Below are 288,358 nucleotides of genomic sequence, written 5' to 3'. Positions count from 1 at the left end.
GGGAATGATAGTGCTTCTGAATTAATGGGAGAAGATGAAAAGCCTGTTGAATCTGATAATTTGTTTGAGGATTTAAAGTCACAGGCACCAGAGGGGAGGTTAGATTCTCTTGAGTTTTCTGACCGTGAGCTTAGCCCACAGGCATCTCTTCAGCCTGACAATGATGATTTACATCCTGAAACTAGTAGTTCACTTAGTCCCATTAAGTCTGAGGAGTCTGACTCTCCTTCCGGACTGAGACGTTCAGATAGAAAGAGGCAGAAGCCACAATGTTTTGCAGATGAACATTTTAATACTGTGTGTGCCAATAAGGCTGTTTTTGAGCCAAAAAGCTACAATGATGTTCGGAATTTACCTAAGCACCAAGCTGTAAATTGGTATAAAGCTATGAACTCTGAGATAGCTTCTTTAAAAAAGCATAACACTTGGTCTCTTGTACCACAAACCCCAGATATGAGACTCATTGATTCAAAATAGGTTTATAGAGTTAAAATGAATGACAAAAATGAAGTTGTAAGGTACAAGGCTAGATTAGTTGCTAGGGGTTTTCAACAAATTCCAGGCGAAGATTATGATTTGTGTTATTCACCAAGTGTAAAATATGAAACAGTTAAGCTTTTGTTAAAAGATGCATCACAACGTGGACATTCTGTTTATCACCTAGATATAAAAACTGCATATTTGTTTGCAGATTTAAAAGAACAAATTTTTATGCCTGTTCCTGAAGGCATAGATGCCGCTGAAGGTTTGGTATGCAAATTAAATAAATCCCTTTATGGTCTGCACCCAAGTGGAAGGAATTGGCACCAAACTTTAGCAAAAGAATTGCTGGATATTGGTTTTTCACAAGGAAAGGCAGACAATTGTGTGTTTATAAAGGAAAGGGCAAACTCTGTAACAAAAATATGTGTGTATGTAGATGACGTGTTAATTTCTACAAAAACTAAACAGGAATATGAACTGGTAGTATCACAGTTACAGAAGAAATTTGATTTGGTGGAATTAGGCATAGCTAAAAATTACTTATCCATGCAAATTGAGAAAGGCAAAAATGGATCTTTTCTGGTTCATCAAACTGCAAAAAATTGATGATCTAGTCGAAATGCTATGTTTAGAAAATGCAAATGGGAAGGAAACGCCTATGGTGTGTGGTTTCACCTTTACAGGTGAAGATAAGCCATTTCCTAACAAAACTTTGTATCGTTCTGCTATAGGCAAGCTAAATTTCATTCAAAGAATCTCAAGACCAGATATAACTTATGCTTTTCACTTTCTGGCAAAATTTGTGGAAAAGCCCACTATGCAATGTTTCTCTGCTCTTAAGAGAGTGGTAATGTACCTTAAACACACCAAACATTATAGGTTGCAATTTACATCAAGTATTTACAAAGGTTTTGAAATTTTCTGCGATGCATCCCATGCAGGGGAACAAAATAATTGCAGGGGTGTGTCTGGTATGGTGTTTTGTTATAACGGTTGTCCATTTGAATGGAAGTCCCAGACACAAACCATTATTTGTCTCTCCACAACAGAGAGTGAATTATATGTGCATGCGTTCAGGCCACTCGTGATGTGGAATGGTATCTGCAAGTATTTGCAGACCTACAGATGCAAGTAACACTACCAGTAAAAGTTTACCTTGATTCCCAGAGTGGACTTGCTATCCTATGTTCAGAAACCAATACGCAGCGTACTAGAGTCTTAAAATTACGTTTACAGTTTGTAAAGAAACTAATTGCTGACAAAATGGTTGTATTTGAATATATTCCAGGTGACAATCAAATTGCGGACATCTTTACAAAAGCACTTCCAAAGGTTACACATGAAAGACATGTACAAAATATGCTTTATGTTTTTGTTCCACAATGATGAACCGCAGGGGAAATGTTGAATGGTTACTTTAAATGTAAAGGTTCATCATTGTTCCACTCGATGTGTATGTCTTTAAGGGGCCAGAGCAAGGGCCAGAGCAAAATAACGAGACCCAGCTTTACAGCTGTGAAACATAGCAGGTGCTGCTGAGTTGTATTGATTAAGCTGTGTCAGCAATTGGGTGTAGTATATAAGGAGCAGCACCTAGCTCTCCCATTACCCTGGGGGATGGGTTGGTGGTTGGGTCTGGTTTGTTGTTGATGTATTTAGTGTAAAAGGAGTTTTTGTTTTTGTTATTAAAACCTTGTTTAAGTTATTTTTGAGTCCCTTTTTAATGCATGGTTTCCCCAGCAAGCTCTCTGCAGCGCTACTAAACTGCAAATAGCCAACAGGGGGTCCTCTTTAATCCTCAGATGTGCCCACAAAGGCATGATCCAGCACCCTCATGCCACAGCTGCCTCTGGAGTGACCCTCCCTTCGGTAAGAGGTATGCCTCACAGCTGAGTGCCTGGTTGTTTGTGTAGGGCAGGGGCAGGGAATCTTGTGGGCTCCCAGATATTGCCAGATCCAATGGCCTTCTGCCTCAGCCAGCATGGCCGACGGTCAGGGGTGATGGAACCCAACAACATCTAGAGGGCCACAGAATTCCCCATCCCTGGTCTAGTGAATTTGAGGTTCTTGGTTTCACTCCTTCTGCCCCCTTTTGCCTGGAAAAGCACTTTGGCAGATTCCTTTGGAGGATTTGGGTGTGGCAAGCTGTAGCAGCGCACTGAATAAAACAACTTTGAGAAGCTGAAACACCGGGCTGCCTTTACCAGTATGTCAGCCTTCTCAGCCTCCTTAAAGAGGGCGTTCAGAAGCACTTCACGTCTGGCCATATCGGATTGTGAGTGGAGAAGATGGCGCAGTCTGGATGAGTCCCTCTGTCTTGCTCTTTGGTCGCTGTGACCGAGCACCATTTTGGGCCGATCAGGATCTATGGGGAAGGGGATCAACCCAGAAGTTGTGGAGGGAATGGGAAGAGAAGCTTGGTCAAGAGACTGGCTCATGTCTGAAGGAGGCCTGAATGCATCCTTGGCGAAGCCCAGGGCAGGGCAGGAAGGCAGCATTGCCCAGCGGGAAGGCATTCGGAGGCAAATCATCAGCAAGGAGCAGAAAATCCCCTCCCGCTCCATCAAGAAGACTGAAGAATCTCTAGTCGGCATTCAGGTGAGTTCAGCATCCCAGGTCTCTGGGGTGTTCCTGTCCATTACAAACCTGACTCGAGGCTCCGTCAACTGAGCCCCTACACTCCTTGCGTACATGAAAGGGGCACAGAAAGGATGGGAGGCAGCCTTTTCCTGGAGCCTTGGGCTGCTCCTGCTACCGTCTTACCTGCAGCAGTTCACTCGCTGGCTGCTGACCCTTTTCCTCCATCACCTGGATGATCCTCTCAAGAGAGGAGAGTTTCCTGCAGAGTCTGGCCAGCTGCTCATCCCTTCTCCCTGCAATCTCCTTCTCCACCTCGTCCACATGATTCAGCAGACACTTTTCTTCTTCTTCCAGGAACTGGCACAGTTGTCTGAACTTCTCCACAGTCTTCAGCCTCTCCGGTTCTGAGGAGGTCGGAGTGAGGAAGATGGTCAGCCTTCGAAGCATCAGCAAGAGAATTATGATTTGAATTGAATTGCTTCCACCCTCTCAGCTCACAAGTCCTCAGACTTCTCCTTGACTGCTTTTCACATAATAAACAACAATGGGAAATAAACTCCATTTAGCTGCATTCAAAGGTGAACTTACCTAATTCACAATTCTTGGAAAAATATGGAGACCAAAACAGCAATCTTTTGAAATTCACACCTCTGAATTTTTCACGGTTGACCCAGCCAGGTAATGTTCACAAAAAATATATTTATGAGGGTATTTATTATTATTTCGGAGCCTTCCTTAAATCCAAATCTTCTAATTTGTAGTTTAATTAGGTCCAAATTTTTTAGTTTTGAGAGCGGAGCGCTGTTCCTTGCAAGCTTGGGGTTTCGCTATTCGGATGCAGCAATGGCTTCCGGATAGCCCGCTATCCCATTCCGCCGTGCTCTTCACCTCCTTTCGGCGGCTACCTGACAGCCGGACGGGCAGCTTTTTGGGCACTGCCGGGAACCTGAGACCCTGGACTCCCTTCAGAGGCTTAATAGGGGGCTACTGCGCCCTGTAGCACCCCCTTTTCTTCCGAAATAGCCGGGATTCCTCTCTCCGGAAAATCCATCGCTTGCGACAGGATCACACTCCACCAGAAGTGTTTTCATGCAGAAAGTCTCAGGTTCCACCCCCAGCATCTCCAAGTAGGGTAGGGAACATCCCTTGTCTGAAATCCTTGAGAGCCACTGCTTGTCAATTTCGACAATACTGAGCTAGATGGCTCAGGGGTCTGATTCAGTATATGGCTGCTTCCTGTGTTGGAAATTGAAGCGAGGTTCACTGAAACAGGTGAGCTATTGTTACAACTCCTTGTCAGAAAGCAAAAAGGCAACATGTGCGCACCCCACCCCCCTCCACAACCGAGAGGAATGGTTATCAAAGGAGACATCAGCAACCTCTGCAGTTAACAAGGCTTCCCAGACCAGACTAACCCTCCTGCCAGTGTGCTGGTTTACTGGCTTTCAGGGATGTTTTAGTGGATTTCCTGTAACTCACGGCAACATTTGGACTAGATGACTTTGGAAATCCCTTCTGATTCTATGCTTCTGTACACACCACAGACCAGCCAGGAAGAGATGGGGCTCTGGGGCCGACCTGGCGACAGAGGTGGCTGTCATGTGAGCACTCAAGGCAGCGCTGATACAGTTCATAGCAAAGGACTGGTTCTGGCACTGCCTCCAGGAAGATGAGCAGAGCTTCGGCCACTGAGTGGTTACTGCCAGCTATTGACAGCCTGGCAAGGAAAGTGTTCTATCCTGTTACCTGCACCCTGCCTCCTTCCCAGGCTGGTCCAAAGCAAGAAGCTTTGTCCTTATACATCTGCGCCCACCTTGCAAGTTCCCCCTTTTTGTGTAAGGTGGACCTTGAACCCACAGCCCTGAGATTAACAGTGTCACGCTCTACCAACTGAGCCATCCGAATGTAATTATCCCACACCTCCCCTCTTGATGAAGCTGCCTGCAAAGCTGATCTGCCGAGGAAATGTCCTTCTGCAGGCATGGTTTCAATCCAAACAACAAATACTGGTGGTCAACTCCAAAAGTGCGGTCAACAAACCCTGCTTGCCAAAGAACAACTGAACGCACCCTTGAAGCTCCTTTGCAGTCATGTCTTTACCTTGATACCACGTATGATGCTAGATGTGGACTAGGGGGCGCATTGGAAGATGGCTGACATTAACATCTCTCCGACCCACACGAGGTAATTTGGAGGCTATGATGGGGGTAATTAGCCTCCTTAACCCCCCCAGGATTTTTTGGGGGGTGGCCCTTGCCTGCTGTGCCCTATACCACCCCCGAATTTGTGGGGGTGGGGGCACTAGGCACAAAGCCCTCCTGTGGGATTTCGGCACTCCTCGACGCCGTCCCTGATTCGCACCACTAGATGCAAGAACTTCAAAAGAAACAATTTGGATGAAAGGAATGCACATATTTCAAGGAAGGAGGGGGAGTAAAGACTGCTAACAGAAGATATCTCTGGTAAAACAAGATAAGAATAAAACATGAGAAGATACTCCAAGACAAGGTACGGCAAATGACTGAGGGGGGAGGGGAAAAAAACTCTCCCTACTTTTCTTATGTGATTAAACAAGAATCCCCTCCCCTCACGAGTCAGAAACGTTGTGTTAAGGACTTAAGCTGTGGATTTAAGGCTGTGTGGAGATAAACTTTCGAATCAAAGCACGTTTTAAGAAGAGCATGGAAAGTGTAAGAGCTTTGAAATGACGCAGTTAAAAATGCCGTCGCCATATTGGGAAGTTCTGTCGGAGGTCTTGAATCTGGGAGGAGAGAGAGAGAAATAGGGTTGTCTATATATTGTGGTTAAACTCCTCAGTGGGACTCAAGCGACAGTTTTACAAGACTATGATGGATAGAGCGATGTTATCTATGAAGGAGATGATATATGGAAGCCATCTCGATTTGAGGATTGGAAGAACGGAAAATTCACACAGGACTATTATTACTATTGGCTTAAGGAGACTATCAGAAGAGATCAAAAAGAAAAAAGAGAAACAAGATGTGATGTGGAAACAGCAAGATAAGATGGGATAGAATTATGAACTCTGTTTGAACTCTCACTTCCATAACCATGGCTTTAACTATATGGACCTTTGTTGGCTGGGGAGGGCGGGATATAAATAAAATTTATTATTATTATTATTATTATTATTATTATTATTATTATTATTATTATTATTATTATTATGTCTCTGCTTTTTAAGATGCTGTCTAGGTTTGCCATCGCCTTTCTCCCAAGGAGCAGGCGTCTTTTAATTTCGTGACTGCTGTCACCATCTGCAGTGATCATGGAGCCCAAGAAAGTAAAATCTCTCTCTGCCTCCATTTCTTCCCCTTCTATTTGCCAGGAGGTGATGGGCCCAGTGGCCATGATCTTCGTTTTTTTGATGTTGAGCTTCAGACCATATTTTGCGCTCTCCTCTTTCACCCTCATTAAAAGGTTCTTTAATTCCTCCTCACTTTCTGCCATCAAGGTTGTGTCATCTGCATATCTGAGGTTGTTGATATTTCTTCCGGCGATCTTAATTCCGGCTTGGGATTCATCCAGCCCAGCCTTTCGCATGATGAATTCTGCATATAAGTTAAATAAGCAGGGAGACAATATACAGCCTTGCCGTACTCCTTTCCCAATTTTGAACCAGTCAGTTGTTCCATATCCAGTTCTAACTGTAGCTTCTGTTGGTTTCTATTTCCCTCACTGAGCAGCAAATGCATGTCACAAGACAATGTTTACATTCCACAGTTCAAGTTACTGTTGGATTCCCACGGGAAAGGGAGACTGGATGTGACGTACACTGGTTTCTTGTTTTCTTTGTTCTGTTTCTTTGTTGAGAGAGAGTTGCTCTCTGCTCTCACAGAGAGGCAAAATGTACGTTTGTGTGTTCTCGGTATAGTTGAGAAATAAAATTATCATGTATTTTAAATAATTTAAAAAATTTTAAATAGTTCAGCTGGAATATCATCACTTCCACTGGCCTTATTAGCAGTGCTTTCTAAGGCCCATTTGACTTCACTCTCCAGGATGTCTGGCTCAAGGTCAACAACCACACTACCTGGGGTGTACGAGACATCCATATCTTTCTGGTATAATTCCTCTGTGTATTCTTGCCACCTCTTCTTGATGTCTTCTGCTTCTGTTAGGTCCTTTCCACTTTTGTCTCTTATTATGGTAATCTTTGTACGGAATGCTCCTTTCATATCTCCAATTTTCTTGAACAGATCTCTGGTTTTTCCCATTCTATTGTTTTCCTCTATTTCTTTGCATTGCTCGTTTAAGAAGGCCTTCTTGTCTCTCCTTGCTATTTTTTTGGAAATCTGCATTCAATTTCCTGTATCTTTCACTATCTCCCTCGCATTTTTCTTGCCTTCTCTCCCCTGCTATTTGTAAGGCCTCGTTGGACAGCCACTTTGCTTTCTTGCATTTCCTTTTCATTGGGATGGTTTTAGTTGCTGCCTCCTGTATAATATTACGAGCCTCCATCCATAGTTCTTCAGGCACTCTGTCCACCAAATCTAAATCCTTAAACCTGTTCCTCACTTCCACTGTGTATTCATAAGGGATTTGACTTAGATTGTATCTTACCGGCCCAGTGGTTTTTCCTACTTTCTTCAGTTTAAGCTTGAATTTTGCTATAAGAAGCTGATGATCTGAGCCACAGTCAGGTCCAGGTCTTGTTTTTGCTGACTGTATAGAGCTTCTCCATCTTTGGCTGCAGAGAATATAATCAATCTGATTTCGATGCCTCCCATCTGGTGATGTCCATGTGTAGAGTCGTCTCTTGTGTTGTTGGAAAAGAGTGTTTGTGATGACCAGCTTGTTCTCTTGGCAGAATTCTATTAGCCTTTGCCCTGCTTCGTTTTGAACTCCAAGGCCAAACTTGCCAGTTGTTCCTTTTATCTCTTGACTCCCTACTTTAGCATTCCCATCCCCTATAATGAGACGAACATCCTTCTTTGGTGTCATTTCTATAAGGTGTTGTAAGTCTTCATAGAATTGGTCAATTTCAGTTTCTTCAGTACCAGTGGTTGGTGCATAAACTTAGATTGCTGTGATGTTAAAAGGTCTGCCTTGGATTCGTATCGAGATCATTCTATCATTTTTGAGATTGCATCCTAGTACAGCTTTCGCCACTCTTTTGTTGACTATGAGGGCCACTCCATTTCTTTTACGGGATTCTTGCCCACAGTAGTAGATATGATGGTCATCCGAACTGAATTCTCCCATTCCCATCCATTTTAGTTCACTGATGCCCAGGATGTCAATATTTATTCTTGCCATCTCATTTTTGACCACATCCAACTTACCAAGGTTCATGGTTCTTACATTCCAGGTTCCTATGCAATATTTTTCTTTACAGCATTGGACTTTCCTTTCACTTCCAGGCATATCTGCAACTGAGCATCCTTTCGGCTTTGGAACAGCCGCTTCATCAGCTCTGAATCTACTTGTACTTGTCCTCCGCTCTTCCTCAGTAGCATGTTGAACGCCTTCCGACCTGAGGGGCTCATCTTCCAGCGTCATAACTTTTATATGCCTTTTGTCTTTGTCCATGGAGTTTTCTTGGCAGGGATACTGCCAAGAAATATATTTATGAGGGTAAAGCACGTATCAAAATATTGATACGAGAAGGTAGCCACCCTAGCATTTGATCCATTTTCAGAATAATAAATAAATAAGAAACCGATATGGAAAAAGGAGAAATGGGGAGAAGTTGAAATGGGCAGATTTTCCCATCCCTCCTCAGTCCTGACTTGCTTCTTGAAGTGCTTGTTCCCTCACTAGTGACAATAGTGACACTTACAAGGAGGTCTTTGCTTTCCTTGTCCAGGTCTGCTTGATAGGCCAGAATTTCCCCTCTCTCTTTCCTCCGAATCTCCAGGTGGCGACAGATCTCTCCCTGACAAGAAAAGGGAAAACTCAGCTTTGATTGAGACACAAAGAGAGGAGATGAATATTATACTGGCTTCTTGGGTCCAGTGGCCTTGCTATAATAGCAAAATAATTTACTGGAGGAAATAAAAGTACAGAGGTTTTCAACCTTTTTGGGTCCACGGCTCCCTGGACCAGACCAACTCCCTTCTTTCTGCGGCACCCCTGTGGGGCTCAGGAGACCAGTTAGGTCCCCCCTTGCTTGCCGAGCTTGCCTCCCCTCCCCCTTTCTCGAACAGCCTCCCTTGCGGAGTGCTCTCTCAGCCTCCTCTCCTCTCCCCTCTCCTTAGGAGTCCTCCTCTTGGTCTCTGAGCTGCCCCCGCTGTCCCCCAGGGGCCTGGGACTTGCCTGTCCATTCCCAACAGCAAGGGCCCCTTGCCAGTTTGCTTGCTTACTCTGAGGCCACCTCAACTCCTGGCAGCCCACACCCCCTGGCCAGCCCCAGAGGCACCATTCGCCTGCGGAGCTTGTAGCCAGGGCTGCTGAAACAAACAGCTCGGCAAGCCGAGGAGGGAGGGAAGGAAAGAGGGACAGAGGCCAGTGTCTCCCACGGCACCCCTGACCATCATTCAAGGCACCCCAGCTGCCACAGCACACTGCTTGAAAACCACTGCAGAACTGGGATGGGAAAGTTTTCTAGTTCAACTAACTGGTCTGGAGAAGAGTAAAGGCAGCCATGCTTGCTCCTTTGTATTCTCCGAGGAGACTTCCAGCCTGACTTCTCATCTTGAGGCCCCAGGGAGAAGTGGGAGGAGGAGGAGGAGGAGGAGGAGGAAGCATCCCCAGAATACGTGTGCTCCCCACCAGTAGGTGCTTCCACCCCCCACTCCTAAATCTGCTTCCAACAGATACGTGGGGGGGGGGGGGGAGGCATCCTGCACCATCTGGTCAATTCCTGGTGTTAGGAGAATTAGAAGGTCAAAGATATAAACACATACATAAATACTGTAAGTAGTTCTCGTCACAAAAGAATATCCAGGTAAACCCATGAACAGCCAGGTAAACCCACCAACAGGTTGTAGACCTGTTCTGTTGTAGACCGCCCCTTCTGTGATGTATGTATGATGTATGGAGGGGTGGTCTTGGGCTCCAGGGTGGGCAATTTCAAATGTCTATATAAGGACTTGGTTCTGGGTCTCCTCCTCCCTCCTGCATGGGGGTGGGGGTGGTGTGGTGAACACTCCCTCCTCCCAGCCATCCCAGCAGCCCTCAGGCTTCATCTTGGCTGCTTCTAAGGTAATAAACAACCACCAATTAATACCATGCCTCCTTTGCATCGGAGAATTAAAAAGATAACCTGCCAAGAAGAATATACAGCTATTTCTCCCCCTCAAGATACCTTGTATTCCTCGGCAGCCTCTTCAAGAGGAATTAACTCGTGGTGTTTGTGCTTCTTGGCTCTGCCACAAACCACACAGATGGGGGCTTCATCCTCCTTGCAAAAGAGTTTCAGGGGCTCCTGGTGCTTCTCACAGACTCCTCCTTTTCCTCCTTTCCCTCTTGAAGACTGAGATTCTTGGCTACTTCTACAAATGTAGCCAATTGCCGATTGCGGACGAGGATCCTTCTCTGGACTCCAACTCGGCATTGAGGACAGGAAGCCAGCCTCCTTTTTGCCCCGCTGCATGTGGGATGTAAAACACAGGAGCAGTCAATTATAACATTCCTAGAGTGTACATGTTTAGACATGGGGAGGGATGTTTGTCCAGCCAGCAGGTAAACTTCTTGGGACAGACTTCCTCCGCATGTGACTAGAGGTGGGTGTGGCCTCACCTGTGCAGGTAATGACAAAAGCACAGGGCAGGGGCAGCCATCTCTCTCTCTCTTCTCTTCCTTCGAAGAAGCAACATCTGCTAAAGATGCCCTCTTGGCTCCCAGCCAAGAGAGGAGAAAGGGACTATCTTCTTATAAGATAGATTCTAAATGTATATTACTTTATTAAGCTGTCTGCCTTCTGGGATCCGATTGTGAACAGAATGTGAGTAAACTCTTTTTTATACTTTTGTAAAGGACTGTGTAGTGTCTTCTATTGTAAGAGGGAATAAAGGGGAAATTACCAGAGTGATTATTATAGAGGTTCTAGCGAACCTGAGCACACGTTACCGTTGCGAACTTAAATAAAGGGGAATGTCTTACTCTGCTGATATTTTGGGAACTTGTTAGCACAAGTTGGATAAGGATATAATCAGTCATTTGAATCAGCGGATAAATGTGGCAAACTATTGGCTTGGCAAATCAAGAAAAGACAAAAATTAAACACGGTTACAAATTTAGAAGTGGAAGGAAAGAACATTTATAACCCAAATGAAATTAGAAACTGTTTCCAGAGATATTTTAAACAATTATATTCACAAGGGCCGCAGAAAGAATCGGATATAGACGAATTACAAAAAATTTCTCATCAAAGTAAAGTAGCTTTGAACCAGAAAATAACTGAACAGGAGATAGAAGGTGCCATTCAAAATATGCAACTAGGCAAATCTCCAGGACCGGATGGGCTGACTTCCAGATACTACAAAGCTTTGAAGGAGTGGTTATTACAACCTTTGAAGGAAGTCTGCAATGAAATTTTAGAGGGGAAAAAGGCACCAGAATCGTGGAAAGAAGCTTATATTACACTCATACCGAAAACAGAGACTGAAAAGACTCAGCTTAAGAACTACCGCCCTATATCGTTACTGAATGTGGATTACAAAATTTTTGCTGACATTTTGCCTAAAAGGCTGAAGAAAGTATTGATGGAAGAGATTCATAAGGACCAAGCAGGCTTTCTCCCAGGAAGACATTGTGAAGGGTTTCAGAACTTACAGGGTTAAGAGTTCTGAGTGACGTCTCACATCATGAGGCGTGGCTGCGAAACACATACGGGAGTGGTTTTCTCTGTGTGTGTGTGTGTCAGTCTCTTACGCTGCGCGAGAGGCGAGATGTGTGCTTTGTCACCGGGTGTTTGAAGTTGAATTTACGATGTTATGCTATACGAATAAAGACTGTTGGAGATAAGAGGACAGCTTGCGTACGTTCTGATTAATTACCCCCACAGCTTCTACCGCTGTGTTTTACTCTGCTAAAACGGCCAGAGAGGCTGGAGGATTTTTCGACTGGCACGGACAGCAAAGCTGCGCAACAGAAGAGTGCCGGGCAGCCATCTTGGCCGCATAGGTTATGGGGGTCAGCAAAAGCTTTTGAAGCTGTTGCAGAGACGTGCCTGAGTGTGGGGGAAGCCAGCTGAGAGGACGCTGGAGCCAGTTGGAGCTATGCCCATCTTTTGAGGCTGGAAGGAGCTCGCTGGGAGAAGCTGGTCTGCTGAAACCGGGAGCCGGAGGGAGCTACTGGTCCGTGAGTACGCTCAGCCCCGGGGGAGGAAATGGCTCGGTCCCAGGAACATGGCTTTGAGCTTAAGCTGCCATGTCAGAAGCTGACTAGCCAAACGTGGTTGGAGTGGAGTATCCAAGCAGAGTTGCTTTTGGTCGGAGAAAGGCTGTGGGAAGTTGTCCAGCCAACACCGAAGGCAGCTGGGACAGTTGCAGAGCAAAGTGAAGCTGAGAAGCGTGTGCTTGCGTTTTTGGCTGAGAATGTGGGTGCTGATCTGGTGCCTGTTGTTCTGGGTGCAAGGAGGCCAGAGGCTGCTTGGCTAGCACTCCAAGAAGCTTGTGAAGCTGGAGTGGGAAGCAAGGGCCGGGAAGTGGCTGCATCCAAACAGGAGAGGCAAGATGGCGCTGGCCACCTTCGTGAGAGCCGGTGCACAGCTGGGAGGAGCTGGGAGGCCCCTGAGGGGAACGAAGGGACTGTTGCTGTTGCTGCTACTTTTGCAGAGTCTGAGAGCTGCGTGGATGCTGCAACGTGTCTGCGTGAGAAGCCTGGTCAGAGGCAAAGTGCTGGGAGCCCTTTACCCATCAGAGGGGGTGCAGGAAAGTGTCCTGGGAGCCCTGTGAGAAGTGGGGGGGGCAGTGAGCAGTAAAAGCTCAGAGACGCCTCATTTTCCAAAGGCTGCCAAGAATTGTTTGCGTCGTGAGTCGAAGCCTGGGAAGCTGGATAGAGCTAGAGGCTTCAAGGTCGGCCACCTGCAGCAGAGGGAGATAAGAGCTTCAGAGCTGTGTGAGAACACTGAGATAAGTCCAGTCTTCGTGGCAACTGAGAGAGTTGCGTCTACGGAAGCTGCCAAGGACAGGGGCAGCGAGAAGTTTGTTGCCATGGCAACGCTTAAGGACAACTCCAGTGAGGACACAGTGATGCGCTGGATAGTCGATTCGGGAGCCAGCCATCACCTGATAACAGCGACACCTGGTGTCGAGATGCGGAACTGCAGGGCTGTTTCAGCTGGGAAAACTGTTCAGTTTGCTGATGGATCACAAAGGCCATTATCTAACGTGGCAAATGTTTTTGTTTCCTTTTTACAGGCGGAGCTGGAAGTCTACGTTGTGCCAGAGATGCATTGTTGTCTTTTATCTGTACCTGCTCTTGTAAAGGAAGGGTATAAGGTTTGCTTTGAAAATGATGTCTGTTCCATTTCCAGGGGTGGGAGACAACTTGTCAACGTGCCATGCAAGAACAATCTCTTTGTTCTGGAGACACCTCTGGAGAATGAGGGGGACGCCGGAAGAGCACAGGCGCAGTGTGCTAGTGTTCCCAGTCATGATTCTTGTGTTCACTTGTGGCACAAGAGAATGGAGCACTGCAGTTTGGAAGATGTTCAGAAGTTGCCCGGGTGCACGAAGGGTTGCAAACTAAAAGCATGTGGTAAATCCCTAGAGTGCAAGGCATGCAGAAGGGCAAAGGTACAAAGGTGCAGTTATCCCAGGGTGGAGAGGGTAACCACAAAACTTTTTGAGCTTGTGCACACAGACCTGTTTGGACCCATGGAGTGTCCGAGTCTGGGTGGGGCCAGGTTTGTGCTGATGCTGACAGATGATTTTAGTCAGAACGGCTGGTCTTTCTCGCTGAAGTCGAAAAGCGAGGCAGTGCAACTGATCAAAGATTGGGTTGTGGAGGTGGAACTGAGGTTCTCCAACAAGGTGCAAGGGTTCAAGAGTGACAGTGGGTCAAGGTTTACTGGGTCTGTTCTGAAGGAGTTTTTCAACCAGAAGGGAATACGTCACCAGGTGACGGGTGCTGAGTCTCCTCAGGAGAGAGGCGTGGCAGAGCACAGGAGTAAAACACTGGCTGAAGCTGTCAGGGTTCTACTGTGTGACTCTGGGTTGCCTCAGAGCTTTTGGAGTGAGACGTGGAAAGCTGTCAATTTTACGGTGAATAGGTCCTATAACCAGGTTATAGGTGACACACCATTTTTTTCTGTTGCACCGGAAAAAGCCACAGGTGCATTTCTTCCGTGTGTTTGGTTCCAGAGCCTGGGTGCCTGTACCAAAGGCTCAACGGAAGGAAGGTGGTCCGAGGTACCAGAAAATGATCTTCTGTGGGTATGAACCTGTGACAAATGGGTGGAAGTTTGCATATCCAGAAGGTGATCAGACCAAGCTTCTGATCAGTAAGCATGCTGAGTTCTATGAGCAGGACGGTTGGTCAAGACTTAATGAGGGTCCTGACGTTCTCTCAGAGTGTCTGTCTGATTCTGAGGAGGGAGAGCCAGAGGCTGAACCTGTTGCTGAGGACCAAGTCTCTGAACAGGGTCAAGAACAGGGTTGGGTGTCTCCGCAGGGGGTTAAGAGAGAGCCCAAGAGTGAGCCTTCGTCTCCTGTTAGCTAAGTCCAGAAGGCCCGAAGACGCAGCAAGTCAGAGGGGGAGTCTTCTGATGTAGAGGACATGCTTGCTGATCCCAGTGGGTCAGGTGGAGCACCTGAGTTTGTGCTCAGGCGGTCCGCACGCACAACGAAAGGGGTGCCACCTGAGAGGTTTGAGGTCACTAGCGCGTGGGTTGGTTTCGCTCAGTGCGAACCTGGGAGGTTTGAAGGGGTTCAACAGTTGCCTGGGACAGATGCCAGAAGGGAGCAAGAGGCAATGGGAAGTGTGTTGAACTTAAAGAGATCTGTAAATAGGTGTTCACAGTTTCCCTCAGGATGCGAGACGAGAGGGGGTGTGAAGGGTTTCAGAACTTACAGGGTTAAGAGTTCTGAGTGACGTCTCACATCATGAGGCGTGGCTGCGAAACACATACGGGAGTGGTTTTCTCTGTGTGTGTGTCAGTCTCTTACGCTGCGCGAGAGGCGAGATGTGTGCTTTGTCACCGGGTGTTTGAAGTTGAATTTACGATGTTATGCTACACGAATAAAGACTGTTGGAGATAAGAGGACAGCTTGCGTACGTTCTGATTTATTACCCCCACAGCGTGGCAGCTTCTACCGCTGTGTTTTACTCTGCTAAAACGGCCAGAGAGGCTGGAGGATTTTTCGACTGGCACGGACAGCAAAGCTGCGCAACGGAAGAGTGCCGGGCGGCCATCTTGGCCGCATAGACATTTGTCAGACAATGTGAGGAATATAATAGATATTTTGGAAAAACTAGAAATGAATATAAACACTAAAGCAGTATTGATATTTGTGGATGCGGAGAAAGCTTTTGACAACATTTCTTGGAGTTTTATGAAGAAGAATCTACATGGGATGGGGGTAGGCCAAGGATTTGAGAATGGTATGGGTGCAATATATTCTGAACAAAAGGCTAAGCTAATTGTAAATAATGTGGTTACGGAAGAATTTAAAATAGAAAAAGGGACACGACAGGGGTGCCCAATTTCCCCACTGCTTTTTATATCGGTCCTGGAGGTTCTGCTAAACATGATTAGAAGGGACCAGTTGGTTAAAGGGGTACAGGTCAGAGCTAAACAGTACAAACTGAGAGCATTTGCAGATGACTTGGTACTTACACTACAAGAGCCAGACTCTAGTACTAAAAGAGTCTTAGAACTAATCCAAGAGTTTGGTCAAGTCGCAGGATACAAACTGAATAAACTAAAAACTAAGGCATTAGAGAAAAATTTAACAGCTACTGAAAGGGAAAGGTTCCAGAATGAAACAGGTTTAACTGTGGTTAAGAAAGTGAAATACTTGGGGATTAACATGACAGCTAAAAATGTGAACTTATTTAAAGATAATTATGAGAAATGCTGGGCAGAAGTAAAAAAAGATCCAGAAATATGGTCAAATTTGAAGCTTTCACTGCTAGGTCGCAGTGCTGTGATTAAAATGAATGTATTGCCTAGAATGTTGTTTTTGTTTCAAACATTGCAAATTGTGGACAAGATGGATTGTTTCAAGAAGTGGCAGAAATATATCTCGAAATTTGTCTGGCAGGGCAAGAAACCCAGAATAAAATTTATTTATTTTTTTTTCATAAAATAATTATTAAAGATTTTAAAGAATCCAAACAGTACAACATATTTAAATCAAAAGAAAAAAGAAAACAGAAAAAAGAAGCATAAAAAACATACAAAAATACAGATAAGAAGTACATAAAAAAATAAAAGAGAAAATAATTCATTTTCTTAAGTATCATTTTCATAACCCTCTTTCATGACTCCCTCACATCTCCCTTTTCTGTTTCCCAAGTTACAAAATCATGTTCCGCAATACCTCACCTTCTTTTAAAAATTGTTTTAGATTATATACTTCAACAATTATGTCTCCAATTTTACCAGTTGTTATCAAATATTTAAATATTTATACTTGACATAATATTATTCAAATTTCATCTTTGTTCTTGTAATTCAATTATTTTCATATTCCCTTCCACTAGTTTACTAATGCCATATTGTTTTTATATCCTGCATCATTTTAACATTCATAAAGTTTACAATGCTTTTGCAAATAGTCCTTGAATTTTTTCCAATCCTCTTCCACTAAAATTTAAAATTTTAACTGATGCAAAAGAAAGGGGGGGGGGGAATTTGCCCTGCCAGACTTTAAACTTTACCATGAATCAGCAGCCTTCTGCTGGTTGAAAGACTGGCTGCTTCTTGAGAACACAGACATTTTGGACCTAGAAGGTTTTAATAACATTTTTGGGTGGCATGCATATTTATGGTACGATAAGGTGAAAGCTCATAAAGCTTTTAAAAATCACATTGTCAGGAAAGCATTATATAATGTTTGGATTAAATATAAAGATCTATTGGAAAATAAAACCCCAAGGTGGTTGTCGCCAATGGAGGCAAAGGCTGTGGAAAAACTCAATATGGAGGCCAAATGGCCGAAATATTGGGAAATTTTGGAACAGGAAGGGGATAAACTGAAATTGCAGAGTTTTGAGAAACTAAAAGTTAAAGTGCGAGATTGGCTTCATTATTATCAAATAATGGAGGTTTACAAGTTGGACAGGAAAATTGGCTTCCAGGTGGAAAAATCAAAATTAGAAACAGAACTGTTAGAACCCAATACTAAGAATTTGTCAAGAATGTATAACTTGCTGTTGAAATGGAATACTCAAGATGAAACAGTGAAATCGGTTATGATAAAGTGGGCACAAGATATTGGTCATAACATTATGTTTGCTGACTGGGAACAGTTGTGGACCACCGGTATGAAATTTACGGCATGTAATGCCTTAAAGGAAAATATTATGAAAATGATTTATAGGTGGTACATGACTCCAGTCAAGCTTGCAAAAATTTACCACTTGTCTGATAATAAATGTTGGAAATGTAAAGAAACTGAAGGTACTTTTTTTCACCTTTGGTGGACATGCCCAAAGATTAAGGCTTTCTGGGAAATGATATATAATGAAATGAAAAAGGTATTTAAACATACCTTCCTTAAGAAACCAGAGGCCTTTCTCTTGGGCATTGTCGGCCAATTGGTGCCAAAGAAAGACAGAACATTCTTTATGTATGCCACAACAGCAGCAAGAATACTCATCACAAAGTATTGGAAGACACAAGATCTACCCACCTTGGAAGAATGGCAGATGAAGGTGATAGACTATATGGGACTGGCAGAAATGACTGGCAGAATCCGAGACCAGGGGAAAGAGATGGCGGAAGAAGATTGGAAGAAATTTAAGAACTATCTTAAGAAACATTGTAAAATTAATGAGTGTTAAAATGATGTGGCTTTAGAAAGTAAGTGGATTACAGTTGTAAAGATTAAGTCAAAAGAAAAGAAAGGTTAACAATTAGATAAAATTATGGGTGAGGATTTGCTGAACTAGAAATTTGAAATTGGAATGCAGAAAGGGGAGGTATGAGGAGGTCGGTGAAGTAAGTTTTAAGAAAATAAGGATTTGAAATTATACTTGTTTTTCCTTGTTTGTGTTTGTTTGTATTGTTGTGTCTGATTATATAATTTGTGAAACTTTAATAAATATCTTTTTTAAAAAAGAAAAAAGGATATAATCAGTCAATATATCCTCTCCTGCATCCCTGAACATTCCCACAAAGGTTTATTGGGCCCAGTATTGCATATTTTTGTGTATTTCTGAAGGATTGCGTTGGATTGTGATTTTGAGTTGAGTAGTATTTTTCTGAGATAACTTCCTGGTAAGCACATGGTATTTTGTTCCATTGTGCAGTGGGGATTAAGCAACCCCCCCCCTTCCCTCAGAGTTGTGGAGTTTGGAGTTTACAGGGTTAAAACTCCTTGGTGTCCTGTATCTGGGAGGGGCCTGACGCAAGGCCGTACGTCACAGGCTTTGTCCGTCTTTGTCTGTGAGAGTTGTTTTCACTTTAGACTGAGAGACGCTGCAAAGAAGCTGCGTGTGCTCTAAGCACCGGAGAGATGCCGGAAAGTTCTGATGGATTTATTGCTGTGTAAATAAACACTTTTAGAGATAGCAACGGACTGTCTCTGGACTGATTTATCCCTCTATCTCACACGGACTGCAGGACCGCTGCAACTCTGTTTCTCTGCCCAGGTCAGCCCCAGCAGAGCTACGCAGGGGAGCGCTGACTGGACGGCAGGATTAATTGGCAAAGGTTTTGGATCTTCCATGTTTCCTGCCAAGTGTGAGGAGGGAAGAAGACTGCCAGCTTTGAGCTGCTTTGAGCTCCTGCCAGGAAAGGCAGTGGGAGACGCTGGTGAAGAGCAGAGCCAAGAGGAGGCTGCTGCTTCAGAGGACCGGCTAGCTGGCAACGCGTGAGTTGCCCCGGGGGGAGGAAGATGGCTGCTGCTCAGCCACAGCAAGGCCATGAGAGCTACAATATCCCCTTCGAAAGACTCAAACCACACAGATGGGGGCTTCATCCTCCTTGCAAAAGAGTTTCAGGGGCTCCTGGTGCTTCTCACAGACTCCTCCTTTTCCTCCTTTCCCTCTTGAAGACTGAGATTCTTGGCTACTTCTACAAATGTAGCCAATTGCTGATTGCGGATGAGGCTCCTTCTCTGGACTCCAACTCGGCATTGAGGACAGGAAGCCAGCCTCCTTTTTGCCCCGCTGCACTGGATCAGGCCGGACCGGCAGAAGTTGTACCCGCACTCTGGGATGATCACTGTGCCCTAAGAGAGTCAGGGTCAGAGAGGGGAATGAAGGAGACCCTACCAATATCAAATATATCGTATTCTGCCTTAACACCCTACAAGAAGGTCAACTGTGCCTTGGGGAATGGATCGTTTTTCGCTGTATCGAATTGTATCGTTTTTGCTGTATCTTTCTCATTGACTTTAAGAATAGATCTGAATGTATTTTTCGACTCAAATGTATTATTCCTCAAAATGCTGTACTTTTCTAAATGTATCCAAATGGGTTTTTGTATTTCCCCCCAATCTCATCGCCTAGAGAATGTTCCTTAAATATAACAATCACTTGTTCCAAATGTATTTGATTCAAATGTATTCAAGTGTATACTTTTATGGGAAAACATAGCTAGGAAAATGTGGAGATATATATATATTGCTTATAGTGCCTTTGAATGGTCAACGTTCCACCCTCTATCCTTTCGCTGCCAAAAACACTCTCCACACCACACTGCCATCTACTGGGTCTACAAATAGTACCATGAATACACACAAATACAAGCTCTAAAATAAATTAGTTTTATTTTCCAATAAGTATGCAAACATAAGACTATCACACCCGAACTGATAGCTGTGCAGAACAGGATTTCCCTCCCTCCCTCCATCGGATAGCTGCCTGCGCGGCTGTCTTTGAGGGGGGTGGAGGGAGGAACGGGCGGGATCGACATTGGATAGCTGCCTGCCTGCCTGCGTGCCTGAACATGCCATGCACCCGGGGGGCGCTGCGATTGGCGCCCATTAGGAAGTAACAAAACAGGAAAAGGAAGGAAATGGGAAAGGTATTTTTAAGGCCCCACTTTTCACATGGTGTCCTGTTGTGTGGTCGGAAAGTACTCTTTATTGTTTGATTTGGGTTAATGTCAGAATAAAAGTGAGTTCCTTCAAAATAACACATTCCTTTTTATCTTACCAATTTCTCATATTGTAAGAAGCGGAAGAAGAAACCATAGAGAGCACTAATATTTTCCTTCTGATCAATGAAGTCAAACGTTACAATTATCCATTTTAGAATGAGCACCTATAGGGGGAAGACAGATCTCAGTAAGCCAAAGCAAGACCAAGACAACAAACCCCTTCTGGAATATGGTCAGCGTGTACAACATCTAGCTGAATCATCACCAGGATAACTAAGTCAGACTGGGGGAAATATCATTCTTCAGAACGAAGACATCATTACCATGCTTTCCAAGTTACCTGAAAGTCACTAGAACACTTGCGAGCACAGAGCCAAGACACAGCTGAAATAAGAGAATCCTCTGTTGTTACGGAAATGGGAATCAGATTCTTCAGTAGCCTAGTGCTTATCACTGTGCCTGCAAGACATTGAAAGACACTGCTTAACATTCTTAACATCTTCACTATTTATAATTTCTCACAAGCAAGAAGCAGCCCAGGTTCTTGTTAAGGGAGAAGGCAGGGCAATGCAGCTACTTTGACATACTTTACTGCCAAGGGGAAAGAGAAGCCAAAACATGTTTTCTTTACCAAGCTTGGCACTGAGTGCGATGTTCAGCAAGTTATGAATTTCTTCTGGTGCCAAGCCTCTCTCTTTTCCACAGTCTCCAAAGGACTCTGCAAAGCTCCATGCTTTCGTGAGGCACTATCTTGAATTAGAAAAAAGTCAAAGTGTGATTCAAATCCATTTGAAAAACCATCCTCATGCATGATGGCCTGTCCAATGGCTTGCTTTACCATCAATTGGCAAGGGAGCCCCACTGAGATGCCATAGCATTTGGAAAACTCTGGAATTCTTAACTTGCCTTTTGCTTTCTTGCTCCTTCGTTCAGTGTGTAGGTAGGTGTAGGTAGGGGCAAGTCAAAAGCTTCCTTGAAATTCCTCAGCCCCAGCCAGCATTGCCAATGGGCAGGATGATGAGAAGTGTAGTTCAGCAACGTCTGGAGGGCCAGAGGTTACCCTCACCTGTTTTATCGGTTAGTGTGCTAAGATCTGGGCACAAGCCCAATTCAGCTGACGGTACTTAACAAGGGCTTGCTTTAAACAAAACATTAGAGCTAATACACTATTCTGCTCCAATATACAAAACAGCCCCTTCTCTAGAGAAAGCTAAAGAAAATACAAACTTCGGGGTTTAAAGATGGTTGTAAAGGTTGCTGAAAGGTTTCTAGTTCACTAGTTGGAAACAGCTTCCAGGCTAGGCAGGACCAAGGTTGATTTGTAACTGTTCCTGTCTGCCTGCTTGCCATTGTGCATATTTGTAAACCATTTCTGCCAAAATATATACAACTGCAATAGTAGTTTCTGGAAGCAGACCCTGCAAGAGTGCACACTCCATGAAGTCCTTATGAATAGTATTACAGAATGGAGGGGGGCATATGAACGAAGTCTTACTCCCGAGTAAGAGACGTAGAGCCCGAGGCGATGATCTCAAGGGAACCCTGCCACACTAGGACTCCCCTCGCCCCGTCACAACGTTGCACCTAGCACCACACAAAAGTCCAAAACCCAAAGAAGAAAGCGCCATTTCTGACCCCGTATCCCGATGCTATACACGACAATGTATTTGCATGAGGATGCACTCTAGCCAATCAGATGGCGTTGAATGTAGCCCTTCAACCAATCGCAGCAATACCATGGCTCTGCAGAGGCAGCTCAGCTCCAGCTGTTTTGCACGCTCCACTGAGCGCTGACAAGGTGATGACAGCTCCCGCTGCGAGAACAACGGACTGAGTCAATCAAAACCTCGTTACCCTGTTAATCCAATCAAAACTAGATGTTGTTTAGTTGTTTAGTCATGTCCGCCTCTTCGTGACCCCATGGACCAGAGCACACCAGGCACTCCTATCTTCCACTGCTTCCCACAGTTTGGTCAAACTCATGCTGCTAGCTTCGAGAACACTGTCCAACCATCTCGTCCTCTGTTGTCCCCTTCAGACCTAGCAGGGCAGCAGTTGAAGAAGGAGCAAAAAAGGTTTTCTTGTGTGTTTCTTTGTGGCTGATTAGCTGTTCTCCCTGTGCAAAGGTCAGAGGGGGCAGGGTTTCTGTTGAGGCAGGGGATTAGCTGTGGGAGGAGCTTATGAGACCTAGCAGGGCAGCAGTTGAAGAAGGAGCAAAAAAGGTTTTCTTGTGTGTGTGTGTGTTTCTTTGTGGCTGATTAGCTGTTCTCCCTGTGCAAAGGTCAGAGAGGGCAGGGTTTCTGTTGAGGCAGGGGATTAGCTGTGGGAGGAGCTTATCAGACCTAGCAGGGCAGCAGTTGAAGAAGGAGCAAAAAAGGTTTTCTTGTGTGTGTGTGTTTCTTTGTGGCTGATTAGCAGTTTGATCCATCTTTTAGATTTAGGGGAGCTAGTCTCAAACGTTTGTTGGGGGAGACCTAGGTTTTTTTCTTGTGGGGGGAGTTATTTGTCCTGTCTTCACGCTTTTTATGATGGAGGACCGCTGTAGCCACCCCCAACGACACGTTCTCAGGATGGAGGGGGAGGGAACAGCTGCAGTCGCCTGTGATTCCTTTTTTTTTTTTATAATAGTTTTTTTATTTGCTTTTTTCCAGGGTAAAAATACAGCATCAGAAACACAACAAAAGCGGTTTTACAGAAAAGAAAAGAGGTTATAAAGAGAAAGAAGAAAATCACTTTTTCAGATCAATTTTCATAATCAACCAGACTTCCCCACGTCCTCCATCCCCTGCTTTCTTTACAATAAAAAATAAACAGCAAATTAATACCTTATTTCAGTTGTTTTTGTGTTTTCATTTAGTTATATAATCCATAATTTATACGTTTCAAAATCTTAAAACTTAGTTTCAATCATTTACCAATTTCAATACTGAAGCGTGTTTTTCCAAAGCACTTAGCAAACTCTCAACATTCATATAACTTATAATGTTTTTGTAAATAGTCCTTAAATTTCTTCCAGTCCTCTTCCACTGCATCTTCTCCCAGGTCTCGGATTCTGCCTGTCATTTCGGCCAATTCCATATAGTCAATCAGCTGCGAATGCCATTCTTCCAGCGTGGGTATTTCCTGTGCTTTCCAGTATTTAGCTATAAGAATCCTTGCTGCTGTAGTTGCATATAAGAAGAAAGTTCTATCTTTTTTTAACACTCTCTGGCCCACAATGCCCAGGAGGAAGGCCTCTGGTTTCTTGCAAAAGGTGTATTTAAACACCTTTTTCAACTCATTATAAATCATTTCCCAAAAAGCCTTCACCCTCGGGCATGTCCACCAGAGGTGAAAAAAAGTTCCTTCAGTCTCCTTGCATTTCCAACATTTATTATCAGACAAATGATAAATCTTTGCAAGTTTGACTGGGGTCATGTACCACCTGTATACCATTTTCATAATGTTTTCCTTTAAGGCACTACATGCCGTAAATTTCATACCGGTGGTCCACAACCTTTCCCAGTCTTCAGACATAATGTTATACCCAATGTCTTGTGCCCATTTTATCATTGCTGATTTAACTATCTCGTCTTGGGTATTCCATTCAAGCAACAAGTTATACATTCTTGAAAGCACTTTCGTCTTAGGTTCAAGTAGTTCTGTCTCTAATTTTGATTTCTCCACCTGGAAACCAATTTTTTTATCCTTTTTAAAAATCTCTAAAATTTGGGCATAATGAAACCAATCTCGCACCTTTCCTTTCAATTTCTCAAAACTCTGCAACCTCCAGGTATCACCATCTCTCTCAATTATATCACAATATCTCAACCAGCCACTCCCCATATTACGTAGTTTTATGGCCTTGGCCTCCGTCGGTGATAACCACCTCGGGGTCTTGCTTTCAAGTAAGTCCTTGTATTTAGTCCAGACAATAAGTAAGGCTTTCCTAACAATATGGCTTTTAAACAATTTATGAGACTTTGCCTTGTCGTACCACAGATATGCGTGCCACCCATACACATTACTGTGCCCTTCTAGATCTAGGACATCAGTGTTTTCCAACAGAAACCAGTCTTTCATCCAGCAGAGAGATGCAGCTTCATAATACAATCTTAAGTCCGGCAGGGCAAACCCCCCTCTTTCCTTTGCGTCTGTTAATATCTTAAATTTTATTCGGGGCTTTTTGCCCTGCCAGACAAATTTCGCAATATCTCTCTGCCACTTTCCAAAACATTCCACTCTGTCCACGATCTGAAGGGTTTGAAACAAGAACAACATTCTTGGCAATACATTCATCTTTACCGCAGCAATTCTTCCCGACAAGGTAAGTTTCAATCTTGACCAAATTTCCAAGTCCTTTTTAATTTCTGACCAGCATTTTTCATAATTGTCCTTAAATAAATTCAAATTTCTCCCAGTCAAGTTGACCCCCAGGTATTTCACTTTTGTAACCACATTTAATTCTGTTTCCTTCTGAAACCCATCTATTTCTGCAGATGTCAAGTTTTTTTGCCAGAACCTTAGTTTTTTGTTTGTTCAACTTGAATCCCGCCACCTGACCAAACTCAGAAATTAGTTCAAGAGCTCTTTTTGTACTGGTTTCTGGCTCCTGTAGTGTCAAAACCAAATCGTCTGCAAAGGCCTTAAGTTTGTATTGCTTTTCTCCGACCTGTATTCCCTCCACCAGCTGATCCCTCCTAATCCAGTTCAGTAAAACCTCCAGGACAGAAATAAATAACAAGGGTGATAGGGGGCACCCCTGTCGTGTCCCTTTTTCAATTTTAAACTCCTCCGTCACCACACTGTTTACTATCAATTTTGCCTTTTGTTCTGAATAGATTGCTTCAATACTATTTTGAAACGCCCTTCCCACTCCCATCCCTTCCAAATTTTTCTTCATAAATTTCCAAGATATATTATCGAAGGCCTTCTCCGCATCTATAAAAATCAAGACTGCTTTTGTATTCATGTTTGTCTGAAGTAGCTCCAAAACATCAATAATATTCCTAGTATTATCAGACAAATGCCTACCAGGGAGAAAGCCTGCTTGGTCCTTATGAATTACTTCATTCAGAACTTTTTTCAGTCTGTTTGCTAAAATATCAGCAAAGATTTTGTAATCCACATTTAGGAGTGAGATGGGACGATAATTTCTGAGTTGAGTCTTTTCAGATTCCAATTTTGGTATCAGAGTGATGAATGCTTCTTTCCACGATTCTGGTGCCCCCTTCCCTTCCATGATCTGGTTGCATACCTCCATTAATGGTTGTATCAAATATTCCATCAGAGTCTTGTAGTATTTGGAGGTAAGCCCATCTGGACCCGGGGATTTGCCTATTTGCAAATTCTGAATGGCTCTTTCAATTTCCTGTTGTGTTATTCTACAGTTCAGGGTTGTTTGTTTGTCTTGAGTTAGCTTTTGCAGGCCATGACTTTTTAAGAAGTTATTTATTTCAATCTCTGCTTGTGGTCCTTGAGTGTACAGCTTTTTAAAGTATCTCTGGAAACACTTTCTAATTTCTTCTGGTTTCTGAATACATTCTCCTTCAACCTCCAGATTGGTAACAAAGTTCAATTTTTGTCTCTTCTTCAGCTGCCATGCCAGCAGCTTCCCACATTTATTCGCCGATTCAAATGATCTTTGTTTCATCTGTTTAATTTTCCATTCGATTTCTTGGTTTATCAATTTTGTATATTGTGCTTGATAAAATTTTATTTCTCTTAAGACCTCTTTTGATTTTGGATTTAATCTCAATTTTCTTTCTCCCTCTCTTATTCTTTCCAAAATCTTGTCCTTTTTACCATTCCAGAGCTTCTTTTTGATAGTGTTCTGTTGTATCAGGAACCCTCTCATAACAGCTTTACTCGCGTCCCAGATTGTCTTCTTTTCCACCGAAGTATTCAAGTTTATTTCAAAATAGTCTTTCAGCGTTTTTTGGGCCTTCTTCACAATCTCCTGGTCTCTAAACAAATAGTCATTCATTCTCCATCTGAAGGATCCAGCTGGTGTACGTCTCAAGTCCATTTTCAAAGCATTATGGTCGGAGCAGGTTTTAGGACAAGTCTCAATTTTTTTTGTCTTAGGTGCCAGTCCTCTTGATATCCAGATTTGGTCGATTCTTGACCATGATAGATGGGCCTCAGAGAAGAAAGTTCCCTCCATGCCTAGAGGGTTCTTTGTCCTCCAAATGTCAATCAGATCCATATTGTCTGTAAGCTCAAAAAAGGTCTTTGGAAGTCTGCCATCCTTGTTCAGGTTTTGGTTTTGTGACTTATCCATGTAGGTAGAGACTACCCCATTCATATCTCCCATCAAAATGATGTTGGTGTAGTCAATATGATCCAGCATTGTCTCGTGCAGTCTCTTGTAAAATTCCGATTTCCCATCATTTGGTGCATATATTCCAACTATCAAAAATTTTTCTCCTTGTGATTGTATTTCAATCGCCAAAATTCTTCCTTGTTCATCTTTAAATACCAATTTTGGTGCCAGGTTCTCCTTTACATAAATCACTACTCCTCTTTTTTTAACCTTGTCTGATGAAATAAACTCTTGGCCTAGTTTCTTGTTGATTAACACTCTCCTGTGGAGCCTGGTCACATGCGTTTCTTGAAGACAGATGACGTCCAATTGCTCTTTTCTTAAAATGTGAAAAATCTTCTTCCTTTTTTCGGGAGAATTTGCGCCATTTATGTTCCAACTGAGTAACTGCAGAGACATCCTGGATCAATTTATTTGTCAGTAGGGGTGTCTCCTTTGTCTTCTTCACCTGGAGGTGGGACCGGGTTGAAACCAAACGAAGGAGGTGGCCAGGCTCCTGCTACTCCTTTCCGAAGGTCCTCCCCGTGATCGTTTAAGAACTTTTCTTGCTCCTCCGCTGTTCTAATTCTTACCTTCCTCTCTTTCAAGGTAAAAGATAGTCCTTGAGGGAATTCCCACCTATAAGGGATTTTGTTGTTTCTCAATAGGCTTGCTAGGTCTTTATACGTGGTTCTTAAATCCAAAAGCTGTTTTGGTATATCTCTGAAGATTTCTGCCGTCTTTCCCTGTATCACCAAAGAATTTTTAAAATGTAGGCCGAGTATGTTGTCTTTTTCTTGCTTTGATCTCAAAATGATCAAGCAATCTCTTGGTTTGTCCTTCTTGACCACTCTTCCTAGTCTAAAAGCGGTGACTATTTTAAAGTCCTTCTCTTCTGTCAATCCCCAAAATTTGGAGATTTCTGTTGTCAAAAAGCCAATCAAGTCCTCTTTTTCTGATTCTGGAATATTTCTCAATCTGAGATTATTTTCCCTGTTTTTCAATTCTGCCAGGGACAGGTACGCTTGCTGTTCAGTTACCTGTCTACTCAGTGGCCTCACCTCCCCTCTTAATTCCTCTATCCTCTTTTTGTTTTCGTCTGTTTTTGTATTTACTTCTTCAACTAATTTTCGGTTTTCTGTTGTGGCCTTTTCAATATTACTTATTGCCTGTGTATTTTTAGTGACCTGGTCTGTCAATTTATTAATAGAGGCTGTCACCTGGTCAAATTTAGCAGATTGTTCATCAAATCTAGCTGCCTGTTCGTCAGCTTTCTTATTCAATGCTGCCAGTTGTTCCAATATTTCTTTAGAAACAGGATCTATCCCTCCAGCAGCCATCTCCCCTAAGGGTGGTTGTATAATTTGTCCTTCTTGCAGACCTGTCACAATTGGAACAGACGATCTGCGTAGCTGGCCAGGCAAAGTTGTTTGCACAAGTTCAGATTGTTTTGCCTTCTTTGCAGCCCTTGTTTTTGGTGCGCCACTCATTCCACAGCTGTCCCAGGATCAAGGTCAAATTGTAAATCCCATGGGAAACAATCCAGAGAGAGTAAACATCCAGAAAAAAAACCGGCAGTTCTCAGAGACTATTAATTCTATAATCCAGTAGGGGGAGCTCCCAAAAGCAAATTTAGGAGAGAAGGATAAAAAGTTTCCACCATTAAGTTCCCACAAAGAAGGAGAAAGAAAAAATAAAGGTTAAATAACATCCAAAACAGGGGGATCTTCCATTCAATTTTGACTGCAGAGAATAATAGTTCTTAACAAAGGTGCATGCAACAGTTCCCTTTTTTTTCCAAATACAAAGTAGCCCGATCTAATTTTGTGTTTTATATACAGTTACCGCAGTCCGATACAGCTTGTATCCAAGCAGATCGGGAGCCGGGTTTCGAAACTTTGTAATCCACCGGTGGGGAGGAAGAGAGACCACAGTTATAATCCACTTACGAAGCTGTTATAACTTTTTTTTGAGATTTAAGCAGTCTAGATCGAGTTTGCAAAGTAAATTCCAACTTCTTTTCAGCTCCTTTCAATGCTTCCGCTTTAGAAAAGTCTTTGCTTGGCACTTTAAGCAGAGCCGGAAGACTGACTTCCTTTTTAGCGTCTCCCGCTTTCAGCCGAATTTCGTCAAATTAATTCCAAATAAAACTTTAGATTTCTTACTCACGAGTAAGTTGTTTCAATTCAGTTGTTGAAGGAAGAAAGGTCAGCGCTAGTCAGCAGCAGCCGCGCGGCTTCACTTCCGCGGAAAGAGCGATGGATTCACAGCACCGCTACCCCCTCCACGTTCCGATACCCCTTACGGGGTCTCTTCTGCGTATCCGAGGTCGCTTCTGGTGCCCGCCGAACCCCACGGCCACGAGCTCACTCTACCCGTGGTTTGTCTGGATGGGTCGTCGCTGTGCCGCAGCGCACGACCCTTTTCCGCGGAGCCCCTCTTCAGCAACTGAAGAGGACCGCCATTGCTGAGCGCGCCGCCTCCGTTTGTTGGGGGAGAACTAGATTTTTTTGTGGGGGGGGGTTATTTGTCCTGTCTTCACGCTTTTTATGATGGAGGACCGCTGTAGCCACCCCCAACGACACGTTCTCAAGATGGAGGGGGAGGGAACAGCTGCAGTCACCTGCAGTTCCTGCGCAATGTTTGCCATCTTGCCAAAGGTTGCAGGCAGCTTTACCTGCAGCAATTGCATGTTGATTGCCCTCTTAAAAGACAAAGTCCAGCAACTGGAGGAACGTGTAGCTACGCTCCAAAGAATTAGAGAGCTGGAGCTCTTCTTGGAAGCAACAGAGCACACCGTCCCCACCAAGGAAGACACAGGGGACTCCCCTGAGAAGGAGGCTAGTTCACCAACACAGGAGCCAGATATATGGAGAAACGTGACTCAAAGAAGTAGGAGGCCCAGGGTTCGCTCTGATTGTTTAGAAATACACAATCGCTTTGAGGTCCTCTCCCCTAGCATGGAAGACGAAGAGCAGACTCCATTTGAGGATCTCTCCCTCATTACAGTCGATCAGGTATATGAAGACGAGCAGCAAAGTCAGTCCTCAGGGAACGTGCAGGCGACCTTGGAACGGACAGCTCACGGAAGAACCCCGACCAAACCTAAGAGGAGGCGTGTAGTGGTGATAGGGGATTCCCTACTGAGGGGAACAGAAGCAGTGATCTGTGGGCCTTACAAGATGTCAGGGCCACTTGGGAAGACTGGAGTAAGCGCATGTAATACTGGCTGCAAGGGAAGCAGCTATGGGAATGTACGCAAGCTGACCCAATTCTTGCCCAGCCTCGTGCTACAGCTGCAGAGGCTGAGAAGGCTGCAGGCGCAGCGGAAGCTTGTGAAGCAGACGTGGGTGGTGCTCTGGAAAGAGAGCAAAGGGTGCTAGCCATTTTAAGGGCCAGTGTTGATGCTTGGCTGTTGCCAAACCTTCAAGGGAAGAAGCCCTGGGTCGTGTGGCAGGCACTGAAGACGGCATGTCTTTTTTTTTTTTTTAAATGATATTTATTAAGAATTTTAGAATTACAAAAAAAGAAAAAGAAAAAGAAAGAGAAAAAAAACAAAGAAAAAACAAACCACAATCAAACAATACAAATTGATAAATGGCACTTGGCGAACGGCACTTAGTCAGCGTGAGTGTGAGCTCTCTGATTTATCCTTTAAGATTGTTTTTAATGAATATAGAACCCCATTATCTTTTAGCTTTTAACTTTAGTTTTTAGTTTTTTAGTTTTAGTTTTAAATTAGTAAGTAGGAGGACGTCTCCTTTTATCGGGGAGACAACCATTGACCTTGAAACTGGGGCGGCTGCATAAAGAGAGAAATGACTAAGCAATTATACGGCCCTGCTTGTGGGAGAGGAACTGGGAAACGTACCAGAGATTCTAGAGATATAGACGACACAGAGGAACTGAGATGCCTGCCTCTTGCTAAACAAACAAAAATTAGTGAATCTGAAAGTACAAAGGATATCTTTAATATCCCGGTTTCAAACTCTTTCACACTGCTAGCAGAGATGAATGACGAGGAAACCATTGTGAAAGAACCTTTTGATAACCTGCCTACTAAACCTTCAAGCAATAATAATACTGGCATCCACTTGAATGACTGCACTAGAGTCCGTGAAAGCTGCATTGATGAGATACTATTTGAACACTCGACTACTCTAGACCTAGTTGCTAAAACAGTGGACTATATCTTTAAATACATAAAAGACATCCGAGGTTCCTTGGAGAAGATTATCTCGCTTGTATCCCTAACAGGTAAAGACAGTTCCCCTGATGTACTACCGGATATGAAGCCCTTACAAATGCCTGGAGCACCCGTTTTACCTCATACCTCCTGTATAATTCCTCAAGCTGCTGGCAATCAGAAAAGTGAGCAAAGTGAGCAAAATAAGAAGGAACAACACTTTGCATTTCCTCACAAACTGCAGCTGCAAGCTACTAAAATCTGTCTTAACGGTTTGCCCCTTTAGAGGCAAGGTGATAAACTGGCATTATAAGAGTGATATAAGGAGACATCTAGCGGAGCTTCTGAGGGTAATCCCTAGCTCTATTGACCTGAAGCATACAGATCATATTAGCAGCAGACCTCAGAGGCAGAGAGTGCTGCTCTCCTTTAAAACCAAAAAGCTCCCTGCACTTATTATGTCCTCAAGAAGCCTTCTAATTAACTATGGAATCCTTGCTACAAGAGTCTTTACCAATACCAAGATCTGCCCCCTCTTACCAAACTGCTTGTTCAAAAATAAAGCAGATAAGTCTGAGGGTCCGCCAATTGCCACGACCCCAACTCCCCTGGCCGCAGATCTAATCAGCTGGATTGACGCCCCCCTGCCTCCACTGACAAAGGCTACACATCTGGAGAATTCTACGGAGCGTGAGCTACTTCTATCCTTCTCCCAATTGCCAAAACGGGAGCGAACAGAGATAATGGACAGATTGGACGAGTTGCTACTCTGTCTCCGTAACTCAGTAGATCATGCTCATGTAAATAAGATGAATTCCTCACCAATTGTAGATCAGTCTACACAAGCCCAAGTGGTACCTGCTTTAACGACCTGTGATTTGCAACCTGGCTGTACACGGCCTCGGGATGTTAAGCCCGGGCAGGATACAGTGGAACATTCGACAACCCTCCGGTCAAACTCGGAAGCTGTGGCAAGACTGAATGCTCTTTTGGAGGCAAACCGGAAAGGATGCCTTCCACCTGCCTTATACTGCATGTTTCCTACAGCAACCACAGATCCAAAAGGCCCACCCCCCTCAATCTTAGAGCATACTTTAAATGTAGAGTCTATGGACCTGTCGTTAAGTGATACTCCCGTGCACCAGAATCCACCCCTGCAGCTACCAATAATTAAGCCTCAATCCATGGCTGCTGCTGCGGTAAGTGGTGCTCGGAAATTGCCTGGTAAGCAAGCTACAATCACTTCCTTCTTCCAGCCTATTGCCCCCCCTCGCCGCATGCATTCCCAGGTGGATTCTGTCGTGCTGGTTCCGCAAGGCCCAGCATGACTCGAAGGGGTGACCAGGAGATTACTTACTTTCTTATCCTGGAATGTAGCTGGCATTAAATCTAAGATGATGGATCCATCCTTTGTTACCTACATAAAAGGCAGTTGTATTCTTTTGCTGCAAGAGACCTGGGCTTGTGTGGGCTTCTCCCTATCGGGGTATAAGGGCTTCTACCTGAATGCACAACAGAATTTACTATCACCTGGCAGACCACAAGGTGGGTTGGCTATCTTAGTTTCTTTGGCCTTAAATCTGCAGGTGGAACAAATTGACATTCAGTCGTCATCCATGCTGGGTGTAAAGCTACAAACAGCGGAGGAAGTGTTCATGGTGATTAATGTTTATTTGCACCCAATCTATAAGAAAAACCTGGTGGACCAAAGATGGAGGGGAATTCAACTGACTCTTGAAACTCTCTTAGAGAAATACCCTGAAGCCACCTTCCTAGTTGCAGGAGATTTCAACGGCCGATTGTCTCACTCTGATAAATCATTATTTGCTAAATATAATAAATATCCCACACTACCGATTTTAACCTCAGACCTTTTACCCAGGAACTTTAAAGACAGTGTTGCTACATACGCAGGTTTTAAATGTAGACAAACTTTGATGGCTCTTAACTTTCACCTTCTAAACGGAGCTCTCAGTTAATAATAATAATAAATAATAAATTTTATTTATATCCCACCCTCCCCAGCCGAAGCTGGGCTCAGGGCGGCTAACAACAATCAAAATAATCGAGCATTCTAAAACATTCATTATAAAATTAATTAAATCAAATTAAAATCAAATTAATGGCAACCAAATTAAAATCAAATTAATGGCAACCATCAAGCAAAATTTTGTGCAGATTGCCAGAGGAGGGGGTCAGGCTGCGCCCTGACAAAAGGCCTGGTGGAACAGCTCTGTCTTGCAGGCCCTGCGGAAGGATGTCAGGTCCTGCAGGGCCCTAGTCTCTTGTGACAGAGCGTTCCACCAGATTGGAGCCGCGGCCGAGAAAGCCCTGGCTCTAGTTGAGGCCAACCTAACCTCTCTGTGGCCTGGGATCTTTAGGGTGTTTTTATTTGCAGACCGTAAATTTCTCTGTGGGACATACCAGGAGAGGCGGTCCCGTAGGTACGAGGGTCCTAGGCCGTTCTGATTACCCTGCCAAATTTACTTTCTGGTCAGGCTCCCGAGCCTCTACCATAGATTTTATTTGGACATCAGTAGACCTAATTCCCAAAATTTCCAACTTTAGGGTGGTAACGAGGCTGGAAAGTGACCATTTTCCATTAGAACTCTCTCTGACCCTGGATGGAGAATTGGCTACCTATCCCTGTGTGCCTATTATAAATAACCAGCTTCAGATGAGGCCCACTGCCTTAAAATGGACCGACAATATGGCTCAACGGATAAATGAACTCCTTTGGTCTGACCAACTGCAAGAGACAAGAGACTCCCTTGTCCAGGCAGTTGAGCCACTGCCAATATATGACAATTTAGTAGAACTGCTAAAACCTTCGTTGGCTAAGATCCCGGTAATGAATAGTAACCATTTCTCTCATAAAAAGTGGTTTGATGAGGAATGTAGGCTCTTCAAGAACAACCTATATAATGAATTCTTGGCATATAGGGCATCAAATGACCCCGCACCTAGTAGTCACCTTATGAACCTCAAGAGAAGGTATAAAGTACTATTAAAGGAAAAGAAGCTTGCGGCAGAAAGAAATGATTGGAAGAACCTTCTAAAAGCTGCAGAAAATAGAAATCCCTCCTCCTTTTGGCACCAAATTTCTCAATACCTGGGTAGACCGTTGTCAAGGACAGAACCCCAAATTTCAGCTGACACCTGGGAAAGCAGCTTCTCCGATTTATATGCAGCTCATGCAGCCAGCGGAGGAAGGTTAGATTTGGCCCCCTTGCCAGAGTGGGATCCTGTCACCTGCTCTGAAGTGGAAACACTTATAGGCCAATTTGAGGCGGGCAAGGCACCCGGAGACGATCTTATTTCCATAGATGTTATTAAAGCCAATAAGGATTGGTGGTGTCCACCCCTAGCAGCTCTTTTTACTTATATAAACAAAACAGCACAATTTCCTCCAAGCTGGAACTCTGCACTGATTGTGTTAATTCACAAGAAAGGGCCGCGCACAGACCCGGTGAATTTTAGACCAATTAGCCTGCTAAATGTTATCGGGAAGATCTATTCAAGATTTCTACTTAACAAATTAACGACCTGGATGGAAAGCAACAATATCATCGCAGAGGAACAGGCAGGTTTCTGCCCCGGAAGATCAACAACAGACCAAATCTTAATCCTAAATCACTTGGCCACCAAGTACGCTGGCAATGGCCTAAAAGCCCTCCACGTCGCCTTTATAGACTTTAAGCAGGCCTTTGATCTAATTCCCAGGAACCAGCCATGGGCAAAATTGGCAGCGACATCTATTGACCGCCGCCTTCTCCTGCTGATTATTAATTTGCATACAAATACCCTCCTGAGGATTAGGATAGATAGTAAGGGGCTAGTCTCCAATCCGGTTGCCACCACTAGGGGGGTAAGACAGGGCTGTTTGCTTGCCCGTGCTCTGTTTAACTTCTATATTAATTCGCTAGTGGTGCATATGGCAAATGCTGATTTCCATCCACCAAAACTGGCAGGACGAGCCTTGAATGTCCTACTGTATGCGGACGATGCCGCCCTATTAGCTACCTCCCCCATCGGATTAAGGAGGATGCTTTGAGCTCTTCATGAATATGAGACCCAACATGAGCTCCAACTAAATTATGCCAAGACCAAAATAATGGTCTTTGCTGCTCGATTGAAACCTAATTTATGGTCTATTAATGGTATTCCTTTAGAGCAGGTCAGTTGCTTTAAATACCTGGGTCAGGTTGTTAGATCAAATAGGTCCTTCCTGGCGCACAGAGAATACATAGCCTCGAATGCATCCAAAGCAGCCCTGGTGATTAGAACCCTGTACTCCAAGAAACAGGCACAAACTGTCAAAGTTGCCTTACGACTCTTTAAAATGAAAGTCCTCCCTCTTCTGCTGGTGAGCATTGCTTTGGTCTCGCGTAGGGATTTTGAAAAATTGGAATCTATCCAAACCCAATTCCTCAGGGCCATACTCAGGATCCCCCCCTCCGTGGCAGGCGCGATCATGAGATTGGAAACCGGTTGCCAAGCCTTTAGGTATGTGGCCCTGAAAGCGAAGCTATGGCTATGGCTCAAGCTCTGTTTCAGACCGGTGGGTTTGGCCCCCTTGATTCTGAGGGATAACTTTAAATCTCCATGGGAAGGGGAGATAGTGGAGGAAGTGCAGAAGTGTGGGTTGTCCTCCCTTTATATAGACTCCATGACGTATAGCCACGCAAAGGCGGTGATTGCTCAAAGATTAAGAGATATTGCCAGACAGGAGGACATAGCCCGTGTGAAACCTGGGTTGTTTCTGGGGGAGCAGCTGTATTGGGCTGCTCCAGCTCGCTACCTGGCGGATATCCACTACGTGGAATACCGCAGACTATTTACTGCGGCTAGGCTGAATGTTCTTGACTCGGCGGTCCTGAAGGGAAGATATGGAGGAGTCCCATATGACCAGAGATTATGCCACTGTGCATTGGGTGAGGTAGAATCCACAGAGCACATTTTATTGAGCTGTCCCTTCTACAACGATTTAAGACAGTATCTTATAACTCCATACTTACCCCAGCTCAGTTCCCGACAAAGAGGAAAGCAGACAGCATATCTGCTAAATAAGTCTTCTGGGAAAACAACTTTGTCAGTGGCTAAATTTCTTTTCCTGGCACTCAAGTGTCGGAAACGTATAATTGAATGCCTTGATGTGGGTTATCTGTGAGAGGTCTAGTACTGTGGCCCTACCTTATTTATGTACCCCTATGATGTTATAGTTTATAATTATTGTGTTTTATTTCTGACTATCGGTCGAATAAAGGATATTGATTGATTGAAATTGATAAAAATCAAAATCAAAAAATAACACAGCACAATCAAAAGACAAAAATATACCACAAACATTTAAAAACAAATCCAATATTCTCAAATCCTTAACTGTCATTACCTTCTTTCTTTGACCTCCTCACTCCTCCCTTTTTTTTTGTATCCTAGTTGTTAATTTTCACAGCAAATCCTTTCCATATTTCATAATATTCTGTCATTACATTACCTTAATCTATTTTAATCTTATCTTACCATAAAAGACCTTAAAACTTAAAACTTAAATCTTATTTATACCAATTTCTCATAACCATAATATTCTTACATAATTCTTTAAACATTTTTGCTAAAGCCAAATAATTCCGTTCCAACATTTTTCTAACGTTAATCAATTTTATAAAACAATCCTAATAATAAAAAAAATCCCCCCTTCCAATCTTCATCCAGCGTCTCTTCCTCCTGGTCCCGGGCTTTGTCAGTCCTTTCTATCCCATCAATCTAGCGCATTAACCTGGCAATCTTGTATCCGAGGCCCTTAAGTCCCTTCCATGTCCCTTCCGCGGTTCTTCTTCATATTTATACCTGTACTTTACATTGTCTCCTGCTCCTTTCACTCGTGGGAACTCCAACTTAACAGTGTTTTTGACCCTTCTTGACAAATCAGCCCCTTTTCCATAGTCCACACTAAACTCCATCTCCAAACATCTCACGGCCCATTGCCAGACTTGAAAAGTCCAAACATCCCTGCATAGGGGGGTCTATCCAACCCCCCATTTCCAAACCAAACCAAACTTTATCTTTCCAAATCTGGCTTTTTCCAAGTTCATTTGTCAAATCCAAGAGCTCATGTTCCTGCTGGGCCACAGCTCCCTCCATCTCTGGCGCCCAAGGTTCAGCAACATCCTCTTCCCTCATCTGTTCTGTCAGAGCACACTCCTGATTTGATTCCTGGGTGGGCTCTATATAGTTTCCCACTACCTTTCCAAAATTTCTAATCGCAACAGTCATCAAGTCCGTCTTCTCATATAGCTGTTCCAGTAGGGCACTTGTTTTACAGAAAGCAAGCAGCAGAGCTTCTGAATACATTGTTCTGCAAGGTCAGAAGTCTATTCCCACGATCGTAATCTGCTGCAGCTGCAAGCTCCCCGATTCAGAATTGGTAACAGTTTCACAGGCTCCCTCTAGGGGAAGAGCTTCTATTTGTTCTTTTCTTTTAAAGGCAGATCTAGCAATAAAGTTTCCTTTTTCTGATATTTTGTCAATATTTGTTCCTTTAAAATGTGAAGGGGAACAATGGAATCACTATGTTTCTCTTCTTTTAACTATCTGTCAAAGACGTTTGTCTCTGGTCAATGAGCTTCCCAAAGAACGTCAGTCCTGACACCCCGCTCCAGGATCAAGACGGCCCTGGCCCTGCTCCCACGGTGGAGTCTACCTCCTTCTGAATCTGAGCGATTTTATCTGCAAAAAACTTTGCAAAAGCATTGCAGGAGATCTTGGGGTCCCTACCAGGCCCTGGTGGTACAGGTGGTTCCGATAGATTGCGAACCACCTGAAAAAGTCTCCTGCTGCTGTTTTCTGCAGATGCAATAGAGGCAGCGAAGAAGGCCCTCTTCGCCGTCGCCATTGCCACTTGGTAGGCTTGACGTTGAGCTCTAGCCCGTGTCCGGTCTGATTCAGAATGAGTTTTCCGCCACCGGCGCTCTAGCCGTCTCAACGATTGTTTCATCACCCTCAGCTCCAGGGAAAACCACAGGGCTCTCCGGGCTCCATGCAATCGGAGAGGGCGCTTCGGAGCCAGACAGTCAATAGCCCTGGTTAACTCCGCATTCCAGCGTGCCACCAGGGAATCAGCTGAAAGGCCATCAACTTGGGATAAAGCATCCCCTACCACTCTCTGGAAGCCAATTGGATCCATTAAGGTCTAAGCTGCTTATTAGCGGCAGTGCTGAGTTTTGCGAGCAGAGTGGGTGGAAACGTCTTCACGGGAACCCGGATGTTCTATTAGACTCAGATGAGGAAGAGGAGGAGGACAAAACTGAACCTGTTGCTGAGGTGCACAGTCCACAGCCACAGAGTCCAGAACTGGGATCTCCAAGGGAGAGGCTCCGAACCTCTCCAAAGGGAAGTCCCAAGACACCTCCACAGGTCTCTGTCAAGTCTGAGCCAAGGAGTGAGCCATCCTCGCCTGCAGAACCAGCTGTGAGGCCTAAAAGGCACAGCAGGTCAGAGGGGGAGGTTTCTGACACAGGGGATGGTGTGGCTGGCCCAAGTGAATCAGGCGCAGTTCCAGAGTTCATGCTGAGAAGGTCAGCAAGGTCAACCAAGGGGAAGCCACCAGAAAGGTACGAAGCCACTAGCGTCTGGGTAGGTGTGGCTAGATGTGAACCTGAATCCTTTGGGGATGTTCAGAAGTTGCCTCGGGAAGAAGCTAGCAAATGGCGTGAGGCGATGCAGAAAGAAATGAACTCAATGGAGTCTCTTGGTGTGTTCTCACTCACACAGCTGCCGGCTGGCAAGCAGGCTGTGAGTTGCAGATGGGTTTATCACCTTAAACCCACAGAAGCTGGAGAACCACAGTATAAAGCTAGGTTAGTAGCCCGAGGATTCACACAGAAGAAGGGAGTCCACTTCACGGAGGTCTATTCGCCGACCTCGAGAGCTGAGACTTTGAGGATGCTTTTAGCTGTTGCTGCACAGAGAGGTTGGAAGGTGAACCATTTTGATGTGGATGTTGCCTACCTGAACTCAGACCTCCAGGAGTACATGCTTCCTCCTCCAGGGTTTGAAATCAGTGGGCCAGGAATCGTGTGGCGGTTGCACAAATCCATCTATGGGTTACGTCAATCTGCCAGAAACTGGAATATGTGTCTGAATGAAGCCTTAGAAGAGCTAGGTTTCAGGAGAAGTGTTGCGGACAGCTGTCTTTACCTTAAAGGGTCAGGTGAGATGCAGCAAGCTGCTCAGATTTTTGTTGATGATATCTTGATCATGGCACAGACAGGTAAACAAGTGGAGAAGTTTGCTAAGGAGCTTGGAAAGCGGTTCAAGCTCAAGCAGCTTGGAGATGTCAAGTCATATCTAGCCGTAGGGATAACGAGAGCAAGAAATGGAAGCTTTTTGCTCAGCCAGAAAGGTAAGATTGAGCAGTTGCTTGAGAAGTTCAGGATGTCTGAGTATGCAGGTTACAGAACACCCATGGAGGCTGGTTATGTGAAAGAATGTCAGCAAGTAGAACCCGTTGTGTTCGAAAATACTGAACTCTTTCAGTCAGCTCTGGGTAGTCTGCTGTATCTGTCACAGTGGAGCAGACCAGACATAGCGTTTGCTGTCAATCTGCTCAGTAGAGAGGCTTCAAGTCCTAGTGTGCAGGCCTGGAATGGTATTAAACGGGTGCTATGTTACCTGCAAGATACCAAAGACTTTTGCCTCAAGATGTCAGCTGAGGGTGGTGTCAAGCTGACTGCCTGGGTGGATTCAGATTGGGCTAACCTTGAGGACCGCAAGTCAGTGTCAGGCCTAGTGGTGAAGTTTGGGAACTCAGTAGTTGGGTGGAGATCCCGAAAGCAAAGTCTCATAGCTCTTTCGTCTACTGAAGCTGAGTTCAGTGCTGTCAGGGGTTCAGGAGCAGAGGCAAGGGCAAGGGAGGAAACAGAGAGCGAGGGGGAGGAGGCAGAAGAAAAGATGAGTGATGACGACGACCCGAGATCTCCGAGTCTTTCCAGTGAATCGGAAGATTCACAGAAAGGAGCACCAGTGGCCAGGGCAAGGGGGGAGCCTAGGGGGACACCCCAGGAAGATAGAGCCAGAGGGGACTCAGAGGAGAGCAGTTGGAAATCGGGACCAGCGTCACCGCCAGAGAGCAGGGAAGAGGAAGGGAGCCAGGGATTAAGCGCTGGCAGCTCACAACAGGGGGGAGGGCATGAGTCAGGAGTGGCCACACCTCCATCGGGGAGCGAAGAAACGGTCAGACGGAAAGTGGAAGGTTGGGCGCGCGCGCCAAGTTCAAATGCACAGGAAAGTGACGCAGTGGGCAGCCCTGAAAGAGAGCCAGGTCCTAAAGCCCGGCGCAAGGAGACAGGAGGGTCCGGGGGGTCGGCGTCAGAAGAATCCAGGAAGGAAGAGACCCCGGGGGGCAGAGGGACCCAGAGGAGAACAGTCAGGCGGAAAAGGTGGAGCAGGGCTAGGATATTAAGTTGGTGCACAAAGGGCGGAGACTCAGACGGAGCTTCGCCGATCTAGCCACTAGACGTAGAGTTGCACGCAGTAGCTTGAGAATGGAAACTGTAACTCAATAAAGACTTTTACTTAATGATCGCTGGCTAGCGTGATCCTCTGTGAGCTAGGATCTGGAAGCAGCTCTGACAAGTGCGCTATCTGAGGTTTGTAGAGAGCTGGAGTTCTATGCGTGTTTGGTCCAGGAACTTTGTGGAGAGCATTGTCTTCCCGTCGTGGTGCACGAAGACAATCAACCGTGCCTCAAATTGGCCGAGACGGCGCAATTCAAGGCCAGGACCAAACATCTGGACATACGTTTTCAGAATGTGTGTCAGAGCGTTCGTGAGGGGCTAGTTGCTCTAAAATACTGTCCCTCAGCCAAGAACCTCGCTGATGGCTTCACGAAGCCATTATCCTTCCAGAGGCATGAGGAGTTCTGTGAAGGTCTGTGTTTGGAGTGAGCATTGTTGCTTATTTCCCCCAGATGCAGGACAAGAGGGGGTGTGGAATTTGGAGTTTACAGGGTTAAAACTCCTTGGTGTCCTGTATCTGGGAGGGGCCTGACACAGGGCTGTACGTCACAGGCTTTGTCCAGAAATATGGTCAAATTTGAAGCTTTCACTGCTAGGTCGCAGTGCTGTGATTAAAATGAATGTATTGCCTAGAATGTTGTTTTTGTTTCAAACATTGCAAATTGTGGACAAGATGGATTGTTTCAAGAAGTGGCAGAAATATATCTCGAAATTTGTCTGGCAGGGCAAGAAACCCAGAATAAAATTTATTTATTTTTTTTTCATAAAATAATTATTAAAGATTTTAAAGAATCCAAACAGTACAACATATTTAAATCAAAAGAAAAAAGAAAACAGAAAAAAGAAGCATAAAAAACATACAAAAATACAGATAAGAAGTACATAAAAAAATAAAAGAAAATAATTCATTTTCTTAAGTATCATTTTCATAACCCTCTTTCATGACTCCCTCACATCTCCCTTTTCTGTTTCCCAAGTTACAAAATCATGTTCCGCAATACCTCACCTTCTTTTAAAAATTGTTTTAGATTATATACTTCAACAATTATGTCTCCAATTTTACCAGTTGTTATCAAATATTTAAATATTTATACTTGACATAATATTATTCAAATTTCATCTTTGTTCTTGTAATTCAATTATTTTCATATTCCCTTCCACTAGTTTACTAATGCCATATTGTTTTTATATCCTGCATCATTTTAACATTCATAAAGTTTACAATGCTTTTGCAAATAGTCCTTGAATTTTTTCCAATCCTCTTCCACTAAAATTTAAAATTTTAACTGATGCAAAAGAAAGGGGGGGATTTGCCCTGCCAGACTTTAAACTTTACCATGAATCAGCAGCCTTCTGCTGGTTGAAAGACTGGCTGCTTCTTGAGAACACAGACATTTTGGACCTAGAAGGTTTTAATAACATTTTTGGGTGGCATGCATATTTATGGTACGATAAGGTGAAAGCTCATAAAGCTTTTAAAAATCACATTGTCAGGAAAGCATTATATAATGTTTGGATTAAATATAAAGATCTATTGGAAAATAAAACCCCAAGGTGGTTGTCGCCAATGGAGGCAAAGGCTGTGGAAAAACTCAATATGGAGGCCAAATGGCCGAAATATTGGGAAATTTTGGAACAGGAAGGGGATAAACTGAAATTGCAGAGTTTTGAGAAACTAAAAGTTAAAGTGCGAGATTGGCTTCATTATTATCAAATAATGGAGGTTTACAAGTTGGACAGGAAAATTGGCTTCCAGGTGGAAAAATCAAAATTAGAAACAGAACTGTTAGAACCCAATACTAAGAATTTGTCAAGAATGTATAACTTGCTGTTGAAATGGAATACTCAAGATGAAACAGTGAAATCGGTTATGATAAAGTGGGCACAAGATATTGGTCATAACATTATGTTTGCTGACTGGGAACAGTTGTGGACCACCGGTATGAAATTTACGGCATGTAATGCCTTAAAGGAAAATATTATGAAAATGATTTATAGGTGGTACATGACTCCAGTCAAGCTTGCAAAAATTTACCACTTGTCTGATAATAAATGTTGGAAATGTAAAGAAACTGAAGGTACTTTTTTTCACCTTTGGTGGACATGCCCAAAGATTAAGGCTTTCTGGGAAATGATATATAATGAAATGAAAAAGGTATTTAAACATACCTTCCTTAAGAAACCAGAGGCCTTTCTCTTGGGCATTGTCGGCCAATTGGTGCCAAAGAAAGACAGAACATTCTTTATGTATGCCACAACAGCAGCAAGAATACTCATCACAAAGTATTGGAAGACACAAGATCTACCCACCTTGGAAGAATGGCAGATGAAGGTGATAGACTATATGGGACTGGCAGAAATGACTGGCAGAATCCGAGACCAGGGGAAAGAGATGGCGGAAGAAGATTGGAAGAAATTTAAGAACTATCTTAAGAAACATTGTAAAATTAATGAGTGTTAAAATGATGTGGCTTTAGAAAGTAAGTGGATTACAGTTGTAAAGATTAAGTCAAAAGAAAAGAAAGGTTAACAATTAGATAAAATTATGGGTGAGGATTTGCTGAACTAGAAATTTGAAATTGGAATGCAGAAAGGGGAGGTATGAGGAGGTCGGTGAAGTAAGTTTTAAGAAAATAAGGATTTGAAATTATACTTGTTTTTCCTTGTTTGTGTTTGTTTGTATTGTTGTGTCTGATTATATAATTTGTGAAACTTTAATAAATATCTTTTTTAAAAAAGAAAAAAGGATATAATCAGTCAATATATCCTCTCCTGCATCCCTGAACATTCCCACAAAGGTTTATTGGGCCCAGTATTGCATATTTTTGTGTATTTCTGAAGGATTGCGTTGGATTGTGATTTTGAGTTGAGTAGTATTTTTCTGAGATAACTTCCTGGTAAGCACATGGTATTTTGTTCCATTGTGCAGTGGGGATTAAGCAACCCCCCCCCTTCCCTCAGAGTTGTGGAGTTTGGAGTTTACAGGGTTAAAACTCCTTGGTGTCCTGTATCTGGGAGGGGCCTGACGCAAGGCCGTACGTCACAGGCTTTGTCCGTCTTTGTCTGTGAGAGTTGTTTTCACTTTAGACTGAGAGACGCTGCAAAGAAGCTGCGTGTGCTCTAAGCACCGGAGAGATGCCGGAAAGTTCTGATGGATTTATTGCTGTGTAAATAAACACTTTTAGAGATAGCAACGGACTGTCTCTGGACTGATTTATCCCTCTATCTCACACGGACTGCAGGACCGCTGCAACTCTGTTTCTCTGCCCAGGTCAGCCCCAGCAGAGCTACGCAGGGGAGCGCTGACTGGACGGCAGGATTAATTGGCAAAGAGTTCACAGTGACCCAAAGCAGTGAAGATTTGTTTTGCATTTTGAGATTTTTGAGCATTTGATTTTAGAATTTTGAGAAATTTTAGAATTTTGAATATTTTTCAAATTTTTTGATTTTTAAGATGGCTAGAGCAACTTTTGATAGTGATGCAAAACTATGAATGCCTGTGCTAAATGAATATAATTTTGTAATTTTGTGCACTGGAAGCAGCGCTTAATAGCGTGTTTAGATTCAAAACACATTTTGGAAGCTTTAGAACAGCCTCAGCCTACAGGATCATCTGAGGAAGCTTTAGCCAAGAATAGCGAAGCCAGACACATAATTTTGAGTGGACTTCATGATGAGCATCTATCATTAATAAATAGTAGAGATGATGCATCTCAAATCTTAAAAGATATTGAGCGCATGTATGGAGAATCTACCATGAGCTCCTACAGAAGCTTGATGTATAAATTAACCAGATTGAGGATGAATTCAAAAGAGGAATTCACAGAGCACATTAACAAGTTTACTGAGATTATTCAGAGGGTTGATCTAAGTCCCAAAGCTTTTGATGATATTACAAAGATATCATTCTTGTTATCATCGCTTGGACCAAGATGTAACTCATTTGTAAGCCTCATGGACCACAGAGAAGGTCTAACCTTTAAAGACTTGATCAGTCATTTAAAACAGGAATGCAGAGAGAGAGCTGAATCTCCAGTGAGAAATGCTAGAAGCAAGGACAGTAATTATGCATCTAGGCAATTTACAAAGTCCAGAGAGATGCCCATGAAAGTGGTTTGCTTCAATTGCAACAAGGAAGGGCACAATGCAAAGAACTGCAGAGCTCCTAAGGCAAAGAAACCCCACCCCTTTCAGCCAAAAGGGGAAAAGAAGGGGAAATGTGAAGCACATGGCTACTGCAAGAAAGGAATTTTACTGTCCAGAATCGTGAAAATAAACGTAATAAGTGGATTATTGATTCAGGTGCCAGCTCTCATTTTTCATTTGAAAAGGACTATTTTAATGAGATAAATGATGAAGAAGGATCTGAAATTGAGATTGCAGATGGCAACATTGTTAAAGCAAAAGGTGCAGGTTCCATGAACCTGAAATGCAATATAAACAATGAATCCAAAATCTAGAGTTTTGTATGCACCAGAGCTGAGCTGCAATTTAATCAGCGTGTCCACTTTGGACAGGAAAGGTTTCCAGATCACATTTGGAAATGGAGAATGTAATGTGACTAAAAATAGTAAAGTGTTTGCTCAAGCCAAGCTAATAAATGGTGCATATGAGATTAATCTTTCAGAGAACCAGTCTGCAAAAGTGGCACATTCCAGCCAGAAGGATGAGGCAGATCTGGACCTATGGCAGAGAAGGCTTGGACACAGAGACACCAGCGTTATTCTGGATCTACAGAAAAGAGATATTGTAAGAGGTTTGCAGGTAAAACAGAGCAACAAAGCTCCAGTAAAGTGTATAAGCTGTATTACTGAAAAGGCTGTAAAACCTTCATTTACACGTTGTGCAGAACACAGAAGCACCAAAGTGCTTGACACTGTGCACACTGACTTATGTGGACCCATGAATGTTCCCTCACTGGGAAAGAATAGATATATATTAATATTTCTGGATGATTTTTCAAAATACTGTGTTGTATATTTCCTCAAAGAAAAGAGTGAGACAGTGGACAAGCTCCAGGACTACATTGCCATGCTCAAGAACAAGTTCCAAAGAGCTCCAGCTGTGTTAATGAGTGACAATGGAGGTGAGTACTGCTCAAATGAAATGCAGGCTCTCCTGGCCAAGGAAGGAATTGCACACGTAACCACAATTCCTTACACACCACAGCAGAATGCCATAGCAGAGAGAAAGTTTAGATCCATTATGGATATGACAAGGTGCATGCTAAAAGATGCATGTTTGCCACAGAAGCTGTGGGCAGAAGCGGTATACACAGCAGTTTATTTGCAGAACAGATTGCCAACTAAAGGAGCAGAGCGCACACCATTTGAGCTTTGGCATGGGAAAACTCCCGGTTTCTTGCATATACGCGTGTTTGGAAGTCCGTGTTACTACCACGTACCCAAAGAATACAGCCACAAACTTGACTCCAGGGCAAAAGCAGGTATCCTTGTGGGATACGCCTCTGGAGGCAAAGGATACAGAATCTTGGACTTACAAACTGGTAAGACAAATGCGCACCATGCAGTTTATTTTGATGAATATGGCAAAGCCGACACTAAGAATAGTGTTGTGGACTCTTCCAATGAGTCAGAAAGGACTCAAGAGTTTGTATATTTCCCTTCAGAAACCCCACAAAGTACTAATCTGCCTTTGAGTGTTATAGCCCCCTCCCCACAGGCGACGCACCAGAAGATGCAGAGGACCAGACCCCTGGCGGCACCAGAGACGAAGAGGAGGACTCAGATGGGGACATGTCAGTGTTGGAGGAGGATGAGGAAGCTGATGTGGTTGCAGACTCAGAGGTCAGATGCTCATCCAGAACCAACAGAGGTGTCCCACCATTACGGCTGTCCTACTTTGTGGGGTCGGTATTTCCACAGGAACCTTCCACTTGGGAAGAGATACAGGAGATGCCAGCTGCTGAAGCCAGTCTCTGGAAGAAGGCCTCGCAAGAGGAGATGGATGCACTGCATCAGAACAAGACCTGGACACTCACTGAGCTGCCTCCCGGTAAGAAGGCCATTGGCAGTAAATGGGTTTTCAAGGTTAAGAAGGGGTCAGAAGGAGAAGTGCAGCGCTACAAAGCTAGACTTGTAGCACAGGGATTTTCACAGCGTTTTGGTGAAGATTATGATGAAGTTTTTGCACCAACCGTGAGGTACAGCAGCGTAAGAATGTTTTTGAGCATTGCATCCTCCAAGCAAATGAGGGTGAAACACATTGACATTGCTACTGCTTTTCTTCATGGGCAGATTTCTGAGGAAATTTACATGAAACAGCCCAAAGGTTTTGTAAAACCACATGAGGCACATTTAGTTTGCAAACTCCAGAAAGGACTTTACGGACAGGCTGCTAGAGCCTGGAACCAGAAGTTGCATAAAATGCTGACGCAACTTGGGTACAAGCAAGGCAATGCTGACAAGTGCTTGTACAGTAAAGTCAAATAATATATCCTAGCATTTGTTGATGACCTGATTATTGCCACAGCAAGTGAAAAAGACTATACACAGATAGTAAAACACCTTAGCAAAGAGGTGGAGGTCAAAGAGCTGGGAGATGTCCAGTACTACCTCGGGATCCAAGTTGAGAGAGAAGAGGACAGCTCATTTCTTCTCAGCCAAAAGGAAAAGATCCACAAACTGATTGAATGCATGCAGATGCAAGACGCACACCCAGTTGCTACACCAATGGCTACTGACTTTTTGAAGAATCAGCAGGATTTGAAGCAGATGCCAGACAACAGTAAATACAGGTCGGCAATTGGTAAACTTTTGTATTTAGTTACCACATGTAGACCTGACTTAGCTAATGCTGTGGGGATTCTTAGCAGAAAGGTGAATTCTCCCACTGAGCCTGATTTGGCAGGTGTAAAGAGGGTGGTGCGGTATTTGAAGGGTGTTGGGTCTGGAACTTAACAGGTTAAGTTGTTCCCATGATGCCACACCATTCTGACGTCAGTTTTCGAAGCTGGGAGGAGATTGGGAGGAGTTTGCCATTCTCACTCTATGCTGTGAGGGGAAAGGAGCAGTCTTATAATGGCTGCAAGCAGTCCTGGTTTTTCCGGAGATTTGTTGGAATAAACTACTGTAAATAGACAAACCTGTACTCTGTGTGTTTGTCTGGAAGCTGAGCCAAGATACGAGACAGTTTTACACCGCTGTGTTAAACTCTGCTAAGGCGTGACTGAGAGCTGCGCAACGGAAGTGTGCCGGGCGGCCATAAATCGCTAATTGAGAGTCTCAAATCAATTAGCGGGGACCGCGGCTGACCAACAAAGTCCAAGAGGTTATGGGCAACCTTAATCACCGATCGTAAAACTGTCACGGGAGGCTGCCGGGAGCTTTGAAATCTGCGGTGTCGAGCAGAGAAGCACGGCAGGAGGCGGAGGCAAGCAAGCAAGCAAGCTGAAAGACGCAGAGGTTTGCCTGTGTTGCTGAGAGCTGAGAGCAGCAGGAAATCGTTTCTCCACGGAGCAGGAGCCGGAAGAGCTGGTGTTTTTGTAAGTACAGCTTGGGGCCCCTTGGGAGAATGGAAGGAGATGGCGGACGGCCATGATTCATTCTCCGTGCCTTTCGAAAAGTTAAATGGCCAGAATTGGGCGGAATGGAGCAGAAAGCTGAAGGCCTGGCTGGTAGCTAAGGGTCTTTGGGAGGCGGTCTTAAGGCCTCCACTGCCTCAACCAGCCGCCGGAGCTGCAGCTGCAGCAATTGCAGATGCACATGCTTCGCAGAGGAAAAATCAGAAAGCCCTGGGAGCTATAGTGCTCAGTTTGGAGGGTTCAGAGTTGCCCCATGTGGAGGGGTTGGACACTGCGCATGAAGCTTATGCTGCTCTTGAAAGAGTGCACCACAGGACCACGGCAGGTGCAAAAATCCACACCACCAGGCGTTTGTTTGAGATGAAGCTGCGTCCAGGTGGGGACATAAGACAGCATGTTACAGAGATGCTCTCTGTGTTTAATGAGCTGCGGCTGTTGCAGGTGAACTTTACAGATGAGCTGAAGGTTTATATTTTGCTAAGCTCTCTGGACAAAAGTTATGACAATTTATGTCTAACTTTGGAGTCTATGAGTCCGCAGGATCTGACTCTGGCGTACGTCACAGGACGCTTGGCTGACGAACAGGAGAGGCGCCTCAGGGAGAGCAAGTCTGGCGCAGGGAGCTCCACCGGGAAAAAGGGGGGGCAGGCCAGATGAGAGCTTTGTTCAGGCTTTTTCCACTCGTCGGTGCTACGTGTGTGCATCCAACAGTCATTTGAAAAGAGACTGCCCACAGAAAGCGAGGGCAGCTGCACAGGAAGGCTTCAAGGACACCTTCCATGGGAATCAGTCGGGTTTCCATGGCAACCGGTCTGGAAAAACAACCAGGCGTGGGACTGAGGCTGGTGGACGTGCCAGGTGCCAGGAAGAGACGTATCAGATCACGGCTAGTCTGGCGTTGGCTGAAGACAGCTGTGGGACAAGCTCAGAGCTTAGTTTTGTTATTGACTCTGCAGCTAACTGCAATTTGATTCCAGAGACACCTGCTGTCAAGATGTGGAATTGCAAGGCAATTCCTGCTGGGAAGACTGTTCTCTTTGCAAATGGACAGAAAAGAAATGTGACTAATGCTGTAAATGTGCATTTTCCTATTTTACAGGAGACGTTGCAGTGTTGTACTGTTCCTGGGATGCACCACTGTCTTTTATCTGTGCCTTATTTACTGAAAAAGGGATTTAAGGTTTGTTTTCAGGATGATGTCTGCACAATCTCCAAAGGAGGGAGGATGCTTGCCAAGGTTAAAAAGGGGCAGAATGATCTCTTCATTCTTAAAACGTCTCTGGAGGGTGATGGGAAGGTTGAGAAAGCACAAGCACTGCGTGCTACAATTCCCAATCATGATTCATGTGTCCATGCTTGGCATGCACGAACAGCTCATGGTTCTCTAGAAGAACTACAGGTGCTGCCGGAGGTTTCTAAAGGTTGTAATATCTCAGAATGTGGATATGCTGTGAATTGTGAAACTTGCAAACTGGCAAAGGTAAAAGGATGCAGTTATCCAAAAGTAGAGAGGGTAACAACAAAACCTTTTGAACTAGTCCACATAGATTTGTGGGGTCCTGTAAAGGAACCAAGTCTGGGAGGGGCCAGGTATCTGCTGACGATGCAGGATAATTTTACGCAGAATTCCTGGACCCACGGTCTCAAATCCAAGGATGATGCAGCACAGCTGATCAAACGTTGGATTGAGGGGGTGGAACAAAGGTTTTCCACCAGAGTGCAAGCTGTCACAAGTGACAGAGGAGCGCAGTCAACAGGTTCTGTTTTGCAGAAGTTCTTTCACAAGAAAGGGATACGTCACACAGTGACTTCACCCAATCAGAGAGGAGTGTCAGAGCTCCGATGTGAGGCTCTGGTCCAGGCTGCACAGGTGTTGCTGAAAGATTCTGGGTTACCTCCAAGGTTTTGGCTGGAGGCAATCAGGTATGTGAGCTTCACTTGGAATCGTACCTACAATTCAATGGTAGGTGACACACCGTTTAGGTTGTTGCATGGCAGGAAACCCCAGATTCATTTTTTGCGTATGTTTGGGTCACGTGCATCTGTGTCAGTACCTGCTGCTTTGCAGGGGCCAGATGGATCCAAGTTCCGGAAAATGATATTCTGCGGGTATGAGCCAGAAGCACGTGCATGGAGGTTCGCATTTCCATCAGGTGATCAGAGTAAGTTACTGATCAGTAAACACGCTGAGTTCTATGAGCAGGATAAAAAGTCACAAACTGCTGTCATGCGTGATGTGCTCTCAGAATGTCTTTCTGATTCAGAACAGGAAAATTCTGAGGGGGAGGAAGGAGAGGCTGAGTCTGATGATGACGATCAGGTCACTGACCAAAGTCAGGAACAGGAGGAGGTATCGGTAGTTTCTCCACAAGATGTTAAGAGAACACCCAAAAGCGAGCCCAGTTCTCCAGTGAGTGTAATGGAGAGGATTCGAAAACGCTTTAAATCAGAGGGGGAATCCCGTGATGCTGAGGACACACCTGCTGGTGATGGGGAAGCATCTGAGTTTGTGCCCAGAAGGTCTAGTCGCACAACAAAGGGCGTTCCACCTGAAAGATACCAGGCAACATGTGCGTGGGCAAAATTCGCACAGTGTGATTCTGGGAGTGTTGAAGGGGTTCAACAGGTGCCTGGGAAAGATGCCGGGAAGTGGCACAAGGAAAAGGGGAAGGTGTTGAACTCAAAAGGGTCTTGTCAGAATGTGCAGCAAAGGGGGGTGTTGGGTCTGGAACTTAACAGGTTAAGTTGTTCCCATGATGCCACACCATTCTGACGTCAGTTTTCGAAGCTGGGAGGAGATTGGGAGGAGTTTGCCATTCTCACTCTATGCTGTGAGGGGAAAGGAGCAATCTTATAATGGCCGCAAGCAGTCCTGGTTTTTCTGGAGATTTGTTGGAATAAACTACTGTAAATAGACAAACCTGTACTCTGTGTGTTTGTCTGGAAGCTGAGCCAAGATACGAGACAGTTTTACACCGCTGTGTTAAACTCTGCTAAGGCGTGACTGAGAGCTGCGCAACGGAAGTGTGCCGGGCGGCCATAAATCGCTAATTGAGAGTCGCAAATCAATTAGCGGGGACCGCGGCTGACCAACAAAGTCCAAGAAAGGGTACCATGAATTGTAAATTAAGGTTACCAGCCATCAGAGACCCTAAGTTGGTTGGGTATACTGATGCGGATTGGGCTGGGGATAATGCTGACTATAAATCAACAAGTGGTCATGCTTTTATGTTTGGGGATGGACCTGTTGCGTGGGGCAGTTATAAACAGAGCTGTGTAGGATTATCTTCCACAGAATCAGAATACGTTGCAGCAACAGAAGCGTGCAGAGAGCAGAGAGATCGCCTGGCTTAAACTCATCAAGGACTGTGGGTTGGTGAGAAAGGGAACTGTCAGCGTGCTAGTGGACAATCAGAGTTGTCTGAAGCTGACACAGAGTGAGAAGTTCCTAGCAAGAACAAAACACATTGGGGTGAAATACCATTATATACACCAGATGATCCAAGATGGACTAGTGGAACTGTCTTACTGCAGCACCGAAGAGATGACTGCTGACATCCTGACAAAGCCCCTACCAAGAGAGAGCTTCCAGAATCTACGTGTCAAGACTTCCGGGGCGGCGCCATGGGTAACGGCGGATTCCCTCTGACTAGGAGGGAACCGGCTCTGCGGAAATCGGGTCTTTACCGCTACGGCGCAGCGGGGACCCTTCAAGAATCACAGGCGGGTGAAGCCTGTGACCGTGGGACTCGGCGGGCACCGTTTGCGCCCCCCCCAATCGGCAAAGGAGCCCAGTAACGGGCTCTGGAGCGGAGCGGGGAAGTGGCGCGGTGCTGTAAGTCGTCTGCTTCTTCCGTGGAGCGAAGCCGCGTAGCTGTTACCGGAGAGCGCTGCCTTTTTCCTGGGACAATCTGGCTGTAAAACAACGATCCGTGAGTAGGCTAACTTTGGAATTAAAGGAACTTTACAAATTTATGATCAATTGGGCACCGAAGCGGAGAGGTATAAACAGGAAGTCTGCCTCCCGTTCTTGTAAATGGAGTAAAGCAATGAACTTGAAAGCGGAAGCTTTAAAAGACGTTGGAAAAGGATAACAATTTCGAGCATCAAGATAGTGTTTCCCCCCCTTTAAAAGCAGGGGACGAGGGGGGAAGAAGATTGGAACTTTATTTCCCTGCAAAATAGAGGAAGAGGAGCAAAAATCCACCGCTCAAAACCCTGGAACGGTTCCCAGTGACAGTAAGAAAGCCGTATTGAGAATCACACTGCTTTTGAAAGTTCTTTCTGATAGTTAACTCTGCATTTGAGATACAATTAAGATACAATATTGCTGACAGGCTTCTTCTAGTCATAAAGTAACTGGATATAACTGAGATGGAAACTGTTGTCTTTTTGGCCAACTGGGGGGCGAAAGGGAGAAGTTAATTATTCTAAAGACATTTCTGATTGTTACTGTGTCCCCCTAGAGGTAGTTTGAAACTGTTGCAATTGCAGCTGGGCTAAGGGGATTTTCCATTTCAAAACAACGTTGACTTCGAGCGTGAGATCGACCTTGGGCTATATCTAGAGGGTTATGGCAGATGGGAAAGAGAAGATAGATTTGTTACAAGCAACGAGGTCTGGCAAAGTACTTCGTACAGATGGCGGGCTGCAAAGAAGGGCTTCGACATCTGGCCCTTCTGGTTTACCAACAGTAACCTCATCGGCACAACCAAAACCCAAAGGTATGGCTGCTGCTGATGCCCTGGCTCAGGCACTAGGTAAAATAAATGAATCTTTGGAAAGAATAACTAAACAAGTAGCCGAGACATCGGGCAAAATAGATCAAAATACTATAAGTATTAACAATTTGGGACAGAAAGTAAATACTAACACAGAAAATATCCAGAAATTATTGCAGGAATCTACTTCGACACGGAAGACAGCCAAGGAGGCTAAAGAAATTGCAACTGCTACAGCCACTGTCTTAGAAGAGAAGGTAACACCATTGCATAAACAAATTGAAGATCACAAGTCAATACTGTCTATGATTGAGCTGAAGGAGAAACAGGTGAATTTAAGGGTCAGGGCCATACCTGGATTGGAAAAAGATAATTTGATTGAATTTCTCACACAGGAATTTGCAGACTTTTGGAACCCAGATTTGGGGAAGGATAATTTCAAGATAGTGAGAGCTTTTAGGCTTGGAAAAGGAGGGAGGAAGAACAGGGTGAGAGACTGTTTGATCACCCTCCGAACAAAAGAGGAGAGAGATAAAATCTTGAGTCTGCACTTCCAGAAGGCTTTGGAAATACATCAGTCGAGAGTGGAAATATTCAAGGATATTCCGAAACATCTTTTGGAACTTAGGTCCAATTACAGAGATTTGGTCGACCTGTTGAGAAGCAACGGAATCATTTTTAGGTGGGAATTTCCCCAAGGCCTATCTTTCAGTTATAAAGGGAAGAAGATAAAAATAAGATCAGAAGACGACAAAGATAAATTTTGGAGAGACCACGGAGAAGACCTGCAGAAGAAAGTTACAGGGGAGTTAAGAGCACTTGTAAGTGAAACTTTAGACATACCAGATTTACCTCCGGAACTAAAAGATCGCCTGAAGAAGGTGATAGCACCGACAGAACAGGAACAGGCACTGGGTGCAGTTGGAGGAGAAGTAAAGTAACTACATCATGGCTCTGCAACTATTAAGTTGGAATTGTAATGGTTTGAATTCCCCTCAGAAAAGGAGATCTGTGTTTCATTTATTAAAAAAGGAACAATTGGACTTGATTTGTTTACAAGAAACACATATAACAAGGTTACACAGGAAACTACTAATTAATAAAAGACTTGGTCAGGAGTTTATTTCATCAGACAAGGTTAAAAAAAGAGGGGTTGTGATTTATGCAAAGGACAGATTATTACCAAAATTTATATTTAAAGATGACCAAGGAAGATTTGTGGCAATCGAAATTCAAACACAAGGAGAAAAATTTTTGATAGTAGGAATTTATGCACCAAATGAGGGGAAATCTGATTTCTTTAAAAAGTTGCATGAGACCCTGATGGACTATCTGGATTACAACATGATTTTGATGGGAGACATGAATGGAGTGGTATCTACAAATATGGACAAGGCACAAAGACAGGTAGTCACCAAGGATGGTAGACTACCGAAAACTTTCTTTGAGATGACAGACAACTTGGACTTAGTTGATATTTAGAGAACAAAGAACCCCATGGCTAAAGAAGGAACCTTCTTTTCTGAAGCCAATATGACATGGACAAGAATTGACCAAATACGGGTAACTAGAGGAATGGCACCAAAGACAAGAAAAGTGGAAATCTGCCCAAAAACCTGCTCCGACCATAATGCTGTTAAGATGGAAATGAAACTAATACCAACTGGCTCCTTTAGATGGAGGATGAATGACACCTTATTCAGAGATGAAGATGTGCTTAAGAAGGGCCAAAAAACTTTGAGAGACTATTTTGAGATAAATATGGGCACTATTGTGGGAAAAAAAATAATCTGGGACGCAAGTAAAGCGGTTATGAGAGGATTCTTGATACAACAGAACGCATTAAAGAAGAGAATTCAAAATGAGAAGAAGGATAAAATTTTGGAGAAAATAAAGGAAGGTGAAAAAAATTTGAGAGCAAAACCAAAGTCTCAAGAGATTTTGAGAGAAATAAAGTTACATCAAGTGCAATATATGAAAATGATGAATCAAGAGATAGAATGGAAAATTAAACAAATGAGACAAAAGACATTCGAGTCGGCTAATAAATGTGGGAAATTGTTGGCTTGGCAAATGAAAAAAAGACAAAAATTAAATACAGTTACAAATTTAGAAGTGGAAGGAAGGACTATACAGAACCCTGTTGAGATTAGAAATTGTTTCCAGAGGTATTTTAAACAACTATATACACAAGGGACACAGAAAGAAACTGATGTAGATCGATTTTTGAAAACAAATGGATTACAAAAAATCTCTCAAGAAAATAAATTAATGTTGAACTACAAAATAACTGAACAAGAGATAGAAGGTGCCATTCAGAATATGCAATTGGGAAAATCTCCAGGACCGGATGGACTGACTTCTAGATATTACAGATCTTTAAAAGAATGGCTAGTGCAACCTTTGAAAGAGGTCTGTAATGAAATAATGGAGGGGAAAAGGGCACCAAAGTCGTGGAAAGAAGCATATATCACACTTGTACTGAAAACAGAGACTGAAAAGACGCAGCTCAAAAACTACCACCCCATATCACTGCTTAATGTGGATTACAAAATCTTTGCAGACATTTTGGCTAAAAGACTAAAAAGAGTGCTAGTGGAAGAGATACATAAGGAACAAGCAGGCTTTCTCCGAGGAAGACATCTATCTGACAATGTGAGGAACATAATTAATATTTTAGAAAAATTACAAGTGAACATAAACACTAAGGCAGTTTTGATATTTGTGGACGCGGAGAAAGCCTTTGACAACATTTCTTGGATTTTTATGAAAAAAAATCTACAGGGTATGTGTGTAGGCCAAGGCTTTGAAAATGGTATAAGTGCAATATATTCTGAACAAAAGGCAAAACTGATTGTAAATAATGTGGTGACGGAAGAATTTAAGATAGAAAAAGGGACACGACAAGGTTGCCCAATCTCCCCATTGCTTTTTATATCGGTCCTGGTGGTTTTGCTGAATATGATAAGAAGGGATCAGTTGGTTAAAGGTATACAGGTCGGAGCTAAACAGTACAAATTGAGAGCATTTCCAGATGACTTAGTATTGACGTTACAGGAGCCAGAATCTAGTACTAAAAGAGTTTTGGAACTGATTCAAGAATTTGGTCAGGTTGCAGGGTTTAAACTGAACAAGTCAAAAACCAAGGTTTTAGAGAAAAATTTAACACCAATTGAGAGAGAGAGGTTTCAGAATGAGACAGGCTTAACAGTGGTTAAGAAAGTCAAATACTTGGGGATTAACATGACAGTAAAAAATGGGAATTTATTTAAAGACAATTATGAAAAATGTTGGGTTGAAGTGAAAAAAGATTTAGAAATTTGGTCAAATTTGAAGCTTTCACTGTTAGGCCGTATTGCTGCGATAAAAATGAATGTATTGCCTAGAATGTTGTTTTTGTTTCAAACATTGCAAATTATGGACAAAATGGACTGTTTTAAGAAGTGGCAGAGAGATATTTCTAGATTTGTCTGGCAGGGCAAGAAGCCCAGAATAAAATTTAAAATACTAACAGATGCAAAGGAAAGAGGTGGATTTGCCCTGCCAGACTTGAAACTTTACTATGAATCAGCAGCTTTTTGCTGGTTGAAAGAATGGCTGCTTTTTGAAAACGCTGACATTTTGGATTTAGAAGGTTTTAACAATGTATTTGGATGGCATGCATATTTATGGTATGATAAGGTCAAAGCGCATAAAGCATTTAAAAATCATATTGTCAGGAAAGCAATGTTTAATGTTTGGATAAGGTACAAGGACTTATTGGAAAATAAAACTCCAAGGTGGCTGTCACCGATTGAAGCGAAAGCTTTGAAAAAGCTCAATATGGAGGCCAAGAGGCCAAAATATTGGGACATTTTGGAACAAGATGGAGATAGGTTGAAATTGCAGAGTTTTGAAAAACTAAAAAACAAAGTGCGTGATTGGCTTCATTATTATCAGATAATGGAGGCATACAATTTGGACAAAAAAATCGGCTTCCAGGTGGAAAAATCAAAATTGGAAACAGAATTGTTAGAACCCAAAACTAAGACTTTGTCAAAGATGTATAACTTGCTGTTGAAATGGAATACTCAGGATGAAACGGTGAAATCTGCAATGATTAAATGGGCACAAGACATTGGACATAACATAATGATGGCTGACTGGGAACAGTTATGGAACACAGGCATGAAGTTTACGGCATGTAATGCCTTAAGAGAGAATATTATGAAAATGATATACAGGTGGTACATAACCCCAGTCAAGCTTGCAAAAATCTATCATTTGCCCGATAATAAATGTTGGAAATGTAAAGAAACTGAAGGTACATTCTTTCACCTTTGGTGGACATGCCCAAGGATTAAGGCTTTCTGGGAAATGATATATAATGAACTGAAAAAGGTATTTAAATATACCTTCTTGAAGAAACCAGAGGCCTTTCTCCTGGGCCTAGTCGGCCAATCGGTGTTAAAGAAGGACAGAATTTTCTTTATGTATGCTACAACAGCAGCAAGAATACTCATCGCAAAGTATTGGAAGACACAAGATCTACCCACTTTGGAAGAATGGCAGATGAAAGTCATGGACTACATGGAATTGGCGGAAATGACTGGTAGAATCCAAGACCAGGGAGAAGAGTCGGTGGAAGAAGATTGGAAGAAATTTAAAGATTATTTACAGAAGTATTGCAAAATTAATGAATGTTAGAATGATGTTTGAATGAAGTTAAGCGGTTCCTAGCTGTAATGATATAAAAGAATATGGAAAATTGAATTTTTAAATAGGTAAAAATTTAATGTTATAATATATTAAGATCAGAGATCAGGATAATAAGGAGGGAAAGAAACTGCTGAATTAATTAATTGAATTGGAATACAAAAAAGGGAGGTATGAGGAGGTCAGGGAAACAAGGATATGAATGTAAGATATGGAAAGGTTGGTTTTTTATTTTATTTTTATCTTTTTCCTGTAAGTGTACTTATTCTGTATTTTTCTTGTATTTTTATTTTTGTCTTTTATTCTTGTATTTTCTGTTTTTATGCAATTCCTTTTTCTGAAACTTTAATATATATATATAACAGAATCTACGTGTCAAGCTGGGACTCTGGGTGGTTGAATAAAGTTGTTTATGTTTTGTGTATGTTGTATAGCCTGAGAAGGGTTATGTGGGATGTAAAACACAGGAGCAGTCAATTACAACATTCCTAGATTTTACATGTTCTTTTACATGATCTTTTAGATTTAGGGGAGCTAGTCTCAAACGTTTGTTGGGGGAGAACTAGATTTTTTTGTGGGGGGGGGTTATTTGTCCTGTCTTCACGCTTTTTATGATGGAGGACCGCTGTAGCCACCCCCAACGACACGTTCTCAAGATGGAGGGGGAGGGAACAGCTGCAGTCACCTGCAGTTCCTGCGCAATGTTTGCCATCTTGCCAAAGGTTGCAGGCAGCTTTACCTGCAGCAATTGCATGTTGATTGCCCTCTTAAAAGACAAAGTCCAGCAACTGGAGGAACGTGTAGCTACGCTCCAAAGAATTAGAGAGCTGGAGCTCTTCTTGGAAGCAACAGAGCACACCGTCTCCACCAAGGAGGAGACAGGGGACTCCCCTGAGAAGGAGACTAGTTCACCAACACAGGAGCCAGATATATGGGGAAACGTGACTCAAAGAAGTAGGAGGCCCAGGGTTCACTCTGATTGTTTAGAAATACACAATCACTTTGAGGTCCTCTCCCCTAGCATGGAAGACGAAGAGCAGACTCCATTTGAGGATCTCTCCCTCATTACAGTCGATCAGGTATATGAAGACGAGCAGCAAAGTCAGTCCTCAGGGAATGTGCAGGCGACCTTGGAACGGACAGCTCACGGAAGAACCCCGACCAAACCTAAGAGGAGGCGTGTAGTGGTGATAGGGGATTCCCTACTGAGGGGAACAGAAGCAGTGATCTGTGGGCCTGACAAGATGTCTCGGGAAGTGTGCTGTCTCCCCGGGGCTAAGATCCAAGATGTAACTGAACGACTGCAAGGAATCATAAAACCCACTGACAAATACCCCTTCCTCTTGGTTCATGTGGGAACCAATGACACTGCAAGCAATAGCCTCCAGAAGATCAAAAGAGACTACGAGGCTCTGGGCAGGAAATTGAAGCAATTAAATGCACAAATTGCCATCTCATCTGTCCTCCCAGTTGAACGACGTGGCCCAGGGAGAGAGGGGAAAATAGTGGAAGTGAACAGCTGATTTTGCAAATGGTGTAAACAGGAACGGTTTAGATTCTTAGATCACGGACTGCAGTTTCTTGAAGATGGACTTCTGGCAAGTGATGGGCTGCACCTCATAACAGTTGGGAGAAATATTTTTGCCAAAAATCTCAGAAACCTCATCAGGAGGGCTTTAAACTGACTAATGTGGGGGAGGGAGACAGTGCTCCTGAAGGTAGGAGTCTATCAATTGATGAAGATGATCATCCAAATGTCATAGACCAAATGGAGCAAACAGCACGCAGACCTAGTGGTGGGAGGAAAAAATCCTTAAATAAGAGACACGGGGGAATGATTAATGGACTTCAATGTCTGTACACTAATGTGCAAAGCATGGGAAATAAACAAGATGAGCTTGAGCTCTTGGTACAGCAAACTAAATATGACATAATAGGCATCACTGAAACCTGGTGGAATAAGTCCCACGATTGGAATGTAATAATGGGGGGATACAATCTATTTCAGAGAAGCAGACCAGACAAGAAAGGAGGAGGAGTGGCGTTATATGTCAGGGATGTGTATACCTGTGAAGAGATCCAAGATTTAGAACCTCAAAGCCAAAGTGAGAGCATTTGGGTCAAAATTAAGGGAGAGAAGAATAACAGTGACCTCATTGTGGGAGTTTACTATAGATCCCCAAGCCAAACGGAGGACATAGATGATGCCTTCCTGGAACAGATGGCCAAGCATGCAAAAGGAAGGGAGATAGTAGTAATGGGGGGCTTCAATTACCCGGATATTTGTTGGATGTCAAACTCAGCCAAGAGCATAAGGTCAAACAGATTCCTCACTGGCCTTGCAGACAACTTCATTGTCCAGAAAGTGGGAGAAGCAACAAGAGGAACAGCCATTTTAGATCTGGTCCTAACCAATGTTGATGACCTGGTTAGTGGGGTAGAAGTGGAAGGATCATTAGGCGCGAGTGATCATGCTCTTCTGAAGTTTACTATACAGCGGAAAGGAGCAGCCAAGCATACTAGGACTCAATTTCTTGACTTTAAGAAAGCCGACTTCATAAAACTTAGGGAAGTGCTGGGTGAGCTCCCATGGACAGTAATACTAAAAGGAAAGGGAGTTCATGATGGCTGGGAGTTTGTTAAGAGGGAGATAGTAAAAGCACAACGTCAGGCAATACCAATGAGACGGAAACATGGAAGGTGCCTAAAGAAGCCAGGGTGGCTATCTAAAGAACTTTTAACTGAGTTAAGATTTAAAAAGGATGTGTACAAAAAATGGAAAAGTGGGGAAACCACCAAAGAGGAATTCAAACAAATAGCCAGCACGTGTAGACACAAAGTCCGAAAAGCTAAAGCACAGAATGAACTCAGGCTTGCTAGAGAGGTTAAAAGCAACAAAAAAGGCTTTTATGGGTATGTTCGTAGCAAAAGGAAGAACAAAGAAACAGTGGGGTCACTCAGAGGAGAAGATGGTGAAATGCAAACAGGGGACACAGAAAGGGCTGAACTCCTCAATGCCTTCTTTGCCTCAGTCTTCTCCGATAAAGGAAACAATGCCCGACCTGAAGAATTTGGAGCAAATGATTCAGCAAAGGAAACACAGCCCAGAATAACTAAGGAGATAGTACAAGAATACTTGGCTAGTTTAGATGTATTCAAGTCTCCAGGGCCAGATGAACTGCATCCAAGAGTATTAAAAGAACTGGCAGATGTGATCTCAGAACCACTGGCAGTCATCTTTGAGAATTCCTGGAGAACAGGCGAAGTCCCGGCAGACTGGAGGAGGGCAAATGTTGTCCCTATTTTCAAAAAGGGGAAAAGAGAGGACCCAAATAATTACCGCCCAGTCAGTCTGACATCAATAGCAGGGAAGATTCTGGAGCAGATCATTAAGCAAACAGTCTGTGAGCACCTAGAAAGGAATGCTGTGATCACCAATAGTCAGCATGGATTTCTGAAAAATAAGTCATGTCAGACTAACCTGATCTTGTTTTTTGACAGAATTACAAGCCTGGTAGATGAAGGGAACGCAGTGGATGTAGCCTACCTTGATTTCAGCAAGGCATTTGACAAGGTGCCCCATGATATTCTTGTAAAGAAGCTGGTAAAATGAGGTCTTGACTATGCTACCACTCAGTGGATTTGTAACTGGCTGACTGACCGAACCCAAAGGGTGCTCATCAATGGTTCCTCTTCATCCTGGAGAAGAGTGACTAGTGGGGTGCCACAGGGTTCTGTCTTGGGCCCGGTCTTATTCAACATCTTTATCAACGACTTGGATGATGGACTCAAGGGCATCCTGATCAAATTTGCAGATGACACCAAACTGGGAGGGGTGGCTAACACCCCAGAGGACAGGATCACACTTCAAAACGACCTTGACAGATTAGAGAACTGGGCCAAAACAAACAAGATGAATTTTAACAGGGAGAAATGTAAAGTATTGCACTTGGGCAAAAAAAATGAGAGGCACAAATACAAGATGGGTGACACCTGGCTTGAGAGCAGTACATGTGGAAAGGATCTAGGAGTCTTGGTTGACCACAAACTTGACATGAGCCAACAGTGTGACGCGGCAGCTAAAAGAGCCAATGCAATTCTGGGCTGCATCAATAGGAGTATAGCATCTAGATCAAGGGAAGTAATAGTGCCACTGTATTCTGCTCTGGTCAGACCTCACCTGGAGTACTGTGTCCAGTTCTGGGCACCACAGTTCAAGAAGGACACTAACAAACTGGAATGTGTCCAGAGGAGGGCAACCAAAATGGTCAAAGGCCTGGAAATGATGCCTTATGAGGAATGGCTAAGGGAGCTGGGCATGTTTAGCCTGGATCTGTGAGGCAAGGTGAGGCAGCTGCTCTCACCATTTTATAGTTTTATGGTCCTTTTATTGTTTTACTTTATTGTTTTACTGCCCTATTTTATCATTTCATGGTTTTACCTCCTTGTTATCTCGGACGCCTTCCCACTGAGCTAGGAGGGCGACACGGCCAGAAAGGCGCCGCTGACACCGCCGCGGCCTCCAACACCACGGCAAAGGAGCTCAGCAAATTGGTCTCAATTACCTGCCTACCTTGGAAGCAGTCCAGCGGAGAACCCTCCTGCAACACCCGATGGAGCTAATGAACCGAGGTGAGATTTTTACCAACTTGACCTTCACAAGATAAATAATGGTGACGACCAGGAGTGGCTGTAGAACACCAGGCTTTTATCGGAGTGATCTAAGACCTCTCTCTAAAAGAGCTACCCTAAAGGGAGCTCAAACAAAAAGCACTCGGCCCTTTAAGAATAGGGGTAAAGTCAAGCCGAGTGAGATTCAGCAGGAAACTGAAACTTCTCCCTCCTGCACCGAAGGGCCGGCTGTGCAGAGAGAGGATTGTGTAGAAGAATGCCACAACAAAGGGCCAATAAAGCCCAAAGTAAATCCAAACACAATTGGTACAGTTACCAAAGTACTCCCCAAACAGAGACTTAAATCCCAAGCTTCTCCTGAACCATCCCGAGTCCGAGAAGTGGAAGAACTAATGTTAAAACAAATTGCAGAGATGTCTTTGGGAAACCCTAAAACATCAAGAGACTCCTGCTTCCAACTTGAGACAAATGAGGATGAGGATTTATCAGTTATCAAATGGCTTGTGCTTTTAACTGAGGATATCGAAAATATAAAATCTCATCTGGCCACCTGTACAAAAATCCTCACTATAATGATGGACACTTGCAAAACTCTCTGTAGGGAATCCAGCGGGGTGACTGTAGAATTGGAAAGTAATAACAACTTCCTTCCTACCACCTGCAAAAGCAGACCACCAAGGAAGGCCAAGAGATCTTGTAGGGCTACTGCCTTGAAAAGGAGGCCCATAAGGGTAAAAAAGAGCAGAAATGTTAAAAATTTTAAGGCAGTGCGTTACAAAAAATGGATTTTAAAAAGCTTTTTAACCTTCTCAAGAGTATCCCAATAACCGAGAACAGTGGGAACACTGAGAAACTTGTAACCAGGAAATCTTCTAAGCAAGAACATTCTATAAAACCTTGCCCTGATGCTGCGATGGATTGCTCGGAACTCTTAACACCTACCCCAACACCTAACTCCAAGCAAGACATTTTGATCCAAGATCCATGGTCTTTGTTAGGTAGATTGATTGCTTTATTGTTTGGCGTCCAGCACACTTCCCCCTGCGGGACTCTGCAGGTCGTAAAGCATTTAGCACGTGATATGATAGCCATGTTCAAATATATAAAAGGATGTCACATAGAGGAGGGAGAAAGGTTTTTTTCTGCTGCTCCAGAGAAGCGGACACAGAGCAATGGATCCAAACTACAAGAAAGAAGATTCCACCTAAACATTAGGAAGAACTTCCTGACAGTAAGAGCTGTTCGACAGTGGAATTTGCTGCCAAGGAGTGTGGCGGAGTCTCCTTCTTTGGAGGTCTTTAAGCAGAGGCTTGACAACCATATGTCAGGAGTGCTCTGATGGTGTTTCCTGCTTGGCAGGGGGTTGGACTCGATGGCCCTTGTGGTCTCTTCCTTTTTTTTTTTTTAAAAAAAAGATTTTTATTAAAGTTTCCAAGATTATATAAAAGCAAGACAAAACAACAATACAAACAGACAAAAAACCCAAAACAAATATAATTTTAATCCCTTATTTTCTTGTAACTTACTTCCCTGACTTCCCCATACCTCCCCTTTCTGTATTCCAATTTCCAATTATTAATTCAGCAAATCCTCTCCCTTATTGTCCATTTAAATTTTTAGCCTTTCGTTTCTTTTTACTTAATCATTACAGCTAGAAACCACATAATTTCTAAACCAACGTCATTCTAGCATTCCATAATTTTACAATGTTTCCTAAGATAGTCCTTAAATTTCTTCCAGTCTTCTTCCGCTGTCTCTCTTCCCTGGTCTCGGATTCTGCCAGTCATCTCTGCCAGTCCCATATAATCTATCACCTTCATCTGCCATTCTTCCAAGGTGGGTAGTTATTGTAACTTCCAATACTTTGCGATGAGTATTCTTGCTGCTGTTGTAGCATACATAAAGAATGTTCTGTCCTTCTTTGGCACCAATTGGCCGACAATGCCCAAGAGAAAGGCCTCTGGTTTCTTCAGGAAGGTATATTTAAATACCTTTTTCAGTTCATTATATATCATTTCCCAGAAAGCCTTAATCTTTGGGCATGTCCACCAAAGGTGAAAGAATGTACCTTCAGTCTCTTTACATTTCCAGCATTTATTATCAGACAAGTGGTAAATTTTTGCAAGCTTGACTGGGGTCATGTACCACCTATAAATCATTTTCATAATATTTTCCTTTAGGGCATTACATGCCGTAAATTTCATACGGGTGGTCCACAACTGTTCCCAGTCAGCGAACATAATGTTATGACCAATATCTTGTGCCCACTTAATCATGGCTGATTTCACCGTTTCATCCTGTGTATTCCATTTCAACAGCAAGTTATACATTTTTGATAAGTTCTTAGTATTAGGTTCTAACAATTCTGTTTCTAATTTTGATTTTTCCACCTGGAAGCCAATTTTCCTGTCCAACTTGTAAACCTCCAATATTTGATAGTAATGAAGCCAATCCCGCACTTTAACTTTTAGTTTCTCAAAACTCTGCAATTTCAGTTTATCCCCTTCCTGTTCCAAAATTTCCCAATATTTCGGCCATTTGGCCTCCATATTGAGTTTTTCCACAGCCTTTGCCTCCATTGGCGACAACCACCTTGGGGTTTTATTTTCCAACAAGTCTTTATATTTAATCCAGATGTTATATAATGCTTTCCTGACAATATTATTTTTAAAAGCTTTATGAGCTTTAACCTTGTCATACCACAAATATGCATGCCACCCAAAAATATTGTTAAAACCTTCTAGGTCCAAAATGTCTGTGTTCTCAAGAAGTAGCCAGTCTTTCAGCCAGCAGAAAGCTGCTGATTCATAATAAAGTTTAAAGTCTGGCAGGGCAAATCCCCCCCTTTCCTTTGCATTGGTTAAAATCTTAAATTTTATTCTGGGTTTCTTGCCCTGCCAGACAAATTTCGAAATATCTTTCTGCCACCTCTTGAAACAGTCCATCTTGTCCACAATTTGCAATGTTTGGAACAAAAACAACATTCTAGGCAAGTCTTTTTTCACTTCTGTCCAATATTTCTCATAGTTATCTTTAAATAAATTGATATTTTTAGCTGTCATATTAATCCCCAAATATTTCATTCTGAAACCTCTCTTTTTCAATAGCTGTTAAGTTTTTCTCTAAAACCTTAGTTTTTAACTTGTTCAATTTAAATCCTACTACTTGACCAAACTCTTGAATTAATTCTAAGACCCTTTTAGTACTAGATTCTGTCTCTTGTAATGTAAGTACCAAATCGTCTGCAAATGCTCTCAATTTGTACTGTTTGGCTCCGACCTGTACCCCTTTAACCAGCTGGTCCCTTCTAATCATATTCAGCAAAACCTCCAGGACTGATATAAAGAGTAATGGAGAGATTGGGCACCCCTGACGTGTCCCTTTTTCTATCTTGAATTCTTCCGTGACCACATTGTTTACTATCAACTTTGCTTTTTGTTCAGAATATATTAAACCTATACCATTTTCAAACTCTTGACCTACCCCCATCCCCCGGAGATTCTTCCTCATAAAACTCCAAGAAATATTGTCAAAGGCTTTCTCCGCATCCACAAATATCAAAACTGCTTTAGTATTTATATTGACTTCTAACTTTTCCAAAATGTCAATTATATTCACTTCCGGGGGCGGCGCGAACGGCAATGGCGGTCCCCTGCTACTTCTGTTGTGTGTTTTTTTATAAAATATTTATTAAAGGTTTTAAACAATACATCACCAAGCACATAAAACACCATCACCAACATAGAACAAACAAAAAACCCCCAAAGAATTAACACAAAACAAATAAAATACAGCATAATTAAATTTCAAAAAACAAAATTTCCATAACCTTCCTTTCGGACCTCCTCACATCTCCCTTTCCTGCCTTCCTGCCGTTTCATCCTGTGTATTCCATTTCAACAGCAAGTTATACATTTTTGATAAGTTCTTAGTATTAGGTTCTAACAATTCTGTTTCTAATTTTGATTTTTCCACCTGGAAGCCAATTTTCCTGTCCAACTTGTAAACCTCCAATATTTGATAGTAATGAAGCCAATCCCGCACTTTAACTTTTAGTTTCTCAAAACTCTGCAATTTCAGTTTATCCCCTTCCTGTTCCAAAATTTCCCAATATTTCGGCCATTTGGCCTCCATATTGAGTTTTTCCACAGCCTTTGCCTCCATTGGCGACAACCACCTTGGGGTTTTATTTTCCAACAAGTTTTGGAAAATACAAGTTTTGGGGTTTTATTTACCAACATTGTTTACTATCAACTTTGCTTTTTGTTCAGAATATATTAAACCTATACCATTTTCAAACTCTTGACCTACCCCCATCCCCCGGAGATTCTTCCTCATAAAACTCCAAGAAATATTGTCAAAGGCTTTCTCCGCATCCACAAATATCAAAACTGCTTTAGTATTTATATTGACTTCTAACTTTTCCAAAATGTCAATTATATTCACTTCCGGGGGCGGCGCGAACGGCAATGGCGGTCCCCTGCTACTTCTGTTGTGTGTTTTTTTATAAAATATTTATTAAAGGTTTTAAACAATACATCACCAAGCACATAAAACACCATCACCAACATAGAACAAACAAAAAACCCCCAAAGAATTAACACAAAACAAATAAAATACAGCATAATTAAATTTCAAAAAACAAAATTTCCATAACCTTCCTTTCGGACCTCCTCACATCTCCCTTTCCTGCCTTCCTGCCGTTTCATCCTGTGTATTCCATTTCAACAGCAAGTTATACATTTTTGATAAGTTCTTAGTATTAGGTTCTAACAATTCTGTTTCTAATTTTGATTTTTCCACCTGGAAGCCAATTTTCCTGTCCAACTTGTAAACCTCCAATATTTGATAGTAATGAAGCCAATCCCGCACTTTAACTTTTAGTTTCTCAAAACTCTGCAATTTCAGTTTATCCCCTTCCTGTTCCAAAATTTCCCAATATTTCGGCCATTTGGCCTCCATATTGAGTTTTTCCACAGCCTTTGCCTCCATTGGCGACACCTCACATCTCCCTTTCCTGCCTTCCTGCCTGTTATATTCAGCAGTGGTTCACCTTCTTTCAAATCTTATTTTGTAATTTTCAAATATTATGTCTCCAATTTTAAACTTTATTATCAAATATTTAGATATCTAAGCTTGACATAATATTAATCAAAATTTCACCCTTGTTCTTATAGTTCGCTTATTTTCATACTTCTTTCCACTAAGTTACTGATGCCAAATTATTTTCTATCCTGCATCATCTTAACATTCATACAGTTTACAATGTTTTTGCAAATAGTCCTTGAACTTTTTCCAGTCCTCTTCCACTGTCTCTTCTCCCAGGTCCCGGATTCTGCCAGTCATTTCTGCCAATTCCATATAGTCTATCAGTTGCGTCTGCCATTCTTCCAGAGTGGGCAAGTCTTCTGTCTTCCAATACTTTTCGATGAGTATTCTTGCAGCTGTTGTCGCGTACATAAAGAAAGTTCTGTCCTTTTTTAACACCATTTGGCCGACAGTGCCCAAAAGGAAAGCCTCTGGTTTCTTAAGGAAGGTATATTTAAATACCTTTTTTAGTTCATTATAGATCATTTCCCAGAAGGCCTTGACCTTTGGGCACGTCCACCAAAGGTGAAAGAATGTTCCTTCAGTTTCTTTACATTTCCAACACTTATTGTCTGGCAAGTGGTATACCACTATACCACGGTCCCCTGCTACTTCTGAAGGGGAGGCTCCGCAGAAACGGGTCGTCCGCTACGGCGAAGTGGAGACCCTTGTTGAAAAACCACAGGCAGCGACAGCCTGTGGCCATGGGACTCGGCGGGCACCATCAGCGCCCCTCGAAACGGCAAAGGGGTAAGGGGCTCCGGAGCGTGAAAGGGCTGGCGCGGTGCTGTGAGTCGATCGCTCTTTCTGTGGGGTGAAGCCGCAAAGCTGCTGTCGGTGAGCGCTGACACTCTTCCTGGGACTATTCGGCTAAAAAACAACTACCCGTGAGTAGGTGCAGTTCATTGAATTGGGGACTAAAAATACTTAAATTTGGCACTGAAGCAGGAGGCGCAACCAGGAAGTCCGTCTCCCGGCTCTGTTTAAAGATCTAAAGCAAGGACGTCTAACTTTCTAATGCTTCGGAAATTGCGATTTTAAAAGGAACTAATCTGAGCATCAATTGAATTGAGGAGTAGGAAGAAAACTTGAATTTTACCTTCTTACCTCTTCATTTGTGGATTTACAAAACATTTAGAAATCCCAGTGATCGGGCTGCCAGACTACTAGAACTGTTAGGCTGTTTGAACTGCTACATTGAACTGTTATATTGAACTGTTACATTGAAACTCGCACTTTTTAGAGACATTACAACTTCTTTAGGATTAACTCTGCAAAAGTTAAAGGACTCAGAAGGTTTTCGGGAATCTGATGCTGTTTGATATTGTCACTAATTTTTAAGGGACACTGAACAGTAACTATTCTTTTTTCAAGACATATTTAGTGTCCCTCTAGTGGAATTTTGAAGCTGCGCAACTACTGGTTTCCCCCCCCATCTTTGGACTTGGGGATTTCCATGGGAATTGTGAACCGTGAGACTAACGTTGATGCATAGACAGCGGTGGGATGAGTGGGAAGACAAGATCAGGCAAAGCCAAAACACAACAATCTACGATAATTTCACAGCTGTGCAGATCATCTGTTCCCATTGTTTCTGTGGCACAAGAGGAAGATCTAGAGCAAGCTAAGCCGGAAGGAATGGCCACAGGAGGGGACTTTACTTCAGTATTAGATAAAATTTTTGAAAAATTGGATGGCCTGAGTAAGCAAGTGACTGAACAATCATCTAAAATTGACCAAAACACAGCTAGTGTTAACAACTTGACTCAACAAGTTAGTTTAAACGCACAATCTATTGGGAAATTGTTGGAAGTCACTACAGAAAATCGTAAAACAGCTGAGGAGGCCAAACAGATAGCAGAGGCCGTGCAAGAGGAAATAAAACCTATGCGCAAACAGATTGGCGAACATCAGGTATATCTGTCTATGATAGAATTAAAAAACAAGGAAAATAATCTGAGATTGAGGTCAGTTCCAGAACTTGAAAAGGGAGATTTAACTGAATATTTGACAAAAGAATTTGCAGAATTTTGGTCTTTGGAAGAAGATAAAGATTTTAAAATTGTAAGTGCATTCAGACTCGGAAAAGGAGGGAGGAAGGTTAAGTCTAGAGACTGCCTGACCTCCCTCAGAACAAAGGTAGAAAGAGACAAGATACTGAGTGCGCACTTTCAAAAGACCCTTGAAATTCAGGACGTTAAAGTGGAAATCTACAAGGACATCCCGAAACATTTATTGGAACTTAGATCTAACTACGGAGATTTGGTGACTGTGCTGGTCCCGGGGGGGAAAGGTACTAATACCGTAGCCGAAGTTCAGTCCAGAGTCACTAGCAGGGTAGATGATCACTAGATGCGACGCGAGGTCCGAAACAGGGAGCCGGGCGGGGGAGCAGGAACGCTGGTAGGGCAGCAGCAGGAAGCCAGGCGGGTAACAGGAACACTGGTAGAGCAGAAGCAGGGAGCCAGGCGGGGAACAGGAACACTGGTGGGTCAGCAGCGGGCAGCCGGGCGAGGAACAGGAACACCGGAGAGTCAGGAGCAGGAAGCCGGGCGTGGAACAGGCACACCGGGAGTGCAGATCTAGGTCTGGGTAAAAGCAGGTACTCCACAACGACGTTGCTCCCGCAACCTGGGCCCGGGCTGCCTGACCTTTATCTTCTTCTAAGGCCGGGGGCGGTCCCGGCCCCCAGGAGCCCCGCCTCTCCTGGCCTTAAAGCGAGCACTCCTCCTGGGAGAGACCAGTTCCCTTCGCCTCTCTGCCCTAAGCCTCTGCAGTTCAGGAGAGGCCGAAGGGTTACTGGGCCCCGGGGGAGGCTCACCTGTAGCCACTGAGTCTTCCAGCACCTCTGGGGCCAGAATGGTCTCACCTGATGCCTGCCCCTGAGGATCTGGCCCAGGTGCAGGCTCCTCAGCATCTAGGCCTTGCCCCAGTTCAGCCGGCCCTGGAGGCAGGGACTCCTGTGCCGGCTGGGATTCCTCCGGTTCACTCTCAGACTCGGAATCCCAGGCCATCACACCATCCCCCCTCTCAGGCCCCCCCCTCAACTGAGGGTCCGGACCCGGTTTGTTGGGGTACGCCACATGAAACTCTCGGAGGCAGGCAGGCGCGTGGACGTTGGCCACTGGTTCCCAGGAACGGTCCTCCGGCCCATACCCCTTCCAGTCTATGAGATACTGCAGCTTTCCCCTGCGGTATCGGGAGTCCAGAATGCGTTCCACCTCGTACTCAGGCTCTCCCTGAACCAAAACTGGCTGCGGTCGGGGACGGTTCGGGTGGAACTCGTCGGGTGGGGCCACCGGACTCAGAAGGGACCTGTGGAATACCGGCTGAACCTTCAGGGTTGCTGGCAACCGGAGACGGAATGCCACCGGCGAGACCTGGTGCACGATGGGGAACGGGCCGGTGAAACGGGCGTCCAGCTTCCGCGAAGGTCAAGAAGGGTGGAGGTGGCGAGTGGAGAGCCATACCAGGTCACCGACGTGGAGTTCCGGCCCCACCTGGCGGTGGCGGTCGGCCTGGACCTTGTACGCCTCCTTGGCCTGGCGCAGCTGCTCCATCAACAGCCGTTGCTGGGACTGGAGCTCCTGAAGCCACTCTGTCACCGCGGGGACCGCAGATGCCGGCAGCACATCCGGAAACAACCGTGGATGAAAACTGTAGCTGGCCTGGAATGGGGTCTGCTGGGTGGACGCATTCCCCGCATTGTTATAAGCGAACTCCGCCAAGGCTAGGTGGTCGACCCAGTCATCCTGCTGGTAGCTGCAGGAACACCGGAGGTACTGCTCCAGTACCGCGTTCGCCCGTTCCGTCTGGCCATCAGTCTGTGGGTGGTAAGCAGATGAGAGACAGACCTCTGTTCTGAGGGCCTGGTGCAAAGCACGCCAAACCCGGGACGTGAACTGAACGCCACGGTCGGACACCACACGCTCAGGTAGGCCATGCAGGCGGAAGACATGCTGAAGGTACAGCTGGGCGGTTTCCTTAGCTGAGGGTACGGATGGGCACAGTGCACCATCTTCGTGAAATGGTCGGAGAAAACTAGGAGGCAGGTACAGCCCCGAGACGGGGGTAGCTCCACTACAAAGTCCAGAGAAACTGTGTGCCAAGGACGTGGTGGAACCGGCAACGGCTGAAGAAGGCCGGGGGGTCGCCCGGTAGGCCCCTTGGCCCGCCTGCAGACATCACAACCAGCGACGTAGCGAGCCACGTCAGCCTTCAGACGGGGCCACCAAAACTCACAGCTTACCAGATGGGTGGTCCGATACCGCCCAAAGTGCCCCGCTGCTGGAGCATCATGGGTCATCCGGAGAACCTCAGCCCGCAGCGGCCCTGGTGGGATGTACAGACGCCCGTGGTGCAGCAGAAGACCCTGATGCAAGACCAGCCCTGGATACTGAGGGCATGACCCTTCGGCCAGTTCCCGGAGTCGTTCCTGGGCCCACCTTCAATCTCCTGTTCTGTTATTTTATAATTCAATATTGTCTTATTTTCTTGAGATAGTTTTTGTAATCCATTAGTTCTTAAAAATTGGTCTATATCATTCTCTTTCTGCGGCCCCTGGGTGTAAAGTTGTTTAAAGTATCTCTGGAAGCATTTTCTAATCTCCACAGGATTCTGAATATTTCTCCCCTCAATCTCAAGATTAGTGATCGTGTTCAACTTCTGTCTTTTTTTCAACTGCCATGCTAGCAGTTTCCCACATTTATTAGCCGATTCAAAAGTCTTTTGTCTCATTTGTTTAATTTTCCATTCGACTTCCTGATTTATCAATTCCATATATTGTACTTGATATAATTTAATTTCTCTCAGAATCTCCTGTGACTTTGGTTTTGATCTTAATTTTTTCTCTCCTTATTTTATTTTCTCCAAAATTCTCTCTTTTTTCTCATTTTGAGTTCTCTTTTTTATTGCGTTCTGTTGTATCAGAAACCCCCTCATCACCGCCTTACTTGCATCCCAGATTACTCTTTTTTCCATTGTGGTTTTCAAGTTTACTTCAAAATAGTCACTCAGATTCTTTTGGGCCTTCTTGACAATCTCTTGATCTCTTAATAAGGTGTCATTCATCTTCCATCTGAAAGAACCAGTTGAAGTTAATTTCATTTCCATCTTTACTGCGTTGTGGTAGGAGCAGGTTTTTGGGCAGATTTCCACCTTTCTAGTCTTAGGTGCCAGTCCTCTAGTTATCCATATTTGGTCAATTCTAGTCCATGTCATTTTGGCTTCAGAGAAGAATGTCCCTTCTCTTCCTAAGGGGTTTTTTGTTCTCCAAATGTCAATCAGATCCATGTTGTCAGTTAGTTCAAAGAAAGTTTTTGGTAGCCTGCCCTCTTTTGTTATACTTTGTCTTTGCGCTTTGTCCATATTCGTAGATACCACCCCATTCATATCACCCATCATAATGATGTTATTATAATCCATATAGTCCAGCATTGTCTCATGCAACCTCTTATAAAATTCTGACTTCCCCTCATTTGGTGCATAAATTCCCAAAATCAAAAAATTTTCTCCTTGTATTTGGATTTCAATTGCCAAAATTCTCCCTTCTGTATCCTCTGGGGACACTCTTTGGCCATGTGCTGTGCACTGTCGCAGATGTAACACTTCCTGCTCCCTCTAGGAGCCTTCGTCTTGACTGCTCCTGGTGTTTGGGCTCTGGTCGCTGTCTGAGCCTTGGCACCACCTATCTCCATCGGCTCTTCCCCCTCCCCCAGCGGAGGCGTGGAGTGCGCGTGCCCTGTTTCTCTGGGCATGAAGGGAGGTGTCTTGGCCGGTGTGCGCGCCAGACGACCCTCATCCCTGCTCCAAGGGCGTTCTTCCAGGCGTACCCCTATCGTCAGCGCTCTCTGGATGACTTCTGTGGTAGTGTGAGGTCTCTCCCCCCTCGCCAGCTCATCTTTTACGGAGCCATTCAGCCCCTCCCAGAACAGATCCCTTACGGCAGCGGAGTCCTTCTCCCAGCCCAGCACATTTACCAACGCAAAAAAGCGGGAGTGATATTGTCTCACCGTGGCTTTGCCCTGCCGCAGCCCGTGCATTTCCCTCCTGGCCACATCCACATCTACCGTTGATTTAAAACAAGCGTCCATAGCCGCGATAAATGCTTTTGAATCTTGGAGGGCGGGATCATCTTCGCGCCATAAATTGCGCAGCCACGATTTAGCTTCCCCATGCAGATGAGTTATTATGAAGCCTACTTTCTCCTCCTCATCTCTAAAGTCTTTCTGAAGCAAATTGAGCGCGAAAACTATGTCTGCTCTGAAGTTGGGATACTGCTTCAGGTCCCCGTCGAAGTGGGCTACTATGCTGCCCCCCCTCTTCCCGAGGCCAACTCCCTCCGGCTTGGGTCCTGGAAGCCCCTCTTTGCCCAAACGTTCCCATCTGTTTCGCAGATCTCGGCAGCGCGCTTCTGCTTCCTCTTCCTTCTTTCTGGAGGTTGCTACTTCTGCGTAAAGCCTCGTGACTGCTTCTTGCAGTGCTGCCACCTTCTCCTCCGTAGTCATCTTTGCCTATCTTCGTGAGCTCGCAAAAAAAAAAAAATTAGAAACGGAGCTTACTGTCAGAGCTGCCCTAGGTCCCAGCTCACAAAGGACCAACGCCAGTCCGTTGTTATATACAAAAGTCTTTATTGAAGTTCAGTTTGTCTTTCACATCAGCAGCGCACAGTTCTACGTCTGAAACTCTAGACCGCCGAAGCTCCGTCTGAGTCTCCTCCCCCCAGACACCAGTTTAAGACCCTAGCCTTGCTCCACCTCTTCCTCCGCTCTTTCCTCCTCTGGGTCCGCCTGTCAGCTGGGGTCTCGCCCTTCCTAGACTCTTCTGACGCTGAGTCCCCTGAGTCTTCCCCCTGCCTCCGGCGGGCTTTAGGACCTGGTTCCCGATCCGGGCTTTCTGCTGTCCTGCGCGCCTGTACATTTGAACTTGGCGCGCGCGCCCAGCCGGCAACCTTCCTCCTGACCGTTTCACTGCTCCTGTCACTGCTTCCCCCTTCGGGGAGGCTAGCTGGACCTGACACCTGGGACTCTTCCCCCCCACTCTGCTCTGGTGGGGAAGCTGGTCCTGATCTCCAGCTGCTGCTTTGGGAGTCCCCGCTGGCCCCCTGTTTCTGGTGTGTCCCCCCTGGGACCCCCCTTGCCCTGACCATCGGCGCCTCCTTCTGGGAATCTTCTGATTCGCTGGGGAAGCTCATGGAATCTCTCGGGTCACTGTCATACTCCCCTATGCTGCCCTCAGATCCTTCCCCTTCGCTCTCCATCTCCTCTCTCCCCTGTGCCTCTGTCCCTGAGCCCCTGACAATTAATACAAGAGCAGTTTTAATTTTTATTGATGCGGAGAAGGCCTTTGATAATATTTCTTGGAATTTTATGAAGAAAAATCTTAAGGGAATGGGAGTGGGACGGGGATTTGAAAATGGTATAGATGCAATCTATTCAGAACAAAAAGCAAAACTGATAGTTAATAATGTGGTGTCAGAAGAGTTTAAAATTGAAAAAGGAACACGACAGGGTTGCCCTATCTCTCCATTGTTATTTATTTCGGTCCTGGAGGTGCTCTTGAATATGATCAGAAGGGACCAGTTGATTAAAGAAATTCAGGTCGGAGCTAAACAATATAAACTTAAGGCCTTCGCAGATGACTTGGTTTTGACACTACAGGAGCCAGAATCTAGTACGAAAAGGGTTTTAGAACTGATTCAAGAATTTGGTCAGGTGGCAGGATTTAAACTAAACAAGCAAAAAACTAAGGTTTTAGAGAAAAATTTGACAATAATGGAAAAAGAAAGGTTTCAGAAGGAGACAGATTTAAATGTGGTTAAGAAAGTGAAATACCTAGGGATTAATATGACGGCTAAAAATCTGAATTTATTTAAAGATAATTATGAAAAATGTTGGTCAGAAGTTAAAAAAGATTTAGAAATTTGGTCAAAATTGAAGCTTTCCTTGTTGGGTCGAATTGCTGCTATAAAGATGAATGTATTGCCAAAAATGTTGTTTTTGTTTCAAACCTTGCAGATTTTGGACAGGATGGATTGTTTCAAGGGGTGGCAGAGAGATATCTCTAAATTTGTCTGGCAGGGCAAAAAGCCCAGAATAAAATTTAAAATATTGACTGATGCTAAAGAAAGAGGGGGGTTTGCCCTGCCAGACATGAAGTTGTATTATGAATCAGCAGCATTCTGCTGGTTGAAAGACTGGCTACTTCTTGAGAACACTGACATTTTGGATTTGGAAGGGTTTAACAATGTGTTTGGGTGGCATGCATATCTGTGATACGACAAGGTTAAAGCTCATAAAGCATTCAAGAACCATATTGTCAGGAAAGCAGTGTTTAATGTCTGGACAAGATATAAAGATTTATTAGAAAACAAGACCTCAAGGTGGTTATCACCTATGGAAGCTAAGGCTCTGAAAAGACTCAATATGGAGGCCAAGTGGCCGAAATATTGGGAGATATTAGGACAAGATGGAGACACATTGAGATTGCAGAGTTTTGAGAAATTAAAAGATAAAGTGCGAGATTGGCTACATTATTATCAAATTAGAGAGGTCTTTAATATGGATAGAAAAATAGGCTTCCAGGTGGAAAAATCGAAATTAGAAACGGAATTGTTAGAACCTAAAACTAAGGTACTTTCAAGAATGTATAACTTGCTGTTAAAATGGAACACTCAGGATGAAACGGTCAAATCAGCTATGATTAAGTGGGCGCAAGACATTGGGTATAATATTATGTTCGCTGACTGGGAACGGTTATGGACCACTGATGTGAAATTTACGGCATGTAATGCCTTAAAAGAAAATATTATGAAAATGATATATAGGTGGTACATGACCCCAGCCAAGCTTGCAAAAGTATATCATTTGCCTGATAATAAATGTTGGAAATGTAAAGCAACTGAGGGAACATTCTTTCATCTTTGGTGGACGTGCCCAAAGGTTAAGGCTTTCTGGGAAATGATCTATAATGAACTGAAAAAGGTATTTAAATATACCTTCCCTAAGAAACCAGAGGCCTTTCTCTTGGGCATTGTCGGCCAATTGGTGTTAAAGAAGGACAGAACTTTCTTTATGTATGCAACAACAGCAGCAAGAATACTCATCGCAAAGTACTGGAAGACACAAGATTTGCCCACCCTGGAAGAATGGCAGACGCAAGTGATAGCCTACATGGAATTGGCAGAAATGACTGGCAGAATCCGAGACCTGGGAGAAGAGTTTGTGGAAGAGGATTGGAAGAAGTTTAAAGACTATTTGCAAAAACATTGTAAAATGTTTGAATGTTAAATTGATGCAAGAGATAAAGACAATATGGCATTAGTGACATAGTTAAAAGGAATATGTAAGAAATGTTTCAAAAGAATAAGGGTGGGGGGGAAAAACCAGAACAACATTATGTCAAATTTAAACAAAATGATATAAAAGGATTAAGTTATAAAGAACAGGTAAAATGGATTTAAAAGGAAAGGAAAATTGGAGACATAATAGGCTGAAATGTATAATATAGAATAAGATTTGAGAGAGGGTAAAGAACTGCTGAACATGAATGTGTAAAGGGGAACACAGAAAAGGGAGATGTGAGGAAGTCAGGAAGGAAGTTTATAAAAACAATAAGTGAAAAATTGGATTTTTCTGTGTGTGTTTTTTAAGATTCTCTTTTTCTATCTTTTTTATGTTTTTTAGTGTATTCTCTTGCTTTTGTTTGATTGTGATAATGTTTATTGTTTCTCTTCTTTTCTGTTTTTTTGTGAAGATTGTTTTATTATATAAAATTTCAGTAAATATCTTTAAAAAAACAAAAACAAAATGTCAATTATATTCCTTACGTTATCTGACAAATGTCTTCTTGGGAGGAAGCCCGCTTGGTCTCTATGAATCTCCTCCATCAAAACTTTTTTCAGTCTCTTAGCCAAAATGTCAGCAAAATTTTTGTAATCCACATTTAATGACGAGATAGGGCAGTAGTTCTTAAGTTGAGTCTTTTCAGTCTCTGTCTTCGGTATAAGAGTAATATAAGTGTCTTTCCACGATTCTGGTGCTCTTTTCCCCTCCAAGATTTCATTGCAGACTTCCTTCAAAGTTTGTACTAACCACTCCTTCAAAGCTTTATAATATCTGGAAGTCAGCCCATCTGGTCCCGGAGATTTGCCTAATTGCATGCTTTGAATGGCACCTTCTATTTCCTGTTCAGTTATTTTCTGATTCAAAACTATTTTACTTTGATGAGAATTTTTTTGTAATCCATTTTTCTTAAGAAATTTGTCTATGTCCATTTACTTCTGCGGCCCTTGTGAATACAATTGTTTAAAATATCTCTGGAAGCAATTCCTAATCTCGTTTAGATTATAGATGTTCTTTCCTTCCACTTCTAAATTTGTAACCATATTTAATTTCTGTCTTTTCTTCATTTGCCAAGCCAATAATTTACCACATTTATCTGCTGATTCAAATGTCTTTTGTCTCATTTGTTTAATTTTCCATTCTATTTCTTGGTTCATCAATTCCATATATTGTGTCTGATATAGCTTAATTTCTCTCAAAATCTCTTGAGACTTTGGTTTAGATCTCAATTTCCTTTCCCCTTCTTTTATCATCTCCAAAATCTTGTCTTTTTTCTCATTTTGGCTTCTCTTCTTTATTGCATTTTGTTGTATCAAGAATCCTCGCATAACAGCTTTACTTGCATCCCAGATTACTCTTTTTTCAACATTAGTCTTTATATTTATTTCAAAATAGTCTCTCAAAGTTTTTTGGGCCTTTTTATATACTTCTTCCTCTCTAAATAAAGTGTCATTCATCCTCTATCTGAAGGAGCCAGCTGTTGTTTGCTTCATCTCCATCCTTACAGCATTATGGTCGGAGCAAGTTTTTGGGCAGATTTCCACTTTCTTTATCTTTGGTGCCATCCCTCTAGTAACCCATATTTGGTCAATTCTAGTCCATGTCATTTTAGCTTCAGAGAAAAAAGTTCCCTCTCTCTCTAGAGGGTTCTTTGTTCTCCAAATATCAATCAAGTCCATATTATCAGTCATTTCAAAAAAGGTCTTTGGTAATCTTCCATCTTTAGTGACTACCTGTCTTTGTGCTTTATCCATATTTGTAGATACTACTCCATTCATATCTCCCATCAAAATTAAGTTGTAATCCAAGTAGTCCAATAGAATCTCATGCAACTTCTTAAAAAAATCAGATTTCCCCTCATTCGGTGCATAAATTCCTACGATCAAAAATTTTTCTCCTTGAACTTGAATTTCAATTGCCAAGAATCTTCCTTGTTCATCTTTAAAGATCAGTTTCGGTAGCAATTTTTCCTTTGCGTATATCACCACTCCTCTTTTTTTGACTTTATCAGATGAAATGAATTCTTGTCCTAATCTTTTGTTAATAAGTAATTTTCTATGTGACCTTATCACATGTGTTTCTTGTAGGCAGATCAAGTCCAATTGTTCTTTTTTCAATATGTGAAAAACACTTTTTCTCTTTCGGGGAAGGTTCAAACCGTTACAATTCCAGCTTAGAAGTTGCAGAGCCATGATGGGGTTATTTACTCCCCCCCCCCTACTGCTCCAAGTAGTTCTTCTTCTTCTGGAAATTGGAATGCAGAAAGGGGAGGTATGGGGAAGTCAGCGAAATAAGTTTTAAGAAAACTGGATATGAAATTATACATGTTTGTTTTTTGTGTTTGTATGTTTGTATTGTGTATTGTGTATTGTTTGTGTTAATATAAATTGTGAAAATCCAATAAAAATTTATTTAAAAAAAACAAGTAGTTCTTCTTCTTCTGTCGGTAGTTTCAGTCCAAATGATAAGTTTGCTATTTCTAGTATTCCCTTTCCTGATGAAATTGGTTCCTCTCCAGATTCCGCTTCTTTCTGGAGATCTTCTCCGTGGTCTCTCAGAAACTTGTCTTTGTCACTCACTGTCCTTATTCTTATTTTCCTTCCTTTATATTTAAAGGATAAGCCTTGGGGGAATTCCCACCTGAAGAGTATGTTGTTTCTTCTCAATAGAACGACCAAGTCTTTATAATAGGTTCTTACATCCAAAATATGCTTCGGTATATCCTTAAAGATCTCCACGTAGGAATCTTCAATTTCCAAAGTTCTTTGGTAGTGCAAGTTCAAAATTTCATCTCTTTCTTCTTTTGATCTTAAGGTTATCAAACAGTCTCTTGCCTTCTTCTTACTTTGTCTTGTGCAGAGTCTAAATGCACTCACTATCTTAAATTCTTCCTTCTCCAAACCCTGTTGCCAAAAATCCAAAAATTCTTTTGTGAGGAAGTCCGCCAGATTATCCTCCTCACTTTCAGGTACTGCTCTGATTCTTAAATTTCTCTCTTTTCTTTGCAATTCAATCATAGACAAAGTCAGATCATGGTCCTCTAGTTTTTTATGGACTGGTAGTATCTTCTCCTGAGTAGAGCAGTTGCAATATCCTTAGCCTCCTCTGCGATCTTTCGAGTTGTGGCCGATTCCTCTAGAAGTCTTTCAATGGACTGTGTATTAGAGTTCACCTTCTTTCCCAGTTCATTAATGCTTGTAGTATTCAAATCAATTTTTGCTGAGATCTCAGCCACTTGTTTATTAGTTTCTGCAACCTGTTTAATTGTCTCTGCTCCCTGTCTCGTTAAAAATTCCAAAGATTCATTAATTTTGCCAAGTGCTTGTGCCACTGCGTCTTCAGACATAATTTTTGATTTTGTTTGCAAGGCAGCAGCTGCTCCTGTGCCTCCGGATGTTGAGGCCCTTCTCTGGTGTTTAGTGTCAGTCTTGTATTGTCTGCCAGACCTGGTGGTTTTTTCATTTGCCATAACACTCTCATGCAAAGCCAAGGTCAGTCTCACACTTGCAGGTTTGTTTTGAAGAGGAAATTTCCAGTGGCTTGGCTGCTAGTGGTTCAGTTGTTATTGTTGCAACAAAGTCTCCTCTAGGGGGAGAAGCTCCCAACTTCACTTTACAATTTTTAAAACAAAATGTCTCCTTTAAAAGTCTCCAATATCCCTTAAAAGGCCAGTTTCAATTGCCTTCAAAAGTATTCTAAGTGCAGAACAGTCCAGCGACACTGTATCCTTTCACAGAGTTACTTCAAATGTCATTTCAAAAGTTTTAACCTTCGTGTGATGGCAGCCCCCTAGTCGGCTTCCCTGTCTAGGCAGTCCGTCCCCAGGGTTTAAGGCAGCGGAAATATTTTCATTCTCCCCTTTTCATGCAGGTATATAAAGTACAATTTCCTCCCCCTCTGCTCCTGCAGGTAAGAGGGGGATTACTTTTTTTGACGTTAGGTTTACTCGTTTTCAAAGCACAGCCCTTCCAAAGTTACAGCTTTACAGTCTCTTTGCTTTGATCTATCTGCAGATCGGGAAGGCAGACTTCCTTTTTATACCTTTCCCGTTTCAGTGCCAAATTTCTTCTAAATTTAATCCAAATCCAGTTGGGTCTTATAGACCTACTCACGGGTAGTTGCTTTGAGTCCAATTTTCAGGAAGGAATCAGCGCTCTCCGATAATGGCGACGCGGCTTCACTCCACGGACCGGGTGACGACTCTCAGCACTGCGCCGCTCACCCGCTGCCGTTCCGAAGCCTTTAAAAAGGCTCCTTCACGGTTTCGGGGGGGCGCAATGGTGCCCGCCGAGTCTCCTCGCTTACAGGCTTCACCGCCTGTGATTTTTTGGGGTCCCCTTGTGGTCTCTTCCAACTCTATGATTCTATGATTCTATTCTATGATTCTACTTCAACTTCCTAAGCTTCTAGGTATGCTTGCCTAAACAAGAATGCTTTTAGCAGGTGCCTGAAAAGAGTCTAGCAAAGGCACGTGCTTTGTTGCAAGAGACGGGGAGTTCCAAAGGGCAGGTGCTGCTACACTAAACAATGCAGTACAGGTATTATGCGGAACCTGTAGGAGTGCTTGAAACACTTAGAATTCCAGCTCCATGATTGCAGTCATGGGATTTTGTATATGTTTTGACTCCACAGAATGGGAAGTGACGGCAACAGGATGTTTGTGTTCCTGTGTTCCGTGAAGTGGGACTATTGTCCTTTGTTCTTTTTCTCTTTGCTGTCTGATGCTAGAGAGAAAGGGAGCCATGTTGCAGTGCTCCGTGTGTGTGTTTATATGTAAATAAAGTAGATTAGCCAAAATGCTGAGTTGCTGAGGTCTGTCACGCATGATGCACAAACTCTGCAGATCCCTAAGTGTGCCAGTGTCGGTTGGCATCGGTCGCTGTGATGTTCGGGCTGAAGAAAGCTTATGAAGCTCCCAAACGATTGACCAGGAGGGAGGGAACATGCCGGTCGGGCACGCGTCTCTGCCAGGGTGCTACTTGAGTGTAGGCTGAACTCCTGACAGAAACTACGGAAGGGGAGGTTTTAGTTATGGGGATTTCACCATGCTCTGAAAAGGGAAACATTTATTTAAACAGCAGGCCTGCACAGCAGCAATCTACTCGCCTGCGAGCGTCATCATGATCAGTGGGACTTCTTCCCGAGCTGGCGGTGCATAAAATGGGCTGCACCCCTTGCATCCAACTTGTACCTAAAAATCTGCACAAGCCTGCACCAGAGAATAGTGGAGTTGGAAGGGACCCCTGAGGGTCATCAAGCCAACCCCCTGGGGCAATGCAGGAATCTCAAGTAGACTATCCCTGACCGATGGCCACCCGTCTTCTGTTTTTCCTCTCAGCCAGGGCCCACAACAACGGAGACTGGAGGTGGGGGGAAAGATAAATTTTGACGAGGGAAAGGCAATGGGGCAGATTTGTCAGGCGCACACAGGCACAGCTTGAAGACTTTACGCAGAGAGGAACCCCACACGGGAGACACAGATACACAAGCACACAGAAGTCAATAACCCAAGAGTGGCTTCATATTGAGAAAAACAATCAACCATTATCAGGTAGTACTTGGCTTTGCCTCTAGAAAGTGGTAGAGGTCCAACCAAATCAGCATACACATGCTGGAAAACCCTTGTGACTTTGCCAGGCTTCTTTTTTTAAAAAATAAATAAATTTTTATTGGTTTTACAAGATTTTTTAAAGAACAAACAAACATATAAAAAGACAAACATACACGCATAATTTCATAACATATTTTCATAAACCTCTTTTCTTGGACTTCCCCATACCCCCTCTTTCTGCATCCCAATGTCCGTAATCTCATAGCAACTCCCAATTGTTACTTTCCAACCTCTGTCATCTTAGTCCTCTTTGTATTCTAACCTTATATCCCTGTACCCCTTTGTTTCTGGAAACCACAACATTTTAGCATTCATTAAGTTTATAGTAGTCCTTAAGGTAACTTTTAAATTTTCTCCATTCTTCTTCCACTGTCTCTTTTCGTTGGTCACGGATTCTGCCTGTCATCTCAGCCAATGTCATGTAGTCCATCACTTTCATCTGCCATTCTTCCAGAGTGGGTAGATCTTGTGTTTTCCAGTACTTCGCGATAAGTATTCTTGCTGCTGTGGTAGCATACATAAAGAAAGTTCTATCCCTCTTTGACACCAATTGGCCGACAATGCCCAGGAGAAAGGCCTCTGGTTTTTTGGGAAAAGTACATTTAAGTACCTTTTTCATTTCATTATAGATCATTTCCCAGAAAGCCTTAATCCTCGGGCATGTCCACCAAAGGTGGTAGAAGGTACCTTCAGTCTCTTTACATTTCCAACATTTGTTATCGGGCAAATGATAAATTTTTGCCAATTTGACTGGGGTCATGTACCACCTGTATACCATTTTCATAATGTTTTCCTTTAAGGCATTACATGCCGTAAATTTGATACCGGTGTTCCATAACCATTCCCAGTCATCTGACATGATGTTGTGACCGACATCCTGTGCCCACTTAATCATAGCTGATTTAACTGTTTCATCCTGTGTATTCCATTTCAGCAACAAGTTGTACATTCTAGATAAATTCTTAGTACTGGGTTCTAACAATTCAGTTTCTAGTTTTGATTTTTCCATCTGGAAGCCAATTTTCCTGTCCTGTTTAAAGAATTCCATTATTTGATAATATTGAAACCAGTTTTGTACCTTATGTTTCAATTTCTCATGACTTTGCAATTTAAACTTATCTCCATCTTGTTCCAAGATTTCCCAATACTTCGGCCATCCGACCTCCATATTGAGTTTCTTCACTGCTTTAGCCTCCACTGGTGACACCCATCTAGGGGTTTTGTTTTCCAAGAGATCTTTATATCTCATCCAAACATTGAATAGTGCTTTTCTAACAATGTGATTTTTGAAGGCACTATTAACTTTGTAATACCATAGATATGCATGCCAACCAAAAGCATTGTTAAAACCTTCCAGATCCAAAATATCCGTATTCTCAAGGAGCATCCATTCTTTCAGCCAGCAAAAAGCTGCTGCCTCATAGTACAATTTTAAGTCCGGCAGGGCAAAACCCCCTCTTTCTTTAGCGTCTGTCAATATTTTAAATTTAATTCTGGGCTTTTTGCCCTGCCAGACAAATTTCGAAATGTCTTTCTGCCACCTCTTGAAACATTCCATCTTGTCAAGAATCTGCAAGGTCTGAAATAGGAATAACATTCTAGGCAATACATTCATTTTAATCACAGCAATTCGGCCTAACATTGACAATTTCAAATTTGACCATATTTCTAGATCTTTTTTAATTTCTGACCAACATTTTTCATAATTGTCTTTATACAAATTCACATTTTTAGATGTCAAATAGACCCCTAGGTATTTCACCTTCTTGACCACTGTCAACCCTGTCTCCTCTTGAAATTTCTCCTTTTCTGTATCTGTTAAGTTTTTTCCTAAAACTTTGGTTTTTTGTTTATTCAACTTAAATCCAGCTACCTGGCCAAACTGTTGTATTATTTCTAAAACCTTTTTCGTACTAGTGTTTGGCTCTTGCAAAGTCAATACTAGGTCATCTGCAAACGCTCTTAACTTGTAATGTTTAGCTCCGACCTGCACTCCTTTAACCTGCTGGTCATTCCTTATCATATTCAGCAACACCTCCAGAAGTGAAATAAAAAGTAATGGGGAAATTGGGCACCCCTGTCGTGTTCCTTTTTCTATCTTAAGTTCCTCCGTCACTACATTATTTACAATCAATTTAGCTTTTTGTTCAGAATATATTGCAGCCATACCATTCTCAAAACCTTGACCTACCCCCATCCCATGAAGATTCTTTATCATAAAACTCCAAGAAATATTGTCAAAGGCTTTCTCCGCGTCCACAAAGATCAATACTGCTTTAGTGTTTATATTCACCTCTAGCTTTTCCAAAATGTCTATTACATTCCTTACATTGTCCGCTAGGTGTCTTTTAGGGAGAAAGCCTGCTTGATCCCTATGAATCTTCTCCATCAACACTCTTTTAAATCTTTTTGCCAAAATGTCTGCAAAGATTTTATAATCCACATTAAGTAATGATATTGGGCGGTAGTTCTTAAGTTGGGTCTTTTCAGTCTCTGACTTTGGTATGAGTGAAATATATGCTTCTTTCCACGATTCAGGTGCCTTTTTTCCCTCAAGAATCTCGTTGCAAACTTCTTTTAGTGGTTGAATCAACCATTCCTTCAGCGATTTGTAATATCTGGAAGTCAGTCCATCTGGTCCTGGAGATTTGCCCAATTGCATATTCTGAATGGCAGCCTCTATCTCTTGTTCTGAAATTCTCTGGTTCAGATCCATCTTACTTTGATGAGAGATTTTTTGTAGTCCATATTTATCGAGGAATTTGTCTATATCTTCTTCATTTTGCGGGCCTTGAGTGTAAAGTTTTTTAAAGTAACTCAAAAAACAGTTTCTAATTTCATTGGGTTTAGATATATTTTTTCCATCCACCTCTAGGCTTGTAACTGTATTTAATTTCTGCCTTTTCTTCAGTTGCCATGCCAGAAGTTTGCCGCATTTATTTGCTGATTCAAAGGTCTTTTGCTTCATTTGTTTTATCTTCCATTCAATCTCTTGGTTCATCAATTCCATATATTGTGTTTGATATAGCTTGATCTCTCTTAAAATCTCCTGGGACTTTGGTTTTGTTCTTAGTTTTCTCTCTCCTTCCTTTATCTTTTCCAAAATCTTTTCCTTTTTCTCATTTTGTTTTTTCCTCTTTATTGAATTTTGTTGAATCAAGAATCCTCTCATCACCGCTTTACTTGCGTCCCAGATCACTCTTTTCTCCACGTCGGCCCTCAGATTTATTTCAAAGTAGTCTTTTAAAGTCTTTTGGGCCTTCGTGAGGATTTCCTTATCTCGAAAGAGGGTGTCATTCATTCTCCATCTAAATTGACCAGTTATTGTAAGTTTCATCTCCATCCTCACGGCATTATGGTCGGAGCAAGTTTTTGGGCAGATTTCCACTTTCTTAATCTTTGGGGCCATACCACTAGTAATCCAAATTTGGTCAATTCTGGTCCAGGTCATCATTGCTTGAGAGAAAAAGGTTCCCTCTCTCTCCAGAGGGTTCCTTGTTCTCCAAATATCTATCAAGTCCATGTTTTCCGTCATTTCAAAAAAAGTCTTAGGAAGTCTCCCTTCCTTACTAACTGTTAGTCTTTGTGCCTTGTCCATATTAGTGGAGACCACGCCATTCATGTCTCCCATAATTATCATATTGTAATCCAGATAGTCCGTCAGGGTTTCATGAAGTCTCTTAAAGAAGTCAGATTTACCTTCATTTGGTGCGTAGATTCCAACAACTAAGAATTTTTCTCCTTGTACTTGTATCTCCACTGCCAAGTATCTCCCTTGTTCATCTTTAAATATCATTTTTGGGGCCCATTTCTCTTTCACATATATTACAACTCCTCTTTTCTTCACTTTATCTGATGAAACAAATTCTTGTCCTAGCCTTTTGTTTGTAAGTAGTCTCCTATGGGCTCTGGTTATATGAGTTTCTTGTAGGCATATCAAATCCAATTGTTCTCTATTCAATATATGAAATACTTGTCTTCTCTTCAAAGGCCCATTGAGCCCATTACAATTCCAACTAAGGAATTGCAGAGCCATCTTGTTATTTTCCTAGAGCTCCTCCAACAGCTCCAAGTTGTTGCTCTTCTTCTGATGGTGGTGGTTTTTGTCCAATCGAGAGATTCAGGATATCTAGTGCTCTCCTCTGTTCTGCAAGTACGTCCACGGTCCCCTTCTGCAGGTCCTCCTGATTTCTTGCCAAAAATTTGTCTTTATCTTGAATTGTCTTTATTTTCACCTTCTTTGCCTTGTAGTCAAATGACAGTCCTTGTGGAAATTCCCACCTAAAGCGGATGGAATTTTTCTTTAACAAAAGAGCCAAGTCCTTGTAAAAGTTTCTTAGATCCAGAATATATTTTGGGATATCTTTAAAGATCTGTACGGCTGAGTTTCCAATTTGCAAAGCCTTTTCAAAATGTAGTCCTAATATTTTGTCTCTTTCCTCCTTAGATCTAAATGTGATCAGACAGTCTCTCGGAGTCTTTCTGTCCTGCTTTTTACCCAGTCTAAAAGCTGTTGTAATTTTAAATTCGTCTTCCTCCAGATCCCAGCAGTCCACAAACTCCCGTGTCAGGTATTCCGCAAGGTTGTCTCTCTCATTCTCCGGAATCAATCTTAATTTCAAATTTCTCTCTTTTCTCTGTAACTCCCACAAGGCCAAAGTTGCGTCATGCTCATAAACCTTCTTAGCAATCGGCTCTAATTTCTCTTGCGTCTCTCCAGCAGTAACTTTAGCTTCCTCGGCAATTTGACGCGTGGTAGCGTTTTCCTCGACCAATTTATTTATAGATTCTGTGTTCTGGTTTAGTCTTACTGATATTTCTGTTAATTTTTGTGTATTTTCTGAAGTCTGTTTTGTCAAAGACTCCAGAGTTTGATTTATCTTGAGCAGAGCATCTGTCACAGCTTCCATAGAGGCAGCTGCTCCTTTCTCTTGTTCTGTTGTTCCTGCTGGTCCGGCAGTTGCAGCTGAAATTGAACCTCTTTTCTTTGTCTGTTGCTGTTGCAGCTGTTGTTGTTGTTGTTGCCTGATCTTGGCTCTTGTGACTATCTCTTCTTGTGAGCCGCTCATGTCAAGGTCGTTTCCCACGGGAGCTATTCCCCGTTGGAAATTTCCACTGTCCTATGCCGTGCCGAACTTTACTTTACCCTCTAGGGGGAGCAAATCAAAATGGCCATAAAATAAAGTATCCAAGTACGAAAACAAAGGAGAATGTCCAAAGATGTAAAAAAAAGAGATTAACACAGTCAAAGTCAATGTTGCTAGAAGCTTATAACTACAAATTGCCACAGTTTCCCAGTTTATACTGTTTCTTCTTGTAATATACTGTAGTCAGTCACTGTGTAAACTTTGTATCACAGTATCACTTTTGCAGGAAAAAGTCAGTTCAGTGTCCTATTGTTCTAAAAAGGCAGACCGTTTCATACTCTCAGTAGATGAGACAGCGGAGGATTTTTACTTCAGGTAAATCATGCAGTTATTAAAGTCTCATTCACCTCCCCTCTGCCCTGCTAGCTAGAGGGGAGATCTAAGGTCTAAATGTCCGGTTTAATTAATTAAAGAGCGGGTTTCAACGGATGCAAGTTTAAAGTTCCGTTGCTTTCACTTTCATGCAGTCGGGGGGAGGCAGACTTCCTTGATTTAATCTCCCCGCTTTTAGCTCAATTTTCCGAATTTAAAGGGTCCCGATTGTTGTTCAACTCCTACTCACGGGAATTCAGTCCAAATTTTCTTTTCAGGAAGGAATCGGCGCTCTCCGCTTATGGCGACGCGGCTTCACTTCGCAGGCTGGGTGACGACTCTCAGCACCGCGCTCACTCCCGATGTCGATCCGTAGCCTTTAAAAAGGCTCTTTCACGGTACCGGGGGGCGCAAAGGTACCCACCGAGTCTCCTTGTTCTCAGGCTTCAGCGCCTGAGATTTTAGGGGTCCCCCGCTCGCCGTAGCGGGTAAGACCCGAACTTGCGAAGCAGTCCTTCTCCGGAGCTCGGAGGTAGGACCGCCATTAAGCGCTGGCACCGACCGGAAGTCTTGCCAGGCTTCTTGCCTGTGGTACCTGTAACACAAGATACAGCAACACCACCACAATTTTCACAGTCAGTACTATCAAAGGAAAGGAAATAAAGTCCATCTTCTTTGTAGGCTTAAAGAAGTGGCGTCCCATCTCTAGAGATTTCACATCTCTTCTTGTTGCAGGATATCTCAAAACCCTGCTCAGTCAGCTGTGACACACTCAACAGGTTGTACTTTAAACCTGGAACAAAATTAACATTGTTAATGGTGATTTGGAGACTCTGAAGAAACACTGTTCCAAATCCAGTGGCTTCCAATTCATGACCATCCGCTTGCTTGACGGTGTAACGCCGATCCTCAAAAGTGGTAAAAACCCTTTGCGTCCAGTCAGATGGACTGTGGCTCCCGTGTTGACAACAAAAGCATTCCAAGTCGACGCAGACGTCTCTGGTGTAATCAAAGCTAGACCTTGTTTGGACTGGGGCTTAGCACGCTCTCTGCTACTGGCCCCTCCTTTCTCTGAGCCTCTCTTGGCTCCTTTGGAAATTCGGCCCTTTCGACAGTTTTTCTGCAGATGGCCAACAATTCCACAATTGTGACACCGAATGGCCTTAAGAGCAACTGCCTGCTTTCCTTGAGCAACTGTGGGGGTGGCTATCGAAGCTCCACTCTCCCCCTGAGACATAGCAATCACAGCCAATCAATCGTTCTCATTCAAGAAAGCGGCACATATCCTCGGCACCGTGAGATCTGCAGCAGGCAAAGTGCCAAGCTGTGATGCAACAGTCATAAATCTCTGATCCAGACTGTTGATCAACATGAAACAAAACACAGGCTCCGGCAGTGCAAAAATTCCTCTGCACTAACTGACTGTGCAGGAATTTCATCTGAGTGAGGTGCCTTTGGAGATCCGCTCCTTCCTTCAGCCTCAAATTTGTGAGCTGTTGGAAATGTAGCAAAGCTGTCCCAGCTGCTTCTCGCATATGAATACGACGTAATGCGTCCCACATATCATGTGCATGGTCCTGGTCCTGAATGTGGATCAGTTGCTCATCTGATACACACAGAATTATCACAGCTTTAACTTGTGTGTCACGATCATTCCAGAGCCTTCCAGGAGCTGCAGAAATGGCGTTCTGAATAACATCATATATTCTCTGACGCACAAGCATGGCCTCCATTTTTAGGACCCAGCTCGCATAATTGCCATCTGTGAGGGGAGGGCAAGACAACAACCCAACTCCCTGTTTGGAATCCATCTTGGCTCCAATTAACAGCTCTTCAGCTCCTTCTAGGTAGCAAGCTGTAAATCTTCAAGCAGGCTTTGGGCGAGGAAGACCTGCTTCTTGAGGTTTATCAGCCTCAATAAATCAAACTGGTTACTCACAGTTCCAAATGGCAAGCCGCCAAAAGCCTCCGTCCTTGTCCGGCAGGAATGCAGCTCTTCATAGCTGGTCCAAGACTCCCCCGAACCAAGGACATGTCGTGCTTAATCTCAAAGCAACACAGAGATCCGATGGAACACAACCAACCATCCTCTGCTACCATTTGTTGGAAAAACACCCGGGAAGGCCGCCACCTTCCCAAGACACCGGGGCGTCTCTCCGGCGGTCACTCTCTGGCTGTAAATCTTCCTCAGTCCAGAGAGACAGGTGATAAGCGACCCCTCCATCCTGAGAGGAAAACACTCGTCTTCTGGCATCTCATTGCAGAAGAAAGAGACAATCAGTAGCTATAAACTACTTTATTTTACAGTCTATATACAGAGACTCCATCAGCATGTCTGCTCTCTCTCAGCAGCAGTACAGAAAAACATCTCACACAGAAGTGAAAGTAACTTCTCACAGTACTCCGACTTCCTTTCTCACGCTCTCAGACACTCACATGATGTAAACAACCATAGTGCTACTTGCTGAGCAGCTGTTGAGATAAAAATCCTAACACAGACCAGTGATAGCTAATCCCATTTCAGGCTGAGGGCCACACTGATTCATGGTCAACATGTCAAAGCAAGTGCCACTGAAGTGTAAAGGTGGGTGGAGGCATATATATTTTTAATGACCACAATGTTTGGGGCTTGGTGGAGTCACGAAAAGCTTTGGACCTCACAGAATAACAGCAAGAGATCCTCAGGAGAGGTCAGTTATAACAGTATTATTTCCCCCATATGTGGGGTGGAGTGGGGGGGGGCAGGGCTTATAAAGTGAAATTGATCCTCCATTGTGGGTTACTTTTGTTCAAAGCAAGATTCCTCTGGAGGGATTGGGTGTTGCAAAGTAAGTCAGAGGCAAAGCAGCCCAAAGCCAGGTTCTGTGTTTGCACACATGATTTGCAGTGAGCCAAGGGCTGAATTGCTGCTGTTGTTTCATAGCCCAGAACAGCAGGTGTAGGCGAAAGGTCTAAAGTTAGACAACCAGGTCTTTGTCAAGGCATCCGCTGACCAGCAGGCCATAGAGAAGAGGAACGTCAGCATTTCAACTCTGAGCCAAAAGTTTGGCTTTTGCTATTTTTTGACACCCTTGGTCATGAGCCAAGTGTGATTCTCGAACTCTGAATGCTGACTTTGCCAAATCCATACAGGCCCTTTTCATCTCTCATGCTCAGGAAGTAGCAGCCACAGCTCAGGAGAGGATTTTTCATTTGCTCCTTTTCCATGGGGTGGGGAAAACTCAACACTTTTAATCTTGTCTTATTTTTATGCAAATTGGGTGGTCCAAATCAAGGAGAGTTATATCTGCACCCTCTCTTTAGCACAGATGGCCTGCAGGAGAATTTCCTGTCCTTAAAAGTAAAACTGAACTTTTTTGGCAGTGCAACTGCAGGGAAGGCATTGCAGTTGAAGGCAGAGCTTGGGGGGGGGGGGCAGGAATGTTCAGCAGAGGGCAACCAAAATTATCAAGGGGCTGGAGCAACTCCCAGATGAGAAGCTAAAACATTTGGGGCTTTCTAGTTTAGGGGGAATGGTTGCTGACCTTGAGCCAGACATCCTGGAGAGTGAAGTCAAATGGGCCTTAGAAAGCACTGCAAATAACAAGGCCAGTGGAAGTGATGGTATTCCAGCTGAACTACTTAAAATTTTAAAAGATGATGCTGTTAAGGTGCTACACTCAATATGCCAGCAAGTTTGGAAAACTCAGCAGTGGCCAGAGGACTGGAGAAGATCAGTCTACATCCCAATCCCAAAGAAGGGCAGTGCCAAAGAATGCTCCAACTACCGCACAATTGCACTCATTTCACACGCTAGCAAGGTTATGCTTAAAATTCTACAAGGAAGGCTCAAACAATATATGGACCGAGAACTCCCAGAAGTGCAAGCTGGATTTAGAAGAGGCAGAGGAACCAGAGACCAAATTGCAAACATGCGCTGGATTATGGAGAAAGCTAGAGAGTTCCAGAAAGACATCTACTTTTGCTTTATTGACTATGCAAAAGCCTTCGACTGTGTCGACCACAGCAAACTATGGCAAGTTCTTAAAGAAATGGGAGTGCCTGATCACCTCATCTGTCTCCTGAGAAATCTCTATGTGGGACAAGAAGCTACAGTTAGAACTGGATATGGAACAACTGATTGGTTCAAAATTAGGAAAGGGGTACGGCAAGGCTGTATATTGTCTCCCTGCTTATTTAACGTATATGCAGAATTCATCATGCGAAAGGCGGGGCTGGATGAATCCCAAGCCGGAATTAAGATTGCCGGAAGAAATATCAACAACCTCAGATATGCAGATGACACAACCTTGATGGCAGAAAGTGAGGAGGAATTAAAGAACCTTTTAATGAGGGTGAAAGAGGAGAGCGCAAAATATGGTCTGAAGCTCAACATCAAAAAAATGAAGATCATGGCCACTGGGCCCATCACCTCCTGGCAAATAGAAGGGGAAGAAATGGAGGCAGTGAGAGATTTTACTTTCTTGGGCTCCATGATAACTGCAGATGGTGACAGCAGTCACGAAATTAAAAGACGCCTGCTCCTTGGGAGAAAGGCGATGGCAAACCTAGACAGCATCTTAAAAAGCAGAGACATCATCTTGCCAACAAAGGTCCGTATAGTTAAAGCCATGGGTTTCCCAGTAGTGATGTATGGAAGTGAGAGCTGGACCATAAAGAAGGCTGATCGCCGAAGAATTGATGCTTTTGAATTATGGTGCTGGAGGAGACTCTTGAGAGTCCCATGGACTGCAAGAAAATCAAATGCACCCATTCTTAAGGAAATTAGCCCTGAGTGCTCACTGGAAGGACAGGTCGTGAAGCTGAGGCTCCAATACTTTGGCCACCTCATGAGAAGAGAAGACTCCCTGGAAAAGACCCTGATGTTGGGAAAGATTAAGGGCACAAGGAGAAGAGGACGACAGAGGACGAGATGGTTGGACAGTGTTCTCGAAGCTACAAACATGAGTCTGACCAAACTGCAGGAGACAGTGGAAGACAGAAGTGCCTGGCGTGCTCTGGTCCATGGGGTCACGAAGAGTCGGACATGACTAAACGACTAAACAACAACAACAAGTTTAGGGGAAAAATGAGTAAGGGAGGACACAGTCAGGGGTACATGCATAGTGTAGAGAAAGTGGAATGCGGTAAGTTTTTCATCCCTCCATAATTCCAGAACCCAGCGGGGCCATCCAATTGTGGGTTACTGGGTGGTTGTTATTTTTATTTTGATTACAGTCGTACCTTGGAAGTTGAATGGAATCAGTTCCGGGAGCCAAAACGTTCAAGAACTAAGCTGTTTGAAAACGAGGGTACAACTGTATTTATTTTTTGGTTTTATATTTTCATTTTACTTTGTGAAACACCCTGAGACTGTTGGCTTTTTGCAGTATGGTAGCGCTGCAGAGAGCTTGCTGGGGAGACCATGCATTAAAAAGAAAGGACTCAAAAGTACTTAAAGAAGGTTTTAATAAGAAAAACAAAAACTCCATTTACACTAAATACATCAACAAACCAGACCCAACCACCAACCCATCCCCCAGGGTAATGGGAGAGCTAGGTGCTGCTCCTTATATACTCTACCCAATTGCTGACATAGTTTAATCAAATACAACTCAGCAGCACCTGCTATGTTTCACAGCTGTAAAGCTGGGTCTCGTTAGTTTGCTCTGGCCCTTGCTCCGGCCCCTTAAAGACATACACATGGAGTGGAACAATGATGAACCTTTACATTTAAAGAAACCATTCAACATTTCCCCTGCGGTTCATCATTGTGGAACAAAAACATAAAGCATACTTTGTACATATTTTTCATGTGTAACCTTTGGAAGTGCTTTAGTAAAAATGTCCGCAATTTGATTGTTACCTGGAACATATTTAAATACAACCATTTCATCAGCAATTAGTTTCTTTACAAATTCTAAACGTAATCTTAAGACTCTGGTGCGCTGCGTATTGGTCTCTGAACACAGGATAGCAAGTCCGCTCTGGGAATCAAGGTAAACTCTTACTGGTAGTGTTACTTGCATCTGTAGGTCTGCAAATACTTGCATATACCATTCTACATCACGAGTGGCCTGAACGCATGCACATAATTCACTCTCTGTTGTGGAGAGACAAATAATGGTTTGTGTCTGGGACTTCCATTCAAATGGACAACCGTTGTAACAAAACACCATACCAGACACACCCCTGCAATTATTTTGTTCTACTGCATGAGATGCATCGCAGAAAATTTCAAAACCTTTGTCAATACTGGATGTAAACTGCAACCTATAATGTTTGGTATGTTTAAGGTACATTACCACTCTCTTAAGAGCAGAGAAACATTGTGTAGCGGGCTTTTCCACAAATTTTGCCAGAAAGTGAAAAGCATAAGTTATATCTGGTCTTGAGATTCTTTGAATGAAATTTAGCTTGCCTATAGCAGAACGATACAAAGTTTTGTTAGGAAATGGCTTATCTTCACCTGTAAAGGTGAAACCACACACCATAGGTGTTTCCTTTCCATTTGCATTTTCTAAACGTAGCATTTCAACTAGATCATCAATTTTTGCAGTTTGATGAACCAGAAAAGATCCATTTTTGCCTTTCTCAATTTGCATGGATAAGTAATTTTTAGCTATGCCTAATTCCACCACATCAAATTTCTTCTGTAACTGTGAAACTACCTGTTCATATTCCTGATTAGTTTTTGTAGAAATTAACACGTCATCTACATACACACATATTTTTGTTACAGAGTTTGCCTTTTCCTTTATAAACACACAATTGTCTGCCTTTCCTTGTGAAAAACCAATATCTAGCAATTCTTTTGCTAAAGTTTGGTGCCAATTCCTTCCACTTTGGTGCAGACCATAAAGGGATTTATTTAATTTTCATACCAATCCTTCAGCAGCGTCTATGCCTTCAGGGACACGCATAAAAAATTGTTCTTTTAAATCTGCAAACAAATATGCAGTTTTTATATCTAGGTGATAAACAGAATGTCCACGTTGTGATGCATCTTTTAACAAAAGCTTAACTGTTTCATATTTTACACTTGGTGAATAGCACAAATCATAATCTTCACCTGGAATTTGTTGAAAGCCCCTAGCAACTAGTCTTGCTTTGTACCTTACAACTTCATTTTTGTCATTCATTTTAACTCTATAAACCCATTTTGAATCAATAAGTCTCATATCTGGGGTTTGTGGTACAAGAGACCAAGTGTTATGCTCTTTTAAAGAAGCTATCTCAGAGTTCATAGCTTTATACCAATTTACAGCTTGGTGCTTAGGTAAATTCCGAACATCATTGTAGCTTTTTGGCTCAAAAACCGCCTTATTGGCACACACAGTATTAAAATGTTCATCTGCAAAACGTTGTGGCTTCTGCCTCTTTCTATCTGAACGTCTCAGTCCAGAAGGAGAGTCAGACTCCTCAGACTTAATGGGACTAAGTGAACTACTAGCTTCAGGTTGTAAATCATCACTGTCAGTTTGAAGAGATGCCTGTAGGCTAAGCTCACGGTCAGAAAACTCAAGAGAATCTAACCTCCCCTCGGGTGCCTGTGACTTTAAATCCTCAAACAAATTATCAGATCCAACAGGCTTTTTGTCTTCTTCCATTAATTCAGAAGCACCATTTCCTGCTGCTGCTGCTTCTTCTACCTCTTCTTCCTCAGTATCATCTATACCGTTAGCATCTTGGAAAACAGCAACCCCATTCCAATTTACAGTTTGTATCATGCTTCTGGTAATATGAAATTTGCCAGTTGCTGGGACGTAAATTCTGTACGCCCCCTGCTGGTAGCCCATTAATTTTCCCTGAACACTACGCTCACCCAATTTCTGCTTAGCAGGATAATGCATAATTACATCTGAACCCCAAATACGTAGGTATTTCAGATTAGGGCGTTTTTTAAACAGCTTCTCATAGGGGGTGACATCTAAACCAGAATGATAACTGCGATTTCTAACATGGCAAAAAGCATTGAGTGATTCAGCCCAAAACGCTTTGGGCAGATTAGCATCGTGCAGATAAGTTTTAACCCCTGCCTGCAAGTCACGCTGCACAACTTCAACAAGCCCTTTTTGCCAGGGACTTCGGGGGCAAGATAACTCATGAGTAGTCCCCTGCGCTTCCAGGAATTTCTCAAAATCCTCAGAGACAAATTCCCCGCCCCGGTCAGTAAACAGGTTCTTAATAGGTTTGTTAAAGTGCGTTTTTACCCAGTTGCAAAAAGCTTTGTACTTCTCAAATGCTTGGGACTTCTCAGCTATTGCATAAGTCCAACAATATCTACTATACTGGTCTATCAGGGTAAGCCAGTACTTCGAACCTCCTAATGATGGTGGGAGTGGCCCAACTAAATCACAATGTACACGCTCAAATGGCTCAGTTACTTTCCTATCTGAGCACCTACCCTTGCGTGCAACCTTAATCTTATTCTTGCAACAGGATAGACACTGCATAAAGAATTTGCATGGTTTTAAGTTAAGGCCATTAACAATATTCTTCGTCTTAATTACATCAGCAAAATTCAGGTGTCCCAGAATTCTGTGCGCCTCGTGGACACACCCAGAATGTGGCCTTACATTCCTCAACCCCTGGCTTGACTGTGCTACTGTGCAGTTTATAGGCGATTGGGAGTAGGTGTGAAAATACAGTCTATATAAACCACCAGATTCCCGGGCATACAGTAGACGTTTGTTCCCATCGAAAAACTCACACATTGACTTCAAGAAACGCACAGTTATGCCTTGACGAGCAAAACACCTTACTGATAATAAATTGTCCATTGACGGGCAGTAAATGCAGTTCGCTATTGTAATGTTTAAAGAGTCAAGTTTAACGGTACCCCTGCCAAGCGACTGCAAGACTTGTGAATTGGCTAAATGTACATTACCAATTTCCTCTTCGAAAGAAATAAACAAGCTTCGATTTTTGCAGATGTGCTGGGATGCGCCTGAGTCCACAATAAAAGAATTCCACTTGGCACCTTTAATTCTTTTACAATCTGTAGTCTGAGCGTGAAAAGCTCGCGACTCGTTTCTGTCTCTACTATACGATGCTGGCTGCTGGGCTGACGACCGTGATTGATGAACAGAAACAGGCTTGGGAGTACCTTGCTTTCTTTTGGATCTGCAGTCCCTTGCAAAATGTCCTTGCTTATTGCAGAACCAACAACGCTTTGCAGCTTTAAATGCAGTTGTATCACCACAGGTTTGCATATGGTGTTCCTCATTCTTTCTGGAAACAGGAGTGCTTATGGCACAAGCCTCCCTTCTATCCAACTCGCCCATTAATCTTGCCGTTACCCCTTCCACAGTTAATTGTGCTGGTGGAACGGCAGATATCTGGCTAGCTATACCATCAAAGTCCTCATTAAGGGAACATAGAATGATAAAAATATACTGAATATCAGGTATCTCCATGTCCCTTCGAATTAATTCACAGCGTATTGCCTCCAGACGTCTCAAGTGTGCTGCCAAATCACCACCAGGCTGCAACTTCGTCTGGTACAACTGCTTGAAAAACGTCAATGCAGACGCCGACTCTTTTCTAACATGCACTGCTGCAAGACTGTCCCACATTTCTTTGGCAGTTTTCTTATTTCTTATATAGACTACTTGCTGGTCGCTGACTGCCAAATTAATTATCGCCCTGGCTTTTGCATCTCCTTTCGACCAAGCATTAGTCACAGGGTCAGGAGGGTCATCAGTTACATAGGTCCATACTTCTCTAGAGGTCAAAAGCGCCTCCACCCGAAAAGACCATAAACTATAGTTCTCATCTGTTAGCTGTGGGAAGACCAGAGCCTTCTCAGCTTCAGGAACCCGGTCAGCCATTCTGGATATCTTCCAGACCCACAAAAACTACGCTAACAGGAGAAGGAGTTTTCAAACCTTTCTCAGAGTCCAAAAATATGCAGTCATCCACTCAGCAGCTGGGCCCATAACCAAAGATGTTGGCTTTTTGTAGTATGGTAGCGCTGCAGAGAGCTTGCTGGGGAGACCATGCATTAAAAAGAAAGGACTCAAAAGTACTTAAAGAAGGTTTTAATAAGAAAAACAAAAACTCCATTTACACTAAATACATCAACAAACCAGACCCAACCACCAACCCATCCCCCAGTGTAATGGGAGAGCTAGGTGCTGCTCCTTATATACTCTACCCAATTGCTGACATAGTTTAATCAGTACAACTCAGCAGCACCTGCTATATTTCACAGCTGTAAAGCTGGGTCTCGTTAGTTTGCTCAGGCCCTTGCTCCGGCCACTTAAAGACATACACATGGAGTGGAACAATGATGAACCTTTACATTTAAAGAAACCATTCAACAGAGACCTGCGGGTATAGGGTGGTATATAAATTCAATAAGTAATAAATAATTAAATAATATATTGAAGAGCATAAAAAAGAGGGCAGCCTGAGGCACTGCAAGCCCGAGCTGGGAAAAGAGGTGTGCGGGGTCACCACTGCCATGCCCCTTTCCCCAGCTTGGGCTGGCAGGGGCCATGATGAGCAGAGCAGCCCAGTCCTGAGCCACCTGAGCCCAAGACCCGAACAACTCCCCCTCAACCTGGACATTTCCTTTAAAATGTAAAAAATCGCCCAGATAGGCATGTTGGTCCCCAAAAAGAGGACATGTCCGGGTTTCCCCAGACATATGGCAACCCTAAATTGTGGTGGAAGATGACCCTGAAAATACTGGCAAAGCCTTGTATGGTACGGCATGGAAAGGGGAACTAGAATAAAGGACTGAAGGGGCTGCATTAGTGAGGTTGTTAGAGCAAGTTTCCTGGAATGAGGCTCAGCGGAGACTGTGGTGTCTTTATGATATATGGTTTATTCACACACATATACAACCTGAGCCTAAGATGGAGAGGCTCACAGCATTAACGCCCCAGAAGGTCTTGCTTCTTCCAGTTACAGCCTTCGAATCAAGAAGAAATCAGGCATGGCTCTCTCTCTGTGACTTCTGCCAACTTCCAGCCCAGCTCTCTCACACACCTCTGACCTTTTCCTTTCTCATTCCCAGCCAGGCGAGGGAGGAGGCCCACCCTCATTTGCCCTCTGGCACAGAGCAACCACAAGGTACATAGGTGGCAACTATGACCCTTGCTTGGTTAATTCAACAATGGAATCCTCCATTGGATTTTCACCCTTGCAGACTAACTCCCAAACTCACAAGGCTGGGGGACTAGGCAAGACCAAGGCTATTTCAAAACCAGTTTTTAGGTGCATTTAGTTTTGTGTTCTATAGCTTTTAGCCCAATATTGATTGATGGCGAATGGAGGCTTAATTTGGGATGGTTTGTGGTGCACAGCCCTGTCTTGTCTTGTCCTCGTGTGTGTGTGTGTGTGTGTGTGTGTGTGTGTGTGTGTTTCAAGGGCTTTTTGCTTGTTCATTGGGATCCTTCAGAAGGAAGAGACAAAAGAGTAGTGGCATTTTCCTGCAGGTACCATCTTATCTAGAACTGAGGATGGTAGCTTCTTGCTCAGTCAGAAAGGCAAGATTGAGCAGTTGCTTGAGAAGTTCAGAATGTCTGATTGTGCAGGGGTGAGGACACCCATAGAGATGAGCTACGTGAAAGATAGCCAGCAAGCAGAAAGTGCTGAGTTCGAGAATGCTGATCTCTTTCAGTCAGCTCTAGGTAGTCTGTTATATCTGTCCCAGTGGAGCAGACCAGACATTGCTTTTGCTACCAATCTACTCAGTAGGGAAGCGTCAAAGCCCAGTGTAAGTGCTTGGCACGGTATCAAGCGGGTACTGCACTACCTGCAGGATACTAAAGACTTCAGTCTCAAACTGCCAGCTGCAGGTGAGACGAAGCTCACGTGCTTTGCGAACAGCGATTGGGCGAATCTGCAGGAGCGGAAGTCCATATCTGGGTTGGTGATAAAGTTTGGGAAATCACTGGCTGGGTGGAAGTCCCGGAAGCAAAGTCTCATTGCGCTGTCCTCTACTGAGGCTGAGTTCAGTGCACTGTCAGATTTGTGCCGGGAACTAGAGTGCTATAGATGCTTGGTGCAAGAGATCTGTGGGGATTGTAGCTTGCCCATCACAGTTTAGGAAGACAATCAACCCTGTTTGAAGCTAGCTGAATCTGGGCAATTTAAGGCCAGAACCAAGCATCTAGACATAGGTTTCCAGAATGTGTGTCAAAGTGTTCGGTCAGGTTTGATATAGCTGAAGTATTGTGCCAGTCACGATAACTTGGCTGATGAGTTTTACCAAACCATTGAGCTTCCAGCGTCATGGGGAGTTCTGTGGTGGTTTGGAGTTGGGGTAAGTTCTGTTACTTACTTGCCCCACAGTAGCGCAGGGCGAGAGGGGGTGTGAGGAGAACCTGAGCTTTACAGGGTTAAACAGCTCAGAGTATACGTCCTGTCTACTGTGGGGTGGGGAGACTCTGCGTCACTTCCGAGAGTCTCAGTCCTTTGTTCTATTCTGCTTTCGCTTTTACGTGAAGCAGACGTGTCTCACGATGCTGCGTGCTGTGTTAGACAATGGATAGCTTTGCTGTAAATAAAAGCTGCTTTTAGTTATTAGTACCTCTGTGTGAGACTCTGGTTTATGCACACGGAAGCACAGAAGCACAGAAGACTGCTTTCTCTGAACGCTGCTAAACTCTGCTGTTAGCTCAGAGCATCGGAATGCGGACTGTGAAGCAGACACCTGGCGCAGCTTTGGAAGCGGGCCGGACGCCAGGCTTATCTGGGCAATAAATCAAATCTTCAGAGTCCCTTCTCTGCTATCTTTTCAATGCCTACTTCCTCTTCCTTTTTCAAGAAGCCTTCTAAGTAGAGATTTTTCTTAGTCTGCTTCTGTGTAGGAACTGGTTTTGGATGTTTTGGTTGTTTAACTGTTGTGTGTTTGCTGCCCTGGACTCCTTTGGGAGGAAGGGTGGGATATAATGATGCCGAGTAGTGCGTCCTGCCCATAACTGAAGGTTTTGTGGAGGCGCCATAGCCTCAGTGTGTCAGCACCTGCATTGCATACAGAAGGTCCCAGGTGCAGTCCCTAGCACCTGCAGTTAGAAGCTCAATGTAGGTAGGAGCCTTTCTCTGCCCAAGACCTTGGAGAGCTTCTGCCACTCAGGGTGGAAGTGGGCAATACTGGGCTAAATGGATCAATAAGGTTTAGGATCAGGGACTTCCTTCTCTTAAATGAGCTACCTGCCCAGGTGGATGAGCCCCACTGCTCTTCACTTCCCTCTACAGCACGGGCAGAAACCACCTTCTTGACTGTTGGACCCCCTAGTGGTCTCATCTGCTCAATTGTCCGGAGCCTGGCTGTCAGGGCTGATTCAGCTGCAGTTCAAAATCAAAACTCAGAGATGAGCAGTAAGGTGGACTCTTTATTCAGAGAGACAAAACCCGATAGAGAAACTCCACAGGCAGGACTAGCCCCAGTTGCCAGAACGGAGGATCTTAGCCTCCTCCTAAGGTAAGGCTATCATACATCAACAGCTTCTGGGTCTTCCTTTAAGAAGCTCAACAATTTGGGGGTCTTCCTAAAAATAGCTCCACAGCTTTCGGGGTGTCTTGGTTTCTACTTTTATAAATATGGCATCCCTAGCCTAAGGCTCCTCCCCAGTCGGCTGACTTCCCAACAGTCGTGGAGGGGCTCTCTGTGCCTTTTGTTCTGCTACATGTAATGCCTCCCTTGTTCCTGGGGACAGAGGAGGAGGGGAGAAGGGAACAGTGGACATGGCAGGTGCCTGGGATCTGTTGCAGACTCAGCCTCCACCTCCTCCTCCTCAGCTGCCTCAGTCTCCCTTAAACCTGCTGCTTGTTTAGCCTCCAAGCCATCTGCTCCCCCTTCTTCTTCTTCTGACCTGTCTCCTGCATCCCACCAGCAGTCTCCTGGCTTGGAGCCTTCCCACTTTGATGCTTCCCTGGGGGGTTCCCTGGCTGTAGCCTCCCGCCATTCCTCCTCCTCTAGCCAGTACCCGACACTAGCTTTGCATGCCCCTAACTCACTAAGGGTTTGAGACCCATCAACTCCCTTCACCTGGTTAGCCCGCCAGTTGAAGCCATTCCTGGGGTGTGGCTGCTGCTGCAGGCTGACAGTTTCTAAGAGCCGCAGGTGAGAGCTGTAGTGACCAAAGGTGGACAAACTACCCCAGAAGGAGCACAACATGCCCCCCACCAGAGGTACTACCCCTCCCCTCGCACCCTTGAGTCATGAAGGACAGAGAGTGGAGAGTTGAATGTGTGTAGAAACCAGCCTCCCTTAGGAAAACAAAGTTTACATTCTTCACTCCACCCACTTTCACCTGTGGCCCTTCCCACCACAGGCACACGGCCCCTGGAAGGCTTCCCAGAGGAGAATATGGCCCTTAAGACTGAAAAAGAGTCCCCAACTCCGAACTAGTGATGAACTGCCATTGATGGCTCCAGCTGGATGTTGAAATCTCCCTCTAAGCTCCTTCTCAGATCCATGTTCCCTTTCAACAACTGGCTTCCTCCTGCAGGTCAAACAGTCCCCTCAGTACAAGGACCCATTGTTTCTCCATGTGCATTTTCAGCAGCCTCCCATGTGACTGCCAGTGATATCATTTTTCCCATCCTCAGATTTTGCCCCACCCCAGGCAGCCTAAAATTCTCATCAGTTTATATCTAAAAAGGAAATAAGACATCTCCAGATGAGCAAGACCTGGTATTTTCCCCTCTTCAGATAGCTCTGGATCTTCAGCTGCGGAGGGAAAATGCCCATGGTCCTTTCAAATTTTCCAGTGTATTCGTAGGAACATCACCTGTCTTGGAAAAAAGGAAGGAACAAATGTCTCAGATGCAAGCCCTTTAATCTGGAATTGCTATTCTTAACTCCATGTGGCTGGGGCGTTCTGGGGCTTCTGTACCTTGAACTAATAATTTCTTGTTTGCATGTTCTACCTCAGCTGCTGCTCCCTGTTCAAGTTCAGCTGGGGGATTAATTATGCGTTGTCATTTGATTCGTCAGGGTCTGTTCCATACATGCCGGGTGGATAAAACTACTAATTCATGTCATGTCTAACTGGTTTGAGCGAAAGGCTTCTCAGAAGCTAGGGCATGTCATAAAATACAACAATGTACAAAAGCGGGTGGACGGTGGACATTAAAATCAGTCAAAAGAATTAAAATGCCTGGGTGCTCAAGAAATGTTTAAATGATAGCACAGACCTGTTGGCATAAAAAAGCTCTTCAAGAGATGCCTGAAAGTCAGCATTTCATTACAGAACAGCCTTCTCACTGATTCAGTCACTTTTGCAGACAGCTCAACTTCTGCAACCAATGACCTCCTGCAGAGTGTAGCCACAAAAGAGAGTTTTGGGAGGACTGTAGGACAGGCTTGCAGTTCATTCAGGGCAGAAGCAATGGGAGAAGGGCCATAGCTTAGTGGTAAAGCACCTGCTTACGTACAGAAGCTCTCAGGTTCAATCTGTTGTATCTCCAGGTAGAATGTCCTCTGTCTGAAACCCTGGCGAGTTTTTGCTAGAATGTCAAGTGGCATGATGGTGCTTTGAATGTATAAAGCAGATGCGGCCTGACTTGCACAGTTGCAGAATGAACTGAATTGAGCTGGAAGAAGCAGGACTACATGGGATGTAGAACGCTATACAGGAAATGGCTATGGGTGGCCCACTGGGAGAGCCACATTATGCAAAAAGCGGCAGTTTCAATCCATTCATGGGAAACAGAGGTCTGAAAACCTGCTCTCTGAAATCCTGGAGAGCAGCTGCTGGCTGTGGCAGACCATACAGAACTAGATGGCCCAGTGGTCTCACTGGATTTTCAACCCAGAACACAGCTTCAGCGCCCCCACAACAAACCAATTTTTAATTCCCCAAACTCTTACTAATCCAAGTTTCTTTTTTAAAGTGACAGTAGTTCAAAGCATTGACTAGGGGCTTTTCAATGTTCAAAGGCACTTCGGATGCCTTGACTTGCAATCCTTACAACAACCCTGCAGAGCAGTTCAGTGTTATCTTGAGTTGCAGAATAGCGAGGCGCGATACCGAGGTGGACGCAGGGTGGCCCACCTAAGGAGTTCATGGTAGGGGGACCTAATGAGGCCAAACTCCGTCTTTTGCAGCCCAGTTCTGCATATTGTAATAAACAAAAATCTGCCCTTATTCCCTTATGGGGAACACAAGAGCCCTTCTAGAGCCCTTTGTAGGTTCTCCATCGGTCAGAGAAAATAACAGAGGCCAAGCAGAGAATATTGAGAAGCAAAGCAGCTAGTAAGCCTGATCTTTATTCAACTGTTGCAACAGGGTGCTCCCCCGACAGGCAGGAGAAGGAGGAGGACTCCGAACAAAGATGTGCCTGCCCTTATATAGGCATTTTAAATTGCTCACCCTGGCGTCCAAGACCACCCCCCAGATACATTGTACCTACATCACAGAAAGGGTGGTCTACAACAGACATCTGAGTGCGTTGTTTACCTCCTGTCTGGCAGGTAACCTGTTACTGCTCACTTGATTGGGTACCCTGGGGAGCCTGGCCAGTCTTTTGTAATGACAAATACTTAGTTCCTGAGCCAGGTCGTAGGAGTGCAAATATTCAGAGATGTAGTGATCAGATGGGATTACTATGTGGAATTATAAAAGACCCTGATGCTGGGAAAGATGGAGGGCACTAGGAGAAGGGGATGAGAGAGGACGAGATGGTTGAACAGTGTTCTCGAAGCTACCAACATGAGTTTGACCAAATAGCGGGAGGCAGTGGAAGACAGGAGTGCCTGGCTTGCTCTGGTCCATGAGGTCACGAAGAGTCGGACATGACTAAACAACAACAACAACAACAAAGCTCTCCATTCCTTTTCTGCACCAAACTTGATTATTGGAGGACAGGAAAATACTAACAAAAGAAAACAAACAAACAAAAAAGCTGAAGCAAAAGAAAACAAACAAAAAAGCTGACCTTGTCTTGTGTTTCTTTCCTGGAATAAGAAAAAAAATGAAGGGACACGAGAATTCTAAGGTGCCAGAACAAGCTTTGCTGGCTACTGGTAGTAAACAAACCAGAAGAGACAGAAGATGACTGACTTTCCATTGAAGAAGCCTTGAACCATTTGAATAAAGGTAAGAACAAAGATGGGATGCGGGTGGCGCTGTGGGTTAAACCACAGAGCCTAGGACTTGTCGATCAGAAGGTCAGCAGTTCGATTCCTCACAATGGGCTGAGCTCCCGTTGCTCGGTCTGTGCTCCTGCCAACCTAGCAGTTCGAAAGCACGTCAATGTGCAAGTAGATAAATAGGAACCGCTCTGGCGGGAAGGTAAACGGTGTTTCTGTGCGCTGCTCTGGTTGGCCAGAAACGGCTTAGTCATGCTGGCCACATGACCCGGAAGCTGTACACCGGCTCCCTTGGCCAATAAAGTGAGATGAGCGCCACAACCCCAGAGTCGGTCACGACTGGACCTAATGGTCAGGGGTCCCTTTACCTTTATCTTTAAGAACAAAGATAGGGCTCAGTGCTTATGCCCCAATCCAGCAAAGAAGAAAAATACATGTAAATCAGCTCCAGTACGTTTGTCTCTTGCTGGATCACGAACTGGGAATAAAGCTGGTGCATATCTGGGACTTCCGGGTTGGCGCCATCGGTGAATGGCGGAGTTCCTCCGACTGGAGGAACGGGCTCCGTGGAAATCGGGGCTTCCCACCGCGGCGAAGGTGGGGGCCCACTAGAAATCCCAGGCGGAGGAAGCCTGGGAACGTGGGGTTCGGCAGAGCACCAAGAGCGCCTCCCCTACTCACGAGGAAACCCATTTTGGGGGGTCCGGAGTGAAGCGGGGTGAGCAGCGCGGTGCATCAAACCGATCACTATTTCCATGGAGGGAAGCCGTGTAGCCATCGCCGGAGAGCGCTGACTTTTTCCTGATGACATTTGGACTCTAAATCAAGTACCCATGAGTAAAACAGAGAATCAGACTAAGAACTAGCAAATTTTATGAATTAGGCACGAAGCAGGAAGGTATAAAAAGGAAGTCCGCCTCCCGTTTTTTGTATACAGATTGAAGCAAAGACCTTGCAACCTAATAGCTTAAAAAATCTTTTTAAAGTTGGAAATTTCCTGCACTCATAATCAACAAAACCCCCCTTGGAAGCAGGAGAAAAGGGGGGGGGGAATTTGACTGTTTAATCCTGCAGGAAGTGAGAGAAGGAATATAAATTTCTACCGTCCCAAACCTGGGGACGGGGTATCGGGACAGAATCTGCTTGAGACGTCCATCGATTGAAAGTGGAGTACTTTGACAGATAGAAAAAAGAAAAGAAAAGAGAAACAAACTAACTTCAATGCCACCTTCTGCATTTCTGCTCTTTAAAGAAACAAAGTATTTGAAATTGAAAGGACTTTGAAATCGAAAGTAACTTTCTTTGTCTGTTATTTTTCTGAAAAATGGATACAAATAGAAATTGTGTCCCCTAGAGGGAGCCTGTCAGTTTGCGGTTTCAGCGTACATATGTGAGGTCTGCACCGTGGGAACAGCCGTTTGACCTTGTTTTGGAACAGAAATGTTTGGGCAGGAAGGCTTTGTGTCTGCCCTTGATAGGATCAACGCTCTGTTGATGCAGCTGTCTGTGAAAATGAGCCTGATGAATGAAAAATTGGATTTTGTGAGTGTGGTGGCCAGTGAAGATGATCTACCAGGGAACAAGGATAAAGAAGTTACACTGCGATCAACTCAGGAATCCGGTTTGACAAGGCAAGTTCAAGGGCAGATGGAGAAGGAAGAGGTGGTAGCTATTCCCTACACAATACAAATGGTAAGACACAAAGTTCTACAGGAACAAAAGCTATTGCCTTGGAAGATTGAATTTGGAGAGTGCTGGAAAGTATTTGAAGTTAAGGAAGCTCTTTACTCTAGTGGGACTGTGAAACAGGAGAACAATTATTTGGACAAATACTTTTTGGACTACAAAGATGAAGACTGGGAGTGGAACCGGAGGGAAGGAGACAACCATACGAAGAAAAATGGAAATTATTATTGGATGGAACCCTCCGGAGATCCATTTCCTTATAATCCAACAATAGACAAGGAACTGCGTAAGTACAAACAAGAACAAAAAAATCTGCAGAAGGGGCCTAGAAGGGACTTAAGGGCCTCAGACATTAGAACTCCAGATTGATGGACTAAGTAAATGACAGAAAGGACTGATATGATCCAAAACCAGGAAGAAGGGACGTTGGATGAAAATTAGATTTATTTTTTTTATGTTAACTTTGGAATCAGTGTAAAATTATTGAAATTTGAGGGTTTTTGTCGGAAAGGAACTAAATTGGCTTTAGTAGAAATGTTTTCAAGGAGAAAAGTAGGAATGTGATGTGTTTTTGAAATTTTAAGACTTTCAATATAAGATAAGGATAAATGGAATAAGGTAAATTGAATAATAGATTATGCTAAAAGAGGGAAAGGCTATGTTGATTAATAAATAAGATAGAGCGTGAAGATTAACTATTTAAATTAAAATTGAGAAATATGGGAAGAATTTGCTGAAATAACGAACTAAACTAGAATACAAAAAGGGAGGTGTGAGGAGGTCCAAGAATTAAGCAAATGAAAAAGACTCTCCTCCCTGGAAGAGAGAGGAGTTGTTGTGGGCGGGAGCCCGAGCACCGCCCCTAGCAGGGGGCGTAGCCCCCTGCCTCCACCTCACCTGGCTGGCGCCCACGCCCCTCTGGAGGCTTCCAACCAGGTGCCTCGGAGGGGGCGTGTTCAGCAGCCTTTTGCTGCGGTGCCAGCCTCTCCCCTCATTCTTTCCCGTCGTCTCGTCACGAGTCAGGAGGATCCTCTCTCTTCCGTGTTCCTGCAGCGAGAAGCGGCCACGTGGAGCTAACTTGGAAGAGGACTTCTGAGAAAGGAAAGTCTTGCTCTTTTATTCCACCTTTGCTTTTACCTTTACCTTTACTTTACCCCCTTTACTTTTACATTTTAACTTTACTTTAATTCCCCCCTTACTCTCCACCTTTAATTCCCCCTTTACTTTTCACCAAATACCTCCTAATTGTTCCTAGTTTCATCTCCGATCCCGAAGCCTTTTCGCTGTGTGTGTGTGCTGCGCTTTTCCGACTTTAAATCAGTCACTCTGTGTGTGTGTGCTGCTCTTCAGACTTTAAAACAGACACTCTCCGTGTCTTTGTCGGCAGCATCTCAGCGTGCTTGAAAAGGGGGGAAAGCTGGGAGCTGCTGGTGTGGGTTCTATTAGTGCGTACTGCGCACGTGGTCAGTGTGAGTCTCCGGCAATTATTCCTTACCTGGTTTGGCTTTCTGGCCGGGTTTGGCTTTTTAAGCTGCTGCTTCTGTTTGAATTGCTGGTGCATTTAAAAACTGCCGTATTGCTGTGTATTCCTGTGAGGGCTTCTTCACCAGTGGATTGTTTCAACTCCCCCCCTCCCCCTTCATTACCCCCCCCTCACTACTCTTGGAATTTTCTCCCTCCTGAGCTGATTGCCTTTCTTCGGCCCACCCCCTCTCTCCCCCACGCCTCCGCCATTTCAGGGGGCGGCAGCTCCATTCAAAAAGTGCGATATTGAATCGGCCTTCCGCTTGTTGCCAGTGCACCCTAGTGATTTTCGGTTGCTAGGCTTCAAATTTCAAGGAAAATACTACGCTGACAGGGCCATGCCAATGGGCTGCGCAGTCGCCTGTTCGGCATTTGAAACTTTCAGCACATTCTTAGACTGGGCCCTGCGTTTCAGGACCAATTCCACTGGGGTCACCCACTATCTGGATGATTTTCTTTTCGTGGGGAGGTCCAACACGAGGGAATGCGCCTCCTTGCTTGAGGCCTTCTCAGCTCTGGCCCAGGACCTGGGTGTTCCCCTGGCAGCTGAAAAAACCGAGGGACCGGCCACGCGCCTCACGTACCTGGGCATCGAGTTGGATACAATGGCCCAGTCATCCCGCCTGCCTGAGGAAAAAATTGACGCCCTTAAGGAAATAACCCGTGACTTCCGGAGGCGGCGCGAAACAGCAATGGCGGTCCTCTTCGGTCTCTGAAGAGGGGCTCCGCAGAAAAGGGTCGTGCGCTGCGGCACAGCGACGACCCAACAAGAAAAACCACGGGCAGAGTGAGCCCGTGGCCGTGGGACTCGGCGGGCACCAGGAGCGACCCCAGAAACGGTGAAGGAACCCCGTAAGGGGCTCCGGAACGTGGAAGGGGGAGCGGTGCTGTGAGTTCATCGCTCTTTCTGCGGAAGCGAAGCCGCGCGGCTGCTGCTGATGAGCGCTGTCCTTTCTTCCTGGATCATCAGGCTCTAAAATTCCACACTCGTGAGTAAGGATTATAAGAATTATTTGGGACTAAAATTTTTAAATTTGGCTGAAAACGGGAGACGAAAACAGGAAGTCCGCCTTCCGATTCTGCTAAAGATCAAAGCAAAGACTTTAACAAGCGGGAAGCGCTTTGAAAAGGATTACAAAAGAAGCTACTATAATCGCGCAAGGTTTGAATCTGTTTATTTGGATGGGAAAAGGACTAGTTTTGTGTATTGAATTGATTTGAACTGGAACCTCTCCTCTATTTAGTGGATTATAAAGGGGGGAAAACCAAATCGCTGGGCTGCCAGGACAAAAGAACTGTCAAATTGCGGAAACTGTAACTAAAGGTGGAAGTGCTACTGTTGAGCGTTGTTGGATACAAATAAGAAATTGCTACTTGCACCATTATTGAAACTTTGTTTTATTTTGGGAAAGTTCTGCAAGTTTAAAGGGACATTGAAGGTGCCTCTTTAATTTTTTCTTTCTTGGACTGCTGTTTAATGGCGGAAAAAGTTTCTTCTTCCCTCTGAATTACAGGGAAGCTCCCTCTAGTGGATTTGGGATTAATAAGTCTCTGGGAACTGCATATTATTTGGACTATCTTCTGGGTGGTTGTTTTTGTTCTGGACTATTTTTCCCATGGGATTTACAATTTGACCTTGACGCATAGACAGCTGTGGAATGAGTGGCACAAGGAAAACTAGGGCGGCCAAAGTGAAAGCAGAACAATCTGTACAGCAACTGCAACAAACAACATTGACTGTACAGCCACGTAGATCATCTGTTCCTACTGTTTTAACATTGCAAGAAGGAGAAGTTGTTCAGCCAGCTCAAAAGTTAGCTCAAGAGCCAGCTCCAAAGGATATGGCTTCAGGAGGGACTGACCCAATTTCTAAACAAATTTTGGACCAGCTGGCAGCTTTAAATACAAAATTTGATCAAGTTACAACCACTATTAATAAACTGACCGAGCAAGTCTCTCAAAACACACAAGTAATTGGGAATCTCCAAACAGCAACTGCAGAAAATCGTAAACTGGCTGAAGAAGCAAATCAAAAAGCAGAACAAGCCAATAAGAAGGCCGAGGAAGTAAGAAGGGAAGTAAGACCATTGTGCAGGCAAATCAATGGACAGCAGGCCTATCTGTCTATGGTGGAATTGAAAAATCGGGAGAATAATCTTAGACTAAGAGCAATACCAGAACCTGAACAAGAAGATTTGATTGGCTTTTTGACATCAGAATTATCAAAGTTCTGGGGCATAGAAGAAGATAAGGACTTTAAAATTGTCACCGCTTTCAGACTGGGAAGAGTGGTGAGGAAGGATAGATCTAGAGACTGCCTGATCATTTTGAGATCTAGGCAAGAAAGAGACAAAATATTAGGCCTACATTTCAAACAAGCACTGGTGATTAAAGGCAAAAAAGCAGAAATCTACAGAGACATACCGAAACAACTTTTGGATTTAAGAACTACATATACAGATCTAGCAGGACTATTGAGAAACAACACAATTCCCTACAGGTGGGAGTTCCCCCAAGGATTATCCTTTAATTTCAAAGGAAAAAAAGTTAAAATTAGAACAGCAGAGGACCAACAAAAGTTCCTGAACGACCACGGGGAGGACCTTCGGAAGGGAGTAGCAGGAGCCTGGCCACCACCTTCGTCTGAAATAACACCTGTGCCATCTCTGGGCCAGGACAAAAAGGAAGACACATCTCTATAGGACTTATAGATCGTTCCAGGATGTCTCTGCAGCTACTTAGCTGGAACATTAATGGCGCAAATTCCCCGGAGAAAAGAAGAAGGATCTTTCATATATTGAAAAAAGAACAATTGGGCATTATTTGCTTGCAGGAAACACATGTGACTAGGCTCCATAGGAAGGTGTTAATTAACAAAAGACTAGGCCAAGAATTTATTTCATCAGACAAAGTTAAGAAAAGAGGCGTAGTGATTTATGCAAAGGAGAACCTGTCACCGAAATTTTTGTTTAAAGATGAGCAAGGGAGAATCTTGGCAATTGAGATACAAACACAAGGAGAAAAATTTATGATAGTAGGAATTTATGCACCAAATGAGGGGAAATCGGAATTTTACAAGAAGCTGCATGAGACAATGCTGGACTATCTAGACTATACCAACATCATTATGATGGAAGACATGAATGGGGTGGTCTCTACTTACATGGACAAGTCACAAAACCAAAGTTTAACTAAAGATGGCAGACTACCCAAAACTTTTTTCGAACTAACTGACAGTATGGATTTGATTGACATTTGGAGGACAAAGAACCCCCTAGGTAAAGAAGGAACATTCTTCTCTGAGGCCCACCTGTCATGGACAAGAATCGACCAAATATGGACAACTAGCGGGCCGGCACCTAAGACTAAAAAAATGGAAATCTGCCCAAAAACCTGCTCCGACCATAATGCTTTGAAAATGGAATTGAGACTTACTCCAACCAGTTCCTTCAGATGGAAAATGAATGACACCCTATTAAGAGATCAGGAGATTGTGAAGAAGGCCCAAAAAACTTTGAAAGACTACTTTGAAATAAATTTGAACACCTCGGTGGAAAAGAGAACAATCTGGGACGTAAGTAAAGCTGTTATGAGAGGGTTTCTGATACAACAGAATACGATCAAGAAAAAACTCTGGAATGGAAAAAAGGATAAGATATTAGAGAAGATAAGAGACGGAGAGAAAAAACTGAGACTAAAATCAAAATCAAAAGAAGTTTTAAGAGAAATCAAATTCCATCAAGCTCAATATGCGAAACTGATAAATCAAGAAGTTGAATGGAAAAATTAAACAAATGAAACAAAGATCATTCAAATCGGCGAACAAGTGTGGAAAACTGCTAGCATGGCAGTTGAAAAAGAGACAAAAACTGAACTTTGTTACTAATCTGGAGGTTGAAGGGAGAAACGTTCAGAAACCAGAAGAAATTAGAAAGTGTTTCCAGAGATATTTCAAAAAACTTTATACGCAAGGGCCACAGGAAGAGACTGAGATGGATCAATTTTAAAAAATTAATGGATTACCAAAATTATCTCAGGAAAAGAGAACAATCCTGAACCACAGAATAACACAACAAGAAATCGAGGGTGCCATTCAGAATATACAACTAGGTAAATCCCCAGGCCCAGATGGACTTACTTCCAAGTATTACAAGACACTGAAAGACTTTCTGATACAACCACTAATGGAGGTATGCAATCAGATCATGGAAGGGAAGAAGGCACCGGAAACGTGGAAAGAAGCCTTCATCACATTGATACCTAAACTGGAATCTGAAAAGACTCAACTTAAGAACTACCGTCCCATCTCACTCCTTAATGTGGATTACAAAATTTTTGCAGATATTTTGGCAAGTAGACTTAAAAAAGTATTAAATGAAGTAATTCATAAAGACCAGGCAGGCTTTCTCCCAGGTAGACATCTGTTTGATAATACTAGGAACATTATTGACATTTTGGAGCTTTTGCAAACCAATATCAACACGAAAGCAGTTTTAATTTTCATTGATGCGGAGAAGGCCTTTGATAACATTTCTTGGAAGTTCATGAAGAAAAATTTGGAAGGGATGGGAGTGGGACGGGGATTTGAAAATGGAATAGAGGCAATTTATTCAGAGCAAAAAGCTAAACTGATAGTGAACAATGTGGTGACAGAAGAGTTTAAAATTGAAAAAGGAACACGACAAGGGTGCCCTTTATCCCCTCTGTTATTCATTTCAGTCCTGGAGGTACTTTTGAACATGATTAGGGAGGACCGGTTGGTGCAAGGAATACAGGTCGGAGTGAAACAATATAAACTGAAAGCTTTTGCAGATGACTTGGTTTTAACATTACAGGAGCCAGAGTCTAGTACAAAAAGAGTTTTAGAATTGATTCATGAGTTTGGTCGGGTGGCGGGATTTAAGTTGAACAAACAAAAAACCAAGGTTTTGGGGGAAAAATTGACACCTTTAGAAACAGATGGGTTTCAGAAGGAGACAGAGTTAAATGTGGTTAAAAAAGTGAAGTACCTAGGGGTTAATTTGTCTGCTAAAAATTTGAATTTATTCAAAGATAATTATGAAAAATGTTGGTCAGAAATCAAAAAAGATTTAGAAACTTGGTCAAGATTGAAACTTTCCTTGTTAGGTCGAATTGCAGCTGTAAAAATGAATGTATTGCCAAAGATGTTGTTTTTGTTTCAAACCCTACAGACCGTGGACAGAGTGGAATGTTTTGGAAAGTGGCAGAGAGATATCTCTAAGTTTGTCTGGCAGGGCAAAAAGCCCAGGATAAAATTTAAAATACTGACTGATGCAAAAGAAAGAGGGGGATTTGCCCTGCCGGACTTAAGGTTATATTATGAAGCTGCAGCTTTCTGCTGGATGAAAGATTGGTTTCTCTTAGAAAACACTGATGTCCTAGATCTGGAAGGGTTCAACAATGCCTTCGGATGGCATGCATATCTGTGGTATGACAAGGTAAAGGTTCATAAAATGTTCAAAAACCATATTGTCAGAAAAGCAATATTTATTGTCTGGACCAAATACAAGGACTTATTAGAAAATAAGACCCCGAGGTGGTTATCACCAATGGAGGCTAAGGCCCGAAAAAGACTCAGTATGGAGGCCGGCTGGCCAAAATATTGGGAGATAATAGAAAAAATTGGAGATAATTGGAGGTTGCAGAGCCTGGACAAATTAAAGAACAAGGTGCGAGATTGGTTGCATTATGCTCAAATTCAAGAGGTTTTTAAAATGGACAAAAAAATAGGCTTTCAGGTGGAGAAATCGAAGTTAGAGACAGAATTAATACTGGAAGACACAAGATTTACCCACGCTGGAAGAGTGGCAGACGCAATTGATGGACTATATGGAACTGGCTGAAATGACTGGCAGAATCCGAGATTTGGGAGAAGAAACAATGGAGGAGGATTGGAAAAAATTTAAGGACTATCTACAAAAATATTATAAGTTATATGAATGTTAAGAACTTGCATGATTTGGACAACCCAGCTTCAGCAATAAGATTTGGGATATTGGAAACCAAGTTATAATGATGAAAGGACTAAAGTTTAAAATAACATTATATTTATTTTAGGGGGAAAAGTAAATTGACAATAAGTTTTTTAAACTCAAAATATAATCATTTGAAAGTACAATGAACACATGAAACAAGGTATCAATTTGCTGATATTTTTATTGTAAAGAATGCAGGGTGAGGGAGACGTGGGGAAGTCCGGTTGGTTATGAAAAAATGTTCTGGAAAGATGGATATCTTTATTTTTTTCTTCTTTTTTCTTTTTCTGTTACTTCTTTTTATATCTGACTTTACATTTGTACCTGGAAAGAAAAGTAATAAAAATATATATTTTTTTTTAAAAAGGAAATAATCCGTGACACACTTACGCTAAGGAAGATCACCCTTAGACAAATTCAATCCCTATTAGGTCACTTTAACTTCGCTTGCAGGGTAGTTTCCCCCGGACGCCCCTTCTGTGCCCGCTTAGCCAGGCTGTCAGTTGGTCTCAGACACCCTCACCATAGGGTCCGTCTCTCCAAGTCAGTTAAGGCCGACCTGGAGGTGTGGACGTCATTTTTAGAAAACTACAATGGGGTATCTCTATGGCAGGATGTTTTAAATTTGTCATCAGACTTCCAGGTCCAATCAGACGCGGCTGGGTCTCTAGGCTTTGGCTTGTACTTCAGGGGACGTTGGTGCGTGCAACGATGGCCAACAGCATGGCAGGGTCGGGCCATCACGCGGGATCTCACCTTTCTTGAGTTTTTTCCGATAGTGGTGGCCGTTCACATCTGGACGGAGGAGTTTCGAAATCGCCGCGTATGCTTCAGGACCGACAACCTGGCAGTGGTGAACATTCTAGCCAGGCAGTCATCGCGGTCTGAGAGGGTCTCCTCCCTTCTGCGGGCGTTCGTTCTCCGGTGCCTTGAGTACAACATAATTTTCTCAGCCAAATTCATACCAGGAGTCAATAATGATATAGCCGATACCTTGTCTCGCTTTCAGATATCGCGCTTCCGGTCGCTAGCACCTGGAGCACAACTGTTGCCCGAACCCTTTCCAGAGCACCTGTGGAACGTTGGAGACGCAAAGTGATACAGGGAGTATTAGCGTCCGTCGCACCCTCCACTCTCAGGTCTTACAAGAAGGCCTGGTGCGATTTCCTAGGTTTCAGGTCTGGGTTATCAGGGCTGTCGCATAACGTCCCACCCACCACTGATGATGTCCTGCAGTACCTCTCCCATCTTGATGACTTGGGAAATGCTCCCAAGACCTTAAAGATACATGTAGCCGCGATCAGCTTCTTTTCAAAAGCCACATTTTCCTATGACCCGTGTAGCGATTTCCTGATCCGTAGAGCTATTGAGGGTTGAGGCAGGTTACAACCTCCCAGGGCCGAGGGCCGTAAGCCAATTTCTTATGGGTTGCTATCTCAGATACGCATAAAACTCAGGTCAATTTGCTGGTCCAAGTTCGAGGCCCGTCTCTTTTCTGCGGCGTATGCGATCGCCTTCTTTGGGGCGCTGAGAGTTGGCGAAGTGGTGGTCGAAATTGGGGCACGTGCAGTTGTCCGAAACTTCTGTGACGGTGCGGATACGTCAGTCCAAAACTGATCAGACCGGTAGGGGTGTTCTAGTTAAGCTTGCAGCGTTGGCGCAGCGGGGCCCATGCCCGGTAAAGGACACTAGGCGGTACCTCTACCTCAGACCACCCGGCCCAGGTCCGCTTCTGGTTCACGAGGACGGGTCACCCTTATTGAGACACCAATTCACCAGGGTACTCCGCAAGGCTATCAAAGCTTGTGGTTTGTCCTCCCAGGAGTATGCTGCGCACTCATTTAGGATTGGCGCCGCAACAACAGCCGCCCACTTGGGGCTGCCTGCGGATAGGATTAAAGAAATGGGCCGGTGGAAATCCAACGCTTATAAGAGTTATATTCACTAGAACGTGCTCTGCTACTTTACCCTACTTACCTGCTCTTTCTGTCCTTTTATCCTCAGCTGTGCTCAGGAGAAGTGTGTGGATTTGCGGCCACAGCATAGTCCATTGGGCCCGTGTACGGGCGGCCAGCCGCGGCCTCACGCCTAATCTTGGTTTCCCACCCGGTGTTCAAGTTTCCTGGTTCTCGAGAAGAGGCATGCGTTGGGAAGAGCTTATGCCATTGCTGTGGGAGAGAGTAGCCACGTTTTGCCCTCCCGACATCCTTGTCATTCAATTGGGGGAGAATGACCTTGCTAACAGAAGGAGCGTGGACTTGTTGTCAAACATAAAAAGAGACTTGAATGCGTTTGCTGTCTTATGTCCCAGAACGACGATGTTCTGGTCCTCCCTCCTGAAGAGAATATTTTGGCGCGGTGCGCAGAGCTGTATGGCCATTGAAAAAACCAGAAAACGCGTAAATCGGGCAGTATCCCGTTGGGTGCGCTTCATGTATGGCCGTGTCATTTATCATGACCGTATCCGGATTTATTTTTCTATTTCTTTCTTTACTGTTTTCTTTTTTGGGTTAGGGTTGGGCTTTTTCATATGTATTGATGAAACTCTGAATAAATATTATTTGAAAAAATAAAAAATAAAGCTGGTGCATATCTGAGTGTTAGTACTGAACTGCATTGTTTCCAATATGATGTGCTTCTGAATGGGTACTCCTATTCATCTTTTAGCTCATCAAGCCATACTTTAAAATGGTGTTTACATCTGACTAGGGTTGGGTAAGGTCCTTACCATCAGGATGTTAATACTTGGATGCTCAGTTGAAGTTTATCCCATTCTCTTCAGCTGTTTAAGGACTGCCCCTCTTTCTGATTTACTGCTGCTGAAATTTGTGCCATCTGCAGATTTCAACATGCTTCTACTTTACCTGACCCAAACCATTGGTTGGCTTTCATTGAGTTCTGTGGACACAGTAAAAAAAAAAAGCTGCCATCTGGTTTTTCTCTGGATGCTAGGATTGTTGAAAACAGATTTGCTCTCCACCGTAACAATGTCTCTCAGCATACCGCTTTATTTTCCCCCAGATAGGTGGCTACTATTCACTTGTAGGAAGATGTGCTTATTTAGATTACAACATTGCAGTGGGAGCAAAAGCCACCTTTCTTCTCTCAAGAGGGTTAGTCTAGTTTCTGTTGTTACGGAAAAATCCAGGTGGGAGGCTGCTCGGAGCCCGTGGGTCCCTGCGGAACAAAGAAGGAGTCCAGCCACCAACCGGAGCAAATAGCGTAGACCAAAGTTTATTGCGCAACAGGTTCAAAGAGGAATTGAACCCCGAGAACGGGGTGACAATGATTTTTAAAAGTTCGTATCTTATCCCAGCAGACAGTTCGCTAAACATCACCACTCCATCAGAAAAGGGGAGGGTTATACATGATTATCATAGGAGGAATGTGTTGGGGTAACATGCAAATACAGGATATGTCTTGGGAAGTACATTCTAAGCACCTACTGCAAGAGGACAATAGAACTTTGGTTTGCATAGTCTGATGCCTGGGTAAGTCCGGAGGAGAGCTTTTGCCCAGCGATTGTCACCTACGGGTAAAGTACCTTCCTGTGAGTAGGTGACCTCCCGCTTGGGGAATTCTGGCAGGGACCGAGGGGTTCCAAGGCCTTGGCCAACGAAGCAGACTGGCGGTGGAATGAAGAGAATTGGTGAAACCAGAGACATTCTATGAATTTCCAAGTGTTTTTAGGCTTTTTTTCATACAGACGGTTCTTTTCGGAAGTGGCCTGGCCTGACATTGCTACATTGTATCTAGCTGAACCATAAAGAAGGCTGATCGCCGAAGAATTGATGCTTTTGAATTCTGGTGCTGGAGGAGACTCTTGAGAGTCCCATAGACTACACGAAGATCTTATTTATTTATTTATTATTATTATTATTATTATTATTATTATTATTATTATTATTATTATTATTATTCAAAGTTATAACAAGACATATTATCCAAAAACATATCCTAACCACCCCCCCCCAATGATTCTTTAGTTGGGGTTTCTTCAGTCTTCCATCCTGCAAGAAGATCAAACCTATCCATTCTTAAGGAGTGCTCACTGGAAGGACAGATCCTGAAGCTGAGACTCCAATACTTTGGCCACCTCATGAGAAGAGAAGACTCCCTGGCAAAGACCCTGATGTTGGGAAAGTTGGAGGGCACTAGGAGAAGGGGATGACAGAGGACGAGATGGTTGGACCGTGTTCTCGAAGCTACCAGCATGAGTTTGACCAAACTGCGGGAGGCAGTGGAAGACAGGAGTGCCTGGCGTGCTCTGGTCCAGGGGGTCACGCAGAGCCGGACACAACTAAACGACTAAACAACATCTAGTTTTGATTGGATTAACAGGGTAACGAGGTTTCGATTGACTCAGTTTGTTGTTCTCGCAGCAGGAGCTGTCATCACCTTGTCAGCGCTCAGTGGAGCGTGCAAAACAGCTGGAGCTGAGCTGCCTCTGCAGAGCCATGGCATTGCTGCGATTGGCTGAAGGGCTACGTTCAACGCCATCTGATTGGCTAGAGCACATCCTCATGCAAATACATTGTTCATTCATAAAATACATCGATCGTGTATAGCATCGGGATACGGCGTCAGAAATGGCGCTTTCTTCTCGGGGTTTTGGACTTTTGTGCAGTGCTTGGTGCAACGTTGTGACGGGGTGAGGGGAGTCCTAGTGTGGCAGGGTTCCCTTGAGATCATCGCCTCGGGCTCTACGTCTCTTACTCGGGAATAAGACTTCGTTCATATGCCCCCCCTCCATTCTGTAACACTCTTCATATGGACTTCATGGAGTGTGCACTCTTGCAGGGTCTGCTTCCAGAAACTACTATTGCAGTTGTATATATTTTGGCAGAAATGGTTTACAAATATGCACGATGGCAAGCAGGCGGACAGTAACAGTTACAAATCAACCTTGGTCCTGCCTAGCCTGGAAGCTGTTTCCAACTAGTGAACTAGAAACCTTTCAGCAACCTTTACAACCATCTACAAACCCCGAAGTTTGTATTTTCTTTAGCTTTCTCTAGAGAAGGGGCTGTTTTGTATATTGGAGCAGAATAGTGTATAAGCTCTAATGTTTTGTTTAAAGCAAGCCCTTGTTAAGTACCGTCAGCTGAATTGGGCTTGTGCCCAGATCTTAGCACACTAACCGATAAAACAGGTGAGGGTAACCTCTGGCCCTCCAGACGTTGCTGAACTACACTTCTCATCATCCTGCCCATTGGCAATGCTGGCTGTGGCTGAGGAATTTCAATGAATCTTTCGACTTGCCCCTACCTACACCTACCTACACACTGAGCGAAGGAGCAAGAAAGCAAAAGGCAAGTTCAGAATTTCAGAGTTTTCCAAATGCCATGGCATCTCAATGGGGCTCCCTTGCCAATTGATGGTAAAGCAAGCCATTGGACAGGCCATCATGCATGAGGACGGTTTTTCAAATGGATTTGTGTTATGTACTGAGTTGAATAGGATCCAAAATGCAGCAGTCTGATTGGTCCTAGAACAATAGGATCCAAAATGCAGCAGTCTGATTGGTCCCAGAACAATAGGATTCAGAATGCAGCAGTCTGATTGGTCTTAGAACAATGCAGCAGTCTGATTGGTCTGCAGGAGCCACCCAATCCAGCTCCAGATGGAAGTAAATCCACAACCTGATTGGTCTACAGGAGAATTCCGGAATTAGCCAATCACGTGCAGCCCATTGTGTAAATAATGTATATAAAGCAGATACTTCGAGGGGACTTTCATTCCTCCTCACCACTATGAGCTGAATAAAGAGCATGAAATCCACTCTCGACTCTGAGTATATTTCACTGGCGACGAATATGGGATCCCGCTGAGCTGACCGCCACACACAGCACCGCAGCACCGACACCTGACGCACCGCTACCTCGCACCGTGTATCAAGGCTTCAGCTCCGGGACCCAAGGAACTCAGAATGGCAACCGACAGCAGCTTCTCGCCGTTCAACCCAGCATCCGGAGACTGGGAAGCGTACGCCTCCCGTTTCACCTTCCTCCTAGAAGCCAAAGGGGTCACCGACGAAGAAGATGCCAAGAAGAGGGCGATATTCTTCAGCGTCTGTGGAGAGGAGACGTTTGAAATCGCCCAGGCTCTCCTTGCGCCTGAAGATGTCGCTACTGTTCTATACAAAACAATAATGGAACAGCTGAAGGGGCACTTTTCGCCGCAGGCCTCAGTGGTGGCTCATCGAAATGCCTTCTATGCAAAGTGGCAAGCCCCTGGGGAAACCATAACTGGGTTTGTGACCTCTCTACACCAAATCACCCGGTTCTGAAACTTCTCTCTCTTTTTTTTATAATTTTTATTAACTGGCCAATCACATCAAATTAAATCATATCACATAAATTCCGAATTACAAAGCCAAATTTTAAATTTTGTTGGGGGGACCCATATTTCAAGATCCGAAGGGAAATACTGATCATCTTCTTGCTGCTGCATTAATGTCCCAATCAGTCCAAATCAGTTCAAACAGAGTTCATAATTCTATCCCATCTTATCTTGCTGTTTCCACATCACATCTTGTTCATATATTTTCTCTTTTTTCTTTATGATCTCTTCTGATAGTCTCCTTAAGCCGGTAAACACCAATAGTAATAATAGTCCTGTGTGAATTTTCCGTTCTTCCAATCCTCAAATCGAGATGGCTTCCATATATCATCTCCTTCATAGATAACATCGCTCTATCAATCATAGTCTCGTAAAACTGTCACTTGAGTCCCACTGAGGAGTTTAACCACAATATATAAACAACTCTATTTCTCTCTCTCTCCTCCCAGACTCAAGAACTCCGACAGAACTTCCCAATATGGCGACGGCATTTTTAACTGCATCATTTCAAAGCTCTTACACTTTCCATGCTCTTCTTAAAACGTGCTTTGGTTCGAAAGTTTATCTCCACACAGCCTTAAATCCACAGCTTAAGTCCTTAACACGACATTTCTGACTCGTGAGGGGAGGGGATTCTTGTTTAATCACATAAGAAAAGTAGGGAGAGTTTTTTTCCCCCTCCCCCCTCAGTCATTTGCCGTACCTTGTCTTGGCGTATCTTCTCATGTTTTATTCTTATCTTGTTTTACCAGAGATCTCTTCTGTTAGCAGTCTTTACTCCCCCTTCTCTCTTGAAATATGTGCATTCCTTTCATCCAAATTGTTTCTTTTGAAGTTCTTGCATCTAGTGGCGCGAATCAGGGACGGCGTCGAGGAGTGCCGAAATCCCACAGGAGGGCTTTGTGCCTAGTGCCCCCACCCCCACAAATTTGGGGGTGGTATAGTGCACAGCAGGCAAGGGCCATCCCCCCCCCACAATCCTGGGGGGGTTAAGGAGGCTAATTACCCCCATCATAGCCTCCAAATTACCTTGTGTGGGTCGGAGAGATGTTATTGTCAGCCATCTTCCGATGCGCCCCCTAGTGGCCCCCCCCCGGTTCTGCAACTTCTCAGAGTTGGAGAACATGCTTCGTGACCGCCTTGTCGGTGGCCTGAAGGATGAGAAGCTGCAACGACGTCTCTATGCTAAGAAGGACCTAACGTTCCAGGTCGCTCTGGAGGAAGCCCTGGCAACGGAAGCTGCCGAGAGGTCGACGCAAGAGGCACGGCTGAGCCTGCCATCCCAACTGAGGGTCCACCATGAAGACCTCACCGACGACTCAGGATCTGACAGGGAGGAGGTGCACAGAGTACAGCAGCGCACTCAAGGAGCGCACAGACCACAGCTGCCTTGACGAGAAGGAGGGAACTGCGCAAGCTGCAGGGAGAGTCACGAGAGGAGGACCTGCTGTTTCCGCAACGCAGAGTGCAGGCAGTGCAGAAAATTGGGACACATCGCCCGGGTGTGTCGGGCTCGGCCCACCAGATGCCAGGCATCAGAGGATCGATCCAAGAGCCCCAGGTCCCGGGACCCAACGCACCAAGGCAACTCGACGGAGCTCACAGACTTCCAGGTATACCAGTTGCCCCACCCCAACGTAGAGAAAATTTATGTAGAGGTACAGATAGAGGGCGCCCCGTGCCGCATGGAGCTTGACATGGGTTCAACTCTATCCATAATCTCGGCAAGGACCTTAAGGAAACTGTGTCCTAGTGGGGGTCCCAAACTCAGGCCGGCCCCATTCACCCTCCGGGACTTCCAGAAACGTAAGGTAACCACAATGGGAGTGGGGACCTTCAGGGTGCAATATTGAGGGCGGACGCGGCAATTGGACTTGCTTGTGGTCAAGGTCCCCTACATTAGCTTACTGGGATTGGCATGGTTTGGACCACTGGGGCTAGCCGTCACCAGGGTGAACCGCACTAGCTTACAAGTGGACGTGGACACCATATGCAAGGAATTTCCGGGGGGTTTCGATGAGAAATTGGGACAGTATACGGGGGCCCCCATTGCTCTATAGCTTTACCCCGCAATACGACCTGTCAGGCTCAAGACCCGCCGGGTCCCATTCGCCCTGAAACCCCGTATAGACGAGGAATTGGACCGGCTTGTGAAGCAAGGAGTCCTGGAACCTGTGCCTAATTCCCCCTGGGAAACCCCGATTGTCACACCCGTCCACATCTGCACAGACTATAAATGTACCATAAACAAGGCCCTCACGGCCCACACATACCCAGTGCCAGTGGTCAGCCATGTCCTTGCCACCCCAGCTGGGTCAAAAAAATTTGGCAAGCTGGACTTGGCCCAGGCATATCAACAGCTGCCGGTAGATGACACCACAACAGAGGCACAGACAATTGTGATGCACAGAGGAGCGTACAGGGTAAAGCGGCTGCAATTCGGTGTCAGCGTGGCACCAGGCATATTCCAGAATCTAATGGACTCTCTCCTTAAAGGGATTCCTGGCGTCACCCCCTTCTTCGATGATGTGTTGATTGCTGGGCCCATGCCAGAGGAGTTTGAGGACCGCCTCTGCACCGTTCTGCACCGTTTCCAGACAGCGGGTCTCAAGGTGAAGCGGGAAAAATGTCTACTAGGAGTGCCTCAGGTGGACTTTCTGGGATTTATGGTGGACGCAGAAGGGGTCCACCCGACTGGGGACAAGGTATGGGCCATTTGTGATGCCCCAGCACCCAAGAGCAAGACTGAACTTCAGGCCTTCTTGGGACTATTGAACTTTTACCATTCCTTCCTTCCCCACAGCAGCAGCAGCAGCGTAAAAAGAAATTCTTCAAACAAAAACAGTCGGCTCAGCTGGTGACCGCCGAGGTCAAGATTGCTGATGAGAAACAAGCTGTCTGGGTGGTCGATTCGGAAGCGTCTCGGCACATCGTAAATTCAGATGAATTTTTTGTTTCCAAGAACTCAGCACAGCGCAGCCAGGTGGCTCTAGCAGACGGAATTACTTCCGAAGTGATTTCGGGGGGTGCAGTTTTTGTTCCTTGTCTGCGTGAATGCCTGCAAAATGTACTTTGTGTGCCTTCATTAAGGCGCAATCTGATGTCTGTAGATTGTTTGCTAAAAGCTGGGTTTAAAGTGTATTTTGAAGGAGACAGTTCCATTATTAAGAAGGCTGGTGAGATTTTAGGCACTGCTAAGTCAGAGGGAGGCTTGTTTTGGCTTAAAGCAGGATCTCAAGTTGCAGCAGTAGTCAGTAAATCTCAGCCTGCAGTGAATAACAAAGCTATACATGACAACTGTGTGCACTTATTGCATAGGAAAATGGGGCATGCTTGCTGGAAAAGTGTACTAAAATGTCTGAATTGGCTGATGGGGGTGATTTAAAGAGTTGTAACAAGTACCTTGATTGTAATGTTTGTAAAAAGGTTAAAACCCACAGAGTCTCTTACCATAGAAGTGACAGAGTTAGTGAGTCACCGCTACAGCTGGTTCACATGGACGTAATTGGTCCATTTGCTGTAAGCAGGGGTGGAGTGCGTTTTTCATTAACAATTGTGGATGACGCCACGCGTTACTCTTGGGTTTTTCCCATGAAGAATAAGGGTGACGTGTTCACTAAGTTTAAAGGCTGGGTGGCATCTGTGGAAAGATTTCTGTCCATTAAACTCAGAAGGATTCAGACGGACAGAGGTGGCGAATTTATGTCAAATGCCTTTAGAGATTGGTTACAAAAGCGTGGCATTGGGCATAGGAAAACGAACGTTTTTTCCCCAGAGAATGGCGTTGCAGAGCGAAAAAACAGATCTTTACAAGATATGATGTTTGCCATGCTTGATGATGCGGGTTTGCCCATGTCTTATTGGGGGGAGAGCATGCTCACCGTGTGTTATCTCCAAAATAGGCTCTTTCATCAAACAATAGGTACAACTCCGTACTTTAAATTGTTTCAGAAAAAAACCTAAAATTGACCATTTGCATGTGTTTGGATCAAAAGCCTGGGTATTAATTCCGAAACAAATGAGAAAGAAGGGAGATCCTAAGACCAAACAGTTAGTGTTTGTGGGTTACCAGGAGCTGGTAAAAGGTTTCCACTTTGCTGAAGGGACAAATGGCATTGTGATCTCCAGGAATGCCAGTTTTTGTGAACATAGTGGCTGGGAGAGACTACATGCCAATACTGAGGTTTGGTTTGAACCTTCCCAGGAGCTTCATGACTCTGAAGGTAGACACAGAGAATCAGAGTCTGAGGGGGAGGAAAGTTCTGATAAGAGCTCTCAAGAAAGTGGAGTTAGCCAGAGACCAGTTGCTAAGCAACAAAAGAGAGGTCGTAGTTCTGAGGAGGAAAGTGGGTCAGAAGAAAAATTTTCTCCCAGAAGATCTAAAAGACAAAACAAAGGAGTGCCTCCGGTGCGTTTTTCTCCAGATACTGCAAATGTGTTTAGTGTAATTGCAGAACCCAAGAGTTTTCAGGAGGTGTTAAAGTTACCAAAAGAGGAGGCAGAGCTCTGGAAACAGGCAATGGAGGAAGAGATGTCCTCTCTGAATGAGCACAAGGTCTTTACACCAGTAGCAGCGCCTGAGGGGGCAAAGATTGTAGGCTGCAGGTGGGTGTACAAACTTAAACCTCTGGTGACAGGAAAGTACAAATACAAAGCTTGTTTAGTGGCTCAAGGATATTCTCAGAGGCCTGGAAAAGATTATGACGAAACTTCCCCCCCCTACTGCTAAGGGGGACAGTGTAAGGCTTATTTTAACGCTTGGAGCAAAGAGAAAACTCCTGTTAAACCATTTTGATATCCAGACTGCATATTTACATGCATCAATATCAGAAGACCTGTATCTAGCCGAACCGCCTGGTTATGAGACAGGTTCCAATAGAGTGTTGAAATTAAACAAAGCTCTATATGGTCTCAAACAGGCTGCAAGATCTTGGAACAAATGTTTCCATGAGGCCTTAGTGTCATTTGGTTTCAAGCAGAGTACAGCTGACAATTGTGTTTATGTACGTGGTACAGGCAGTGATCAAGAGTTTTGTCTGATTTATGTAGATGATGTATTGTATGCCTGTAAAACAGATAAACAAACTAAAAGGTTTGCCAAGCAATTGTCCAGTAAGCTCAAAATGAAAGACTTAGGCCCGGTTAGGACATATCTAGGGTTGGAAGTGTGCTGGGCCCAAGATGGCAGCTGCCTAATTAGTCAGCAGAACAAAGTTAAACAACTACTGACTACATACAGGATGCAGGATTGCAAAGGGGCAGCGGTGCCTATGGATCCAGGTTTCATAAAAACACTTCATATAGATGAGAGTCCTGAATTTGAACATCCTGATGTATATCACTCTGTAATTGGAAGTTTATTGTATCTAGCACAGTGGTCCAGACCTGATATCAGCTACACAGTAGGCATATTAAGTAGATTGGTCTCAAAACCCACACTAAATGCCTGGGGTAAAGGGGGTAAAACAAGTTCTGAGATACCTCAAACAGACAATTGGCTATATGTTACAATTAAATTCTTCCGAGGACGAAATGTTGAGTTGCTACTGTGATAGTGACTGGGGAAATTTGCCAGATAGAAAATCTGTCACAGGACTAGTCATAATGGTCGGTGGAGCTTTAATCAGCTGGCGGTCACGCAAGCAAGACGTTGTAAGTGTGTCATCAATGGAATCTGAGTACGCCGCATTGAGTGAATTGTGCAACGAGGTGATTTATTTCAAGCATTTGTTAGCAGATTTAAATGTAAATTGTGGAGAACCAGTACAAGTTTACATTGATAATCAGGCTTGTATAACCTTAAGTAAAACAGAGGGTTTCAAATCACGTTCCAAATATATCTCTGTAAAATACCAAAATGTACGTTGCTGTGTACAAGACAATATAATCTCATGTACTTATGTATCAAGTGAAGAAAATGTAGCAGATGTATTGTTGGTATTAAAGGGTTAAGAAGCTCTAATCAAGACGCTCTAGTCACTGAGCAGCTGGAGGTCGTTAAGCTTCCTGGAATGTGAGTTTGTATAAATAGTCAACTCACTCGTGTGTTTGCCGCCCCTCTTCCCCCCTTCCTTTCTTTTGGGGCGTGTTTGCTGAAATGTGTGATTCTTCACCAGGGTTTTTTGTTTTGTGTAAATAAACCTTTTATTTGAGTTCCAAACCGCTTGCTCCAAGATTCCTTTATTGAAAAGATGCTGACTCTCCAGCCCTTCTTGAGCCGCTGTGCGAAATGCTCTGCTGTAATGGGACATTGTGGCATCGGAAGTGCACTGGACATATTATTAGCATTAAACTAATTAAAGTTTAATGGGACAGGTTATGGTTGTTTGTACGCCAAGAAGGAGATAAGGAGTGCAGTTCAGAGTGTTTTTTGAAAGGACTGGAGCGAAGACAGAAGCGGTTGCCGACAACGAAAGCCTTCAAAGCAGCTTGAGTCCTGCAACGTGCCTAGGAAAAGTTTTAAAGAGGCACTGCGCAGTTTGTACTCGCTGGAAGACGTCTTATTCCTCGAGGAGCCACCTCAGCAGCTGGGAGACGGTCTACAGGTCTGTGAGTATCGTTCCTAAGCCCCAGGGAGGATGGCAGAGTCCCAGGAAAGTTTTACTGTCCCATTTACGTGACTCAATGGGAAAAATTGGCAAGATTGGAAGGCTAGAGTAAGGGTTTGGTTGCAAGCAAAAGAGTTGTGGAGTTGTACTGAAGCACCGCCTTTACAGGCAGCTGCAGACGCGTCTGCAGAAGACAAAGCAGCAGCGGCAGCTTCTCAGAAACGCGACAGGAAAGCCCAAGGTCTACTAGTTTTGGCAGTGGGACCAGAGCAAATGCCTTATGTTTCTGAGTTAAAGAACACGCATGAGGTCTGGACGGTTCTGCAGCGGCTAAATTCCAGAAACACTGCGGGGGCCAAGATCCATGCTACAAGATGTTTGTTTGATTTACGTCTCCAACCGGGAGCGTGTGTGAAAGAACATATTGCCAAAATGGTGTCTGCCTTTAATCAACTGAGACAGCTGGGCATTCCTTTCTCTATGGAGCAGCAGTCATACATATTGTTGTCTTCTCTTGATAAAAGCTATGAGACTCTAGCTTTAACTTTGGAAGCTATGCCTTCAACTGAATTAACCCTTGAATACATTTCTTCTCGACTTGCTGATGAACAGGATAAAAGACAAAGAGAAAGAGGTTTGTCTTCAAAGGGGAGTTATGCTGTGCCTAAGAGTGGGGATGCTGAGTTTGAGAACACAGCAAATGCTTTTACAGCTAGACACTGTTTTCGCTGTGGTTCCTCTTCCCATTTAATCAGGAGTTGTACACGTGAACCTGGTCAAGACAGCACCAAGGCCGTTACCCCTAGTTACCAGACAAGGAGTTCCAGGGGACGTCGAAGAAGAGGAGGAGGTCGTGGCTACTCCCACAGCACACAGCACATGGCTTCAGCAATGGCGTTGATGCAAGGGCGTGGCCAAGGCAGCAATCTACGCTGGTTGATCGACAGTGGTGCATCTCACCACCTGGTGGCGCCAGCTAGTGTCCGTTTGCAGAATTGCAGACATTTGCAAACCCTTAAAGTTGTGACAATGGCAGATTCAACTAAACGTTCCTTAGAGACTGTAGGCACAGTGTTTTTGAAGTGTTTGCAAACAGAAATTGATGCCTACGTGCTAAAGGGAATGAAGGGGTGTATTTTGTCTGTGTCAGAACTTGATAGAAATGGGTTTAAAACTGTGTTTGAAAATGGGGTTTGCACTATTTCAAAGAATAACGTATCTCTTTTGCAGGTGGAATGCAGAAATGGGTTATACTATTTTGAGACAAGTCCAGATGAAGTTGAACAGGTTCATGCTGGTTGTGTGAACTCGCCTACCCATAATTCTTGTGTTCATTTATGGCATCGCCGTTTGGGACATATTAATTTTCAGTATGTTAAAAGGCAACCTGAATTATCAGAAGGGTGCAAATTGAACAAATGTACTAAGTATTTGGATTGTACTGCATGCAAAAGGGCGAAGGTTCATAGATGCAGCTATCCCAGTTCAAATAGGAAATCTGACAAAGTATTCCAACTTGTGCATATGGACCTATGTGGCCCAATGCCTGTTGCTAGCATGGGAGGCTCGAGGTATGCACTGTGTCTTTCAGATGACAAAACAAAGGTTACATGGTTTTTTCCTCTCAAAACGAAAGCAGATGCTGCAGAAACAGTTAAAAATTGGGTTCATGCAGTAGAACTTGAATTCGGTACTAGAGTTCTTGCTTTTCAAACAGACAGAGGGTCAGAATTTACCGGGTCTGTGTTGCAGAATTTCTTTAAGAAAAAGGGAATTAAGCATCGTCTGTCTACACCTTATTCCCCCCAAGAGGGAGGCGTGGCCGAACGTAAAAACAGGGTTCTACAAGAGTTGGCAAACTCTATGTTGTTTGATGCTAAACTTCCTCAAAGTTACTGGGCGGAAGCCTGGAAGACGGCTACTCATGTTCTGAACCGAGTATATAATTCGGTAATTGATACTACGCCATATTTTGCTTTATATGGGAAGAAGCCCAAAGTTAATTACTTTCGGGTGTTTGGATCTCAAGCCTATGTACTTATCCCAAAAGCGTTAAGGAAAAAGGGAAGTCCAAGGGCTAGGAAACTCATCTTTTGTGGGTACGAACCACATGCCAAATCTTGGAGGTTCGTGAACCCAGATGGGGATACTACAAGAGTGGTCCTCAGTAGGAGCGCTGAATTTTGTGAGCAATCCGGATGGACTCACTTACATGCTAACCCTGACATTTTGAGAGATGATTTAGGCATTTATGCTGAGAAAGAAAGTCCAGAGGGTGATGAGCCAGAAGGGGATGGTGCACATGGTTCAGATGCAGATTCTGACCAGGCACAAGGTTCTTCTCCTAAGGTAGAAAAGCCAGACTCTAAGAGTGTTCCAACATCGCCAGTCAGTAGGCCTAGCAGACAGCAAAAGCGAAGCAGGTCGCCTGCAACACCAAGCCCAAGGGAGGTATCTATACGGAGGTCTTTATCCCTAGAGGCACGTCCAGACATAAAGTCTGAGACAGATTCTGACAGCCAACGGTCAGAGGGGGCACAAGAGGAGCAATTGCGCAGGTCAAAACGTGCCACAAAGGGCAAGCCGCCAGAGCGGTTTAAGGTGACAAGTGTATACGTAAATATGGCACAGTGTGAGCCAGATAGCTATGTAGAGGTACAACAGCTTCCAAGCTCAGAAGCCGCAAAGTGGCAGGAAGCAATGGAAAAAGAGATGGCTTCAATGAAGTCTCTCGGTGTGTTTACAAGTACAGAGCTTCCAAAAGGCCAACAAGCTGTAGGTTGTCGATGGGTATATCGTTTAAAGCCCACAACTACTGAGGAGTTGCAATATAAAGCCCGACTAGTTGCAAAAGGGTTTTCACAGCGCAAAGGAGTTCACTATTCTCAAATTTATGCCCCTACTTCAAGACCGGAGTCATTAAGAATGCTTTTAGCCTCTTCAGCTAAGAAGGGAAATAAGTTGTTTCATTTTGATGTCAATGTGGCTTATTTAAATGCAGACTTACAGGAGGAAGTCTATATGACGCCACCACCAGGTTTTGAAGGAGACAAGCCAAACCAGGTCTGGCGCCTACACAAATCCATTTATGGGTTGAAACAGTCCGCCCGTAATTGGAATTCCTGCTTAAACGATGCTCTAGAGAGCATGGGGTTCAGAAAGAGCGCAGCAGATGCGTGTCTTTATCTAAAAGGCTTGGGATGTGAACAAGAAGCAGTCTTGATATTTGTTGATGATTTATTATACAGTGGAAAGGACGATAAACTTGCACAACAATTTGCCACAAAGCTTGGAGAAAAGTTTCAGATAAAATCACTAGGCAATGTATCTGTTTATCTAGGAGTTAAAATTGAAAAAGATGAAGATGGGAACTATTGTCTCAGCCAAGAAGCTAAGATCCAGCAGTTGCTGGAAAGGTTTAAAATGGACAACTGTGCTGGTGTTAAAACCCCAATGGAGTTAAGTTACACAAAGGATGCTCAAACTGAGCAACAGGCAGAGTTCTGTAATCCCGGGGTTTACCAGTCAGCGATAGGCAGTCTACTCCACATTGCACAGTGGACTCGGCCCGATATAACATATGCTGTCAACATGCTGTGTAGACAAGCTGAAAAACCCTCAATGCATGCTTGGCAAGGAGTAAAAAGAGTTTTAAGGTATCTCCAAACTACCAAAAGGTTTCGCTTAAAACTATCAGCAGAGGGCAGCACACAACTTGAATGTTGGGCCGACAGCAGTTGGGCTGATGCTGGACCAGATAGAAAATCAGTGTCAGGAATGGCGATAAAATTTGGAAATGCACTAATTGGTTGGAGATCAAGAAAACAATCACTTATAGCTTTAAGTTCAACTGAATCTGAGTTCAATGCATTATCAGATGTATGTAGAGAACTGGAATTTTATAAGCAACTGGTACAAGAATTGTTTGGAGAATGTTCCCTACCTATCAGAGTGTGGGAAGACAATCAACCTTGTATTAAGCTAGCTAAATCAGGTCAATTCAAGGCACACACAAAACACTTGGATATCCGTTATCAAAATGTATGCCAAAGTGTAAAACAAGGTTTAATTGAACTAAAGTATTGTCCAAGCCAAGAAAATCTCGCAGACGGTTTTACAAAAGCTTTGAGTCCGCAATCTCATAAATGTTTCTGTTCAGGTTTAAATTTGAATTAAGGTTGGTACAGCTCAGTGTTACGAGCGAGAGGGGGTGTTGGTATTAAAGGGTTAAGAAGCTCTAATCAAGACGCTCTAGTCACTGAGCAGCTGGAGGTCGTTAAGCTTCCTGGAATGTGAGTTTGTATAAATAGTCAACTCACTCGTGTGTTTGCCGCCCCTCTTCCCCCCTTCCTTTCTTTTGGGGCGTGTTTGCTGAAATGTGTGATTCTTCACCAGGGTTTTTTGTTTTGTGTAAATAAACCTTTTATTTGAGTTCCAAACCGCTTGCTCCAAGATTCCTTTATTGAAAAGATGCTGACTCTCCAGCCCTTCTTGAGCCGCTGTGCGAAATGCTCTGCTGTAATGGGACATTGTGGCATCGGAAGTGCACTGGACATATTATTAGCATTAAACTAATTAAAGTTTAATGGGACATGTATTAACTAAACCATTGGCAAAGATAAAGAACAAGCAAATGTGCAAGGGTTTAGGTTTGCTGGAAAAATAATCTCCTACATAGGTGTTATTTGATGTTAATTGTCCAGCAGAATCTGTGAGGGGGTGTTCAGTTTCTGTTAATTGATTCTCATGGGAACTTACAGATTCTGGCTTCACACAATTAACTCAAGGCAGTGTCAATTTACTCTTGGCAGAAAGCCAAGGTCTGCTTGACCTAGAAACTACTTACTCTGATTGGTTAACGACCAGCACTCAACTCTGTTATCTAGGAATGCTAGCACAGTTTGGTGTTAGGTGTGTTAGGAGTAGAAGTGCTGTGTATGAGAGAGAGAGAGAGAGAGAGAACGGATTTATTTTGCTTTGTTTTGTATGCAGAAACTCTGCTGGTTTTATTTTTCCCTTTTAATAAATCCTGTAAATAGTTATTCTGAGTCTAGCTGACTAGTCATTTCCACCTCGACTAGCTTCTTCGCTGTGCAGGAAAACTCTGCTACGTTTGGGCTAAAGCCATTAGAGCTATGCCTGACACTTCAAAGTTCCATGAGAGACACACCCAGGGGTAGTGAGAATGAAGGCCCTTGCCAGGAGTTATGTGTGGTGGCCGGGGATCGATGGAGAGATAGAAGCCTGGGTCAAACACTGCCAGGCCTGCCAAGAATCCCACCCAGATCCCCCAAGGGCCCCATCCCGGTCCTGGGAGTCCGCCCGAGCACCATGGTCACACCTGCATGTGGACTTCGCTGGCCCCTTTCAGGGGAAACCATTCTTCATAGTGGTGGACTCCTACACCAAATGGCTGGAAGTCGCACTGGTACCGTCCACTTCCACGTCCACAGCCATCCGGGTACTACGCAGGCTGTTTGCAACCCACGGGCTCCCTGACACTCTCGTCTCAGACAACAGAACCGCATTTACATCAGGAGAATTCCAAACCTTCACGGCGCAGAACGCCATCTGCCACATCCGCTCGGCGCCATTCCACCCTGCCACCAATGGCCAAGCAGAACGCATGGTGTGGACCACCAAGGACACCCTCCGCCGCATGACGCAAGGGGATTGGGAGTACCTTGCCACATTCCTTCTAGCACAGCACAGCACCCCCAGCTCAACGACTGGCCAGAGCCCCGCTGAACTACTAATGGGCCGGCGCCTTGCAATCAGATTGGACCGCCTTCACAGTGATAGAGCTCAGGATGAGGTAGTGGTGGGGGAAGGCAGGAACCCCCGGACCTTTGTGACCCAGGACCCAGTGTACGCAAAGAATTTTGGGGCAGGGCCACCATGGGTACCCGCCACAGTCACCAGGGTCACTGGCCCCGTGTCGTACGAGGTGCTAACGGATGGGGGGCAATGCTGGCGCCGCCACTGCGACCAGATACGGCAACGATTCCTGGGGGGAAAACCAGGAGGAGGACAAGTCAGAGGAGTCTCCACATTTTCCTAGCTACGTTTTCCCATAAAAGTACCTATACACTCGAATACATTTGAATCAAATACATTTGGAACAAGTGATTGTTACATTTAAGGAACATTCTCTCTTTCTTTCTTTTTAATAAATTTTATTCAAAATTATAACAAAACATATTTTCCAAAAACATATCCTTATTTCCCCCACATTTCCCCCCCCCCCATAAAACCCATCCCCCCACCCCATCCCCCGACTTCCCTCAGTTCCAGTCTTTGGTTTCTCCAATAATGCTATTTTCTGCATGTTACAGAGTTGTATAGATCCTCCAACTGTTTAGCTTATTATTATCAGTAAAAAAAATTGTGAATGTTTATTCAAAACCTGCCAAGGAGTCCAGTTCGCTTTGTTGCATCTTCAAATACTTTGTGAAAGGTTCCCATTCATCCTTAAAGTCACAGTTATCCTTATTTCGTAGTTTATGTGTCAGTTTTGCCAGTTCTGCATAGTCCATCAATTTTTCTTGCCATGATTCTTTAGTCGGAGTTTCTTCAGTCTTCCATCCTTGTGCTGCCAGAACTCTCAGGGCCGTTGTCGCATACATGAAGATGTTTTCCAACTTTTTTGGCAGGTCTTTCCCTACAATCCCCAACAAAAATGCCTCGGGTTTTTTAACAAATGTTAAATGGAACATTTTCTTCAATTCATTGTATATCATTTCCCAAAAGTTTTTAATTACTTTACAATCCCACCACATATGATAAAATGTTCCCTCCTTTTCCTTACACTTCCAACATCTATTTGAACTAGTTTTGTACATTTTCCCTAAATGCACTGGTGTTGTGTACCATCTGTACATAATCTTCATGTAATTCTCCTTCAATAGGGAACAATCTGTAAATTTTAAGTCAGTTTTCCATAACTTAACCTAATCTTCCATCATAATGTTGTGACCTACATCTTGTGCCCATTTAATCGTAACTGATTTTACCTCTTCATCTTTCGTCTACCATTCTAATAATATGCTATATGCAGCCTTCAGTAGTTTCACTTTCCCTTCAATCACTTCCGTTTGAAACCTAGATCTAGTATAACTAAATCCTTTCTTACAGTCCTCTTTATATGTTTCATGTAGTTGTCGATAATGCAACCAACTCTGAAAGTGGTCTTTGATCTCATCATAATCTCTTAATTTCCATTTTCCATCATGGTCCTTTAATAAATCAACATATGTGAGCCATTTTCCTTTCTTTCCAAGTGGTTTGAGCAGTAATGCTTCATGTGGTGAAAGCCACCACGGAGACTTTTGTTTCAATAAGTCTTTATATCTCTCCCATACTCTCATTAATGATTTCCTGATTATATGGTTGTAAAAGCTTCTATGAATCTTCCCTTTCCCGTACCGTAAGTATGCATGCCAACCAAATCTGTTGTCATGTCCTTCTAGTTCTAATGCCTCTTGCTTGTCCAATCTCATCCAGTCCCTGATCCATACCAAACAAGCAGATTCGTAATACAATTTAAGGTCTGAAACATTCTCTAGGCAATGAGATTGGGGGGAAATACAAAAACCCATTTGGATACATTTGGATACATTTAGAAAAGTACAGCATTTTGAGGAAAAATACATTTGAGTCGAAAAATACATTCAGATCTATTCTTAAAGTCAATGAGAAAGATACAGCAAAAATGATACAATTCGATACAGCGAAAAACGATCCATTCCCCAAGGCACAGTTGACCTTCTTGTAGGGTGTTAAGGCAGAATACGATATATTTGATATTGGTAGGGTCCTTCTCCTTCATTCCCCTCTCTGACCCTGACTCTCTTATGACACAGTGACCATCCCAGAGTGTGGGCACAACTTCTGCCGGTCCGGCCTGATCCAGTGCAGTGTGGGAATGTTCAGGGATGCAGGAGAGGATATATTGACTGATTATATCCTTATCCAACTTGTGCTAACAAGTTCCCAAAATATCAGCAGAGTAAGACATTCCCCTTTGTTTAAGTTCGCAACGGTAACGTGTGCTCAGGTTCTCTAGAACCTCTATAATAATCACTCTGGTAATTCCCCCTTTATTCCCTCTTAAAATAGAAGACACGACACAGTCCTTTACAAAAGTATAAAAAAGAGTTTACTCACATTCTGTTCACAATCGGATCCCAGAAGGCAGACAGCTCAATAAAGTAATATACATTTAGATTCTATCTTATAAGAAGATAGTCCCTTTCTCCTCTCTTGGCTGGGAGCCAAGAGGGCATCTTTAGCAGATGTTGCTTCTTCGAAGGAAGAGAAGAGAGAGAGAGATGGCTGCCCCTGCCCTGTGCTTTTGTCATTACCTGCACAGGTGAGGCCACACCCACCTCTAGTCACATGCGGAGGAAGTCTGTCCCAGGAAGTTTACCTGCTGGCTGGACAAACATCCCTCCCCATGTAGAATCATAGAATCATAGAATCATAGAGTTGGAAGAGACCACAAGGGCCATCGAGTCCAACCCCCTGCCAAGCAGGAAACACCATCAGAGCACTCCTGACATATGGTTGTCAAGCCTCTGCTTAAAGACCTCCAAAGAAGGAGACTCCACCACACTCCTTGGCAGCAAATTCCACTGTCGAACAGCTCTTACTGTCAGGAAGTTCTTCCTAATGTTTAGGTGGAATCTTCTTTCTTGTAGTTTGGATCCATTGCTCCGTGTCCGCTTCTCTGGAGCAGCAGAAAACAACCTTTCTCCCTCCTCTATGTGACATAATAATAATAATAATAATAATAATAATAATAATAATAATAATAATAATAATAATAATAATAATATTTATTTATATCCTGCCCTCCCCAGCCGAAGCCGGGCTCAGGGCGGCTAACAACAATAAAACAGTATAAAAGTATAGCGTAAACAACACTCTAAAATCATTCATTATAAAATTACCATATTTTTTGCACCATAACACTCACTTTTTTCCTCCTGAAAAGTAAGGGGAAATGTCTGTGCGTGTTATGGAGGGAATGCCTACGGGTGGCATGCCTACGGATTTTCCTCCTCTAAAAACTACGTGTGTGTTATGGTCGGGTGCGTGTTATAGAGCGAAAAATACGGTAATTAATTCAGGCCACTGGCAACCATTGGGCCAGAGCTCCGCAAAGACATCCTTTTATATATTTAGATAGATAGTTTATTACGGCCATAGGCCCATATTCAATACATCATACAGCAACACAGGTATAACAAGATAAAATTAAACAATTAAATTACGTTTAAATCAAGTACATCTCAGACGGTAAGTTTCTAAATTCCATTAAAATGAGAACAATATAGCACTTAAAATATCAAATTATCAGTATAAATCAATATTATTTAGGCAAAATCAATAATCATAGAGTAATCCATTTTTCCTTTTATAGGCTAATACTGTTATCAGAAATCTGGCAACAGAAAGGGACCTACTCGGATCAGAATCTTGCAATAAATGAATTAGCTGTGTTTCCAAGGAGTCACCTGAGATTTCCAATAATAAAGGGGACAAAAATCTGATCCGAGAAACTGAATGTAGTGAACAACAGAATAGTATATGTTGTAAAGATTCTATAGTTCTATTATCGCATACACACACCGCTGAGATCCGACCATTGGAAAATCTATTATTCAAGACATTGGAATGAAAGGCATTAAATCTTGCCTTAATAAAGGCATATCTGTGGGCCGCTACAGACAAAGAGGTCAAATAAGATGGTATCTGCTGTGAGGGCACTATGCCAAGATTTAATGGTGAGCAAGTGCCACTACCCGAAATGGTGTTTTGTTATAGGTCAATCTCCTCAAGTTTTTGAGTGAGGATTTTTTTTTTTTGGCTAGGTCCAATTCCAATAATTCTGATGGAGACAATCCATAGGTCACTACTTTAGAATGGATCTCTTTTGCCCCTAGGACAGGAAAATTATCTTTCCAGAGGCATTGGATCAAATACAGATTCGGGAGCCTATGCCTTAAGGAAAACCAGTAACAAAGGCTGCGCCTCCAAAGAGTATTTTCTAAAGATGTAGTTTTTAATTCTAAGCAAATAGCTGCGTTACTAACGCACTGAGGAAGTTTTAGCAGTCGTCTTAGAAATTGATTTTGAATTACCTCCAAGGGCATCAAGTTTACTGCGGTCCCCCATAAAGGAACAGCATATGCCAATGTTGCAATTACTTTAGCTTTTAATACTTTCAGGGCAGATGGAACATGAAGAGCCCCGTCCGAAAAAAAAGCGCAAAAGCACAAAGGATAGGGCCTTGGCCTTGTTTAAAATATGTGCAATATGGGACTTCCAACCCAGATTATATTGGAGAAAGACTCCCAGGTATTGAAATTTATAGACCTGTTCAATAGGTTTTCCATCTAATTGCCACTTATAGGATTTCCGACTTTTTGAGAAGATTAGTACTTTTGATTTAGATTGATTTATAGTGAGGGAATTTGTTTTACAATATGAAACAAAGAATTTTAATGCTCTCCTGAGGCCAATTCTTGAGAAGGATAAAATCACAGCATCATCAGCATAGAGTAATAGTGGGCAACGATAGTTTGTGAGGCGGGGGGCATGGGTGATTTCCTGAGATTCAGCCAATGGTGTCCTCATGTCACTAATGAATAAATTGAAAAGAAAAGGAGCTAGGATACATCCTTGCCGGACTCCTCTGTTGATGGGCACAGAGTTTGTGAGATCGCCGGCTGGGGTTATTCTCACCCTAGCACCCAACCCCTCATGCAGCTGGATTATTAACCATAAAAGTCTTCTATCAATTCCCCATCAGGTCAACTTTTCCCAGAGCAACCTTCTGGGGATGCTGTCAAATGCAGCCTTAAGGTCGATAAAAACCACACAAAGTTGGCCCCGGTTTGAAGAGGAGTATTTCCGGGCTAGATGGTGCAAGACTAAAACATGGTCCGTAGTTGACTGGTTTGGTCTGAATCCTGCTTGCTCGGGGCCTATCAGTTTCTTTTCTTCAGCCCATTGGATAAGTCTATTCAGCAGAAAACATGCGTATATCTTTCCAACTATTGACAGTAAACTAATATTCCTATAATTCTCCGGATCGTCTGGGGAGCCTTTTTTATATATTGGAATTATAATAGCGTCCTTCCATATTTTTGGCACCCTTCCAGTTGTATTAATAGCACTGAAAGTAACAGCCAGGATTTTTGCCCACCAGTCGGAATGTAGTTGTATGGCTTCCGCCGGGACCAAATCTGGCCCAGGGGCTTTGCCGATTTTAAGTTTAGAGATTAAATTCAAGATTTCATCGGGGTTTGTAGGAGGCCAGATGGGGAGATGGTCAAATACATCATCAAGAGCGTTGGTATTGGAATCTGGTGACGCAAAATATTTCCTTAAAAAGGATTCCCAGACCGGGGCAGGAATTATTGTTAAGGGATATCTCCTTGATCTTCTATTAACCAGTTGCCAAAATTGCCGTGAGTTACATGAACTAGAGGCGACTATTAGCGCCTGCCAGCGATTATGTTGCAACTCTTGCTTAGCCATTCTCTGGGCTTGCTTATATGCTGTTTTTGCTTGCTGGTAATTCCTAGGTAATACTAAGGCACCAGAAGATTTATATTCATTGTAAATGGCACAGAGATGTCATCTAGCTTGTTTGCATTTTAAATTAAACCAGGGGGCACCGGTCTTAAAATGGGCCCGATTTACTTGGATGGCTGGTACTGCAAAAAAGGACATAAGATCTTCTGTAAGCAAAGAGAATGAATTAATAATTCGTTCATGCCCATACAGATCTAAATCTAAAACAACATGAGTTTGAATTTTCTCTTGTTGGAAGAATTCCATATATTTTTGGGTTTGAGTTACTGACCATTTTATTCCTCTCAATTGTTCTGCAGTATTTATTCCCATATTTATGTGTTGAATGGTTTCTTTAAATGTAAAGGTTCATCATTGTTCCACTCCATGTGTATGTCTTTAAGGGGCCGGAGCAAGGGCCAGAGCAAACTAATGAGACCCAGCTTTACAGCTGTGAAACATAGCAGGTGCTGCTGAGTTGTATTTGATTAAGGTGTGTCAGCATCTGGGTGTAGTATATAAGGAGCAGCACCTAGCTTTCCCATTACCCTGGGGGATGGGTTGGTGGTTGGGTCTGGTTTGGTTTGTTGATGTATTTAGTGTAAATGGAGTTTTTGTTTTTCTTATTAAAACCTTCTTTAAGTTATTTTTGAGTCCCTTTTTAATGCATGGTCTCCCCAGCAAGCTCTCTGCAGCGCTACCATACTGCAAAAAGCCAACATCTTTGGTTATGGGCCCAGCTGCTGAGTGGATGACTGCATATTTTTGGACTCTGAGAAAGGTTTGAAAACTCCTTCTCCTGTTAGCGTAGTTTTTGTGGGTCTGGAAGATATCCAGAATGGCTGACCGGGTTCCTGAAGCTGAGAAGGCTCTGGTCTTCCCACAGCTAACAGATGAGAACTATAGTTTATGGTCTTTTCGGGTGGAGGCGCTTTTGACCTCTAGAGAAGTATGGACCTATGTAACTGATGACCCTCCTGACCCTGTGACTAATGCTTGGTCGAAAGGAGATGCAAAAGCCAGGGCGATAATTAATTTGGCAGTCAGCGACCAGCAAGTAGTCTATATAAGAAATAAGAAAACTGCCAAAGAAATGTGGGACAGTCTTGCAGCAGTGCATGTTAGAAAAGAGTCGGCGTCTGCATTGACGTTTTTCAAGCAGTTGTACCAGACGAAGTTGCAGCCTGGTGGTGATTTGGCAGCACACTTGAGACGTCTGGAGGCAATACGCTGTGAATTAATTCGAAGGGACATGGAGATACCTGATATTCAGTATATTTTTATCATTCTATGTTCCCTTAATGAGGACTTTGATGGTATAGCTAGCCAGATATCTGCCGTTCCACCAGCACAATTAACTGTGGAAGGGGTAACGGCAAGATTAATGGGCGAGTTGGATAGAAGGGAGGCTTGTGCCATAAGCACTCCTGTTTCCAGAAAGAATGAGGAACACCATATGCAAACCTGTGGTGATACAACTGCATTTAAAGCTGCAAAGCGTTGTTGGTTCTGCAATAAGCAAGGACATTTTGCAAGGGACTGCAGATCCAAAAGAAAGCAAGGTACTCCCAAGCCTGTTTCTGTTCATCAATCACGGTCGTCAGCCCAGCAGCCAGCATCGTATAGTAGAGACAGAAACGAGTCGCGAGCTTTTCACGCTCAGACTACAGATTGTAAAAGAATTAAAGGTGCCAAGTGGAATTCTTTTATTGTGGACTCAGGCGCATCCCAGCACATCTGCAAAAATCGAAGCTTGTTTATTTCTTTCGAAGAGGAAATTGGTAATGTACATTTAGCCAATTCACAAGTCTTGCAGTCGCTTGGCAGGGGTACCGTTAAACTTGACTCTTTAAACATTACAATAGCGAACTGCATTTACTGCCCGTCAATGGACAATTTATTATCAGTAAGGTGTTTTGCTCGTCAAGGCATAACTGTGCGTTTCTTGAAGTCAATGTGTGAGTTTTTCGATGGGAACAAACGTCTACTGTATGCCCGGGAATCTGGTGGTTTATATAGACTGTATTTTCACACCTACTCCCAATCGCCTATAAACTGCACAGTAGCACAGTCAAGCCAGGGGTTGAGGAATGTAAGGCCACATTCTGGGTGTGTCCACGAGGCGCACAGAATTCTGGGACACCTGAATTTTGCTGATGTAATTAAGACGAAGAATATTGTTAATGGCCTTAACTTAAAACCATGCAAATTCTTTATGCAGTGTCTATCCTGTTGCAAGAATAAGATTAAGGTTGCACGCAAGGGTAGGTGCTCAGATAGGAAAGTAACTGAGCCATTTGAGCGTGTACATTGTGATTTAGTTGGGCCACTCCCACCATCATTAGGAGGTTCGAAGTACTGGCTTACCCTGATAGACCAGTATAGTAGATATTGTTGGACTTATGCAATAGCTGAGAAGTCCCAAGCATTTGAGAAGTACAAAGCTTTTTGCAACTGGGTAAAAACGCACTTTAACAAACCTATTAAGAACCTGTTTACTGACCGGGGCGGGGAATTTGTCTCTGAGGATTTTGAGAAATTCCTGGAAGCGCAGGGGACTACTCATGAGTTATCTTGCCCCCGAAGTCCCTGGCAAAAAGGGCTTGTTGAAGTTGTGCAGCGTGACTTGCAGGCAGGGGTTAAAACTTATCTGCACGATGCTAATCTGCCCAAAGCGTTTTGGGCTGAATCACTCAATGCTTTTTGCCATGTTAGAAATCGCAGTTATCATTCTGGTTTAGATGTCACCCCCTATGAGAAGCTGTTTAAAAAACGCCCTAATCTGAAATACCTACGTATTTGGGGTTCAGATGTAATTATGCATTATCCTGCTAAGCAGAAATTGGGTGAGCGTAGTGTTCAGGGAAAATTAATGGGCTACCAGCAGGGGGCGTACAGAATTTACGTCCCAGCAACTGGCAAATTTCATATTACCAGAAGCATGATACAAACTGTAAATTGGAATGGGGTTGCTGTTTTCCAAGATGCTAACGGTATAGATGATACTGAGGAAGAAGAGGTAGAAGAAGCAGCAGCAGCAGGAAATGGTGCTTCTGAATTAATGGAAGAAGACAAAAAGCCTGTTGGATCTGATAATTTGTTTGAGGATTTAAAGTCACAGGCACCCGAGGGGAGGTTAGATTCTCTTGAGTTTTCTGACCGTGAGCTTAGCCTACAGGCATCTCTTCAAACTGACAGTGATGATTTACAACCTGAAGCTAGTAGTTCACTTAGTCCCATTAAGTCTGAGGAGTCTGACTCTCCTTCTGGACTGAGACGTTCAGATAGAAAGAGGCAGAAGCCACAACGTTTTGCAGATGAACATTTTAATACTGTGTGTGCCAATAAGGCGGTTTTTGAGCCAAAAAGCTACAATGATGTTCGGAATTTACCTAAGCACCAAGCTGTAAATTGGTATAAAGCTATGAACTCTGAGATAGCTTCTTTAAAAGAGCATAACACTTGGTCTCTTGTACCACAAACCCCAGATATGAGACTTATTGATTCAAAATGGGTTTATAGAGTTAAAATGAATGACAAAAATGAAGTTGTAAGGTACAAAGCAAGACTAGTTGCTAGGGGCTTTCAACAAATTCCAGGCGAAGATTATGATTTGTGCTATTCACCAAGTGTAAAATATGAAACAGTTAAGCTTTTGTTAAAAGATGCATCACAACGTGGACATTCTGTTTATCACCTAGATATAAAAACTGCATATTTGTTTGCAGATTTAAAAGAACAATTTTTTATGCGTGTCCCTGAAGGCATAGACGCTGCTGAAGGATTGGTATGAAAATTAAATAAATCCCTTTATGGTCTGCACCAAAGTGGAAGGAATTGGCACCAAACTTTAGCAAAAGAATTGCTAGATATTGGTTTTTCACAAGGAAAGGCAGACAATTGTGTGTTTATAAAGGAAAAGGCAAACTCTGTAACAAAAATATGTGTGTATGTAGATGACGTGTTAATTTCTACAAAAACTAATCAGGAATATGAACAGGTAGTTTCACAGTTACAGAAGAAATTTGATGTGGTGGAATTAGGCATAGCTAAAAATTACTTATCCATGCAAATTGAGAAAGGCAAAAATGGATCTTTTCTGGTTCATCAAACTGCAAAAATTGATGATCTAGTTGAAATGCTACGTTTAGAAAATGCAAATGGAAAGGAAACACCTATGGTGTGTGGTTTCACCTTTACAGGTGAAGATAAGCCATTTCCTAACAAAACTTTGTATCGTTCTGCTATAGGCAAGCTAAATTTCATTCAAAGAATCTCAAGACCAGATATAACTTATGCTTTTCACTTTCTGGCAAAATTTGTGGAAAAGCCCGCTACACAATGTTTCTCTGCTCTTAAGAGAGTGGTAATGTACCTTAAACATACCAAACATTATAGGTTGCAGTTTACATCCAGTATTGACAAAGGTTTTGAAATTTTCTGCGATGCATCTCATGCAGTAGAACAAAATAATTGCAGGGGTGTGTCTGGTATGGTGTTTTGTTACAACGGTTGTCCATTTGAATGGAAGTCCCAGACACAAACCATTATTTGTCTCTCCACAACAGAGAGTGAATTATGTGCATGCGTTCAGGCCACTCGTGATGTAGAATGGTATCTGCAAGTATTTGCAGACCTACAGATGCAAGTAACACTACCAGTAAGAGTTTACCTTGATTCCCAGAGCGGACTTGCTATCCTGTGTTCAGAGACCAATACGCAGCGCACCAGAGTCTTAAGATTACTTTGAAACCTACTTTGGAGGTCTTTAAGCAGAGGCTTGACAACCATATGTCAGGAGTGCTCTGATGGTGTTTCCTGCTTGGCAGGGGGTTGGACTCGATGGCCCTTGTGGTCTCTTCCAACTCTATGATTCTATGATTCTATGATTACGTTTAGAATTTGTAAAGAAACTAATTGCTGATGAAATGGTTGTATTTAAATATGTTCCAGGTAACAATCAAATTGCGGACATTTTTACTAAAGCACTTCCAAAGGTTACACATGAAAAATATGTACAAAGTATGCTTTATGTTTTTGTTCCACAATGATGAACCGCAGGGGAAATGTTGAATGGTTTCTTTAAATGTAAAGGTTCATCATTGTTCCACTCCATGTGTATGTCTTTAAGGGGCCGGAGCAAGGGCCAGAGCAAACTAACGAGACCCAGCTTTGCAGCTGTGAAACATAGCAGGTGCTGCTGAGTTGTATTTGTTGTTGGTTTTTTTTAATAATTTTTTTTATTGCTTTTTTTCCAGGGTAAGATACATCTTCAATAGCACAACAAAAGCGGTTTTACAGAAAAAAGAAAAGTTATAAAAGAAAATTCACTTTTCCAAATTAATGTTCATAATCAACTGGACTTCCCCAGATCTTCCATCCCCTGCTTTCTTTTCAATAAAAATAAACAGCAATTTGATACCTTATTTTATGTGTTTTTGTGTTTTCATTTAGTTATATAGTCTATGATTTATACTTTTTAACTTCATAACTTAGTTTCCCTCCTTTACCAATCTCAATGCTGAAGCATGTTTTTCCCAAAAACTTAGCAAATTCTCAACATTCATATAACTTATAATGTTTTTGTAAATAGTCCTTAAATTTTTTCCAGTCCTCTTCCACTGTCTCTTCTCCCAGATCTCGGATTCTGCCGGTCATTTCGGCTAATTCCATGTAGTCCATCAGCTGCGAATGCCATTCTTCCAGCGTGGGTAACTCCTGTGCCTTCCAATATTTGGCTATCAGAATTCTTGCTGCTGTAGTTGCATATAAAAAGAAAGTTCTATCTTTTTTTGACACTCTCTGGCCCACAATGCCCAGGAGGAAGGCCTCTGGTTTCTTCTGAAAGGTGTACTTAAACACCTTTTTCAACTCATTGTAAATCATTTCCCAAAAAGCCTTCACCCTCGGGCATGTCCACCAGAGGTGAAAAAAAGTTCCTTCAGCCTCCTTACATTTCCAACATTTATTGTCAGACAGATGGTATATCTTTGCAAGTTTGACTGGGGTCATGTACCACCTGTATACCATTTTCATAATGTTTTCTTTTAATAATAATAATAATAATAATTTATTATTTGTACCCCGCCCATCTGGCTGGGCCTCCCCAGCCACTCTGGGCGGCTTCCACAGAAACCAAAAAACACTAAAATATCATACATTAAAAGCTTCCCTGAATAGGGCCGCCTTAAGATGTTTTCTGAATGTCAGGTAGTTGTCCATCACCTTGACATCCAATGGGAGGGCATTCCACAGGGCGGGCGCCACCACCGAAAAGGCCCTCTGCCTGGTTCCCTGTAGCTTCGCTTCTCGCAATGAGGGAACCGCCAGAAGGCCCTCGGCGCTGGACCTCAGTGTCCGGGCAGAACGATGGGGGTGGAGACGCTCCTTCAGGTATACTGGGCCGAAGCCGTTTAGGGCTTTAAAGGTCAACACCAACACTTTGAATTGTGCTCGGAAACGTACTGGGAGCCAATGTAGGTCTTTCAAGACCGGTGTTATGTGGTCTCGGCGGCCGCCCCCAGTCACCAGTCTAGCTGCCGCATTCTGGATTAGCTGTATTAACCGTGAATTTCATACCGGTGGTCCATAACCTTTCCCAGTCTTCAGACATAATGTTGTACCCAATGTCTTGTGCCCATTTTATCATAGCTGATTTAACTGTCTCGTCTTGAGTATTCCATTTCAGCAACAGGTTATACATTCTTGAAAGCACTTTCGTCTTAGGTTCAAGTAATTCTGTCTCTAATTTTGATTTTTCCACCTGGAAACCAATTTTTTTGTCCTTTTTAAAAACCTCTTGGATTTGGGCATAATGTAACCAGTCTCGCACCTTATTTTTTAATTTTTCTAAACTCAGCAGTCTCCAATTATCTCCGCATTTTTCTATTATTTCACAGTATTTTGCCCAGCCAACCTCCATGTTAAGTCTTTTTGGGGCCTTTGCCTCCATTGGTGAGAGCCACCTCGGAGTCTTGTTTTCAAATAAGTCCTTATATTTAGTCCAGACAATGAATAAAGCTTTCCTGACAATATGGTTTTTAAACAATCTGTGAGACTTTACCTTGTCGTACCACAAATATGCATGCCACCCAAAAGCATTGTTAAACCCTTCCAGATCTAGGACATCAGTGTTTTCTAACAAAAACCAATCCTTCATCCAGCAGAAGGATGCAGCTTCATAATACAGTCTTAAGTCCGGCAGGGCAAACCCCCCTCTTTCCTTTGCATCTGTTAGTATCTTAAATTTTATTCGGGGCTTTTTGCCCTGCCAGACAAACTTCGCAATGTCCTTCTGCCACTTTCCAAAACATTCCACTCTGTCCACGATCTGAAGGGTTTGAAACAGAAACAACATTCTTGGCAATACATTCATCTTAACTGCTGCAATTCTTCCCAACAAGGAAAGTTTCAATCTTGACCAAATTTCTAAATCCTTTTTAATTTCCGACCAACATTTTTCGTAGTTATCTTTAAACAAATTCAAATTTCTCCCAGTCAGATTAACCCCCAGGTATTTCACCTTTGTTACCACATTTAATTCTGTTTCCTTCTGGAACCCATCTATTTCTGAAGGTGTCAAGTTTTTTGCCAGAACCTTAGTTTTGTGTTTGTTCAACTTGAATCCCGCCACCCGACCAAATTCAGAAATTAATTCTAAAGCTCTTTTTGCGCTAGCTTCTGGCTCCTGTAATGTCAAAGCCAAGTCATCTGCAAAAGCCTTTAGTTTATATTGTTTTTCTCCGACCTGTATTCCTTCCACCTGCTGGTCCTTCCTAATCAAGTTCAGCAACACCTCCAGGACAGAAATAAATAACAAGGGTGATAGGGGGCATCCCTGTCGTGTCCCTTTTTCAATTTTGAACTCCTCTGTCACCACATTGTTTACTATCAATTTAGCTTTTTGCTCTGAATAGATTGCTTCAATACCATTTTGGAACGCCCTTCCCACTCCCATCCCTTCCAAATTTTTCTTCATAAATTTCCAAGATATATTGTCAAAGGCTTTCTCGGCGTCTATAAAAATCAAAACTGCTTTCGTGTTCAAATTTGTCTGTAGTAACTCCAAAACATCGACAATGTTCCTGGTGTTTTCAGACAAATGCCTGCCGGGAAGAAAGCCTGCTTGGTCTTTATGAATTATTTCATTTAAAACTTTTTTCAGTCTGTTTGCTAGAATATCAGCAAAAATTTTGTAATCCACATTTAGGAGTGAGATGGGACGGTAGTTCCTAAGTTGAGTCTTTTCACATTCCAGTTTTGGTATCAAAGTGATGAATGCCTCTTTCCACGATTCGGGTGCCCCCTTCCCTTCCATAATTTGGTTGCATACCTCCAATAATGGCTGGGCCAAATATTCCTTCAGTGTCTTATAATATTTGGAGGTAAGTCCATCTGGGCCTGGGGATTTGCCTAATTGCATATTCTGAATGGCACTTTCAATTTCCTGTTGTGTTATTTTGTAATTCAGGACTGTCTGTTTATCTTGTGTTAATTTTTGCAGGCCATAGCTTTTTAGAAATTTGTTTATCTCAGTCTCTACTTGGGGTCCTTGAGTAAACAGTTTTTTAAAATATCTCTGGAAACACTTTCTGATATCTTCTGGTTTCTGAATACATTCTCCTTCTACCTCCAGATTGGTAACAAAGTTCAATTTCTGTCTCTTTTTCAGCTGCCATGCCAGCAGCTTCCCACATTTATTTGCAGATTCAAATGATCTTTGTTTCATCTGTTTAATTTTCCATTCGACTTCTTGATTTATCAATTTCGCATATTGTGCTTGATGGAATTTTATTTCTCTTAAAACTTCTTTTGATTTTGGGTTTAGTCTCAACTTTTTCTCTCCGTCTCTTATCTTCTCCAAGATCTTATCCTTTTTACCATTCCAGAGTTTTTTCTTAATAGTATTCTGTTGTATCAGAAACCCTCTCATAACAGCTTTACTCGCGTCCCAGATTGTTTTCTTTTCCACCGAAGTATTCAAATTTATTTCAAAATAATCTTTCAATGTTTTTTGGGCCTTCTTCACAATCTCCTGATCTCTAAGCAGGTAGTCATTCATTCTCCATCTGAAGGATCCAGCTGGTGTAAGTCTCAGGTCTATTTTCAAGGCATTATGGTCGGAGCAGGTTTTAGGGCAGATCTCAACTTTTTTTGTCTTAGGTGCCAGTCCTCTAGATGTCCAAATTTGGTCGATTCTTGTCCACGATAGGTGGGCCTCAGAAAAGAATGTTCCTTCTTTACCCAGAGGGTTCTTTGTCCTCCAGATATCAATCAAATCCATATTGTCTGTAAGTTCAAAGAAAGTCTTTGGAAGCCTGCCATCTTTGGTCAAATTCTGATTTTGTGACTTATCCATGTATGTAGAGACAACTCCATTCATATCACCCATCAAAATGATGTTAGTATAGTCAATATAGTCCAACATTATCTCATGCAGCTTCTTGTAAAATTCCGATTTTCCATCGTTTGGTGCGTAGATTCCTACTATCAAAAATTTTTCTCCTTGTGATTGTATTTCTATCGCCAAAATTCTTCCTTGTTCATCTTTAAAGACCAACTTTGGTGCTAGGCTCTCCTTTGCGTAGATCACTACTCCTCTTTTTTTAACCTTGTCTGATGAGATAAATTCTTGGCCTAGTTTCTTGTTAATTAACACTCTCCTGTGGAGCCTAGTCACATGTGTTTCTTGAAGGCAAATAACATCTAATTGTTCTTTTCTCAATATATGAAAAATCTTTTTCCTTTTCTCGGGAGAATTTGCGCCATGAATGTTCCAACTAAGGAGCTGCAGAGACATCTCGGGCTAATTTATTGGCCTGTAGGGGTGTCTCTTTTGTCGTTTTTGTCTGGAGGTGGAACCGGATTGAAACCAAACGAAGGAGGTGGCCAGGCTCCTGCTACTCCCTTCCGAAGGTCCTCCCCGTGGTCGTTTAGGAACTTTTCTTGCTCCTCTGCTGTTCTGATTCTTACCTTCTTCTCTTTCAAGGTAAAAGATAGTCCTTGAGGGAATTCCCACCTGTACGGGATTGTGTTGTTTCTCAGTAAACTTGCCAAGTCTTTATATGTAGCTCTTAAATCCAGTAACTGTTTAGGTATGTCTCTGAAGATTTCTGCCGTCTTTCCCTGAATCACCAGTGAATTTTTAAAGTGCAGGCCGAGTATGTTATCTTTTTCTTGCTTAGATCTCAAAATGATCAAGCAATCTCTTGGTTTATCCTTCTTGGCCACTCTTCCCAATCTGAAGGCGGTAACTATTTTAAAGTCTTTCTCTTCAGCCAAACCCCAGAACTTGGATATTTCTGTTGTCAGAAGACTGATCAAGTCTTCTTTTTCTGTTTCTGGGATATTTCTAAGCCTGAGATTGCATTCCCTGTTTTTCAATTCCGCCATGGACAGGAACGCTTGCTGTTCAGTAACCTGTCTGCTCAGTGGCCTTACTTCTCCTCTTAATTCCTCTATCTTCTCTTTATTTTTTTCTGCTTTTGTATTTGCTTCCTGTGCTAATTTTCGGTTTTCTGTTGTGATCTTTTCAATATTGCCAACTGCCTGTGTATTTTGAGCGACTTGATCTGTCAGTTTATTAATTGTAGCTGTCACCTGGTCAAATTTAGCCGCTTGTTCCTCAAATTTAGCTGCTTGTTCATCAACTTTCTTATTTAACGCTGCCAGCTGGTCCAATATTTCTTTGGAGACAGGGTCTAGCCCTCCTGCAGCCATATCCCCAAAAGCTGGCTGCTTGGGTTGTCCTTCTTGCAGACCTGTCACAATAGGGACAGACGATCTTCATGGCTGCACAGGCAAAGTTAATTGTAAAAGTTCAGTTTGTTTTGCTTTCTTAGCAGCCCTTGTTTTTGGTGCGCCACTCATTCCACAGCTGTCCAAGCGTCAAGGTCAAATTGTAAATCCCATGGGAAAAGCAATCCAGGAAAGGTAAACATCCAGTCAAAAAAAATTCCAAGGCAGCCGGCAGTTCCCAGAGACTAATAATTCCACAATCCAGCAGGGGGAGCTCCCCAAAAATTAAGGAGAAGAAGGGAAAGTTTCCACCATAAAGTTTCCACAAAAAAGTTAAGTAAAATCCAAAACAGTGGGGGAGCCCTCTAAGTTCAGATTTAACTGCAGAGAGTAAAAGTTCTTTACAAAGGTGCATGCAGCAGTTTCTTTTTACAGTTTACAAAGTAGCCCTATGTGACATTTAACTTTTTGTATACAGTTACCGCAGTCTGGTGTTACCTTGTATCCGGTCAGCCCGAGAGCAGGGTGTCTTAACTTTGTAATCCACAAAAGATAGAAAGAGGATTCACAGTCTCTGTCCACTTATAACAGTTTTAGCCTTTCCTTGACTTTTAATCAAACAAATCCGAATTTGCAGGGTATATTCCAGCTTCTTTAAACTCCTTTCAACGCTTCCGCTTTAAAGAGTCTTTGCTAGGTACTTTAAACAGAGCCGGAAGACTGACTTCCTTTTTAGCGCCTCCCGCTTTCAGCCAAAATTCACCAAATTAGGTCCAAATAAAGCCTCGGATTTCTTACTCACGAGTATGTTGTTTCAATTCATTTGTTCAAAGAAGAAAGGTCAGCGCCGATCAGCAGCAGCCGCGCGGCTTCACTTCCGCGGAAAGAGCGATGGATTCACAGCACCGCTGCCTCCTCCACGTTCCGAAACCCCTTACGGGGTCTCTTCTGCGTTTCCGAGGTCGCTCCTGGTGCCCGCCGAATCCCACGGCCACGGGCTCACTCTACCCGTGGTTTTTCTGCGTGGGTCGTCACTGTGCCGCAGCGCACGACCCTTTCCCGCGGAGCCCCTCTTCAGCAGCTGAAGAGGACCGCCATTGCTGAACGCGCCGCCTCCGGAAGTCTCCTGAGTTGTATTTGATTAAGGTGTGTCAGCATCTGGGTGTAGTATATAAGGAGCAGCACCTAGCTTTCCCATTACCCTGGGGGATGGGTTGGTGGTTGGGTCTGGTTTGGTTTGTTGATGTATTTAGTGTAAATGGAGTTTTTGTTTTTCTTATTAAAACCTTCTTTAAGTTATTTTTGAGTCCCTTTTTAATGCATGGTCTTCCCAGCAAGCTCTCTGCAGCGTCTAGGGAAAGCTTGGCACTCAAGGGGAGATGGTCGCTCATTTGGACGTTTTCTATTTTAAAATAAGAAAAAATTGGGAATAAATCTCTCGAAACAATAAAATAATCGAGAACACTATTTGTAAGTGTGCTCAAGTGAGTAAACTCACCCGGAATATCCGGGGGGGAATTTCCGTTTAAAATTATCAAATTCAAACGTAAAATCAGCTGATAAAGAAGGGTTCCCGCTTCGTTAACCCTATTATCTTTCGATTTTCTCTGTATATGGGGAGAGAGATCCGAGTTCTGGTGATCAGGTATGACCCACCATTTGGCCTTGCCTAGCGCTTCCCAGTTTGCAGCTGTACGAGCATTAAAATCACCTCCCATGACTGCTGAGATATTTGGGAACTTAGTATAACAGAAAGTTAGGTGTTCTTCAAGTGTTTCCCATTTGGAATGGAGGTCCACTACCTGCCCCCCAGGGGGGAAATAAACATTTGTTACCAGTAATTCAAATTTCCCTCCTGAAATCAGTCCTGTAATCGCGTAAGGAGAGGAAGATTTAACAAGTGTAAGTTTTGCTTGCAATTTGAGGGAAATGGCTATTACCAAACCTCCCCTAGGGCATCCACCTTTAAGAGAGGGGCTAGCTGGAAGCAAAATGGTATCGTATCCATTTATGTCAATCGCCTCCTCTTCCCAAGTTTCATGTAGGAGAATTACTTGAAATAAATTTACAAATTTTAAGAAGTCTGGATCAAATTTCTTCCCCCTCCATCCCGCAATATTCCAGCATAAAAATGACACCGAGGAGTGGTTGGGTTGGTCGTTAGGTAGTCAGATCATGTGCGAATGGGATTCTAACTTTGGGGGAGCTTCAGCTTCAAAAAAATCAGTCATTTTCCTTTGAGAAGGTGGCAATCGTGCTATACATCCCAACTGTTTGAATTTATTGGGGTGGTTTGGCTGTAAAGTCGTGCCACTCGTCTCGCTAAAGGCAGATGTTTGGCCTAAGACTTTTCAGAGCCCAGATAGTAGAATTAGGGGGGTATTACTTAGAGAAAGCGAAATTAAGTCAGCAGGTATCATGCCACTAGTTGAGTGATCATTAGTTGTTTGAATAATTTTGTTAATACGACCTGTTGGGTCTTCAACCAGATCATTCTTTGGGGCTAAAAATAAAATTGAGTCGTCTCTCGTTTGTTGGTCTGGTTCAGCTGGTTCTGTTACCGGTTCGATGGTATCTATGGATTTATTCAACTTGCACACGTTAGAAGAGAGTGGGTTAATAAAATTACAAGTGGACCCATATGGGACACTTTACATGGAGAACCTAATTCAGATTCGTTAAGTTCCCTCATTTTGTCCCAGGCAGATGTTGTAGTCATATTTGCCTCAGAGATGGGGTGCATAATAGATGGGTCTGGTGACGGGGTTTCCGCCTCCAGAGTATGGAGGAGTGGATTCATCTCCGCAACAACCAGTTGGCTGGTAGGGGTGGGTGCCTTCCCAACCCACAGGTCCAGTTCTTGGTGATATAAGCGTGGGACAGAATCTGAACCACAGTCTCTATCAAGCATATTTTGTTTAGGTAATCTCAGCTGTTCCTCCGTCACTTTTGTCAGGCAGAAATAAAGGGAATCAATTTTATGAAGTATTTCTTTCTGGACTTCTTGCGGGAGAATGCTATAAGAGTGGAGTAAGTTATTATCAAAGCTATTGAGGTCGATTCCCTGATTCTCCGCATACCTGGGCCCAAGGAAGTCCAACCTTTGAGGGTCCTTGGTAACCAGACCAGTAGGATGTTTGGAGATGTCCTCCGCAGAGTTTATATCAATTAGAACATGTTGATCAATCTCATGTTGAGTTTTTGGCAAATTTACAATATGGGGGATAAGTGGAATTGAAGGTGCTTCATTCTTAAAGTACCTTGAGATTCTTATACCACTCGTCTCCAGGTGTTCTCTACATTTGTACACTAGTTTTGCCAGTCTCCCCTCGTAGAATGAGACCACCACTCTGGCAAGGAATCCGTTGAAGTATAGATATTCCACTTGGGCCAAATCAGTAGGGTTATTAAGTATACCCGGCATATAGATCTTTAAAAGGTTCAATAAATGGGCTTTACGCTCTTCTTGTGACAGGAGTCCTGGTGGTTTAGGATAATTTGATAAAACGAGTTTGTTTCGGTACAGCACCAGATTCCAGTTTTTATTTGTTAGATTTGTCTGATTTCTCTTCTAAGAAGGATTGGTTTCATCTACAGATAGAATGTAAGACTGTTGGGTGTAGTGAAGGGTTAACCTTCTGTGTCTCGAGGCTGAGAGGAGGCGCTTACAAGGGAAGTAAGCCAGGACATGACGAAAGCAGCTTGGAATGCTGTGAGCTGAGTGAAAAGTGAAAGCAGCTTTGTTACGCAGCTGCACACTGAGAGAGAAGGACGCAGAGAAAATGCAGCTACAATCAGATGGAAGTTCTTGTTTGTAAATATGCTAATTTTGAGCAAATAAAGTGATATTAGGACAGAAGAAACATGTGGGACTTGCTTTACTGCCCTTTCAACACGGACGCTGTGCAATTCTGCTAATTGCTTTACGACCTGCAGAGGCCCGCAGGGGGAAGTGTGCTGGACGCCGAACAATAAAGCAATCAATCTACCTAACAAAGGTTATGGGTCAACGTGAAGCGTGTGAGAAAGGGCTTTGAAGACTTTAAAAGGCTGAACGTCAGCTTGATCGACTGCCAAGGCTTCAAAGAGAGCAGGAGGCAGATCGGAGGAGGCTGACGGAGTGGGAGCTGAGGAGCCACGTCGTCCGGAGTGCCCAGTTTGGCTGTTGAGTGAGTACCTTTGGAAAAGCCAACAGAAGGGAGGCAATGGCTCAGCCCCGTGAACATGGCTTTGAGCTTAAACTGCCATGTCAGAAACTGACTAGCCAAAATTGGCTGCAGTGGAGATTTCAAGTAGAGCTTTTGCTAGTTGGGGAGCAGCTGTGGAACGTAATTCACCCCACACAGAATGCAGCTGGGAAAGCAGGGGCTAAGAGGGCTGCAGAGCAAAGTGAAGTTGAGAAGCGTGTGCTTGCTTTTTTGGCAGAAAGTGTGGATGCTCATCTGGTGCCTGTTGTCCTGGGTGCAAGAAAGCTAGAGGCCGCTTGGCTAGCACTCCAAGAAGCTTGTGGAGCTGGAGTGGGAAGCAAGGGCCGAGAAGTGGCTGCATCTGAAAGGGAGAGGCAAGATGGCGCCGGCCACATTCTTGAGAACCGATACACAGCTGGGAGGAGCTGGGACCCCCACAGGGGGGCGAAGGGACTGTTGCTGTTGCTGTTGTTGTTGCTAGCAATGCTGCTGATGCTTTTGCTGAGCCTGGGAGCTGTGTGGATGCTGCAACGTGTCTGTGTGAGGAACCTGGAGAGAGGCCAAGTGTTGGGAGCCCTTCACCCATCAGAGGGGGTGCAGGAAAACGTCCTGGAGACCCCGTGAGCAGTGGGGGGGCAGTGAGCAGTGAAAGCTCAGAGACGCCTCTTTCTCCAAAAGCTGCCAAGAGTTGTTTATGTCGTGAGTCGGAGCCTGGGAAGCTGAAAAGAGCTAGAGGCTTCAAGGCTGGCCACCTGCAGCAAGTAGAGATAAGAGCTTCACAGTTGTGTGGGAACGCTGAGACAAGTCCAGTCTCCATGGCAACTGAGAGAGTTGCATCTACGGAAGCTGTGAAGGTCGTGGGCAAGTCTCCCTGCCGGGGGGAGTCTGTTGCCGTTACAACCAGAGAGGACATCTGCAGAAGCCCCAAGGAGGGGGGTAGTGAGGAGATTGTTGCCCTGGCGACCCAGGAATGTCAACAACAAGACTTTCTCACTGTAATAATAGACTCTGGTGCGACAAATTCGCTAGTGCCATCTAGCAGTCTTTTGAGGAATTGCAGGACAGTAAAAACTGAGAAGTATGTGACAATTGCAGATGGAAGCAGAAAAAGGCTAACAGAGACAGGCCTTTTCTTCTGTCCTTTCCTTAATCATGAAGTCAAAGCTTATGCAGTGCCCGGTTTAACTAACTGTTTGTTAAGTGTGCATGATCTACTTATCAATGGTTTTCATATTTCTTTTGCAGGTGACAAATGTGAATTCTCCAAGGATGGGAAACACGTGTACACAGTGCTGTCTAAAGATAATTTGTTTGCTGTAAATGTGCCTTTTTCCACAGGAGAGGATGACACCGAAGAAGCGAAGGGCCAGTGTGTGAATGTAGCACCCCACCATGGTTGTTCACATATTTGGCACCGACGCTTCGCCCATTTGAATTGGAGATATCTCCAGAAAGCACCAGAGCTGACACAAGGCTGCAAATTTAATGTTTGTGACAAATTTTTAGATTGCAATGCATGTAAACATGCGAAAATTGTGAGATGCTCATATCCAAAGTCAGAGAGGCAGACCACACAACCCTTTGAATTAATTCATGCAGATTTGTGTGGACCCATGTCTGTTGAGTCACTGGGAGGTTCGAAGTATTCTTTGCTTTTGATTGATGATTTTTCGAGGTCTGCTTGGACCTTCTCTCTGAAAACGAAAGGGGAGGCGGCTAAAATGATCAGGGATTGGATCATCGCAGTTGAGGTAACTTTTTCCACCAAAGTTCGTGGTTTTCAAAGTGACAGAGGTTCTGAATTCACTGGTTCTGCTTTAGAGGATTTCTTTAGGGAGAAGGGGATTAGCCACAGACTGACCGCTCCTTACTCTCCGCAGCAGAATGGGCTGGCAGAGAGAAAGAACAGGACGGTGCAGGAAGCTGTGTCTGCGATCCTGTGGGACGCAAGGCTACCCCAGAAATATTGGTCTGAGGCCTGGCGCTATGTGGTCCATACGCAGAATAGAGTGTACAACTCTAGTATAGGAAATACACCGTATTTCTTACTGCATGGAAAGAAGCCTAAGCTACACTACCTTCGTGTGTTTGGTTGTGAGGCTTGGGTGCTTATTCCAAAGGCTCTACGCAAGAAAGGTGAGTCAAGATCTAAAAGAATGATCTTTGTAGGGTATGAGCCTGGCTCAAAGGCCTAGCGGTTTGCGTACCCAAGTGGAGACCAGTCTAGGTTGGTTATCAGCAATAGCGCTGAGTTCTGTGAGCAAGCCGGTTGGAAGCGTCTGCACGCTAATCCAGACGTGATTCCACAGCAGTTCTATGACTCAGACGTTGAGGAGGAAGAGGAACTTGGTGCTGGGGACCACGGTCCAGAGCGACAGAGTCCAAGGCAGGGACAGCTCAGGATCCCTCAGAGGGGGGAACCTAGAACACCTCCTCAGGCAAGTGTCAAGTTTGAGCCAAAGAGTGAGCCTTCTTCACCTGCTGGACCAGCTGTAAGGCCCAAGAGGCGCAGCAGGTCAGATGGGGAAGACACTGAGGATGATTTAGCTGGACCCAGTGAAGCAGCAGGGTCACCAAGATTCACACTGAGGAGATCAGCGAGGACAAGGAGGCCTCCTGAGCGGTACGACGCTTCTAGCATCTGGGTAGGTTCAGCCAGATGTGAACCTGAATCCTTCGAGGATATTCAGAATTTACCTGAGGAAGAAGCAGGCAAGTGGCACAGAGCAATGGACAAAGAGATGAAATCCATGAAAGATCTAGGTGTGTTCTCACTCAGAGTTGCCACCGGGCAAGCAGGCTGTGAGTTCCAGGTGGGTTTACCGCTTGAAACCCACGAACGCTGGAGAGCCGCAGTATAAAGCCAGGTTTGTAGGAATGAAAAATCACAGTAGACGAGAGGCAGGTGTAACATGAGGCGTCTGTCTGGGCGGACCCCTGAGAGCCTCTTTTATTGAATATTACAAGCATTGCTAACAGGTGGGCCTGTGGCTGATTGGTTTATACATACACACAGAAACTTGTGATTGGTTAACATAAGTACTAAGGCGGGAATTACATGTGAGAGGTGGGGATTACATGTGATCATTTATCATTGATGGAGTAAAGGCTGGGAATCGGAGCTAGAACTAGACAGGCATGAAGCCTCCTAATTGAATTGTAACTAGAGATTAATATGGCACAAACAATATAACAATCAGGTTCTGTAGTTGTGGTCAGCTAGGCATGAAGAGCAGGTTCGTACAGTGTGTGCAAAAGCAGGGAAAAGCCTACAAGCAAAACTTCTCAGAAAGCATGAGAAAAGAGGAGCAAGGCTTCCCCAAAGGGGATTTACGCAGAGGAAGGGAATACACTTCACGGAGGTGTATTCACCAACGTCACGAGCGGAGACTCTGAGAACGCTTTTAGCTTGTGCAGCACAGAGAGGCTGGAAAGTAAATCACTTTGATGTGGATGTTGCCTACCTTAACACAGATCTCCAGGAGGAGCTGTACATGATTCCTCCTCCGGGGTTTGAGAACTTAAGGCAGGATGTTGTGTGGAGATTGCACAAATCCATCTATGGATTACGTCAATCTGCTAGAAACTGGAACATGTGCCTGAATGAAGCCTTAGAAGAGCTAGGTTTCAGGAGAAGTGTTGCTGATAGTTGCTTTTATCTGAGAGGTTCAGGAGCAACACAAGAGTATTTGCTGATTTGGGTTGATGACGTGCTATTCTTCTCAGAAACAGATGAACAGGTGGAGAAGTTTTCCAAAGAGCTAGGTAAACGATTCAAGCTTAAACAGCTTGGTGCTGTCAAAACCTATCTAGGTGTCAATGTTGAGCGTGCGCAGGATGGAAGTTTTTTGCTTAGCCAGAGAGGTAAAATTGAGCAATTGCTTCAGAAAATGAGGATCAGTGATTGTGCAGGAGTGAGAAGTCCTATGGAGACTAGTTTTGTGAAGGACAGCCAGCAAGCAGAACGTGCTGCGTTCGAAAATACGGAAGTGTTTCAGTCAGCCCTAGGGAGTTTGTTGTACTTGTCCCAGTGGAGCAGACCTGATATAGTGTTTGCTGTCAATCTGCTCAGCAGGGAGGCATCAAACCCTAGTGTGCAAGCCTGGAATGGCATCAAGAGAGTTCTGAGGTATTTGCAGGAGACCAAAGATTTTTGTCTTAGGTTGCCAGCACAAGGAGAAGTCAAACTGACTTGCTTTGTGGACTCGGATTGGGCTAATCTTGAGGATCGCAAGTCTGTGTCTGGTCTAGTGGTGAAGTTTGGGAACTCAGTAGTTGGATGGAGGTCCAAGAAGCAAAGTCTTATAGCTCTCTCATCCACTGAGGCTGAGTTTAGTGCTCTTTCAGAGGTGTGCAGAGAAGTAGAGCTCTATGCTTGCTTGGTGCAGGAACTCTGCGAAGTGGATTGTCAGCCGATACGTGTTTTCGAGGACAATCAACCATGCCTGCGTTTGGCAGAGTCAGGTCAGTTCAAGGCCAGAACTAAACACCTAGACATTCGCTTTCGGAATGTGTGCCAGAGTGTTCAGGAGGGATTAGTTGCGCTGAAGTATTGTCCCTCTGCCAAGAACCTAGCTGATGGGTTCACGAAGCCACTCACCTTCCAAAGACATGGGGAGTTTTGCGAAGGTCTGGGTTTGGGACGACCAAGGGTCGATTCTCCCCTCAGGCGCGAGACAAGAGGGGGTGTTGGGTGTCTCGAGGCTGAGAGGAGGCGCTTACAAGGGAAGTAAGCCAGGACGTGACGAAAGCAGCTTGGAATGCTGTGAACTGAGTGAAAAGTGAAAGCAGCTTGGAATGGCAGATGCAACTGATAGACTACATGGAATTGGCAGAAATGACTGGCAGAATCCGAGACCTGGGAGAAGAGATAGTGGAAGAGGACTGGAAAAAATTTAAGGACTATTTGCAAAAATATTGTAAATTGTATGAATGCTAGAATGATGCAGGATATAAAGATAATATGGCATTAGTGACATAGCTGAAAGGAGTGTGAAGATAATTGGTTTATAAGAACAAAGGTGAAATCTGAATAACATTATGTCGAGCTTAAATATTTGATAACAAAGGGAAAAATTGGAGACATAACAGTTGACACGTATAATCTAAAATAAGTTTTGAGAGAAGGTGAAGTATTGCTGAATAAGATTTTGAAATGGGAACACAGAGAAGGGAGATGTGAGGAGGTCGATGAAACAAGTAAATGAAAGATAAAGATATGGAACATTGGATGTGTGTTTTAACCTTATGTGTTTTTTATGCTGTACTGTTATATAGTTTTTTATGTTTTTTGTTTAATGTATTGTAATTTCTTGTTGTTTTTCTTTGTTTTTCTTTCTGTAACTTTTAAACCTCTAATAAATATCATCTTTAAAAAAAGAAAAGAAAAGTGAAAGCAGCTTTGTTACGCAGCTGCACACTGAGAGAGAAGGACGCAGAGAAAATGCAGCTACAATCAGATGGAAGTTCTTGTTTGTAAATATGCTACTTTTGAGCAAATAAAGTGATATTAGAACAGAAGAAACGTGTGGGACTTGTTTTACTGCCCTTTCAACACGGACGCTGTGCAATTCTGCTAAATGCTTTACGACCTGCAGAGGGCTGCAGGGGGAAGTGTGCTGGACGCCAAACAATAAAGCAATCAATCTACCTAACAAAGACCATGGATCTTGGATCAAAATGTCTTGCTTGGAGTTAGGTGTTGGGGTAGGTGTTAAGAGTTCCGAGCAATCCATCGCAGCATCAGGGCAAGGTTTTATAGAATGTTCTTGCTTAGAAGATTTCCTGGTTACAAGTTTCTCAGTGTTCCCACTGTTCTCGGTTATTGGGATACTCTTGAGAAGGTTAAAAAGCTTTTTAAAATCCATTTTTTTGTAACGCACTGCCTTAAAATTTTTAACATTTCTGCTCTTTTTTACCCTTATGGGCCTCCTTTTCAAGGCAGTAGCCCTACAAGATCTCTTGGCCTTCCTTGGTGGTCTGCTTTTGCAGGTGGTAGGAAGGAAGTTGTTATTACTTTCCAATTCTACAGTCACCCCGCTGGATTCCCTACAGAGAGTTTTGCAAGTGTCCATCATTATAGTGAGGATTTTTGTACAGGTGGCCAAATGAGATTTTATATTTTCGATATCCTCAGTTAAAAGCACAAGCCATTTGATAACTGATAAATCCTCATCCTCATTTGTCTCAAGTTGGAAGCAGGAGTCTCTTGATGTTTTAGGGTTTCCCAAAGACATCTCTGCAATTTGTTTTAACATTAGTTCTTCCACTTCTCGGACTCGGGATGGTTCAGGAGAAGCTTGGGATTTAAGTCTCTGTTTGGGGAGTACTTTGGTAACTGTACCAATTGTGTTTGGATTTACTTTGGGCTTTATTGGCCCTTTGTTGTGGCATTCTTCTACACAATCCTCTCTCTGCACAGCCGGCCCTTCGGTGCAGGAGGGAGAAGTTTCAGTTTCCTGCTGAATCTCACTCGGCTTGACTTTACCCCTATTCTTAAAGGGCCGAGTGCTTTTTGTTTGAGCTCCCTTTAGGGTAGCTCTTTTAGAGAGAGGTCTTAGATCACTCCGATAAAAGCCTGGTGTTCTACAGCCACTCCTGGTCGTCACCATTATTTATCTTGTGAAGGTCAAGTTGGTAAAAATCTCACCTCGGTTCATTAGCTCCATCGGGTGTTGCAGGAGGGTTCTCCGCTGGACTGCTTCCAAGGTAGGCAGGTAATTGAGACCAATTTGCTGAGCTCCTTTGCCGTGGTGTTGGAGGCCGCGGCGGTGTCAGCGGCGCCTTTCTGGCCGTGTCGCCCTCCTAGCTCAGTGGGAAGGCGTCCGAGATAACAAGGAGGTAAAACCATGAAATGATAAAATAGGGCAGTAAAACAATAAAGTAAAACAATAAAAGGACCATAAAACTATAAAATGGTGAGAGCAGCTGCCTCACCCTGCCTCACAGATCCAGGCTAAACATGCCCAGCTCCCTTAGCCATTCCTCATAAGGCATCATTTCCAGGCCTTTGACCATTTTGGTTGCCCTCCTCTGGACACGTTCCAGTTTGTCAGTGTCCTTCTTGAACTGTGGTGCCCAGAACTGGACACAGTACTCCAGGTGAGGTCTGACCAGAGCAGAATACAGTGGCACTATTACTTCCCTTGATCTAGATGCTATACTCCTATTGATGCAGCCCAGAATTGCATTGGCTCTTTTAGCTGCCGCGTCACACTGTTGGCTCATGTCAAGTTTGTGGTCAACCAAGACTCCTAGATCCTTTCCACATGTACTGCTCTCAAGCCAGGTGTCACCCATCTTGTATTTGTGCCTCTCATTTTTTTTGCCCAAGTGCAATACTTTACATTTCTCCCTGTTAAAATTCATCTTGTTTGTTTTGGCCCAGTTCTCTAATCTGTCAAGGTCGTTTTGAAGTGTGATCCTGTCCTCTGGGGTGTTAGCCACCCCTCCCAGTTTGGTGTCATCTGCAAATTTGATCAGGATGCCCTTGAGTCCATCATCCAAGTCGTTGATAAAGATGTTGAATAAGACCGGGCCCAAGACAGAACCCTGTGGCACCCCACTAGTCACTCTTCTCCAGGATGAAGAGGAACCATTGATGAGCACCCTTTGGGTTCGGTCAGTCAGCCAGTTACAAATCCACTGAGTGGTAGCATAGTCAAGACCGCATTTTACCAGCTTCTTTACAAGAATATCATGGGGCACCTTGTCAAATGCCTTGCTGAAATCAAGGTAGGCTACATCCACTGCGTTCCCTTCATCTACCAGGCTTGTAATTCTGTCAAAAAACAAGATCAGGTTAGTCTGACATGACTTATTTTTCAGAAATCCATGCTGACTATTGGTGATCACAGCATTCCTTTCTAGGTGCTCACAGACTGTTTGCTTAATGATCTGCTCCAGAATCTTCCCTGCTATTGATGTCAGACTGACTGGGCGGTAATTATTTGGGTCCTCTCTTTTCCCCTTTTTGAAAATAGGGACAACATTTGCCCTCCTCCAGTCTGCCTGGACTTCGCCTGTTCTCCAGGAATTCTCAAAGATGACTGCCAGTGGTTCTGAGATCACATCTGCCAGTTCTTTTAATACTCTTGGATGCAGTTCATCTGGCCCTGGAGACTTGAATACATCTAAACTAGCCAAGTATTCTTGTACTATCTCCTTAGTTATTCTGGGCTGTGTTTCCTTTGCTGAATCATTTGCTCCAAATTCTTCAGGTCGGGCATTGTTTCCTTTATCGGAGATGACTGAGGCAAAGAAGGCATTGAGGAGTTCAGCCCTTTCTGTGTCCCCTGTTTGCATTTCACCATCTTCTCCTCTGAGTGACCCCACTGTTTCTTTGTTCTTCCTTTTGCTACGAACATACCCATAAAAGCCTTTTTTGTTGCTTTTAACCTCTCTAGCAAGCCTGAGTTCATTCTGTGCTTTAGCTTTTCGGACTTTGTGTCTACACGTGCTGGCTATTTGTTTGAATTCCTCTTTGGTGGTTTCCCCACTTTTCCATTTTTTGTACACATCCTTTTTTAATCTTAACTCAGTTAAAAGTTCTTTAGATAGCCACCCTGGCTTCTTTAGGCACCTTCCATGTTTCCGTCTCATTGGTATTGCCTGACGTTGTGCTTTTACTATCTCCCTCTTAACAAACTCCCAGCCATCATGAACTCCCTTTCCTTTTAGTATTACTGTCCATGGGAGCTCACCCAGCACTTCCCTAAGTTTTATGAAGTCGGCTTTCTTAAAGTCAAGAAATTGAGTCCTAGTATGCTTGGCTGCTCCTTTCCGCTGCATAGTAAACTTCAGAAGAGCATGATCACTCGCGCCTAATGATCCTTCCACTTCTACCCCACTAACCAGGTCATCAACATTGGTTAGGACCAGATCTAAAATGGCTGTTCCTCTTGTTGCTTCTCCCACTTTCTGGACAATGAAGTTGTCTGCAAGGCCAGTGAGGAATCTGTTTGACCTTATGCTCTTGGCTGAGTTTGACATCCAACAAATATCCGGGTAATTGAAGCCCCCCATTACTACTATCTCCCTTCCTTTTGCATGCTTGGCCATCTGTTCCAGGAAGGCATCATCTATGTCCTCCGTTTGGCTTGGGGATCTATAGTAAACTCCCACAATGAGATCTCTGCTATTCTTCTCTCCCTTAATTTTGACCCAAATGCTCTCACTTTGGCTTTGAGGTTCTAAATCTTGGATCTCTTCACAGGTACACACATCCCTGACATATAACGCCACTCCTCCTCCTTTCTTGTCTGGTCTGCTTCTCTGAAATAGATTGTATCCCCCCATTATTACATTCCAATCGTGGGACTTATTCCACCAGGTTTCAGTGATGCCTATTATGTCATATTTAGTTTGCTGTACCAAGAGCTCAAGCTCATCTTGTTTATTTCCCATGCTTTGCGCATTAGTGTGCAGACATTGAAGTTCATTAATCATTCCCCCGTGTCTCTTATTTAAGGATTTTTTCCTCCCACCACTAGGTCTGCGTGCTGTTTGCTCCATTTGGTCTATGACATTTGGATGATCATCTTCATCAGTTGATGAAGTAATTATCATCTTTTTAAATATTTTAGCTTTTGTATGTTTTAAAGTAAACATACAAAGTGTTTTGGTAAACCACTTTGCAGGCTTTTAAAAATAAATTTTATTAAATAAAGAAGCAATGCATAGAACTAATAATAGAAATATATAGGGAAATATATATTCCCCTCATTTTCTTTATTTTTCCTTCTCCTCCTCCTGCTGCTGCTCCTCCTCCTCCTCCTCGTCTTTCTCACCTGAAGGAAAATCCAAAGAACCACCATTAAAATTGGTGCCTGGTATGTGCAATCATATGCTGTATTTTTATTCTTTTTGGCAAGAAAATGGGCACACAAGGAGGCAGCAAACCTTTGTGCCCTTCAGAGGCACATGCACAGTCTGCTACTGGCCTCTGGTCTCCTGCGCATGGGGTGGGGGTGGGGGTGGTGGTATTGGGAATTCAGCTCCGTTCTTCCAAGCTGATAAGGCTTATATTCCTCCGAGCCCTCCCATCAGAGCATTAAAACAACACCACAGTGGAAGGATGAGATAGTATGGGCTACATTGCTATGCTTTATTACTAAGCTACACAGAAAGCAAAGAAAAATACATCTTCTCTCTATGAGAAGCAGAGAACAACAGAACAAAGGAAACAGGAAACCAGTAACGTCACAACCCATCTCCCTGTCCCTTGAGAATCCAACAGTATCTGGACTCTGTGTAATGTAAACAGAGTCCTGTGACTGCAAGCAGCTGCACAGTGAGGAAACAGAAACTAACATCCTCCCCCTTTCTGTGAACACCACTGGGCAGTGTGTTAGTACAATCTCAGTACAAACCCAATTTCTGTACATAGGTACAGTGTTGATCCCTCGGAACAACCTTGGACAATAAATCAGCAGGAATTTCATTACCTGGCATGTAGGACACCGTTACGAGTCCTTTCTGAACACATTCTCTAGCATGTTGCAGCTTCACTTGCAAGTGCTTTGTGTTTTGCTTACAACCTTCAGAAGTCAGCAAATCCAAACATGCTTTGTTGTCCTGATAAACCTGGATTGGACATTTGACAGGAATTCTCTGTTAGGATATTTCCGTTCCACCTTAAAAGGGAGCAGGCTTTGTGAGTCACAGAGTCTGCGCATGTCCTGTTCACAGGATGTTTGTTTGCTATTCCTTTCGATTTTGCAGTCGGTCGGAGACACTGACTCAGAACGGTCATGTTTTTCTTTGTTCTGTTCTACGCTAAATAAAGTCTGTAAATATGCTAAATATGCTCTTCTGCGGTGCAGCTTTCTGCCTGTGTTTCTGCTGATAAACAGTGTGCACAAGCCTGGAATGTGGCAATCTGTTTCTGAGGCTTCGTGTCGCTAACTGCTGGATCTGCCTGTCTACGGGAGATCGATGGACGTCTGGCAGCCGGCTTGGGGCCATGATGGACTATATCTCCCTGGCAGTTTCCCAACAACAAGGTTATGGGCCCAGATTCACAGCACCTACAGAAGAGTAAAACTGCAACAGACTGCGTATGAGAGGTACGTGGGAAAAGCGAAAGAAAGGGAGGCTTTTCTGTTTACCTCGGCAAAGAGCCTTTGTAACTCCGGCAGATTAATGGCTCTGGGAGCTGCGCCAGAGAGGCTTCGTGATTAATGGCTGCTAAGATAAGAAGTCTTTGAAGGCAAAAAGACTCACGGCTAAAGCAAAAAGCTGGAAATGGAGTTTTTCCAAGCTTCTGAGGCCACTGTGTGCCCGAAGTTACATGGGCAGAATTATAAAACCTGGGCAGAATGGTGTGAATGTTTGCTGCGTCAGTTTGGGGTGTGGCATACCGTGAGTGAGCCCCCTCCAGTTCCTCTGACAGATAGATGGAAAGGCCAGAATTCGAAGGCCATTGACGTAATAGTCTTATCCGTCTCTCTTGAGGAAATTAAGACGCTTGCTGGCAACACCACTGCACGTAAGATGTGGAAGGCTTTGAAAGCTGCTCATCTGCCAGTAATCCCAGCCCAGAGTTTGACTGCATCGGAGGTCCTAGCTGTTTCCCAGAATGCGAGTGAATGCAGGGATGCTGAGGGCACCGGTTGCAAGCTGCAGGGGGAGCTGACCATCACGTCATCCCAGGCAGCATTCCAACCTCCAGGGGGAGCCGAGGAGTCGGCAGCTGAGAGCTCTGTTTCTCGTGGGAACCAAGGTCATCGCCTTTGCAGAGGCCGGAAAGGCAAAGGTAAACAGAGGCAGACGCCTGCAGATGGCCAGAAGCGGAGGGAGGGTGAAGAGCCCGCGCCAGGGAAAAACAAGGCTATGTTTGCTGGCACAGCTTCGCTAAAGGCAAGTCTGCTGGCCAGGAGCAGGGGGGCAAGCTGCAAAAGCCCACACCGGTGGAAAACAAGGGTTTGCTTGCTGTAAAGACTGCTCCAACAGCCAAAGGCAGATTTGTTGTTGATTCAGGTGCGAGCCGCCACGTCACGAAGGATCGCCACCTGTTTATCTCCTTCACACCTCAAGAAGGTGAAATCCACCTGGCTGACGGAAGGACGCTGCAAATCGCAGGAGAAGGTACTGTGAAAATTGCAAGTCTGCACACAACCATCAGTGGTGTACTTTATGTTCCAGGAGCTGCGAGCAACTTGCTTAGCGTCCCACAGCTTACTGGGCGTGGTTTTCAGATTTCCTTCAAGAGGAGCGTCTGTGTCATCAGTAAAGGCAAAGAGGACTATTTGCATGCAAAGTTTATGGATGGTTTGTTCCATATAACTAATGACGACACTAGTGCTGTTGTATCAAATGCTGATTCTTGTTGTGTTGCACAAACTAACAAAGTTCTTCATGCAGGTTGCATTCAGGATGCGCATCGAAGGTTTTGTCACCTCTCTTGGAAGACACTGGCCAAGATGCCAGAGGTGGTTGAAGGTTTGAACATCAAACCCTGTAAGTTTCACATGAAATGTGTATCTTGTGCAGAGAACAAGGTGAAGGTTGCTCCAAAAGGCAAGGAGTCTAGCAGGCAGGCCTCCAAACCCTACCAGCTAGTCCACGCAGACCTGGTTGGTCCACTTGCGCCCTCTTTAGGGGGAGCAAGGTACTTCATGGTTCTAATTGATTCTTTTTCCAGGTACATTCATGTGTTTTTGCTCGAACAGAAATCGCAAGCGTTTCCGAAGTTTAAGGCATTCTGTGTTTGGTTGGAGAATGTTCATGGTAAACGTATTGGCTCTCTGTTTACTGATCGGGGCGGGGAGTTCACTTCTCAGCAGTTTGAAGCTTTCCTGACTGAGAAGGGAATCCAGCATGACATGTCAACGCCCAGATCGCCATGGATGAATGGGCTTGCAGAGCGAGCAAATCAAACGTTGCTGCAAGGAATGAAAACCTTGTTGCATGATGCCAATCTCCCTGATAAATTTTGGGGGGAGGCTTTGGGGAATTTTGTTTACACTTTTAATCGCAGATTGTCATCACCTATTGGTTGTACCCCCTATGAGAAGATGTTTGGCAAAAAGCCCAACATCAAGCACATGAGAATCTTTGGTTCTGACATGTGGGTACATTCCCCACAAACCAACAAGCTTGGGAAGCGTGGGGCACATGGTTTGTTCATGGGGTACGAAAAAGGTGCATACAGGGTATGGATGACTAACTCTAAGTCCATTAAGTTCACAAGGAGTGTTGAGTACAATCCTAAGTGGAGGGAAAATGTGGGAATTTTCCAGAGTTACCCAGAGGAGGATGAAGGTGATGTCAAGCAAGCAGCTAAAGCTGAGAAAGCTGCTGAGGATGATGATGAGGAGGAGGATGAGGATGATGATGATCAGAGTTCGGATTCCAGTTCAGTGCGCGGCGCTGCTGCTGGTGTCAGTGACAGTGATGACACAGCAGAATACAAGAGCACAAAGGCCTCAGTCAGACCATCTGATGCGTCTGACAATGAACTGGAAGAACCACTGTTCACCATTGGTCATTTTTCTCCTAAGAAAGAGGAGATGAGTCAAGAAGACTTGCATCTAGTACGCAGATCTGAGAGAGCCACGAAGGGCAAACCTCCAAAGAGGTATGCTGATGAGTTTGCTAAGACAGCAACTGCTGTTCTTAGTAGCTCAGAGAAGGTATGGGAACCTTCAAGCTTCAAAGAGGTTCAGGAGTTAACCTCTAAAGATGCTGAGCCTTGGCTTAATGCCATGAAGGCTGAAGTTGATTCCTTGAACAGGAACCAAACTTGGGAACTGGTACCGGTAGTCCCAGGAATGAGACTGGTTGGCAGCAAATGGGTCTTCAAGGCCAAGACAGACCAGAATGGCAAGGTAGTCAGACACAAAGCCAGATTGGTTGCCAGAGGTTTTTCACAGGTACCAGGACAGGATTACCACGAGACCTACTCACCCACAGTCAAATATGAGAGCATTCGGCTGATGCTCAAGATCGCTGCGGAGGAGAAACTGCATGTTTCCCATGATGACATTAATACAGCTGTTTTGTACGGGAATTTTGAATGAAGAGCTGTTCATGCCTCCACCTGATGGGATGGAGATACAGAAGGGAATGGTCTGTAAACTGCGGAAATCCTTATATGGTCTTAAGCAGATTGCCAGGTGTTGGAACACAAAACTCACTGAGACATTGCTTTCTCTAGGTTTTCACCAGGGCAAAGCTGATCCATGTGTGTTTGTCAAGGAGGAGGGGCAAAACAAACTGTATTGTTTATGTTTTGTTGATGATCTTCTGATGTTTTGGAAGAATCAGGCTTTCTACCAAAGCACCCTAGCTCAGCTGAAGGAGCACTTTGACATGAAGGATCTTGGTGAGGTATCCAACTATCTTTCTCTGCAGGTGGAGAGGGACCAAGCAGGTAATTTTCTGGTACACCAAACACAGAAAATTGCTGATGTATTAACCAGGTTGAATTTGGTTGATGCAAACCCAGCAGACACACCGATGGTGACAGGTTACCAGGTAGACAGTACTGCTGAAGCGTTTTCTGACACAACGCTATATAGATGCATTCTAGGCAAGCTAAATTTCATTGCCAGATGTTCAAGACCTGACATAGCTGTAAGCTGTAACCTGCTTAGCAGACATGCCAACAATCCTACGGTTCAGGATTGGAAAGCTCTGAAGCGCATAGCCCGCTATTTGAAAGGGACTATGCACTACAGGCTGAGGTTCACCAGTCAGAAGACTGGAGGTCTTGAAATCTTTGCTGATGCAAGTTTTGGAAGTGACACCACGGATGGTACAAGCACTTCTGGAGTATGCTACATGTACAACCACTGCCTGTTTGACTGGTTGTGCAAGAAGCAAACAACAGTGAGCCTAAGTTCCTGTGAAGCAGAACTCAATGCTCTGTCGTTTTCACTCATGGATTGTGAATGGTTGATGCAACTGTTTAAGGACATCAGAGTGTCTGTGAAATGTCCTGTACAAGTGTATCAAGACAATAGATCGTGTTTGGCTTTGCTGAACTCAGAGAGTTGCAAGCAAAGAACCAAGTACTTGCAGATTAAGCTACATTGTGCAAGAGAGTGTATTCAGAAAGGACTTATTCAGGTGTCCTACATGCCAGGAAATGAAATTCCTGCTGATCTGTTGTCGAAGGTTGTTAACAGAGAACAACTTAAGGTTTATGTACAAAGGTTGCAAATGGGTTGAACCACAGGTACTACAGGTTACACGGAAAGGGGGAGGATGTTAGGATATTTCCGTTCCACCTTAAAAGGGAGCAGGCTTTGTGAGTCACAGAGTCTGCGCATGTCCTGTTCACAGGATGTTTATGTTTGCTATTCCTTTCGATTTTGCAGTCGGTCGGAGACACTGACTCAGAACGGTCATGTTTTTCTTTGTTCTGTTCTACGCTAAATAAAGTCTGTAAATATGCTAAATATGCTCTTCTGCGGTGCAGCTTTCTGCCTGTGTTTCTGCTGATAAACAGTGTGCACAAGCCTGGAATGTCGCAATCTATTTCTGAGGCTTCGTGTCGCTAACTGCTGGATCTGCCTGTCTACGGGAGATCGATGGATGTCCGGCAGCCGGCTTGGGGCCATGATGGACTATATCTCCCTGGCAGTTTCCCAACATTCTCATGTCTTTACACAACTGTAACAACCATTCACAATCCACAAGTGAATGGTTCAGCCTCACAAGTTCAGTTCAGCTTCACAAGTATTCAAGCTAACTGTTGTTTGCTTGCACGACCAAATAGACCCTGATTGTACATGTAGCAAACTCCAGACGTACTTTTCCTGTCTGTAGTGTCACTTCCCAAACTTGCATCTGCAAATATCTCAAGACCTCCAGACTTCTGATTGTTAAATCTCAGTCTGTATTGCATAGTGCCTTTCAAATAGTGTGCTATGCATTTCAGAGCTTTCCAATCCTTAACAGTAGGATTGTTGACTTGTCTGCTTAGCAATGTTACGATATTGAAGCAATGCAGCCGCGAGCTGCTGGTAGCTTGAAAGCAAAACATAATGGGAATGTTGGGACTGTCCGTGGGAAACAGAGGGACAGTCTATTCACAGTGCGAAGCACCGGAATTAGCTCAGAGTGTAATATGAGCTGTACAGGAAGTACAGCATGTGTTTGTTCTCTTTCGACTGCTGGAGTTTGAAGAGAGCAGTCATGTTTTTTGTAACGCTGCAAAGACAGAAATAAAAGCATGTAAATATGTTTCTGTCTATCTCTTTCCCCTGCCAGGGGGGGCAGGAAAGAGGGGGTGTATTCTTCTCACGCTGAGAAGGATCGCCTATCGCGACTTCTGCCTGGATCTTGCCGGGAATGCAGACAGGGAGGTCAACAGGAGATCAAGCCGGGTGCCTGGAGAGTTGCCAGTTTCTCCTGATAAAGGCTTGATTCCCGACAGTTACAGCTAACTGTAATGTCAGGTCTTGAACATCTGGCAATGAAGTTTAGTTTGCCTGGCACACTTCTGTACAGTGTAGTGTCAGAAAATGCTCCTTCAGTGTCATCTACCTGCTAACCTGTTGTCATCGGTGTGTCTACAGGGTTAGCATTCATCAGGTTTAGTTTGCTTAACACATCAGCAATTTTTTGTGACTGGTGTACTAGAATATTACCATCTTGGTCTCTCTCTATTTCCAGAGATAGGTAGTTGGATACCTCACCAAGATCTTTCATGTCAAAGTGCTCTTTTAGTTGACCTAGGGCGCTATTGTACATTTTGACATCCTTCCAAAAGGAAAGAATATCATCAACAAAAAACAAGCAATACAGCTTCTTTTGCCCTTCCTCTTTGTCAAATACACATGGATCAGCTTTACCTTGCTGAAAACCTAGAGAAAATAATACTTCAGTGAGTTTAGAATGCCAGCACCATGCACTTTGCTTGAGACCATATAGGGACTTCTGCAGAGAACAAACAAATCCCTGTTTTACCTGTACGCCATCAGGTGGAAGCATATAAAGTGATTCACCTAAGGTTCTGTACAAAAATGCTGTATTCACATCGTGATGAGAAACGTGTAGATTCTCTTCTGCAGCAAGTTTGAGCATAAGCCTAATGCTCTCATATCCCACGGTGGGTGAGTAGGTCTCGTGATAGTCTTCTTCTGGTACCTGTGAAAAACCTCTGGCTACCAATCTGGCTTTGTGTCTGACTATCTTGCCATTTTGATCTGTCTTTGCTTTGAAGACCCATTTGCTGTCAAGCAGTTTCACCCCTGGAACTGTTGGAACTGGCTCCCATGTTTTGTTCCTCTCTAAGGAATCAAGCTCAGCGTTCATGGCTCAGCATCCTTCGAATCCAAAGTCTGGATCTCTTGGAAACTTGTAGGTTCAAATACCTTCTTGGAGCTATTAACAGCAGTCACAGCTTTTGCTGCTTTAGCAAATTCATCAGCAAATCTATTTGGAGGTCTACCTTTTGTGGCCCTTTCAGACCTGCGAATTAGACGTAGGTCTTCAACACTCTCCTCTTCTTTCTTAGGAGAAAAGTGGCCTATAGTGAACAGTGATTCCTCCAATTCTCGATCAGAGTCTTCAGAGGGTTGCATAGAGGCCGTAGCACTCTTGAAATCCTCTGAATCATCCAATTCAGTATCAGAATCAGAATCAGAACTTTCATCAGTGGGTGTGGGCCTTTGCTGCTGCCTATCCTCAGTCTCTTCACTGTCATCAGGATAACATTGGAAAATGCCTACATTCTCCCCCCACTTGGCATTGTACTCAACACTTCTAGTGAGCCTAATTGTCTTAGAGTCAGTCATCATTACTCTGTAAGAACCTTTCTGATACCCTAGAAAGATACCATGCAAACCACATTTGCCTAATGTGGAGCTTTGTGGTGTGTGAACCCACATGTCAGAACCAAAAATTCTCATGTGCTTGATGTATGGTTTCTTGCCAAACATCTTTTCATAGGGGGTGCAACCAATCGGAGATGATAATCTCCGATTATAAATGTAAACAAAACAGCTGAGCGATTCTGCCCAATAACTCTCTGGAAGATTGGCATCATGCAGCAAGGTTTTCAAGCCTTGAAGCAATGTTTGGTTTGCCCTTTCACAAAGTCCATTCATCCAAGGAGACTGTGGACTTGACAAATCAGAAAAAGCTTCAAACTGCTGAGAAGTGAATTCTCCCCCTCGATCTGTAAACAAACACTTCACCTGTTTACCATGCACATTTTCCAACCAAGCACAGAATTCCTTCAACCTAGGAAACGCTTCTGATTTCTGCTTGAGATTGAACACATGAATATACCTGGAAAATGAATCAATGAGGACCATGAAGTACCTGGCTCCACCCAAAGAGGGTGATAGTGGACCAACGAGATCAGCATGCACTACCTGGTATGGTTTTGTAGCTTGTCTACTAGACACCTTACCTTTTGCAGCCATTTTGACCTTGTTCGCTGCGCATGCCTTACATTTCATGTGGTACCTGCAGGGTTTAATAGTCATACCTTCTACTAAGGCAGGCATTTCGGAAACTGCCTCAAAATTTAAATGACCAAATTTCCGGTGATAATCATGAATACATCCTGCATGCAAAACCTTGTTAGCATCTGCAATACAAGTTTCATCCTGCACAACATCAACAGAATCATCATAATGCAATACAAACAAACAAACAATATAATCAGCATGCAATACAAAGTCATCTTTCTTGGTGATGGTGCACTTCCTCTTCTTGAAGGAAACGTCTATGTCCTGTTCAGTCAGCTGCGAGACACTCAGCAGGTTGTGTGCCGCATCTGGAACAAAAAGAACGTTGCGTATTGATACAGCCAAGCTGTGAAGAACAACCGTTCCATAGCCTTGACTGGAGATCGTGCGGTCATCCGCCTGGTGAGTCGCACCTTCCTGCGGAGTAAAGGACACGAACAGATGCTTGTCTCGACAAACATGCCTGGTCGCTCCCGAGTCGATGATGAAGAAAGATGTAGACGTCTTCTGGACCTTTGGAGTGAAGCGTGAGACCATTGCCTTGTTTTGCATTGTCCTGGTCTTCGGACCTTTGCCTTTGCCTTTTCCACGCGTTGAGCTTTCGCTGCGCTGCTCTGTTGCCTTGGCCTTGGGATATTTGCATTCCGTCTTCACGTAGCCTAGACGTCCACACGAGTAGCATTTCACTGCGTTCAAAGCTTTGGCGCTATCTAGTGGTTGCACTGCATTCTAGGATGACGTCTGTGAGGACTCCCCCTTAGTGATGCAGCTAGCACTGCGCTGATCCGCTTCATTTAACACCACAGCAGTGACATGCGCTACCGTTAGCTGAGCAGTAGGCAAAACAGCAAGCTGGCTGGCAATCGCTTCCCAACTTGAACCCAAAGAATGTAGAATCATGAAGGAATGCACAGCCTCTGGAAAGGTGATTCCACGCTGTTGCAACTCATGCCTGAGATTCTGCATTTCCATTAAGTGAGCACGTACATCTGTTCCTTCAACAAGTGCCATATCATGCAACTTGGCATAAAAGAACAAAGAAGCGCCAGCTTCTGTTCTCAAATGTGACTCTCGCAAACTGTGCCACATTTCTCTGGCTGAGGCCTTGTCACGCAAAAGACATAGCTCTTCAGGGGACACAATAAGCGTCAGAGTTCCCCTTGCTTTCAAATCCTTGGCCTTCCATTCATCAGTTACAGGAGTTGGGGGGGGGCATCTGTTATCACATTAAACAGACCCTCATTTCTTAGCAGAGCCTCTGTATATTGCACCCAGTTCTGATAATTATTTTTCCCAAGCTTTGGAATTCCAAAAGCGTTCTCAAGAGCCTCTGATACTCTTGGACTGGCTATCTTGTGTCTTTAAAGCAAGCTGCTTCTCTCTACCACCAACTGCATTCCAAAAGCACACTTCTTAAGGCCTTCAATTTCTTTTGAGCCTCCACCGCAGCCGATTAGTGCTTTGGCTTGAAGTTCAAAGTCCACCCCTAATTGCCATTAATTAGGGACTGGCAGCCTTCCCGGGGCAAGAGCACATACCTCTCATCAATCTTCTTGACACGCAGAGAAGATAAGCTGCATTCCGTTCCTCTGCTGTTCGTCATCTTGAATCCATTCTTCTGGCGTCCATAACCAAAAATACTGGGATTTCAGCTCCGTTCGTCGGAGAGCAACTGAACAAAGGAAACAACAGAACAAAGGAAACAGGAAACCAGTAACGTCACATCCCGTCTCCCTTTCCCGTGAGAATCCAACAGTATCTGGACTCTGTGTAATGTAAACAGAGTCCTGTGACTGCAAGCAGCTGCACAGTGAGGAAACAGAAACTAACAGGGGGTGGGGGGAGGCCACCCCTTCCACGCAGCAATGGCGACCCTGGCATGGCTACCAGCTCCCCACAAAGGCGCACTGAACTGGGCTCCAGACTGTGGTGGGACTCCCCTAAGCCCCAGCCAACATGGCCAGCGCTCATAATGGATGATGGGACTTGAAACCCAACAACATTGGGAGGGAGGGCCATGTGAAGACAGGATTCTCAAAAATACCTCTTGCTTGCGGCTCCTGGAGTGTTTCTGGCAACTGCTGGAGTTTTTCTTCAAGCTCCTGGACCTTCATAGGCAATGCTTGATCATCCTTAAGTACTGTTTCCGCCCCCATCTTAGGGCTATTGGGCGCCTTCTTCAGTATTTCAACATCCTGGAGAGGACAGACACTTCCTGCTAGACATTTACTCCAGACATTCACAGAAGGCACAGAGGCACTGGCTGAAGAAGTTGGGAATGAGCAGACAGTGCTATTGCTGAGAAGGAGCTCCACCCCAGGGTGCTAAAGAGCTCTTTCCCTAGCCTACAGGCCAAGCGCTGGTGTGGCAGTGGTGGTACTTCAGAGGAGTATGAGAAAAGGCTGCTCTGGATTCTGTGTATATAAATGGCCTTGCCTGAAGCTTTGGATTGTGCTCTGCATTAGCAGAGAGGCTCTACTTAGTTGCAAATGAAGCACATTTCAGTTGTTATAGAAACCAGTGTTTCCATGCATGCTTGTTCAGGAACTATGTGAACTAGAAAGCCGCTGTTTTAAATTGGCCCTTTTTCTGGCAGGTTAAACGATTGAAGTTGACTTGATTAAATTCATCCGCCAACGACCCTTCTAAGCAACCAGAGTAATTACAAATAAAAGGATCTCCAACCGTGCGCTATCCCTATCTGCAAGCAAGCTCTCCCACAAAGTGGGGGGGCAGGGGATCCCCGCTGCTGTGCTTTGGGAGGGGTGTACGCCACAGGAACGGCCAAGAACACTGTATTTTGCTCAGCAATGAGGCGTTAAAGCAGATATACCTTCCTCTGGGTCTGCTCTCTCGGGTCGGGCTCTCCCTCTCCTCAGCGGCGGCGGCTACAGCAAGGTCAGGGCACCCCCCAAGCCAGTGGATTGGCTGGCTGGAACTGGCTGGAATGTCCCCAGATTTAATTAATGTCCCCAGATGTAGTCGGGACCTCCGATGCTGCTTGCTGCCATGGCGTCAGCCATGTTGCAGCGCAGGAAGTCCCCAGGCGTAAATCGGGGGACATTAATTAAATCCGGGGACATTCCAGGGACAAATTTCTGCCGGGCACAGATTGCTGAATCTGGGGACTGTCCCTGGCAACCGGGGACGCCTGGTAAGCCTCCTTCTGGCCTTACCTGAGCAGCAAGTGCAGCTTGCCCTGGATCACCGTGGATCCCTTCAGCTGCCATCAAGCTCCCAGGTGTGGATCTGTTGTCCTGACCTGAATACAAAAGAAGTGATTTTACATCTCCATTCCAACACGAAACGAAAGCCCAGAGCCTGGCTTCATGCTCCCCCTCATCTGGAATATGGTCACTTCCAGCCCCCTCCCAGCCCAAGGATCTCCTTGTAGAGGACTGCTTGTATGGCAGAGAGGTTTTCTGTGGAGTTCTGCCTCCCTCTGCTGGTGCAAACTGTTTCTCCAGCAGAAAAATGCTTCCTGGTAGATTGGAAGTGGCCACCCCTCTTTCCCCAACCCATTCCATATGCATCCCGACCCCAACTATCAGGATTTGCCATCTGGCCTAACTCTACAGTGCTCCTGATACACAAGATAGGCAATAGCCTGCCACTCACTAACCTAACTGCAGCCTTGCAGGAAAAGAATATAAGAGCAGCCAGAGATTTTGTAGTCTAGCCTATTCACATAAGCAGACCAGTCCCCTGCAGTTCACACCCTCCTACTCAAAACCAAGTCAGCTCACTGCCATAAACTGGGCATCTTTCTCCTGCTTCACTTCTGAGCTATTTCAGGGCAAGCTGGATTAAAGTCGGCTCACATTCCTGGCAAGGCTGTTTTCGTCCATGGAGTTTGTTCTATGAGACACATGAGCCAAATAGCCGAGGGGACTGTTTTTTAGCTGCCTGTCATTCATACACTTTATACTGAAAGGATTTCAGGGGCAGATGCTCTTTTTCTGCATGGAGGGTGGGGGTTTCCAAAGGAGCACTATTCAGACCTGCATTCATGGTTTATGTAGCCGTGTGACAACTGCACATCATGCTGATGTGTTTAAGGGCTGATGTTGCACTTCCAGGTAGAAGAGCTCGTTGGCATTATTTTAGGCTCTGTGTCAATTGACTTTGTGACATGATGGGGGGGGTTATTATTTTTAGAGTATTTACCTGCAACCTATTATGTGGGAATCTCAAGGTACTTTACAACTAGGTCAGTAAAAAAAATATCCTTCAAAGCCCATATTGGCTGGCAGCAGCATCCCCCCAAATCCATGATGGATAAACACTTTCCCCACATGGACCAGAATTGCACCCATGTTGGCAAAGGCCTCCTTTGTAGAAGGGGGAGCAGAGGCTGCCCCCACCCACTGCTCTCTTCTCCCAGGCATCTGAAGAGACAAACTGCTCACCTTTTCTACCTGTGTGCCACAAGCCTGAATTGCAAGACAGTTCCCACTTTGGTGCAACAGGGAACAAACATGCAGAGGATGAGTTCTGAGGCTCCCCCAACAAAGCCATTTCCCTGGGCCCACATGCCAGCCTGCTGCTGGCTGGCTGCCCACCCACAGGAAAACGGCACGATTCTCCCCACCAACAGGACATAACAATAAGATGGGGACTCCCAACAGAAGATGTTGCAAAAATGGTACAAAATGCATTCAGACTAAAGACTAGATCCACCAAAGCAAAGCAATTTCCAGGAGACTGTTTAATAATTTTTAAAGACAGAGAAATGAGAAATATGATTTTGCAGAAGAATAGAGAAAAGAGATTGAGCATTGGCGGAAATTATATAATTATATTTAAAGACATCCCACTTCGCTTGTTGAAACGAAGAGACCCATATAAACAAATGGTACAAATATTGAGGAAAAATCAGATTGAATTTAAATGGGAATTCCCGGAGGGGATTTCCTTCTTTTATAAAGGAAAGAAACACAAACATACAAGTCCGGAGGAAACCTTGAAATTTATGAGAAGATACAAGGCGTTGGAGAGAGGGAAGGAGGAGATGAGGGGAGCAGACGCGGGGGCAGGGGCTGGAGCAGCCGCTTGATTAGGGGAACCAGAAGGAGAAGAAGGGGAGGCTGGGAAAAGTGAAGAAGAGGAAGAGGAGGAAAAAGAAGAAAGGTTATAGACTTTAATTAAGATAAAAAAAATTTAAAAGAGGACAAAATGGAGTTGAAATTATGGACATGGAATATTAATGGGATTAACGAGAAAAATAAACGCAATAAAATTGGACAATATTTAAAGAAGAAAAATCTGGATATAATTTGTTTGCAAGAAACACATGTGGCAAGGAAACATAGAAAAATTTTAATCTACAAAAGATTAGGAAATGAATTTATTTCATCAGACAAAAGCAAGAAGAGAGGGGTAGTAATGTATGCAAAAAATAAAATTGAAGCCCAGCAAATATTTAAAGATGAAGAGGGAAGAATTATAGCAGTTCAGATCAAATGGCAAGGAGAAAAATTAATAATAGTCGGGATCTATGCACCAAATGGAAACAAGGCTGATTTTTATAAGAGCTTGGAGGAAAAATTGTTTGAGTATATGGACCAAAAGATTATAATAATGGGAGACATGAATGGAGTGGTTTCAATGGAAATGGATAGGCTGAGAGCAAAAGGGATGACTAGGGAAGGGAAATTACCAAAAACATTTTTTTCTTTGACGGAGAACTGTAACTTAATAGACATTTGGAGACTAAGACACCTGTTAGAAAAACAATTTACATTTCAATCGGAACCAAATTAATCAATGTCAAGAATCGATCAGGTTTGGAACTTCTGGGGAGGTGCCTCTGGTAATGGCGGAATTCCTCTGATCGGGAGGAATTTGCTCTGTGGGAATCTGGGTCTGGCCGCCAGGCGGGAGAAGCCTGTGAGCGTGGGATTCGGTGGGCACCTTTTGCGCCTCCCCTACTCGCGGGGAAACCCAGTTCCGGGGGTCAGGAGTGACGTGGGGTGAGCGGCGTGGTGCTTCAAATCATCTGCTTCTTCCACGGAGCGAAGCCGCATAGCTGTTGTCGGAGAGCGCTGACCTTTTCCTGTGGACAATTTGACTTTAAAGTAATTACCCATGAGTAGAGCTGAAGCGGAAGAATTGGATTTTTAAACGTTTAATTTGGTATCGTAACGGGGAGGTTCAGTACAGGAAGTCCGCCTTCCCCTTTTGTAAATAGACTGAGGCAATGAGGCTGCAAGCTGGAGTCTTGGAAAGCCTTTTGTAAAAGACTAAATTTCCATCGGCAAAGAACATTAAAACCCCCCTTGGAGGCAGGAGAAGAGGGGGGGGGGAGTTGCGGACTGAGTATGCCTGTGGGAGAGAGCGAAGAGAGCTAAAATACCGCCGCTCTGACCCTGGAAACGGGCTGCTAGCAGGACTGATGTCTTTGGAATGTTCATTGACAGCGTTTAGAACGTTCATTGACAGCTAGCTAAATAAGAGAAATACATTGTTTCTACTGTCTCCGGCTGCTTTTAAAAAGGAGTAAAAGTAACTGGAAATTGAAACTAACTTTGGATTGTTTGAATTGTGTTTAAAAGAGGATTTTATTGACTATTATAAATAGAAACTGTTTCCCCCTAGTGGAAGCCTTTGAAACTGGTTGCTTTACAAGAGCTGGGCTAGGGGAATTTCCAGCTGCAAGATAAAAAACTGTGAGACTCTGGGACTGACCTTGAATTTTTCAAGTGCTATGGCAAATGGAAAGGGAAAAACAGACCAGTCAACTGCTGACAAAACATTAAGGTCTGGGAGGACTTGGCAACAACCCAGGATATGTTCAACATCAGCCCCCCCCCCCCTGCTTCTTCTTCTGCTGCCTTTGCACCAGTACACTCAAAACCAAGAGGAATGTCGACAGAAGAGGCCTTAGTGGCTGCATTATATAAGATACATGATTCACTGGAACAGCTTAACAAGAAAATAGATGCGATAAATGCGAAAGTGGATGTTCCAACTACTAAAATTGACTTAAATACAGAAAGTATAAATAATAGCAATACAGAAACCACCCATAAATTGATACAGGAATCTACTTTGATACGGCAAACTGCGGAGGAAGCCAGGGAGGAAGCCATTGCTGCTGAATGTAAAGTAACACAACTGGAGAGAGGCAATACAGACAGCCCTACAGAGGCAATTTGATGAACATAGGTTGACGCTTGCTATGATTGAACTGAAAGAAAAACAGACGAATCTGAGGATTAGAGTTCACCTTTGGTGGACATGCCCAAGGATTAAGACACTCTGGGAGATGATATATAACGAAATGAGAAAGGTATTTAAATATACCCTTTTGAAGAAACCAGAGGCCTTTCTCCTGGGCATGGTCGGCCAATTGGTGTTAAAGAAGGATAGATTTTTTTTTACGTATGCAACAACAGCAGCAAGAATACTCATCGCGAAGTATTGGAAGACACAAGATTTACCCACCCGGGAAGAATGGCAGATGAAGTTGATGGACTATATGGAACTGGCGGAAGTGACTGGCAGAAATCCGAGACCAGGGAGAAGAGTCGGTGGAAGAAGACTGGAAAAAGTTTAAAGACTATTTATAGAAATACTGTAAAATTAATGAAAGTTAGAAGAATGTTGGAATGAAGTTATATGGCTTTAGTAGAAATGTTATAAGGATTTAAGTATAAATAGATTAATAGAATATTAAAGGAAAAAATAAGGTTAGAATGTGTTAAGATAATTATAGGATAGAAAACAGAGGAAGATGGAAAGGAATTGCTGAAACAATTAACAGAAGTGGAATACAAAAAGGGAGGTGTGAGGAGGTCGTTGAAATAAGTGAAGAAAGATAAGATACTGAAATTGTTTGATGTGTTTTAAATTGTTTTTGTTTTGTTTTATCAGTTTAATGTGTTAGTGTTATGTAGTGTATTGTATTGTATTGTTCTTTTTTTATTTCCCCCCTTTTTATTGTTCTTTTTTTGTGTAGTGTTTAAATTGTTGAAAAAGTAATAAATATTATTTTTTTTAAAAAAGAATCGATCAGGTTTGGATAGCTAATGATTTAACATCAAGAACTTTGGAGATTGAAATTCAATCAATGGTGCTTTCGGATCACAATGCAATAAAGTTTGTAATGAAAGGTTATGAGGAAAAGTCGTTTCGGTGGAGATTAAATGAATATCTTCTGGATGACCAAAAAATGTGGAGAAAGCACAAAAAAATGTAACAGATTATTTTGTAAATAATTGCAACAAAAGTACAAAAATGAGTACTGTATGGGATGCCAGCATGTATGATGAGGGGCTTTTTTATTCAACAGAATTCGATTAAAAATAAGTTCAGAGAGAAAGGAAAGAAAGAGATCTTAAAACAGATAATGGAAAATGAGAAAAAAATTAATTAGTAGGCCAAATAACTTGAAAATAAAACAAAATATAAAGATTTTACAATCACAATTTGCAATGATAATTAACAAAGAAGTAGAATGGAATATAAAGAGAATGAAACAGAAAAAAATTGAATTTGCAAACAAATCAGGGAAATGGCTGTCTTGGCAGATTAAGAAAAGGAAAGAACAGAAAACAGTCAATAGAATTATTGTAGACAGAAAGGAAATAGACAATCCCAAAGAAATCAGAAGAGGATTTGTAGACTTTTATAGGAAACTGTACAAAAAAAAAGGAGAAGAGCAATATTAAAAAATTTGAAGAGTTTTTAAAGAAAAAAGAGGTGCAGAAGATCCCGACTGACAGAAAAGACAATAATAACCCAATTGACGTTGAGGAGATTAATGATGCAATAAAGGAGTTGAAAATAGGGAAAACACCAGGACCAGATGGACTTACAGCAAGATATTACAAGGAGATGAGACATATCCTACTTGTGCCATTAAGAGAAGTAATTAATAACATTTTGAAAGAAAGAGAAATCCCTGACACTTGGAAAGAAGCATTTATTACATTTATTCCTAAACAAGATTCAGATTTGACACAAGTTAAAAATTACAGGCCAATTTCATTATTAAATATTGATTACAAAATATTTGCAAGCATTTTAGCAAAAAGACTGATGAAGTTATTGCAAGAATTCATTCATAAGGACCAAGCGGGTTTTCTTCCTGACAATTTCTTCAATCCTTCCTATTTATGGTATGATAAGAAAAAAGTGCATAAAGGTTTTGAAAACCACATCATTCGAAGATCTCTTTTGGAAGTTTGGGATAGGTATAAAATAGCTGGAGTCCGTTTCCTCAATGGAATATATTCAGGAGTCAGGAGCAGGGACACATGATCAGATTGACCTAGATGTGCCAGTGGTTCGGCCTTATAGGCCTGTTTGACATTTGTATACAGCCTGTCCAGAGTCCTTTCTCCCCTGGTTGCACACTTTATGTGTTGATAGAATTTAAGTAGGACCATTTTCAAATCTGCCTGGTTGAAATCCCCGCATACAAGAAATGCAGCCTCGGGGTACTTGCCTTGTTGCCTGCTAATGGCATCATGCAGAAGACCCATTGCCTCATTGATGTTCGCATCAGGTGCAATGTATACTATAGTTATCAGTACTGCTGTAAATTCTCGGGGGAGATATATAGGTCTGCATTTAAGCATCATAAATTCCACAGTTGGGGAGCAATAGCTAGCTATCATAGCGTGGTTTGTGCACCAGCTGTTATTCACGTATGCACACAAACCTCCCCCCCCCCCCTTCTTTTACCAGAGTCCTCTGTTCTATCTTGGCGGAACACTGTATAGCCTATTAGTTCTATGGCTGAGTCAGGAATAATTGGTGTCAGCCAAGTTTCTGTAAGCAGCAGAAGACAGCATTCACTCACAGTTTTCTCCGTTGCTATCCACAATTTCCACTCCTCCAGCTTATTCACCAAGATCTCACATTCGCATAGAAAATGCTGGGAAGCGGTAAGTTATAATGTTGTGTCTTCAACCTTAATTGCCTTAATTGCCTTCCTCCTCTACAGCCTCTCTTCTGTTTACGGTCTCTCCTGTGTCTCTTTACTCCCCAGTTCTTTGAAGTGAAAAAATCTTCCTTGCAGACGCGGAGACACTCACAATTTGTGCAGCATTCACTCCGTAGCCGAATGGATAACATGTCCTGCCGACTATAAAGAAGTCTATTTTGGCAGGACAAAAAAGCCAGATTCTGAGTTGAGGAGCAACCAGCCGCAGCATCTACACGCGCCGCCAACAGTTTTGGCTGTTACTATTGTTTTATTTCTTTCCCAGACTTCGAATAGGGCCTTTCTCACCAAATGATTAGTGAATCCTCTATGTGCTTTTATTTTATCGTGACCCAGATAGCCATGCCACGCAAAAACTTGGTCCCAGCCCTCCAGGTCTAAGATTTCGGTGTCTGTCAGTAACATCCAATCTTTCAGCCATGTCATGCATGCAGCCTCAAAATACAGCTTGAGGTTTGGGACAGCAAACCCGCCCCTTTCTCTAGGCTCCATCAGTACTTTGAACCTTACTCTTGGCTTCTTACCTTGCCAGATAAAATTAGAAAGATCCCTTTGCCAACCTTTAAAACATTTTGTCCCGATAATTATTGGGATCGTCTGGAAAAGGAAGAGCATTTTTGGTAGAATTGACATTTTTATCAAGGATATCCTTCCCCATAAGGACAAGTTCAATTTATTCCATTTATTTAATAATAATAATAATAATAAATTTTATTTGTATCCCGCCCTCCCCAGCTAAGCCGGGCTCAGGGCGGCTAACAACAATCAAATAAACAATCAAATAATAACACATTCTTAAAATATTTCATTAAAAAAATTAGTTAAAATCAAGTTGATGGCAACCGATTAAACAAAATTCTGTGCAGGTTGCCAGAGGAGGGGGTCAGGCTGCGCCCTGACCAAAGGCCTGGCGGAACAACTCTGTCTTGCAGGCCCTGCGGAAAGATGTCAGGTCCCGCAGGGCCCTAGTCTCTTGTGACAGAGCGTTCCACCAGGTTGGAGCTGCAGCCGAGAAGGCCCTGGCTCTAGTTGAGGCCAGCCTAACCTCTCTGAGGCCTGGGACCTTGAGGGTGTTCTTATTTGCAGACCGTAGGTTTCTCTGTGGGGCATACCAGGAGAGGCGGTCCCGTAGGTACGAGGGTCCTAGGCCGTATAGGGCTTTAAAGGTTAAAACCAGCACCTTAAACCTGATCCTGTACTCCACCGGGAGCCAGTGCAGCTGGTATAGTACTGGATGAATGTGATCTCGCAGCGAAGACCCCGTAAGGAGTCTCGCCGCGGCATTCTGCACCCGCTGGAGTTTCTGGGTCAGTCTCAAGGGCAGCCCCACGTAGACCGAGTTACAATAATCCAGTCTGGAGGTGACCGTCGCATGGATCACAGTGGCTAGGTCAGGGCGAGAGAGATAAGGGGCCAACTGCTTAGCTTGGCGGAGATGGAAAAATGCCGCCTTTGTTATAGCTGTAATCTGCGCCTCCATAGAGAGGGAGGTATCGAAGATTACACCCAAACTCTTAACGGACGGTGCTGGCACTAATTGCACCCTCGCAAGAGATGGGGGTTGCCCCCTCGATCCCATATCGTCCCGCCCCAGCCAGAGGACCTCTGTCTTCGAAGGGTTTAACTTCAACCGGCTCCCACGTAACCATCCAGCCACAGCTTCCAGACATCTGGTCAGTGTGTCTGGGGCCGAGTTAGGATGGCCATCCATCAACAGATAGAGTTGGGTGTCATCAGCATACTGATGGCAACCCAGCCCAAAACTCCGGACAAGCTGGGCGAGGGGGCGCATAAAGATGTTAAAAAGCATCGGGGAGAGAATCGCACCCTGAGGCACTCCACACACCAAGGAGTGACGCGATGACAATTCCCCCCCAAGCGCCACCCTCTGTCCCCGATCAGAGAGAAACGAGCGCAGCCATTGAAGGACTGTGCCCTGGATCCCCACGTCGGCAAGGCGGTGGTCCAGGAGTTCGTGATCGACCATGTCAAAGGCTGCTGACAGATCTAGAAGAATCAGCAGCCCCGACCCGCCTCGATCCAGCTGTCTGCGGAGATCATCTGTTAGGGCGACCAGAGCCGTCTCGGTCCCATGGCCAGCACGGAAGCCGGACTGGAATGGATCCAAAGCAGATGTTTCATCCAGGAACCTACCAAGCTGTTCAGCAACCGCTCTCTCAATCACCTTACCCAGGAATGGAAGATTCGAGACCGGGCGGTAATTGGATAGATCTAAGGGATCTAATGATGTTTTCTTTAAGAGCGGACGCACCACCGCCTCCTTCAGTTCCCCTGGGAATATCCCGGTGCCAAGGGACAAATTGATGATATCCCCCAGGGGGGCCCGCACCTCGTCTGGACACGCTCTAATCAGCCATGACGGGCACGGGTCAAGAGGACAGGTGGTGGGCTTTCCAGCTTGGAGGAATCTGTCCATGTCGGCTGGAGATATCCGGTCAAAGTGGTCCAATACTGGACCCGAGGACAGTCGAGGGGCCTCCAGTTCCTTTATTGTATCCAAATTGGCAGGGAGGTCATGGCGGAGCAACAGGACCTTCTCCGCAAAAAAGCTCGCAAATGCCTCACAGCTGTGTGTCAGATTATTATTTAAATTTGGCTGTCCTTCAAGGGACGTTAAAGACCGAATTATACTAAATAATTGCGCCGGGCGAGAGCTAGCGGATGCAATGGAGGCCGAGAAGTAAGACTTCTTAGCGGCCTTCACTGCCATCTCATAGGTTTTCATAAAAACCCTATAAGATGTTCTTGAGGCTCCGTCACGGGCACCCCGCCATACTCGCTCTAGCCGTCTGAGGTCCCGCTTCATTTTCCGAAGCTCCTCGGTAAACCAGGGGGCCCGGTTTCTGCGGGGTCGCAGAGGGCGCTTAGGTGCGATCTCATCGATGGCTGCCAGGAGCTGGGTATTCCAGCCCTCAACAAGCTCAGTCAATGAGTCGCCAGGGGGAGCAAGGTCCCGCAAGGCCTGACGGAATCTATTAGGGTCCATCAGCCTCCGCGGGCGAGCCCAAATTGTCTCGCCACCTAAGCGGGGTGGGGGTGGAAAATCAATCCTGGCTTTCAGTGCGTAGTGATCAGACCATGGCACCTTCATCGAGGGAGACATGATCACATCTATACCGGCGCCAAAGATCAAATCCAGCGTGTGGCCTGCTTGATGTGTGGGGCCCGAAACAAACTGGGAGAGCCCTAGTGTCGCCATGGAAGACACCAGGTCCAGAGCCTGTGAGGAGGGAGTGGCATCAGCATGGATGTTGAAGTCCCCCAGTACCAATAGGTTGGGGAACTCCAAGGCCCAGCCGGCCACCGCCTCCAACAGGCCTGACAGGGTGGCTGCTGGTGCGCTAGGTGGCCGGTACACCAGCCAGACAGCCAAGCTCACCTCGGAGCCCCACACTAGGCCAACACATTCAATGCCGGGGATCGATGGCGATGGTAGAGCCCTGAAAGAACAGTCTTCTCGGATTAATAATGCCACCCCTCCCCCCCGGCCCACAGTCCGCGACTGGTGGAGGACGGAGAAACCTGGGGGCGCCATCTCTCGTAAGGTAACAGTTTCCCCTTCGCGCACCCAGGTCTCCGTCACACAAGCCAGGTCAATTTAGATGTCCTTTTTATTTCCTTCCACTTCTTCACATAGTTATCCTTGTACAAATTGGTATTTTTATTTGTGATCCAGATCCCCAAATACTTAACTTTCGTGGTAATTTTAAGGCCTGTTACTCTTTCCAATTCTTCCTGATCCTTTACCCCCATATTTTTCGTTAATAATTTAGATTTTTCTTTATTTAACTTAAAGCCTGATACTCCTCCATATTCAAACAATTTCTTTAGTGCTTCTGGTATACTTTCTTTTGGGTTTTCTGTAGTAATGATTACATCGTCCGCAAACGCTTTAACTTTATATTGTCTATTACCTAGGCTAATCCCCTTTGATTTTTGGGTCCTTTCTTAACGCTGTTAGGAGTGTTTCCAGCGTCATAATAAACAAAAGTGGGGATAGAGGGTATCCTTGTCTGGTGCCTCTTTCAATTTGGAATTCTTCAGTTATTTCATTGTTAATTATTAGCTTAGCTTTCTGGTTTTCATATATTGCTTTAATACCATTTGAAATTTTGTTCCCAAGTTTCAAACTTTCCACAGTGTGGACCAGAAAATTCCAGGCCACACTGTCGAAGGCTTTCTCCGCATCTACCAGTAACATTGCCACCTTCTTGCTAGGTTTCATATCAATATATTCTAGAAGATCAATCACTATTCTTGTATTATTTTTTATCTGTCTCCCCGGTAAGAAGCCATTCTCGTCCCTGCCTATTACTCTGTTCAAGCATTTTTTCAATCTATTTGCGGAAATTTTGTAATCAATATTCAGTAGTGAAATTGGCCTGTAGTTCTTTATAATATTTGGGTCCATTCCTTGTTTTGGTAATAAGGTTATCCACGCTTCGTGCTAAGAGTCAGGAAATTTCCCTTCTTCCATTATCTCATTCAGGATCTTTTTAAATCTAGGGATTACTTCTTCTTCTAGTTTCTTGTAATATGTAATTGGTATTCCGTCTGAGCCTGGTGATTTTCCATTTTCCTTATCACCTCTCTTATTTCTTCTGCACTTATGCACGAGTTTAAATTACTAAATTCCTTGCCATCTATTTCAGGGATTTTGTTTTCTCTTACACACTCTTTAATTTTATTCTCATCTTTGTCTTCCAACTCATATAATTTTTTATAAAAATTCCTAAACATCATTTTTATTTGATCTGTAATTTGGTCTGTAATTTCTTTTCCTTGTTCAATAATCTTATTTATAACCCTATCCGCTTGTTTCTCTTTTGTTAGCCATGACAACATTCTACCGGGTTTATTTGCCGATTCAAAATACCTTTGTTTTGTCCACTTAATCTTAATTTCTACCTCTTTGTTTATTAAATTATTTAATTGGGATTGTAAAATTTTAATATTCTGGATTATGCTCTCTTGTTTCGGATTTTTCAACAGTTCTTTTTCCTTCTCCCTTATCTGTTTATTTATTTCCATAGTATCCTTTGCTTTATCCTTCCTTATTCTTGCCATTTGTTGTATTCCAATTCCTCTCATATAGGCTTTACTGGTATCCCAAATGATTTTCCTGTCTGTCCCATGTCTCTCATTAATTTCAAAAAATTCCTTCAACAATTCCCTCATTTTAATCACCTTTTGCTCATCTCTCCAAACCTCATCATTCATCCTCCACCTCCCTCTCGTATGTTTTTTAAATCTCATGTGTATAGTAACTGGATTATGGTCTGAGAGAGATTTATTCAGAATCTCTGCTTTTACCAAGCTCAATGTCGATTTTTTCGAGGCCCAAATTGCGTCTATTCTCCCTCCCGATTTTTTATCTTCAGAAAAATAGGTAATATCCTTTTCAGTGGGGTGTTTCAATCTCCAGGTATCGAATAAATTTAGATTATCAGTCAACTGGAAGAACGATAATGGTAGTCTGCCTGAGTTTGATTTCCCCCCTCTCTCGGTTCTATCCATTTCAATAGATATAACTCCATTCATATCTCCCATCATAATTATCTTTCCATTATCGAATTCCCAGAGCTTCTCTTCCAGTTTTCTGTAAAATTCGGATTTATTATTATTTGGAGCATACACTCCTACCACTATTATCTTTTCTTGATTTATTTGTATTTCTACTCCTACTATTCTACCTTCCTCATCTTGAAATATTAGTTGTGGACTTAACGCTGGTTTTACATAAATTACCACCCCTCTTTTCTTTTCCGCTCCTGCAGCTATAAACTCCAGACCCAAGTTCTTGTTTTTTAGTACCCGTATATGATCTTTAGATACATGGGTCTCTTGTAGACATATTATATCCCATTTTCCTTTCTTTAAGATACATTCTACTTTGTTCCTTTTCAGTTTACTGTTCAAACCATTAATATTCCAGGAAATACACTTAAAGGCCATACAGCTATTAAATTTATATGAACTACTTTAAAATCAGTGGTAGTTGGTAAAGAAAAGGAAAAAGAAATAATAATATAAGGGCACAAAAGATAGAAGTCGTTATAATAATTCTAGCTTTATCTTGTTTCTTCTCGCTCTTGGAGCCTTTCTCCTCCCAGCTCCTCCCAGTACTTCCTCCAAAAAATTCTGGTCTCCTCCACCGATCTAAGGGTTCTTCTTCTCTCTTTATAGGTAAAGGTAAGTCCTTCGGGAAATTCCCACCTAAACAGAATTTTATTCTTCTTCAGTGCTGCTGTTAAGAATCTGTAATTGTCTCTCCTCTTCAACAACCTGGTCGGGATCTCCTTCATAATCTCAATTACTTTGCCCTCTATACACAAGGGATCAGTTCTATTCTTTAATAGGATTTTCCCCCTGAGTAGCCTCGAGTTCAGAAATACTAAACAATCTCCCGGTCCCTTTTTGTTTCTTGACTTGTTCGCCTTAATCCTAAATATTTTTTCAATGTCCAAAAGTAATTCATCTTCCTCGACCCCCTAGCCAATCCGCCAGTACTTTCAATAGTTTTGTTGAAATTTCTTCCTCCTCGTTCTCTTTAATTCCTCGGAAGCGAAGCAACATCTCCTTTTGCTTCATCTCAAGAACAGCAATTACATCCAGGGTCTCTTCCTGAACCTTCCTCAGTTCCTCAGTTTCCTCTTTGTTTTTCACTTGGCGTTTCCTTGAGTCTCTTTGATCCGCCTGAATTTTGTTATGGCTTCCTCTTGTTTTAATGACTTATTCTTTATCTCCTGCACCATCTTGTCTAGCTCTTTTTTCTTTGTTGTCAGTTGGTTCACTTGATTAGAAAGGTCCATTATTAATGTGGAATTTTTCTCAATTTTTGTGCCCATACTCTCCACTTTTCCATCTAAGATTTTAATATTTCCATCTAGGGTGCTTATCTTATCTCCTAGGTTCTTCTCCATTCTTTCCATTGCCAATAATATCTCTTTAACGTCCATGTTGCTCTCATTCTCCACCACTGATGTTCTCCTTGCTTGGTTAGAGGCTGAGGCTAGGCCAATTGTTGTCTGAATCTTCTTCGATCCCATTGAGAAGCCTACCTAGCAAGAGACTTCCGGGTTAGCGCGATCGACTAATGGCGGACTCCCTCCGAGCTCCGGAGGGAATCGGCTTGACAGGGGGCTGGGTCTTGCCGTGCCGGCGACACGGGGACCCTTAAAAACCACGGGCACGGAGCCCGTGGACATGGTGACTCGGCGGGCACCGCTAGCGCCCTCCCGACTCGCGAAGGAGCCTTTTAAAAAAAAATAATCATATTTATTGAAGTTTCCAAAACTTAAAAAAGAAAAAAACAAAAGGAAAAAAAATAAACCTTTACAATTTAAGCCTTATTTTCATTAACATCTTTCCAGGACTCCCCCATCTCCCTCCCTATTGTATTCCCCTTTCATTAATTTAGTTCCACAAGTTCTTACTCCCAATTTAAAACTTATTTTGTTTAACCCACTATTCAATTTAGTTATATGACCTCTTTCCCTTTACATTCCACCATCCCTCATCATTAAAAGAAAAAAAAATTTCCCCAAGGTCCACCCCAATTTCCTGTTAGGATATTTCCGTTCCACCTTAAAAGGGAGCATGCTTTTGTAAGTAACAGAGTCTGCGCATGTCCTAGTCACAGGATGTTTATGTCTGCTGTTGTTTTCCTTTCGTTTTTGTCAGTCGGCTCAAAGACGCTGACAGAATGGACGTGTTTTCTTTTGTTCTGTTAAACGCTAAATAAAGTCTGAAAATTATGCTCTTCTGTGATGCAAGCTTTTGGCTGTGTTTCTGCTGATAAAGAGGGTGCACCAGCCTAGGAATGCAGCTAGGAATTTCTAAGGCTTTGTGCCCCTAACTGTTGGATCTGCGTGACTACGGGAGGCCGATGGACGTCCAGAACTCCGGCTTGGGGGCCATGATGGACGTTATCTCCCTGGCAGTTTCCCAACAACAAGGTTTCGGGCCCAGATTCACGGCACCTACAGGAGAGTAAAGCTGCAACAGACTGCGTTTGAGAGGTATGAAGGGGGGGAAAGCGAAAGCAAAGGGACGCTTTTCTGTTCTACCTCGGCAAAGAGTCTTTGATCTCCGGCAGATTAATTGGCCTGGGAGCCGAGCCAGAAAGGCTTCGTGATTAATGAGCTGCCAAGATAAGGAGTCTTTGAAGGCATAGTGCTCACGGCTTAAGTAAAAAGCTGAGATGGATCTCTTACAGACCTCAGAAACTGCTCCGTGTCCACTAAAGCTGAATGGCCACAACTATCAGACCTGGGCAAGGTACTGTGAGGGCCAGATGAGAAGGCTTGGAGTATGGAATACCGTTTCTGAGAACCCCCCAGCCCCTGTGACAGATGAGTGGAAAGCACAGGATTCGAAAGCCATGGGGATAATTTTGCTCTCAGTAGCTCCTGAAGAGTTAATCACCTTGGCTGGCAAGGCAACTGCCCGTGAGATGTGGGACGGGCTTAGAGCCTGTCATCTCCGACGAGAGGCTGGGTCTGTGTTGCTTTACTTCAGAAAGCTGCACAGGAAGCGTTTGGAGCCAGGGGAAGATCTTAGAGCCCACGTTTTACAGTTGCAGCATCTCAGACAGGAATTGGCTCAGAGAGGTTTCAATATGCCTGAGTCACTGTTTGCTATTCTCATCCTGGACTCCCTGGATGAAAGCTATCATGCCGTGGCAAGTCAGCTGGCGACCCTCCCTGCGCAAGACCTCACTGCTACAAAGGTCTTGGCAACTTTGCAGAATGAATACGATAGAAGGAATGCAGCTGAGTCGGCTTGTGCGCTTCAGGGGGAGCAAAGTGGGACAGCATTCCAGCCTCCAGGGGGAGCCAAAGCGTTGGCAGCTGTGAAGTGCTGGAACTGTGGGAACCAAGGTCATACTCAGAGGTTTTGTCCAAAGACTGGAAATAAACAGAAGAAAAAGCCTGCAGGTGGCCCGAAGCAGAAGGGGGGTGGAAAGCCCGCGCCAGGGAAAAACAAAGCGATGTTTGCTGGCACTGCTTCACCAAAGGCTAAAGGCACGTCTGCTGACCAGGAGCAGCAGGGGGGCAAGCTGCAAAACAAGGGTTTGCTTGCTGTAAGGACTGCTCCAACAGCCAAAGGCAGATTTATTGTGGATTCAGGTGCCACCCGCCACGTTTCCAAGGACAGGCATCTCTTTATCTCCTTCAAGCCTCAGGAAGGTGAGATCCACCTGGCTGATGGAAGGACGTTGAAAATTGCAGGAGAAGGGACTGTGAAACTTGCAAGTTTGCACACAACCATCAGCGGTGTACTGTATGTTCCAGGAGCGGCGAGCAACTTGTTGAGCGTCCCACAGCTTACTGGGCGTGGTTTTCAGATTTCCTTCAAGAGGAGCGTCTGTGTCATCAGTAAAGGCAAAGAGGACTATTTGCATGCTAAGTTTATGGATGGTTTGTTCCATATAACTTATGATGACACTGCTGTTGTATCTAATGCTGATTCATGTTGTGTTGCACAAACTAACAAAGTTCTTCATGCAGGTTGCATTCACGATGCGCATCGACGGTTTGGTCACCTCTCTTGGAAGGCACTGGCCAAGATGCCAGAGGTGGTTGAAGGTTTGAACATCAAACCCTGTAAATTTCACATGAAATGTGTATCTTGTGCAGAGAACAAGGTGAAGGTTGCTCCAAAAGGCAAGGAGTCTAGCAGGCAGGCTTCCAAACCCTACCAGCTAGTGCATGCGGACCTGATTGGTCCACTTGCGCCCTCTATAGGAGGAGCAAGGTACTTCATGATTCTGATTGATTCTTTTTCTAGGTACATTCATGTGTATTTGCTCGAACAGAAATCGCAAGCGTTTCCAAAGTTTAAGGCATTCTGTGCTTGGCTGGAGAATGTGCATGGTAAACGAATTTCTTGTTTGTTTACTGATCGGGGCGGGGAGTTCACTTCTCAGCAGTTTGAAGCTTTCCTGACTGAGAAGGGAATCCAGCATGACATGTCAACGCCCAGATCGCCATGGATGAATGGGCTTGCGGAGAGAGCAAATCAAACATTGCTGCAAGGAATCAAAACCCTGTTGCATGATGCCAATCTCCCTGATAAGTTTTGGGGGGAGGCTCTGGGGAATTTGGTTTACACCTTTAATCGCAGATTGTCATCACCTATTGGTTGTACCCCCTATGAGAAGATGTTTGGCAAGAAACCCAACACCAAACACATGAAAATATTTGGTTCGGACATGTGGGTACACTCCCCACAAACCAGCAAGCTTGGCAAGCGTGGGGCACATGGTTTGTTCATGGGGTACGAAAAAGGTGCATACAGGGTATGGATGACTAACTCTAAGTCCATTAAGTTCACAAGGAGTGTTGAGTACAATCCTAAGTGGGGGGAAAATGTGGGAATTTTCCAGAGTTACCCTGAGGAGGATGAAGGTGATGTCAAGCAAGCAGCTAAAGATGAGAAAGCTGCTGCTGATGATGATGAGGAGGAGGATGAGGATGATGATGATGATGATCAGAGTTCGGATTCCAGTTCAGTGGGCGGCGCTGCTGCTGATGTCAGTGAAAGTGATGACACAGCAGACTACCAGAGCGCAAAGGCCTCAGTCAGACCATCTGATGCGTCTGACAATGAACTGGAAGAACCACTGTTCACCATTGGTCACTTTTCTCCTAAGAAAGAGGAGATGAGTCCAGAAGACTTGCGTCTAGTACGCAGATCTGAAAGGGCGACCAAGGGCAGACCTCCAAAGAGGTATGCTGATGAGTTTGCTAAGACAGCAACTGCTGTTCTTAGTAGCTCAGAGAAGGTGTGGGAACCTTCAAGCTTCAAAGAGGTTCAGGAGTTAACCTCTAAGGATGCTGAGCCTTGGCTTAATGGCATGAAGGCTGAAGTTGATTCCTTGAACAGGAACCAAACTTGGGAACTGGTACCGGTAGTCCCAGGAATGAGACTGGTTGGCAGCAAATGGGTCTTCAAGGCCAAGACAGACCAGAATGGCAAGGTAGTCAGACACAAAGCCAGACTGGTTGCCAGAGGTTTTTCACAGGTACCAGGACAGGATTACCACGAGACCTACTCTCCCACAGTCAAATATGAGAGCATTCGGCTGATGCTCAAGGTCGCTGCGGAGGAGAAACTGCATGTTTCCCACCACGACATTAATACAGCTTTTTTGTACGGGATTTTGGGGGAGGAGCTGTACATGCTTCCACCTGATGGGATGGAGATACAGAAGGGAATGGTCTGTAAACTGCGGAAATCCTTATATGGTCTCAAGCAGAGTGCCAGGTGTTGGAACACAAAACTCACTGAGACATTGCTTTCTCTAGGTTTTCACCAGGGCAAAGCTGATCCATGTGTGTTTGTCAAGGAGGAGGGGCAAAACAAACTGTATTGTTTATGTTTTGTTGATGATCTTCTGATGTTTTGGAAGAATCAGGCTTTTTACCAAAGCACCCTAGCTCAGCTGAAGGAGCACTTTGACATGAAGGATCTTGGTGAGGTATCCAACTATCTTTCTCTGCAGGTGGAGAGGGACCAAGCAGGTAATTTTCTGGTACACCAAACACAGAAAATTGCTGATGTGTTAACCAGGTTGAATTTGGTTGATGCAAACCCAGCAGACACACCGATGGTGACAGGTTACCAGGTAGACAGTACTGCTGAAGCGTTTTCTGACACAACGCTGTACAGATGCATTCTAGGCAAGCTGAATTTCATTGCCAGATGCTCAAGACCTGACATAGCTGTAAGCTGTAATTTGCTTAGCAGACATGCCAACAATCCTACGGTTCAGGATTGGAAAGCTCTGAAGCGCATAGCCCGCTATTTGAAAGGGACTATGCACTACAGGCTGAGGTTCACCAGTCAGAAGACTGGAGGTCTTGAAATCTTTGCAGATGCAAGTTTTGGAAGTGACACCACGGATGGTACAAGCACTTCTGGAGTATGCTACATGTACAACCACTGCCTGTTTGACTGGTTGTGCAAGAAGCAAACAACAGTGAGCCTAAGTTCCTGTGAAGCAGAACTCAATGCTCTGTCATTTTCACTCATGGATTGTGAATGGTTGATGCAACTGTTTAAGGACATCAGGGTGTCTGTGAAATGTCCTATACAAGTGTATCAAGACAATAGATCATGTTTGGCTTTGCTGAACTCCGAGAGTTGCAAGCAGAGAACCAAGTACTTGCAGATTAAGCTACATCGTGCAAGAGAGTGTATTCAGAAAGGACTGATTCGGGTGTCCTACATGGCAGGAAATGAAATTCCTGCTGATCTGTTGTCTAAGGTTGTTAACAAAGAACAACTTAAGGTTTATGTACAAAGGTTGCAATTGGGTGAACCACAGGTACAACAGGTTACACGGAAAGGGGGAGGATGTTAGGATATTTCCGTTCCACCTTAAAAGGGAGCATGCTTTTGTAAGTAACAGAGTCTGCGCATGTCCTAGTCACAGGATGTTTATGTCTGCTGTTGTTTTCCTTTCGTTTTTGTCAGTCGGCTCAAAGACGCTGACAGAATGGACGTGTTTTCTTTTGTTCTGTTAAACGCTAAATAAAGTCTGAAAATTATGCTCTTCTGTGATGCAAGCTTTTGGCTGTGTTTCTGCTGATAAAGAGGGTGCACCAGCCTAGGAATGCAGCTAGGAATTTCTAAGGCTTTGTGCCCCTAACTGTTGGATCTGCGTGACTACGGGAGGCCGATGGACGTCCAGAACTCCGGCTTGGGGGCCATGATGGACGTTATCTCCCTGGCAGTTTCCCAACATTTCCTTCCACGAATTCCCTTTTTTGATAAGCACGTCCAATCAAAGTAAAAAATATAGAAAAGTTCAAAAAATAGTTGTACACCCTTTGAATTCCAAATCTCCCCCCACCCTTCCCCGGTTTCGATTCCCCATGTCCGTCAGTCTGTCTACTGTCAGCCTGGAGATCTCACGTCCATAGCCGGTTTTTTTTCCTTCCAGTTCCACCTTGCCGGTTTTTTTTTGTTTGTTTTTTTAAATAAAATTTAACTTCAGACGCCCAGTCTTAAAGAGGCCCCTGACAGGCCTTTAGTTTTCCTTGGTCTTTCACAATAATATGACTCCTCCCTTGTTCTTTCCAAGTCGTAATCAGTCCTTTGTTCTTTTTCCCCCTCACTTTCTCAGGTTTCTTTTCCTGTTCCGCTGCAGAAACGTTCTAATTCAAAAATTTGATACCTCTACAGAATACAAGAATACAAAAGAATACAAAGTAACTAGAATCCCTCTAGAGGGGATTCTTGGACATTACAAGAATGGAACTAGGTCGGGAAATACGAGCTGATTTGCAAGAACTTATTTTTCTCGTGGGAAAGCTGCGAGAGACGAGAAAGAAAGGCCTTGTTTTGTCTACAAGCCCCACAAAACCGAAGTTAACAGAAAATACACCCATTGAGTTGGAAAGGGACTTGATGTTCAAAACACAGGCAGCTGAACAAGAAAAGAAACCAAAGATTGAAGAGGAGGGAAAGACACCTGCTGAACAAGAGGAGCAGAAAGAAGGGGTGGCTGAAAGGCCACAGAAGATAAAAGAGAGCCGGAGATCTGCTAAGATGAACTCTAATTCGACCAAAGCGAAAGCAGGACCATTTGGGACATATAGACTTAAGAAGCAGAGCTGGAGCTCCATCCTCAAACAAGCAGGCATAGCTGGAAGAAGCATGACCAACATTGAGAAGGTACCTTTTCGACCCTGGATGTTCAGCACGAGAGACTTCCAAAGAAGCCGGTTGGAAGGGACTGAGAGAGACTTGAGAGCCTCGGACATAAGATTGCCAGGCTAAAAAGATGGACTAACTGGACTTTGGTTTGGGACTGAAACCGGGGAGAGAAGGGTGGGGGTTTAGAAGTCCAAAAGCGGCCTGATTTTCACAGTGCAGTGTAAAAACTATATGTTTTTTATTATTATAAAAATGGGGAATCCGTGGATGGGAATTAAGGACAACTTTAGGAAAGGTGTCTCTTTTTTGTCTTTATACTTTTTATTTCCTCCTTCATATATGATTAAGGTATATATTTTAAAATTTGTTGAATAAATTAAATTAAGGATAAGGATAATGATGATAAGACCTAAATTTACTATAGAATCATATTAACAAATTATGGCTAAGCAAATTAACACTTTATGGTTAAGATATTAAGGATAACAACTTGTTTGAACAAACAACTGGAGTTGGAATACAATAAGGGGAGGTGTGGGGAAGTCTTGAAAAGAAGTTACTGAAAATGAGATTTAAAAGGTGGAATCTTTTTTGTTGTTCTTTGTGTTTTTCTTTGTTTGTCTTGTTTTGTTATATGTAACCTTTTGAAACTTTAATAAAGATGATTTAAAAAAAAAGAAAAGAGAAGGCTACCTAGCAATACCTCTTTTAAAATAACAGTTTCAGGTGGTCTCTGCGCTTCTTTTATTTCTGGGAGTTTCCCTTGCTTCACTTTTTATACTTCCATTTCCGTTTTAAAATAATAATAATAATAATAATAATAATAATAATAATAATAATAATAATAATAATAATAATAATAATTCTTATTTTAATTGCTCTTATATTGAGTAAGACCAGGAATCTCTTTGTTTGGGTTATTTAGGTTTTTTAGGTTGCACATACTTTCAAATTTAGCTAATATATGCAAACAGTGTTCATTTCTTTATTATATCAGTTTATTCTTGTTATTTCCAGTTTGCCCAGTAGGTGGAGCTACCACTATACTTAATTGCCTTCTGTTGATTTTACTCACTTCTTTCACTTCTTTTGCCACTAGGTGTCCCTCTAGTTTTTTCTACACTGTGTTTTCTCTCATCTGTTTTTCCCTTTCATGTGTGCAGGCTGACTCCTTAGCTGCTTGCCTTTGCTCCTGTTATGGCGGGGCTCCTCCACGCTGACTCGTTTCCCCCGCTTCACCTTGAGACCCGCCGTCTGGAAACGGTGCAGAACGGTGCGGAGGCGGTCCTCAAACTCCTCTGGTGTGGGCCCAGCAATCAACACATCATCGAAGAAGGGGGTGACGCCAGGAATCCCTTTAAGGAGAGAGTCCATTAGATTCTGGAATATGCCTGGTGCCACGCTGACACCGAATTGCAGCCGCTTTACCCTGAACGCTCCTCTGTGTGTCACAATCGTCTGTGCCTCTGCTGTGGCCTCATCTACTGGCAGCTGTTGATATGCTTGGGCCAAGTCCAGCTTGCCAAATTTTTTTGACCCATCCAGGGTGGCAAGGACATGGCTGACCACTGGCACTGGGTATGCGTGGGCCGTGAGGGCCTTGTTTATGGTACATTTGTAGTCTGCGCAGATGCGGACCGAACCATTAGGCTTGATGGGTGTGACGATTGGGGTTTCCCAGGGGGCATTAGGCACCGGCTCCAGCACTCCTGGCTCCACGAGCCGGTCCAATTCCTTGTCTATACGGGGTTTCAGGGCGAATGGGACCCGGCGGGCCTTGAGCCTGATAGGTTGTACTGCGGGGTCAAGCTGTAGGGCAATGGGGGGCCCGTATACTGTCCCAATTTCCCATTGAAAACCCCCAGAAATTCCTTGCATATGACGTCCACGTCCACTTGTAAGCTAGTGTGGTTCACCCCGGTGACGGCTAGCCCCAGTGGTCCAAACCATGCCAATCCCAGTAAGCTAATGTAGGGGCCCCTTGACCACAAGCAAGTCCAGTTGCTGCATCCACCCTCGATATTGCACCCTGAAGGTCCCCATCCCCATTGTGGGGACCTTACGTTTCTGGAAGTCCCGGAGGGTGAATGGGGCCGGCCTGAGTTTGGGACCCCCACTAAGACACAGTTTCCTTAAGGTCCTTGCCAAGATTATGGATAGAGATGAACCCGTGTCAAGCTCCATGCGGCACGGTGCCCCCTTTATCTGTACCTCTATATAATTTTTCTCTACGTTGGGGTGGGGCAACTGGTATACCTGGAAGTCTGTGAGCTCCATCGAGTTGCCTCGGTGTATTGGGCCCTGGGGCTCTTGGATCGGTCATCTGATGCCTGGCATCGGGTGGGCCGAGCCCGACACACCCGGGCGATGTGTCCCAATTTTCCGCACTGCCTGCACTCTGCGTTGCGGAAACGGCAGGTCCTCCTCTCATGACTCTCCCCGCAGCTTGCGCAGTTTCCTCCTTTTCGTCGAGGCAGCTGTGGTCTGTGCGCTGCTTGACTGCACTGCTGTACTCGGTGCACCTCCTCCCTGTCAGATCCTGAGTCGTCCTTTGTGGTGGACCCTCGGTTGGGACAGCAGGCTCGGCTGTGCCTCTTGCGTCGAACTCTCGGCAGCTTCTGTTGCCAGGGCCTCCTCCAGAGCGACCTGGAACGTTAGGTCCTTCTTAGCGTAGAGGTGTTGTTGCAGCTTCTCATCCTTCAGACCACCGACGAGGCAGTCACGAAGCATGTTCTCCAATTCTGAGAAGTTGCAGAACCGGGCGGCTTGGTGGAGAGAGGTCACAAACCCAGTTATGGTTTCCCCAGGGGCTTGCCGCTTTGCGTAGAAGGCATTTTGACAAGCCACCACTGAGGGCTGCGGCAAAAAGTGCCCCTTCAGCCGTTCCATTATTGTTTTGTATGGAACAATAGTGACGTCTTCAGGCGCAATGAGAGCCCGGGCGATTTCAAACGTCTCCTCTCCGCAGACGCTGAAGAATATCGCCCTCTTCTTGGCATCCTCTTCGTCGGTGACCCCTTTGGCTTCTAGGAGGAAGGTGAAACAGGAGGCATACGCTTCCCAGTCTCCGGATGCTGGGTTGAACGGCGAGAAGCTGCTGTTGGTTGCCATTCTGAGTTCCTTGGGTCCCGGAGCTGAAGCCTGGATACACGGTGCGAGGCAGCGGTGCGGCAGGTGGCGGTGCTGAGGTGCTGTGTGTGGTGGTCAGCTCAGCGGGATCCCATCCTCGTCGCCAGTGAAATATACTCAGAGTCGAGAGTGGATTTTATGCTCTTTATTCAGCTCATAGTGGTGAGGAGGGAAATGAAAGTCCCCTCAAAGTATCTGCTTTATATACATTATTTACACATTGGGCTGCACGTGACTGGCTAATTCCGGAATTCTCCTGTAGGCCAATCAGGTTGTGGATTCACTTCTATCTGGAGCTGGATTGGGTGGCTCCTGCCGACCAATCATACTGCTGCATTGTTCTAGGACCAATCAGACTGCTGCATTCTGAATCCTATTGTTCTAGGACCAATCAGACCGCTGCAATTTGGATCCTATTGTTCTAGGACCAATCAGACTGCTGCAGTATGGATCCTATTCAACTCAGTACATAACACTTACACAAACCAGTCTGGCTGGCTGAGGGAAGAGCAGAGCTGTTAGCATTGAGGGTCATCAACAACTCCTTGTCCCAGGTGTGACCAGAGACTAGAGATTTGGAAGGTTGCCAGGGTAACTGCTCTGGGACCAGGCAAGGGACTTATGGGAAGAAGAAAGAAGAAGAAAGGGGGAGATCCATCTTGGCAGGGGTGAAGGAAGGACTGCCTGCACTACTGTGGACCATGCTGTAAGATCTGGACCCTCTCCATTCTAATGGAAGGTGTAAATAGGTGAATAAACCCTATTTCTTAAAGCACAACAGCCTCTGCTGTGTATTCTGTTCTCCAAAGGGACACAGACCCTGTGTGGGCGCCTGAGATCCCATGCACTCTTGCCGCAGCTTGGCAGAGAGAGTGACAGGTGCTGGGCTTTTGTAACAATATTCTTGTGATGAAGCTGGTAAAATGTGGGTTGAATGGGGGAACTGTTAGGTGGAGCTGTAGCTGGTTGACTGACCGAACCCAAAGAGTAATGGTTCCTCAACATTCTGCTTTTGTTTTGTTTTTTAAAGTTTTATTAAGCATAACAACATAATATCAATAAAACATATCATCCAAAAGTCCCCCCTAGTTTTTTTTCTCCCCCTCCCCCAAAAGAAACCTCCTCCCCCTCCCCTCCCCCAGACTTCCCTCAGCTCCTCTCTCTGGTTTTTCCATACTTATAATTCTCTGCATATTGTAAAATTGTAAAGATCCTTAACTTATCTGTCTCTGTGTTATTAATAATAAATTTGTGAGTGTTTATTCAAAACCTGCCAAGGAGTCCAATTCATTTTGCTGTTTCTTTAAATACTTTGTAAAAAGTCCCCATTCTTCTTTAAAATCACAGTTGTCCTTGACCCGCAATTTGTATGTCAATTTCGCCAACTCCACGTAGTCCATCAATTTTTCTTGCCAAAGTACTTTAGTCGGGGTTTCTTCATTCTCCCATCCTTGTGCTATTAAGACTCTTGCCGCAGTTGTTGCATACATAAAAATATTCTTAAATTTCTTTGGCAGGTCTTTCCCAACAATCCCTAACAAAAATGCTTCAGGTTTTTTGACAAATGTTAATTGGAAGATTTTTTTCAACTCATTATATATCATTTCCCAAAAATTGCTAATCTTACTGCAGTCCCACCACATGTGATAAAAAGTCCCTTCTTTTTCCTTACATCTCCAACACATGTTTGAACCGGTTTTGTACATTCTTCCTATCTGAACTGGTGTTACATACCATCTATACATCATTTTCATATAATTTTCTTTCAGCAAGGAGCAATCTGTAAATTGTAAGTCAGTTTTCCACAACCTTTCCCAGTCTTCAAACATTATGTTATGACGCCTATCTTGTGCCCATTTAATCATAACTGATTTCACCTCTTCGTCTTTTGTATCCCATTCTAGCAGAATACTATACGCACCTTTCAGCAGCTTCACCTTCCCTTCTACGACTTCCTTTTGAAATCTGGAAGTCGTATAACTGAATCCTTTCTTATTGTCATCTTTGTATATTTCATGTAGTTGCCAATAATGTAACCAGCTCTGAAAATGGTCTTCTATTTCCTCATAATCTCTTAATTTCCATTTTCCTTCTTGATCCTTTAGCAAATCAGCGTACGTAAGTGTCAGGGAACTGCCATCGGAGCCAGAGGGAGAGGGAGGGCTCCAGAGGGATTCCGGAGAGTGTCCCGGGAGGGAGAGAAGCAGCACATCTTCTGGGGAAGGAAATCAGCGTAGCACCAGTGGAGAAGGGGGGCAGATGGGGGAATCGGCGAGGTGGCTCCAAGACTCCTTGCCGGGGACCAGCGGGGAGAGCACGGGTCCTCTGATGCCCACACCCTCCCTGCGCAGAAGGCTTCCGCGCAGGGAAAATAAGCGGAGACTAGGCGTCAAAGAGCTTCTTTGCTGGAAGAAGTTCAAGAAACGCCCACTGACGGATTCTGCCAGTGACTGAGACAGCCACGGGTGAGTGGCTGTCCAGACAGAAAGGGTTCACTCAGGCAACCCAGCCAGGTGTGGCATCGATTTACGCACGAGTAACCCCTAGAACCAATACAGCAATCCGTCAGTCCCTGACGTTGCTTGTGCGCAGCCCCGGAGAGGCAGCACGATGAGCCAAACAGGAACAGCCGGAGAGACGGAGCAACCAGCTGCGGTGCGGAGTCTGGTCGAGAGGAACCAAGACTTGGAGACGCATGTAGCTATCCTGACGGCGCGGCTGGAGGAAAGACGGGCTCAGGATGCGCAGGTCAGAGCCACCCCCATCGCAAGGAAGGTACCGGGGCTGGTACACAAATTTGGTGGAAAGCCCCAAGACTACAATGCTTTCCGAACGGAAGTGCAGTACGCTTTGGAGCTGCAGAAAAATGACTTTGCTGATGACGGGGAGAGGGCGGATTACATTGTGGGGCATCTGCAGGATGGGGCGCGCAAATGGATCAGGCCCCTAATGGCGACGCAAAATGAAGCCTTGAAGGACCTTAAGAAATTCCTTCAGGGAATGGACGCGATGTTCTCCAGCGAGGTGGAGGAAAGCGTGACACGGCGGGAACTGATGGGGTGCAAGCAGGGGAGCCAGTCCGTCAGAAGCAACTGGTCGCGTTTTGCGATGTTGGTACACCGGCTCGGGTGGGATCTGGACTCTGAACCGATACAAATGTTGTTCGAGGCGGGTCTGTCCCCCGAAGTGAAAGACGAGTTGTCCTGAGCGCCCTGGCCACGGTCGATGGACGAGCTCACAAAGGCTGTGCTCGCGATAGGCGTACGCCAAGAAGCGCGGGCTCAGGAGAAGCGGGAAATGAGAGGGGAACGTTTCCATGACTACCGCATTCCTGAGATACCGAGGGAGCCTTCCCAGGTGGCAGAGCCAATGGAAATTGATGGCGCGTGTGTGTGTGCGAGGTTTCAAACTCCGGTGAAGGTCGTAAAAGGGAGGGAAAGGAGTGGAAAACTACCAAGAAGTGTTTCATCTGTCAACGACCAGGACATCTTGCTAAGGTCTGCCCTCAACGAAAAGCCTGGCAAGGGATGGTGGGGGCTGCAGGCCACAACGAGGGGGCGGAGGAAGGGCAGGTGCAGGGAAACGACAACGCCTGGCTGCCAACCAGCAGGGGCAGCAGCCAGGCCAGCAACTAATAGAAGTGCCCCAGCCTGACCCCCCCAAGTCAGCTATAGCCATAGAAGTGGTGCTAGAACTCCCAAATGGGCACCCTGTCAAAGTTAAGGGACTGCTGGATTCGGGCACCTCGTGTAATTTCTTCAGCAGGGACTTCGCTCTGGAGCACCAACTCCACCTGTTGCCTCTGGATTTTCCCTTGCAGGTGACAACCATCGATAGCAGGGAACTTCTGGGAGGGGAAGTGACACACCAGACCCCACCAATGCGAATGAGGGTTTCCAGGCACACAGAGACCATTGCTTTTCATGTGGCCACACTGGCAGGACCCCGAATAATACTGGGAATGAGCTGGCTGGCACTGCATGATCCAGTAGTGTCATGGCATCAGCGGTCAGTCACCTTTGGGTCAGCTTACTGCTTAGGACACTGTCTGGGAGGGGAGAACCCAAGAATGACGGTGGCCAGGGTGGCTGGCCTGGCTGTGGAACAAAAAGGGGAGGTGCCACCACAATATGCTGACCTGAAGGAGGTCTTCAGTGAGAGGGAGGCAGATAGACTACCTCCCCACAGGCCCTTTGACTGCCAAATCAACCTGCTCCCAGGGGCTCAGTTGCCGGTGGGCAAGCTGTATGCCATGTCCAACCGGGAGATGCAGGAGTTGCGGCAGTTTATTGACAAGAACCTGAAGAGGGGGTTCATAAGGGAATCAAAGGCGGTGGGGGGCAGTCCGGTGTTCTTTGTGGACAAAAAGGAGACTAATCAGCCCAGGTTGGTCGTAGATTATAGGGCCTTGAACCTGGTGTCAGAACCCGTGACCTTCCCAATGCCAAGGATTGACGACATTTTAACCCGGGTGAGGCAGGGGAAGATTTTTACCAAGCTGGACCTCAGGGGGGCATACAATTTGATTAGGATAAGGGAGGGGGACGAATGGAAAACGACCATGTTCACCCCCCTGGGGGCCTTCGAGTACTTAGTCATGCCATTTGGATTACAATCGGGCTCCGCCTGCTTTCAAGCATTCATGCACCACGTGTTGGGGCCCCTGCTGTACAAGAATTGCGTAGCCTTTTTGGATGACGTCTTAATCTATTCGGACAATGAGAAGCAACACGTCAGAGACGTCAGGGAAGTGCTACAGAGACTGCAGAAGCATCGGTTGTGGGTCAAGCTGGAAAAATGCCAATTTCACGCCAGGGAGGTCGAGTTTCTGGGGTCCAAGTTGTCAGACAAGGGCCTAGCTATGGACCCAGGCAAGGTGAAGGCAGTGCTGGAATGGAAAGCCCCCAAAACCCGGAAAGATGTGCAGAGGTTCTTAGGGTTCAGCAACTTCTACAGGAAGTTCATAAAGAACTTCGCTCACTTGACAGCGCCCATAACAGATTGTCTCAGTAGCAAAAAGAAGTTTGTGTGGACAGAAAGTGCCCAGCAATCCTTTGAAAGGCTGAAGAAGGTGTTCGCTTCGGAAGAGCAGCTCCTGCACGTTGATCTGGAGAAGCCCATGAGACTGGAGACGGATGCGTCCGACCGAGCTGTGGGAGCGGTCCTTTTGCAGCCTGGGGCCAAGCAGGACTGGAGGCCGTGTGCCTTTTTCTCAAGGAAGCTGAGCAAGTCAGAGCAAAACTACACAGTGTATGACCGCGAACTGCTTGTGATCTACGCGGCGTTTTGGCAATGGAGACATCTGTTGATAGGGGCGCCGCACAAGATCCAGGTTTGTACTGATCACAAGAACTTGGAATGCTGGCGGACCGCGCGAGTGCTCAACCAGAGACAGATTCGATGGGCCCAGGATTTCTCCAAGTTTTCCTTCGAGATCAGATACGTGCCGGGAGAGGAAAACGTAAGAGCAGATGCTCTCTCCCAGAAACCGGAATACCTGGAGAGAGAGGGACCACCAGAGACCCGACACGTGTTTCCCGAGGACCGGTGGGTGTGGGGAGGAACGTTGGTTGGGAAACGAGAACTGGCAGGGCTTACTAGAGACGACGTGTTCGCTCAAGCAAAAATCAGGGAACTCCGGGACGGAAGGGAAGACCATGGAGGGTTTGAGGAAAAGGAAGGGCTACTGTACTATAAGGGGGCACTGTACGTACCGGGGGAGACCTTGAGGGGGAAGGTACTTAAACAGCTCCATGACAACCCAACAGTGGGGCACTTTGGACAGCACAAGACCATGCTGCTCGTCACCAGGCAGTTCTGGTGGCCAAAGGTGAGGAAAGACGTACGGGAATATGTATGGGGGTGCGACCGGTGCCAGAGGGCAAAGGGAGAGAGGGCTGCCCCCGCAGGGTTACTGGAACCCTTACCTACACCGGGAAGGCCCTGGGAGGTGGCGTCCATTGATTTTATGACAGATTTGCCCAAGTCAAGGGGGAAGACAGCAGTCATGGTAGTAGTCGATCTACTGACAAAAATGTGCCATTTCATAGCTTGCTCACATGCGGTGACGGCAGAGGAGACAGCCAGGTTGTTTGTGGATCACATTCTTAGACTGCATGCGGCTCCCTCGAGGGTAATCTTGGATCACGGGAAACAATTTACTTCCAGGTTCTGGAGGAAGCTCATGAGCTTGCTACAGGTCGAGGTGAGCTTCTCGACGGTGAGACACCCAGAAACCAACGGACAAGCAGAGAGAGCGAACAGTATACTCCAGCAATACCTACACTGCTACGTCAGCGAGAGACAGAACGATTGGGTAGAGAAATTAGCTTTGGCTGAATTTGCGTACAATAACGCTGAACACGTGTCCACGGGAATGAGCCCGTCCATGGCCAATTATGGGTGTCACCCCAGGGCCTTCCCGGGGAGGGGGGAGGAAGCATGGAGTGTACCCGCGGCCGAGCAGTTTATAGAAGAAATGGAGGCCTTACACCAACAACTCAAGATGAACTTGGAGCGGGCCAAGAAAGTTTACAAGAGGCAGGCGGAGAAGCACCGTCGGGCGGGGGAGGCCATACGGGTAGGAGACCGGGTGTGGTTTTCAACCCAAGGGTTGCCCCTAAAGGGAGGGTGCAAGAAGTTGCAACCAAGGCGGCTGGGGCCTTTTGAGGTAACACAGCAGGTGAACCCAGTGGCGTTCAAACTCAAGTTGCCTGACAGCATGAAGATACACCCGGTGTTCCATAGGTCCCTACTCACACCGTACAGGGAGTGGCGATATTTTCCGGGGCGGGAGGGAGGAGTCAGCACCCACCCGCGGGTAGAGGAGAGGGAACACCACAACCAAGCCACGGAAATCCTCGATTCAAGGTGGTGAGGTCGCCAGGTGGAGTACTTGGTAGCTTGGGAGGGAGAACCCAGGTCAGAAAACACATGGGTCCCCGCTGAGTCAATCAATGACGGGTATCTGGTGGAAGAATTCCACAGTTTGTTCCCGGATAAGCCAAAACCACTAGCGAGATTCTGGGAGGAAGAATTTGGAACCACAGACGATGAAGGGGACTTTGTGGGTTTTCCTGCCTCCGAAGAGGAGGGAGGAGAGGTGTCACAGGGAGAAGAATCAGACTGGGAGGTCCACCCTGCGGGGAGAGATCTGAGCGGGTGGGAGGCTGGTTTTGAATCCTCAGAGGATGGTGACAGCTCCTTCAGGGGATTTCCCGCATCGTCGGCCGAGGAAAGAGACGAGGTTGTATCAGAAAATCGCGCCGGGGTGGAGGTGGATGTCATGGAACTGCCATCGGAGCCAGAGGGAGAGGGAGGGCTCCAGAGGGATTCCGGAGAGCGTCCCGGGAGGGAGAGAAGCAGCACATCTTCTGGGGAAGGAAATCAGCGTAGCACCAGTGGAGAAGGGGGGCAGATGGGGGAATCGGCAAGGTGCCTCCAAGACTCCTCGCCAGGGACCAGCAGGGAGAGCACGGGTCATCCGATGCCCACACCCTCCCTGCGCAGAAGGCTTCCGCGCAGGGAAAATAGGCGGAGACTAGGCATCAAAGAGCTTCTTTGCTGGAAGAAGTTCAAGAAACGCCCACTGACGGATTCTGCCAGCAATTGAGACAGCCACGGGCGAGTGGCTGTCCAGACAGAAAGGGTTCACTCAGGCAACCTAGCCAGGTGTGGCGCCGATTTACGCACAAGCAACCCCTAGAACCATTACAGTAAGCCACTTTCCTTTCTTTCCGAGTGGTTTGAGCAGTAAAGCTTCATGTGGTTAAAGCCACCAAGGAGTCTTCTGTTCTAACAAATCTTTATACCTTTCCCATGTTCTTATTAATGACTTCCTGATTATGTGATTATAAAAACTTTTGTGTACCTTCCCTTTTCCATACCATAGGTATGCTTGCCAGCCAAATCTATTATCATGTCCTTCAATTCTAATGCTTCTTGCTTTTCCAACTTCATCCAGTCCCTGATCCATACCAGGCAAGCCGCTTCATAATATAATTTAAGAACTGGGAGAGCAAAACCGCCTCTGTCTTTTGTATCAGTAAGTATCTTATGTTTTATCTTTGGCCGCTGTGAGGGAAGTGCTGACAAGCTAGCTGAGATAAAACTCTGGGCAAACAGCCGTCTCTGTACACTGATTTATTGCAAAGCTTCAAAGTATTTACAAGAGTTCAAAAGATACACTCCATCTTTATGAGTCAGTTGGATCGTCTGATCTTTTCTTTCGCCGCGCCCAGCAGACCCATTTCCAGAGTCCGAGTCCCGCCCTCCTCTTTCCTCTGCTCCGTGAGTGGCTGGTCCCCGGCACTGGCTCACCCCTCCCAGTTTCATTGTCTCCTGACGTTTCTGGCTCATCTTCCTCTGACGTGGAGGAATAGCTGCTGATTAAAGACGTAGGCTCTCTATAAGTGCCTCTCTGCTCCCCCCTCAACTCTTTCTCAGCCTCCAATTCCCTGACAGCCTTTTACCCCCCCCCCCCCGATAAACTTAGACATTTCTCTCTGCCAATTTTCACAATTACTGGGACTGATTGAAAAAGAAATAGCATTTTTGGTAGCACATTCATTTTAACCGCTGCTATTTTTCCTAACAATGAGAGATTCATTCTGCTCCATATTTCTAAATTTCTTTTTATCTCAAGCCAGATTTTTTCATAATTATCTTTGTATATGTTTATATTTCTCGATGTTAACCATATCCCTAAATATTTAACCTTTTGCTCTAATTCCTTTTTTTCTTCATCCTTCCAATTTTTAACTAATAATTTTGTTTTATTCCTGTTGAGCTCAAATCCTGCCACTTCCCCAAATTTCTGAATCTTTTCTATTACTTTGGGGAGTGAAGTTTTGGGCTCTTCCACTGTTATCACTAAATCATCTGCATATGCTTTTAACTTAAACTCACTTTCCCCAGTTTTTACACCTGTGATCTCTTTATCTGCTCTTATATTTCTGGCAAGTACTTCCAGCACCAGGATGAACAATAATGGTGATAATGGACTGTTGGGAAACTGCCAGGGAGATATTGTCCATCATGGCCCCAAGCCGGCTGCCGGACGTCCATCGATCTCCCGTAGACAGCAGATCCAGCAGTTAGCGATACGAAGCCTCGAAATAGATTGCCACATTCCAGGCTTGTGCACAATGTTTATCAGCAGAAACACAGGCAGAAAGCTGCACCGCAGAAGAGCATATTTAGCATATTTACAGACTTTATTTAGCGTAGAACAGAACAAAGAAAAACATGACCGTTCTTTGTCAGCGTCTCTGACCGGCTGAAATCGAAAGGAATAGCAAACACAAAACATCCTGTGAACAGGACATGCGCAGACTTTGTGACTCACAAAGCCTGCTCCCTTTTAAGGTGGAACGGAAATATCCTAACATCCTCCCCCTTTCCGTGTAACCTGTTGTACCTGTGGTTCACCCAATTGCAACCTTTGTACATAAACCTTAAGTTGTTCTCTGTTAACAACCTTCGACAACAGATCAGCAGGAATTTCATTTCCTGCCATGTAGGACACCCGAATCAGTCCTTTCTGAATACACTCTCTTGCACGATGTAGCTTAATCTGCAAGTACTTGGTTCTTTGCTTGCAACTCTCGGAGTTCAGCAAAGCCAAACACGATCTATTGTCTTGATACACTTGTACAGGACATTTCACAGACACTCTGATGTCCTTAAACAGTTGCATCAACCATTCACAATCCATGAGTGAAAATGACAGAGCATTGAGTTCTGCTTCACAGGAACTTAGGCTCACTGTTGTCTGCTTTTTGCACAACCAGTCAAACAGGCAGTGGTTGTACATGTAGCATACTCCAGAAGTGCTTGTACCATCCGTGGTGTCACTTCCAAAACTTGCATCTGCAAAGATTTCAAGACCTCCACTCTTCTGACTGGTGAACCTCAGCCTGTAGTGCATAGTCCCTTTCAAATAGCGGGCTATGCGCTTCAGAGCTTTCCAATCCTGAATCGTAGGATTGTTGGCATGTCTGCTAAGCAGATTACAGCTTACAGCTATGTCAGGTCTTGAACATCTGGCAATGAAATTCAGCTTGCCTAGAATGCATCTATATAGCGTTGTGTCAGAAAACGCTTCAGCAGTACTGTCTACCTGGTAACCTGTCACCATCGGTGTGTCTGCTGGGTTTGCATCAACCAAATTCAACCTGGTTAACACATCAGCAATTTTCTGTGTTTGGTGTACCAGAAAATTACCTGCTTGGTCCTTCTCCACCTGCAGAGAAAGATAGTTGGATACCTCACGTCAAAGTGCTCCTTCAGCTGAGCTAGGGTGCTTTGATAGAAAGCCTGATTCTTCCAAAACATCAGAAGATCATCAACAAAACATAAACAATACAGTTTTTTTTGTCCCTCCTCCTTGACAAACACACATGGATCAGCTTTGCCCTGGTGAAAACCTAGAGAAAGCAATGTCTCAGTGAGTTTTGTGTTCCAACACCTGGCACTCTGCTTGAGACCATTTAATGATTTCTGCAGTTTACAGACCATTCCCTTCTGTATCTCCATCCCATCAGGTGGAAGCATGAACAGCTCCTCGTTCAAAATCCCGTACAAAAAAGCTGTATTAATGTCATGATGGGAAACATGCAGTTTCTCCTCCGCAGCGATCTTGAGCATCAGCCGAATGCTCTCATATTTGACTGTGGGTGAGTAGGTCTCGTGGTAATCCTGTCCTGGTACCTGTGAAAAACCTCTGGCAACCAATCTGGCTTTGTGTCTGACTACCTTGCCATTCTGGTCTGTCTTGGCCTTGAAGACCCATTTGCTGCCAACCAGTCTCATTCCTGGGACTACCGGTACCAGTTCCCAAGTTTGGTTCCTGTTCAAGGAATCAACTTCAGCCTTCATGGCATTAAGCCAAGGCTCAGCATCTTTAGAGGTTAACTCCTGAACCTCTTTGAAGCTTGAAGGTTCCCATACCTTCTCTGAGCTACTAAGAACAGCAGTTGCTGTCTCAGCAAACTCATCAGCATACCTCTTTGGAGGTCTGCCCTTGGTCGCCCTTTCAGACCTATGTACTAGACTCAAGTCTTCTGGACTCATCTCCTCTTTCTTAGGAGAAAAATGACCAATGGTGAACAGTGGTTCTTCCAGTTCATTGTCAGACGCATCAGATGGTCTGACTGAGGCCTTTGCGCTCTTGTAGTCTGCTGTGTCATCACTGTCACTGACACCAGCAGCAGCGCCGCCCACTGAACTGGAATCCGAACTCTGATCATCATCATCATCATCATCCTCATCCTCATCATCTTCAGCAGCTTCCTCAGCTTTAGCTGCTTGCTTGACATCACCTTCATCCTCCTCTGGGTAACTCTGGAAAATTCCCACATTTTCCCCCCACTTAGGATTGTACTCAACACTCCTTGTGAACTTAATGGACTTAGAGTTAGTCATCCATACCCTGTATGCACCTTTTCCGTACCCCATGAACAAACCATGTGCCCCACGCTTCCCAAGCTTGTTGGTTTGTGGGGAGTGTACCCACATGTCAGAACCAAAGATTTTCATGTGCTTGATGTTGGGCTTCTTGCCAGTGTGGTGTAGTGGTTAAGAGCGGTAGTCACGTAATCTGGGAAACCGGGTTCGTGTCTCCGCTCCTCCACATGCAGCTGCTGGGTGACCTTGGGCCAGTCACACTTCTGTGAAGTCTCTCAGCCCCACTCACCTCACAGAGTGTTTGTTGTGGGGGAGGAAGGGAAAGGAGAATGTTAGCCGCTTTGAGACTCCTGTAGGGGAGTGAAAGGCGGGATATCAAATCCAAACTCTTCTTCTTCTTCTTCTTCTTCTTCTCATAGGGGGTACAACCAATAGGTGATGACAATCTGCGATTAAAAGAATAAACAAAATTTCCCAGAGCTTCCCCCCAAAACTTATCAGGGAGATTGGCATCATGCAACAAGGTTTTGATTCCTTGCAGCAATGTCTGATTTGCTCTCTCCGCAAGCCCATTCATCCATGGCGATCTGGGCACAGACGCTCCTCTTGAAGGAAATCTGAAAACCACGCCCAGTAAGCTGCGGGACACTCAGCAAATTGCTTGCAGCGCCTGGAACATAAAGTACACCGCTGATGGTTGTGTGCAAACTTGCAAGTTTCACAGTCCCTTCTCCTGCGATTTGCAACGTCCTTCCATCAGCCAGGTGGATCTCACCTTCTTGAGGTGTGAAGGAGATAAACAGGTGGCGATCCTTCGAAACGTGCCAGCTCGCACCTGAATCAACAATAAATCTGCCTTTGGCTGTTGGAGCAGTCTTTACAGCAAGCAAACCCTTGTTTTCCACTGGTGTGGGCTTTTGCAGCTTGCCCCCCTGCTCCTGGCCAGCAGACGTGCCTTTAGCCTTTGATGAAGCTGTGCCAGCAAACAACGGTTTGTTTTTCCCTGGCGCGGGCTCTTCACCCTCCCTCTGCTCCTGGCCATCTGCAGGCGTCTGCGTATGTTTACCTTTGCCTTTCCGGCCTCTGCAAAGGCGATGACCTTGGTTCTCACGAGAACCAGAGCTCTCAGCTGCCGACTCCTTGGCACCCCCTGGAGGCTGGTATGCTGCCTGGGATGACGTGACGGTCAGCTCCCCCTGCAGCTTGCAACCGGTGCCCTCAGCATCCCTGCATTCACTCGCATTCTGGGAAACAGCTAGGACCTCCGATGCAGTCAAACTCTGGGCTGGGATGACTGGCAAGTGAGCAGCTTTCAAAGCATTCCACATTCCACGTGCAGTGGTGTTGCCAGCCAGCATCTTAATTTCCTCAAGAGATACGGATAAGACTATTATGTCTATCGCCTTCGAATCATCGGCTTTCCATCTCTCTGTCAGAGGAACCGGGGGGGGGCTCAAATACGGTATGCCACACCCTAAACTGACGCAGCAAGCTCTCACACCATTTTGCCCAGGTTTCATAATTCTGCCCATGCAACTTAGGACACTGAGCATCTCCAGAAGCTTGGAAAAACTCCATTTCCAGCCTTTTGCTTTAGCCTTGAGTCTTATGCCTTCAAAGACTCCTTATCTTGGCAGCTCATTAATCACGAACTCTTTGGCTTGGCTCCCAGAGCCATTAATCTGCCGGAGTTCAAAGGCTCCTTGCCGAGGTAAACAGAAAAGCCAAAAGCCTCCCTCTTTTTTCTTTCGCTTTTCCCACGTACCTCAAACGCAGTCTGTTGTAGCTTTACTCTCCTGTAGGTGCTGTGAATCTGGGCCCGAAACCTTGTTGTTGGGAAACTGCCAGGGAGATATTGTCCATCATGGCCCCAAGCCGGCTGCCGGACGTCCATCGATCTCCCGTAGACAGGCAGATCCAGCAGTTAGCGACACGAAGCCTCGAAATAGATTGCCACATTCCAGGCTTGTGCACAATGTTTATCAGCAGAAACACAGGCAGAAAGCTGCACCGCAGAAGAGCATATTTAGCATATTTACAGACTTTATTTAGCGTAGAACAGAACAAAGAAAAACATGACCGTTCTTTGTCAGCGTCTCTGACCGGCTGAAATCGAAAGGAATAGCAAACACAAAACATCCTGTGAACAGGACATGCACAGACTTTGTGACTCACAAAGCCTGCTCCCTTTTAAGGTGGAACGGAAATATCCTAACATGGACAACCTTGTCTGGTTCCTTTTTGTATCTTACATTCAACCGTTATCACCTGATGCATAATTAATTTGGTTTTTTGCTCTGAATAAATTGCTGATATTCCTTTTTAAAATTTAGGGCCGCATTTAATTTCTTCAAGTAACTTTGTCATGAATTTCCAAGAGACGTTGTCAAATGCTTTTTCAGCATCTATAAACATCATTGCTGCTTTCTTTTCGTTTTTAACCTCCAGGTATTCTATTATATTCAAGATATTCCTTATATTCGCCTTCATTTGTCTACCTGGAAGAACCCCTGCCTGATCTTGAGGTATATACACATTTAATATTTTTTTCAATCTATTAGCTAATATGTTTGCAAACAATTTGTAATCGTTGTTTAACAAAGAAATAGGCGTATAACTTATAATTTGCAGCAAGTCTGCATCTTGTTTTGGAATTATTGTAATATAGGCCCCTTTCCATTTTTCTGGAATTTCACCTGTAATCAATATCTCATTCATGACATCTTTCAAAGGGTTCACTAATTGTTCACTTATTTTTTTGTAACATTTTGCCGTAAGTCCATCCGGGCCTGGTGACTTGCCATTTTTTGACCCTTTTATTACCTCTAGCAGTACTTGCGCTGTGATCTGGGAATTAAGAATGTTCCTTTGCTCCTCTTTTATATGTGGCATATTACTGCTTCTGATGTACTCTTTTATCCTTTTTTTTCTTTCCCTTGTCTGTACAGTTCTGAAAAATATTTAACAAATCCTTCTCTTATTTCCTTCAGCTTGTCTGTGGTCTTTCTATTTATATTAATTTTATTTATGGAGTTCCTATGTTCAATTTTTTTTAACTGCCAAGCTAACAATTTTCCTGGTTTATTTGCGTGCTCAAAATATTTTTGTTTCACTCTTTTTATTTTCCACCTAATTTCCTCATTAACTATCATTGAGTATTGAATTTGTAGAGTTCTTATTGCTTGTTTGACTGCCTCTTTATTTGCTTTGTTTGACAGTTGTTTCTCCTTTTCTGTAATTTCGTCTAAGATCTCCTTTTTCTTTTAGAAGACATCTGAAGGCAGCCCTATTTAGTGAAGCTTTTAATGTTTGATGTATTACGGTATTACGGTATTTTAATGTTTTGTTGGAAGCCGCCCAGAGTGGCTGGGGAAGCCCAGCCCGATGGGTGGGGTATAAATAATAAATTATTGTTATTATGATATTATTATTATTATTATTCTCTTTCAATTTCCTTTTATATGAATTTTGTTGTATAAAGAGTCCTCTCATTACCGCTTTACTTGCACCCCAGACTCTCTGTAATTTTGTCTGTCCTTGAGTGTTTATTTCAAAATAATCAGTCAGAGCCTTTTTCGATTTTTCCAAAAGTTTTTGATCATTTAATAAATCATCATTTAATCTCCATCTAAATGAAATTTGACTTTCTTTTTGCAATTCCATTATCAAGGAATTATGATCTGAGAAGGTTCTGGGATTAATTTCAATTTTTTTGACTCTTGTTTCCAATTCTTTAGAGATCCACACAGAGTCTATTTCTAACTACGGTCATGTACATGTCTATAATAAGTGAACTTTTATCAAACATGTGTTTAGTTCTCCATATATCTATCCAATTTAAATTTTGAGCCGTATCAATAAAAGTCTTTGGTAGTTTACCTTCTTTTGTCTCTTTTCCCCCTGTCTGATCTATCTTTATCTAGAGATGGGATTCCATTTAGCTCCCCCATTAAGATCATATTTTGATCTGCAAATTCAAGTAGTTGTGTTTCTAATTTTTTTAAGAAGATTGCTTTTTTGTTATTGGGTACATAAATGCCAACCAATATCACTTTCTCTCCCTGAATTTTAATTTGTATTACTAAAATTCTGCCTTTTTCATCCTTATGAATCAATTTGGGTTCAAGTGCAGGATTAATGTAAAAAACTACTCCTCTCTTTTTTGTTTTATCTAATGAGATGAAGTCCATACCTACTTTTTTATTCATTAGGACTCTTTAATTTTTTTTGCAATGTGTGTTTCTTGGAGACAGATTATATCTAATTTCTGCTTTGCTATTACATGCTCAATCTGTATGGCGTTTGGCTTTACAGTTTAATCCATTAACGTTCCAACTCAGTATTTTAAGATTGGCCACTGTCAGAGTCAGTTACAATATCTGTTTTTTTGGACATTGCCCCTTCCAGTGCTAGCTGCTCTAAAGCAGCTCTTTGTTCTGCTACTGGGTCCCCCCTGTCTTGTTTTGGGTCTAAGTCTCTCTTGTGTTTTTCAAAGAACTCTCTTGCTTGGAATTCTGATGTTAGCCTGTATCTCTTTTTCATAAATGTGAAGGATATGCCTTCTGGGAATTCCCATTTATATCTGATGTCAGCTCTCCTGAGTGCCATTGTTAAAAACCTATATCTAATCCTTCTAAGTCTCAATTTCAGTGGAATTTCCCAAAAAATGTCCACTTTCTGTCCAGCAACAACGAGATTGTCTTTAAAACTCTTTTGAAGGTTTGCATCCTTCATTTTTTTTATACTAATGTTAATAGGACATCTGCTGGCTGCCTTCGCTCTCTGCTTTCGCATGTCCTAATTCTAAAACAGCTCTCTGAAAGTCCATCCAGCCAATCCCTCCCTTCTCCCATCCACTCCGAGATTGTCTGTGTGACATATGTTTCCAGGTTTGAATCTGTTTCAGATTCTGGAAATCGCCTTAATCTTAATGTCCTATCTCTTTCCCTTAACTGCAAAAGGAGAATCTGATCCTCCAGTTCATTCTGCTTCCCTTGAACCCCTTCCAAAGTCCCCTTCATCCCTTTTTGTTCCTCTCTCAATTCTCCTATCTCCACTTTGGTCTTTTACAAGTTATCTACTGTCAGCTTTGTTCTGAAGCTGACAGGCTGGGAATAAGAACAGACAAAGAGAGATAAGGACACTGGAATGTGAGAGGGAGGAGGGGCAGCCTAGCGGCATGGCTTCAGAGAACAGAGAGCAGGCAGCAGATAGCAATAGTAATCTGATCCTGGAGCATAGTGACCAAGGAAGGGGGAGCCAGAGCAGGGATACACAAAATACCAATCTTAGCTCAGAAACAGATGGAGAGAGGCCAGGAATAGCCAGCCCAAAAACTTGAAGGCGCGAAAAGGTCAGTGAGAGGAGGGGAAAAGTGTTACAGAAAAGCAGCAATGCGAGAGCGAGCTGCAGGTGGCTGGAAAGCAAAACAGGATTTGAATGTTTGGGACTGTACCGGGGAAACAAAGGGGCAGTCTATTCACTGTACTGAGCACCGGATGTTAGCTCAGAGTGTCATCTGACCTGTACTGGAAGTACAGGGGTAGAGTTTATTCTCTCTGCTGTTGGAGTCTGATGAGTGCAGACGCGTTTCTCTGTACTGCTGCAAGGACAGAAATAAAGACATGTAAATACATTTCTGTCTGTCTCTCTCCCCTCCCTGGGGGAGGCAGGGAGGAGGGAAGAATGGTGTGTTCTTCTCACGCTTGAGGAGGATCGCCGATAGTGACCTAGCCTGTATCCTGCCGGGAGACGCAGACGGGGAGGTCAACAAGGAGCTCAAGCCGAGTGCTTGGAGAGTGGCCAGTTTCCTCTGATAAGGCTTGAGAATCCGACATCTGGTAGCAGAGGATGGTTACGATCCATCGACCTTTGCATGAGAGGTTGATGGATCGTTCTTCATCCTCTGCACCAAGGGAAGGAAGATAAGTCTGCGTGCAGCTGGAAGCTACACAGACGGCTGGGCATCGAGACAAAGTGAATGCCAAGCAACGGAGCCCCAAAGGTATGGAGAATTTATGGCTGTGAAGTGAACGCGTTAAGAAGCAATCTTCGGTTCACTAAAGTGTCTGCGTTTGGCTGAAACCAGCACTGGCAGAGAAACAGCCGAATAGTTTGCATACCTAGATAACGCTGGTATGCACAGTTGCTAAGCAACGGGAAGTCAGTGGAGTGGAAACTTACTGTCTGGGGCTGGAACACGGAGAGTGTTTTGACTACTTCGCTGTTCTGTGCAAGGACTTTTATCTGCCAAGTGGAGAAAGGCAGTAAACAACCAAGAGTGACTCTTGGAATTATACAGGCTCGAGAGTGAGAGCTGAGGCTTGGATTCAAAATGGATGCCAAGAAGGGGGGAGGCTTACCTTACCCACCTCCCCTGACTAATGACAATTATTCATCTTGGCCTATAAAGATGAAAGCCCTGCTACAGAATCAGAGGATTTTTGGGGTGATTGAGAACCCCATTCCAGCAGCACCAACGCCAGGTTGGAATTCACAGAATGTGAAAGCCAGGACGGCTATAATTCTGTGTGTCTCGGTTGACCAACTCGTGCATATCCGGAATTTAGATAACGCACGAGAGATTTGGGAGACGCTGTGTAGAACACATCAGAGAGATGCTGGTTCTTCAGCGTTGCTGCATTTTGAAAAGCTGACCAATCTGAGGCTTGCGCCTGATGGAGATGTACAAGCGCATTTGACGGAGATGAAGTTCCTGCGCCAGCAGATGGCGGAACGCAATTTCCCTCTACAAGAGGAGGTCTTCTGCTTCATGATTATAAACAGCCTTAATCAGACTTATAAAACGGTTGCCAGTCAGCTTGGTTCCCTACCGGCCGCGGACCTCACCGCGGAGAGAGTGTGCGCGGTTGTTCTGAATGAACACGACAGACTTGCTGCACTGGATGTAAAAGACAGGGGGAGAGAAGCACGGGGTTTTGACTCCCCCCACTGCTGTTGCTACAGAAGAGCATGCTTTAGCTTTGAACGTTGTCCGATGTTTCAATTGTGGACAGGCTGGGCATCTTCAGCGGAACTGTAAGAAGCCACGTCAGCAGAAAGGAGCTAAGGGGAGCTCTGCAAAGCCTGAGGCGTCAGGCAAAAGTCGTACCAAGTCCCAGGTGAAACCTGCAAAAGTTTTGATGTCGAAAGGAACCACACCAGAAGTGGAGAACGTGTTTATTTTAGACACTGGAGCAACGCACCACGTCACGTCGCAAAAGGGACTGTTTTCGACGTTTGAGAAGCAAAGCTTCACTGTGAAGCAAGCCAACTGTCAGGAGCTGGAAGCGACCGGAGTTGGCACTGTGTATCTTGAGAGTCTGAACTTGACTATTGACAATGTGTATTTGGTTCCTGAGTTGAAGTTCAATCTGCTGAGTGTTTCGCAGATTGCGAAGAAAGGACTGACTTTGTCCTATGATAGTGAAAGCTGCAAGATCTTCAAAGATGGAGAGTTGTATCTTTCTGCCAGAGAGAAAGATGGACTGTATTTGTTGACTTTTGATCAAAGTGATTACATGAAATGTAATGCATTTGATTCTAATGTAATTTCTCTTGCAGGTGTGACCAAGGACGCCCGGAAGGTGACCAGGGTCGACAGGGCATTTCAGCGGGTGTATGCTGATGTGATTGAACCTCTAGCACCATCTAGAGGCAATGCAAGATATTATCTTGTGTGTGTGGATTGTTTCTCTCATTATGTGTGGGTATATACGTTGGAGAAACCAAAAGAAGCCCTAGAAAGGTTTAAAGAGTTTTGTGACAAGGTTAAGAATGTACACGATGCTAACATTGATTGTCTTTTCACAGATGAAAAGCCAGTGTTTCTTTTACAGTATTTTCAGGATTTCCTGGATGAGAAAGGGATAAACCACAAGGTTGCTGTTTCAGCGGAAGCGTGGAACAGGGGGGTCTGTGTACGGGTGAACAAAGAATTGCAAAAAGGGATGAAGGCGCAATTGCTAAGTTCACATTTGCCACATGAGTTCTGGGCGGAGTCGTTAATGTCTTATTGTCACACGTGGTTGAGAAAGGTTTCAAAAGATTTGGGAAGTTCTCCTTTTGAGAAGCTGTTCCATAGAAAACCTTCTGTTGCCCTTTTTAAGGTTTTTGGGTCTCATGTGAGGACAGAAGCTCCAGGTGGAGTAAAGAATGCCAGAGGCATTTTTGTGGGATATGAAAAGGGTCTCTACAGAGTAATTTTGTCTGAATCTGGTCAGGTGATTCTCACAAAATATCTAAAGAGTGCTCCTGAACAGGAGAGAGTAATTGTTCACACATTTCCCACAGAGGGCAATTCAGGTGATGATGATGATGATTTTACTGATTACAGTGGTGATGAAAATGACAGTGATAGCTCACAGAGCTCAGTTGACACAGTCATTGAGAGGAAGTCTTACACAATGGATAGACCTTCACAGATGAAAGAAGAACCACTGTTTACTATTGGAACTGGTTCTGCAAAGAGTCCAGAGGCTGAACCAGTGAGCAGAGAAGATCAGCACCTCATACGCAGGTCTGAGAGAGGTACAAAGGGTGTACCACCCAAGAGGTATTCAAAAGAGTTTGCTAACTTAGCTGTTGCATGTGTTGCTATTGTTAACAACTCAAGACAGGTTGAAGCTGTGTCTAAGTCAGAGACAAAGACACAACAGAGAGTTGCTAGCCAAGGTAATGCAGATGCACTCATTCCTTGGAAGCCAGACAACCAGAGAGGTACACTGGGGAAACCAGTGGCGGGGAGTTCCAAGGGTGGAACTGAAACAACAGGGGAGTGTTATATGTATAACAACTGTTTGTTTTCTTCTCTGGATCACGCTTTGCTCGCAACGCACATTGATACTTTTGGGGGAGTATGTTACAGAAAAGCAGCAGTGCGAGAGCGAGCTGCAGGTGGCTGGAAAGCAAAACAGGATGTGAATGTTTGGGACTGTACCGGGGAAACAAAGGGGCAGTCTATTCACTGTACTGAGCACCGGATGTTAGTTCAGAGTGTCATCTGACCTGTACTGGAAGTACAGGGGTGGAGTTTATTCTCTCTGCTGTTGGAGTCTGATGAGTGCAGACGCGTTTCTCTGTACTGCTGCAAGGACAGAAATAAAGACATGTAAATACATTTCTGTCTGTCTCTCTCCCCTCCCTGGGGGAGGCAGGGAGGAGGGAAGAATGGTGTGTTCTTCTCACGCTTGAGGAGGATCGCCGATAGTGACCTAGCCTGTATCCTGCCGGGAGACGCAGACGGGGAGGTCAACAAGGAGCTCAAGCCGAGTGCCTGGAGAGTGGCCAGTTTCCTCTGATAAGGCTTGAGAATCCAACAAAAAGAATGGAAGCAAAAGGGTTTTTTCCCCTGTCGGAAGAAGAGGAAGGGGCGGAATCAGACACGGAGTGAAGGAGCTCCGGAGTGATTTATGTGTTTGAGCAATAAACCTGAGATAATTACTACCGGTGTCTCGCTTCTGTGGGAGAGCCAAGCCATTACATCTACTTTGGTTTCCAACTTGTTGACTTTATCTCCCAGTATCCCAAATTGTTCTTTCAGAACTCTGTTTGAATTTTCAGTATCTCTATGGACTTGTTCAATCAGTGTTTGATTGGCTTTTTCCATATCACTATGGAACTGTTGCGTAAGATTTTGCATCGATTGAACCATTTCTTTCCTAAATTCCAAAATTTGCTGTGCAAGCAAATCTGTCTGTTCTCTTCCCCCCTTATCAGGCAATTCTTCCTGAACACTAGCCCGTCTAGCCGCGGCCGCAGCTGCAGCTTTTCAAGTTGTTGCTCCTTCCTTCCCCACCATATCAGTTAGTTCCCAGTGTTATTTGAGTTATTCAAGGTCACACCTACAAGTTCCAACTCTGTCTGACCGTGAGATTGTTTTCCCCCCTCCAAGCTTGTTTCCCCCCTCCAAGCTTGTTTCTCTTTCCCTTTTGTCTACCATCTCCCTCCCTACTGCATCGAATATTACTATCATACAATATCACAAAGAAATAGCAAAGAGGAAAAAAGACATCCAATAAAATTGAGAAACATAAAATGTACAATTATAAGGGAGAGTGTCAGGGGCTCAGGAGCAGAGGTACAGGGGAGAGAGGAAATGGAGAGCGAAGGGGAAGAATCTGAGGGCAGCGTAGGGGAGTTCGACAGTGACCCGAGAGATTCCATGAGCTTCTCCAGCGAATCAGAAGATTCCCAGAAGGAGGCGCCGATGGTCAGGGCAAGGGGGGTCCCAGGGGAGACGCACCAGAAACAAGGGGCCAGCGGGGACTCCCAAAGCAGCAGCGGGAGGTCAGGACCAGCTTCCCCACCAGAGCGTAGTGGGGGGGAAGAGTCCCATGTGTCAGGGCCAGCGTCTCCTCCAGCAGGAAGAGAAGATGAGTCTGGGCTGACCACACCTCCATCGGAGAGTGGGGGAACGGAGGGGAGGTCAGGTCCAACCAGCCCCCCCGAAGGGGGAAGCAGTGACAGGAGCAGTGTAACGGTCAGGAGGAAGGTTGCCGGCTGGGCGCGTGCGCCAAGTTCAAATGTAGAGGCGTGTGGGACAGCAGAAAACCCGGATTGGGAACCAGGTCCTAAAGCCCGCCGGAAGCAGGGGGAAGACTCAGGGGACTCAGCGTCAGATGAGTCTAGGAAGAGCGAGACCCCAGCTGACAGGCGGAGCCAGAGGAGGAAAGAGCAAAGGAAGAGGTGGAGCAAGGCTAGGGTCTTAAACTGGTGTCTGGGGGGAGGAGACTCAGACGGAGCTTCGGCGGTCTAGAGTTTCAGACGTAGAGCTGTGCGCCGCGGCTGTGAAAGAGAAACTGAACTTCAATAAAGACTTTTGTACATAACAACGAACTGGTGTTGGTCCTTTGTGAGCTGGGACCTCGGGCAGCTCTGACAGAGAGAGAAATGAGAAACAAAATTTAAAAGTCCAATGACAGAAAGTCAGAACAGTACTATGCCAGTTTCATGTCTTTAAGGGCAAAATTGTACTTAGTTTGTACTTAACTGCTTATATTGTCTCAAAAAAACTGTGATAGATCCAAAAACTGCATCTCCACTTTGATCCTTACTGTAATCCCATGGCATGTTTAATTTGGTGTTTAAATCACAAGCATGCTGGAGTTCCAGTTGGTACGTCTTTCTTTGCAGGCACTTACTGTGGGGCAATAAGGTTGCTTTGAGAGCTATTCCAGGCTCTTTCCACTTCCTGAGGTTTCCCCTCAATAGCACCAAGAGTTCCCAGCTAGCTCCCTCTTATATCTCCAAGCCCCAAAGTCTGGGGTTTTTCCTTTCCCCTTTTCTTCTGCGCCCCCAATTTCCAAAAGACTGTTCAAACTGTTCAAATTCCTCCAGCTTACATATCCTTTTAGTTCCAAAGGACAACTTGATACAATAATTTCTAACTTGTATCCCAAAGAAGGAAACAGTTCCCAAAGTCAGAGCCAATTTGTAACTAACTCTCCATGACTGTCAGCAGTTCACTGTCTCCCATTCACAAAAACGTCTCTTGCAGAGCCAGTCCACAGAAACCTGACTTCCTGTTTGGCTTCCGTTTCACCAAATTAATTAATTTAGACCTAATTCCTTTCTTTAAGAACTTTATTTGGCTTTTACCTCTAAGTGGAAGATCCGCTGCTTCTGGTGACGGAATGTGGCTTCGGCAATAGAGTGTGTTGGAGCCGTGAGCGAACTCAAGCCTCTTCCCTTTCCCCTGTGTGCAAAGCGGCAAGCGGGGGATTCAGGAGGTGAGTTTCTTCACTTCTGATGGACCCCTGGGATTCCCCACTCTTCCGTGGGGGTTTTTTTGGGGGTGCGCTGACCCCTGGCGATCACCCTCAGGCTCTATTTACCTTAAACCGTGCCGTCTCTTATGCGGACGACACGGAGTTCACCGCCATTTCCTCCGCAGCGGACCGGAAGTCCGGTTCCTCAACATTCTGGATAAAAGTTGCAAGTGGGGTGCTGCAGGGTTCTGTCCTGGGCCTATTGTTGTTTAATGTCTTTATAAACAACTTGGGTGAAGGAATTGAAGGGATGCTCATCAGATTTGCAGATAACACCAAACTGGGAGGGGTAGCTTTACCTTCTTCATCAAAATAAATCACGTGTCTTGTTATGACCTCTCTTGTTTTTAAGTTCATTATGTGATATCTTTTCCCTCCAAAATTATGTATCCAGTGGTCTGTGTTTGCCTGAGCTTGAGTCTGGACTAAGGATTCTGAGCTCCTGTGTTCTGATTTGATACATGATGTCCAATCACAGAACATTTCAGGATTTGGGCCTCTGCCATTGGCCCTTGAACTCTGATTCATGATTTGCAGCTTGGGAGTTTAGATAGCCAATCACGTTGGGAGCGGGAGTGGCCAGGCTTTCAGGAATGTATATAAGCAGTTGCTTTGCCCCTGTTTCCCAGTCATGTAGTTCTTGCTGTTATCACCATGTCTTGTCTCGTGGGAACCCACCTACACTTCACTGGTGACAAAGTTGGGATGCTAGGCTAGGTATACAGCCCTGACTAGCTTCCACAAGCTGAAATCACTGCTGGGGAACTGTCACCTCAGCTGAGCTGAAATCACTGACTGCAGCCTGTCATGTTTTCCCGTTTTGATAACACAGCAAGCGTTGTTAATTAAAAAGAGGTTTTATTGCAAAAGAAACAGATAGTTCCGGACGGCTGTAACCTAGTCGCCGGCATCAGCAATCAAGATGACCCTTCTGAAGAGTGCTTCCTGCAAGACCAGAAGCAACTGAACTTTCTCTTCTGACACCTCTTGTTTTGCTTCCTGTCTTGCAGCCCTCCCATTTGCCGAGACCTTGGACTGAGAGGGTCAGCTCCCACCTCTTCCTCATTCTCTGAGAGGCTGTCTCTTAGCTCTTTCCCACCTGCTAAACTGCTTCCTTCTCTGTTCACGGCATTTTACACGTCTCAGCTGGCATTCCTAGGGGTGGGGGAGTTGGCACTAGATGATGCTCATCCTACCTGGCAGTTAACTCTCTCTGTTCCTGGCTGCTTCCTTCAGCTGGCAGCAAACCTTCCCTGGGGGGTGGTTCATTCATGACACCCCCCAAGGTCCTCCTCCACCTCTCCCTGCTCCCCCTCCTCGTGAGGAGCACTGCCATAACCTCCCCACCATTCATCCTCACTCTCTTCCCAGTAACCTCCCCCTTGCGGGTTTTCCTCTACTTCCAATCCCCAATCTGCCACACTCTCTTCGTCTTCTTCCCACGCCTCACACTCCTCCTTCCACCCTCTTGGTTTGGGTTTGTTGGGGTACCTGCGGTGAAACTCCACCTCCAACCTAGGGGCATCGACATTCCCCGAGTACTCCCATGAACTTTCCTCATCCCCGTACCCCTTCCAAGACACTAGATACTGCAATCTCCTCCCCCTCCAGCGAGAGTCCAGCAACTGCGACACCTCATATTCAGGTTTCCCCTCTACCATGATAGGAGGGGGTGGGGACTCTTTTGGCAGTTGATAAAGGTGTGCGGGTGTCAGGGGAGAAAACAAGGACCTATGAAATACCAGGTGTATCTTCATGGATGCAGGCAGTCGAAGCTTGAACAACACAGGGTGAATTTGCTTTACCACTTCAAATGGCCCCACCCTCTGATGGTCCAGCTTACGACACCGCCCCTTACTCGGCAAATCTTTGGTAGACAACCACACCTGGTCTCCCACCCTTATCTCCCTGCCTTACTGTCTGTGATTATCCGCCTCCCTCTTGTATTGTTCCTTCGCTCTTTCTAGATGATCTTGCAGTAAGCTGTGCATAGCTTCCAGTTCCTCTGCAAACCACCAGAGATGGGAAGGCCTGGAAAAAACCTGGATTTTTTTTTTTGGGGGGGGGGGACAAGTTTCCCCCATTTTTTTCCAAAGCTGTTTTTTCCTGGAATTTTTTTTTTTTTTAAAGTGTGTGGAATATGTTCTTTTCCAATGATAAATAATATATCTATTATATGGTATTCAAACTATATAACATGAAGACCTTAATGAAAGATTTCTGAGGCTTTTTGTAAAGTCTTAAATTATTGCAAGTTCTCTCAGCTGAAGGCAAGCAAATCCTGGAATAGAATTCAAGTAACACTGTACTATTCAATGCAGTTCTCAAACAGGATAAATATTCATTTGTGCCACTAGGGGGCACTGCAGGGGAAAGCCTCCAGTTTAGTTTACTTGTGTACCTCAGACTTCCTACAGTTGAGTAATTGTTGGTATACAGGAGGTGATAGTTTTTGTCCTCCTCTTAGGCCTTAACTGACAGGTAAGAGGGTAAATTTGTCTGACAAATTAGTTTCTCTTTTGTAACCCTTAAATGATTCCTATTAATGTTCTCCACCACCACAGCATAATGTTTACCTATAGTCTGGTCAGTAAATTGGTTTTTCTTTTCCTCCTCTCAGTAAAATGGTGAGACCAACATCTAGAGTTTGGAAACATTTCCAGAGTGCAATTTCTGCTGAGAGCAAAGCTGCTATTTGCAAATATTGTGAGAAGAAATATTCTTTCCCAAATGCTACAAGGATGACAAAACACATTCTTGCATGCCAGAGAGGTGCCCTAAAGACATTTAAAAAAAACTTTATGGAATTAAATGATGAGGACCAGAATGAAAGTGCAAGTAGCTTTTCCTTCCAGAGTTCTAATTCCAGAAACACTATTTCTGCTGCTTCTGGGTCATTACAAAGTGTTTCTTCACCAGTGTTGCAAACCACTGTCTCACAAAAATGCACCATACCTTCATTTATAGATAAAATGACACCTGAAAATCAGGAGAAAATTGATCGTGCCCTTGCAAGAGCAATATATGCTTCTGGATCAGCGTTGTCAATAACTGAAAATGCATATTGGCAGGAAACTTTTAAATTATTATGACCATCATATCTGTCAGGGTTGCTTCCAGATCCTAGCTCACAGAGGATCACGCTAGCCAGCGATCATTAATTAAAAGTCTTTATTGAGTTACAGTTTCCATTCTCAAGCTGCTGCGTGCAACTCTACGTCTTATGCTTAGATCGGCGAAGCTTCGTCTGAATCTCCGCCCCTTGTGCACCAATTTAATATCCTATCCCTGCTCCACCTTTTCCGCCTGACTGTTCTTCTCTGGGTCCCTCTGCCCCCCGGGGTCTCTTCCTTCCGGGATTCCTCTGACGCGGACCCCCCGGACCCTCCTATCTCCTTGCGCCGGGCTTTAGGACCTGGCTCCCTCTCCGGGCTGCCTACTGCGCCACCTTCCTGTGCATTTGAACTTGGCGCGCGCGCCCAACCTTCCACCTTCCGTCTAACCGTCTCTTCGCTCCCCGATGGAGGTGTGGCCACTCCTGACTCATGCCCTCCCCCCTGTTGTGAGCTGCCAGCGTTTGATCCCTGGCTCCCTTCCTCTTCCCTGCTCTCTGGCGGTGACGCTGGTCCCGATTTCCAACTGCTCTCCTCTGAGTCCCCTCTGGCTCTATCTCCCTGGGGTGTCCCCCTAGTCTCCCCCCTTGCCCTGGCCACTGGTGCTCCTTTCTGTGAATCTTCTGATTCACTGGAAAGACTCGGAGATCTCGGGTCGTCGTCATCACTCATCTTTTCTTCTGCCTCCTCCCCCTCGCTCTCTGTTTCCTCCCTTGCCCTTGCCTCTGCTCCTGAACCCCTGACATCCATCCCCCCCTCGAAGCCCCCCGTTCCCCCCTCCCCTCCTTCCGGTGCGGGAGCTGGGTGCTGCTGCGGCAGAGGGACGAACGTCGGATACCGTTCGCTTCCCGTGGTGGGCCTCCATTTGAAGTCTCCCGGTTCTTCCTCCCTGCTCTCGTCGACGACGGTCACCTCCGCGTCCATCTCTGTGCCGCCGTGCTCGAAACCAAGGTCGTCCCCGAAAACGTCCATGTCCGTCTCTCCCTCACTGCCTCCTGGCGGCGTCGCTCGTCCGGGACCTTCCAGCCACCTCTTGCGCCACTGCTCCTCTGGTCTATCGTCCCACCAATACGAGGGTTCCGAGGCAGATCCCGAGGGTGACCCCTCCGGGGAACGGGCATCTCGTATCGGGTCCTCGTCCGAGTCGAACCCCCGGAACGTGCTTGCAGAAAGTGTGGGAGTGAAAAGCCAGTCGTCGAAAAGGTCTGCTGGCATTGGTCTATGTGGGAAGAGGGCATGAAACTCGTCCTTGAGCAGAGGTTCGTCCAAGGCGTAGCCCGGCACCCAGCTGTTGGCACTGGCCGGGGTGCCCTCCTTGGCGAGAAGGTATTCTACTCCCTCTTCCCCCCACCTGGAGTCCAAAATCTCCGTGACTTCGTTGATGCGCTCCTCCTGTGCCACTCCCGCGTGCCCGGTTCTTTCTCTGAGCGGACTCGGCGCCGTTCCGGGTTCCTGAAACCTGTGCGGTGCCTTGTAGGGAGTGAGCACCGATCTGTGGAACACCGGATGCATTCTGGAACCCTCCGGAAGCGCCAGCCTGAAAGCCACCGGGTTGACCTGCTCTTCGACTTGGTAGGGCCCCAGTTGCTTATGCCCTAGTTTCTTCTTGGCCAACGACCTGGTCGGCACTGCGTGGGCTGCTAACCAGACCCAGTCCCCGACATGGATCTCTTCGCCAACCCTTCTGTGTTTGTCCGCCTGCACCTTGTATGCGTGTTTGGCCAGCTCCAGGTGCCGCCGCAGCTGATCGTGGACCTCCTGCAACTCCGACGCGAACGCATCTGCTGTCTGCGGCTCCCCCTCCACCATTCTTTCTAGTCCCGGGAAGGTTCTGGGGTGCCTCCCGTTGTTGGCGAAGAATGGCGTGACCCCGTGGACACGTGCTTCGTGTTGTTGTAGGCGAACTCGGCGAGAGGCAGGTAATCCACCCATGTCGCAGGCTGTTGATTCGCATAACATCTCAGGTACTGCTGCATGACGGCATTGGCCCGCTCCGCTTGCCCGTTGGTCTGCGGGTGTCTCGCCGACGCCAGGTTGATCTTGACGTTCAGGAAGCCCATCAGCTTTTGCCAGAAGTTCGAGATGAACTGTCGCCCTCGGTCGGACAGAATAGACCGCGGCAGACCGTGAACCTTGAACACGTGGTCTATGAACAGTTTGGCGGTTTGTTCCGCCGTGGCCACCTTCGCACACGGAATGAAATGTGCCATCTTGGAGAACAAGTCGACCACCACCAGCACAGCCGTCTTGCCCCTCGAGCTGGGCAGATCCGTGACAAAGTCCAGGGCCACTCTCTCCCATGGTTCGCACGGAGTTTGCAGCGGTTCCAGCAGTCCGGCCGGCGGTCCGTGCACTGGTTTGGCCCTCTGGCAGGTGTCACACCTCGCCACGTAGTCCGCGACTTCCCCTCTCATTCCGGGCCACCAGAAGTCTCTGGCGACTAATTCCACCGTCTTCTCCTTGCCAAAGTGCCCGGCAGTGGGCGCGTCGTGCAGCTGCTGCAGTACCTTGGCGCGAAGTTCGTCTCCCGGCACGTAGATGGCCCCTTTATGGAGGAGCAATCCATCTCGCAGTTGGAACTCGTCGGTCGCCGCCGTGCCCCTGTGCACCTCTGCCATTTTTGCTTGCGCGAAGGAGTCATCCTGCAACGCTCGTCGCACCGCCTCCAGGTCAACTGTCGCCGCAGCGCACGCCCACACTGTCGGTGCGAAGATGTGCATGGCGGCCGCTGGCATTGCCTCCTCCAGATACTGTGGCTTACGGGAGAGAGCATCCGCCATGATGTTGGTGTCCCCCGGGACATACTCTATTCGGAAGTCGAAGTTCGCAAAGAACTCAGCCCAACGTATTTGCCTCTGGTTCAGGAACTGTGCCGTGCGCCAGTGCTCCAGATTCTTGTGGTCTGTGCAGACCTGCACCGTGTGCTTGGCTCCGATCAGGAAGTGCCTCCATGCTTTGAATGCTGCATGAATGGCCAGCAACTCCCTGTCCCAGATGGTGTAGTTCTGTTCGGACTTGCTGAGCTTCCTGGAGTAAAACGCTCCCGGCCTCCAAACCCCCTGCGGGTCCTTCTGCAGCAGGACTGCTCCGACGGCTCTGTCTGAGGCGTCTGTTTCAACCCTCATTGGCCTGCTGGGGTTGACATGAAGCAGCTGTTCTTCCAACGCGAAGAGACGCTTGAGTGCCTGAAATGACTGCTCTGCCTGCGCTGTCCAGCTGAACTTCTTTTTCTTGGAGCTGAGCGTGTCCGTGATGGCCGCTGTCTGCATAGCAAAGCCTTTGATAAACTTGCGATAGAAGTTCGCGAAGCCGACAAACCGTTGGACCTCCTTCCGGTTGCGTGGGCTTTTCCAATCCAACACCGCTCGAACCTTGGCGCTGTCCATGGCGAGTCCCTTGTCAGACAACTTGTAGCCCAGGAAATCCACCTCCGTTACGTCGAATTGGCACTTCTCTAGCTTGGCATAAAGCCTATGTTGCTGTAGCCTGCTCAGCACTTCCCTGACGTGTCCGTCATGCTCCTGCTGCGATTCCGAAAAGATCAGGATATCATCCAAGAAACAGACGCACGTCTTGTAGAGGAGCCCCGCCAACACGTGATGCATGAAAGCTTGAAAAACGTGGGAGCCATTTTGCAATCCAAAAGGCATAACTCTATATTCGTAGGTGCCCAGGGGCGTGAACATGGCTGTCTTCCACTCATCTCCTTCCCGCATGCGAATGAGGTTGTACGCCCCTCGCAGGTCCAACTTGGTGAACACGCTGCCCTTGCGTACCTTTGCGAGGAGGTCGTCGATTCGGGGCATGGGGAAGTCCGATGGCTTGGTCACACTGTTCAAAATGCGGTAGTCCACTACGAGTCTTTTTTGGGGCGTGTCTCGCTTCTTAACAAAGAATACCGGACTGCCCCCCGCTGCCTTGGACTCTCGGATGAAACCGCGCTCCAAATTATGATCTATGAACTCCTTGAGGTCCTGCAGTTCGTCCTCAGACATGGAATACAGCTTCCCTTTGGGCAGCGCCGCCCCCAGCAGCAGGTCAATTTTGCAGTCATATGGTCTGTGGGGGGGTAGCCTGTCTGCCTCCTTCTCGCAGAACACCTCCAAAAATTCTGCGTACTTGTGGGGAACCGCTTGCAGCGTGCCGAGCTGCAGCTGTGACTCCTCCTCCTCCCCGTCCTGCCGGGGCACGATGCAGTGTTCAGCGCAAAAGGAAGAGCCGAAGGTCAGCTGCCTCTGGTACCAAGCCAGCGTCGGGCTGTGCTTGTCCAGCCAACTCATGCCCAATACAATGGGCGTGTCCGACAGTTGAGTGACGTTGAAGCTGATGACTTCCCTGTGATTCCCAAGTCGCATCACCATTGGTGGCGTTTGCTTCACCACTTGCCCCCCCAGCAGCTCCCTGCCATCCACCGTGACAACCTGCAGGGGCAGCGTGGCAGGCAGTAACTGTATAGCGTGCCTGTCGACAAAGTCCTGCCCTATAAAGTCTGCATTGCTTCCCGAGTCGATGGTGATTGGCACGTCTAGGGTGATCCCATTGGGCAGCTGGAGAGATGCGGTGAGTCTTACTACTGGTTTGGGCGGGAGGGGGTCCATGGGCTGTAAAATCTCTGGGGACTGCTTCACTGAGACGTCTGGCTGGGCCCCAGTGCTTCTTCCTCCAGCCAGACTGCGTCGTTTCCCTGCTGTGGTTCTCCTTGCTGCGTTGCTGCAGTTACCATTGCTGAGGCTGCAGTGTGCTTGTGGAGCCTCCGGGGACACTCTTTCGCCATATGCCCTGGCTCCTCACAGATGTAACACTTCCTGTTCCCTCTAGGAGGCTTCGCTTTCACTGCTGCCGGTGCTAGGGCTCTGGCTGCTGACTGAGCCCTTGCACCTCCCACCTCCATAGGTTCCGCCCCTCCTCCGGGCGGAGGCGTGGATTGCACACGCGCTGCTTCTCTGGGAAGGAAGGAGGAGCCCCTGGCTGGTTCGCGCCCTCCACGCCCTTCGTCCCTGCTCCACGGACGTTCTTCCAGCCGCACCCCCACTGCCAGCGCCCTCTGAACGATCTCCTGCGTGGTCCGGGGTCTCTCCCCCCTCGCAATTTCATCTTTAACCGAACTGTGCAATCCCTCCCAAAACAGGTCTCTTACAGGGGCCGAATCTCTGTCCCATTCCAGGGCACTGACCAAAGCGAAAAAGCGGGCATGGTACTGCCTTACGCTGGCTCTCCCTTGCCTTAGTCCATGCACCTCCTTCCGGGCAAGATCCACGTCAATGCTTGATAAAAAACACCCATCCATCGCTTTAATAAAGGCATCCGCATTTTGGAGCGCAGGATCCTTATCTCTCCACAAATTGCGCAGCCATGCTTTAGCATCTCCATGCAAATGTGACATGATGAACCCCACCTTCTCTTCTTCATCTCTAAAGTCTTTGTGCAGCAGTTGCAGTGCACACATTACATCTGCTCTAAAGTTGGGGTACTGTTGCAAATTCCCATCAAAGTGAGAGACCAGACCGCCTGTGCGTCTCCCCAACCCAATCCCCTCCGGTTTGGGTGTCTGTTGCCCTTGCTTCGTAAGCACTTCCAACCTGACCTGGAGATCCCTGTAGGCGGCAGCTGCGTCCTCCTCTCTCTTCCTGGATGCCAGAGCCTCGGCATTCAGTCGTGATACTGCTTCTCTGAGTTCTGCTATTTGCTGTTCGGCCGTCATATTGTCTGCTGTTCGTGAGCTCGTTAGTAGGCACCCGCTTTCTCTCCTCTCCGCGAGGCCGTGGATGCCCACAATTTAAAGAGACGAAGCTTACTGTCAGGGTTGCTTCCAGATCCTAGCTCACAGAGGATCACGCTAGCCAGCGATCATTAATTAAAAGTCTTTATTGAGTTACAGTTTCCATTCTCAAGCTGCTGCGTGCAACTCTACGTCTTATGCTTAGATCGGCGAAGCTTCGTCTGAATCTCCGCCCCTTGTGCACCAATTTAATATCCTATCCCTGCTCCACCTTTTCCGCCTGACTGTTCTTCTCTGGGTCCCTCTGCCCCCCGGGGTCTCTTCCTTCCGGGATTCCTCTGACGCGGACCCCCCGGACCCTCCTATCTCCTTGCGCCGGGCTTTAGGACCTGGCTCCCTCTCCGGGCTGCCTACTGCGCCACCTTCCTGTGCATTTGAACTTGGCGCGCGCGCCCAACCTTCCACCTTCCGTCTAACCGTCTCTTCGCTCCCCGATGGAGGTGTGGCCACTCCTGACTCATGCCCTCCCCCCTGTTGTGAGCTGCCAGCGTTTGATCCCTGGCTCCCTTCCTCTTCCCTGCTCTCTGGCGGTGACGCTGGTCCCGATTTCCAACTGCTCTCCTCTGAGTCCCCTCTGGCTCTATCTCCCTGGGGTGTCCCCCTAGTCTCCCCCCTTGCCCTGGCCACTGGTGCTCCTTTCTGTGAATCTTCTGATTCACTGGAAAGACTCGGAGATCTCGGGTCGTCGTCATCACTCATCTTTTCTTCTGCCTCCTCCCCCTCGCTCTCTGTTTCCTCCCTTGCCCTTGCCTCTGCTCCTGAACCCCTGACAATATCATTTGCCAAGCAGACATTGCTTGAGCAAGCCTCTTTTGGAGTCAGAATATGAGCGTGTGATGGCATCTGTACAAGGAAAAATCAGTGAAGGACTATGTCTTGCAATACTTACAGATGGGTGGACAAATGCTCAGGGAGAAGGAATTATCAACTTTGTGATAACAACACCTTAACCAGTCTTTTATAGAAGCATTGAAACTGGAAAGAACAGACATACTGCAGAGTATATCAGCAGTGAAATATGTGCAGTTTTAGAGAAAATTGAGAGTGGTAAAGTATTTGCTTTGCTGACTGACAATGCAAGTAATATGAAAGATGCATGGGAAATCATAATGGACAAGTATCCACATATTACTGCAATAGGATGTGCATCTCATGGACTAAACTTACTTCTTAGTGACTTCATGAAACTGGACACCCTTCAAAGGATTTATAGAAGAGCTAAAGAAGTTATCAAATATGTAAAAGCTACTCATGTTGTCACCGCAGTCTTCAAGAAGAAGCAAGCAGAAAAAAATGCACAGAAAAAAATAGTGACACTGAAGCTCTGTAGTAAAACACGTTGGGGTGGAGTGCTGATCTCCTTTGAAATTTTACTAAAAAACAAAGAAGCTCTTCAAGCAACAGTAATAATTGAGGATCTTAAAATTCCCAGAAATATAAGGAACACTGTGCTTAATGAGGATGTGTTTTGGGTTCAGATGCAGAACTCCCTACAGATTTTAACACCAAATTTTTCAGCAATCCATTCATCTGAATAAGACGCTGCACTTTTATGAGAAATTCCTAACCACATGGCTATGATAAAAACATCTGTTTTTGAAAACCTAAGTGCATCTCCACTTGCAACTGCTGAAAAAAGTAAAGTGAAAGATTTTATTAAGGAACAGGAATAATTCTGTTGCCATCCAATACAGGCTGCTGCAAATCTACTGGATCCAAGATACAAAGGCAGTGGTGTGAGTGATGAGAATACAGCTGCTGCATTTGACTGGATTACGATACAAGCTGCACATTTAGGACTTGATGTTGGAAAAGTACTTTCAAATGTTGCAGAATACAGAACATCTTCAGGGATTTGGGCCAGGAATGTGTCAGTGTTTGAAAAAGAAAAGGTTCTGACCTCCTTTGCCGGGTCCTTGGACCCTAGTTGGTGTTCCACCATAAAAAGGAACAGGCTGTTGTGTGTCACAAGCCTGCGTACTTCCTGCTCACAGGGAGTTTCTGTTTTGTATATAGCTTTTGTTCTTGCTGTTTTCTTGGCATTGAAGCAAGCAGTCATGTTTTTCTTTTGTTCTGACCACCATTGAATAAAGCTGTAAATATATGCTCTTCTGGGTGCATCTTCTGTTGCGGAGTCTGCTGAAAAGGGTCTTGGAATGCGTCTGAGGCTCGTGTCGCTAATTGATTGATGCTGTTCCCACAGGAGACTGATGATCGTCCGGAGACGACGTGGGGGCATGATGGCCTTTGTCTCCCTGGCAATATCCCAACAACAGGTTTCAGGTCCAGATTCACGGCACTTACAGGAGTGTAAGACTGCTAGAGACTGCAAGAGGTATGTGGGGAAAAGCAAGACTTTTCTGTGCCGCGACAGAGTCTTTGAACTCCGGCAGGCTAATTAGGCTGGTGGAGAAGAGCCAGCAGGCCTCATGATTTATGACCTGCCAGATAAGGAGTCTTTGAAGGGAAAAAGGCTCACGGCTCAAGTAAAAAGCTGAAATGGAGCTTTTACAAGCCTCAGGTGACACTCCGGTTCCAAAGCTTAATTGCCACAATTATCAGACCTGGGCAAGGTACTGTGAGGGCCTACTGAGACAGTTTGGAGTGTGGCACACTGTGGCTGAAGCCCCTCCAGTTCCTCTGACAGATAGATGGAGGGCCGAGGATTCAAGGACCATAGACGTGATCATCTTGTCCGTCTCTCTGGAGGAAATTGTAACAGTGGCTGGCAATACGACAGCAAGTCAGATGTGGAATGCTTTGAAAGTAGCCCATCTGGCAGCCTTCCCAGCACAGACTTTGACTGCATTGGAGGTCCTGACTGTTTCCCAAATTGAGAGTGATTGCAGGGATGCCGAGGGCACCGGTTGCAAGCTGCAGGGGGAGCTGACTGTGATGTCATCTCAGACAGCATTCCAGCCTCCAGGGGGAGCCAAGGAGTCGGCAGCTGAGAGCTCTGTTTCCTGTGAGAACCAAGGTCATCCTCCCAGATACCAGAAGGCGAGAAATAAACAGAGGCAAAAGCCTGCAGATGGTCAGGAGTAGGGGGGGCAAGCAGCAGCCCAAGCCAGTGAAAAACAAGGGTTTGTTTGCTGGCACCGCTGCTCCAAAGGCCAAAGCCAGATTTATTGTTGATTCTGGATCCACAAGGCATTTAACGAAGGATCGGCACCTGTTTATTTTCTTCACGCCTCAAGATGGAGTGATTCAACAGGTTGATGGAAAGACGTTGAGAATTGCAGGAGTCGGGACAGCGAGACTGGCAAGACAGAAAAACACAAGACAGAAAAAAATTATAAAGAAAACCTTGAATAAACTGCAGCTTTACGCTGAAGGGGAAGTTATTGTTACAGCAGACTTTAATTGGAATATAAAGGACGACAGTACTTTCAGATTATCTAAATGGGGATTAAAGGATGTTTTTGAGAGGGGAAACCCCAACACCAAATCTACCTTCTTCTCCAACAGATATAAGACTTTCTCTTATATTGATTACGTGCTAATTAAAGAAGGGAATGAAATCAGTGTTAGAACGGCAAGGACTATGGGAATATGGATTTCAGACCATGCTCCACTATTTGTGGAGCTGGGCCTGGAAGAGGATGGGAAAAGCAGGAGATGGCAGTACAATAACCTAATAATGGCAAAAGAAGTGTCTGCGGACAGCGCTGGCTCCCGGCCTATAGAGTGAGATGAGCGCACAACCCTAGAGTCTGTCAAGACTGGCCCGTACGGGCAGGGGTACCTTTACCTTTTTATCAATCTTTATATAAAGAAGAAAATAAAAATACTAGTAGGGAAAGTTTGGGGTTTAAAATCGAAGAAAGTGATAGATTAAGACTGAATGAAGAAATTTCTTTGGAAGAAATAGAGAATGTAGTTAAATCATTTAAAGGTAAGAAATCCCCAGGATTAGATGGAATTACGGCAGACTTTTATAAAGAAACAATTGATATCCTGGGCTCAGAACTCAAAAAGTATTTAATAATATCTTAGAAGGGGGGAAAGCCCCAGACACTTGGAAACTAGCGGAAATTGTAGTGATTGAAAAACTGCAAAAGGATCCTACAGAGGTGGGGTCATACAGACCAATTAGTCTATTAAATCAAGACTATAAGATATTTACAAAGATCCTGGCAAGGCGACTGGAAAAGGTACTACCTAAAATAATTAAGGAAGATCAATATGGATTTGTTAAGGGAAGATACATAGGCCATCCTATAAGAAATGTGTTAAACGTATTAACAAGCAGGGTAAAAGGAAAATTGGTGGTCTTAAAATTGGATGTGTAGAAGGCCTTTGACACGATTAGACATAAGTTCTTATGGAATATTATGCGGGACATAGGATTAGGAGAGAACTTTGTGGAAGCAATCCAGGAATTGTATAGAGAAGGGAAGGCTGTGGTGAGAGTGAATGAGGGGGTTTCAGATCAATTCAATATACAAAGAGGAGTTAAACAAGGATGTTCACTCTCACCACTACTATTTGTATTGGGTATGGAGTACTTGGCAGATAGAATACGAAACTCAGTAAGGATAAAAGGATATAAGAAAGGAAAGGAAGAAATTAAGTAAAACATGTATGCAGATGATATCCTATTATTATTTACAAACCCCTTAAAGGGTGTCAGAGAACTTATGATAATCTTGAAGGACTTTAAAGAGAAGTCGGGATTGGGAGTAAATCTGGAGAAGTCTGAAATTTTATTTTGGGATGTAAATAAAGAGGAGAAAAAGGAAATTGCAAAAATGACAAAGATGGATATCAATAGGAAAAAGATTAAATACTTGGGGGTAAATATTATTAAAAATATTGCTAAGATTCCAGATGTACGGTAAATTACAAAGAAGCGTGGAGGAAGATCAAGAAGGACATAAAATCATGGAAAAATAAGAATTTATCTATTCTAGGTACGATTAGAGCAGTTTAAATGTTTCTGGTACCAAAATTATTATATTTATTTCAAGTAATTACATTACCCATTAGGAAAATATGGTTCAAAACATGGAATAAGGTATTTAAAAATTGGATTTTTGGAAGTAAAATAGTTAGAACCCCAGACATAGTAAATTATTCCTCTCAAGAAGAGATGGGATGGGGAATACCAAACTTAGAATTTTATTATGAAACATTCCAATTGAAAAATCTAATAGCTATTGGGGACTTCCGGGTTGGCGCCATCGCCGAATGGCGGACTTCCTCCGAGCTCCGGAGGGAGTCTGTTCGACAGGGGTTGGGTTCTGCCGTGCCGGTGACACGGGGACCCTCAAAAACCACGGGCGCGGATACCCGTGGACATGGTGACTCGGCTGGCACCGTTAGCGCCCTCCCAACCCGCGAAGGATCCTTTTTAAAGGCTACGGAACGGGGGACGGGGAGCGGCGCGGTGCTGTGAGTCTACTGCTTCCCCTGACGAGCGAAGCCACATGCCATTCGTCGGAGAGCACTGACCTCTTCCTTTAAAAATTTGGACTTAAAATCAAGAACAACAACCCATGAGTAATTTGGAAATTGGACTAAAATTACCCTATTTTTTGTGGATTCGGCACGAGCGGGGGAGGTGCAAAGAGGAAGTCCGTCTCCCCCCCCCATTGTAAACATCTTAAAGCAAGGATCTGCCAACTAAGGTTGAGAGAAGAATTCCTTTTTTTTCTTATTAATTCCATGGATTTAAAAGTTTAAGTTACGGTGCTGGAGGATAAGAGAGTATTTCTTTTTGATTAAGTGCCACCCTTCCCGAGACCGGGAGTAACCCGTGAAAGGAGCCTGCTGAGGAGTTACAGAAGATTTTGACAGCTGTCAAATTAGCTGTCAAAGTCGGGAAAAACTGAAAGTTTTGGTTTTAGCCGGTTATATTGTTACAAGGTATCGAAAATAAAGAAAGATTGATACAAATTAATTTGACTCTTGGACTGGAAGTGAAAGGAATACTAAGTAACCAGAATCCCTCTAGAGGGGATTCACGGACATTACAAGAATGGAAATAGGTCGGAAAATACTGGCGGATCTGGATGAGGTTGTGTTTCTCATGGGAAAGCTGTGAAAGATGTACAAGCAAGGCCATGTTTTGTCTACAAGTCCTACAAAACTGAAGTCATCAGAAAATATATCTACTCAGCTGGAAAAGGACTTGATGTTCAAGACACAGGCAGCTGGACAAGAAAAGAAACCAGAGGCTGAACAGGAAGAGCAGAAAGGAGGGGCGGCCGAAATGTTACAGAAGGCAAATGGGAGCCGGAGGCCTGCCAAGATGGTTATAAATATGATCAAGGTGGAAGCTGGAGCCTTTGGGGTATTTGGACTTAAGAAACAGAACTTGAGCTCCACCTTTAAACAAGGAGGCCTGGCTGGAAGGAACATGGACATTACAGAGAGAATGCCCCTTCGAGATTGGATGTCAAATGTAAGAGATTCTCAAAGAAGCCGGCAGAAAGGGACTGAGAAAGATTCAAGAGCCTCGGACGTGAGGTCACCAGGCTAAACAGATGGACTAATGGACTATGGTTTGGGATTGAAACTGGGGAGAGAAGGGTGGGGTTTGGAAATCCAAAGGGGGCCTGATCTTTACTCTGTGTTAAATTTTATGTCGTTATCACTATAAGAATGGGGAATCCGGGGAAGGGAAATAGGGTCAACCTTAGAAAAAGTTGTTTTATAAATGACTAAGGTATATAAATTAAAAGTTGATATATAAATTGAACTAAATATAATAATGAATTAAAGGTTAAAATTTAATATAAATAAATATAATAATAAATTAAGGTTAAGAAATTAGAGATAAAAATTTGTTGGATAAATATTTGGATTTGGAATACAAGAAGGGGAGGTGAGGGGAAGTCGTGGAAAGAAGTTATTGAAAATGAGACTCTAAAGGTTGAATTTTTTGTTTTCTTTTTGCTTTTTTGTATCTTTTGAAACTTTAATAAATATTACTTTTTTAAAAAAGAAAAATCTAATAGATATTGGTGTTAGGATATTTCCGTTCCACCTTAAAAGGGAGCAGGCTTTGTAAGTAACAGAGTCTGCGCATGTCCTGTTCACAGGATGTTTATGTTTGCTATTCCTTTCGTTTTCAGTCGGGTCGAAGACACTGACTCAGAACGGTCATGTTTTTCCTTTGTTCTGTTCTACGCTAAATAAAGTCTGTAAATATGCCAAATATGCTCTTCTGCGGTGCAGCTTTCTGCCTGTGTTTCTGCTGATAAACATTGTGCACAAGCCTGGAATGTGGCAATCTATTTCGAGGCTTCGTGTCGCTAACTGCTGGATCTGCCTGTCTACGGGAGATCGATGGACGTCCGGCAGCCGGCTTGGGGCCATGATGGACAATATCTCCCTGGCAGTTTCCCAACAACAGGTTTCGGGCCCAGATTCACAGCACCTACAGGAGAGTAAATGCTGCAACAGACTGCGTTTGAGGTACGTGGGAAAAGCGAAAGAAAAGAGGGAGGCTTTTGGCTTTTCTGTTTACCTCAACAAGGAGCCATTGGAGCTCCGGCAGCTTAATTGGCCTGGGAGCCGAGCCAGAGAGTTCGTGATAAATGAGCTGCCAAGATAAGGAGTCTTTGAAGGCATAAAGGCTCATGGCTAAAGCAAAAAGCTGGAAATGGAGTTTTTCCAAGCTTCTGGAGATGCTCAGTGCCCTAAGTTACATGGGCAGAATTATGAAACCTGGGCAAAATGGTGTGAATGTTTGCTGTGTCAGTTTCGGGTGTGGCATACCGTATTTGAGCCCCCCCCCCCAAGTTCCTCTGACAGAGAGATGGAAAGCCGATGATTCGAAGGCGATAGACGTAATAGTCTTATCCGTATCTCTTGAGGAAATTAAGACGCTGGCTGGCAACACCACTGCACGTGGAATGTGGAATGCTTTGAAAGCTGCTCATTTGCCAGTAATCCCAGCCCAGAGTTTGACTGCATCAGAGGTCCTAGTTGTTTCCCAGAATGCGAGTGAATGCAGGGATGCTGAGGGCACCGGTTGCAAGCTGCAGGGGGAGCTGACCGTCACGTCATCCCAGGCAGCATTCCAGCCTCCAGGGGAAGCCAAGGAGTCGGCAGCTGAGAGCTCTGTTTCTCATGGGAACCAAGGTCATCGCCTTTGCAGAGGCCGGAAAGGCAAAGGTAAACAGAGGCAGGCATCTGCAGATGGCCAGGAGCAGAGGGAGGGTGAAGAGCCCGCGCCAGGGAAAAACAAAGCGTTGTTTGCTGGCACAGCTTCACCAAAGGCTAAAGGCACGTCTGGTGGCCAGGAGCAGCAGGGGGGCAAGCTGCAAAAGCCCACACCGGTGCAAAACAAGGGTTTGCTTGCTGTAAAGACTGCTCCAACAGCCAAAGGCAGATTTATTGTTGATTCAGGTGCGAGCCGGCACGTCTCGAAGGATCGGCACCTGTTTATCTCCTTCACACCTCAAGAAGGTGAGATCCACCTGGCTGATGGAAGGACGCTGCAAATTGCAGGAGAAGGGACTGTGAAACTTGCAAGTCTGCACACTACCATCAGTAATGTACTTTTTGTTCCAGGAGCTACAAGCAACTTGCTTAGCGTCCCACAGCTTACTGGGCGTGGTTTTCAGATTTCCTTCAAGAGGAGCGTCTGTGTCATCAGTAAAGGCAAAGAGGACTATTTGCATGCAAAGTTTATGGATGGTTTGTTCCATATAACTTATGATGACACTGCTGTTGTATCTAATGCTGATTCTTGTTGTGTTGCACAAACTAACAAAGTTCTTCATGCAGGTTGCATTCACGATGCACATCGAAGGTTTTGTCACCTCTCTTGGAAGGCACTGGCCAAGATGCCAGAGGTGGTTGAGGGTTTGAACATCAAACCCTGTAAATTTCACATGAAATGTGTATCTTGTGCAGAGAACAAGGTGAAGGTTGCTCCAAAAGGCAAGGAGTCTAGCAGGCAGGCTTCCAAACCCTACCAGCTAGTGCATGCGGACCTGGTTGGGCCACTTGCGCCCTCTTTAGGAGGAGCAAGGTACTTCATGATTCTGATTGACTCTTTTTCTAGGTACATTCATGTGTTTTTGCTCGAACAGAAATCGCAAGCGTTTCCGAAGTTTAAGGCATTCTGTGCTTGGTTGGAAAATGTGCACGGTAAACGTATTGCCTGTTTGTTTACCGATTGGGGCGGGGAGTTTACTTCTCAGCAGTTTGAAGCTTTCCTGACTGAGAAGGGAATCCAGCATGACATGTCAACGCCCAGATCGCCATGGATGAATGGGCTTGCGGAGAGAGCAAATCAGACATTGCTACAAGGAATAAAAACCTTGTTGCATGATGCCAATCTCCCTGATAAGTTTTGGGGGGAAGCTTTGGGGAATTTGGTTTATTCTTTTAATCGCAGATTGTCATCACCCATTGGCTGTACTCCCTATGAGAAGATGTTTGGCAAAAAGCCCAACATCAAGCACATGAAAATCTTTGGTTCTGACATGTGGGTACACTCCCCACAAACCAGCAAGCTTGGCAAGCGTGGGGCACATGGTTTGTTCATGGGGTACGAAAAAGGTGCATACAGGGTATGGATGACTAACTCTAAGTCCATTAAGTTCACAAGGAGTGTTGAGTACAATCCCAAGTGGGGGGAAAATGTGGGAATTTTCCAGAGTTACACAGAGGAGGATGAAGGTGATGTCAAGCAAGCAGCTAAAGCTGAGGAAGCTGCTGAAGATGATGAGGATGAGGATGAGGATGAGGATGATGATCAGAGTTCAGATTCCAGTTCAGTGGGCGGCGCTGCTGCTGGTGTCAGTGACAGTGATGACACAGCAGACTACAAGAGCGCAAAGGCCTCAGTCAGACCATCTGATGCGTCTGACAATGAACTGGAAGAACCACTGTTCACCATTGGTCACTTTTCTCCTAAGAAAGGGGAGATGAGTCCAGAAGACTTGCGTCTAGTACGTAGGTCTGAAAGAGCGACCAAAGGCAGACCTCCAAAGAGGTATGCTGATGAGTTTGCTAAGACAGCAACTGCTGTTCTTAGTAGCTCAGAGAAGGTATGGGAACCTTCAAGCTTCAAAGAGGTTCAGGAGTTAACCTCTAAAGATGCTGAGCCTTGGCTTAATGCCATGAAGGCTGAAGTTGATTCCTTGAACAGGAACCAAACTTGGAAACTGGTACCGGTAGTCCCAGGAATGAGACTGGTTGGCAGCAAATGGGTCTTCAAGGCCAAGACAGACCAAAATGGCAAGGTAGTCAGACACAAAGCCAGATTGGTTGCCAGAGGTTTTTCACAGGTACCAGGACAGGATTACCACGAGACCTACTCACCCACAGTCAAATATGAGAGCATTCGGCTGATGCTCAAGATTGCTGCGGAGGAGAAACTGCATGTTTCCCACCATGACATTAATACAGCTTTTTTGTACGGGATTTTGAGTGAAGAGCTGTTCATGCTTCCACCTGATGGGATGGAGATACAGAAGGGAATGGTCTGTAAACTGCAGAAATCCTTATATGGTCTTAAGCAGAGTGCCAGGTGTTGGAACGCAAAACTCACTGAGACATTGCTTTCTCTAGGTTTTCACCAGGGCAAAGCTGATCCATGTGTGTTTGTCAAGGAGGAGGGGCAAAACAAACTGTATTGTTTATGTTTTGTTGATGATCTTCTGATGTTTTGGAAGAATCAGGCTTTTTACCAAAGCGCCCTAGCTCAGCTGAAGGAGCACTTTGACATGAAGGATCTTGGTGAGGTATCCAACTATCTCTCTCTGCAGGTGGAGAAGGACCAAGCAGGTAATTTTCTGGTACACCAAACACAGAAAATTGCTGATGTGTTAACCAGGTTGAATTTGGTTGATGCAAACCCAGCAGACACACCGATGGTGACAGGTTACCAGGTAGACAGTACTGCTGAAGCGTTTTCTGACACAACGCTATACAGATGCATTCTAGGCAAGCTGAATTTCATTGCCAGATGTTCAAGACCTGACATAGCTGTAAGCTGTAATCTGCTTAGCAGACATGCCAACAATCCTACGGTTCAGGATTGGAAAGCTCTGAAGCGCATAGCCCGCTATTTGAAAGGGACTATGCACTACAGGCTGAGGTTCACCAGTCAGAAGACTGGAGGTCTTGAAATCTTTGCAGATGCTAGTTTTGGAAGTGACACCACGGATGGTACGGGCACTTCTGGTGTGTGCTACATGTACAACCACTGCCTGTTTGACTGGTTGTGCAAAAAGCAAACAACAGTGAGCCTAAGTTCCTGTGAAGCAGAACTCAATGCTCTGTTATTTTCACTCATGGATTGTGAATGGTTGATGCAACTGTTTAAGGACATCGGGGTTTCTGTGAAATGTCCTGTACAAGTGTATCAAGACAATAGATCTTGTTTGGCTTTGCTGAACTCCGAGAGTTGCAAGCAGAGAACCAAGTACTTGCAGATCAAGCTACATCGTGCAAGGGAGTGTATTCAGAAAGGACTGATTCGGGTGTCCTACATGCCAGTAAATGAAATTCCTGCTGATCTGTTGTCTAAGGTTGTTAACAGAGAACAACATAAGGTTTATGTACAAAAGTTGCAATTGGGTTGAACCACAGGTACTACAGGTTACACGGAAAGGGGGAGGATGTTAGGATATTTCTGTTCCACCTTAAAAGGGAGCAGGCTTTGTAAGTAACAGAGTCTGCGCATGTCCTGTTCACAGGATGTTTATGTTTGCTATTCCTTTCGTTTTCAGTCGGGTCGAAGACACTGACTCAGAACGGTCATGTTTTTCCTTTGTTCTGTTCTACACTAAATAAAGTCTGTAAATATGCTAAATATGCTCTTCTGCGGTGCAGCTTTCTGCCTGTGTTTCTGCTGATAAACATTGTGCACAAGCCGGGAATGTGGCAATCTATTTCGAGGCTTCGTGTCGCTAACTGCTGGATCTGCCTGTCTACGGGAGATCGATGGACGTCCGGCAGCCGGCTTGGGGCCATGATGGACAATATCTCCCTGGCAATTTCCCAACAACTGGATTATAAGGATGGGATTAAATGGATAAGGCTGGAGAATGAAATAAATGAAGGAATAGGGAGAGAAGGGATATTTAATACAGATATTAATACGGCTTTTAAGAAGACAATAGGACCAAGGAAAACTGCGTTAGGAATTTGGAAGAATTGGAATAAAAAATGGATGCCAACATACTCAAGGTGGACGCCATTAAAATATATGCAGGAGGGTCAAAGGGAACCGGATTGGTGGAAGAAATTAGAAGATCAGGGATTTTATAAATTAAAAGATATGTTTGATGATGTTAGGTAGATTTATTGCTTTGGAGTTTGGCGTCCAACACACTTCCCCCTGCGAGCCTCTGCAGGTCGTAAAGCAATTAGCAGATAGCAAAGTTGCACAGCGTCCGTGTTGAAAGGGCAGTAAAACAAGTCCCACACGTTTCTTCTGTCCTAATATCTCTTTATTTGCTCAAAAGTAGCATATTTACAAACAAGCACTTCCATCTGATTCAAGCTGCATGTTCTCCCTCTGTTTGCAGCTGCGTAACAAAGCTGCTTTCACTTTTCACTCAGCTCACAGCATTCCAAGCTGCTTTTGTCACGTCCTGGCTTACTTCCCTTGTAAGCGCCTCCTCTCAGCCTCGAGACACAGAAGGTTAACCCTTCACTACACCCAACAGATGAAGAAATAAAGTTTTTTAAAGAAAAAATAGGAAAACAATATTGGCTGAAAGTGCAAGGACTTTATGATTTAATAAAAATGGAAAGAGCAGAGGAAACGATGAGGACAGAAATGAAAATAGATATGGTGCTGAACAAAAGACAAATAACGGAGAAAGGGATAGCAGGGATGTTATATAAACTGATGATAAGCGACAAAGAAAGAATGATAAGGATAATCCAGATTAAATGGGAGCAGGAAGGTATGATCCATCCAAACACGGCTCAAGAATTGATGAAGAATATAAACAATATTAAAATAGAAAAGTATAAAGAATTAAGTAGAATTTTTTTATTAAAATGGTATAGAACTCTGGCACAAATGGCGTAAATAGTGAAAGGGATTAGCCCCAAATGCTGGCATTGTGGTCAGGAAAAAGGACTATATTCACACATGTGGTGGGAATGTAATCTGGTTAAGGAATATTGGCAAAAGATTATAAAGGTAATTTCTGGACTATTTCAAATAAACATAGAATAGGGATTTGTTATTTTCGGGAATACTGGGAAATAACAAAGTAAAGAGTAATAAGAAAGAGTTGTACAAGATTATGATTCTAGCTGGAATGGAAAGAAAAGGCCAAATGGAATATGGAAAAATGGAATGATTATGTTTTTGAAAACGTACTGTCAGGGCTGCCCTTGGTCCCAGCTCACAAAGGACCAACGCCACTCCGTTGTTATGTACAAAAGTCTTTATTGAAGTTCATTTCCGTTTCCACAGCCGCAGCGTGCAGCCCTACGTCTGAAACTCTAGACCGCTGAAGCTCCGTCTGAGTCCGTTCCTCCCAGACACCAGTTTAAGACCCTTGCCTTGCTCCACCTCTTCCTTTGCTCTCTCTTACGCTGGGTCCTCCTGCCCACTGGGGTTTCGCCCTTCCTAGATTCTTCTGACGCTGATTCCCCTGATTGTTCCCCCACCCTCCGGCGGGCTTTAGGACCTGGTTCCCAATCGGGGCTTTCTGCTGTCCCGCGCGCCTGTACATTTGAACTTGGCGCGCGCGCCCAGCCCCCAACCTTCCTTCTGACCGTTACACTGCTCCTGTCGCTGCTTTCCTCCTCTTCGGGGAGGTTAGCTGGCTCTGACCTCCCCTCCATTCCCCCTCTCTCCGATGGAGGCGTGGTCAGCCCTGACTCATCTCCTCTCCCTGCTGGAGGAGACGCTGGCCCTGACACACGGGAACCTCCCCCCCCCGCTATGCTCTGGTGGGGAAGCTGGTCCTGATCTCCAGCTGCTGCTTTGGGAGTCCCTGCTGGCCCCTTGTTTCTGGTGCGTCCCCCCTGGGACCCCCCTTGCCCTGACCACCGACGCCCCCTTCTGGGAATCCTCTGATTCGCTGGATAGGCTCATGGAATCCCTCGGGTCACTGTCATTCTCCCCCCCGCTGTCCTCAGATTCTTCCCATTCGCTCTCCATCTCCTGTCTCCCCTGTGCCTCTGTCCCTGAGCCCCTGACACGTACAATCAGAAATATTCACACAGATAGTGGTAGAGGATAGATGGGAAAATAAATGCCAAAGAATCACAAATAAATGGGCATTTTACAGGAACTGGATAGAAAGAGGGGAAGCCAACCCTAACATACAAGCTTGAATGAACAGACTGTGTACATGGATAAAGATATTGTCAGGGGTTCAGGAGCAGAGGCGAGGGCAAGGGAGGAAACAGAGAGCGAGGGGGAGGAGGCCGAAGAAAAGATGAGTGATGACGACGACCCGAGATCTCCGAGTCTTTCCAGTGAATCAGAAGATTCACAGAAAGGAGCGCCAGTGGCCAGAGCAAGGGGGGAGCCTAGGGGGACACCCCAGGAAGAAGGGTCCAGAGAGGGCTCAGAGGGCAGCAGTTGGAAATCGGGGCCAGCGTCACCAACAGAGCGCAGTGGAGAGGAAGGGCGCCAGGTATCGAGCTCTGGCAGCTCGCAGCAGGGGGGAGGGCATGAGTCAGGAGTGGCCACACCTCCATCGGGGAGCGAAGAAACGGTCAGGCGGAAAGTGGAAGGTTGGGCGCGCGCGCCAAGTTCAAATGCACAGGAAGGTGGCGCAGTAAGCAGCCCGGAAAGGGAGCCAGGTCCTAAAGCCCGACGCAAGGAGACAGAAGGGTCCGGGGGGTCAGCGTCAGAAGAGTCCAGGAAGGAAGAGACCACAGGGGGCAGAGGGACCCAGAGAAGAATGGTCAGGCGGAAAAGGTGGAGTAAGGCTAGGGTATTAAGCTGGTGTACAGGGGGCGGAGACTCAGACGGAGCTTCGCCGGTCTAACTCATAAGACGTAGAGCTGCACGCAGCAGCTTGAGAATGGAAACTGTAACTCAATAAAGACTTTTATAAAGTGACCGCTGGCTAGCGTGATCCTCTGTGAGCTAGGATCTGGAAGCAGCTCTGACAGATATGAAGAAGGAAGGCCTGACTGGGGGCGGGGAGGGCTGGAGTGGGGAGGGAGGGAAAGAAAGAAAAAGTAAACCGGATGGTATTTTGAATTGATTTTGTTATGTAAGCCTTTTTTCAAGAAACCATATATATTAATGTTATGTAATAATAATAATAATAATAAATTTTATTTATATCCCGCCATCCCCAGCCGAAGCCGGGCTCAGGGCGGCTAACAACACTAAAATAGTGCAACATTATAAAACATCATAAGAATTAATTAAAATCAAAATTGATGGCAACCATAAACTAAAGTATTGTAAAGATTGCCAAAGGAGGGAGTCAGGCTGTGCCCTCACCAAAGGCCTGGTGGAACAACTCTGTCTTGCAGGCCCTGCGGAAAGATGTCAAGTCCTGCAGGGCCCTTGTCTCTTGTGACAGAGCATTCCACCAGGTTGGAGCCGCAGCCGAAAAAGCCCTGGCTCTAGTTGAGGCCAGCCTAACCTCTCTGTGGCCTGGGACCTTCAAGATGTTTTTATTTGAGGACCGTAAGTTCCTCTGTGGGGCATACCAGGAGAGGCGGTCCCGTAGATACGAGGGTCCTAGGCCGTGTAGGGCTTTGAAGGTTAAAACCAGCACCTTAAACCTGATCCTGTACTCCACCGGGAGCCAGTGCAGCTGGTATAGCACCGGATGAATGTGATCCCGCAGCGAAGACCCCGTAAGGAGTCTCGCTTCGGCATTCTGCACCCGCTGGAGTTTCTGGGTCAGTCTCAAGGGCAGCCCCACGTAGAGCGAGTTATAATAATCCAGTCTGGAGGTGACCGTCGCGTGGATCACAGTGGCTAGGTCAGGGCGAGAGAGGTAAGGAGCCAACTGCTTAGCTTGGCGGAGATGAAAAAATGCCGCCTTTGTTATAGCTGCAATCTGCGCCTCCATGGAGAGGGAGGTATCGAAGATTACACCCAAACTCTTAACGGACGGTGCTGGCACTAATTGCACCCCCGCAAGAGATGGGAGTTGCCCCCTCAATCCCATATCGTCCCGTCCCAGCCAGAGGACCTCTGTCTTCGAAGGATTTAACTTCAACCGGCTCCCACGTAACCATCCAGCCACAGCTTCCAAGCATCTGATCAGTGTGTCTGGGGCCGAGTCAGAATGGCCATCCATCAACAGATAGAGTTGGGTGTCATCAGCATACTGATGGCAGCCCAGCCCAAAACTCCGGACAAGCTGGGCGAGGGGGCGCATAAAGATGTTAAAAAGCATCGGGGAGAGAATCGCACCCTGAGGCACTCCACACACCAAGGAGTGGCGGGATGACAGTTCCCCCCCAAGCGCCACCCTCTGTCCCCGACCAGAGAGAAACGAGCGCAGCCATTGAAGGACTGTGCCCTGGATCCCCACGTCGGCGAGGCAGTGGCCCAGAAGTTCGTGATCAACCATGTCGAAAGCTGCTGACAGATCTAGAAGAATCAGCAGCCCCGACCCGCCTCGATCCAGCTGTCTACGAAGATCATCTGTTAGGGCGACCAGAGCCGTCTCGGTCCCATGACCAGCGCGGAAGCCGGACTGGAATGGATCCAGAGCCGTAGTTAGGCATTGTAGTATGAATGAATTTTGTTCTGTATTTTTTGTTTTATAGAATATATATAATAATGTTATGTTACTTAGCAAATTTAATAAAACAAGGGGGGGGAGATACAGAAGGGAATGGTCTGTAAACTACGGATGTCCTTATAGGGTCTCAAGCAGAGTACCAGGTGTTGGAACACAAAATTCACTGAGACATTCCTTTCTCTAGGTTTTTACCAAGGCAAAGCTGATCCATGTGTGTTTGTCAAGGAGGAGGGGCAAAACAAACTGTATTGTTTGTGTTTTGTTGACGATCTTCTTCTGTTTTGGAAGAATCAAGCTTTGTACCAAAGCAGCCTAGCTCAGCTGAAGGAGCACTTTGACATGAAGGATCTTGGTGAGGTATCCAACTATCTTTCTCTGCAGGTGGAGAGGGACCAAGCAGGTAATTTTCTGGTACACCAAACACAGAAAATTGCTGATGTATTAACTGTTGGGATACTGCCAGGGAGATAAAGTCCATCATGGCCCCCAAGCCGGCTGCCGGACGATCCATCGATCTCCCGTAGTCACGCAGTATGAGCGATTAGCGACACGAGTTTCCTGAAAATACCATGCCACATTCCAGGGCTCATGCACACTCTTATCAGCAGATAATGCACAGCCAGAAGTCGCACTCAGGAGAGCATTATTTACAAGCTTTTATTCAGCGTTGATCAGAACAAAGAAAGACATGACTGACTGCGACAGTGTCTTTGACAGAGAGAGAAACGAAAGCCATAGCAAACATAAACACCCTGTGAACAGGAAATACGCAGGCTGTGACACAAACATCCTGCTCCCATTTAAGGTGGAACGGAAATATCCTAACACCCTCCCCCTTTCTGTGTAACCTGTAGTACCTGTGGTTCAACCCAATTGCAACTTCTGTACATAAACCTTAAGTTGTTCTCTGTTAACAACCTTAGACAACAGATCAGCAGGAATTTCATTTCCTGGCATGTAGGACACCTGAATGAGTCCTTTCTGAATACACTCTCTTGCACGATGTAGCTTAATCTGCAAGTACTTGGTTCTTTGCTTGCAACTCTCGGAGTTCAGCAAAGCCAAACACGATCTATTGTCTTGATACACTTGTACAGGACATTTCACAGACACTCTGATGTCCTTAAACAGTTGCATCAACCATTCACAATCCATGAGTGAAAATGACAGAGCATTGAGTTCTGCTTCACAGGAACTTAGGCTCACTGTTGTTTGCTTCTTGCACAACCAGTCAAACAGGCAGTGGTTGTACATGTAGCATACTCCAGAAGTGCTTGTACCATCCGTGGTGTCACTTCCAAAACTTGCATCTGCAAAGATTTCAAGACCTCCCGTCTTCTGACTGGTGAACCTCAGCCTGTAGTGCATAGTCCCTTTCAAATAGCGGGCTATGCGCTTCAGAGCTTTCCAATCCTGAACCGTTGGATTGTTGGCATGTCTGCTAAGCAGGTTACAGCTTACAGCTATGTCAGGTCTTGAGCATCTAGCAATGAAATTCAACTTGCCTAGAATGCATCTGTACAGCGTTGTGTCAGAAAACGCTTCAGCAGTACTGTCTACCAGGTAACCTGTCACCATCGGTGTGTCTGCTGGGTTTGCATCAACCAAATTCAACCTGGTTAATACATCAGCAATTTTCTGTGTTTGGTGTACCAGAAAATTACCTGCTTGGTCCCTCTCCACCTGTAGAGAAAGATAGTTGGATACCTCACCAAGATCCTTCATGTCAAAGTGCTCCTTCAGCTGAGCTAGGGTGCTTTGGTACAAAGCCTGATTCTTCTAAAACATCAGAAGATCATCAACAAAACATAAACAATACAGTTTGTTTTGCCCCTCCTCCTTGACAAACACACATGGATCAGCTTTGCCCTGGTGTAAACCTAGAGAAAGCAATGTCTCAGTGAGTTTTGTGTTCCAACACCTGGCACTCTGCTTGAGACCATATAAGGATTTCCGCAGTTTACAGACCATTCCCTTCTGTATCTGCATCCCGTCAGGTGGAAGCATAAACAGCTCCTCCCCCAAAATCCCGCACAAAAAAGCTGTATTAATGTCATGATGGGAAACATGCAGTTTCTCCTCCGCAGCAATCTTGAGCATCAGCCGAATGCTCTCATATTTGACTGTGGGTGAGTAGGTCTCATGGTAATCCTGTCCTGGTACCTGTGAAAAACCTCTGGCAACCAATCTGGCTTTGTGTCTGACTACCTTGCCATTCTGGTCTGTCTTGGCCTTGAAGACCCATTTGCTGCCAACCAGTCTCATTCCTGGGACTACCGGTACCAGTTCCCAAGTTTGGTTCCTGTTCAAGGAATCAACTTCAGCCTTCATGGCATTAAGCCAAGGCTCAGCATATTTAGAGGTCAACTCCTGAACCTCTTTGAAGCTTGAAGGTTCCCACACCTTTTCTGAGCTACTAAGAACAGCAGTTGCTGTCTTAGCAAACTCATCAGCAAATCTCTTTGGAGGTCTGCCCTTCGTGGCTCTTTCAGATCTGCGTACTAGACGCAAGTCTTCTGGACTCATCTCCTCTTTCTTAGGAGAAAAATGACCAATGGTGAACAGTGGTTCTGTTCAGTTTCTGTTAATTGATTCTCATGGGAACTTACAGATTCTGGCTTCACACAATTAACTCAAGGCAGTGTCAATTTACTCTTGGCAGAAAGCCAAGGTCTGCTTGACCTAGAAACTACTTACTCTGATTGGTTAACTACCAGCACTCAACTCTGTTATCTAGAAATGCTAGCACAGTTTGGTGTTGAAGGAGTAGAAGTGCTGTGTATGGTTAAGAGAGAGAGAGAAAGAAAGGATTTATTTTGCTTTGTTTTGTATGCAGAAACCCTGCTGGTTTTATTTTTTCCTTTTAATAAATCCTGTAAATAGTTATTCTGAGTCTAGCTGACTAGTCATTTCCACCTCGACTAGCTTCTTCGCTGTGCAGGAAAACTCTGCTACGTTTGGGCTAAAGCCATTAGAGCTATGCCTGACACTTCAAAGTTCCATGAGGTTATGGGCATTGTGCTGCCAGCCTGAGTTGTGGTGGTGTCAGCATCAACGGTGTTGGTTCCAGTAGTTCCAGAAGTTGTTGTTCCTGTTGGTGCAGCAGATGGACACTGGCTGGTTCCTGACTGTTGTGAGCTGGTGACGCAGTGGACACAAGGACAACAGCTGCAGCGTGTGAGTGCTGGGTGCTGTGGTTCCTGTTTTCTCTCTCGGTGGTCGTGAGTTGCTGGTTCCGGGTTCCAGGGACATCGCTCTCAAGATGGCCTCACAACCAGTTCAGATGGCTTTTGAGCGTCTGAATGACTCCAATTACTTGCTGTGGTCGGAACGCATGCAGGCAGTGCTGCAGAGGGATCGTCTCTGGCAAGTGGTGAGTAAGTTTCCTACGAAGCCTGATGATGAAGACCTCGATAAAGACCAAAGAGCAAGGGCCACCATTGTCTTGGGGCTGGAAGATTCCCAGTTGCCGTATGTGAGGGGAATCAAGACAGCTAGAGGTGTGTGGCAAGCACTTAAAGAACTCCATGTGCATGAGACAGCGGTTTCCAAGCTGTTCATTCGCAAGGCATTGTACTAGGCAATGTTACAGCCTGGGGTTACAATGCAGGAACACCTACACAGTTTACAGTTAAAGTTTGCTGTGCTACAGGAAAGAGACTATGCGTTAGACCAGCAGGAGAAGGTGGCTATTATTTTGAGTTCTCTCCTGGAAAGCTGGGATAATTTAGTTTTGTCTCTAGAAGGCATACAGGAGCATGATTTATCAGTCAGTTACGTTACTGGGCGTTTGATTGAAGAATGGCAGAAGAGGCAAGAAAGGTCGTTGGCTGCAGAGACTTCTACTGGCGGGCGGTTTGGAAGGAGTTCTCATGCCGTGCCAGAGGTGAAGCAAAAGCAGCGTACTGGTGAGGAGTCAGCGTTTGCTGTTAGGCGTTGTTTCCGATGTGGGTCTTCAGCGCATCTAAAACGGCAATGTCCGGAGTTGGTCAAGTCTCAGTTGCCGGTGCAGGAGCAGAGACGAGATCAGCAGCAGCAGCAGCGTAAAAAGAAATTCTTCAAACAAAAACAGTTGGCTCTGCTGGTGACCACCGAGGTCAAGATTGCTGATGAGAAACAAGCTGTCTGGGTGGTCGATTCGGGAGCGTCTTGGCACATCATAAATTCAGATGAATTGTTTGTTTCCAAGAACTCAGCACAGCGCAGCCAGGTGGCTCTAGCAGACAGAATTACTTCCGAAGTGATTTCGGGGGGTGCAGTTTTTGTTCCTTGTCTTCGTGAATGCCTGCAAAATGTACTTTGTGTGCCTTCATTAAGGAGCAATCTGATGTCTGTAGATTGTTTGCTAAAAGCTGGGTTTAAAGTGTATTTTGAAGGAGACAGTTGCATTATTAAGAAGGCTGGTGAGATTTTAGGCACTGCTAAGTCAGAGGGAGGCTTGTTTTGGCTTAAAGCAGGATCTCAAGTTGCAGCAGTAGTCAGTAAATCTCAGCCTGCAGTGAATAACAAAGCTATACATGACAACTGTGTGCACTTATTGCATAGGAAAATGGGGCATGCTTGCTGGAAAAGTGTACTAAAATGTCTGAATTGGCTGATGGGGGTGATTTAAAGAGTTGTAACAAGTACCTTGATTGTAATGTTTGTAAAAAGGTTAAAACCCACAGAGTCTCTTACCCCAGAAGTGACAGAGTCAGTGAGTCACCGCTACAGCTGGTTCACATGGACGTAATTGGTCCATTTGCTGTAAGCAGGGGTGGAGCGCGCTTTTCACTAACAATTGTGGATGACGCCACGCGTTACTCTTGGTTTTTTCCCCATGAAGAATAAGGGTGACGTGTTCACTAAGTTTAAAGGCTGGGTGGCATCTGTGGAAAGATTTCTGTCCATTAAACTCAGAAGGATTCAGACGGACAGAGGTGGCGAATTTATGTCAAATGCCTTTAGAGATTGGTTACAAAAGCGTGGCATTGGGCATAGAAAAACGAACGTTTTTCCCCCAGAGGAGAATGGCGTTGCAGAGCGAAAAAACAGATCTTTACAAGATATGATGTTTGCCATGCTTGCGGATTTGCCCATGTCTTATTGGAGGGAGAGCATGCTCACCGCGTGTTATCTCCCAAATAGGCTCTTTCATCAAACAATAGGTACAACCCCATACTTTAAATTGTTTCAGAAAAAAACTAAAATTGACCGTTTGCATGTGTTTGGATCAAAAGCCTGGGTATTAATTCCAAAACAAATGAGAAAGAAGGGAGATCCTAAGACCAAACAGTTAGTGTTTGTGGGTTACCAGGAGCTGGGAAAAGGTTTCCACTTTGCTGAAGGGACAAATGGCATTGTGATCTCCAGGAATGCCAGTTTTTGTGAACATAGTGGCTGGGAGAGACTACATGCCAATACTGAGGTTTGGTTTGAACCTTCCCAGGAGCTTCATGACTCTGAAGGTAAACATAGAGAATCAGAGTCTGAGGGGGAGGAAAGTTCAGATAAGAGCTCTCAAGAAAGTGGAATTAGCCAGAGACCAGTTGCTAAGCAACAAAAGAGAGGTTGTAGTTCTGAGGAGGAAAGTGGGTCAGAAGAAAAATTTTCTCCAAGAAGATCTAAAAGACAAAACAAAGGAGTGCCTCCGGTGCGTTTTTCTCCAGATACTGCAAATGTGTTTAGTGTAATCGCAGAACCTAAGAGTTTTCAGGAGGTGTTAAAGTTACCAAAAGAGGAGGCAGAGCTCTGGAAACAGGCAATGGAGGAAGAGACCTAGCAGGGCAGCAGTTGAAGAAGGAGCAAAAAAGGTTTTCTTGTGTGTGTGTGTTTCTTTGTGGCTGATTAGCTGTTCTCCCTGTGCAAAGGTCAGAGGGGGCAGGGTTTCTGTTGAGGCAGGGGATTAGCTGTGGGAGGAGCTTATCAGACCTAGCAGGGCAGCAGTTGAAGAAGGAGCAAAAAAGGTTTTCTTGTGTGTGTGTGTTTCTTTGTGGCTGATTAGCTGTTCTCCCTGTGCAAAGGTCAGAGGGGGCAGGGTTTCTGTTGAGGCAGGTGATTAGCTAGCAGCGCGCGCAGTTTGATCCATCTTTTAGATTTAGGGGAGCTAGTCTCAAACGTTTGTTGGGGGAGACCTAGGTTTTTTTTCTTGTGGGGGGAGTTATTTGTCCTGTCTTCACGTTTTTGATGATGGAGGACCACTGTAGCCACCCCCAACGACACGTTCTCAGGATGGAGGGGGAGGGAACAGCTGCAGTCGCCTGCAGTTCCTGCGCAATGTTTGCCATCTTGCCAAAGGTTGCAGGCAGCTTTACCTGCAGCAATTGCATGTTGATTGCCCTCTTAAAAGACAAAGTCCAGCAACTGGAGGAACGTGTAGCTACGCTCCAAAGAATTAGAGAGCTGGAGCTCTTCTTGGAAGCAACAGAGCACACCGTCTCCACCAAGGAGGAGACAGGGGACCCCCCTGAGAAGGAGGCTAGTTCACCAACACAGGAGCCAGATATATGGAGAAACGTGACTCAAAGATGTAGGAGGCCCAGGGTTCGCTCTGATTGTTTAGAAATACACAATCGCTTTGAGGTCCTCTCCCCTAGCATGGAAGACGAAGAGCAGACTCCATTTGAGGATCTCTCCCTCATTACAGTCGATCAGGTATATGAAGACGAGCAGCAAAGTCAGTCCTCAGGGAATGTGCAGGCGATCTTGGAACGGACAGCTCACGGAAGAACCCCGACCAAACCTAAGGGGAGGCGTGTAGTGGTGATAGGGGATTCCCTACTGAGGGGAACAGAAGCAGTGATCTGTGGGCCTGACAAGATGTCTCGGGAAGTGTGCTGTCTCCCCGGGGCTAAGATCCAAGAGGTAACTGAACGACTGCAAGGAATCATAAAACCCACTGACGAATACCCCTTCCTCTTGGTTCATGTGGGAACCAATGACACTGCAAGCAATAGCCTCCAGAAGATCAAAAGAGACTACGAGGCTCACAGCAGGAAATTGAAGCAACTAAATGCACAAATTGTCATCTCATCTGTCCTCCCAGTTGAACGACGTGACCCAGGGAGAGAGGGAAAAATAGTGGAAGTGAACAGCTGGCTTCGCAAATGGTGTAAACAGGAACGGTTTGGATTCTTAGATCACGGACTGCAGTTTCTTGAAGATGGACTTCTGGCAAGCGATGGGCTGCACCTCACAACGGTTGGGAGAAATGTTTTTGCAAAAAATCTCAGAAACCTCATCAGGAGGGCTTTAAACTGATTAATGTGGGGGAGGGAGACAGTGCTCCTGAAGGTAGGAGTCTATCAATTGATGAAGATGATCATCCAAATGTCATAGACCAAATGGAGCAAACAGCACGCAGACCTAGTGGTGGGAGGAAAAAATCCTTAAATAAGAGACACGGGGGAATGATTAATGGACTTCAATGTCTGTACACTAATGCACAAAGCATGGGAAATAAACAAGATGAGCTTGAGCTCTTGGTACAGCAAACTAAATATGACATAATAGGCATCACTGAAACCTGGTGGGATAAGTCCCACGATTGGAATGTAATAATGGGGGGATACAATCTATTTCAGAGAAACAGACCAGACAAGAAAGGAGGAGGAGTGGCGTTATATGTCAGGGATGTGTATACCTGTGAAGAGATCCAAGATTTAGAACCTCAAAGCCAAAGTGAGAGCATTTGGGTCAAAATTAAGGGAGAGAAGAATAACAGAGATCTCATTGTGGGAGTTTACTATAGATCCCCAAGCCAAACGGAGGACATAGATGATGCCTTCCTGGAACAGATGGCCAAGCATGCAAAAGGAAGGGAGATAGTAGTAATGGGGGGCTTCAATTACCCGGATATTTGTTGGATGTCAAACTCAGCCAAGAGCATAAGGTCAAACAGATTCCTCACTGGCCTTGCAGACAACTTCATTGTCCAGAAAGTGGGAGAAGCAACAAGAGGAACAGCCATTTTAGATCTGGTCCTAACCAATGTTGATGACCTGGTTAGTGGGGTAGAAGTGGAAGGATCATTAGGCGCGAGTGATCATGCTCTTCTAAAGTTTACTATACAGTGGAAAGGAGCAGCCAAGCATACTAGGACTCAATTTCTTGACTTTAAGAAAGCCGACTTCATAAAACTTAGGGAAGTGCTGGGTGAGATCCCATGGACAGTAATACTAAAAGGAAAGGGAGTTCATGATGGCTGGGAGTTTGTTAAGAGGGAGATAGTAAAAGCACAACGTCAGGCAATACCAATGAGATGGAAAGATGGAAAGTGCCTAAAGAAGCCAGGGTGGCTATCTAAAGAACTTTTAACTGAGTTAAGATTAAAAAAGGATGTGTACAAAAAATGGAAAAGGGGGGAAACCACCAAAGAGGAATTCAAACAAATAGCCAGCACGTGTAGACACAAAGTCTGAAAAGCTAAAGCACAGAATGAACTCAGGCTTGCTAGAGAGGTTAAAAGCAACAAAAAAGGCTTTTATGGGTATGTTCGTAGCAAAAGGAAGAACAAAGAAACAGTGGGGTCACTCAGAGGAGAAGATGGTGAAATGCAAACAGGGGACACAGAAAGGGCTGAACTCCTCAATGCCTTCTTTGCTTCAGTCTTCTCCGATAAAGAAAACAATGCCCGACCTGAAGAATTTGGAGCAAATGATTCAGCAAAGGAAACACAGCCCAGAATAACTAAGGAGATAGTACAAGAATACTTGGCTAGTTTAGATGTCTTCAAGTCTCCAGGGCCAGATGAACTGCATCCAAGAGTATTAAAAGAACTGGCAGATGTGATCTCAGAACCACTGGCAGTCATCTTTGAGAATTTCTGGAGAACAGGCGAAGTCCCAGCAGACTGGAGGAGGGCAAATGTTGTCCCTATTTTCAAAAAGGGGGAAAGAGAGGACCCAAATAATTATCGCCCAGTCAGTCTGACATCAATACCAGGGAAGATTCTGGAGCAGATCATGAAGCAAACAGTCTGTGAGCACCTAGAAAGGAATGCTGTGATCATCAATAGTCAGCATGGATTTCTGAAAAATAAGTCATGTCAGACTAACCTGATCTCATTTTTTGACAGAATTACAAGCCTGGTAGATGAAGGGAACGCAGTGGATGTAGCCTACCTTGATTTCAGCAAGGCATTTGACAAGGTGCCCCACGATATTCTTGTAAAGAAGCTGGTAAAATGCGGTCTTGACTATGCTACCAATCAGTGGATTTGTAACTGGCTGACTGACCGAACCCAAAGGGTTCTCATAAATGGTTCCTCTTCATCCTGGAGAAGAGTGACTAGTGGGGTGCCACAGGGTTCTGTCTTGGGCCCGGTCTTATTCAACATCTTTATCAACGACTTGGATGATGGACTCAAGGGCATCCTGATCAAATTTGCAGATGACACCAAACTGGGAGGAGTGGCTAACACCCCAGAGGACAGGATCACACTTCAAAACGACCTTGACAGATTAGAGAACTGGGCCAAAACAAACAAGATGAATTTTAACAGGGAGAAATGTAAAGTATTGCACTTGGGCAAAAAAAAATGAGAGGCACAAATACAGCATGGGGGACACCTGGCTTGAGAGCAGTACATGTGAAAATGATCTAGGAGTCTTGGTTGACCATAAACTTGACATGAGCCAACAGTGTGACGCGGCAGCTAAAAAAGCCAATGCAATTCTGAGCTGCATCAATAGGAGTATAGCATCTAGATCAAGGGAAGTAATAGTGCCACTGTATTCTGCTCTGGTCAGACCTCACCTGGAGTACTGTGTCCAGTTCTGGGCACCACAATTCAAGAAGGACACAGACAAACTGGAACGTGTCCAGAGGAGGGCAACCAAAATGGTCAAAGGCCTGGAAACGATGCCTTATGAGGAACGGCTAAGGGAGCTGGGCATGTTTAGCCTGGAGAAGAGGAGGTTAAGGGGTGATATGATAGCCATGTTCAAATATATAAAAGGATGTCACATAGAGGAGGGAGCAAGGTTGTTTTCTGCTGCTCCAGAGAAGCGGACACGGAGCAATGGATCCAAACTACAAGAAAGAAGATTCCACCTAAACATTAGGAAGAACTTCCTGACAGTAAGAGCTGTTCGACAGTGGAATTTGCTGCCAAGGAGTGTGGTGGAGTCTCCTTCTTTGGAGGTCTTTAAGCAGAGGCTTGACAACCATATGTCAGGAGTGCTTTGATGGTGTTTCCTGATTGGAAGGGGGTTGGACTCGATGGCCCTTGTGGTCTCTTCCAACTCTATGATTCTATGATTCTATGTCCTCTCTGAATGAGCACAAGGTCTTTACACCAGTAGCAGTGCCTGAGGGGGCAAAGATTGTAGGCTGCAGGTGGGTGTACAAACTTAAACCTCTGGTGACAGGAAAGTACAAATACAAAGCTTGTTTAGTGGCTCAAGGATATTCTCAGAGGCCTGGAAAAGATTATGACGAAACTTTTCCCCCTACTGCTAAGGGGGGCAGTGTAAGGCTGATTTTAACGCTTGGAGCAAAGAGAAAACTCCTGTTAAACCATTTTGATATCCAGACTGCATATTTACATGCATCAATATCAGAAGACCTGTATCTAGCCGAACCGCCTGGTTATGAGACAGGTTCCAATAGAGTGTTAAAATTAAACAAAGCTCTATATGGTCTCAAACAGGCTGCAAGATCTTGGAACAAATGTTTCCATGAGGCCTTAGTGTCATTTGGTTTCAAGCAGAGTACAGCTGATAATTGTGTTTATGTACGTGGTACAGGCAGTGATCAAGAGTTTTGTCTGGTTTATGTAGATGATGTATTGTATGCCTGCAAAACAGATAAACAAACTAAAAGGTTTGCCAAGCAATTGTCCAGTAAGCTCAAAATGAAAGACTTAGGCCCGGTTAGGACATATCTAGGGTTGGAAGTGTGCTGGGCCCAAGATGGCAGCTGCCTAATTAGTCAGCAGAACAAAGTTAAACAACTACTGACTACATACAGGATGCAGGATTGCAAAGGGGCAGCGGTGCCTATGGATCCAGGTTTCATAAAAACACTTCATATAGATGAGAGTACTGAATTTGAACATCCTGATGTATATCACTCTCTAATTGGAAGTTTATTATATCTAGCACAGTGGTCCAGACCTGATATTAGCTACGCAGTAGGCATATTAAGCAGATTGGTCTCAAAACCCACACTAAATGCCTGGAAAGGGGTAAAACAAGTTCTGAGATACCTCAAACAGACAATTGGCTATATGTTACAATTAAATTCTTCTGAGAACGAAATGTTGAGTTGCTACTGTGATAGTGACTGGGGAAATTTGCCAGATAGAAAATCTGTCACAGGACTAGTCATAATGGTCGGTGGAGCTTTAATCAGCTGGCGGTCACGCAAGCAAGATGTTGTAAGTGTGTCATCAACGGAATCTGAGTACACCGCATTGAGTGAATTGTGCAACGAGGTGATTTATTTCAAGCATTTGTTAGCAGATTTAAATGTAAATTGTGGAGAACCAGTACGAGTTTACATTGATAATCAGGCTTGTATAACCTTGAGTAAAACAGAGGGTTTCAAATCACGTTCCAAACATATCTCTGTAAAATACCAAAATGTACGTTGCTGTGTACAAGACAATATAATCACATGTACTTATGTATCAAGTGAAGAAAATGTAGCAGATGTATTAACTAAACCTTTGGCAAAGATAAAGAACAAGCACATGTGCAAGGGTTTAGGTTTGCTGGAAAAATAATCTCCTACATAGGTGTTATTTGATGTTAATTGCCCAGCAGAATCTGTGAGGGGGTGTTCAGTTTCTGTTAATTGATTCTCATGGGAACTTACAGATTCTGGCTTCACACAATTAACTCAAGGCAGTGTCAATTTACTCTTGGCAGAAAGCCAAGGTCTGCTTGACCTAGAAACTACTTACTCTGATTGGTTAACGACCAGCACTCAACTCTGTTATCTGGAAATGCTAGCACAGTTTGGTGTTAGGTGTGTTGAAGGAGTAGAAGTGCTGTGTATGGTTAAGAGAGAGAGAGAGAGAGAAAGGATTTATTTTGCTTTGTTTTGTATTCAGAAACTCTGCTGGTTCTCTTTTTTCTTTTTAATAAATCCTGTAAATAGTTATTCTGAGTCTAGCTGACTAGTCATTTCCACCTCGACTAGCTTCTTCGCTGTGCAGGAAAACTCTGCTACGTTTGGGCTAAAGCCATTAGAGCTATGCCTGACACTTCAAAGTTCCATGAGGTTCTTCCAGTTCATTGTCAGACGCATCAGATGGTCTGACTGAGGCCTTTGCGCTCTTGTAGTCTGCTGTGTCATCACTGTCACTGACACCAGCAGCAGCGCCGCCCACTAAACTGGAATCCGAACTCTGATCATCATCATCATCATCCTCAGCAGCTTCCTCAGCTTTAGCTGCTTCCTTGACATCACCTTCGTCCTCCTCTGGGTAACTCTGGAAAATTCCCACATTTCCCCCCCACTTAGGATTGTACTCAACACTCTTTGTGAACTTAATGGACTTAGAGTCAGTCATCCATACCCTGTATGCACCTTTTTCGTACCCCATGAACAAACCATGTGCCCCACGCTTCCCAAGCTTGTTGCTTTGTGGGGTGTGTACCCACATGTCAGAACCAAAGATTCTCATGTGCTTGATGTTGGGTTTCTTACCAAACATCTTCTCATAGGGGGTACAACCAATAGGTGATGACAATCTGCGATTAAAAGTGTAAACAAAATTCGCCAGAGCCTCCCCCCAATACTTATCAAGGAGATTGGCATCATGCAACAAGGTTTTCATTCCTTGCAGCAACGTTTGATTTGCTCGCTCCGCAAGCCCATTCATCCATGGCGATCTAGGCGTTGACATGTCATGCTGGATTCCCTTCTCAGTCAGGAAAGCTTCAAACTGCTGAGAAGTGAACTCCCCGCCCCGATCAGTAAAGAGACAGCCAATACGTTTACCGTGAACATTCTCCAACCAAGCACAGAATGCCTTGAACTTAGGAAACGCTTGCGATTTTTGCTCGAGCATAAACACATGAATGTACCTGGAAAAAGAATCAATTAGAACCATGAACTACCTTGCTCCTCCCAAAGAGGGCGCAAGTGGACCTATCAGGTCTGCATGCACTAGCTGGTAGGGTTTGGAAGCCTGCCTGCTAGACTCCTTGCCTTTTGGAGCAACCTTCACCTTGTTCTCTGCACAAGATACACATTTCATGTGACACTTACAGGGTTTGATGTTCAAACCCTCAACCATCTCTGGCATCTTGGCCAGTGCCTTCGAAGAGAGGTGACAAAACCTTCTGTGTGCATCGTGAATGCATCCTGCATGAAGAACTTTGTTAGTTTGTGCAACACAACAAGAATCAACATTAGACACAACAGCACCAGTGTCGTCATAAGTTATACAGAACAAATCATCCATAAACTTTGCATGCAAAATGTCCTCTTTGCCTTTTCTGATGACACAGACGCTCCTCTTGAAGGAAATCCCAAAACCACGCCCAGTAAGCTGTGGGACACTGAGCAAGTTGCTTGCAGCTCCTGGAACATAAAGTACACCTTTGATGGTAGTGTGCAGACTTGCCAGTCTCACAGTCCCTTCTCCTGCGATTTGCAATGTCCTTCCATCAGCCAGGTGGACCTCACCTTCTTGACATTTGAAGGAGATAAAGAGATGGCGGTCCTTTGAAATATGGCGGGTACTCCCTGAATCAACAACAAACCTGGCTTTGGCTTTTGGAGCAGTCTTTACAGCAAGCAAACCCTTGTTTTCCACTGGCGTGGGCTTTTGCAGCTTGCCCCCCTGCTCCTGGCCATCAGACTTGCCTTTAGCCTTTGGCTGAGCTGTGCCAGCAAACAAAACCTTGTTTTCCACTGGCGTGGGCTCTTCACCCTCCCTCTGTTCTGGCCATCTGCAGGCGTCTGCCTCTGTTTACCTTTGCCCTTCCGGCCTCTGCAAAGGCGATGACCTTGGTTCCCATGAGAAACAGAGCTCTCAGCTGCCGACTCCTTGGCTCCCCCTGGAGGCTGGAATGCTGCCTGGGATGACGTGACAGCCAGCTCCCCCTGCAGCTTGCAACCGGTGCCCTCAGCATCCCTGCATTCACTCGCATTCTGGGAAACAGCCAGGACCTCCGATGCAGTCAAACTCTGGGCTGGGATGACTGGCTGGTGGGCTAACTTCAAAGCATCCCACATCTCACGTACAGTGACGTGGCCAGCCAACGTTGCAATTTCCTCCAGAGAGACGGACAAGACTATTACGTCAATGTCCTTCGAATTCCTGGCTTTCCATCTTTCTGTCAGAGGAACTGGAGGGGCTACAGACACAGTATGCCACACCCGAAACTGATGCAGCAAACTCTCACACCATTTTGCCCAGGTTTTATAATTGTGCAAATTTAACTTTGGGCACTCAGTAGCCTCAGAAGCTTGGAAAAACTCCATTCCAGCTATTCCTTTTAGCCGTGAGTCTCATTCAGTTCAGAGACGTCTTATCTCAGCAGCTCATTAATCACGAAGCCTTTGGCGCGGCTCCCAGATCCATTAATCTGCTGGAGTTCAAAGGCTCTTGCCACAGCAAGCAGAAAAGCCGTACTTTCGCTTTTCCTCCACATACCTTTCAACGCAGTCTGTTGCAGTCTTACTATCCTGTAAGTGCCGTGAATCTGGGCCCATAACCTGTTGTTGGGATACTGCCAGGGAGATAAAGTCCATCATGGCCCCCAAGCCGGCTGCCGGACGATCCATCGATCTCCCGTAGTCACGCAGTATGAGCGATTAGCGACACGAGTTTCCTGAAAATACCATGCCACATTCCAGGGCTCATGCACACTCTTATCAGCAGATAATGCACAGCCAGAAGTCGCACTCAGGAGAGCATTATTTACAAGCTTTTATTCAGCGTTGATCAGAACAAAGAAAGACATGACTGCCTGCGACAGTGTCTTCGACAGAGAGAGAAACAAAAGCAATAATAAACATAAACATCCTGTGAACAGGAAATACGCAGGCTGTGACACAAACATCCTGCTCCCTTTTAAGGTGGAAGGGAAATATCCTAACATTAACCAGGCTGAATTTGGTTGATGCAAACCCAGCAGACACACCGATGGTGACAGGTTACCAGATAGATAGTACTGCTGAAGCATTTTCTGACACCACACTGTACAGATGCATTCTAGGCAAGTTGAATTTCATTGCTAGGTGTTCAAGACCTGACATAGCTGTAAGCACTAACCTGCTTAGCAGACATGCCAACAATCATACTGTTCAGGATTGGAAAGCTCTGAAGCGCATAGCCCGCTATTTGAAAGGGACTATGCACTACAGGCTGAGGTTCACCAGTCAGAAGACTGGAGGTCTTGAAATCTTTGCAGATGCTAGTTTTGGAAGTGACACCACGGATGGTACAAGCTGTGATGGCCTGGGATTCCGAGTCTGAGAGTGAACCGGAGGAATCCCAGCCGGCACAGGAGTCCCCGCCTCCAGGGCCGGCTGAACTGGGGCAAGGCCTAGATGCTGAGGAGCCTGCACCTGTGCCAGATCCTATGGGGCAGGCACCAGGTGAAACCATTCTGGCCCCAGAGGTGCTGGAGGACTCAGTGGCTACAGGTGAGCCTCCCCCGGGGCCCAGTAACCCTTCGGCCTCTCCTGAACTGCAGAGGCTTAGGGCAGAGAGGCGAAGGGAACTGGTCTCTCCCAGGAGGAGTGCTCGCCTTAAGGCCAGGAGAGGCGGGGCTCCTGGGGGCCGGGACCGCCCCCGGCCTTAGAAGAAGATAAAGGTCAGGCAGCCCGGTCCCAGGTTGCGGGAGCAATGTCATTGTGGAGTACCTGCTTTTACCCAGACCTAGATCTGCACTCCCGGTGTGCCTGTTCCACGCCCGGCTTCCTGCTTCTACTCTCCGGTGTTCCTGTTCCTCGCCCGGCTGCCCGCTGCTGACCTACCCGTGTTCCTGTTCCCCGCCTGGCTTCCTGCTGCTGCCCTACCAGCGTTCCTGTTCCCCTGCCTGGCTCCCTGTTTCGGACCTCGCGTCTCATCTAGTGATCGTCTACCCTGCTAGTGACTCTGGACTGAACTTCGGCTACGGTATCAGTACCTCCCCCCCCCCCCGGGACCAGCACACAAGCACTTCTGGAGTATGCTACATGTACAACCACTGCCTGTTTGACTGGCTGTGCAAGAAGCAGACGACAGTAAGCCTAAGTTCCTGTGAAGCAGAACTCAATGCTCTGTCATTTTCACTCATGGATTGTGAATGGTTGATGCAACTGTTTCAGGACATCAAAGTTTCTATGAAATGTCCTATACAAGTGTATCAAGACAATAGATCCTGTTTGGCTTTGCTGAACTCAGAGAGTTGCAAGCAAAGAACCAAGTACTTGCAGATTAAGCTACATCGTACAAGAGAGTGTATTCAGAAAGGACTCATTCAGGTGTCCTACATGCCAGGAAATGAAATTCCTGCTGATATGTTGTCTAAGGTTGTTGACAGAGAACAACTTAAGGTTTATGTACAGAGGTTGCAATTGGGTTGAACCACAGGTACTACAGATTACATGGAAAGGGGGAGGATGTTAGGATATTTCCGTTCCTCCTTAAAAAGGGAACAGGCTGTTGTGTGTCACAAGCCTGCGTACTTCTTGCTCACTGGGAGTTTCCGTTTTGTACATAGCTTTTGTTTCTGGTTTTTTTCCCCCTCGACATGGAAGCAAGCAGTCATGTTTTTCCTTTGTTCTGACCAACGTTGAATAAAGCTGTAAATATGCTCTTCTGGGTGAATCTTCCGTTGCGGAGACTGCTGGAAAGGGTGTGCATGAGTCTTGGAATGTGTCTGAGGCTCGTGTCGCTAATTGACTGATGCTGTTTCCATGGGAGACCGGGAGATGGTCCGGAGATGATGATTGGGGCCTGCCTGATGCCTCTGTCTCCCTGGCAGTATCCCTACAGGTACTTCTTCTGATTTCCAATTTTTGGCAACCAATAACCTTGCGGCGGCTGTTGCATATAGAAAAATTCTCTTCATGTCTTTGGGGATGTCATTTGTTACAATTCCTAAAAGGAATGCTTCCGGCTTTTTACCAATTGTTATTCTAAATATTTTTTTTCAATTTCTCATGTATATATTCCCCCCAAAAATTAATTTTATCACATCCCCACCAGACATGATACCAAGATCCCTCTGATACCTTACATCTCCAACAAAGATTAAATGTTATGTAGTAATCAGGTGGGATTGCTATGAGGAATTATAACAAATATAGAGTAAGCCATCTGTGTGAGCAATGAAAGCATTGCGTTGACTGGGTTTAAACTATTTTGATATGATTTTTGATCAATCTACACCTCTGCATCCCTGTTCCATTTCTCTTGCTGGACAAGTCACGTACGCAGCCCACCTGCCAGTTGCTTCGCCAGGCATGCATCCTGGGCTATGAAAGATAGTGGGCAGTTTCTTTGATGTAGGTTTTCTGATATGTTAATCTTAGGATGTTAATCTTAGGGCCAGGAAACAGATCTCACCTGAAGGTGATAATGATCGCTGTCTTCCTGGCCATCCTTATCATGTATATTGCTTGTTTATCACCTCCGGGGTTGCCAGACGCACTCCTTTGTAGTTCTGTTTTGTTTACCCCCAAAGTATGCATGCTTAATTAGTGTTTATAGTTTAACTTTGTCCCCACGTGGGGTTTGTTGAAATGCTCAGAAGAAATCTGATTGGCTCTTACAAACACTCTGTAAAAAGTTCTTTTGTGAATAAAATGACCTGGGCCAGGGGGTGGAGGACAGATTATTATACGCACCCTTCCCAGAGTCTTGCTGGTTCAAGCCTCTGTGTGTATTCTTATTAATCAGAGTTCAATCCTTCCTTTACTTTGGGAACGCCTCAGTGTTAGTTTATAAATTTTGGCTAGTTTTACAGGGGTTAAATACCACCTGTAAAACGTCTTCGTTTTGGATTATTCAAAAGTTCTAACTGGAATTTTGATTCTTCTTTTTGGAAACCAATTTTATTATCAGAGTTAAATTTATCATATAATTGATAATATTGTAGCCAGGTGGTACAAAACTGTTTAAGTTCTTCATATGCTTTCAGTTTCAATTGTCCTTGCTCTTCCTTTAAAAGTTGCTTATACATTACCCCTAAATTTCCCATATTTTTTCTTTTTTATTGATATCATTTCAAGTGCTTCTAGTACCCTGTGATATTTCCTCCATACTTTGATAAGAGAGTTTCTTATTATATGGTTCACAAATCCTTGATGAACCTTTGTCTTATTATCTAGAAGATATGCATGCCAACCATGTCTGTTGTTATGTCCCTCTAAATCCAACAAATCCGTATTTTCTAGTAATATCCATTCTTTAATCCAGCAGAGACAACAGGCCTCAGAATATAATTTTAAATCCGGGAGACTAAATCCCCCCCTTTCTCTTTTATTACTAAGTATCATATTTAATACGAGGCCTCTTACCCTGCCATATAAATTTAAATAACTCTCTTCTCCATTTGTCAAAGCATTCCATTTTTCCAATTATAGGAATCGTTTGAAGCTGAAGTTTGTCCACAGTATTTCCGGGTCATGTGGCCAGCATGACTAAGCCACTTCTGGTGAAACCAGAGCAGTAAACGGAAATGCCATTTACCTTCCCACTGGAAGGTACTTTGCACTTGCACTTTGACATGCTTTCGAACTGCTAGGCCGATCATTGTTTGTGTTCTCTTAGAGCCCATTTGGTTGTCTGACTGTCCTTGGATTTGAGCTCTAATGTGAATTATATCTTTGATTTAGGTTAGTTGTTCTTCTCCTCAAAGGTTAATTTACAAGTTTAGGTTTGTCTTCCGAGTCCGTTTCTTGATTTTATTATTATCGTGAAATAATATTGTATATTTCTGGGAATTCCCCTTAGGGATGGTAGTTTTAATTTACATAGATTTTACACTTATTTTACTCCTCACAGTCCAGTCCTTTAATATTTGGGTAGGCTGAGTACTTTAACTGTTAGCTGAAGTTTTCCTTTCTTGTTGTTTCCTTCTTAGACTACCTTAGTTTTGTTTTCTTTGTGATAATAGCAGGTTTAATGGGGGCATTGTGACTAAGGGTAATTGTCCTCTGTTTATTCTTTGGGTGTTATGTCGTTTCTGTCCTCTAGTTGTCACTGTGTAATACCGACCTTCCCTTTTGTCTGCCCCTCTTCCTTGATCCACTGGTCTATCTTCTTGATGTCTCTTCCTAAAGGGTTAGTGCCTCACTTCCTTAATGGCCGCTGTCTAATCTGCTGACTCACTCCCCTCTTTCCCCGCTTTCCAGATGACCCTCCGAACAATTCCCCAGATCTCCGAGACACCCACTCTGTCTTTGCACTGCCTCCTCCCTCCGAGTCGTCCCCCGCAGCCCTTCCGAATAGTAACTCTTCTTATCTAAACCGCCTCCTCACAAGTTTAATTGTCGTTTACTTCAAGTCCCCGTCCCCCCCCCCCCGGTAAGGCTTTTCAGTTCTTTAGCCCCTCCTTCTTCGCATTTTCGCCCTTGCTTACCGTTCTGGTTTGAGGAGGATTTGTGGGGTATTGGCATTTTCTTACAGAGTTTCTGCAGTTTTCTTGCTTTTAATAAGAGCCTTCTTGCTTTTTGTTACAGCTGAGGTCCTTTTCAGGATGCTGTTTAAAAGACGTTGTTTCCTTTTTAACTGTTGAGTTTTGTTGGATTATTAATCAGTATTAGTCGGTCTGGCGTGTTGAATGTTTTCCTTAAAAATCCACCGCAAGATAGGATAACAGTCTCTGCCTCTGTTGTGGGGGATAGCCCCCTTTCCATAACCCTCTATTTACTTGATACTGTAGCAATTTAGTCACTCCCCCCCTTTTCTTTTCTGTTTTTAAAAGCACTTGTTCTGTATTTCATTTATTTATTTCAATTTTGGGGTTTCTCCGGGGGGAGCGTCCCTTTAACTTATGATTTTCGCAAAGGAAATTTCAGCGCTGTCTCGCCAGGCTTTGAGGCGCTAGTACCAGGGAGTGGTTTCGTTCGATGCACCAAGGTTTTCCCCACATCTGTTGGTTTTCTATTTTTCCTTCAGTCAACTGACATATATTTTGGGGGAACCCCTTATTGTGCCACCTTGAGCTTCTGCTCTCAGGAAATCCACCTAAGTTGGGGCAACCTACGCCTCCCGTTGCTCCCATAAAATCTCCCTAAGTGCTGAGTCTGTCTCGAGCTAGCAGGAGCACAAACTCCAACCCGTTGTTGAGCGTGCTGCTCCGGAAGTCTCCAATTCAAAAATCCTTTGTCTTCAAACATAATGTTGTGCCCAATGTCTTGAGCCCACTTTATCATGGCTGATTTAACTGTCTCATCCTGAGTGTTCCATTTAAGCAGCAAGTTATACATTCTCGATAATACCTTGGTCTTTGGTTCTAACAGCTCTGTCTCAAGTTTCGATTTTTCCACCTGGAATCCTGTTTTTTTATCCAACTTAAAAACCTCATTAATTTGGGCATAATGAAACCAATCTTGCACCTTATCCTTTAATTTTTCATAGCTCTGCAATCTCCAATTATCTCCTATATTTTCTATTATTTCCCAATATTTCGGCCAGCCGGCCTCCATATTGGGTTTTTTCCGGGCCTTGGCCTCAACTGGTGATAACCACCTCGGAGTCTTACTTTCAAGTAAGTCTTTGTATTTTGTCCAGACCATAAATATTGCTTTCCTGACAATATGGTTTTTAAACATTTTGTGTGTTTTTACCTTGTCATACCACAAAAACGCATGCCATCCTAACGAATTATTAAAACCTTCCAGATCTAGGACATCAGTGTTCTCTAGCAAAATCCAATCTTTCATCCAGCAGAAGGCTGCAGCTTCGTAATATAACCTTAAGTCTGGCAGGGCAAACCCCCCTCTTTCTTTTGCATCAGTTAGTATTTTAAACTTTATTCGGGGCTTTTTGCCCTGCCAGACAAACTTTGAAATATCCTTCTGCCACTTTCCAAAACATTCCACTCTGTCCACGATCTGCAAGGTTTGAAACAAAAACAACATTTTTGGCAAAACGTTCATCTTTATAGCTGCAATTCGGCCTAACAAGGAAAGTTTCAGTCTTGACCAAATTTCTAGGTCTTTTTTAACTTCTGACCAACATTTTTCATAGTTGTCTTTAAATAAATTCAAATTTTTGGAAGACAAGTTGACCCCCAGGTATTTCACTTTTTTAACCACATTTAATTCTGTTTCCCTCTGAAACCCATCTGTTTCTGAAGATGTTAAATTCTTTCCCAGTACCTTAGTTTTTGTTTATTCAACTTAAATCCCGCCACCCGACCAAATTCTTGAATCAGTTCTAAAACTCTTTTTGTACTAGATTCTGGCTCCTGTAGTGTTAAAACCAGGTCATCTGCAAAAGCTTTCAGTTTATATTGTTTCGCTCCGACCCGTATTCCTTGTACCTGCTGGTCCTTCCTAATCATGTTCAGCAACACCTCCAGGACTGAGATAAATAATAAAGGGGAAAGGGGGCACCCCTGCCATGTCCCTTTTTCAATATGAAGCTCTTCTGTCACCACATTGTTCACTATCAACTTAGCTTTTTGTTCTGAATAAATTGCTTCTATTCCATTTTCAAACCCCCGTCCCACTCCCATCCCTTCCAAGTTTTTCTTCATAAACTTCCAAGAAATGTTGTCAAAGGCCTTCTCTGCATCAATAAAGATTAACACTGCTTTAGTGTTGATATTTGTTTGTAAAAGTTCCAGAATATCGATAATATTCCTAGTGTTGTCAAACAAATGCCTGCCTGGGAGAAAGCCTGCTTGGTCCTTGTGAATTACTTCATTTAGTACCTTTTTAAGTCTACTTGCCAAAATGTCTGCAAATATTTTATAATCCACATTTAGGAGTGAGATGGGACGGTAGTTCTTAAGTTGAGCCTTTTCAGTTTCCACTTTAGGTATCAATGTGATGAATGCTTCTTTCCACGTTTCTGGTGCCCTCCCTCCCCCCATAATCTGGTTGCAAACCTCCATTAATGGTTGTATCAAATAATCTTTTAGCGTCTTATAATACTTGGAGGTAAGTCCATCGGGGCCTGGAGATTTGCCTAACTGCATGTTCTGAATGGCATCCTCGATTTCCTGTTGTATTATTTTGTAATTCAAGATTGATCTCTTCTCCTGAGACAGTTCTGGTAGGCCATTGTCTTTCAAAAACTGATCCATCTCAGACGCTTCCTCGGGTCCTTGGGTATACAATTTTTTGAAATACTTCTGGAAACACTTTCTGATTTCTCTCGGTTTCTGAATATTTTTCCCTTCAACCTCTAGATTGGTAACATAATTTAATTTTTGTCTTTTTTTCAACTGCCATGCTAGCAGTTTTCCACATTTGTTCGCAGATTCAAAGGATCTTTGTTTCATTTGTTTAATTTTCCATTCCACTTCTTGGTTTATCAATTTCGTATATTGTGACTGGTGGAATTTAATTTCTCTTAAAATCTCTTTTGATTTTGGTTTAGATCTTAACTTTTTCTCTCCATCTCTTATCTTCTCTAATATCTTATCCTTTTTTCCATTCCAGAGTTTTTTCTTAATCGTGTTCTGTTGTATCAGAAACCCTCTCATTACAGCTTTACCTGCGTCCCAGATTGTTCTTTTTTCCACCGAAGTATTCAAGTTAATTTCAAAATAATCCTTTAAAGCTTTTTGGGCCTTCTTTACAATCTCTTGATCTCTTAACAGGTTGTCATTCATTTTCCATCTGAAGGAACCGGCTGGAACAAATCTCAATTCCATTTTCAAAGCGTTATGGTCGGAGCAGGTCTTTGGGCAGATTTCCACTCTTATAGTCTTAGGTGCCAGCCCTCTAGTTGTCCAAATTTGGCCGATTCTTGTCCATGACAGGTGGGCCTCAGAGAAGAAGGTTCCTTCTTTACCTAAGGGGTTTCTTGTCCTCCATATATCAATCATGTCCATATTGTCAGTTAGTTCAAAAAAAGTTTTTGGTAGTCTGCCTTCATTGGTTAGATTTTGATTCTGTGACTTATCCATGTAAGTAGAGACCACCCCATTCATATCTCCCATCATAATGATGTTGGGATAGTCCAGATAGTCCAGTAATGTCTCATGCAGCTTCTTGTAAAATTCCGATTTCCCCTCATTTGGTGCGTAAATTCCTAATATCAAAACTTTTTCTCCTTGAGTTTGTATTTCAATTGCCAGGATTCTTCCTTGTTCATCTTTAAACAAAAATTTCGGTGACAGGTTCTCCCTTGCATAGATCACCACGCCTCTCTTTTTAACTCTATCTGATGAGATAAATTCTTGGCCTAGTCTTTTGTTAATTAACACTTTCCTGTGGAGCCTAGTCACATGTGTTTCTTGCAAACAGATTATATCCAAATGTTCTTTTTTCAAAATATGAAAAATCCTTTTTCGTTTTTCCGGGGAATTTGCGCCATTAATATTCCAACTATACAGCTGCAGAGACATCCTGTATCAATCTGTTGTTGCTCTTTATGGGGTGTCCTCTTTTTTGTCCAAATCCAAGGAAGAAGGTGTTGGATCTATTCCAGGCTGTGGCTGAGGCCAAGGAACTGCTATTCCCTTCTGCAGATCCTCTCCGTGGTCGTGTAGGAACTTTTGGTTGTCCTCTTTTGTTTTGATTCTAACCTTCTTTCCTTTGTAGTTAAATGATAAGCCTTGTGGGAACTCCCACCTGTAGGGTATCCTGTTGCTTCTCAAAAGTCTTGCTAGGTCAGTATATATAGATCTGAGATCCAAAAGTTGTTTTGGTATATCCTTGTAAATTTCCGCTTTTCTGTCCTGAATCTCAAGTGATTTGTTAAAATGAAGGTCAAGTATTTTGTCTCTCTCCTGTTTAGTCCTCAAAATAATCAGACAGTCTCTGGGCCTGTCCTTCCTTGCTACTTTTCCCAGTCTAAACGCAGTTGTTATTTTAAAGTCTTTATCTTCTTCTATACCCCAGAACTTAGAAAATTCTGCTGTCAAATAGCCAATCAAATCTTCTTTCTCAAGCTCTGGGATAGATCGTAATCTTAAATTATGTTCCCGATTTCTCAGTTCCACCATAGACAGGTAGGCCTGCTGGTCACTAATATGCTTATGTAGTGGCCTTACCTCTCCTTTTAATTCGTCCACTTTCTGATTTGCTTGGTCTGCTTTTGAATTTGCAGCCTCAGCCAATTTCCGATTCTCAGAAGTGGCGTCTTTTAAGTTCCCAATTGCTTGTGAATGTTGTGCCACTTGTTCAGATAGTTTTGTAATAGAGGATGTGGCTAAGTCAATTTTTGCTGTTTGATCATCTACCTTCTTATTTAAAATTGCAAATTGTTGTAGCATTTCATTTAGAAGAGTATCAGATCCCCCTGCAGCCATATCCTCTGTTGTTGTCTGTTCAGCTTCCTTTAATACAGCTGTTGTTGGCAGTTCAGCTCCCTTTAATACAGCTGGCACTGATGATCTACATGCTTGTGTAGTCAAAGTTGTTTGCACAAGTTGGCCTTTCCCTGCTTTCGCTTTTGCAGATCTTGTTTTCGGAGGGCCACTCATTCCACACCTGTCTATGAGTCAAGGTCAAATAGTCTATTGTCCCATGGGAAAGACAGTTCCTCAGTGTAAATAACAGAACAGCAGAGAGTCAAAACAAAGTTAGTTCCCAGGAGTTTGTAAATCCCAAGCTCCACTAGAGGGAGTATTATTACAGTTCAGGAAAGAAAGAGAAAAGTTTAGCCGCCATTAAAGTCCCTGCAGCTAAATAACTTAACAATAGTCCTTAAAACTTTTTCCACTTGCAGAGCCTTTCCCAAGTTGCCATTAAGTTTCTTCTAGGGGGTGCAAGTTACAGTTGCTTAGTTGTATCTTCCAATAGCGCCCCAATGTAACAATGTAACAATTTCAGGTATATATTGTATCCGCAAAGACAGCTCTTTTCACTGTCAGCCCGAGATTTGGTTTCTTAAATTTTTAAAGTCCACAGAAGGAGGAAAGTTCTCAATTTAAGTCGCCCCAATAGTAAAAGAGAAAAAAAGACTTGCCTTTCCTTTCCATTACCAATTCCACCAACGCACGATACTTCCAAGTTTTATAATCCCTTTCAACTGCTTCCAGCTTGTCAATTCTTTGCCTTTGATCTTTAAGCCTTTTCGTCTCCCGCTTTCAGCCAAATTCAAAAATTTGTAATCCAAAGTAGAGTAATTCTTACTCACGAGTAGATGGTTTAGAATCCAATATTTAAGGAAGAAAGGTCAGCGCTCATCAGCAACAGCCGCGCGGCTTCGCTCCCGCAGAAAGAGCGATGAACTCACAGCACCGCTTCCCCTCCGCGCTTCCGGAGCCCCTTACGGGGTCCCTTCTTCGTTTTGGGGGTCGCTCCAGGTGCCCGCCGAGTCCCACGGCCACGGGCTCACTCTGCCCGTGGTTTTTCTTGATGGGTCGTCGCTGTGCCGCAGCGAACGACCCTTTTCTGCAGAGCCCCTCTTCACAGCGCGAAGAGGACCGCCATTGCTTGTTTTGCGCCGCCTCCGGAAGTTGCCTTGGCCCTTGGTCTTAAAGACATACACAACTTGTGAAATAATAATGAACCTTCACATTTTAAAGTGACCATTCAACACCGCAAACCCTCTCCAGCGCCTGCCAAATCGCCTGGGCGTTCTCGAACCCTTGCCCATCAACATGGGGCAACTGGGAAGAATCCAAACTGAACACCAGAAGACTCATTGTTCTCTGGTCTCTTCTTGATGCAGCAGCGGCTGTTACTCTTGCAGCTGCATCTGCACCAGCCGGTGCAGGGACTGGGGCATTCTGCGTACAGTCCCAGAGCCCCTTGCCTGTAAGCCAGGCCTTGACTCTTCGGGACCAGTCCTCCCAGTTGTGCCCATTGAGCCTCTCAAATGGGACATTGAAAGTCTCCTGAGGCTCTGCCATCTTCTCCCCCAGGGCTTAGCCTAACTCACTCCTGCCAGACGGTCCTTGAAGAGGCGATCTCCAGCAAGGTCCTTCTTCCCCAGTGAGTTCCATTGCCTTGCCCTAAGCACACAGCATGGCAGGATCTCTAGCTGGGCTCTGCTGCTCTTCACACACAGACGCAGAACAGGCGTGGCTGAAAACCTCCATAACCTGTGAGATAAGGAATGAGTCTGGTGCACTTCTGCTGCCACTCAGCTTGCCGGACTTGTAGCAGAGTAGACACAGCGTGTGCTCTTGTGTGCAAGCATAAGAAGCTTTATTTATGTACAGCAGCAATAATAAATTAACACCTTCAGGAGATGGCATGATGCCTCCCTTCTCAGTCAAAACCGAAAGCAGATTGAAGGAACCACCCCCCAGTGGGCAGGACGCTTACTTGTAGCAGAGTAAACACAGCGTGTGCTCTTGTGTGCAAGCATACAGGGAAAAAGAGTATGTACACGGCTTCTCCTCTAATCTAAGAAGCTTTATTTATGTACAGCAGCAATAATAAATTAACACCTTCAGGAGACGGCATGATGCCTCCCTTCTCAGTCAAAACCGAAAGCAGACTGAACACAAAGAACAGATTCCCGGATGAAGGAACCACCCCCCAGTGGGCAGGACACTTACTCTGAGCTGTTTAACCCTGTAAGCTCTGATTCTCCTCACAGTTCAGAGTGCGTGTCCGACTACATGTCAGAGAACTGGACTCTCCGATAGGCAGAGATGAGACAGATACAGTGGAAGAGGGGGGGGGAGAAGCAGTCAGCCACAGGAATTTGACCTTTGTACACACAGAGACACAGAGAGCAGAAACACAGCTGCAAAGCTCAGATAGTGAAACAGACAAATAGTTGGTGTACAGTCTCCCTGGTCTGGTAGACTCACGAGATTAAATGAGAAGCATGAACTAACAGGAAGAGAAGGTGAGGTTTTTCCTGTTGAGGGAAAAGGAGGTGAATCTTAGTTCCGGCAACTGTGAGATCTGAGGATGACGAAGATTAGCTGAGCTCCGACCCGGAGCTTGTTATTTGGCTAAGAACTCTGAAATAATTAACTGCCAGAGTCGTTTTGCGTGTGTGGGAGAGACCCAAGCCATTACACTATGCTCAGGTTTCCCTTACCTTTGTATCCTTAAACCCAGGAGTACACAATCACATCCTCTCAAGATTCCGAGTACTTCCACTTTGTTGATCAGTTCCTCCCTACTGATGAGAACTAGGTTCAAGATAGATGAACCCCTAGTTGATTCTTCCACCTTCTCGGAAATGAAATTGTCAGCGTGGCAATGGAGGAATTTGTCAAAACTTACATTCTTGGCAGAGTTTGAGTCCCAACAGATATCGGATGTAATGGCTTGGCTCTCCCACAGAAGCGAGACACCGGCAGTAATTATCTCAGGTTTATTGCTCAAACACATAAATCACTCCGGAGCTCCTTCACTCCGTGTCTGACTCCAAGTTTACAGTTGCCGAGTCTAAACTCCGCCCCTTCCTCTTCTTCCAACAGGGGAAAAAAAACCTTTCACTTCTGCTCTTTTTCCCTCCTCTCACTGACCTTTTTGCGCCTTCGAGTTTTTGGGCTAGCTATTCCTGGCCTCTCCCCTTCTGTCTCTGAGCTAAGATTGGTATCTGCTGCCTGCTCTCTGTTCTCTGAAGCTATGCCACTCGGCTGCCCCTCCTCCCTCTCACATTCCAGCTCACATTCCAGTGTCCTTATCTCTCTCTGCCTGCTTTGATTCTCAGCCTCTGTCAGCTCCGGAATGAAGCTGACACCCGGGAAGTTGAAGCACTGGAGGAGGAAGAGGAGTGTGGGGGGAGCGCACCGCCCCCAGCAGCGCGGTCCTGGTGGCGTGCCATCACGGCTGTCACCCCACCCGCGCTGGTCGCCATGCCCCTGCAAGCAGCGTGCCATGCCCCAGGACGCATGCCAGCCCCACTCCCGCCTGCTCTCTGCCACTGAGTTGAATTCCCCCATGATTACTATATCTCTTCGTTTTGAATGTTTGGTAATCTGCTCTAGTAAGGCATAATCCAAGTCTTCAGTCTGGCTTGGCTGTCTATAGCAGACACCCACAGTAAGATCACTGCTGTTTTTCTCTCCTACAGTTTTTACCCATATATTCTCAATCTGCTTTCCATGCTCCAGGTCATGGACTTTTTCACAAGTGTACACATCCTTTACATACACTACTGCTACTCTTCCCTTCTTGTTTGGTCTATTCCTTTTGAACAGGTTATACCCCTCAATTCCTACATTCCAGTCATGAGTCTTATCCTACCAGGTTTCAGCAATGCCTATCAGGTCATATTTGCCATACTGTACTAAAAGCTTCAATTTGTCTTGCTTGTTTCCCATACACTGTGCATTTGTGTAGACACATATGAAACCATGAGTCGTTCCCTCCAGCTTCTTCCTTCTTGTAGTTTCTTACACTTTAGCAGGTTTCTAGAGCACCACCTGTACAACAATGAAGCTATTATCCCCAGTGCCAGGTGCTCTTCTGTCATTTGTAATATTGTCTCCCTCCCCCTCAAGATCTAGTTTAAAGCTCTCCAGATCAGGTTTGCGAGACTCTTAGGAAACACATTCTTACCAACCGCTGTGAGGCACAGCCCATCTCTTGCCAGAAGTCCTTCTTCAAGGAAGCGGAGATCATGATCCAAGAAGCCAAATCCTTCCTGATGACACCACCTGCACAGCCACTGGTTTACCTCAAGTATTTTCCTATCTCTTCCTGGACCACGACCTACAATAGGAAGGAGTGATTAAAAGACTACCTGTGTCCGAAGTCTCTTCAGCTCCCTGCCCAGGGTCTCATAGGGACGTCGGTGGCGCTGTGGTCTAAACCACTGAGCTTCTTGGGCTTGCTGATCGGAAGATCAGCAGTTCAAATCCCCGTGACGGGGTTAGCTCCATTTGCTCTGTCCCAGCTCCTGCCAACCTAGCAGTTTGAAAGCATGCCAGCGGAAGTAAATAAATAGGTACTGCTGCAGCAGGAAGGTAAACAGCATTTCCATGCGCTCTGGCACTTGTTATGGTTCTCTGTGCGCCAGTAGCAGTTTAGTCATGCTGGCCACATGACCTGGAAAACTGTCTGTGGACAAACGCCAGCTCCCTTGGCCTGAAAACAAGATGAGTGCTGCAACCCCATAGTCGCCTTTGACTGGACTTAACCACCCAGGGGTCCTTTACCTTTACCAGGGTCTCATAGTCCCTTGCTATGTGTTGTACACAGTGTGTGGCAGTATTATTAGTACCCACATGAATCAGAAGGAAAGGGAAGCAGTCAGTGGGCTTTATAAAACTCAGCAAATTCTTTGTCACATCGTGAATCTTTGGACCTGGAAGACAGCACACCTCTTGTGACACCCTGTTTCCTCCACACCCAACTGCTTATGAACTGTTTTGCTTTGTATTGTTTTTGGAATTAAATCTCTTTCTTTTTGAGTAAACTTTTCCATTGTCCAGATGTTTTTTGTATCAAAATTCCAGAAAGGCTTTCACTATATCCCAGATTACTGACCAAGTGTCCTCTGGAGTGATGTTCTGGCTACAAAAATAATTCAGAATATTGTGCTAACTCATCTCTGACTCTTTCATTTTGCAATATGAAGTTATTCAACCTCTGCAGTTACCATATTTTTCGCTCTATAGGACGCACTTTTCCCCCTCCAAAAATGAAGGGGAAATGTGTGTGCGTCCTATGGAGCGAATGCAGGCTTTCGCTGAAGCCTGGAGAGCGAGAGGGGTCGGTGCGCACCGACCCCTCTCGCTCTCCAGGCTTCAGGCAGATATCCGCAAGCCTTGGGAGCCGGGTGGAAGTTCCCGCCACGCTCCGAAGACTTACGGATAGCAGCCTGCATCCTGAAGCCCGGGGAACCCTGAGCAGTGTGCCCTGGGCTTCGGGCAGATATTCACAAGCCTTGAGAGCCGGGCGGGAGTTCCCGCCGCGCTCCGAAGGCTTACGGATAGCAGCCTGCATCCTGAAGCCCGGGGAACCCTGCACAGTGCGCCCTGGGCTTCGGGCAGATATCCGCAAGCCTTGGGAGCCGGGCGGGAGTTCCCGCCCAGCTCCCAAGGCTTGCGGATAGCAGCCTCCAAACCCGACCTGGTTTGGAGGCTGGTGGTGGGGGAAAGCAGCGCTTCTCCCCACCGCCAGCCCCACAAGCTTGGGGAACAGTGGGGAGGCAGAGCGCCGCCTTCCCGCTGTTCCCTGACCTGATATTTGGGGCTGGCGGTGGGGGAAAGCAGCGCCCCCCCGCCAGCCCCAAATAGCAGGTCGAAAGGAACCCAAAGCCTCCAGAGAACTTCCGCTGGGCTCCGGAGGCTTCGGGTGAACGCACCTTGAACACACAGAACGCACCTTGTTTTAGAGGGGGAGAACAGGGGAAAATTTTTTTTCTTGTTCTCCCCCTCCTATAGTTGGGGCGTCCTATGGTCCAGTGCGTCCAATAGAGCGAAAAATACGGTAATCAAATCAAGCTTCTGCAAGTTGTATTTTTATCAATATTGGGGCATGATCAGCATAAGACATTACTGTCAGTGTTTGTAAAAAAGCAAAAAAAGAAGGAAAGGGTTCTGACCTCCCTTTGTCTCCTCAGTCTCCTTGTCGGCACAAAAAGAGTCCACGAGACTATCCTTGCAGAGTTTTATTCTTAAAAGTCCTTGTGCAAAACATGACTGAATAACTATACACACCAGCACCAACCAACCAAAACACCAGCCACAGCCCAAACTAACATTTCTCACTTATATATACAACTTGGTGCAGACCGCTGAGTCATGCTGACCCAGCTTTATTCGCATTAAAGAAACAGCGGCCATTTTAGCCGTGACACCCCTTCTGTTTCTTAAATGCGAAAAACCCCAACAGAAACAATACATACATACATTATATACATAAACCCAGTTTTGTCATCAATTCATTATGGCATGTTGCTGGCAAAGGCTTGGTAAACAAATCAGCAATATTATCTTGTGACTGACAATACTCCAGTTTGATTACCCCATTCTGTACACAATCTCTCACATTCGCATGACGGATAGCAATATGTTTTGATGCGGATTTCATTATTTCTGAGCCTGCTAATGCAATGCACGATTGACTATCTTCATACACTTGGATAGGCAAATCAACTTTACAATCTAGATCTTTTAGTATCTGTATAAACCACATGATTTCATTGCATGCTAGCGACAGGCTCCCATATTCTGCCTCACAGGATGAGGTCGCAACAAATCCTTGTTTCTTTGACCTCCATCCAATTATGGAATTGGCAAACATCATGACCATTCCACTTGTAGATTTTCTGGTAGCTACACAGCTTCCCCAGTCCGCATCAACAAATACTTCTAGTTTTTCATCTTGTGTACTAGATATCTTTAAACATACATTTACTGTCCCCTTTAGATATCTGATAAGCCTTTTGAAAGCACACCAATCAGCAGTACTGGGTTTAGATACACGTTGACTCAGAACATTTGTAGCACATGCAATGTCTGGCCTTGACCACTGGCTTAAATACAATAGTGATCCTATTTTTGAGTGATACAACTCAGGCTGATCAAATTCATCATCACACACTGTCTTTGGGAAATCCGGTGTCATGGGATTCTGAACTGGCTTGCAGTTTTCCATGCCAAACTGCTCTATCAAATGAAGAATTTTCTCTTTCTGACTCAATAGGAAGCTTCCATCAGCTTCCTGCCTTACTTCTACTCCCAAGTAATTGCTTACAGGCCCCAAGGCTTTAAGCTTAAACCTCTTTTCTAGTTGACTTGTGAGCTTCTGGATCTCATCTGTGGAACTCCCTGCTACAAGCAAATCATCAACAAAGACTAAGAGCATTAGATATTTGTTGCCTGTCCCCTTGGTGTACAAGCATGGATCAGCCACAATCCTTTTAAAACCAAGTTTTACAAGGGCTTCATTTAAACACTGGTTCCAACACCTTCCACTTTGTTTGAGACCATAAACAGCCTTTCTCAAATGCCAGACTGCACCATTCCACTCTTCAAGCCCAGGGGGCTGTCTCATTAACACTTCATGGTCTAAATTTGCATGCAGATATGCAGCATCAACATCAAAATGGTGCACTGCTAGTTGTCTTACAGCAGCAATGGAAAGCATTAAACGAAAAGTTTCACTCTTTACCGTGGGAGAAAACACTTCATCATAACTCTCCCCTTTAATCTGAGTGAACCCTCTGGCTACTAATCTGGCTCGAAAACGTGGTTCCCCAGATGCAAGGGTTTTCCTTTTATAAACCCACTTGCATGACACCACTCTGCCACCAGGTGGCGGCATTATGACCTCAAACACTTTGTTACGTTTAAAAGAGTCCATTTCTTCTTTCATAGCTTGTTCCCACAAAGCACGTTCTCCAGGGGGTAAGTCTAAGACTTCATTATAACTTTGTGGTTCCACACAACTCACATTGCATACTCTCACTCCTAGGGTCAAACGCTGAGGAGGTACACCCTTGTTTGAACGCTGGGAGCGCCTAGGCACAACTACTTCTTCTTCCCCCCTTATCTCTGGCTCTTCTTCCTCTTCCTCTAGAGAAGTATTATCTATTGCCACATCTTTTGGGGAAATCTGTGCCTCCTCCTCATTCTGCTCCTGTGTTGCAGGGGCAGTAGGCAATCAGGGTTGGCATGGATTGCAGTCCACCTGTCCTGGTCAGCGAAGTCTGCACTCCGTGACAGAACCACGCGTCCTGGGCGTAAATTGAAACGCCACCCTTTGCCATAGGACTGGTATCCCACAAACCGCAGTTTCTGCGCTCTAGCGCCCCCTTTCTGTCGCTGAGCTTTGGGAATGTTTACATGTGCCCAAGAACCCCAATTATGGAGCATTGTCCCCTCTGGTTCTTTCCCAAACAACACACGATATGGAATATCTTTTATAGAGCTAGACCAGGTTCTATTAATCAAAAAGTTCGCGGTCAGAAAAGCCTCGCCCCACAGCCTATGGTTGTGGCCCAGTCCTGCATCCACTAGCAGGCAGTCCTTTACTGACTGTATTACAGCCCCACGTCTTTCACACAGACCATTTTCAGCAGGGCTATAAGGTTTTGTCAAACGGTGAATGATCCCCTTACGTCGCAACCATGCCCCAAATTGTTTGTTCAGAAATTCTCCGCCCCTATCTGTTTGCAGCTGCACAACAGGCTGAGCGAAGAGCTTTTCAGCTTGGGCAACCCATTCTCTGAATGTGGGGAAACACTCAGATTTCTGCTTTAACAAAAACAGCCAACTAAAACGTGATTTGTCATCTATTACCAGAAAAGCATATCTGGCGCCCCCTTCAGTCTTCTGTGGAAAAGGGCCTATCACGTCACAATGGACAAGTTCTAAAACCTCTTTAGATACTCTGTCGCTTTTAGAAGCCACAGGCTTCCTCTTAGATTTGGCCATTTTACATACATTGCAATCTAGGAAACAGTTACAGCTATTTACTTTTAGGTTCTTGCACACCTTTTGCATTTCTGAAAGCACACGGAAATTGGTGTGACCCAGTTTTCTGTGCAGTTGATGTACACACCCCTTATGAACTGGCAAATTATCCTGAACCACTTGGGCTGCCTTAACAGGCTTGTCCTGCATTACATATAACCCATTTTCCAACTTTGCATAGCCACATACCTGAGTTCCATTCTTTATCAGACAGCCATCCTGCATGAACTTAACACTATACCCTGCATTAATCAAACAGCTTACAGACAGTAAACAAAAGTCCAAACTGCTGACAAACAGAGTCTCTGGTAGAGTAGTGTTCAAGCACTGCAGGAAACATGTTCCCTGGCCATCAATCTTGCTTCTATGACCATCAGCAAGATAGATTGAGTCTTTTCCATCAGCTGGCTTCTCCAGGGTCTTAAAGTCCTCCCGACTGTTGCAGATAATCCTGCTGCTGCCAGAGTCCAGCAACCATGTTCCTCGAGGTATCTTTCTCTCCTCTCGAGAAAATGCAGACACAAACTGAGCAGAACGCGTGTTCTTCTTCCCTGAAGAGAACCCCTTCTGCTTACGTTTCTGTGTCGATTGCTGTCTCTGCTCCATGTCGTCTCCTGGAAGTCTTGCCCTGCATTGACGTTGGAGATGCCCGGGTTGGTTGCATCTATAGCACCTCCTCACCGCCATGGCCAAGTCCAAACCTTGGCGTTGCTCCATTGGCAGATTCTGCTGCTGACCCCCTTTGCTGTAACTCCTCCGCTCTTGGAGTTCAGCCTGTCTATCTGACCTTCTTTCTGCTTCTTCGGTCAATCTTCCAACCACATACTCAAGGGTCAGATCTCGGGGACGCATACTCTCCATGCTGTTAATCACAGGCAACCAGCTTTCAGGAAAACTTGAAAGGATAATGTAGGTTTGGTCAGTCTCATCATAACGCTTACCTCTCTGCTGTAGTTGAAGAAACAGAGATTTCAGCGTTTGAAGATGAGTTGCCAAACTCTCACCTTCTTTCATAACAGTCCTGAACAGCCTTCTGGTCAGAGAAATTATAGTTCCAGCAGTTTCTCTGACATGCATTGCCCTTAATAAATTCCAGCACTCAAACGCTGTGCTGGCATTTGCTACATGCAATAACTGAGAGTTGCTCAAACACAGCATAATTTGGGCACGGGCCCTTTCATCTAGCCGTTTTTTCTCAGCAGAGTCAGTTCTCAAAACCTCAGTTTCAACACAGTCCCATAGTCCATCTCTCCTTAACAACTGCTGCATTTTAATTGACCAACTCAGCCAGTTGCTCTCTGAGAGAAGTTCAAAAGGGATGCCTCCCTCAATATTTACAACTTGGGAAGACTGGAAATCTGCCATCTCTGCTGGTGCTTGCTGAGCCCCTTTTGTGGGGTCTCCAGCAATCTCTCCTGACTCTCTCTTTAGAGTCCCACTGGATGGTCCTGGCTGGCACTCACCGGCTTCTAGCTGCTGCCTCTGTTGACCCTCAGGTCCCGCCTGGCTCTGCAACTGGTGTAGCCGCTCTGTGAGTCGCCTACTGTGGTCCTCTAGCAGTTCAAACTGTTCCAGTAGCCGACGCTGAGTGCTTTTCTGATCCTCAGATCCTAGCCGCTCCAGCGTCGTTGCAGACAGTTACAGCTTGCCACCAACTGCTCCAACGCACAGCCACTGTCTCTGTACACCACCAGGACTCACCAGCTCCTTGCTGAAATGCTGTCAGTCGTTTTGCACTCTGCACATGCTCAGAAACACTAGGCCCATAACCTGTCAGTGTTTGTAAAAAAGCAAAAAAAGAAGGAAAGGGTTCTGACCTCCCTTTGTCTCCTCAGTCTCCTTGTCGGCACAAAAAGAGTCCACGAGACTATCCTTGCAGAGTTTTATTCTTAAAAGTCCTTGTGCAAAACATGACTGAATAACTATACACACCAGCACCAACCAACCAAAACACCAGCCACAGCCCAAACTAACATTTCTCACTTATATATACAACTTGGTGCAGACCGCTGAGTCATGCTGACCCAGCTTTATTCGCATTAAAGAAACAGCGGCCATTTTAGCCGTGACAATTACATGGGCTTTCACTTCCTGTCTGCATTAATGGAGGCACCTCCCACAAAAACGTGAGGTTGTTGGTGAAGAAAAAACAAAGGTGATTGGGGGTAATTATCCTTGCTAATTCCCCCCAGGGCCAGGGGCGAACAGGCTCCACTCGCAGTTCGTCTCGGTATCTGGCTCTCACTCCAGCATGGAATATGAGAGCAGAGGTTCTTCTGTTAATTAGAGATTCATTTGGACTAATGTACAGATGCATGCTGGAAGAGATGAGATCATAAACTGCGCAGTTGAAGCAGCTGCAAGGTTGTTAAGGTTGGAACTTTAAAAAAAGACTTCATTAGGTTTAAAAGATGGTGTGGGGGGAAGGGGAGCCTGTGGTTTCTTTATACAAAGTGGATTCTTTACTTCTATGAATTGGCAACCCTCTCTTGAAAGACTAGATTAAGTTATGGATGTACATGTGAAGACTGTGACAAATGGATTGCAGAGATGGAATATAACATCAAATGGAATTGTGTGTGTAAAGTAAAAATAAAAAAGGGGGAAAGGGGGAGAAGCTGTGTTCTACAAAAGCTTTATGAAAGGAACTCAGAGCGGACTCTTCACTGGCCTTTATCATCCTCAGACTGAACTGAATTTAATTTAATTGGAAATGTAACCCTTTATCCTCGGTTGAACAGAGAGATAAGAGGAAGCTGCAAGCTTGCCAAAGAAGGTTAATTATTGAGTTCTTTGAAGTCTGACAGCTTGCTCTACTCCCCAGACTGAGAGAAAAATGACAAAAACAGGATATTCTTTGGGACAATATGATTTTTGCAGCTGCTACTAATGTTGCAAAACAATGAAGCTCGGGACAGAGCAATGGAGAACTTTTGAAACAACAATGGAACACTAGCTCCGCCAAAGGCGTTATGGAGAACAGCAACAACTGACAAAAGACAGACATATTATATTACAAGGACAGAAAGAAACATCATGGACAGAATAATTGCCACACACAAGAAGAACAAAGAGAGAGTTTAAATTCTTCACCTGTAGGACTATTGTAGCCTTTTAGACCTTTCCCATTGGTTGGGTCTGCGTTGCTCCCAGGAGGGAGGGAGGGAGTCAAGAGACACCGAGGTTGGTTCAGAGAAAGAGCTTATTTCTGCTCTCCGGAGCAGCAGAAAGGCATTGCGTGATTAGTTCACAGCAAGCACACTGAAAGGGCAGTTTCATACAGCTTATATCCCTTTTCAGAGCCCCTTTCCCCCTCCCCAGGAATCCAGGAGCCATGAGTTTGTACACGTAAGTTTGCATCCTTGAGCATAAACAGATATCCCTGTTCCTGTACTCTTATCTTAGGGTAAGAAGGTCACTTAACTATAGGAGTCTCCTGGCGCCATCCCCGGGCGTGGGGGGTTGACAGCCTGTCTTGCAAGGTCTGTGCATCAGAGTGGTCAGGATATTTACAACCTACAAGATAGATAAGCCCCCGATCTGCCATTCCGTCTCCACTCGGAACTGACAAGGCCATCCATCATTAAGCCTTCATGGACTGATAAAGGAGACGGCTTTGTTTGTACAGCTGGGTCCTGTTTTATACAGCTCAAGTTAATGGATTTTAGCTAATGGATCCTTGAAGAAGGAATTTGAGAGTTTTGGGGGCCTGGTTAGGGTAGCTGCACAATCAGGTTTGGGTAACCTGTCCCTTCATTACCTTCTCTTCTTTTGGACAGCCTTCCGGCTCGTCCCAAGGTACTGGCCAGTATTCTCGTGCCAGTGCTACAATCTGGGGTCGAATCATTCGTGACATCATTTTATGCATCATCTTTTGAAAACATTGCAATAAACAGGGGATACAGGAGCAGAGAAGAAGCAAGATTATCAAGCGGCCCATTAACATCATTAAAAATCCTCTAAACCACCCTAGGTTCGGAAACCGATCAGTCAGCCAGGATATGTCCCATCCATTCCACGTTGGGATAGGAACATGGGCCACTTTCTCTATTTCTGCAGCCAAATTTCGGATAGCTTCACCATGGTCAGAGATGTTAAAGCAACAGGCTCCTCCCGTCAAATTTAACGCAGCACAAAACCCGCCCTGTTTAGCGAGGAGAAAGTTCATCCCTAAGTGGAGTTGGAGGACCGCTGTGTGGGTCTCATCTAATTGGGTGGCGATTAACCGGAGGGCTGTGGCTGTGGCATTGGCGACAATCTCTACTACCGCTTGGAGTCTAATAATGCAGTTCAAATTACAAATTGGCTCCCTTGCCCCCGTTATTAATTCTCATGGATTCCAAGAAGCCGGATCGTAATGGGCGACTATCCTTTCTGGAGGCCACTGATCCTTTCCCCAAGTTTGGGAGCTGCCTCTTGCAATTGCTGCTATGTCAGCCGAGCGTGCTTTCCGACGGAGTGCAGTGGTGAACGGCTCATAAATCCACATGGGAGGAATTAAGGAGGCTGGGAAGCACACTCCATACCACCCCTTTGGGAGGATATGATAAGCCTGCTTACCACATACCCAATACACATCATGTCCTTGAGCGGAGACACTTCTTCCCCCTTCTGAGGCCCACACCAAGTGTGTTAGGCAGTTAGTTAGATTACAATCAGAAGGAGTTCCTGGTGCATCAGACTCAGTTATGATGGTCTGGGCTGGGAAAGTGCGATTACAACGGGAGGTTCCCACATATGTCAGATTGTTACTGCCGCTCTTGGACTGGTTCACACAGAGCCACCCGGTAACTCAGTGAACCCGGAAGGGGATAGAATGGTTCCATAAAGAAGATTTATATCCTAGAGAGTGGAACCCAAAAATTGGGGCCGTAACTGCGGACTCATTCCAAGGCACAGGGAGGAGGGGCATCCCTCCCAAAGCATCTGTAGGTCCCAGAGTGCAGACCGTACAATTGGTTCGGTTTGCAGAATAGGCTACCATTCCCGCCATTTGCAGCCATTTATTATACGTGTTGCGGGCACCCCGCTCTTTCATTAGCTGCTTGGTCTCTCTCATTAGCTGCTTGGTCACCTTAAGCGGTTCAGGCACGCCGATGGCCAGAAAGAAGAATACCATCCTGGCGAAAACCATGGTCACCCGCAGCCCCATCTATCATCTATTACCTATAATCTATTACCTATAATCTACTCAGGGCACCTCCCAGAAAGCCGTAAATTCAAAGGGAAAGAAAAGAAAAGAAATGAAAGAAATTGTCCTCTTTTAGTCCACGCTGGATTCTTCTGCCGTGTGTAAAGGTGCCAGCTGTCCGGGGGTGGCACCAGCAGGGCGGTCGTCTGGTGGAAATGGTGAGTTGAAGGGGCTGGTGTTGATCAGTAGTAACAGTCTAATCTGAAACTGCCCTCTTTACACACACAAGTATGGTGGACCCAAGGGGTGATGCCGGTGACTTTAACAGCTGTAGGAGTGGATAGCAAAATGGTATAGGGTCCCTTCCAACAAGGCTTCAATGGGGTCTGGGCCCAATCTTTTATCCACACCTCATCATCTGGTTCATAGGGATGCAAGGGCTCGACCAAGACACAAGGGGTTCGAGCATGGGTCCACCTGTTAAGAGAAGAGAAAACTCGGGAGAGTGACTGCACATAATTTTCAACATCCATATCATAACTTGTGATTGGAGATATCATGCGTACGTAAGGCACAGGCCTACCAAACATTAACTCAAATGGGGACAGACGGGTATGTTTGGCAGGAAGACTTCGTACGCGGAGTAGGGCAAGAGGCAACATGGCAACCCAATCTGACCCAGTTTCTTGGGTTAATTTTGCCAGCTGGTTTTTCAAAGTCCTGTTCATGCACTCTACTTTTCCAGAGCTTTGTGGCCTATAAGCCGTGTGTAATTTCCAGTTTATCTGCAAAGTTACTGCTAGTTAGCAGGAACGGGGCAGGCCGTAACGGGGAATAATTTCCTGTAACAGACACCTGGTGACTTCGGACGCTTTTTCTGATCTGGTGGGCCACGCCTCTGTCCACCCTGTGTATGTGCACACAGCCACCAAGAGGTAGTGGTATAACCCACATCTAGGCAATTCAGTGAAATCTATAACTAAGTCTTCCATGGGAACCGTCCCTTGATGCTGAATCCCGGAAGGAGGTAAGGGTCCAGTCCTGGGATTATTTTTCTGGCAGAGGATACATCGTCTCGAGATTTGATTTGCCAACTGGTACACCTTGGATATATAGTAACAGCTCCCAAGTTGTTTGGCTAGAGCATCTGGCCCTACTTGACAGGAGTCATGATACCGCCGCACGACATGTGGGCCCAGAGACTCCGGCACCCATAATCGGTTGTCAGGAGTAAGATACCATCCTTCTTCAGTAACAGCCAACTTATCAGACTCTGCCATCAGTCGCTCTTGTATTGCGTACAGTGGTTTGAGGCTAGTGTCCACAATCTTTTCTGGTATCAGAGATCCTATGAAGAAAACAGATGCCAGTTGTCTCGCTGCCTGTTTAGCTGTTTTATCTGCTAGGCGATTTCCTCTAGCCGTATCACTCAGTCCAGTCCGATGTCCATAGCAATGTATCACGGCCACTTGATTGAGTGCCCATACTGCAGTTAAAAGATCCATGAGGGCTTGGGGATGTTGTACTTGGCTTCCTTTTGATGTGAGCATGCCACGCTCCTTCCAGAGTACCCTGTGGGCATGCAGGGTGAGGAAAGCATACTTTGAATCAGTGTATATGTTGATGTCTGTGCCTTCAGCCAGTTGTAGAGCATGGGTTAGAGCCACAATCTCAGCTAGTTGGGCTGATGTCCCAGGCGAGAGTGGGAGAGCTGCTATGATTTCTTCCTCTAGGGCCACCACTGCGTATCCCGCTTTCCGTTGTCCATCCTCTATAAAGCTACTACCATCCACGAACCAGGAGGGCCATCTGGGATTTGCTTCATCCTTCAAATCAGGCCTACTTGAATATACTTCATCCATTACTTGTATGCAGTCATGTGTTGGGGGCCTATATTTCCCCATAGGTAGTAGCGTAGCTGGGTTAAGAGCCTCAGTGACTCGGAACTGCAATCGTGGGTGCATTAGCAATGCTTGGCATTTCATCATCTTTGCTTGGGATAGAAAATAAGTCCCCTTCATGTCCAACAAAGCTGGTACAGCATGAGGAGTGACACATGTAGTTTCCTGTCCAAAGGTGAACTTGTCAGCTTTTGTAATCAAATCACTACTGCTCGCATGCAGAGAGGCAAACCTTGTTCCATAGTGGTTAGTTTTTCAGACAAATAGGCTATGGGTTGCTATCCATTTCTGAATCCCAGAAAAATGATGAAAACAGTATATTCTTTGGGACAATATGATTTTTGCAGCTGCTACTAATGTTGCAAAACAATGAAGCTTGGGACAGAGCAATGGAGAACTTTTGAAACAACAATGGAACACTAGCTCCGCCAAAGGCGTTATGGAGAACAGCAACAACTGACAAAAGACAGACATATTATATTACAAGGACAGAAAGAAACATCATGGACAGAATAATTGCCACACACAAGAAGAACAAAGAGAGAGTTTAAATTCTTCACCTGTAGGACTATTGTAGCCTTTTAGACCTTTCCCATTGGTTGGGTCTGCGTTGCTCCCGGGAGGGAGGGAGGGAGTCAAGAGACACCGAGGTTGGTTCAGAGAAAGAGCTTATTTCTGCATGAGAAAAAGGCACAATTTGAGCTGTGAACTATTATATATTAGACCTGCAGAAATATGTATCCTTTCCTAACACTTTCTATTCATTTACTTTCACAAACACTTATACGAAGGAAAAACATAAGGATGACTATTGCCTTCAAGCTGGGACTGTTAGGATATTTCTGTTCCACCTTAAAAGGGAGCAGGCTTTGTGAGTCACAGAGTCTGCGTATTTCCTGTTCACAGGAAGTATATGTTTTGTCTATGCTTTCGTTTCTCTCTGTCTGTGCCTGAGACATCGAAGCAGGCAGTCATGTTTTTTTCTTTGTTCTGACCAACGCTGAATAAACTTGTAAATATGCTCTCCTGAGTGCATCTTTCGTTGT

General features: G+C 44.8%; 2 long non-coding RNA genes across 2 annotated transcripts; both read left to right on the top strand.

Annotated features, from left to right (window-relative positions):
• The first annotated feature begins 62,806 nt into the window (after positions 1 to 62,806).
• Positions 62,807 to 242,858, top strand: LOC308577880. The gene is made up of 2 exons (XR_014003747.1): positions 62,807 to 62,880; positions 242,545 to 242,858. It is a non-coding gene; the product is annotated as an uncharacterized lncRNA (long non-coding RNA).
• Positions 163,799 to 168,353, top strand: LOC308577877. The gene is made up of 2 exons (XR_014003744.1): positions 163,799 to 164,023; positions 168,281 to 168,353. It is a non-coding gene; the product is annotated as an uncharacterized lncRNA (long non-coding RNA).
• Positions 242,859 to 288,358: the final 45,500 nt, after the last annotated feature.

The sequence above is a fragment of the Podarcis bocagei genome (assembly GCF_964188305.1).
Source record: "Podarcis bocagei genome assembly, chromosome: W".
Taxonomy (NCBI): Eukaryota; Metazoa; Chordata; class Lepidosauria; order Squamata; family Lacertidae; genus Podarcis; species Podarcis bocagei.
Note: the sequence above shows the minus strand (reverse complement) of the source record. Positions and strands in the feature narration are given on the sequence as shown.